At 44.5% G+C, this 278,228-nt stretch overlaps 3 protein-coding genes and 2 long non-coding RNA genes across 10 annotated transcripts; 3 read left to right on the top strand and 2 right to left on the bottom strand.

Annotated features, from left to right (window-relative positions):
* Positions 1–54,415: 54,415 nt before the first annotated feature.
* LOC135182308 (uncharacterized) lies at positions 54,416–59,011 on the bottom strand. The gene is made up of 2 exons (XR_010305164.1): positions 56,888–59,011; positions 54,416–54,972 (listed from the first exon to the last, which is right to left on the bottom strand). It is a non-coding gene; the product is annotated as an uncharacterized LOC135182308 (long non-coding RNA).
* Positions 59,012–59,123: 112 nt separating this feature from the next.
* On the top strand, positions 59,124–170,984 carry MITF (melanocyte inducing transcription factor). 4 transcript variants are annotated; one of them, XM_064156251.1, is made up of 11 exons: positions 59,124–59,213; positions 59,293–59,404; positions 118,569–118,815; positions 148,463–148,690; positions 149,868–149,951; positions 151,399–151,494; positions 156,150–156,267; positions 160,022–160,096; positions 161,755–161,830; positions 163,121–163,268; positions 166,748–170,984. In XM_064156251.1, the coding sequence occupies exons 2-11, from the start codon at positions 59,301–59,303 to the stop codon at positions 167,147–167,149; spliced, it is 1,578 nt and encodes a 525-aa protein (XP_064012321.1). In that variant the 5' UTR covers positions 59,124–59,213; positions 59,293–59,300; the 3' UTR covers positions 167,150–170,984. The 4 variants fall into 4 exon arrangements, with proteins under 4 accessions (XP_064012321.1, XP_064012322.1, XP_064012324.1 ...); XM_064156252.1 differs by lacking the exon at positions 59,124–59,213 and having other exon boundaries at positions 59,225–59,404; positions 160,040–160,096; XM_064156254.1 differs by lacking the exons at positions 59,124–59,213; positions 149,868–149,951 and having other exon boundaries at positions 59,225–59,404; positions 160,040–160,096.
* A 5,283-nt stretch (positions 170,985–176,267) lies between these two features.
* LOC135182535 (2-epi-5-epi-valiolone synthase-like) lies at positions 176,268–184,517 on the bottom strand. Its single transcript, XM_064156751.1, has 5 exons — positions 184,348–184,517; positions 180,814–181,447; positions 178,921–179,154; positions 178,001–178,253; positions 176,268–176,368 (listed from the first exon to the last, which is right to left on the bottom strand). Exons 1-5 carry the CDS (start codon positions 184,515–184,517, stop codon positions 176,268–176,270), a joined length of 1,392 nt encoding a protein of 463 aa, XP_064012821.1.
* A 3,610-nt stretch (positions 184,518–188,127) lies between these two features.
* On the top strand, positions 188,128–232,138 carry LOC135182197 (uncharacterized). The gene is made up of 11 exons (XM_064156035.1): positions 188,128–188,246; positions 194,997–195,156; positions 198,535–198,626; positions 200,038–200,270; positions 207,794–208,030; positions 209,560–209,637; positions 211,068–211,284; positions 217,080–217,288; positions 218,195–218,267; positions 223,473–223,590; positions 231,473–232,138. The coding sequence occupies exons 1-11, from the start codon at positions 188,231–188,233 to the stop codon at positions 231,666–231,668; spliced, it is 1,629 nt and encodes a 542-aa protein (XP_064012105.1). The 5' UTR covers positions 188,128–188,230; the 3' UTR covers positions 231,669–232,138.
* A 4,686-nt stretch (positions 232,139–236,824) lies between these two features.
* On the top strand, positions 236,825–258,062 carry LOC135182196 (uncharacterized). Of its 3 annotated transcripts, none has more exons than XR_010305090.1 (5): positions 236,825–237,009; positions 244,424–244,603; positions 247,398–247,480; positions 256,494–256,796; positions 257,603–258,062. It is a non-coding gene; the product is annotated as an uncharacterized LOC135182196 (long non-coding RNA). The 3 variants fall into 3 exon arrangements; XR_010305089.1 differs by having other exon boundaries at positions 247,398–247,506; XR_010305088.1 differs by lacking the exon at positions 247,398–247,480 and having other exon boundaries at positions 236,828–237,009.
* Positions 258,063–278,228: the final 20,166 nt, after the last annotated feature.

Below are 278,228 nucleotides of genomic sequence, written 5' to 3'. Positions count from 1 at the left end.
GCACCTGAACCAAGTATCTATAGAAAATGAGTGATGGCATTGCATGACAGCAGGGGAGACCTTCTGATGTGATTGATGAAGGGATGCAGAGCAAAATTCTTCAGCTGCGTAGCCTCTCTTGGCTACACACTTGACCCTGACATATCATCTGACACCAGGACCCCATTGTGGTAGGTGTCTGACAAATCCACAAGGTCTCTTGCCCTCAAGAGCAGAGAGATCAGACAAACAAAGTACAGGGTGAGGAACCTGGAGCTGTGGTTTGCTTGGAGTCCCACAGCAAGCGGTAAAGAATGCCTCCCACTTTCCAGAAAGCTACCTTAAACCACTTGTCTCACGTTAAGATGCCTCAGGGTTGGTGAGAAATTTCATTTGCAGGCCAGGATGGAGAACAGAACTCAAAGCAAGAATTAACAAGAAAGTCCTTTTGCCTTCCTTGGCCAACAGCTATTTACACAAATCAAACCTCCAGAGATTAAATGCATTGCAGCACAATTAGTCAACATATCTGTTTCCTGAAGGTTTGGCAGTCTGAAACAAGTATCTTGCATTCCTAACCCTGAAACATTATTTTTTTTAATATTAGCTTCTTAAATAAATATCTGAAATTATGACATGAGAGTCAGATTGGGTTTCTTTTGGAAAAAAGTGATCAATTTATGCTACTTTTCCTATGTGAAAGGTAGATGCCAGCACTGACCATGTCTCTTTGCAAGCTCCCTTTATAACAAAGGAGGAATATTAATGTTTAAAAAGGTATTTTGCCTCTCTGCTGATATCTAGCACTGATGTTATTCTGTACAAACTGCCAGAGAGGGTATCATTTATTATTTAGGATGAGCAATGCAATGGCAGGCTAAATGGACTGCTAGTCTAACCCATTGCAGCATCCTTCTGGGAGGGCCCAAACCAGACCAGCTGTTATGCAGTTTGGCACTGGCACATGCAGATCCTGAAATGAGCATCATTTGAGTGATGGTGAGGCACAGACTCACTGTATCTCATGCTCTTTGTACAGCCAGTGTTCATTCAGATATGCTAGCAGCAAGTATCCTGTTTTCAGAGGGCTATAGAGGAAGAGTTACTCTTCAGGCTGATGCCAGAAGATCCTTTCAAGTTCTTCTGGAGCTGGAAAAAAATTATCAACCCAGCAATAAACCATTTCCAGCAATAAACCACTTTCCATATCTGGAGGTGCCTTCCTCACAGCTCAACTGGACAAACAGAATATACACCTATGCAAAGTCATCCAGCCTAGCTCAAAATAGTTCTGCTGCCCATTTCAGTTAAGTTGGCCAATTTTGCTGAAACAAGCATTCCTATGCTGGACCTGTGCACCTGCAATGGAGCACAGATTTCCAGAAGAGAAGCCAACAGCTTGGAAGTGATCAATATTAATTTTGCAGCAAGTGGTGGAGTTTCAAATATGTGCATAAACCTCTATGGAATGGGGATGCAACACGTTAGAAACAATCCAAGACAGGCTGTAGTATAGGCTCCAAATTCCCACAGACACCACACTTAAGCTCCTGAAATGCCACAAGCCACCTGTTGTGTTTCAAATCTAAACCAGAAAGCATAGATTCTAAAATGCTGCTCAAGCCTGCAAAACTGTTTGGATGCTTCCATCTAAAATGATTTCCCCCTTCTCCTCAAGGAAAGGAAAGGAAGTTGAAGCCTCCCCCATCCTTCCTTCTTCCTCTGCTTCTCCAAAACATCCTGGGGTCTGTTCCTCATCAAGACCTTCTGTGAACAGTGTCTATTTCTGTGGTTTGATGTGGCTGATGTGGTTTAAAGGCAGAAGTGGAAGGCAAGGGGTTGCTGGCTTTTCTCTCTTTCCAGATCCATATCTCTGAATATTCAACTTCTGTGTATTTTTAGAAAATGAGGTAAATAAAATGCATAAAGATAGAGTAAAATGATGTCATTTACCTTAACTGCCAAAAGACACAAAATGTTGTTATAAAAATACACCAGCAGACCTGAGCTCTGAGAAACTCTTTACTAAGCCAACTTCTGGATGCCAGGATTTGAGCCCAAGGGCCAAATTCAGCAAATACACTCAGACCTGCTTAATTTCAGCTTCCAGTGGACACGCTGGGGCATCACTGGGGCACTAGTGCACTCCTCACTTCGTCAGCCTGTTTGTACCAGTTACTTCTACAAGGCTTGAAAGAGCTGAAGTGTTTTCCTCCACCTCTGCACCATTACATAACTCTTGTTCCAATTTCAGGCCTATTTTTTGGTGTATTATCCACATGTTCCTGATTGTCTTATTTCAAGCTGGTTCCCTTAACACCGGTTATCAAATAAAGGATGTGGGATGCATTCAGCTCTGGTAAACACATGCAAGAGAAACCTTCCTGTACCAGCAGTGCTTTTCTCATCCTTGCCTAACAAAGACTCCCTCCTGCCTTTTTTTTGTGCCTGAAATGAGATCTTCTCTAACAGATGTTGGATTATCAGTGGGAATAAGGATTTTGCTGGTTATTGAGGTACCCTGTCCAGTTTCCATAATGGCCCTTATGTTTTACACCACCCACAGCCAGGTTAAAGCTACAGCACTTCTGTAACAGCACTTTGGCTTGTACCTAGGGTTCAGAGGAGTCTGAACTGCTTTACAAAGGAAATTGCTATCACTTTCTCTGGTTTACAGATGGAAAAACAGGGAGATGAGAAACTGTCCAGTCTTATTGTACTAGTAGAGAAGTAACTAAATTGTGAGTGTTTAAGTGCCAAAAAGTGGGCTTCTGGGGCTGTGCTCAGCTGCAAACAGGAGTGAAACAGCTGGCATTCTTTGTTAGTCAAACCATATGCCCATTCACTAGTGTCAAAAGTTGTCTGGCCTGTACCTCTGCTTTAAAGGGTTCACTGATCAAACTCACAGGTTCTCAAACTATTTTTGAGTTGCCCTATTTGAGTTACTTTTGAGTTTTGGAAGAGTTGGGGCTGTTCAGTCTGGAGAAGAGGAGGCTCTCAGGTGACCTTTTTGTGACCTTTCAGTAGCTGAAGGGGGGGCTACAAAAAAGCTGGGCAGGGACTTTTTGGGCTATCAGGGAGTGACAGGACTAAGGGGAATGGAGCAAAGCTGGAGGTGGGGAGATTCAGACTGGACGTGAGGAGGAAGTTGTTCAGCATGAGAGTGGTGAGAGCCTGGAATGGATTGCCCAGGGAGGTGGTTGAGGCCCCATCCCTGGAGGTGTTTAAGGCCAGGCTGGATGAGGCTGTGGCCAGCCTGATCTAGAGTAGGGTGTCCCTGCCCTTGGCAGGGGGGTTGGAACTAGATGATCCTTGTGGTTCCTTCCAACCCTGACTGATTCTATGATTCTACCCCTTGCCTTAAAGTTAGATACATTAATGCCATTCCAAGGCACTAAGTTATATCAGTACAGCAAAGAACTAGGGCTGTTAATTACGTCCAGCAGAAAGTAGTCTCTTAAATACTGCTACAGAATCTTCAGGTTTTATTTAGATGTGGTTCTCTTAGCATATTCTTCTAAAATACCACAGAAGAAATGGCAATGACTGTAGTATGACTGCCATGGTAACTTGCCCTTTCCTACCTGGATGAGTGATTCTTATATCCAGTGTCCCACCGCAAGTCTTCGTCTCCCCATATTAGGGAAAGGCTTGGGGACAAAAGCCCAATTTTCTGTCTTTCCTGCAGACTGGCTCTGAGGGACTAGTGTAAGGATGAGTGAATCTGACCCTTACTCATGGCCTCTCCCTGCACTTCCATTCCTAGAGCTTGTAGTAACCTCTGCCATCTACTCCTATCACTCATTTATATCGCAGATGAGGTATCGTCTCCTGCGTGCAGGCTTGACAAGGGCTGAGCTCAGCGACTATGGATAAAGCCTGCTGTAGCAGCTGAACAATTTTTCAATTTCTGGGTTTTTTTTTTTAAGTTCTTGAGTAAGAGACATCCCCATGGGCTAACAGGAGGACAACGAAAAGCTGCCAGGTCCTACATATGCTCTCCCAGACCTTCACCTTATCTATGCTCAACAACAGCAAGAGAAAATAAGCTGAAGGCTTGAGTGCTACTCCTTTTATCACTACAACTCTTCTCAGCAAAATGATGGTTATTCTGATGGCTGATAGCACAATCTGCTGGGCTTTTCTTGTATTTCTCCTGCTTCATTGTTCACTGAGCCTATTATCATTGCCATTGAATTAAAGGCAGATTACAAAGTGCTGAGTGGCTTGTTACACTCATTCACTCCACTCGCCTTGCACTTCACAGGCCATAGTATTTCACCCAGTGATTACTGAAGGTCTCCTAATCATTGTTGAGCAAGAATAAGTCTTTCCAGAGGACACACACTCCTATCTCTGCAGCACCATTACTGATAGGGGGGGATTCTACTTCTGAGCCTCTCTCTGCATCCCTAGGTATTGACATCTAATCAGAAACTGCAAAATGCTTTAAAATTCATATTTCTAATAGATTTGTGCCTTCACAGTGATCTGAATATTCATTGGATTTTCAATATATGCTTAGAAAATAACTCTCAATTAATTTCTGGAGTGATACTAACCTCTAAAGATTTAAGTTTTGCCCCTAAAGATTCAAGTTCTGTCCTCTGTATTCAATCATAGAATCAACCAGGTTGGAAGAGACATCCAAGATCATCCAGTCTATCATAGCACCCAGCCCTGTCCATGGCACTAAATGCCTCATCCAGGCTTTTCTTGAACACCTCCAGGGACAGTGAATCCACCACCTCCCTGGGCAGCCCATTCCAATGCCAATCACTCTCCCTGGCAACAACTTCCTCCTAACATCCAGCCTATATCTCCCCTGGCACAACTTGAGACTGTGTCTCCTTGTTCTGCTGTTGGTTGCCTGGGAGAAGAGATCAACCCTACAGCCTCCCTTCAGGTAGTTGTAGACAGCATTGAGATCACCCCTCCAAATCACTTCAAAGTCTGGTCTCCTTGTGCCAAGGGGACCTACAGACATTGCCACGCATTAGTCTGTCTCATCAGGAGATCCAAAAGCACATTATGAAGATAAATATTAGCAGCTTCCCTTATGTTTTTTAATAGATGGAAGTAGCTGAAGATCAGCAAGGGGAAAGGGCTGATGAGCAAGAGAGCTATGCTGCTGAATCCCAGTCCTCACAAATCTGTGGACATACCCAGAGTCAGTGGTTGCAATTGCAAAACTTCTGAAATGCAGAAGAGGAAGGCTGCTTGCAAGACACCATGTTTCAGCTTCAGTCATAAAATAGATGCTTTTAGAATGTTATCTATTAGTCTCTCTTTCTTCAGAATATTTCACAATGTGCCCAAGCCAGTTCACCACTTTATTGTCCTGTAGTTTTGTTTGCTCCTGATGGAAGGGTTATCAGGCTTTCTTCTGGTGCATTGAGAAAGTAACAGCTTTACACTTATTTTAATTCTCCTACATCAGGGCCAGACCTTGAGACTAACTTTTCTTCTATCTCCAGGCACATTTGACAGCCAAACCCAGAAGCACAGCTACTTTGCTAGTTGTCAGGCATATCTCGATGGCTACACAGAGGTTTAATGTGAGGGCTTTTTGTTTTGCCTTTCCACCAACCAGTCTAGAACAACATATTAAGTTGGAAAATAGCATAAGGCTAGAGGCATTTAACCAGCTAAAAATACTACAGGAGGGTCAACAGACATAATTCTGACAAAGTCTTGCTTGTTGGATCCTGTTTATTTGATCATAAAAGCCAAAAGTTCTTGAAAGGGTTTTGTTACGCTGGTGTCAAGGAGAAGTAACAACATTTTGCCCTTGAGATTTGCTCTGTCTCTTCAGTGATGTAACCTAGATCAGACTCTGACCCTGAGCCATCTGAAATGAACTTTTTGACCTTCCATTAGTGCTCTCAGCCTCCAGAGTGCTCTTCATGGGTACTGGGAAATTACTTCTGGTGAATGAGTGAACTATACAATTACACTCCTATAGAGTCTTGGCCTCTCAATATATCAAGGGATGGAGCCTACAAGCATGTCCATCATGAAACTCATCTGTGATTCAAAGGAAACAAATGTCACCAAGCTTCATGGAAAAAAAAGCCATACATTACATGTTGCCATAAAACCCAGTAAGAATGACTATGGCAAAACTCATGATCTAAGCCACACTAGAGCAGCATGTTTACCCTGTGATTCAAATGCCACGTGTGTAATTCATCACACCTCAATGAAAACACAACAGAGTGAAGCACACCAAAGCCACAAGATGAGTTTAACTTCATAGTGCCTCTAGACATTGCATCAGCAGCACATGATCAGAACCTCACTTTTACAGTGCAGGAGTAATAAAAATGCTGCCCAGGGTTTAAATAACAGGTTAGGAAAGTGCTTGCCATGGAAGAATTTGATATAAGTGATCTTACCTTTGGCAAAGAGCATGTCAGTGATCAGAGGGGGCCTGCATATTCTTAAGGGACATGGGGTAGAGCACTGCACCACCTCGTCAAGCTGGGCTCAGCCCTTTGGTGTCTCAGCAAGGCAAACCCAGAGCTGGTGCCTAGCTTCAGGTGGGAGTCCAGATTATGAAACGAATTCATGGAGAAGACAGAACCATGGCCAAGCAGAGAGTTCAGTCTCTGTGTTAGGGTCCACAGCCAGGCATGGCTGAGATCTTCCAGTCATCAGAGACCTCTTCAAAGCAATATTAGCCAATTTCATGCAATGATTTTAAAGCTTATTCTGCTCTCAGAATGAAGTCTGCACTTTCTCCATTACATAATAGTACAGGCATCTCCACTTGCAGGTTTAAAGAAGAGATCAGAAGAATGTGTGGCAGGGAGGGCTGAGATAACATAGAAGGTGTCTGTGCACGAGAAAGGTGGGAGGGCAGTAGGCTGCATCAGGGAAAAAAACCTTAAAGCAAGCTATGATTTATAACATCTGATTTTAGGGTAGTGCAATTGCATCACAGGGATGGAAGGCATTGCAAGTGAGACTACTTGAACTAGAGCATGACTCATTTTCTTATCTTCTTGCAACTGAGAACAATAAAAAAACCCCAACCAAAGCCCACAACCAACCAAACAAAACCAGAAGAAAGTTTTGCTTGTTGGTTGTTTTTCTTGTTTATTTGTTTGGTTTTCTTTTCTTGCTTTGTGTTTAATGGCCCATGCAGGTTGGCATGGAAAGCTGGATTTGGCAGATTTTTAAGTCTAGAAGAGGAGGAGCAGCATTTACAGCTGTTTACAGTTGTATAAACAAACAACCCGAATCTCTCATTAGGCCATCATATGATGGGCTTCCCAAAATTACCTACAGGCAAGTGCCTCATTAAAGCTCAAGTTACCCAGGCTCCTACACATGCTTTTGAAAATCCCTCCCTGATCATTTAGTAAAGACTGTCTGATACCAGTGAAAAAAACCTCATCTGGGAAGGCACTGAAAGTGTACAGCATCTCACAGCAGCAAGCCTTTAATTACCACATGGTAATCAGCACAGTGATTAAATTGTCATCAGGTCCTTGCTACTTTCTCTCTAGCCTCCTTTATCTGTGCCAAACTAGTAGGGAACCTAGATCAAAGGAATGAAAGTGAGGTGGCAACTCACTGCCCTCCATTTCAGGGGTACAACTGTATTAAATCAGCTTTATTTCTTAGGTATGCTTAACATGTTACAGCTTAGAAGACAATGATTTAATGGGAAAGGATTAGAACAGTTTGGGCTGTGTTTAATGAATGCCATCTTAAATCTCCATTTTCTGCTTTCTTAAATTGAAAAAGGTTCCCAATTCCAGTGCTCTTCAGACAGAACTATTTATTCACATTGCTGACTACACCTTGCAACCCCTATATCACTTCACTACTTTTACTCTGTTAATAGTCATACACTTTCCAACTATGGAAATGGCTGTGTCTTAATCTTAACTGCAACTTGATTTGCAGTCGCTGAAGCATAAAGATAATCCAAAAGAGCCTATGCTTAAAATTGCTGCTGCAGACAGTGCAGCCAATGCAGATGGCTACAGAGCAAGGATAATCTCTGCTTGGGTTTCACCCATTGCTACAACAGCCCAGTTACAGAGCATCCTTTCCTGCAGGAATCAATAAGGCCCCAGAAGGAGAACAAGCAAACAAAGAAACAAATACACACAATAAATTGGATCCCTAGCTTGCCAGCAGATTAACTCAAGGAGTATTAAGTTGTTTGGGTTCCAGTTTGAAACTAAATAAATTGAATCTCCCAGTCAATCTGCTTAATGTCTGATTGACATTAAGCAGATAAACAGTGATTTAACCTTATGGCGTAGATTTCTTCCTATGATGCAGAGGTCATGTCATAACCGGGAGATGACAACTGAGTATTTCAACTTCCTGGCCATAAGCCACTGATCAATCTGCTGGAAGGTGAGGGCACTGCTTCCTTCTTCATTTCAGATGCTCCTGGTAGGAGCCAGCAGAGTGAAAACAACTCTGTCAGATAGCAAAATGGTGCTGTAAATAATTCTGTGCAGGGGAAAGGTTGCCTCCTGTAAGACAGCATGAAGAGATTTCTTGTGGGACATAGTCAGCTGGTCATTCAGTGCTTTCCATACCCGGGCAACTGTTCTTCACAGGTCCTTGGATAGAATCACAGAATCAGAGAATGGTTTAGGCTGGAAGGGACCTCAAAGATCATCCAGTTCCAACATCCTGCCATAGGCAAGGACACCTCCCACTAGAACATATGGCTCAAAGCCTCATCCAACCTAGCCTCGAGCACCTCCAGGCAGGGAGCATCCACAACCTCCCTGGGCAACCTGTGCCAGTGTTTCACCACCCTCACTGTAAAGGACTTCTTCCTAACATCTAGTTTTAATCTTCCCTCTTCCAGTTTAAATAGCACATCCTCACAGGCTCCACGGGTGTCAGAAGAGCCAACATGTGAAACGATGGCCACAACAGTCGCTCAGGTTTGCTGCACTGTATTTTATAGCATTGATTTATCTCTCCATCCCTTACAGGCTTATTGAGCTTAAATTGGTTTGCACAGTCGAGCTACCCCGGATTCTGCAAGAGGTGATTTTTCACTTGCTGTTCAGATGTCAGTGCATGTCCCCCTGCACCTGCGCCTGCCTGCCCACAAACCCCAAGGTGTCAGGGTCAGGGGACCTCTCCCAATTCCTTCTAGGACCAGACATCTCTTCACGGGATCACAGGATGTCAGGAGTTGGAAGGAACCCAAAGAAACCATCGAGTCCTACCTCCCCTGCCAGAGCAGAAACATACAATCTAGCTCAGGTCACAGAGGAATGTATCCAGATTGGCCTTGAAAGTCTCCAGAGAAGGAGACTCCACAGCCTCTCTGGGCACTCTGTTCCAGTGTTCTGGGACCCTTACAGTGAAGAAGTTACCCCTTGTGCTAAGGTGCAATCTCCTGTGCTGCAGCTTGCATCCATTGCTCCTTGTCCTATCCCAGGGAGCAAGTGAGCAGAGCCTGTCCCCCCCAGCCCTCAGGTATTTATAGACATTTATGAAATCTCCTCTCAGTCTTCTCTTCTCCAGACTAAAAAGCCCCAGTGCTGCAGTCCCCTAATCATCCTTGTAGCCTTTCACTCTTCCACCATCCACTTGCCCCACCATGCAGTACCCTTTCCTCAGCAGTTGTGCCCTCTTTTCTCTCCTCTCTCTCCTGAGTAGGTGCTAAGTCCAAAAAGGGAAAGTTTGAAGTGGTTATCTTGGCCTTTGAACACTTCTTTGCTTGAGGCACAATTTCCTAATTTTGTGCCAAAAGAGGCTTTTGTCATTGCTGTTGATGACTCAAGCCACTTCAGATAGGTTGTTCCTAACATTTTCCTTTGTTGACAGCTGGAGGTCCACAACGACAATAGAAAGGGATCAGCACAATCCCGCTCAATCCAGCATCTTAATTAATTCATCTCTGATGTTGTGGCTGGGGTGGCCAGGAGCCCTCAATACCTGCCAAGACAACTGGCAGGGCACTTGTGCCATCCAGACTGTCTTCTCAGCTGTGCTAGGATTTTCTGGCACTAATCAAGCTGGTCAATATTTCCATATTTGCCAGGGTTTGACACAAACTAGTCAGACCAAAGCTGCTGGTGCCTGTGCCTGCTGTAGGAACTTGCCGTTGCTGATGTGCGGTATCTCCCATCCCACTGCCTTACACTGACATCGACACCAAACCAGTGACAGCGAGCTGGAGCTAATGGAACAGCTCTCCTAAAGACATCAGAGTTATGCTACCTTAAAGCAGAGGAGCAGCTCCTTGTTTCTCCCACATCTCCGTGGGAAGCATTCCTGCAGGAATCCAAGGAATGGCAACAGTTGTGCTGCTGTCTTTCCTCTCCTCCACACAGCAGTTTCTCAAGGTGATTGAGAAGCCCTCCTACACTCACCATCCCTCAAGCTTTGTTAGCATCATTTAAGCACCCTTCCACTTCTAGCCTGCTTTTCTGGCCCAGCTGCTACTTCCCATCTTATCTTAAAGACTTTCAATTCCAATCTTATTCCCTCACTTTCTCCTCCTGTAATTTATTTAATGCAGAGCTGCAGCGAGCTCCCTGCTCTCCTTTCTCAATTTACTCTGTAGGTAGTAAAGATGTTTTTATGTTCTCACATTCACTGCCAGGGAAGATCTCTGCTTCACTGCCAGGTCACCTCCTGCAGTCACCCCCATCATCCCACTGCCTCCAAACTTTGGAAGCCTGCTCCTAAGAGGCTATAGCTTATAACCCAGCACTTTGGGGTAAGCCAGAAGCATTTGGGTTGCCTCAAAAATGGTGATTTAGGGACTGACAAGAAGCACTCCTGCTGCCTGAGCTGTACAGAGAAGTGGCATACTGGGATGTGCTGTCATTTCTCATCCCAGAGAGTCCTGAAGATCCTAGCAGTGCCTTTCTCAAGGGATTGCTCCTGCCGTTCCCAGCACTCCAAACATCATGATTTTGGATCGTCGAGTTTGTAATCTTCATGCAGCACCTAAATGACAGCTGAACACTGCAGACGACACACGTGAGAATGCAGACACAGTCAATGACATGCCGCAGGATGCCGCCGGCTGCGGGGAGCACTCAGGCTGGAAACACCATGTAGCTGCTTTGGTTTAGGAAGCAGGAAAGAAAAGTCAGGGAGAGGGAAAAGGAAGAGTTGTAAAAGGAGACATTTTAAGTCTGAAACAAAAGTTTCATGCATGAAAGAAAGAACCATTTGGGACCATAACTGCTTTATTTGGGGAAGGACAGAAGTACATAACTACAGCATCACACTGGTTTTCTATGGAAGAGCCCCAAGCAGTGCTACCCACCATAGCATTTATGAGGGAGTTTTCAGCAAGGACTCTATTAGCCATCGAGTCTTGGGTGCTTTCATGCAAAACATTTGTTTCAAGCCCTTGAAAACCTCCTTTTACCCTTCTCATTTCAGTTTTTCTGCCCTAACATGCGATGGCCCAACTCTGCCAAGCTGGAAAGCACAACAGGAGGCACAGGAGCCCCAACGGCAGCTCTGTGCAACACCAGTGCTCTTCAGCCGCCGGCACAAGCTGGTCCATCACATGAAAGCCTCAGAGCATCTGCTGGTGGTTGTGGCAGAGAATGCTTAAATGGCCACACACCTCCTCCCACTGGCATTTCTGTATCAATGACAGAAGGAGAGGGGGCTGAGCAAGGCTAAAAATCCCACTGCCATGAATATTCATGTGCATTTTTAAGCATGCTTGATGTGTATTTGCATCTTCTTTGTGTTTGCTTCTGGTTGAGTGCACCAGCAAAGGAGTTTCTGATGGACATAGGAGAAAGAGCCTTCTTTGGTGGCAACTTTTATTGCTTGTGTCACCATTGCACCTAGGAGTTATGTCCGTGAGCCAAATGAGCTAGGTGCTACAGGCACAACCTCTGCTCTTCAAAGCTTTGGTGCCACTGGGAGAGAGGAGAAGCTTCTGGGGAACCCCAGGGAAAATATGAGACAGTGCTGGTAGTGGTGGTCAGAGAGATCATTGCTTTCAAACCACACTGATTCGGTACTTCTGAGTTCTGGCATTGGAAAGGGGCTTGGACAGATGACCATGCAGCCTCGGAGACAGCCCAAGGTTGCAGTTTGGAGATGCAAAGCAGGCAATGGTGACTGTCTTTAGAGCTGGTGGAACTTGTGTTGCTGAGTGAAAGGTAGTAGCTGGGGCTGTGTCATCAGACCACTTGCAGAAGAGGTGTGTTCAGCCAGTGCAGCACGGGTCTGGGAGCAATCGGTGCATCCCACCAGAAGGGCTTGGAATTTGCATTTCAAATGTCAAATATCTGCAGTGACTTGGTCACCAGGAAATTGCCAAGCAAGAAACATTTGGGAAATCATTTGGTCACGTTTTAACAACCACCACTCTCAAGCTGAACTCAGGCAATTTGCAGGTGGAAAGGGATGAATAAATTATTCCCTGTGATTTCTTTCCCCCTCCTTGTCCAGGCTATTTCACAGATGTTTAGCTGAAAATCCAAACCAGGTATTTTTATTTAGCATCCTAACAAAAGAAATATGATTCAGACACAATGTACCTGCAATATGTGTCCTGTGAACTTCTTTCACTGGAAATTATGTGATGTGGCCACAATTGTGGAGTCTTTGGTGAAGGAAGAACTTCTGCTTTTCTGTAAGTGAGGTTAATGCCAGGAAGTGAATCTACCTTGGATGTTGTATTGCTGAGGTTAGCAAACCAGGGATGAATTTCTTTCTGTGGAACAAACCAAACTAACCAACCAAACAAAAATCCAAACCACCTTCCTTCTGTAAAGAATCAATTGTTTACAGCGTCTCGAAGGCAGCAACAAAGAGCAGGGCAACAACCAAGGCAGGCGTGGAAATTTCCATCATAGAGATGTGTTCCCTTGAATGGCCGAGGACATGATTTGTGACTGGCTGAAAAAAAAAATACCCTTGAGAGGCATCACAAAAGCTCTCAACTTGCATGCTTGAGGAGCTGAGATTGCCCCTTTCTCCCCCCTTCTCTCCCCACCCTCCCTCCCCACTGTACTTCATACGTGTTTAATTTCAAAGGTCCTCAGGGGTCTGGCCTCTGGCACCGTGACTAAAATGAAATGTTCTGGCTGGGAGCTGAGGGGGGGGGTGATGGGAAGGATGGGGAACAAAGCCCATGGGCTGCGCCTCTGGGGAGAGGCTCCCAGGCTGTCACGGCTCCAGCGTGACCGACTGCAGACAGCTAATTAACAGTAGACACAAATAATTAACGTCTGTGAAGCCAGACAGCTTTGCCTGGGGACCTCTAAGAAGAAACCCGGGCGGCACAGTCTGTGGGTGCATGACAAACGCTCATTTTGAATGATCGAACTGTCTTAGAGGGCAGAGTTGTTCCTACCAGGGCTCTCACGATGGACATCACCAGCAAACACCAGTGTGATTTATTTGGCATGGGTTGGTAGGCACCAGAGCTGTTAGACAGGGCACAAACCACTGCTACCTTTCTGTTAGGTCACCTTATGAGTTTAAGAGGCAGAAATTCCCTCCCTGCTGAAAACAGCCAAAGTTTTGCTAACAGCAAACTGGGGTGGAAACCTGTGACTGCTTCCCAAAAGCCAAGTATGAGTTATCTAGTGGGAGGTGTCCCTGCCTATGGTGGGGAGTTGGAACTAGATAATCTTTGAGGTCCCTTCCTACCTAAACCATTCAGGAGTGACCTCATTGCTGTCTATAGCTACCTGAAGGGAGGCTGTAGGCAGGTGGGGTTGGTCTCTTCTGCCAGGCAACCAGCAGCAGAACAAGGGGACACAGTCTCAAGTTGTGCCAGGGGAGGTCTAGGCTGGATGTTAGGAGGAAGTTGTTGTCAGAGAGAGTGATTGGCATTGGAATGGGCTGCCAGGGAGTTGGTGGAGTCGCTGCACCTGGAGGTGTTCAAACAAAGTCTGGATGAGGCACTTAGTGCCATGGTCTGGTTGGTTGGGCAGGGCTGGGTGCTAGGTTGGACTGCATGATCTTGGAGGTCTCTTCCAACCTGGTTGATTCTATGGCTCTGTGATTCTATCTGTGGCCACCTTAGCATGTTGGTGACCTCTCCCTTCTGTGCACCTGACTGCCTCAGCAGATGGGACCTTCAGTGCTTTGGACTTTTATGGTGCAATGCCTCAGTGAGAAATTTAAATTAGTGATGGCCCTGTAACACAGAGAATGTTTACTTTTGATGGTAGATAACCTGGAGTTATGTCCTTAAAGCTTTATTCATCAAAATGGATACACAGGCTGTCACCGAGAGGACACTCACCCAACATGAAAGGTCAGGGATGTGGATTCAGCACTCCATTAAACTGCTCGTCCTCAAATCCCGGTGTGGGGGAGTGTTTTTCCTCTCATCCTCCAGTAAGCAGAACAGGATTGCAATGAAGCTGAATTTACTGCCTGATCCTTCCCTGGCATGACTACCAAGGGTGTACTGTTGGAGCAATTTAGGTCCAGCCAAACAAGCCAGGGGCCTCCTTCTAGCCATTACCTGTCCTCAGCTGGCAGAGCTGCTGCTGAAAGGCAAGGAGATGTCTTCAGTAAAAACTGAGAAGACATGTGTCCTTAGAGATGAACAAACTCAAACACAGGAAGTTCCACCTCAACTTAAGGAAAAACTTCTTTATTTTAAGGGTGACAGAGCACGGGAACAGAGTGCCCAAAGGGCTTAGAATCATAGAATCAGTCAGGCTTGGAAAGGACCACAAGGATCATCTCGTTCCAACCTAGAACTAGGCTTATAGAGTCTCCTTCTCTAGAGATTTTCAAGCCTTGTCTGGATGTGTTCCTGCGTGACCTGCCCTAGGTGATCCTGCTTTGACAGGGGAGGGTCTGGACTCAACCATCTCCAGAGGTCCCTTCCAACCCCTACCATTCTATGATTCTATGATTCTGTGATTCTGTGATGCTGATTGTATGAACCACCTTCAAATTCACAGCTTCATCTTGCCACGTTGTGCTTGCAGAGATGGCTTCTCCACGTAGACATTTCAGCTACGGAAAGGAATGCTACCTTTAAAGTTCCCGCAACATCAACTTAAGATGCAGAGCCTTCCTCAAGCATTTTACCTTGGTGTATTCATTTATCTAACAGCCTGGGGCATCTGCAGCTCAGGATGTGGCTAGACATGCAAACTGCAAAACACAGAGCCCAGGCTGCTGGGCTCAGTCAGAGCCGGCAGGGCTGATAAATAAGACCCTTAAATGATAACTCCCCTGTAGCACTACTGAAGGTACAAATTGCTCTTTGCATGGTCATGTAATGCAGAAAAGTTCATTTTCATTGGTTTGCAAAGAGCTTATAAGACCAGGCAAGCAGATCTGCTTTTCTCTCAATACTGAATACTTGGAATATTTGCATATTTAGGTAATGACAATACTTTTTTTGTGCTGTAGCTTTGCATGTGGTCATAAATCCACAGCATACTTTATTGTCCTCCCCCCCCCAATATGATGTGCTTCAGGTTTTCTAGAGTGTGCATCTGCAATTCATTAAGCAACTTGACCATTTCATAGTCACTATCTTTGCGTGACCTTTTTGGTCTGATGACTCAAGCATATTTAATACATTATGAACAGAGATTACGTTATTGAGAGAGGAGCTGTGTAATTAGCTGAAGGAGTGCTCAGATTTGGGGTTGTTGGGATCTGCTGAACTCAGAGAGGGAAAGGAGTCAGAAAAACTTCACAGGAGGGAGGGAAACAGCACAGACAATTTGAGCCCAGCATATTTTCAGATGACAAGTAGGTCTTGAATGGTTGCAGTTCATAACTCTTTCCGTGGAGTTTAGCTGTTATATGCTTTAAGGACACAAACCTCCCTCTCTCTCTGGCCCTGTGTGTGAAAGATCTGGAAGGGAATAGGGCTTGCCATGGTCACAGAGGTGCAGCTGGGAGTGTGGCCAGCATGGCCACAAGCATGGTGGAGCTGTATTTTAAAATGCAGTGGTTGCCATATTCCTCTGTTCTGAGGGAGTCATTCATGGCATTCTAGCATTGTCTAGAGGAGAGTCGTGGGCCCTTGGCTCTCAGCAGAGTGCTGTGAAGATGATCCATGTCCATGGGTGCAAAGGTTGGGTGTATGGCAGATATGGACTGGGAGGTGGGGCTGTAGGACACACATCCCAGTTTGGGATTAGCTGGTCCAGAAAGGACCTGATGTCTCTGTACTGGTGTCTTCAGTCTTAGAGTTAGCTCAGCAGTCACTGATTTTCCCTATTGCATTTTTCATGCACTTTGCCTTGTCCATCTTTAAATGCCTGAAAGTAAATGGGTTTGCTCAGCTCTCAGAGCTTTAGTTTTCTCTAAATCTAACCAGCGAGCTCTAAGTCCTAGAGTAATAAACATTATTAGTGTTCTGATAAATGATAGCAGCGTGGCAGAAAAACTCATCCATTCTAATCCATAGAAGACCTCAGCTTCAATCATATCTGATTGCTTTCAGAGCATTCAATCTTCATCTCCAATCATTCAGTGGCAGTTCAATCAATACATCAAAATCATGCACAATGCTTTCTACTTACTGGGTAGCTTGCATGAGGAGTGCTTTCTGGGTTGTGTTCTGGAATTGGGCAAATAATTAAATCACAGATCTAGTAATAGAAATACTCCAAAGGAACCTCATTATTTTCCTTCTGTTTTGTCTGCATTTCCTGCCCTCAATTCATATGTGACACTGAACTTTAAATAATCTTCCAAATCCTTTCCACACATTAATTCTGAGAGCACCACTAAGCTCCAGGTGAGCATTGCAGCTATTCCTCAGAGCAGATAATCAGAGAAGAGACAGGAGTTAGCATTGTCCAGCTTGGGCACTGTGTTTTGGTTTCACTGTGTCAAGACTATAGAACCTTAACTGAAACTCAGGTCCCAGCTTTTGATTTTTTTTGTTAAAGGTCCTTTGGTTAAAGATCTTTTATCAGTGGGTTGCTTTGAAGAAGGTGGCCTTAAAACCATGTCCAGGTTTCAACTTTGTGATGCAAATAGCCTTGGACTCCAGAAGCATTTTCCCTTTCATATCAAAACAAAATCACCCTGCCTTTCCTCCCAACACCACTCAGGAATGTTTTCTCAAGTTCTAACATCTTCAAATTGAAGAGAAAAGTCCAAAAATTAGTTTCTCTGTCTTCTTCAACTTTTTTCTTACCTATCTGCATTTTAATCTCCTGCTTATTTTAATTATACTGTAGATTGGGAGCCCTATTATGTCAGGGTGAAAATGAATGTAATCAATGATGGGGAACAGTTAATTTGTGACTTATTATTTAGTCTCTTCAAATACAATAGAGTATAATCCTGCTGTGGTCTTCTTGTAGCTGTTATGAGAAGCCACCAAAGCAGACTTCACAAAACAAAGAAGACCCAGTTAGAGGCTGCAGGGAATGGCTTTTGGATGGCAGGTGTGGTGGTGCAATATACCCCAAAGTCTGTTCCCTCCAGATAAAAATATGATGAGATACATGCACAATTGCAGTCATTTGTGGCATTTGACCTGGTTTGAATTGGATGTGTGAGAAAATAAGGCTGTTCCAATTTTCTTGGGCAGTTGAAAAGCTTTCCATGAGCACTCCATGAGGCAGCCAGCTCAAAGGTTCCTTCACTTCCCAAAGGACCTTTCACTGCTATAATGGCTCATTTAGATTATATATGTCTGTAAGAGTCATATTCTGATTTAACAGTGGAAAAGAAAAGTCAAGGTAGCAGCTCATGAAGGAAGTGATATGTCACTGTGAGTTATGTGGTACCTCCACACCTGTGTAAGGAGCACATCATTCGACATGCTGGGAATCACTTACAGAGCTGTGATCCATCCTCTGGCTTCAACCAGGGGCAAACAAGCCACATATATTAGTCTTTCACTAGGACTTCATGAAACTGTCACTGTCTTAATGAAATTGTCACCTCTCCATTGACTTCAAAGAGAGATGGGCTGGGGCCAGCCATCAAGTTAGCATCAAATTACAATACTCTCATTCTTCTTTTGATGGGATTTCCTCTTGTGTTTTTAAAGGCGATGGAGAACATGAGCACCTGAATTCTTCTGAGATCAGGTCACTCTCCTGAAGTAATTTTCTTCCTCACTTTGTGCATTTTTCTCCTCATTCTCAAAGAAGAGGCCAACAGAGAGCATTGGCTTGTGCTTTTTTCCTCACACTATTAACATATTTTTACATATCAGATTATGCATCAGAAGAAAGCTTAGCAATGAACCTAGCATGTGTTACACAGGCTGACCTCCAGCTGTCATGACATGTGCTATGTTATAATTGTTTTCTGTTACATCTAGCAAGACATTGCCTGTCTCAGATGGCACTGACACTGCAATAATGTGCTTAAATGGTTTGATGACAACAAGGCTCCTGGGGCAGGGAGAGTGCTGTTGGTGAATTTGGTGCTCTACTTTTCATAACATAGCAGGGGAAAAAAGGCATATGTTAGCATCTTGCCTTGGATTCTGTCATCACAGATCATCCTTTCTCCAGCATCAGGTGCAGAGGTGGTAATTGTGGTAGCTGTGGGGAGCCTGTGGTAGCTGAATGTTTTGCAGGGAGCAGCTTTGTCTTCTCAGAATGTTCTAGTTGAGAAGCTGGAGCTAAGTTTGTAAAAGCAGTCTGTCAAAACTGTATGGTTTACTAAAAACAAAATAACTTCTTCCTTTGGCAAAACATAAAATAGAACTCAGTGTCTCCCCTTCCCAGTATTTATGCCAAAAGTCATAGTTTTTGATTCCAAAAGACAGTGATACACCTGATGCAGCCTGAGCACCTCATGTATTCCCTCTCTTGTGAACTGAGTTTGCTCAGCAGGCTTCCTGCAGTTGGATTTTCTCACCAGCTCCATCTTGCTTTAGTCAAAACTGTTTTCACTTTTCATTTCAAAATACCATTTCCTACTGACCTCCTCTCTCTCCAAGGAAAGCCAGTGGACTCCTTCCACATGCTCAGTCTCTCTTGACAGAGACATACTGCTAATTCAGGTATCCAAACAGTGTATTCCTCATTCAGCCTCAAAAGGATGCTTCAGCAGGTCATTTTGTTCTCTGGTCTGTAAAGTCCTCTGGTCTGTAAAGTCCATTCTGGAGTCAAACTGTGTATGTATGTGGCAGAGTGTGTTGGATGTAAAATCAAACCCATCATATGGGCTTGAGAAAGAAAGTGAGAGCATCAAACATGAGTGACCTGGCTGTGCATCTCACGCCCTGCATGGCTTTCAGCAGGCCCAGAGGTGTCAGTGTTTTGCATTGTTCTTGAGAAGCAGACAAAATCCATCCACACACACAGAGCAAATCTCACCAATGGCACTGCTCAGCACCTGCTGAGAGCAGAGGGGTAACCAACTGAAAAATACTGTTTGTGGGCTACAAGATTAATTTTAACCTTGTCAGATGAAACCAACAAAGTAGAAAGGCTTATGGAGAATCACAGAAGCACACAGAAACATCCAGGTTGGAAAAGACCCTCAGGATTGCCAAGTCCAACCTAGAACCCTACTCCACCAGATTCACCTTAAACCATACCACAAAGCACCACATCCAAATGACCCTTAAACACATGCAGAGTGGGTGACTCCACCACCTCCCTGTGCAACACATTCCAGTGCCTGACCACTCTCTCCATGAAATCTTTTTTCCTAATATCCAATCTAAACCTCCTCAGTCTCAGCTTGAGGCCATTCCCCCTTGTTCTGTCTCAAATTACCTGTGAGAAGAGACCAGCAGCAGCCTCTCCACAATGCACCTCTGGGTAGTTGTAGACAGCAATGAGCTCTCCCCTTCAGCCTCATCTTTTTCAAACTAAAGTTTTTCAAAACTTCAAACTTCATAGAATCTCAGAATGGTCTGGGTTGGAAGGGCCCTCCAAAGGTAGTCTAGACCAACCCTCTCTGCAGGGACATCCTCAACTAGATCAGGTTGTCCAGAGAAGAGCTGTAAAGCTGAGATTCATAAGCAACAGATAATTGTACAACCATTTTGGTTATGTCTTATTATTCCCTAGTTTTCTGACTTCCTAGCTCTTGGGCAGGGCCATGGAAAAAGGGTGGCATAAAAGAGTACTTTTATCTCCTGGGCTTTGCTGTGGGCAGAGAAAAGGAGAGCAGTTGATGAGATCCTGCATAATAAGACAACACAGATGAAAAATGAGCAAGCTTGTCACAGAAGAGGCAGTGCATTGCTTTTTAGATGAAAACCAATTGAGTGGTTAATTTTCAAGTAAATTGCTCTTGTTCCTCCTGGTAAGGCATTCTGACATTTGTGTTGACAGTTTCCCGATTAAACATGGATATTTTGGTGGCATTTGAATCTAAACCAAGCCAGGTGTTTCAAGGGTCTTTTAGATCTAGCTTCTATTAAGGCAGATGGTCCATTCCCCTCCGGGCATCAGAGAGGATGAAATCCATTATTTCTTGTAGAGTGAGGCTCTGTTACAAGCAGCAGCTCCTGATGTTGCCAGAGGCAGTAAGTAATGCGCATCACAGGTACCAAGTTAAAAGCTTATCTGCTTCGACTGTAATCTTTTTATTGCACAAAAGCAGATCATTGAGCACTTTGTTGGGATTTTCAAGCCTCCCCCTTGGCCAGAGAGAGGGAGAGAGGGAGTGAGGAAGCACCATGGGAAGCATGAGCACAGGGGTCTGATTTAGTTGGGGCAACTAGAAGTGTGGCCAGCAGCTCGAGGGAGGTGATTCTCCCTCTCTGCTCTGCTCTGGTAAGACCCCACCTGGAGTACTGCATCCAGGACTGGAGCCCCTATTACAAGAGGGATATGGAAATGTTGGAGTGTATCCAGAGAAGGGCCATAAGGATGCTCAGAGGGCTGGAGCACTCCTTCTATGAGGACAGACTGAAAGAGTTGGGGCTGTTCGGTCTGCAGAAGAGGAGGCTCCCAGGTGACCTTCTTGTGGCCTTCCAGTATCTGAAGGGGGCTTGTAAAAAAGCTGGGGAGGAACTTTTTAGGCTCTGAGGGAGTGACAGGACTAGGGGGAATGGTGCAAAGCTGGAGGTGGGTAGGTTCAGACTGGATGTGAGGAGGAAGTTGTTGAGCGTGAGAGTGGTGAGAGGCTGGAATGGGTTGCCCAGGGAGGTAGTTGAGGACCTGTCCCTGGTGGTGTTTAAGGCCAGGCTGGATGAGGCTGTGGCCAGCCTGATCTAGGGTAGGGTGTCCCTGGCTCCTCTGTGGCAGTGTTGGAACTGCTCAGATGTTGAGAGGCTTCCAGATCTTCCCAGGGTGCTGGGAAAGAGGCAGAAGATCTCTGACTTGTTCCTGGTTCCTCTTGGCACAGAGGTCTGCAGAGGCACAGGCAGGGTCTCTTGCAGATGAGCAGAGAGCACCATGTTGGTGGCACTTCTTGCCATGTTGTGAGGCACTTAAATGCCTTCTTCTGGGAAACTTGAAGCACTGAAGTTTCCAGGTAGTTCAAGCTCAAAACATCAGGGCTACGCTGATCTGAAGCATGAGGCAGAGCAGAACACATTGTCCAAGAACAGTGAGGCAGAGGCAGTCAGGCAGAAGCAGCTCAACTGCTTGAAACTTAGCTCAATGTCTGTTACTTGCCCGAGTGCAAAGGCTCCCTTGGCCACAGAGATTCACAAAACAAAATGGCATTTGCCAAACTGACCATATTAGGTGAACCCAGGAGGGGCTCTCAACCGCCTTTCCACCTTCTTCCACCCCTCTACCTTACCCCAGACTTTGCTTTAGGTTCAAAGTGAGTTTGGAGGGTTGGCCAGGGAGGTCAGGAAGCAGAAAGATTAGTCAGGCAGCAAGTTAGAGAGAAAAGTGCAGCCCAAAGCCCAGAGAGAGGCTGTTATTTATGTGTTCTTGTTCTTGTTCTTGTTCTTATACATCTCAGCAAGCCTATGAGTGCAGTAGCCATCACCACTGTTTCCTTTTCACAGCCTATCATCTAATTCATCTCACCAAAATATCCCAGCTAGGCTCAAACTAGCACAAGGGCCAAGCAGAGAATCCAAGTAGGAGGAGAAAGGTAGTAAATGCAGAAGGACAATAGCAAGTTAGAGAGTGGGAAAGTTTCCCTCAAAAGGTGACCATGGGTGTTTCCTCAACCTGGTGATCCACAGAAGGGTGCAGATTCAAGAGGGTTGAGCATTTGCAAGCTGCAGAAATGCTTGGTTCTGCTTTCGTTTCACATGGGGCTGCAGCACAGGCAGGTGCTCCAGCAACTGCATAGCAAAACCATCTGCACAAGCTCTGTTATTTCTAATGTCGTGGCCCCTCATCTCCTGAAGCTGCTTAGCTTTGTGAGCCCTTTCTAGTAGGAATAACCTTGCCTTTTTTTCTTTTTTTTAATTTCAAAATATAAACCCAACTGAACTTATTAAGTCAGTTCATGCAAGCTGCCAGGAAATATCTGTCCAGCTATTTATTCCTACTTAAGCCAACAGGAATCCATGTGAATGCAGCACAAATATGTACAAGCAATCATTTTGACTCATGTGGTGCCTCTGGTTTATCCACTTTCCTGGACTTCCTCATTCCATATGGGAATGAGAAAAGAAACAAAGCACTATGCCCCTTTTAAGGAAGGGAAATTAAGGCACAAATGTATCAAGTCCAGGATCTTCTTTGTCTCTGGCCAAGTTAAGACTTGAGACCTTCAGGAATCAAAAGTTGAGGCTGCTGCACAGTCAGCCCCCCACTGACTCTGCCTCTCCCAGAATAACTGAGAAAGCTGAAATAATGGCACAACAGACTGTTTGTTCCCGTTGCTAGCAGCCAGTTGCTCTGGATTTCAGTGCTCTCCTGCTCTGCCAGGGGGGATCCTTTCACGTGCCCGAGGGATGCAGAGAGGATTTGGCTTTCCAGACACAGTTTTGTGTTGAAAATATCTCCTTACACAGATTAAAGTACTTATTTCTGATTTAGCAAAGACCCCTTGAAATGCTGGATGGAACACAACATGGTTTTCATTCAGCTTCATCTGCCAAGCTTAATTAGGGGAGAATTAGAGGTTCTCCTGATGGGAATTTGTTCTAACTCAAAGGCTGAGAGGCTTGCTGCACTGATAGCTGATGGATACTCAGAGCCTGTCCTAGTCAGGCATGCTCTAAACATGAAACACATGAAATAGTGGAAGAGAAAATAGAATCAAACATAGCTATAGAATGAGACATCTCTTACTTTGCCATAGTGAGGGGCAGTGGCTCCACTCATTAGGGCTCAGCTCTTTCAGTCCTTGTGCAATCTGGGAGTAGCAGGATTCAGATGAAAGCCTGTATCTGTGAGCCAGAGCTGCTCAGCCTGCCTGGAGCCGTATGGGCTGGCCTTGGGCTGGCCACCCTGCTGAGCACACAGCTTGGATAGAGTAAATATATATTAAAATAGCATATATATACATATAAAATATACATACATATATAGAAGGAGAATATTTTTTACTTAAAATCTCTTTGAAAATTACCTCTGTAATGCAGAGGCATTCCTAGCTGGCTTTTATGCCCTTACATCAGTGCAGTCACCCTTTGAAGTACACCAGGAGCTCTTCTACTTTCATATCAGAGCATTGAAAACCACCCTCAAAAATTTACATGAGGGAGGAATAAATGATTTATGACTTCTTCTTTTTTTTTAAGTTTAGCTTCTTCTTGCTTTGTGAAATCTCTCTGCTCTCTGCCTCCTCCTCCCCACCTTTTTTATTAAGGATTTGATCAACCTTCCAGTTTCCATGAGGCCTTTTTTGTGCTCAACAGAAGCCCTCAAATCTTGTAATGCATGAAATGTCTGGACATGGTTTATACCTTATGAAAAAAAGATTACAAGTGTTAGGGTGAATAAGTAATTTAGTTGTCCTCCCTGAATTTCTAGATGCTTCAGGAATAATGCTGCTCTGTCACCTCTCTTGTGCTGCTGCTTTATTGGCAGTATCCTGGTCTGACAACAGGCAGAAAGAAATGTTGCTGAAGAAAATGAGTATGTCCCTGTGATGTTGAAGTGAAGGAAGCTCTCACTGTGGTTGAAAGAAATGTTGTTGCAATATAGTATGCACAGCTCTTACCCTGTGCTAGTATAGAATGCACAGCTCTTACCTTGTGCTAGTATAGAATGCACAGCTCTTACCCTGTGCTAGTATAGAATCTACAGCTCTTACCTTGTGCTAGTATAGAATGCACAGCTCTTACCCTGTGCTAATGTAGAATGCACAGCTCTTACCTTGTGCTAATATAGAATGCACAGCTCTTACCTTGTGCTAGTATAGAATGCACAGCTCTTACCTTGTGCTAGTATAGAATGCACAGCTCTTACCCTGTGCTAATGTAGAATGCACAGCTCTTACCTTGTGCTAATATAGAATGCACAGCTCTTACCTTGTGCTAGTATAGAATGCACAGCTCTTACCTTGTGCTAATATAGAATGCACAGCTCTTACCCTGTGCTAATATAGAATGCACAGCTCTTACCTTGTGCTAGTATAGAATGCACAGCTCTTACCCTGTGCTAGTATAGAATGCACAGCTCTTACCTTGTGCTAGTATAGAATGCACAGTTCTTACCTTGTGCTAGTATAGAATGTAGAGCTCTTACCTTGTGCTACTCTTAAGTGGTATAAAACAGCCACAGTTACCCACTGGGGGATATTAAATTAGCTAATTATTACTTACAAGATAGAATGGAAAGATGGAAAAAGAAGGTGAGAATATATTATAGAAACTATTAAAATAGAATAGAAAGCACAGGAAAATATTTGAGTTATAAAAAACTATTAAAAATCCATAAAATAAACTATAGAAATTATAATAAATAAAGAAAATAAACTATAGCAACAACAATAAAAATAGAGAAAATAAAGTATAGAAACAATCAAAAAATAAAAACCCCAATAGAAATTAAAAAAGATAAATTATTAAAAATGCATAAACTACAGAAATAATAAAAAATAGGGAAAATAAACTATAGAAACAATAAAAAAGATAAAATAAATCATAGAAATAAAAAAATACATAAAATAAACTAGAGAAACTATTAAAAATACATAAACTATGGACATTATAAAAACCAGAGAAAATAAATCACAGCAACAATAAAAAAACAGAGAGAAGAAACCATAGAAATGAAAAAAAATACATAAAATAAACTATAGAAGCTATTAAAAATACATAAACTACAGAAATTTTAAAAACTAGAGAAAATAAAGTATTGAAACAATAAAAAGACAGAGAAAAAACATAGAAATATAAAAATACATAAAATAAACTACAGAAACAATAAAAAATAGAGAAAAGAAACCAAAGAAATTAGAAAACCACATAAAATAAACTATAGAAAATACTCAAAATATGTAAACTATAGAAATTATAAAAAATAGAGAAAATAAACTATAGAATATATAAAAAAATAGAGAAAATAAACTATAGAAACAACAAAAAAAGAGAAAAGAAACTAGAAATTTTTAAAAGTACATAAAATGAACTACAGAAACTATTCAAAATACATAAACTATGGAAATCAGAAAAAATAGGGAATATGAACTATAGAAACAATAAAAAATAGAGAAAAGAAACCATAGAAATTAGAAAAATACATAAAATGAACTATAGAAACTATTAAAAATACATAAACTATAGAAATTATAAAAAAGAGGGAATATAAGATATAGAAACAATTAAAAAACAGAAAAGAAACCATAGAAATTAGAAAAATACATAAAAGAAACTATAGAAACTATTAAAAATACATAAACTATAGAAATTACAAAAAATAGAGGAAAGAAACTCTACAAACAATAAAAAACAGAGAAAAGAAACCATAGAAATGAAAACACTCATAAAATGAACTATAGACCTATTAAAAATACATAAACTGTAGAAATTATTAAAATAGGGAATATAAACTATAGAATCAATAAAAATAGAGAAAATAAACCATAGACATGAAAAAAGTACTTCAAATTAACTACAGATACTATTAAAAATAATAAACTATAGAAATGATAAAAAATAGATAAAAGAAGCTATACAAACAATAAAAAAACAGAGAAAAGAAACCATAGAAATTAGAAAAATGCATAAAATGAACTATAGAAACTATTAAAAATACATAAACTATAGAAATTATTAAAAAATAGAGAAAATCAACCATGGAAATGAAAAAATACATAAAATAAACTGTAGAAACTATTCAAAATACATAAACTATAGAAATTAGAAAAAATAGGGAATATAAACTGCAGAAGCAATAAAAAAGAGAGAAAAAAGCCATAGAAATTAGAAAAAATACATTAAATAAACTATAGAAACTATTAAAAATACATAAACTATAGAAATGATAAAAAATAGGGAAAATAAACTACAGCAACAGTAAAAAATAGAGAAAAAGCCATAGAAATTATTAAAAATACATAAAATAAACTATAGAAACTGTTAAAAATACCTAAACTATAGAAATGATAAAAAAAGGGAAAATAAACGACAGCAACAATAAAAAATAGAGAAAAAAGCCATAGAAATTATTAAAAATACATAAAATAAACTATAGAAACTGTTAAAAATACCTAAACTACAGAAATGATAAAAAACTAGAGAAAATGAACTATAGAAACAATAAAAAATAGATAAAAGAAACCATAGAAATTATAAAAAATGTATAAAATAAACTATAGAAAGCATTAAAAATGCCTAAATGACAGAAAGTATAAAAAACTACAGAAAATAAACTATAGAAACAATAAAAAATAGAGAAAAGAAACCACAGAAAGTGTTAAAAATACAGAAAAAAACCCCAATTTTTTAAATACATAAACTATAGAAATTATTAAAAGCACAGAAAATTACAGAGATTATAAAAAACAGATACAATAAACTATAGAAACAATAAAAAGACAGAGAAGATGAGCTATAGAAACAGTAAAACCCAGAGAAAATTAACTCTAGAAGTGATGGAAAATAGAGAAAATAAACTACAGAAATGACAAGAACCAGAGAAAACAAACCACAGAAAGCAAACTCAGAGTACAGCAACCTGTGTTGCTGTTTGTAAGTGACTCAGAGCTTTAAATGTTGTTTTCAGCTCCTGCCTGATTTATTTCAAGGGGTGAAAGTTTTTTCCCAAGCAGCTCTGTTTTATCAACAGGGTGTTGGGGAATGCAAACTCTTCTGGCAGAGTATACAGCGAGCAAACAGCAAACATTGCATTACCAACCCCAATAATGCAGCAAAAACATCTTTCTGTTGTGCAAGCAGAGAGCAACAGAACGCAGCATTCCCCTCCCCAAAGGAATAGCTCACACTCTTCCAACAAAAGCCTTGTGGAAGTCTTTGTTCTGGTCCCTCAAGGAGTTATGAATTGTCACACAATCTTATGTAGATCAGCCCTTCATCCTGATAAGCAGACTTTGCATTTCTGTGCAAGCTGGCTGATGTTTGAACAGCATAATGAGGGGGGGGAAATAATTGAGATGCTTCTGATTATTTTGAGAAATAGAAATTTAGTTTCTTTTCTTTTTCTTTTCCTTTTTTTCTTTCGGTGTGGAAGCAAGAAGAGGTCAGAGATATCTTCACAGGGTGCTCAGTTGGATAATGTGAGTGGCTCCGACTGACTTCAGCTAGACCTTGAGGAGATGTTTAGAGTAGCCTCGAAATATCTGCAGAGGTTTTGAGAGGGAGTTTTGTACTCCAGACTCATAGAATCAGTCAGTGTTGGAAGGGACCACAAGGATCACCTAGTTCCAACCCCCCTGACATGGGCAGGGACACCCTACCCTAGAGCAGGCTGGCCACAGCCTCAGCCAGCCTGGCCTTAAACACCTCCAGCCATGGGGCCTCAACCACCTCCCTGGGCAACCCATTCCAGGTTCTCATCACTCTCATGCTGAACAACTTCCTCCTCACATCCAGTCTGAATCTCCCCACCTCCAGCTTTGCTCCGTTCCCCCTAGTCCTGTCACTCCCTCAGAGCCTAAAAAGTTCCTCCCCAGCTTTTTTGCAAGCCCCCTTCAGATCCTGGAAGGCCACAAGAAGGTCACCTGGGAGCCTCCTCTTCTGCAGACCGAACAGCCCCAACTCTTTCAGTCTGTCCTCACAGGAGAGGTGCTTCAGCCCTCTGAGCATCCTCGTGGCCCTTCTCTGGACACACTCCTGCATCTCCACATCCTTGTAATGAGGCTTCAGGACTGGATGCCTGGACCCCCTGTAGCCTGCTTACTTTTTGCTGAGCAGCATCCCATGTATGTGAAAGCTTTTGCTGCACGAATACCTGACACACGTTTAATGGTCACCACCTGCTTAAGACGTTTTCTCCCTTTCTATGAAGAGGACAGCAGGGATGTTACTGATGATGCCATAATTGTTTTAGAGCATTAAGAAAGGAGTAAGTCTACACATAACCACTGCTAGTATTCCTTGACCAAGGCATCCACCATGGTGACAACAGTTTTGGAATGATGCTTCCCAAAGGTGGTTTTAACACTGAACTGAACAAACAGGATCCTGATAGACATAACATTGAGCAAGTAGCATCTCTGTGTTTTAATAACTCAAAGCCACAGCTGACTAATCATTAGAAAAGTGATCTGTGGTCATATTTGGTCAGCCAAGCCCTGATTTCCCTCTGTGTTTTTTTTTTTTGCCACAAATGTGGCTGGACCTTGCCAAGGTTTCATACATCAAAACCTCTTCAAGGGGTTTTAATCCAACCAGCAGCCCACCACTTGGGGTGAAATAGTAAGCTTTAAAAGACAACCTAAACCAGGAAGATCTGTAATTTGGCTGCTTTGACTTGGACTACAGCTGTGTTAATTGTTCTTTGCCATCAGGTCAGGCACCTTGTCCTTTGTGCAAATGCTGGGCAGGAGGTTGCCATTGCTGCTGCCTTCTTGGTGCTGCCTCTCCAGCACGTGATTAGCATTCCCCTCCCGCACCAGCACCGGAGGGGAGCTGTAATTAAAATTCAATGTGACAGAGCATGTCAGATGCAAAAGGTTCCTTTTGCTAAGCTCCTGTTCATTGTGTGGTTGTATCAGTTATGTGTGCAGCTTTCTAAGAACAAATTAACCTGAGCAAGTCGGGCTTCCCTGCTATCCTACAGCAATTTTGTTTAGCTCGTTTTCTTGATCGTTAAATATCGTTGGTTTATTGGTTGTCTCTTGCTCATAAAGGTAAAGTGATAACCCATTAATTATTTCTCCTCAAAGCCTGGATATATTCAGTGTAACAGAATATTGAGCCTGGAGTGAGGGCAGCTCTCTTGAAGCCAGCCTTTTGCAGCCACAGCTTGGGCATCATAGAATCGTGGAATCCGAGCATGATAGGGGTTGGAAGGTACCTCTGGAGATCATCTAGTCTAGACCCCCTGCTAAATCAAGGTCACCAAGTTGCCCAGGATCATATCTGGTCTCCAGAGAAAGAGACTCCACAACCTCTCTGGGCAGCCTGCTCCAGAGCTCCACCAACCTCAAAGAAAAGAAGTGCCTCATGTTCACATGGAGCTTCTTGTGTTCTAGTTTATGCCCATTTCCCTTTGTCCTGTTGCTGGGCACCACCAGGGAGGATAATCTGGAGGGATGGGAGAAGGAAACTGGCCCACAGCAGAACCTCTTAGGGTGGAAAATCTCTCCCAGTTTTACCCAGTCTATCTAAGAAACAAGAAATTAATGCTTCAGCAAGAAGGCTTTGAGATGAGGTTTGTGTTATGAGCAGATGTGACAAGTTGGGAGTTAACCTGCCCTGCCCCCTGCAATGAAATCATCCAGACTAGACTCAGATGGATGCAAGTTAAGGAATGAAACTTTATATTCACAGCTTAGCACAGTACACAAGCAGATATTCACAGTGTATTACAAATATTAACAGTTATATATAAGTTAAAGGTAATACAGAAAAACAATACTCCTCCCAGAAATCAGAGTCCCCAGGAGGGGCTCCCAACCACCCTTCCACCTTCTTTCCACCCCTCTACCTTATCCCAGAGTCTGCCTTATGTACAAGGTGAGTTTGGAAGATTGACAAGGGGAGTTAGGAGCAGAATGATTGGTTGGGTTACACAGATCCATGCAGAACAGCAGAAGCCCAGGGAGAAAACACAGACACCGACTCAGACAGGTGGACTCTTACCTGTGTTTGTGTCCTTGTTTTGATACATCTCTGCAAACCTATGAGTGAAGCAGACATCACCATCATTTCCTTTTCACAGCCTATCATCTAATTTCTCTCATTAAAATATTCCAGTTAGCCTCAAACCAGCACAGCAGGGCTTGCCAAATCTGTCTGGGGAGTTTGATGGATGGGGAAATGGGCTGAAGAACAGAAAACTGAGGACCTTGCAGCACCAGCTCAGCTTAACCCACCACAGGGAGTCAGGAGATTGCCCAGAGCAGACACTGGACACGGCATCTGTGCCATGCATGTTCTCACAGCACAACTTTGCAGGGCAGTGAAATGGGGGCAGGGTAGCAGGAAGCTGTGGAGGAGGATGATGGAGCAAGTAGTGATGGGGGTTTTCCCTGAGCACAAGTGCAGGCTTAAGCTTCTTGTTGCACTAGAGAATTATTTTTTTACACTAATTTTGCAGGTCATTAACATGTGGAGATCCTCATTGCAACCCAGGTCTCTCACTCTACTATGGAACTATCACTGGTGGCTGCTCTGACCTCAATATGTCATGGCAAAATCAGAGGTTACCTCTGAGGATGTTAGAAAAAGAAAGCTTTAAAGGCACTTGGGTAAAGACCCACAAAACAGTAGGGCAGAGATAAAACTTCGAAATTAATAACAGTTCTCATGCTGAGAGCAAAACCTCCAGTAGGACGTGGGGGTGTAGCAGTTCTACACCCATCACTGAGGGGTTCTCCCTGGGCTTGTCATAGCAGAATAATGCTGCTTGAGCAGCTGGGACAGCCAAGGTCATGGCCTCCCTGAAAAGCTGGAGACACATCAAAGCTAACGGAGAGATGATACAGTTAGAGAGAACAAGCTGTGCCTCCTCGTTGGCTAGCACTCAGGGTAGGGTATTTTAGGAGGCGGGAGAAGGACAGAGCTCTCTGTGAGCTGCCTGGCGAAGTGTGGAAATGAAAGTGCCTGGGAGAGGTGCTCTGCAGAGCAGCAGTTTCCTGCAGCACAGGCACTGCTGGATGTCTCAGGAGGAGCAAACGATTCAGGAAGAAGAGAGAGGATCTAGCTGGAACCCTCATTTCCACTTCCAGGGAGCTATCAACCTGTAAGCTAACCCCTGAGGCAGCTGCAGCACCACGTAAGGAGTGTTGGTTTAACTGTGAAAAGGAGATTATGGATGAAGTGGCTGTGCTGCCAGGCCCTTAACTTTCAAACTGAGTCACTGTGTGAGCTTAGGAAGCTTCCTTGTGAGCAGAAGGTTTGTTACCATATACTCATGATGAAAAATACAGTATCACTTTCTGAGATTTGTGTACTCTGGGCTAGCTGGCATGGCTCAGCACAGGGTTAATCATCTCCTGAGGGGTTTCTTGACACCCTTCCCAGTTGGGTCTGGATCTGACTGAAATCTGTGAGGATGAGCCCATTGACTTGAATGGCCTTTAATAGATTTTAGGGTTGCTGCACTCTGAGCAGGAGCTCTTCTCCTATGCTATTTATATAGTGCTCTGCTGCCTGGGGTGTGAGGGGAAATTCAGCACTCACCGCAGCAGATGTCAGCTCTGTGTTTTTCTTCACTGGGTTCTCCTCTAGCTCTTCCCCAGCATTCCTGTGGCACTTCCAAAGAGTGGCTGCATACTTTGTGTGCCACAACTGTTGTCACCCACTTCATCTCAGCTTCATGCTCCAACACAATCACAAAAGTCTGTTTGAACTATGACTTGCCCTACTTCTCTCAGGTCTGGAATACTTATTTAATACCATCCAAAATTAATGCTAAGGGAGACTAAGTTTTTAGAGGTCTTGGCCATACTTGAACTACAGCTGCCATCTTAGCATTTGGGGTCTGAGTGCACACAATGTGCAGCTACTGGAGAAACTCCTCTGAATATTTCTTTCCTCCATACAGTTATCAGCCTTCATCAGCCATTTAGTTTCTGGTTTCTTCCCTGCCATTTAGTTGCTGCTTTCTGTCATGTTTGTGCCTATAAAGCCCAGAAAAAGGCCTGAGAAGCAGGTGAGATTGCAAATGTGAGGTGTATGTCTCTTGATGAGGAGAGGTGGATCTTCCCCCTCTAACTTCCTTCTCCTTTGCTGTGCACCAGGAAGGCTGTGGGGCACAGAAGAGCACACATTATGCCATGCTTGATTCCAAGTGGCTTAGTTCAAAGCTTACCCCACCTGCTTACTGACCGGGATCTAAGGTAGTGATGGAGATGCCAGTGTGTAAGGTATGTGCAGTGTCTTCCTGAAGGCTTTGTTAAACAGAATCATAGAATCAGTCAGGGTGGGAAGGGACCACAAGGATCGTCTACCCAACCCCCCTGCCATGGGCAGGGACACCTTACCCTCGAGCAGGCTGCCCACAGCCTCATCCAGCCTGGCCTTAAACACCTCCAGGCATGGGGCCTCAACCACCTCCCTGGGCAACCCATTCCAGGCTCTCACCACTCTCGTGCTGAACAACTTCCTCCTCATGTTCATTCTGAACATACCCATTGCCAGCTTTGCTCCATTCCTCCTAGTCCTGTCACTGCCTGAGAGCCTAAAAAGTTCCTCCCCAGCTTTTTGTAGCCCCCTTCAGATACTGAAAGGTCACAATAAGGTTACCTCAGAGAACTTATGTTAGCTGAATCTACCCATTTCTAGCTTTGTCCCTTCCTCCCCAGTCCTATCACTACCTGACATCCTAAAGAGTCCCTCCCTAGCTTTCTTGTAGGCCCCCTCAAGGTACTGAAAGACCACAATAAGGTCACCTTGGAGAACTCATGCTAGCTCCTTATGGTGTCTCAGAACAGGACTGACCGTATTCTGCACACGATTGTGTTGGCAGCACCAAAGCAGCACTGAAGTAATGTATTTTGCTCACCAATAGGTCCATACACACCCTCATACTCAGGATAATGCATGCCAGCTGTATTTTAAAATCTAGCTGGCTTTAGACACTATTAAGATAGAGCCAAATTCAGGAAATTACCTTGCTAACAGCTCGTTGAAGATTTCCATGTATGGTGCTTATTACTGTTATTACAAATGAATTCATGGGAAATTTAATTAACTTCTCAAAAAGAAACAAATGGTTTCCTATCTATTAAGTACCCTGGCTAAATTTACTTCTGGCATATTTCATTGTCCTGTAAAGGTTTTCACTACATTATTTTTCTCTGAGTAATCTTGTTACTAAATTAAGCCTTTAGGGTCAACATCAACTTGCTGTGTAACACAGGAAATGTTGATATCATCAGTGTGCTGCACCTGCAGCCAGTGAAGCTTTAAATATTAAAGTTGCCCTTCTCAAATAACACTTGCATAGTGATCACATTTATTTTCCTTGTTTGTAGCTCCTCTACATTTCCAAATGGCTGTGTCCAAACACATCCAGCCAGCCTTTCTGCTGGGGAGTGAGAGAGCCTGCCTGGATGTGTTCCTCTGTTCTGTTACATAGGATTGTCCTGCTCTGGCAGGGGGGTTGGACAAGATGATCTCCTTGGGTCTCTTCCAACCCCTGACATCCTGTGATCCTGTGATCTTTGGGGCTGTGCAGCCTGGAGAAGAGGAGGCTCAGGGCAGAGCTCATTGCTGTCTACAACTACCTGAAGGGAGGCTGGAGCCAGGTGGGGTTGGTCTCTGCTCCCAGGCAAGCAGCAATAGAACAAGGGGACACAGTCTCAAGTAGTGCCAGGGGAAGTCTATGCTGGATGTTAGGAGGAAGTTCTTCACAGATATAGTGATTTGTCATTGGAATGGGCTGCCCAGGGAGGTGGTGGAGTTGCCATCCCTGGAGGTGTTCAAGAGAAATTAGGATGAGGCACTTGGTGCCATGGTCTGGTTGATTGGACAGGGCTGGGTGCTAGGTTGGACTGGATGATCTTGGAGGTCTGTTCCAACCTGGTTGATTCTATGGTTCTATGATCTTCTCTGTCTGTCAGGCTGGCAAAACTAATGCACCCATCACTGGAGGTGGTTTTTTCCTCCCCAGCCCTCAAAACCAACAACCTGGTTAAAGGCTGGAGCTGAGTCCCTGCTGCCTTAGCTCTCTGTCTCTGCCCTCACCTGCCTGCTTCCATACTAAAGACTGTGCTGGTACAGAAGGAGCAGTGACATATATCAGTGAGAGATGGGGCTAATCATTTACTCTTAAACTACTAAACCACAGGGGAATGTGTAGGAGAGCATGGGCATGTTTTGATGAAGCAGCAAATCCTCTGTTGCTTGTTTAGGAAAGGAGAGAACGTGGCTGTAAATCCAGAGGAGTCACTTATCTGCAGGAGGAATGTGACAAGCATGAGCAAAAGTGCCACATCATCTGCTTTGTGCTCTCTGGTGTTGTGCTGGGGTTTGTAATCTGATTGGTGAAGGCAAGAGGTGAATTTGAGTTAGTAACATAGATCAAAATAACACCAGGCAAGAAAAATATTCTCCATAAATCATGTTATGGGCCTGCAACTACCTGTTCATCAATCAATGCTGGCTGGATCTCCTGTGCTGGAAGCTGATTTGTGCAGGCAAAAAGGCTTGCTGCACTTCAGAGGCCTTGCTACAGTGCATGCATCAGATCACAGATGGGTTTGCTGAGGTGGAAGGGAATTCAGCACATCTTTACCCCAAATGAGAATGTTCATGCTCTGTGGACTTCTGTCATTGTTCTGCAAATCTGGACTGGTCTGTTTTGGGGTCTCTGCTAGGGAAAGGGGCTTACAATAAGAATAAATACCATTGACAGTGTACCTGACAGCTTTAAAACTGTCCAGAAGGGGATGTGCCAATCCTTTGCTTGGTAAACAGTATCCTCCAAAGGCATATTCAGTCACTGCTCAGTAGTGTGCATTTGATCCATGGGAGATTCAAACTGTGTGTTCAAATTCTGTATCTGCTCCTCAGGAACCCAGACAACTTGGCAACCTTATTCCTAAAATCCCACTTCTCTGCTTGGGCCTTACTGCCCCAAAATACCAGGGTGGACTGGTCAGAGGATTGCAGAAACTTTGTGCCTTGTCCAGCTGGCACTGGTGAGGCCTGAAGGGGACAGGGACACCTCCAGCTTGATCAGGTTGTCCAGGGCCACATTGAGTCTGCTCTTGAATGCCTCCTGAGATGGGGTCTCACATCCCTGGGCAACCTGTTCCAGTGTTTTCCCACTCTCATTGTGAATAACTTCCTCCTGATGTCCATCCTAGATCTCCCCTGCTCCAGTTTGAAACCACTGCCCCTTGTCCCATCACTACAAGCCTATCTAAACAGTCCTTGCCCAGCCTTCCTGTAGGTCCCCTTCAGATACTGAAATGCAGCTATAAGTTCTCCCTGGAACTTTCTCCTCTTCAGGCTGTGCAGCCCAAATTCTTTCAGCTTATCTTCATTGCAGAAGTGCTCCAGCCCTCTGACCATCTTTATGGCCCTTCTCTGGATCCTCTCCAGCAGATACATGTCTCTCTTGTGTTAGGGGGCCTGAGAGCTGGACACAGTTCTCCAGGTGAGGTCTCACTAGAGCAGAGTGGCAGAATCACCTCTCTTGACTTACTGGCCATAGGATCATAGAATCAACCAGGTTGGAAGACACATCCAAGATCATCCAGTCCAACCTAGTACCCAGCCCTGTCCAATCAACAAGACCATGGCACTAAGTGCCTCATCCAGGCCTTGCTTGAACACTTTCATGGACAATGACTCCACCACCTCCCTGGGCAGCCCATTCCAGTGCCAATCACTCTCTCTGCCAAGAACTTCCTCCTGGCATCCAGCCTATACTTCCCCTGGCACAACTTGAGACTGTGTCCCCTTGTTCTCTTGCTGGTTGCCTGGGAGAAGAGACCAACCCCACCTGGCTACAACCTCCCTTCAGGTAGTTGTAGACAGTAATGAGCTCTGCCCTGAGTCTCCTCTTCTGCAGGCTGCACACCCCCAGCTCCCTCAGCCTCTCCTCACAGGGCTGTGCTCCAGGCTCCTCACCAGCTTTGTCGCCCTCCTGTGGACATGTTCCAGTATCTCAATATCTCTCTTGAATTGAGGAGCCCAGAACTGGACACAGGGCTCAAGGGGTGGCCTGGGCAGTGCTGAGTACAGGGGCAGAATAACCTCCCTTGTCCTACTGCCACCTGAGCACACTGCTGGCTCATGTTTCTTCTGATGCACCCCAGGATCCAATTTGCTTTCTGGGCTACCTAGTGAACCTCTGCTAGACTCTGTGTAACATTCACCATCTGATGTCATGTGTGATGGTGAAAGTACATACATACATTTTCTATTGCAGGCAGAGATGTAGACTTGTCCAAGCAAACTCTGAGCCAGATAGTTTGGTGAAGGGGACCAGCCTAGGGTAAGGCTTGCATGCTGGGGTACTGAAGCTGTCTAATTTAAAGAAGCATATGTCAAATAATTACTGTGGATCCCCCTTAGGACATGAGGCAGCTATTCTGGGTTGGGAATTATGCTACAGAAAAAATGAGATCTGCTGATTGATCTCAGTAAGGCTTTTTGGAACTCAGCAACAGCTGGTAATTTGAAGTAGATGTTGTAATGCTTTGACTCTTTGGTCTTTCTAAACCTCCCATACATTTCTACCTCATTTATTATTTAGAACTGATACATTGCTTTACGTGGTGAAGAAGTTTTGCTCTCAGATATTGACTTGGTGAAAAATCATAGGGTTGTTTTGACTACTTCCACTCAACCTAGGGGAAAGAAGCCATTGTCACCTGCATTGAAATTACAGCTGTCTCAGGAGATGGTCTGATCTGAGGGGGATGGAGCAGCCCAAAGAGGAAGGAGTCAGCCCAGGAGATGTCACAGAGGAAATAAGCTTTTCTTCTGTCACTTCTGAAAGGGCTAATCCCATGCTTTCCTTGGGGAAAAAGCTGGAGTCCTGTTTAAATTAGAAATGGGCTCACGGCAGCATCTCTGGTTGGAAATCAGAAAACATCAGATCAAAAGTAATATTTTTTTGCAGCATGGGATCCTGAGTATTTTTACATCTATATAAGAACCCTCACACACAGACCTTTTTTTTTTCCACTCCCTAAACTGATCTCCATATATTCTGACGTGTCTCAAAGCTTTCCTGTGGCCAGCCTGCTTTCTAGCCGGCGGTTCATGGGCACCTCTGCCTCACTGGAGGGGCTGTTGCTGGTCTCTTCTTACAGAACCAGGGGGAATGGCCTCAAGCTGAGCCTGGGGAGGTTTAGACTGGACATTAGGAAAAGGTTTTTCACGGAGGGAGTGGTCAGGGACTGGAATGAGCTGCCCAGGGAGGTGGTGGAGTCACCCACCCTGCATGTGTTTGAAGGTTGTTTGGAGGTAGTGCTTAAGGATATGGCTTAAAGCGAATCTTGGGTTGCACTTGGTGATCCTGAGGGTCCCATCCAACCTGGATGTTTCTGTGATTCTGTGATTCTCAGGGATGCAGCCAGTGCCAGAAAGTCCTTTGGGTGACAGGTACAAAGACGAGCGGCACACATTGCGCTCTAGGCTCTCTCCTTCTAAGTCGCTTGCAGGCAGGGTAGCTCCCGGCAGGGTGGAAGCGCTGCGGGTTCGCAGCGAGCCGGCAGCACCATCTGCTGCAGGCAGAGCCGAACCGCAGCCACCGCCCTCGCCTGCCGTCGCATTGCCGTCCCGGCTGGAGGCTCAGCGATGTGGGGTTCCCCAGGCCGCTGTGGCTGGGTGCTGAGGGACACTGGGCTCCCACAGGCTCCCACAGGCTCCCCAGGTCACTATGGCTGGGTGCTGAGGGACACTGGGCTCCCACAGGCTCCCACAGGCTCCCCAGGTCGCTATGGCTGGGTGCTGAGGGACACTGGGCTCCCACAGGCTCCCACGGGCTCCCCAGGTCACTATGGCTGGGTGCTGAGGGACACTGGGCTCCCACAGGCTCCCACAGGCTCCCCAGGTCGCTATGGCTGGGTGCTGAGGGACACTGGGCTCCCACAGGCTCCCCAGGTCGCTGTGGCTGGGTGCTGAGGGACACTGGGCTCCCACAGGCTCCCCAGGTTGATATGGACAGGCCACAAGGAGCAGTGGACTCCCCAAGTTGTTACAGGTGGAAACATATTCCCACAGCTAAGGATTAAGGGAGCTGAGAGGTAGTTTTTCCCCCCTTGTGTGGAAAGGGAGTTTTGTTGATACTTGGATGTGAATTATTTTCTTCAACTGATGTCAAGAGTTAAGGCCATTAGGCAGACACTCTCTGTTACCCTTTGCCTTCTCAAAAGGGGAAGGCAAAGAGAGTAAGGGAGAGAGCATTAGCGGCTAGAAAAGAAAGCCTGAAGTGAAGCAGCTAGAACAACAGAAGAAAGAGTGATCCTATTAACAATAAAGTCAACATATAACAATTGATGCAAACCCAGTATCAGATTCCCCCAGAGTCCAGACTGGGCTCAGTAGCAGACAGAGTCCTCCTTGGACACTGGCAAAGGAAGACTTGACTCTCCTGATCCCTCAGCCTTATACCGAGAATGACATAGGTGGAATGGAATGCAGTGCTTTGGTCACCTGTCCCGTCTGTTGCTCCCTGCAGGTGTGTAAGCGTTTTACTGATGACCCTTTCACTTGTGGCACTCCAGCGTGGCACATGAGATTTAGCAGTGACCTTGGTCTGCACAGGAGCAAATATAAGCAAGAGCCTTTCTGCACACCAGTCCTTGGTAGTAGCTGTAAGCATCAAGCATTGCCGCTTCTAGAAGCAGGCACTGTCTGTAAATACATGCCCTTAACTTCAGGAGGTGCCATCAAGGAGGAGAGACTGAGCCGGAAACTAAAATCACTGCACAGATAATTGGTTCTGCTCTGGCTCAAACCTGCTCTAGCTGGTTCTAGCTCTGAATACAGAAAACAACCAACCAAATATAAAGGCTCCACCTCAGCTCCTGCTAGGAATCTGGAGTTAAATATGGACATCAGGACCTACAAAAAAGGCTGGGGAAGGGAATTTTTAGGCTATCAGGTAGTGACAGGACTAGGGGGAATGGTGTAAAGCTGGAGGTGGGGAGATTCAGCCTGGACGTGAGGAGGAAGTTGTTCATCATGAGAGTGATGAGAGCCCTGGAATGGGTTGCCCAGGGAGGTGGTTGAGACCCCATCCCTGGAGGTGTTTAAGGCCAGGCTGGATGAGGCTGTGGCCAGCCTGCTCTAGGGTAGAGTGTCCCTGGCCATGGCAGGGAGTTTGGAAGTAGGTGATCCTTGTATTTCCTTCCAACCCTGACTGATTCTGTGATTCTGTGACATCAGGGCTCAGACGCTGACTACAGACCAGGCTGTAAATCACACAACTATTCAGACAAGCTGCTTGGTGGAACCGGTCCTCAGTGAACAGCAATGGACTAAGTTGGTGCTCTGAGTGAAATCCAAACTTAAATATGAATCTGTCTTGCTAAAATGGGAAATGCCAAGTTTCCACAGAGTCTTTGTGGCATTTCAAGTGGAAAGTGGTAAAGGAGAATACAGAAGTCAGTCAAAACCTCTGATTTATCTTATAAAGGAAGTTCAGTTGTGAGTGCTGCATTTGAAAGCTCTAGGACAGACCAGATTTTGGGTGGTGGCTGTAATGGCTCTTAGTGAGGCTGCTAAATGAGAGGTCTGACACTGCTGTACTGAGCTGAAAGCTGTTTGGAAACCTCTCTGCTGCCCTTTTTCCACCCTGCAAGTGGTAAACTGTTTTCCTTCAAAAGAATGGAAAATTGAGCAATGTGCTGAAGACTTGATCCAAAGCATATTGGCTTCAAAGTCCATCCCAAAACTTCATCTTCAGAGGAATTTGGAATATATTCATCCCAATAATCTCCACTTTGAACAAGAGAAAGCAAAGTCATTTTTCAGTGGACATATAGAAAGTGCCAGGCAGGTGTGCCAAGCACCTGTAAACTTGGGCACCACATCCTGAACTAACCTCAGCAACTGGAATCCCCATGGAAATGATGTCTTTGGTAGGACAGGGGCATTTTACTTTAGTGAGATCAGTGAACACAAATAACCTCAAAATTCCTAGCAGGTATATATTGCTTCCTTAAAATCTTTTCCCTGGGAAGAATGAAGATCTTTACTGCCCAGGTCCTCAGCACACTGACAAGCAGATGAAGTATTTTTTTGGTGAGCTTCCCTGGGCATGGAGAGATGATCTGTTTCCAAAGCTAGCAATGCTTCAGGGGCCTGGGTTCTGCTTCATCTTGCACAATGCCCAAGAGCTTTTAAGGGCAAAAAACTGTAAGAAGACATCTAAAGCAGCCTGCTTGTCACAGCTGTTTTTCAACAAGGCTTGCTCTGCACCCAGCAAGGGCAGCCCAGGGCTGTTTGGCCTATCCAGGAATGCATGCTTCCAGTAAGCTCCTCTCATGAGAAGAAGGAAACTCAGAGCAGTTTTATTTCCTCATTTCCACACATCAGGAAAAACAAAACAAAGCAAACCCCCAAACAAAGAAACCAAACAACCAAACCTCCCAAAAAACCTAAAAGCTTTGTCAGAAACTCTCAGCAGGATAAAAATATCTCATGGATGGAGAATACTGGGGAGGAAAGGGTTTGAAATGGCCCCTATCATACAGGCAGGGGCTTGCTGGACAAAGGAAACCCTCAAGCACCCCAGATGCCAATGCCAGGAGGATGTTTGGGTGTATCCTGAAACATCATGCTGCTAGCTGAGCCAGAGAGTGTGGTAAGCCCTCTGCTGGGGCTTTGGAAAGCAGTCTCCAAAGCTGTTGAAAAGTTCTTAAATTATTGTTAGCTGAAAAAGTTGCATCATAAAGAAGAGGCTGTTGCAAAAGTCATTTGAAACCCAAAATTCTGCCTTAACCCTGCACTTTGCAAAGCTCTTTTTGCTGGTGAGTAGAGATTTCATTTTAGTCTCAGCCTATTGCAGTGGCCTGGTGGCTGTGCTGGAAGCAGCTCTCCATCTCTAGCCCTCCAAATGGAAAGTACAGAAAGCTCTTAGAGAAACCCCTGAGTTTATCCCCTGCACATTTACTTTGGGGGCAGGCTATGGAAGGAGCTAAGATCCTGACCTGCAGTTACATCAGTTTACTGAGCTCCAGCAGCCAGAGCACGTGGCTATTAGTAATCTAGTGAAAAATGTAAGAAGACTTGCTTAAAAATAAACAGCCCACTCGAAAAAGGAAGTTACAATAAATAAACTGCATGAGAGGTAGCAATAAAAACTTCATGGCTGCAGTCATAATTGGCTGGAGAAATAAATGTCTCTAAAGCAGGAGGTATTGAATATTTTCCTCCCTACATCTTGCCACTGAAATTTCCCCAAGTGGAAGAAATCAAGTGCTCCCAAGCCTGCATGTCCATGAAGGAGACAGTGCTGCATTTAGAGTCACCCCAGTGCTCCTGCCCACACAACTTCCTTTCTTCAAGTCACGCTGTAGAGAGCAAATGTTTTCCTTCCACTTGCTCAGCAGAGCATGGTGAGCTCATAAGCAGGAGACTTCAACTTTCAGATGCTGAACTTGACCTAGGTCTGGTTTCCCTCTTTATTGATGTTTTCTTCAGCAGCTTCCACGAACTGAGGCACACTGTTAAACTAATCTTCACCAGCTTTCACTCCTTCTTGTCTGGAAAAGTTGCTGTGAGTGGCTCTGGTTGGTCTGTGAGTAACTCCCCAGAATTACTACAATCCCAGATAACTGGGACTTGCCAGATGCGACTGGGAGAGCCAAAAGGAGGGGTAAGAGAGGTTATTACTTGCATTCTCCCTCTTTTTTTTTGTGCGTGTGTGTGTCATTTTGTGCAACTTCAGCTCAAAAACTAATTGCCTAAGAAGAACTCTAAAACAGAGTGGTAAAAGCAGACAAACTCCCAGCCAGATACACATCACCAAAATTCCAGCCAAAGGAGAGGAACCCAACAAAACTGCCCTGTGTCAGGGAAGGCAGTGGCTCAGGTCTTGACAAAACCAAGTACCAATCTACAGAAGTTCTGCCCTTGACAGAGCTTGATGCAAACCTCAGGAGAGCTGCTTTTAACTGCAACATCCCACCCAATTTTGCAGAGATATTATTCTCCCACACATGTTGATATTGTTCTCCAGAAGGCATGCTTTTTTTTATTGTGCTGGTAGAGCTAGATGAAACTAATGAGTCAATGGTCCCACATTTTTAAACAGATGGCTGAGATATCACTTTTGATTTCAGTCAGCTGTTGTGCTTGGGTGCCTCTGTGTTTTGGAGTGAGTGCTTGAGAGTACACCTGTAGTGAAAAGAGGCTGAAAATGGCTGTGGGTGCAGATTGGAGAGCGATGGTACCTTGCTGTGGGTAGCTTTCCACTGGCTTTCATGAGCAGTTTTCAGTCTGAGGCCCTTCAAGGAGGAGGGTGATGAAAGGGTGGTGTCTGGCAATAGAGTGAGCACTTCTTGAAAATGCATGCATTTATGTCCTGAGAATGACTGAGGTGTCCTACCTGGCCCCATACCCAGGGAGAGAGCTGCTGACACAGTGATGGGAACCAGATTTCAAGAGCATTGGGGAGGCATTTTGGAGATGTCAGTGTACTTTGGAGATACTGGTCTCATTGCATTGAACGTGTAATGTTCTTACTCATGTTGAGTAGCACATCTCTGAAGAAACAGTCTCACTGGTTACAGTGGATCTGCTCATGGCAGGCACTCATATTCAATGTGAGTAAACAAGATATATGTGGGTATGGGGCAATACAGGATTGCTTGGACTCCTGTGGTTTGTGGGGCTGTAGGCATTGCTAGGGATACATGGATACTCATGCAAGAATCCAGATAAATGTCCTGAAGGTTGTGTTGACATTTTTGCAGAGCTGAACACAAAGACATTTCAGTAATTCTAGTCTGAAAGATTTCTTTCCCTCTTTTTTTCCTTCCCATTGCTGCCTGGGTTGTGTTGTCTGAGCACAGAAATTTAGGATTAGAAGCAACATGTACAGAAAATACTTTGCACAGATCTCATCATGGTACCTGGATTTGTGCTAGGAAGCATCTACACTTGCAGATCTGGGCATGGCAAGCAGCACTCTGGTAGCAGGGAGTTAGATTCATGCTGGTCTGATGTCATGCATCAGATGTAAACTTCATCATGATGCTTCGATCACATATGGTAAAGCTCATCTCAGTCAGCTGCTCTGCAAGCTAAGTGCTGAGTTCCTAGTGTAGTTGGTGGCAAAAGGCTGGTGGCATCACTGGTGGAAAACTCCCTGGCAGCCCTGGGCAGCTAACTTCAGAATGGCCAAAGGTAAGGCCCGATTGATAGTGGCAGATAGCCTAAAAATAGAAGGGAAAATAAAATGTAGAGCAAATAAGCTTGGTGAAATGGCAGCCAAAGCAGTACTGAGCAAAAGAGACTTCCTGCAGTGCACCAGGACTGGAAAAGCTGTCAAGCATATTGGTATCATTAGTTTTACTACTCTGGGGATGATTCTAGTGAGTATGTTTGCAGCTTTCTCTGTTGACTGTATAGTCAAAGCCATAACAAAAGAGCTGTTTGACATCCTGGGCCCATCCAGCAGAAAGGTCCATATACCCCAGCAGGCACAGATGTTGGGCAACAGCCTTCTGGACTTCTCCAACACTAAGTTCACAGGTATTTTGATAAATCCCACTCTGAGGCATTCCAGAGAAGCTGGGAACAAGTGAAAAGAAAAACCTTGTTAAGAGAATGGAAAAATCCCATTGCTTATGCCTTTTCCAAAGGAGCCTGGAGGTGGGAGGGTGCTTTGAGTGGCATTCAGAGAGGCTGCCAGTCCCACGTAATTTGTGTAGGAAGTTTCTCACCGTTCCAGTCTGCAGGGACATTTCTTCCCCCTTAGTGACCTAATTTTGGTGAGTGAGCAACCATTCAGAAGGACTTTCCAACTGCCTGACTTTCCAACTGTAGTTCACAGCCAACAGGAATGAGAGCCCAGGTTCAGAGCTTCCCCAGGGGTAGATGGTTCAGCAGCCCCACAGCTCCCTCCTGGCAGCCCCTTTGCTGCTGGAGTACACAGAGAAGGTGCCACTTCACGGACAGAACACGACAGTGTTGCTAAAATAAGCAGGTCCTTTAGGATATAAAGCAGCCTAATGCAAGCTTCAGATCCCACTCTGAGTAACTGGATGTGGCTGACTGAATTTTAATAAGAGTTTTGCCAAAAGAAAGCAACTTTTTAATACAAGGCACATGATTTTCCTTTGAAAGAATGTTTACAGAACAGAGCTCGTTGCCTCATCAGTCAGTGTATCCTTGATATTTTCATTTATGTGGTTTCTTATTCAACACGTGTTTGAATCATAAGACTTCTACCCCTTTATCTGAATTCATCTACTGGGTGGATTTTTAAGAGTGAAATGTCAATCAGGTGCATACCAGACGTGCAACAAACACTTTTTTCTCTGCTCTCTTTCTCAGTTCTCTGGAATTCTTCTCTGTTGCTTTCTCATTTTTGATGTTCCCTCTCTACTCTCAGCAGGCCCAGAGTTTTCCCTGACCAAGGAAAAGTACTCAGTGAGGTCCTAGGTCCAGCTCCTTGCTTAGCATGTTTGATCCAGGTAAAACACACCAGGAGGTTCTTTTGTCTCCCATATGACAGTCTTTGAATCATACAATCAACCAGGTTGGAAGAGACCTCCAAGATCATCCAGTCCAACCTATCACCCAGCCCTATCCAATCAACTAGACCATGGCACTAAGTGCCTAAAGACTCCTCATATTTCTTCAGCCAATCTATACTGCCTTGGTTTGGTACTGAAGGGTTGCTCTCAGTCCTTTGTTAGGTCTAAAACCTGACAGCAGCTGATAGTGCTGCTGGAAGGGTGTTTTTCACAGTATCACAGTATCATCAGGGTTGTAAGAGACCTCACAGATCATCAAGTCCAACCCTTTACCACAGAGCTCAAGGCCAGACCATGGCACCAAGTGCCATGTCCAATCCTGCCTTGAACAGCTCCAGGGACGGCGACTCCACCACCTCCCCGGGCAGCCCATTCCAGTGTCCAATGACTCTCTCAGTGAAGAACTTTCTCCTCACCCCCAGCCTAAATCTCCCCTGGCGCAGCCTGAGCCTGTGTCCTCTTGTTCTGGCGCTGGCCACCTGAGAGAAGAGAGCAACCTCCTCCTGGCCACAACCACCCCTCAGGTGAGTTTTCCCATTGCCTTTACTTAAACAGCACAGGAAGGGAAAATCAAATTGTGCAGGAGCACTGTTAGGGATAGAAGCTGGGTAGGCAGAAAGTATGGCTACCCCCTGCAGATATAAACTCTCCTATGAGGGGGGTCTCCACATGTGCCCTCCCTTACCTTGTGCCAGCACTCAGTCCCTGCTATCCTCTGCTCTGGACATATCTCATTTCTGACTTCTTGTTCTCCAGCCACACGGAGGTCTGAGGAAGTGGGCAACGCTGGAATGGGAACAGAATGTCATTATTTGTGGTGAATTATTTCTTCATGCTGAGTGTAGGAGAGACCTTCAATATATGCACTGGCACAGTTTTAGCATACTTCTTTCTTCATCATCATAATGCAGTTTTCTAGAAAACCTTATAGACACCCAGGCCAGAACTTGGATATTTTAAAAAAGTAGCTGTTTGTTTTCCCCAATTTATTTATTCACTTAAATTAGCATATCTGAGTATCATCAATAGCATGATGTACGTGCAAGAAGGATGACAAAGAATAAGCGTGGGGGTGGTGTGATGCTGTGCAGGAGTAGGGTGGTGTTTGGTGGTTTAAGCAAGACTTGTAGCTTGAGATGTTTAGAAATCCCACCCAGACACTGTGTCTAAAATGCATGATCTTAGAATCACAGAATCAGTCAGGGTTGGAAGGGACTACAAGGATCATCTGGTTCCAGCCCCCTGCCATGGGCAGGGTTACCCTACCCTAGATCTTGCCTGTATGCCCTGGCTAGCTACCCCTGGAACTTTTTACTGGCTGCTGTGTGCACTGGCATCACAGGCAAATGTAGCTGCTGGCATTAATGCTGGTGTCACATAGATTGCAAGAAAACAGAGCAACATCTGGCAGCAAGAACTTCAGGCCTCTGGTCAGAAAACACTGCAAATGTAAAGAGGAAATGTGGTGATTCTGTTGTCTCCTGAGTGCATTAAAAAATCAGACAGAGACTCAAGAACAAAACTATTTCTTAATGAAGCCTACATGATCTTTCCATTATTAGCACTCTGCAATGAGCTCAGACTGCATCTCCCAAGAGTGCTGATGTGGGGAGAAGGTTTGAAATGTGTCTGCAGTCAGCAAAGACATATCCCTACAGCTGAAATCCACAGGAAAACCCTCTCCACTTGTGAAGATCATGGTAGCTTCACTCCATGCTCAGCCACACAACTGAAAGCAAGAGGCTGCAACAGACCTGCGAAGGTCAGCACACAGTTAAGTCTTTTTCTTTGCATTTGGATGTGCTGCTGAATTCTACTGAGAATGCCCAAGTCAGACAAAAAGCCTCCTCACTCACTGCTAGCAGGAGAGGATCTGCAGTGCTAACTGGGCCTGTGACTTCCCATTAATTACAAGGTGCTATGATTGCATATTTACATTTGCTGATGACGCCTGTGTCTTTCAGAAGAAGGTGTAGAGGAATTTACATGACTTTCAGCTGGAACACGATGTCACCAACACTCCCCCTCCCAGGCTGGTGGAGCAGTTCTGATTGCTTGCAAGGCTTTATTAATAGACTTGCTAACACCAAGGAAAGCTTTAGGAACACTTTGGGTACAGGGAAGTGCCTGTGACTGCACCTTGTGCTGCTGCTGCTAATGATATGTAGAAATTCTAAATAAGAGGTTTTTGTTTTCTACCTGAGATAACTTGGCCCTTAGTGGCCCTTTCTCAGCCTTTCAAAACAGCATCCAACAGTCCTGACATCTTTGACACATACATCAGAGCAGAGTGCTTATTGCTTAGCTTGGCAGGAGTTAAACCCAGTGCTGTGAATTCGTGTCCTTTGCCTTGTTTGTAGACACTGGTGAAAGTGGCAAGTGTGTTCCAGAACAGCCCTTGGTAGCAGGGACTTGAGGAACTTTCAGGCCTGCAGTGAAAATGACTGCCCTTGTCCTAGAGGTGCTAATTGACCTTATGTGCATTGCTCTGCAGGAAGTTATGAGAGCCTCAAACACGTTTGATTACATCTCAGCAAGACACAGGACATGACAGTGGCTCAAGGTAGCCCCTTTTGCAGTTGCAGTGGATGAGAAATGTAGCACCTGGTTAATAACCCTGCTTCATGAGGAGGAAGATGATTTTCCATGACAAGAGAGAAAGGTATGAAGATGTCTTGTTACCACCTGATGTGAAAGGGACAGGACGAAGCTCTTTATGAGAAACAAGAAGTAGCTTCCCTGGGTTGGATAGCACCTTCATCAGGCTTTCCACACATCTTGAGCTCTGATTCCACAGCAGCTGTAGCCCCCAATACATCCTTCATTCCAGTAAATCCAGCCACTTTCAGGAAGAATTAAGTGAGAGAGGATTTCTTAGCTCCTGACAGATCAATCTAGTTCAGAAATAACTCTCACTTGATAAGGATCAGGTATAACTGATGCAGAAACTCCTACCAGCATGTATCTGAACATCTCTGAGCTACAGCATGAGGCCTCCTCTTTGTCAACACTAAAATTGGAAAGACTTATGGAGGTTCTAGCAATGATCAGGGATAATTAGCTAGATGTAGTCATGAGTGTGAGGCAGGTAGCGGGTTCCTTGATGCTCATTTATAGTTCTGCAGCAAATAAGTGGTGGCTACTCTGCACTGCTTGGACATCCATAAGCAAGAAGGGGTCTGTAGCTTGACACAGATGTCCTCCATTTCTGTCAAGGATAACCCAGGTCAGCACAATGCAACCAGGTAATTTTGGCTGCCCTAGTCTAACACCTACTAAGCAGACTTAGCTTGCTGCTGAGCAAGGCCTTTGTGTTGCAAATAACTTTGGTTGAGGGCTGCTGTGCAATGACTTCTCATGGAAAACACTAGAGGGTATTTTCTAATAGTACAGAGAGTACTTTTTATTCCATTTTGCCACAGTAATGGCATTAACTTCTGGGAAAACAGACAACACGAGCTCTAGGTCTGGCTTTCTTACTGACTAGCTCCTTGGAGAGAAGTCAACTCACTTTAGCCATATCCATGAAAGCTGCTGTGCCAAATAACTGAGGCCATCTGAAGCAGTTTGAATACCCTGTTGATATGCACTACATCATCTAGCAGGGTGTGGAAGTTCAAGCCATGAGTCTGTGCATGTATTCAAGCCACTTAGCTGTGTACAATTTCCTCCAGGCTGTGCTCTTCTTTATCTAGTCTCATAAAGTAGTGTTGGTATTGGCGCTTCTCAAAGAACTGCCAATGTGGACCCTCCAAAACAAGCAGTAGTGGTTCAAGCTGTACTGTTGGGGTGGTTTCATTGTGTGTGTGGCTGGCCCAGTGTCCATGGCTACATGTTTTGTGTGCAGTGGTGCTCCCCCAAGGTTTCAAATCTAATGTCAGCTCTGTGGTATTGCAGTCAAACAAACCCATGCCAAAGGGCATCTATGGTGATGGAGCAGTGAAACACCACTCCTGTGCTTGAGTGCCTTGGTGTCAGTTGGGTGGCCAGACAAGATCAAACTGAGCATTGTTCTCTGCACCTTCACAGGCCTGAAGCTGATGGGAATGAGTGCTGGATGAACACAGAACAAAAAGAAGTGTGGTGTAAGAGCTGACGGAGGGATGTAAGTAGTGGGGATAAATACAGAGGCATACTACTGGGCAGGTTTCCTCATTTTCTGCTTCTCATACATATGTAGATGAAATAAACATTTAAACTTGTCCTGGGCTTATGCTGTGGAAGGGAACATCCTTCTTCAGGGCTGATGATCATGCACCTTTCTTTACAAGTAGGCAACAGGTTGGGCAGATTCACTTTTACCATGCCAGGCTATCAGGCCTTAAACTTCCTTTTTCTTAACAAAGCCCCTTGCTTGTAAGGAAAAAAAGTCCTCTGGCAAATTCTGATTTCCAGGTAGATGAAGGTAATGGCACAGACTTGCATTGCCTGTTCAGATCAGATGGACAGGGAAGGATTAAACCCCTGTGGTGTTTCTGAAGTAGGTGTATGAGGAAAGCATTTAATGATCACTTAAGAAGGTGGTTTTGTTTTGTTTCTTTTTGTCCTATGGTCAGTTTTGATCCCAGCTATACATAGTTCTGGCCCTTGATGCTAACAATTGCCTCTGTGAAATACAGATTTAAAGTACTTTCCACCCTGTTTTGATAACTGAGGGCATCCTTTTTGGATGTCCCACAGTGTGAAAGGTAACACAGAAATTCAACAAATTGGCCCTTATCCTTTAACTTCTCTGCTTTTAAAACTCTACATATCTCAGCAGGATTTATGTACCAAGACCTTTTTTTCCCCCCACTTTGGATTTCTGATTCTCTCCCTGCTTAGTTTTTGTTTGAAGACAAACTCTTCTGGTAGTGACACAGAAATGAATTGTGGTAGAAATATTGCAGCTAAGAAAACCCAAATGGATTTAAATTGATATTTTATAGAATTGTCATAGGATCATAGAACAGTTTGAGTTGGAAGTGACCTCCAAAGGTCATTTAGTCCAAGCCCCCTGCATCCTCCACTAGATCAGGTTGCCTAGAGTCCTGTCAAGCCTGACCTTGACTATCTGCGGGGATGAGGCTTCAACTACACCCTTGGGCAGCCTGTTCCAGTGTTCCACCACCCTCACAGTAAAGAACTTGTTCCTAACATCCAATCTAAATCTCCTCTTCCCTAATTTCAAACCACTGTCTCTTGTCCTATCTCTACATGCCTTTCTAAACAGTCCCTCTCCAGCCTTCTTGTAGTCCCCCTTCAGGTACTGAAAGGCTGCCATAAGCTCTCCATGGAGTCTTCTTTTCTCCAGGCTGAACAACCTCAGCTCCCTCAGCCTGTCCTCACGGGAAAGATGTTCCAGCCTCCAGATATTTTCATGGCTGATGGACCCACTCCATCAGGTTTGTCTCTTTCCTGTGTTGAGGGCTCCAGGGCTGGATGCAGTACTCCAGGTGAGGTCAGAATCATAGAATTAACCAGGTTGGAAGAGACCTCCAAGATCCAGTCCAACCTTGCACCCAGCCCTGTCCAATCAACTAGATCATGGCACTAAGTGTCTCATCCAGACTTTTCTTCAACACCTCCAGGGATGGCGACTCCACCACCTCCCTGGGCAGCCCATTCCAATGCCAGTCACTCTCTCTGGCAACAACTTCCTCCTAACATCCAGCCTAGACCACCCCTGGCACAGCTTGAGACTTGTTCTCTTGCTGGTTGCCTGGCAGAAGAGACCAACCCCACCTGGCTACAGCCTCCCTTCAGGTAGTTGTAGGCAGCAACAAGCTCTGCCCTGAGCCTCCTCTTCTGCAGGCTGCACATCCCCATCTCCTTCAGCATCTCCTCACAGGGCTGTGCTCCAGTCCTCTCACCAGCTTTGTTGCCCTTCTCTAGCATGTTCCAGTATCTCAACATCTCTCTTGAACTGAGTGGCCCAGAACTGGACACAGTACTCAAGGTGTTGCCTGACCAGCACGGAGTACAGGGGAAGAATAACTTCCCTTACCAGGTCTTACCAGAGCAGAGAATGATAGAACAATATTTCATGCTTCATTCTGATTTCAGGTGAGTATTTTGAGACATTTGCACAGGGATTGTGCTTCATGATTCATGTGTAAAGGTCTGATATGAAACAGAAAGCTGAGTATCATGGTATTTGTTAGTAGTAAATGCAAATGTTTGTATTTCTGATGTAGAAAAAAAAAAAAAACAACACAAAAAGAAACCAAACCCTTGTACAAAGCATTTTTCTCTTCAAACAGCATTTGTAGTGAAATCTCCAAAGACAGACAGAGCACAGGAAGCATTCATGGAACTGTATCATAGAATCATAGAATCAACCAGGTTGGAAGAGACCTCCAAGATCACCCAGTCCAACCTAGCACCCAGCCCTAGCCAATAATCGTACTGTTGTAATAGAAACAGTAGAAAGAAATACATATTACTTTCACTATCCTCCCTAAAATATGAGAGAAAGGAAATGTTTGCCAGGTATTATACAAAAGATTTTACCACTGGGGAATGTCAGTGTATCAAAATAGAAAGCTTGAGAAAATTTTCACTGAAAAAATATCTGCACATTTTCCATTTGAAACTATTAGTGGGCAGTGGGGAAGAAAACAAACACCTTCCCCTGAAGATGGTGAGATTATATGTCCTTTGAAAAATGGGCTGTGATTTTGGTCTCACCTTTTATAATAGGGTTTTCAGGAAACAAATTTAGCCCCAAGTGTTGCTGATGTGAAGATGACACAGTTTCTCAGGAAAGGTGAGAATAAGACACTGGAGACCAGCACTGCTGGGCCAAGTCCTCTTTTCCTTGTGCACTTTGCTCCTCAGTAAAAGCAGTGTCCCACATGTCTCTGCAGGTTGCACTGGTTTAAATACAACAGGGGAGAATTGGAAGAGGTCTACCATATTTGGGTTTGATTTTAAAGCAGTCTAGTTAAACTACTGCCAGTACTTAGGGTGAATGGATTTAAACCAGTTAACTCTATAACCAGTTTAACTAGCACTGACACTGTCCCAAATGACGTGAAATCAGTGTAAGTGAGAGTTTAACCTGGTTTGTCTACGTCTGCTTTGGCCTTTGCACCAGTTTAATTACTGGATGTGCATTGCTATGCTAGCTAAATAAGCTTGCCCTCACAAACTGTATTCCATGGACTTTTACTGGGTTTCAAGAAGTTGTTCTCAGCCTATCTGAGACTCTGTTAGTGATACCTCCTGGAGTGTATCTGTCTGCTTCTGCCTTTCCTTCTCCCAGAAAGCTTGCAAAAGACCAGCAAGCTCAGCAGGATGAGTTTGCATGCTTTTCTGTAGTAGTCTTTGAGAAGCCAGACCCAAATTATTTCCTACTGGGAAAATAACCCTCTGGTTTTTGGGAGGAGCTGGTCACACATAATCTGCTGCCAGCTCTTCTGACCTTGTTCTCAGCCCTGGATTTGTCTTTCTTAAGGAGGTAGTTCTTAAGAGTGGTATTAGCTTAGGAGAATCTCAGCTTTCACTTAAGAGACTATCTGCCTGCCTTTCGGCTTGTAAATGCACCACTATACCCAGTGACTGGGTGTTATTGGCCAGGAGTCTGGTTTAGAGGATGTCAGATTCTCCTCTGCAGTCAATGGACTGAAAGTGGGAGTCCTCAAGTGACTCCTCTCCATCTAGCAAATCCCTTCCCTGAATCCCCCCCCCCCCGCCAGACCAAAGAAGACTGACCATTTGTTCCTGCTGAGGCAGTTGTGTCCTCCACACCACTCTCCTTATAGATCGAGGAACATCTGCCTTGAGCAGTAAGCTCAGGCTGTAATGTGGAAATCATGAAGACTATTCTTTTGATGAAGAACCAGAAGGAATGACTTAATGCCCAGTGCAGACTTTTTTACCCTGAAGCCAAGTCAGAATGACATTGCTCTTGCAGCTTCTGTTTGCACCACTGCCACTGTTGCTAACCAGTGTCATGAGTTAGTGTCTGGAAAGAGGAACATGTGAATATCAAAGCAAGGATATTGAACAACAGAGATTGTCCAGTTCCCCTTTTAATTCTTCTGTTATCCATCCAAATACAGCAGAGATGAAGAAAGGGAGGACTAGGAATTAGTGGATGATTCATTAGTAACATAATTCATTCAGGAGCCCCAGCTGCAGAATTAATCACCTTCAGTTCTGCTGATAAAACCACCCTGGGACTGACAGGGTTTCAGACTTTGTTCCAAACTGATGACACAGTCGTTGAAACTATAATTTAAAATATGAATTCTGCTCATTTCTCCTGGGGTATTCATGTAATAAGGGGGCCCATTTTCTATCTGAGAACTTGAAACTTTGACTGAGAGAAGCAGATGCAAACTTTGCAGTGAAGAGATTAGACCTGGCAGCAGCATCTCGCATGGGGCAGGCTGTGCAGAGCAAGGCTGTCCTGCTGAGACCTGGAGTAGCTGGCCTGTTGTTCTTCCTCATAAAATGATTTCTGGACTCCTTCTCAAAATATCTGGTGGCTGCTGGCTGTCTCGTGAAGCCTTGCATGCAAAATCCTCCTGCTTGGAAGAATTGTCTTGCTGTATGTGGCTGCTGGTTTTCATAGAATCATTAAATGGTTTAGGTTGGAAGAGACCTCAAAGATTATCTAGTTCCAAACCCCTGTCATAGACAGGGACACCTCCCACTAGAACAGGTTGCTCAAGCCTCCTCATCCAACCCAGCCTTGAACACCTCCAGGAGGTGATTCAAAGATCACATTCTGTGATTCTGTGATCCACAATCTCCCTGGGCAAGCTGTGCCAGTGTTTCACCACCCTCTTTGTAAAGAACTTCTTCCTAACATCTAGTTTAAACCTCCCCTCTGCCAGTTGAAACCCACTACTCCTCATCCTGTCATTACAAGACCTTGTAAATAGTCTCTCCCCGGTCCTCCTGTAAACCTCCTTCAGATACTGGAAAGCCACTACAAGCTCTCCTCGAAGCCTTCACTTCTCCAGGCTGAGGAGCCCCAAGTCTTGCAGCCTGCCCTTCATGTATGGCACAGATGTGCCAAGTGCTGCTGTTGTGACAATCAAGATACACAGTGGTTCTTTGGAAGACTGCACCTGGTGCACAGTAAAGCAACAGCTAAATAGTTAAATTTACATGGCTTTCATCCACCTTGGACATCTTCCATCCTAAAGAGCAGGATTTCCCCACTGTTACACTTCTGAGCTGTGTTGTGTAGGGAGTTTATGCTGAAAGAAGCTTGTCTGGTTTATTTTCTTGAGTAGGGAGAAGGAATCCCATTGATTTGAAAGCAGAAAGGATTGTAACTGCATCTTATGGGAGTGAAGCTGAAATGGCGCACAGGGTAGACAGGAACTGTGATTAAAGATGGAGTAAATGTGTGAGGGTATCACTGGGAGGTGGAGTAAGCTGAGGTCTGCAATGGAGTGCATCTCAGGTGAGCAAAGAGTTGGGCATAACAGCTAGGGAGGGAAGGACAATGGGTGACGTGTTGCTGATCTGCAAAGATATGGTGTGGCTGGGTAAAAAGAAACTTAGACCAGAAATGAGACAGGACAAGAAAGAGCATGGGCAGACAGAGGCCCTCTGCTACATCTGACCTGGAGAGTGAAGTAATTGTAAAGAGATATTTGGAATAAGAGATTTTAAATGGCAGTGTATGCAACTGGTGGAGCAAAGACATGTGACAGGGATCTTCCTGTGAGACTCTACCTAAGCTGATACTGAAAACTCTGGCTGAAATGCCACCTTTCTTTCTGTATTCAATGCTGAAAGCCTTTAAACAATTGTTTTGCCTTGTAAGGAGATAAAGAGGGATAACAACTTCTTGTCTTTTAGTCTTCAGGGATAAAGTGCATTCTCTTCCCAAATTTCACAGTGTACAACTCAGAGAATGAATGCAAAGGGAACTTTCTTCAAAAATAAGTCACATGTCTATCTAATATTTTTTGAATAGCAGCATTGACTGCTTCCTTCCCTCTTCAAATGAATGCACAAATTGTTGGGGAAGTCTTCCAAACTGGGAACTCTGCTGAGTCAGGTGGCAATTTTTTGCCTACTTATGGAGATAACAACCTACATTGCTGCTCCGTACCATCAGCTAGAGATCCTCAGGCTGTGGTTTGGGTAACATTGCTGATGGGAGAATCATTTAAAATGGTACTTGTAGGCCAAAAGAAATAAAAATATTAGGATTAGAAGTGAAGGTACCACAAATGAGGGAAAGAGTAATCACTAGTGGGGGGGTGGGGGGAGGGAAATAGCATCTCTGTCCAATATGCTTGCTGCATGTTAAATTGCGCACCCCAGAATATCTTGGCAATCATTGCTGCAATCACAGGAAATGTTGGTTCAGAAGGAGGAAGAGCTGTGTCTCCTGATAAACCCTTCTCCCTGGGAGCTGCATAGCTGAAGTCCTTCAGTCTCCTATATCTTTGTGCTTCTAGGTCTTGATGAGATTCTAGTCTGAAAAGGAGAATTTGTCTCATAAACCGAACACATATTTTAACAGCTTTAGCAATATCAGACCCATCTGTTGAAAAATAACTGAACAGTGATGACCAGAGAGAAGATGTCTGCATGGCACTGGGGAGCTAAGAAGAGCTGAGGAGCCCAGACACGACTGCTCACGATTTTTGGAGGGGGTTGTGTTAGTCTGTGTAAAGAACAAGACGTAAGTGCCATATAAGTACTGAGACTGCCTATGTTGATAGCTTTTAATGTTCAGCTCTAGGAAGGAATTAACACAGCATGAAAAATTCATTCTATTTGAAAAAAAAAAAAGAGAGAAAAAAACCCCAAATGTAGGCAAATGGAATATTTTCTTCAAGGGAACAAAATAATGTAGTTGTCAATGTAGATGCAGTTTGGTTTATTCTGGCTGTGATTTGCATTTAATCATTCTTGAAAGCAAGGCCAGCTACAGGCAATTAGAAAAACAAGCTGTGCATTTCCAGTGCTTCCTAAATCTGATTATGGGACTGTGCCCCTGATAAAACCTGACTTACCTCCTAGAGAGCTTTTGGGACTTGCTCAAAGGTCATCACCCTTAGTGGAGTGACAATGCTACAGAAATCCTACCCAGTAAGAGTCTTAGTAAGGCTATGCCATTAGTGCAAACACTAGATTAAAGCTTGTGTTCTGCCAGCAATCTGATGTTTGACAAATGACCTTTTTCTGTTTCATTTTTCACTTTGCTAAATAGGATCATTGTTCTTGACCTTATAGTGGCTTTCTGGTACCTAAAGATGGTCTGCAGGCAAGAGGATGAGGGACTTTTTAACAAGGAGTGCAATGAAAGGATGAGGGGTAATGGTCTCAAACTGAAAGAGGGTAGATTTAGGGTAGATATTAGGAAGATGTTCTTTACTGTGCAGTTCATGAGGCATTGGAACATGCTGCCTAGAGAAGATGTGGATGCTCCATCCCTGGAAGCATTCAGCATCAGCTTGGACGGGGCTTTGAGCAACCTGGTCTAGTGGAAGATGCCCCTGCCCATGGCAGGGGGGTCTGAAACTACATGATCTTTAAGATCCTTTTGAACCCAAACCATTTCATGATTCTATGATTCTTGCTCACTTCCTTGAAGCAGTTTGACATCCACAGCTGGAAAACACTCACCAGAGCTATACAGAAGTCTGAAGCCTACATCACAACAACAGTGACATAATCTTTAATTTCACTTAACACGTATTTTGTGATTGATCTAATTTTCTTTATGGCAATCTCACTGCAATATTGGCATAATAGGATTTAGCTTTGCTTGCTTTGGGTCATGCTTATGCATTAGTATTCTGCTGAGGCACAGTGGAAGTATTGTTCCTTCACCCTGAAAGATAAATTCTAAAAGAATACTATAAGCACAAATGACATCTATTATGAGCAGAAGAATGCTTAGTATGACTCAGCAAAACAGTGCAAAGGTCCCAATTAGCCCAGGTTCAATGAGGAATTGCCCTCATCTGAACACCAAATGCAAACTTTGTGTTGCACAGAGGAGGGATGGAAAGCAGAAATGAAAGCTTCACGGTGTGACAGCAAGACAAGCAGCTTCCTCTCTCCCTGGGAGCTGCATACAACAGCCCTACTGTAGGTACAAAATCGCAAGTGAAGCAGCATTACCCAGGATGCATATTTGCATGCTAGGCCTCTTTCGAACTAGCACTCTAACTGAATCAGGATGCCCCTAAGCCACACATTTCTAATAGCAGAAGAGAGGATCTCAACTTTACACCTGAAAAACTGGATGCAAAATCTTTACAAAGAGATGACTTCTACTACTCACTCCCTTTCATCAAATCATGGAGCATTTCTTCACTCCCAAAAGCACAGTTTGTCAGAACCCCCCCCAAACCCACAGAGGCTCAGGCTGTAAACATACCTTAGCAATAAGGGTTTTTTCCCTAAGTTGTCTCTAATTGTTTGTTTGTTGGTTGCTTTTTTTTGTGCCCAAAGCACTGTTAGCAAGCCTACTCCTCTATCAAGCCACCTCAGCCATCTGCCAATGTGGGCTCAAAAGAACATTCTTCAGGGCCTTATCCAATTTGTTATATCTGATTCATTAAAGTAATTAGTCTTGCTCTTAAGTCATTGCTGGGAGTTTGGCAGCTGCAGAATAATCTGGGACCTAAATTTCTAAGCCAAGCTAAAATCCTTGGGTTTATTTAATTGTCTCTTGCACTGCTTGAAATGAGCAGGAGGCCTGGCTGTCCAGGTGTGAGCAGTTCTCAGTGCAGGGCCAAGCAGCTTCTGCATCTGAGATGAGGAAAAGCACAGGTGGAAAAGCCTCTTCTCTGGTTTACCTAGTCTGGTGGAGTTGGTTGTGCTGCACTGATAGAACACAAGTGGGGTCATTTTAGATAAGATGATATGATGGCATCAGAATTAGAAGGCATCAGTTAGCAGCATCCTCAAATGTTTCTTTGAATTGTGCAGTGACTTCATTTAGTGGGCTCAAAGCCCTGAGGAAAGGCCATGAATTAAATTTTTGATGGTGTTCCTGAACTGCAAGGTCCCCATCATCCTAATGTTACAGTGAGAAATGAGACACTGCAGACCTAAAGGAGGTTTCTTGCACTCTGGATTGTAAAGGAGAATATCCTGATGGTCAGTGCTGACACACAGCCCCTTGTGAGCATAGGGATAGAGATATGCTCCCAAAATCCATCTCTCTGTAGCACCAAAATCCCAAACTGAAGAAAAAAAGGAAGGCCAAGCAGAATAACTTAACAAACACCTTTAAACTCAAGGAGAGATTAACACCATTGCTCACAGAGGCTTAGCAGACACAAGATGTCTCTGATCCTCAATGCCACCTGAATCCCCCTATGCTGAAACCTTCTTGCCCATCCATGTCCTCCTGCTTCAGTTCTCCCTGGGACTTCATGCCTGCTGTGGCTATGACACAGTGGGGCAGAGGCTCTTACTAACTCTGCATTCAAGGATTATCTGCTTTTAGTTTCCTAATCCAGCCAGGAGACAACCTGGAACCTGATGCAGTCTGCTGTAAATCACTGCAACCCAGCTGGCTCTCACACTTCTAATTTTACTGCAACTTTCTTCACAAGGTTTATGAGCTTTTCTCAACTTATAAAGACACACAGAGTTTGAAGGAAGCCTCTCAGAGATAGAAATTCTTGTGCTGAGCACTTATCCTGAAAAGTGCTGAGTGCAGAGAAGTGAGTCCACATCACTTTTGTATCTGGAAAATAAACTATCATCATTGTCCTACCCTCTATAGCCTCTAGATCTCTGTTGTTTGCAGTCAGACCCATCACATCTTCCCCTGCATAGCACAACCCTCACTTTCATCTTCTATTGAACTCCTAGCAAGGTCAGTGCCTGAACCTGAACCTGCACAGGAATGCTGTGCTGCTGGACACCCACTGCTATGTCTGACAAGACTCTGCCAGACGCTTTCTAGGGTGCGACAGAAAGCCCTTCTGCGTGCGTGGTGAAGGGTTTGAAGAGCAAGGCTTATGAGGAGCTCCTGAGGGAACTGGGATTGTTTAGGCTGAAGAAAAGGAGGCTTAGGGTGGACCTTCTCACTCTCTGCAACTCACTGAAAAGAGGTTGCAGTGAGGTGGGTTTTGTCCTCTTCCCTGTAGTACCAAGTGATGAAACAAGAGCAGACAGCCTCCACCTGCACCAGGGGAGGTTTAGGCTGGACAACTGAAGAAAAATGTCTCTGCTGAACAAATGGCCAAACATAGGAACAGGCTGCCCAGGGAGGTGGTGAAGTCATCGTGCCTGGAGGTGTTAAAGGACACGGTTTAGTGGCCATATCGGTGTTAAGTCAATGGCTGGACTCCATGATCATAGAGGGCATGTGATGATTCCATGCTGGGGCTGGTCCTGGACAGGGCACGGCTGCAGGGAAACCTGCAGTTCTTCGTTGTCCAGCCAAGGGCAGGCGTGACGTCACTCTGGCGCTTGCCAAACGTCACAGTAGCGTGACGTCAGGCTTGGGGGGCGGGGTCCGAGGGACGGGAGGGGCGGCAGGTGGCGGGCACGGCTCGGTTGCGTTCGGCTCGACTCGGCTGCGCTCGGCTCCCCCCCTCTCCGCCCCCGCGCTCCCGGCTGACAGCGCCTGGTCCGGCCCGGCCCTTCGCTGCGCGGCTCGGCGGGAGTTGTAGTGCGCAGCGGGCGGAGGCGGCCGGGCCGGCCCCGGGGCGGACTACAAGTCCCAGGCGGGGCGGGCGGCGCTGGTGTGTGTGAAAGCGGGCGGCGCGGCGAGGCGAGGCTCGGTTGGGCTCGGCGGTAACCTCCCGTCTTTCCCTCTCGTAGCGGCGACGATGCAGGCTGAGTCGGGGATCGTGCCGGACTTCGAGGTGGGCGAGGAGTTCCACGAGGAGCCCAAGACGTACTACGAGCTGAAGAGCCAGCCCCTCAAGAGCAGGTGGGACAGGCGGCGGCCGGCGACCCACACCGCCGGGGCGGAGGACGCGATGCCCCCGCGCTGCGGGGCCGTGGCGACGCGGCGGGTCCTTGCGCAGAGCCAGGCCGTCTGTAAAGGTTGCGGTGCCCCCCGCGCCGAGGGGAGGCATCCTGCGCAGCGGGGCGGCCATTTAGTGCTTCCTGCCATAATAGCGGCGTTGTTGGGCGGGAGGGCGGGCCGGGCCCGCGTTATGTAAAGGGCATTGTTGGCCGTGCGGGGCCTCGCTGTCACGCCGGGGGAGTCCCCGCCGGCTACTCTGGCAGGGGACGGGACACGCAAGGCACCGGCAGTACCTGCCTCCCGGTGAGAGCCGCCGCGTCTGGAGCCCGTCCTTGTGTCCCCCCGCCGGGCAGGTGCGGCGGCGCTCGGGTGGGGTCAGCGCCAAGCTGCAAAGTTGTTGCAAGGTCTTGCGGTGTGTAAAGGTGTCTCGGGGTTTTTCTTCCGACTTTCCGAGGCGGTTTGTTACTGTTCGTGCTTGGGCACTGAAAACTTTTGCCTGGGTACGTCACTTTCTCCCTGGAGTATTTTCTCCCCGAGATACATGTTTTATTCTTATCTGGAGCGGCTGCGGCACATAGATATGGTTTGTAAAGGGAAATAAGGCAGGGTGGATTTCTCTCCTTTCGGAGGTGTTCGGTGTCAACTTTTTGCCCTAGTGCTGGGGGAAGGAAAAAAAGAAGGCAAGCAAACGCGCTCCCACGCCTTGAGCATCTACCGTGTCAGCAGTGGCACGTTTCTGCCTCCTCTGCTGCTTCATTCAAAGCGCTCTGGCGGTAACCAACCCTCCATTTCATCACGGCGCTCTCCGAAGCAGTACTGAGTTGGATCGAAGGTTGCTGCTGCAAGAGTGTCTTGTTTGTAATCAAGTCTGCTGTTAGCCTGTCTTGATCGTCATGGCTTTTAGTTCCGAACAATGCGCTGTCTGTGTACGCGTTTGAGGAATGAATGAGAAGGTAAATATTTAAAGGAAACGTGTGCTAAAATGAGCTTAGATTGTGCCGCCTGTCAGACTTCAGAGTAAACAAGTGAATTGTTGATCATGCTCTGAGTGTTTGAGGAACTTTAAAGATGTTGTTAAAAATTCTACCACAGCCTGCAAGGACTGGCAAGTGGAGGGCCCACCTCCTGCAGCCTGGCTTCGTGGCAGCACTCATGAATGTTTGGTGTTGCTGAGAAATAGTGCATATAGCCAAGGTAACCAAAGCTGCCACAACTCCTCTGCCCTCCTGGACTGTGCAGGGATGTTGCCATTGCCCAAGCAGTTAGCTAGGAGCCAAGCTACAGAGGAGAGGACAGCGCAGCAAAGGTGGATTCGTCTGCAGTGATGGGTTTCACTGTGAGGGAGGCAGCTGGGGGACCTATGGGGTTTTGGGCTCAATGTCTGCGTCACCAGCGGAGTGCAGCAGTTATGAGATAGGTAGTAATAATTGCATCATTATCAAATAGCCCTCTTTGCAACAGCTGTGGGCTCTGGCTGGTGTGCAGGAGTTGTCCCTTTGTGGTTGTCCACATTGCAGTCAGCAGATGTGTGTCTTCAGATGATGTGGCGTCTGTGTCTTCAGGTAGGAGGTCAGCAGTGGAACTTCAATAGCAAGTCTGCATTTGACCTTGCACAGGTGCTCCAGCTGCTTTTAGTTCTTGGGGCTTGATGCTTTGGGAGCAGAATTCCTTGTGCACTTCACTTTTCTCAGGGAAGTGAATAAAGATACTCTGGAACGAAGCACTGGACTGTTTGGTCATCTTCTGAATGTTGTCACTTCAAACTTCTTAGACAGAATTGCTCCAGTACGTTCTTGCCTGATACTCTTGCAGAGCCAGCACTGCCCACCCTTTGTGTTTAAAGGGATCTCTGTGTCAGTCATCCTGGCATTCTGATGGTGCCTCAGGCCTGTATGTGCTCTGATGTTTCCAGGAGGGCTTGTTGGGTAGCAGAAGTGACCAGCTTGCCCCAGTCTGCCTCGTGTCCATCCACATGTACCCATGCAAGAAGAGAGAGCCCTGAGGGTGGAATAATAAGGACATAGTTTTTCTGGCAGATAGCAAACTAACGTGCTAACCTCAGCACAGAGCCTGCTCAGCTCACGTACAGCTCTTAGCTTGAGGTAGTCTCAGTTGTCTTCCTGGTTTTGTGGGAGCTGAAGAGGCGAAGAAGCCAGGGCCCTTGCCATGTCTGCATAAACCTGTCCCTGGAGCCAGGCTGATAAAACTTGATGATAACAGGAGACAAAAGTTGCTTACAAACCTGTTTGCTTCGTGATGTGCAGATCATAATCTAAGAGGACTTCTGTGGTACTTCAGCTTTGCTCAGGTCCAAAACCAGTCTGACTGATGACTATCAAGAGTATCCAACATCACCTTGCTGCTTTCTCTTGTGGCAGTAAATCAGGAGTAATTACACAGCAGTCAGTGGAGTAGCGCCAGGTCAGCGCGGTGTAGCGATGGGACTGTGGCCATGGGAATAGCTTTCCTACCATTTTCTCTGCAGCCTTGGCTGGAAAGGTGCCTGGGGAGCTGGTAAACCAGAGGCAATAGCTGATGTTAGATGAGTCTAAATAGCAGTCTACTCCTTTCCCTGGTGGGAACTGCTGATTTCCTAGCAACATTCAGGCCTTTCTCTGATCTTCTTTAACCAGAAGAGGTGAGAAGCATCCTTGGCTTACTTGTAACAACTGAAATTGTGAGTACTTAGAAGAAGCTATCCAGCTCAGAAGTACACAAGAATATCAGTATTCTGAACCAAGTGGAAACTCTTTTTGTTGCCCAGTTTAATTTGATCCTGCCTGTATTACAGTCCTTCCCTCTGCAAAACTCTACCGTTTTCCTCCCAGATTGCTTGTTTTCTAGAATATGACATCCAGTTAAAGATTTCTCCATTGTGCCCTTGCCATTATTCCATCCATATTTCATAATTCGTCTGCAATCCAAAGCCACAAGGGGTCTGAAATAAAAGCTTTTTGCAGTAAATACTGTACAAACTTAGGCCAAGCCACAGCTGAATGTTAGAGGCCAGGGAAAAATGTAAGCCCAGCAAAAAGCTTTAATCACACGGAATGAAGAAGAGTATGTGGGGCAGAGATGCATCAATTCCAGCTGTATTTCCTAAACTCAGTCTCATGAGAAGTTAACTTCTTGTGTAGAGTATTAGCTATGTATAAGGGCTCTCTGGAATTTGCTGTGGTTGAATGTCTTTGAAAATTGAGAATATGTTTTGGTTGCTTTGGTTTCTCCAGAGTCCTTTTTCACTATATGAGGAAACTGGGCTCTATGGTTTGCCAGTAAGACAATGAGATTTATTCTCCCCTCTCCATTCAGATTTCATTCCTCTTCTGCCATATTAATCTGAGGATAGTAGCTTTAATGTATGAGTGCATACATTTAAATATGTATACCTGTGTAATGAACAGGTGGGTAAGATTTCTTTTCTGATACAAGCAGTGCACAATGAAATCAATGGGAGTTCTATTTTCAGGCAATCAGTTGAAGAAAATAATGCTGTTACCAAAAGTAAACACAGATCTTGGCATGGCTGCATGCAGTTATCAGGGCACTGTAGGCTTAAGTCTGTGACACTGCTGATTCTTTACAGCATTCAACTTCTTAAAGCAATGTTTTGGATATCAAAATGGTATCTGGAAGTAAGAACTTCAATCTGCCTCTGTACAGGTGGTCTGAACTAACCCAGATGTGCTAAATGCAATGAAGAAGGTCTATAGTCAATTCCTTATTCTCTGATTTTTTTGGTTCTCTCCAGTGTGTGTCCATTTGGATGTTATGTGCCACTCAGCAAGTGCCAGCAAGTTATTGTCAGTTACTGTAATTTACTGCCTTGCTCTTAATAAAACCATATCCCTGCAGGTAATTTACTGCTATTTGTGCTGTTTTCTGTTGCCCTTTCCCAGCTTATTTATTTTCAGACAGGTTTGAATGATGAAGTTACCGAAGTATTTTTAGTGGAAGAAGTTACTAGGAAGTGCTTTCAAGTTGCTTGAAGGTATTTTAGGAAGCTTATTCCTGCTTTATGAGCAATAGCATTGAGATGCCATTATTGAAGCAGTGATGGGTTTTGTAAAATTCTCATCGTGCTTGGTCTCCAAATGCTGCTTTTTAATGTAAGCTTTCAATATTGTACTTAGATGAGCTAGTGCCTCATCTCTTTCCAGTTAGGATCCTCTGTAAAGCACCCCTCCTTTCTTCCTTTTCTGGTACTGTGCTAAACAAGTCTTGATTCAGTGAAAATATCCCTTTTAATAACCCAGTGTTTGTTGAGGAACTATTAATTTCACCAAAGAGCCATTTTTGAACCGTGTACTTAGTCTGGAGCCAAAGAGGACTTTACTAAAGTGCCTCAGCCTGCAGATGATCAAATTCAATTTTGTAAATGAACTTTGCAGCGTGATTAAATTTGAACTTGATTACATTAGGCTTCTCAACATTGAGTTTGTGCCTTATTGGAGGTAGTCTTTTCATATTACTGCTATTTATGGATCTTATTCAAGTGTTTTATATTCTGCTTGGGTTCTGCAATGCAGTTTGCTCAAGCTACTGCTTATATCTGTTCCAGTTGTGCAAGAAGTGGAAAATATCCTTTATTTAGAACAGGTCACATGTGCTTGCATCCAGGAACCGAGTCTCAGGGTGTTTAAAAAAAAAAAATTGAAAATGTATCTTGGAGGAACAGATTTAAAGAGTTCCTGAAATATTTTTCCGTCTGTTCCAGAGGAACATTACATATTTTCAACGAAAAGGTAATAATAGCCGAGTTTAAAGTGCTATGTAGGCTAGCCCTGACTGAAGTCAAGGATAGAAGGCTTAACCGATGGCAGTGGGAGTAGAGTTAAGCCAGGAGTATGCCTCTTTGAAATCTCTGGTAGCGTTTTTGTGAGTGAGTCAATAATCCCATGTTTATTCTGCACCTCAGATTCGTTTGGGAAGGAAACCCTTGCCACAGCTTCTTGTACTTTTGTATTTTTGCAAACAGGCTTCCAAGGGAAGGCTGCAGTTGGAGTGTCTGTGGTATAAACATGTGGAGACAATCAGCGGTGTTTCGGTTTCTCTGCGCTGGGAGCGGGCGCTGCTCCCTCTCTGTAGCAGAGCGTGTTCCATGGCAAGAGATCCGCGCTGACCTTTTCTCTTCTCTGAAACTCTGACTCTGTTATTTGCAGTAGGCCTTTGCTATTTAGCGAGGAAACAGAAATAGCCCATGAAATTCAGTTCAGCATTTGCTTTGATACAAGCTACTGAACATCACCTTTTTGCTCCCCTAGCCTGCTTCCCTCGGGAGGATTTTGTTTGGCTGCCAGGCTGATCAGAGAGTGCAGATATTTTAAGCTGACTGCACTGACTTTGCACCTTTTAGCATGCACGTGTATTTTCTTTTGATTTGTTAGACTGCTGGCTGCATTAGTTGTAAGCACACATGCACTCCGCAGGAGATAAATCCATACCCTTCTGGCAAGCAGGAAGCTTCCCGAGCTGGCTGCTATCGATTTACAGAATCCAGGTGATAATTCCAATCAATATTTCTTCTGCTTCTTTAATGGCTGAAAATAAACAATTGTAGCCCTGCTCATGGATAGCTGGGGTGCCCCTCACACTGCTTATTCTCCCAACGTGTAACACAGGTAATTTCACAGGCCTCTGGACCAGAGTTTTGGGATTGCTGTGAACCTACCAGCTGTCATTAAGAAGTCAGTATGGAGCTGCTTCTGCGCTGTGTATGTTTTCGTTTGGCACTTAAGGGGATGTACCACAGGTCCTTTCCAGCACAGTGGTAGGCAGCATGCTGATTCCTGCTGTATCATTTGGTCAGAATCTAGGAACAAAACCAGAAGAGACTTGCAGATGTGCTGTTTCATAAACAAATTCAGGCTCTCTCTATGATTTATGATTAAAAGTTTAATGGGAAGAAATCTGTACAGCTGCTTAAAAATGAGGGTACAGGACTAACCTGTTTTGACACTTAATGTGCTGTTGTCCTATTTCTAGGCTTGCTTTCCGAAGCAATGCACTCTAAGGCTTTGAAAATGGAACAGGAGGAGTGATTTTTCTGTTTACTCTGCTGCTGAAAACTGAAATTGTGTATTGTCTGTTGATTGTTTTCTGAGAACGATCTCTGTTTCAGTGTTGAGACCAAAGTGAGAGTCCAACTTCCTTCAAACTGGCGAGGCTCTTGGCCATTGTCTGTGGTGTTCTATTTTGGATTTGAGAAGTTTTTGAAATGCATTTTTATTTGGTGAAAATTCCCTGTCTTTTTAGTACTGTTTTTTTTTGCTGGAACAAAAGAAAACAAACCCCACGATTAAGCAGCATGGCATGGCAGATTTTACTGAGCCATTAACTAGTGCATCCCTCTTATGATATTAAAACTACAATTATTTATTTTTACTTACTCCTGCAGTTAAAACAGTAAGAGGATGACCGCTGGCTTGCATGTAGCTTTGCAATTCGATTCATGCTGGGGAAAAACAGCACAGGAAAAGGAATATTGTTGCATGTTCGTAATATAACAATGCTCCTGCTTTATCTGCAACAGCTGTAGAAAAGCTGATGCTGCTTTAAGTGTCAAAATGGAAACATTTAGGTTCAAATAAGAAACTGTAGCAGCTCAGCCTGTCCTTCAGGCTACCTCCGAGGCAGAAGTTACATGTAGTTTTTTGTTAGGCATAACAGAGGTCTGCTTGCTGCAATTGCTAGCAATTTTGGGGTGCCTTTTAAAGGGCTCTCTCCTTGTATCTTTGGCCAGAATTTCAGCTTGCTACTTGCAAGGCCCCATTCATCGATGTCTCTGGGCTTCACCTGTAAATCAGCCTTGCAAAGAGAACTTAGGGGTGTCAAAGTGAAAGGTGATGGTGCAGGTATTGCTGGTACAAGCACAGAACTGGTAGAAACTAATAAGGAAGGCTTGCAATACAACTGCTAGCTAATACTGTAACCACTAATAGTGCCTTTGCATCAAGCTCAGTTTTTCTGGTAACATCTCTGCTGCTGTAATGTTTGTGTTAGCAGCTTTTTGCCAAGCATGCAAGCCAGGGTCTGGTGGTTTATTGCTGTTTTATTTTGTATTTTTTTTCCCCTTTGGTGGTAAGTGATTATGTAGAAACCCTTTGTAGGCTCCCCCTGCCCTGACCTGCTGCTTGCAGCTGCTGCGTGGACTGGACTGGCAGGTTGAAGGGTAAAAATGTGTTGCTGTGATATATAATTACTTCTTCCAGCATGAGCCAGCAGAGCTGCTTGCTGTGATGATTGTTACGTGTACTGCTATGTAAAACAGAATGTGAGTTTAATGTAGGGTTCGGGCCAGTATTTTAATGTTGTAATTAACAGCCTCTTAAGAGTAAACAAGTTGTGTTTTGGTTTGTTTTTTTAATGGGTTCCCATGAAGATTATTCCTTCACGATGTAGGCAGACTTACAATTGCAGATGTGGAATTTATGAATTCAGTGCCACTTGGAGAAATGAACATCAGGAACAAGCAAACACTGTTTTTTCAGATCCTTTTACTGTAGAATAGCACAGGTAGAGGGTCACACAGCTGGAGATCAGTCCTGCAGTCTATAGGGACATTTTGGCTAAGGGAAACGGTCATATTTGAGATGATGCAGCTGTTGCCATCTCTTGGAAGAACTGGATTCATCTTTAAATGCTTCCCAGAAACTGGTGATCTACTTTCACAGGTACGTTGCACTTCGGTTTGTGCCGTTCTTTGGACACAAAACTGGCATAAACCCACCTGAATCTGCTGCTTAGGCTGGTGTAGCTGAGTGGAGCATATTGAGAGGGCTGGTCTTCACAGATCATCCTGTGAAACTGCACTGGAATAGACTCTTCCAGTCTTAAAAATTCTGTGATACTGAAGTTGCAGGGAGTAGGAAGGAGATTTGCACCTATTTAGAACTACAAAGGCAAGCTTCCTTGGTCTTTGTGCAAGGATTACCTGCCTAGTTTGGCCTAGGTTACATCAAATAATTTAGTTCTGATTTATTTTGAAAGAAAATGACTTTACATGGTGAAAAATAGCATTTTGAGTGCCTGGAAAGATGCTGATCATCTTTGAGATCTTAGGTCCTGGAAGCTTGTCGAGTTGAATGTGTTTGAAGTACCAATAGCAGGTACTGCATTGTCAAAGCTTGCCTGTTCACCCTCGGATGCTGACACACTGGTTCTTGTTTTCACACTATGTGACAACTGCTGTATGTGTGGTAAAAACTTAGCAGGGCAGGGGCTTCGGGGTCTGGAGACCTGAGAAAAGCAACAAGAAGTGGGAACAACTGAAATATTCCAAATGAAGGGTGCTTTAGAATGGTGACAAGGAGCAGTGAGTGATCGTTGCTGATATTTCTGCCAGCCATCCCATTGCAACAGGTAAAGGCAGGCAGAAAATAGGAATTGCTATTGGTCTTTCTGGAGGAGAAGCAGCTGAGTGGGAAGTCTGGAGTGGAGATAATTAGCTGGAAACTGTTTCACGGTGAGAAGATGGAAGCAAGGTATGGAAGCTGTCAGATGGTGAGAAAGAGGGAATATAAGCAAGTGGGGGTTGTGGTCTTGGAGCTTCAAGCTTGGAAGTTGAAATAGCGCTGTAGAGACAGAAAAGGATCCTCTCCCAAGTGGGAGAGCCTGGCTGAGCAGGGTTTGTGCACATTTACTGTTGCCTTTTCAGGATTCTTTGGGCTTTATCTAAATAAAGGAGGAGAAGATTTGTATAAAATATGACTTAATTTAGAAATACTTTTCTTTCTGGATGTGTCCCTGCATGGTAATGTGCAGCTGTAAAGCCAAACTAGGAATACAGAGGTACAAACCCTTTCATAATATTTGTGGGCTTCATTCTGAATAAATAACAGTTGCAGCTTGAGGGAATGGAATCAGAAAAATACTGAGATGTGTGCACGTGGAGGGAATGATCTTACAGAGAAGCAAAGGGAAAAACCTCCTATGGGCTGTTCATTGGAAGCTGGAATGAGTTCAGGGGAGCGTGGGGCTCTTGCAGTAAGTCCCCTGGGATGCCATTAACTACTGTGTTTGGGTTTCTGCTCAATCTAGCAAGCTTTATTTTATTTGTACCAAATATTTACAATTCTACCCAGGCTCAGCCATGCTGGGGGCATGTTCCAGATGTCAGTGTGTCTAGAGAAGACATAGGCATAGCTCAAAAGGGTTGCTGGGGTCGTTTATTTATTTATTGCTGTTGTAACACCAAGGTTGCTATCTGATAAATGCTTATTCCACCCTTTGAGAAGGCACGTTGTAAATCTGTTAAGCTGCTCCTTTGTTTGTTAGGCTTGTGCATAATGAGTTTGGAATTTAAGATTAGTGGTATGCTGTTCAACTGCTCATTTCATGACCTCATCCTCCTGCTCAGCTCTCCTGCCTGTCCACCTGTCACATCCTGTTGGGCACCTAGGGCTACATTCATAAGGGGAACTTTGGTTTAGTGTTGCATCATCTCATTTTTATGTGTTCTGCTGCCTAGTGGAATTAAAAACCCTGTGAGGTAGGTGTCTAAGTTCTTTACAGAACACAAGGAGGAAAGGTGGCTTCAAAGAACACTTGTGAAAACCAACCTGTGGAATTGGGGATTGCCTGAGTCAGCCAGTGAAGGGTGTAAGAGGGTGCTGTTGATGTTGAACACTGTCTCTTGCAGGTTTGGTCGAGGTGAACTGTTGCTAAATTTTTCTTGAGCCAACATGTTCAAGACCTACCAAAAGTAGGTCTGCCCTTACAAAGATGAGAGAGCAGGTAGTATGCCATCCTCCTACACTAGCTTTACCCACTTGGTTTGCTAGCTTTGTTCCGTTGCCTCAAGACTTTACACACAAGTCTTGAGTTCCAGTCCTGTCTGTGACACAAAACATGGGACTGAATATGTCCATCATGCCTTGGAGTGTCTGAATCATTAAACTGCAAGCTTTTGAGGTACCTCTTCTGCAGAAGCTAGTCTGCTTTGCCTTGTATAGTATTCATTGAGCTTGTAGAGGCAGAGGTGGCTTGGTGTAACACAAGCAAGCGAGCATTTATCTGGAATGGTTCTCACTTCACTTCAGGAAATGGTTGGTTGTATGAAGTGGAATAGTTCTACCAGGAGGCAAGGAAGATGTGCTCAGAAATTAGATGGCTTTCAGCTCCCATCTGTTTCCAAGATAGTTGTCCAAATGCCTGTAGTCAAGGTCTCAGCATGAAATATGGAAACCTACTTGAAATACAAGTGCTGGTATTTGGAACATGGATAACTGGATGAAGAGGAAAGCTTATTTTGAGTTATGGGAACAGGAGGATCTTTAATTTTGTTGCAGGAGGGGAAGGTAAGGATGTCAAAGGGCATTATGGACTCTAATGGTAGTGATGACTGAAGAGCCTCTTGGTGGCTGTAAGGGGAAGGTGTCAGGCAAAGGTGGATATTAAGAGTGAAGATAAGTATATGTTGTTTCTTAAGAGCATTTAATTTTTTAGGATTATGAAATTCATGGTACAGCAAGAGAAGCTTGCATCGATGCAGAAGTGAGTTAAGGTAGTAGTAAGGAAGGCAGAAGATGAAATAATCTCTATCACAAACTTGTTTTTTTGATTTAGCTTCTTGCACAATTTACAGTTTCAATCTAATTGCAAAACTATTCTGCAAGTGATAATTTGGTTCCCAGCTAATACAACTTTTGGTATTTAATGTTCAAAGCTGTGCTGTAGGAGCTGTTAGTCCTAAAGATGCTGTGAGCCAGCAAGAACTTTTGGCTTTTCAGGAGTGGTGAGTAAGGTAGAAAAGCATGAAACAGATCTGTCTGTTAGGAGGATCCTGAAGATGCTGCAGTTACTCCTGGCTGGAAAGGGCCTAGTGCTGCTGCTGCATGTTTGCAGAGCTGGAGGAAGTCTTTCTTACAGCCTTTTTGGTATTTCCTAAAGGAATCGGCTACCCTACATTCACAGCAGGCTCCTGCTTTCTGAGAGAGATCCCTCTGAGTAGGCAGTAATTACTGTCTTTCCAAAGGAGTCCTTGTTTGTGGAGGAGACTGTTAATTATCCCTCACTTAGCCTTTCTAATGGCAGTGCTTGCAAGAGTTGTCTTGGGGTGCCATGATCTCCAGAGCACAAAATTTCCCTCCTTGAGGTCTGCAGTGATCTCTGTGTGTGTATGTACACCTTCTTGGGCCTCAGGTGGGATTTTTAGGGACTCACTCTTTGAAACTCTTGATCATATGGCTTTTTGCCTTGCAGCACCACTTGAGTCTATAAATAGACCTGCAGAGGAACAGGTCCAATGATCTTGTGTTCCCAAATGCTGTTCTGCTGTGCCAAGTGTCGCACTGCCTACCAGCCTGGGGAAAGGAGTGTGGTGAAAAAGGGTGGCTCTTATGGTTGGCTGCAACATGGAGCACCTCTGATATCAGGTGGATGTGGTCTCAGCTGGTAATCCCACCATTTTCATACACAGAGCTCCTCCTACACACTCTGGGCAGTGGAGCTCTTGTAGTTAGGCCCAGAGAGAGACACGTGGAGAATGACAGATCCTGCACTCAGAGGGTTTCAGAGCATCAGTGTGCCACTGTTCTGGAGCGATGTTCAGCAGATCATGGTGATGCTCTTGTTCTGGCTGGTGTGGAAAACCAGCAGTACTGCAGGAAAAACATTGAAGAAGAAATGCTTTAGTCGTCTTTCTTCCTTTTAGAGCTCCACTTTGTTTGAGTACAGGGTTTACTCACTACCTTGTTTTCTCATAATTTTTGAGATATGCTGTGAGCTGGGGAATGGTACTGGTTTGTGTGGTTACCAGTCTCATCCCTGTTAGCTGATAACTCCTGCCCCGTTGCTATGAAACGTTTCAGTGAGATGCCATGGAAAAGGGATGAATATCCATCTGCAACTGCAGAGTGATTTATTGTTTTCCATGGCTCCTCTCTTACTGATCAGTTTTCTAATCCTGTTGATGGTGGATTTGGATGATTTCTGGTGTTGTCAGACAATTATCTGATGTGTTTTCCATCTGTAATTTAATAACTTTGCTTTGAGGTTTATTAAATAACAGTGCAGAAAATTACAGTATCTGTCCTTGTTGTCTCTTTTCAGTGGGTTTAGAGGACTTTCACAGCTCTTGAAATTCTAATTTTGTAACCACTATTTTATCTAAGACAGTTTTCTCTGTATTTAAAAGCTACAGAATCGGGCTGTGCTTTAGAGAATGCTAAATTTGGCTGCTTGCAGAGTCATCCAAAGTACATGAGTTGTTCAGTAGGTGCTGTTTGGCTCCCTGTAGTGCTATAGGGAATGCTAGGCTTTGGGGATGATGTGATAAAATGCAGTTCCTCCTTTCTGCATATGGCATAGGAGGGGGAAAAAGTGGTCCCACTAGGAACTGCGTCCTTTATTTGGTGGCACAGTTGCAGAGCACCCCTGGCAGCAGAAAGGCAGATGCTCTAGAACTGCAAGATTGTATTGATTGTGTTGCATTTCTGCTGGAACAAAAATAAAACAGGCTCAGCATTTGCACTTTCCACTTGTGCATTGTTTTCTCTTTATTTTGTGTATTTAGAAAATGCTATGCTCTGCAAACTGCTGGTTTAGTATTTTCTGTGGAATGGAAACCATCTGGATAATTTAATCAAACTTTATCTGAGTTTTTGGTAACAGGCTCTCTTCTGTTTCCTGGAATCGTGTTAGATGAAGGTGATAACCCGAGGTAAAATTTGGGGAGATACTTATGTGCTGGTTTATGGCCTGGAGTTTTACAAACAAGTTGAGCTTGTTTAAAGTTGAAGTAATCAAAATATTAAAATGCTTCACAGTCATTCCTCAAACCATTCTTCCTGAGCTTGCCATATGCTTTCATGTTTCTTCCTTAGTGTGCTCTGAATCCTCGGCATAGCAGGAGCTGCAAGCTAAAGAAAGCATCCAGAATTCATGCCGAGGCTTCTTTGAAAGAGATCTGGCTTAAACACCAGCTGAAGTCAAGCATATGTTTAAAGACCTCCCTTGATCAGTCCTCTGTTCACCAAAACACTGCCATGTATTCTTTATTTCATAGTCCTCTGTAATTCAATTGGTTTTTATACTCTGTTGTAGCCCTAAGGCTGTAGCAAACACAGGAGTGCTTTACTCTGACCCAGCAAACCTTGAGCATGTGAACTGTGCTGCTCAAGACTATTCATGCTTGAGTTTCAGCTCATGCTTTGAACAGGTTGTTGGGTTGGGAGAAGAGTATTCAGCATATGGCAGACAGCTAAATCTGATGTACTTCTGAGCCTGACACTGTGGTTTTAATACATTTCACTTTCTCTGAAATACTACTTAGAGAAGTAAGAAGATACCACTAGAAAAAGATAAATATACAGTCTTTCCCATTGGAGATGTGGAATGAACTCAATGTCAGTATAGCCTTTTTGAACAGAGTACGAGCATTATCAGTCAAGTTTTTTTTCCCCTGAGAGACTTAAATGCATGTTTAGTTTCTGATGTCCAGTGGATAGTTTTGGCTTATAGGTTTGCTTTTTCTGGGTGCTGGTTCTGGGGGTGGTTTATGTTTTGTTTGTGTGGGTTGGTTTTTTTTTGTTGTTGGTATATTGTGTGTATTTCTCTGTTTTAATTAGATGAAGGAAGGTGCTCAGGTTTGGAACACTGATATTTCCAAGAGTCTTTAAGTTTTTCTCAATGGCTGTGTAGAGTCACAGAATCATCGAGGTGACACCTCTGGAGATCTCACCCATCTCTATTGCTCACTGTGTTGAATAGGTTGCTCTGAACTATGTCTCACTAGATTTTTGAGTATCAACAGACAGAGACTCCAACTTCACTGAATGACCTGTGCTGGTATTGATGGTCCTCACAGTAACAAAGCATGGGCTTCTGTGTTTGGGGTTTTTTTTTTTCAGTCCTGGATAATTGGACATCAACTGAGTTTAATGATGGTGGGCTGCACAAGATGAAGTATGCAGGAGGCTGCACACCTCCTCCCAAAGTTAGTCCTCCAGCTTTGCTATTCCACCTAAGGCAGGGTGTCTAAACTCTTGCAATGTGTCTTAAAAGCAATTAGTTGTGCAAGCAGAGTTGAGGACCTGGTGGGCAAAACTTCTGCACCCTTTTTGGTCTTGCCTCAAAGGCCACAAGGTTTTTTCCTTCATTTTGGTTCAGTCTTGTTTGAGATGAGCTAGTTTTTTTGTGCTGTCATTCCCCATTGTGGGTGGATGTGAAGCACCCTACAGCATTTAATGTTCTATTTAATAAGCAGTTCAGCTTTAGTTCAGAGCTTGTGTCCAGTGCTGCAAAACTCTACTGTGGTGGTGTTCGTGCAAAGTATTTGACAGATGCTTGTTGCTTGTGATGTTATCTGGGCTATTTCACATGTGTAATAGTTCCACAAGGTTGTTGACTAAAATATTCCAGTTCTTTGATGCACCAGCTCTAACTTGCCTGCTATGAATTCGTACACCAAAGTCAAAATTACTTCTAAAACAGTAAACATGAACTTTGGCCATTTCATGCTGGGATAATTGTAGACTCGGTTCTTCAGAGTGCTGCACATGAAGTGCCTTTGTGTAACCTGTGTCTGCTCACTGGGGCAGTGTGTAGTATGCTGCTGCCAAGCTACATTAAATCATTCCACGTGGAATAGAGTACCTAAGCTTCAGCTGGGACTGTCTTGCCTTGGCTGTCCTGTATCATGCAGTTATCAGAGGCTGCAGTCTTCTGCAGGTGACTTTTTTGCAGCTTCAAGGGCCAACTAACTGGAGCTCTTGCAGAATATGTTCATTAGCATGAAGAAAGTACTGGAAAAGTTGATTTCAGGGGTGCCTTCCAGGATAAAAGTGTAGCAATTACATCCACATCTTTAACCACACTGTTAATAGCAAGTGAGTGGAGTGCTGTGCCATGCTGTAGCAGTCTTACTTGATTCACTTGGTACCAGACGTAGAAATGAACATGTGCTGACTACACAGACTCCAGTTTGCATTTTCTGAGGCTGCCTTCATTTATCTGTAGTGTCAAGCTCTAGCATGTTTGACTAAGTGGAGTTGACTGGCAATAGCAGAACATCAAGTATAGAAAATAAGCCATGTTTGCTGCTGCAGACTTTGTTCCTTTTTCATTTCCAGTAACTATTGAGAAATAAGCAGAAAGTTAAAGGGTGCTTCCCCAGAGCAGCTCTTCTTGGGAAAGAAACTTGATTACTTACAGTCATCTAGAAGCTCCAACAAACCTGAGACCCAGTAGACTGAATGGTCTTTCTTACTTGGGAGTTTATGGATGGGGTTAATATCTGTATTTATGCAGACCTAGGCTTTTATCATGTAAATGAGAGTGACTTTGAATGGTAAACAGCATGCAGCCTCTTGGGATACTGTAAGGCTTAGCTGTTTGGTGCCTTAGTGACAAAATCAGTATCGTGTGAATTGTGGATATGGGCAGATTCTGGTGGTACTTTTTGCCTCTACTTGTACTACCTGCAGCAAGAGCTCTTTTTAGCCATCACTTCTGTTTGTCTCTCCTCTTGTTTATTCTAAGGCTCAATGGTGTGTACAAGGCAGATGAGGAGAAACAGGTGGAGGGGAGGTCTGGACATCTGCTTACAAGGTCATCTCAAAATGCCACTTGAATATCTCAGTTCAAATGCAAGATTTGGGAGCAAGAGGAGTCCCATCCTCTGTCTGGGTAAAATGTGGGATCCTGGGAGGTCTTATTCACACTGTGAGAGCTGCTGCTTGAATAAAGCTGTTGGGGCAGTTTAACTCTGCAGTGCTTAACTTCAATTAAGTTGTCAGGCTTAGCATTGCTTTAGGCATTAATAGAGTTTTACTCTCACTTAAAAATCTGGTTTAGTAATTAACCTCCATTCTGTTCCGGAGTTCAGAAGGTGCTCATTTAGTGCAGCAAATCTAATGTCATGTGAATAAAAACATGAAAGATATTCTGTAATGAGAAACTGAAACTGGATAGTGCAGAAATTAGATTATATGCAGTTTACAGGGAGCTGTGCTAGATGCTGAGTTCTTAGTGAAGAACATTTTGAAGGCACTGCTTTACCTCTGCATCTTCGTGGCTAGGGAATGTTCTGAGTTAAACTAGGAATTAGTAACAAAGTTGAGATTTCTGTTATGACACACAGACTTGTTATTGCACTTGGATTTATTGTACAGCATTTCTGGAATTGGATCTTGAGTGGCTGTAACAGCACAACTCTGGGGCCTTCAGAGGGTGGGAGAGAAGTGTATAAAGGAGGGACCCCTAGTTCAGCTGTGTGATACAGATAGTTGACATCTGCTGCTCTGTTGTAACTGAAAACTGGACCCAGACTCCAGCATGTTCTGCTGAGGTTATTGTTGGAGAGAGACACAAAAGGTGTGGTGGAAGGAGAATTGCACCTGCAGGCAGTGGAGTTACTTCATAAAAATCGATCTGGCCTTTGTGATTTATTTGGTGGCTCTCTTCATATTGTTTTGCCCATATTCTACGTCCCACCACAGTAGTTACTGTTAGAAATAAGTCATCTCCATCTTTCCTGGCAAGAGGACTGTTGAACTACTCTCAGCAGTGGAGTGTAGATGTATACAGCTGCTCCCCTCCAAGAGCAGAGCTCCTGCAAGAGGAAGCAGGTTTAATTTTCCCCAGAGAGTGTCAGGCTTATTGCATGTGGAGTGTGTGCCAGCTGGTGAGTGCCATGCTTTGCAGGACTGGATTGTTAACTTCACTTTGCTTCACGTGGGCTGATTTGCCTTTGAATATAAGGCACAGGCCTTCAGACAGCCTGGAAAGCTACCACTTTCTGCTGCCATAGGGTTTTGGGCCACTGCAGGGATAAGGCACAGCTTTCCCCTTTTGCCCTGAGCCTTGCATGCACAAAATGTTGTTTGCACATCTTTTTGTGGTCTGGGTATCAGGCTCTGAGAGTGCCAATTCAGAATGTGAACACACAGGCATCTGCAGAGCACTACTGCTTATCAGGCTTTTGCCCTGTGACATTCATTCTCACATTAAAGTGCAAATCTACCAATTCTTTGGTGTTGTCAACTCCAGTAGGTTTTGGAGGTGAAGATGTGGGAGTCTCCATGTTTGCCCAGCCATGTCCTTTAGAGCCTACCTATGTGGAATCAGAGGCTTTGTCTATCATGTGAGCAGCCTAAGGGGAAAAATAGCCTTTTATCACTTACTTAACTACTTTATTTCCACAGCAGTAATGTGGGGTAAAAGTTCACCTTACAAAGTTCGGCAGAAGGACTATGCACTGCAGTGAGGTGTGGTTTTGTGCTACACCTGATCTCTGACTGCAGGCTGCTGCTGGAATGTATAGCAGTGCCCATCTGTGCCTTGAATTGCAGTCCTGCACCCTGTGAAAGAGCTGGCTGCTGAATGACTGCAGGGAGAGTTGGCTTATCTCGCTGATTCAATGGGAAGGGACCGCACATGCTCAAAACCCCCATGTTTTCCATTTGCTTACAGAACTGCCTTGTACTACAGCCACACAGTTACCAGACCCAACCCAGGGGGAGGCTGGGAACCAGGCTGCTCCTTCTGTAGCAGCTTGCAGTTATGCTGGGTTGGATGAAGCATAAGACCATATTGCTGACCCTATGAAAACACGGTGAAAGTGATGTGCATGTTGTATAGTTGCTGGCCTGTGGTTGGTTTTCTGTACACAGCTGTGTTTTGCTCTCTTAAAAACAGCATTGCAGTAGACAATGTGACAAGAACCATTCTTGTCACCAGTCAGTGACATCTTTCCTAGAGTCCAGTGTGATGACTTCATATGTCTGATTCTTTACATACTGTATCTCTTAAATGAATGAGTAATAATGCCAGTGGTCTGATACCTTGCCAGAGCTCTTCCTGAGCTTTATGCTTACAGCACAGGAACCATGTCCCAAATATACTGCCTCACTGAGCTAATCATCTTACAGCTTAAGCATAGTTTAGTTAATTCTGTGTAATAATTTACTGATGTCGGCTATACTGCAGTAGTTATCTGTGTGCAAAGTCCTGCTTTGTGGCAAATATGATGTAATGTAGGTGAGTGCTAACTTCCCTGACCATGTACTAAGCTAAGCTACCTTAGTACACATTGGCTGTGGTCTAAGAGCACACGTGGCTGCCCTTGCTGCTCAGCTGCTGAACGGTAATGTGTTAAGCCAAGGTATTTTCATCGACTGCTTGAGTCCTCCTGCCAGCATTTAGACCTGGAATCACTTGCATTGACTGCAGCTGCAACACCCTCTGTTGATCCATTTGCTGTGGGAGACAGAAAATACAGATAATGGATGAAAAAGGATCGAATTCTTCCAGTGTGTATCCACTGATGGTAACTGCGGACTAGTTTGACAGGGTTCACATCTGTATTAAGTTTCAGAAGACAACATGAAGCTATTATGCAGTTACTACCCACTCCAGGATCTGCACACCAATTAGGAGAAGCTGCTTACTCATGCTCCTCAAAAGTTGTGCCAAAATAGCTATTACATTATGTCAGAGCCCATATTTTCATCCTGAACAATTAATCAGAATATAAACCTTGTTTCTCCTCAGCAGCTCTGTATGTAGACCAAGGACTTTGAAACGGTGTACTTTGCTGCACTGGTTGAAGAGTGCTCCTCTCTATGTAGTTGACACAGGTCAGGGGAATTGTTATCAGCTGTGATGTTATTTTGCCAGTGATATATCTGGGGAGCTCCAACAGCAAAGTCTTCTGTAAACAGCTTCTGTTCTGCATGTTATGACTTATTCTACTATAATGCTTAGGATCCCAGCTCGGGATCCAGCATCTCGTGCTGCTGATAGGGGCTGTATGAGCATGAAGGAAGGTTGTGGGCTGCTTAACAGCAGATCTGGAGTCTGAGAATAAGACAGGAGAAGCAGATGGCTACAAGGAGAAACAATGAGGCAGAGCTGTCAGCATGGTGGGAAGGAGTCCTAGTGCACCCACTGCCTGTCTGTTGGCAAAACCCTAGTCGGCGTCCTGCCCAGGAAAGATCTTTTGAGATGGTCTTGATGGAGTGGCAGGTCTGTTTTGGAGGTACCTCTGGGGACCTTTCCTTTGTAAATAGAAGAATGAAGTGAGCAGATATGCTTGGAACAATCTGTTAGTGTTGATGATCAGCTTGCTGCTTTTCTCCTCAAGCATCAGGAATCTCTGGTTCTGGAGCCCAGCCCTGCCTCTTTGGGTAGTTGTTGATGGTTCACTATGGCCCAGAGACTCATGGTTGCAGAGCCTTGGACAGGTGTAGGCTCCCAGTTAAGACATGCCATGTGGAGGAAGCAATGTCTGTGGAGAAACAACAAAACCTGTTGTAACAAAACCAGAAAGCTACTGGCTGCAGTGATGTCTCTGGTCTTAGGCAAGTACCCAGAGTTGTGTCTTCTGACTTTCCAGTCTTTTCTCATATAACAGCTGCCTGATAGTGCTTTACAGGAGCTCCTTTCTTCCAGAGAAGGGCTCAAATGTAATGGCATTAATTGTGTGTACTGTGCAACACACAACTGGAATGAGGATTCTGTAGAGAAAAGTGTGCCATCATGCTGATGGGGAAGGCTCAAGGCTGCTCTGTGATCACAGGATATTAGGGGCTGGAAGGGACCCAGGGAGATAGAGTGCAACCCCCCTGCCAGAGCAGGAGCACACAGTCTAGCACAGATCACAGAAGAATGCATCCAGACAGGCCTTGAAAGTCTCCAGAGAAGGAGACTCCACAACCTCTCTGGGGAGCCTGTTCCAGTGCTCTGTGACCCTTACAGTAACAAAGTTTCCCCTTGTGTTGAGGCAGAACCTCGTCCTGGTTCTTCATCCCGATTCACAAGTTTCTGTCTGTTTTGCCAGATACCTTGGAATGCAGGGAAAAACATACCTTGGAAAAGGTGTGGGATAGTAAAAATAGAAGTGCTTGCTCCAATTCCTCTATATGTTAATGGCTGGATTTACAGGCAAGAGATTCCAGTAAGGTGTGCCAACAGTCTGAATACCTGCATGTGCTGCTGCCCTCTTTCCATGAAAAAAAGCTGTTTGGGTTGGAGACAAGGGTGAAGTCATTGCAAGTGTTTGGTACATTGGATCTAATTCTGTGTGATTTAATTAGAAGAAATGAAGTATCATAATTCCTGAGGTACTAGCAAGGTTCTTGCTTTAGAAATCCTGTCTCGCTTCCATTTATTTCTTCCCTCTTGGAAAATTTATAGAAAGTGAATAACTTTGTCGTGTTGGAGGCCATCTGGAAATAGCTAGAGCGAGCTAAATTATACAGTGTAGTTGATAACAACATTCCAAAGACTTGCTCTGGGGAAAGAGTGAACAGAAGAAGCCTGGAAAAAAGGTTTAATACAAAGAGATGAGAGTTCAATAAATAGGAAATCTTGATAATGTTTTCATCAAAAAAAAAACCCCAACAACTACCCAACCCAAGAAACTACAATGATTAAATAGAAATGCTGAGCCATAGGGCTGGGTGCTAGGTTGGACTGGATGATCTTGGAGGTCTCTTCCAACCTGGTTGATTCTATGATTCTGTACCTAGCCAGTGGCTGTCCTCTTGGTTTATTGTCTCTTCTACCAGGTAATGTATGTAACTTCAAGATGCAGAGTCAATTGGCAAGATGCCTATGTGTGTTAAATAGATGAAATGCAACGATGGAGGTTTATAGGGAAAGAAGTAAGCTTAAGCAGGTAGTTACATTATGGATTTGGTTGCTGCAGATGGTTGTGGAGGTAGACGGTGCTGGTAGGTTCAAAAAGAGATTAGGATAAAATAGATATGAAAGGGAACCAGGTTAGAGTTGCTCTGTCCCTTAGTAGATGGCTACCAGTACTTGAGGATTACAGGGGAAGCAAAACATTGATAGTACCTGGGCTTGTGTGCATTGTCTTTGGAGTTAGGGTGCTGAGCTGGGTAGACCATGAGTCTGCTTATTCCATGCATTTCCCCAGTACCTGAGCCAAGTGTGGCACCTGGATTGAGTACCAGTCAGCCAAACTCTGTCAGGTTGGATGTCTAGTTCCTTCTTTCTCTAGTTATTTCAAACCCAGGAACAACTCATTGCTGTCTGGACTAATGAATCATTGCAAGTGCTTGATGTGTTGGCAGCTACATGTCACCCAGCTTCACGCTCTGTTCTGCTGCCGTAATTTTAAGAAAGGATTGGAACACTGCCCTCCCTCCAAAAAAAGTACCTCCACAGCTCTGGAAACTGATGCATGCAACCCTCCCCCTGTTTATTTGTACCAAGCTGTTTGAGTAGGCCTTGATATTAGCTCTCTTAGCTGCCGAGCAAGGTTTAGTCAAGAAGTCAAAAGCCTGGATATCATTTACTCTGAGTAGATAGCTGAGCTAGTTAATCCAGAATGATGAGAAAAGCTCATCTGCATTGGGAGAACTCAGTTAAAGACCTCAAAATCTCCCAAGTCCATAAGCAAAGAGCTATATGGTGCTTTGCTTTAAATGGAGCATTAGTCATTGGCCTGTCAGTCATGTTTATTAGACTGATTTAATGTTTATTTAGGTGTTTCTCATGCCAAGCTCTGTTCATCTCTGCGTGTACCTGGGAGACTTGTTTATTCTCTTAATGTATTAGTTCAGTTGTTAGATTATTTGAAATCTGAACTTCCATCAACTACTCATCATATTTTATTAGACTCACAAAGTCTCCATCATGATGTACTTAAGTGTACTTGTTAGGACAACTTCATAGAATCAACCAGGTTAGAAGAGACCTCCAAGCTCATCCAGTCCAACCTAGCACCCAGCCCTATCCAATCAACTAGACCATGGCACTAAGTGCCTCGTCCAGTCTTGTCTTGAACACCTCCAGGGATGGCAACTCCACCACCTTCCTGGGCAGCCCATTCCAATGGGCTTTGTCCAGTACTTCTAAAAGCCTTTGGTGATGATTTTGTCCCCACTCAGTTTCAGGGTCAGTAGTATTTGTACTTTCAACAGAGAAGAAATAGGTAGTTAGGAAAGTGAGTGGTCCTTTCCTGACCAGGTGCTTCATGGACTTTTGTTTCTTCACCCCACATCCCTGCAGCTTCTTTACCCTTTGATATTGAAGCAGACCAGAAGTCACATTGCAGGTGAGTCTGGCCAGCGGAAGGGTTCTTTTTATGGGGGGGGTGAAGTCAAGGGTAGTGTCTTACCTGAAAGCTGTGAATCAGGCCTCTCCTTCAAATCCAGAGGAACAGTCCCCTTCTCCAAGAACTTAAAACCTTTTCCAGTATTTAAAAAGCTTCCTGCTTGCCTCTGGAAGTCCTTTTCTTCTCCAGTTCTGCAGTGTCAGGAAGGAAAAAAAAGTCTGTAGTCCATGTAATCTTCTAAATATAGAAGTGCTGGTTCACAAATGAGAAATCTTTCTGATGGCTTCAAAGTGGGTTTTGTAATAAAAGGAAATGTATCTGACACTGGCAGAATTTACAGTCCCACCAGAGGCTTGTGAAATAACTGTGATGCTAAACATCCTGGGCTGCAGTGGAGCTTGTTGACACGTACGGGTTACTGAAGGGTGTTTCTGGCTGTTGCTATGAGGATGGGTTAGCAGGAAAAAAATACACCCTTGCAACTACTACTGTAGGGTCCTGTCTGTGCCATCTGCTTTTAAAGAGGACATTTTAATAAAAGGTAATTAAAGAGAGGGGTGTGTGTCCTTTAAAACATTAAGTACCCAAACATTGCCCCTGAGTGCCAGGAGGAAAAAGGCTATGAGTAAGTCTGTTGTAAGCGGTACAGACAAACACTGCTTTTGGCTGTTTAACCGACTGGAAAACTGTTTTGCTGGAGTCTGCTGCTTGCAGACTTGCCTTTTTGTTGGTCTTTTTTTCTCCCCTCAAAAAGCCTTTCAGGCTTTGACCTCTCTACAGCTGCTCTACAAGTAAAGGTCCCAGTTATGCAGGTGGGATAATGACTTTTTCACGTGGTCACTTACACTGTAAGTGTTGCAGGAAGGCAGTGTAGTGGTCTTCTCCTGACAGTCAGAGATTGCTGTCAGCTGTTTGGTGAGGTAAGATTCAGCTACCGACTTATAGGTGAAGTTTCTCCTGTTCACTATTTCAGTGTTTTCACTAGGACTCAGCCTGGAGATATGTGAGTGCTCTTACTGCCTTCAACTGCGTTATTTGTAGCAATTCTCTGTAGGTGCACCCAGGGATCCAGTTCTGTTTGCTACACTGAGGCCCAACCATGAAGGCGAGTTCCATTAGAAAGAGTGTGCTTCGCTGTGGAGGCACTGGGGATGTGTCAGGTAAACTAGCAACCCCTCAGTTTAAAAGCCATGGCTCTCAGCCACGTTTAGACCTGTAACCGTGTAACCTCCTGTGGGACAAGGGGCTTTGTTCTGCCTTTTGTTGTGCTTGTAGCTTGCAGCCTTCTGTTGCCCACACACCACTGACTATTGTTTATGAGCCCTGAATTGGGGACCGCAGCTCCAGGCTCTGCTTCTTTATGCCAAATAAAAATGCCTCCAGGAGCTTGCAGAGATGTTTCAGGTTATATAAAAGAGAATTTAAAATAGTATCTTTTTCACAACATGGGGAGCACGTGTTCGTGAATAGCAATGTTCAGCACAGTGGCAGTGGAGTTAGTTTAACAGATGCAGAACTCTGTCACTAAGAATAGTTTCTGCAGTTATCTCCCCACACAAATTTTCTCCTTGGGCATTTGCAATATGCTTATCAACGCATGCATGTTCAGGTTTTCTGCAGAAAATAGTCTGCAAGCTCTCTGGTTTGAGAAGCTATCAAAAGCATGGGCTGCAGAAACCACACCGAGTTTCTACTGATGAATCAGAATTCTTCACGGGAAGATTTGGGTTACAAACGCAGTAAGGAAAATCGGCACTATATTGTTTTACTCTTTTAAAAAGATGATTTATTATTTTGAACGATTTCATTCTTGCTTTCCTTTGGTAAACAGCAACACTTGCTGGCAAGAATGGGAATAACAGATCAATCTGCTTATTTTCGGTTGTTGGAGTCACGTTTATTAGTCACCCAGCACTTTTCCTCCAGCTGTTACCCAGCACAGAATTTTCCTGGTGAGGAGGAAGATGCAATGTCTTGGCACAAGATGCAGACTCCTTCCTGATGACATCAAGGCCGTAAGAGCACCTCAAGTCAAACCAAGCGTTTATTTCTTTGAATGAAAGCTGAATTACCTGTTTTCCCTCTGAAAGATGCTGTTCTCTTGTAAATAGAATTTGGTCCCCTGTTAGAACGCTAAATCGTTTTTAAACGAGAAAGAAAGAGTTAACTGAAGCTTCTTTATTCCTCTTTTGCCAAGCAGCAGAACTTTTATAGGGTGTGAAACTGTGGTTATTAACCACGGTTAATAGGAATTGTCTCATTCATTGCCCTACACTGTTAAGAGTAACTGTTGGTTGCTCTCTGTTCAAGCAATGCTTCTGTTGCCAGTGATGTCAGGAGATTTGCTTCATTTAAAACCAACAAAGACCTGGGCTTGCCACATTAGTAGTCATTGAAGGTGAACATAAAAGAAACACAATAGGAACAACACGCTGAAAAGAAACACAGTTTCTAAGATAGTTGAGTGCTTAATTCCTTTTGTTATCAAAGAGGAGTTAAGTGCCCACACACAATAAAAATATGGCCTGGAGAAAAGAAAGTGTGAAAACTACCAAAAAGACTTCGGCTCTGCTAAAGTAAAGCCAGAAAGAGGAGGGAAGAAAAAAATAAAAGGGAAGAATAGGTAAAATAAAGCAATAAATTATTTTTTTAGGGGCCAGGGGAGATAGGATGGCACCCAGGGTATAAGGGCAAATCAAGCTATCTGGCAACTACGTGTTGAGGTTCTGCATTATGCGTGAGGGCTGCAGAGCTCCTTGTCTTCCCTCTGATTTGATGGTTAGCACCTTATCAGTGCGCAGATTTTGAAGTAAATGGCGGGTTTGTGCTTTTGTATTTTTGTGCTTATTTTAGGTTACGTTGTTAGATTGCATCACGGTGTGGGACAGCACAGTCTGGAATCTATGGGTGATGAAAAACAAGTGAGTTTCTGTAAAAGTATGTGGAATAATGAGAAAGAACCTTTTGCATGTGGTGGAATTCTCCTGTAAACGTCACTGCTGTTGCACTGATGCTCAGGGATTGAAAGAGTTGAATGTGCTTGGGTTACTCTGAAGCAAGGGAGTATCTGCTGGAGTAAATACAGCTCTGCATGCTTTGGCAATAGCAGGGAGGAAGATTCCCTACTAACTGAGTTTTGTAATTACTTTTAATGCTCTTGATAATAGCTGTTTGAATGGTGGTGTTGATGATGTGGTTTGTAGTGGCAGTTCTCATCTTACCTGGGAGTCAGTTTGTTGGCATCACCGGCTGTGGTGGGTCCAACATCCCCCTGTGTTGTCCTCACCCCAGTGCTTTACCAGTGAGATTGGTATTTTTTAGCAGGTTAAAACCTTCCAAAGGTGACATTTCTCTCACTTGGCTTTTACAGGCTGCAACTTTGTGGAGCAAACAGCATTTCTTAAAAAAGAAATGTTGAAGTATTTGCAAGGTTCCCTGAACTTGAAGCTTCTACCCCAGGTCCCTCTCTAAACCATTACACCCCCTTCCCTCGCCTAATGACTGCTGAGGTGGAAATCCACCTCTGTAGCCTGCATTGTCTCCTTAAGTCATTTTTTACAGACTGATGCTGGGAGAAGAAAACATAGCAGGGACAGGAGCCTGCTCTTGTACAGTTTGTCTGCATCTGGGAGCAAAACCCTGATCCCTCAAGTTCTCTAGGACTTCATCCTTGAAACAGAGACTACGAATGCAAGGAGACAAAGGAAAGCTTGGGATTTTCCATACTCTTGTGCTTAATTTTAAAAGAATGATTCAGACAGACGAGGGAGAGGGTTTATCTGCTTAGCTATGGAGCAGGCGTTGCCTCTTCTTGTGCCAAGTACCTTTGAGGATGGGAACAGACGACATGGTCCTTCTGGAAACCTGAGACTTAAACCCCTTGTATTTGAGTCTACTAAGCCTATGCTGCCGTTTACATCTCATAGAAGAGATTACAGTAGAGTTCAGGAGAAAAGCCTTTAGACAATGAGTATGTTTATTTCTGACTGATCTGGATAACTTTGTATTTTCTCTTAGCTGAAGAAAGCTACAGTGTGTGGTTTTTTTGTCCTTCCAGCAGCTGTGGCAGGTTGTGATGATAGTGCTGTAGTTCTGTAGGTCTGAGATAAGTGTTGGAAATCTGCGTGTTTGTTTCTGAAACAGGATACAAATGTATTCACTTCTGGAGATCAGCTATAGATTAACAAATACTTGGTGAGTCATGCCTTCCCTTTGCTGCCTGGGTTTTTTTGTTCTCTTTAGCATGTCATAAATGTTTAGGAAGGCTCATTCATCCCAGATAGGCGTGAAATCAATCTTTGATGCGTTAGGGTTGTGACTCAGGGAGTGGAAACAAAAAGGCCTCTTGGTGTAATGTCTGCTGCTGTGCTCTTGCCAAATGCCTTCAGCAGAAGGGGAAATCTCTTCTACTGTAGTTTGTTTGGAAGATGCTTTGAAGATTATGGATCTCTTCCATGTGGCATACACCAATTAACTGTGATTAGGAGTGTTGTAGGTAATACCTCTGCTATGAGGATGAAAAGATGATGAGAAAGGTGGATAGCACAGGATGTGAAGGTATTGGCAGGATATGCAAGGGAAGGCAATGGAGTATTGGGAGTCTTGTTCCAATGGGAGCGAGACAGCAGGGAATTGTGGGACAATCTACCCTGGCAGGAGCTTTGTCTGGAGAGTTTCTAGGGCAGGCATCAGCAGCTGGCTGGGAGACGATATCAAGGTGAGTTTCTGCTTTATCTCCTTGCTCTGGCTTCAGTCTTTCTCTTTGTTATGTGTGTTCCTTTGGCCCTTCTTGTGGAATAAGTGGGAGTGCAGCTCTGGAAGATCCTTTTGATGACTTTTTAAATGTAGTACAGAATGAAACCCAGAAACTTCAGGCTCTGTCACTTGCCCATTCTTTCTGGCTTGAAATTAAGTATGCCAAATACCTCTTAAAGTGAGAATTTTCCTTATCCTTTTATGTTCATCTTCTGTTCCCCAGAACCCATCAGTGCCATGAGAGCTCCCATCTCTTGCATCTCATATTGGCTCTTTCATCCTGGATGGGTTTTTGCTTATTAAAGTTAACATTTTATGCATGTTCTTCACCTTTTCACCTTGGAAGACCAAATTTGTCTTAGCTTACAGGACATCAGCTTCACCTTCCTGAAGCTTCTGCTGTGTGTTCATCCATGTTGTCCAACAGAACATTGCTTCACGATCATTATCCGTGTGAGGCATTTAAAATGGTCTTGTAAGTGAACCATGCTGTCAGCTGGGAGACTGGCAGGGAGTTGGTGTTTCAGCACTGGCTTAGTGGAACACGGGAACTTTTAAAGTGTTCCCACTGTATGACACCCACTCTAGAGTTCACTATCCCAAGGACCAGTTATAACCAGCGTCTTGTGCTCTAGCAGTGTAAGCTGATGGAGCAGCTTTCTGAGTGCTCTTGTGCTCTGTATGCGCTTGAGCGGTGTTGATGTTCCTGTAATCTCTACTGGGTGGACAAACAGGCTGCTTATTGCTCCTGTGATTGCCCAGGAAATGTTCTGGCAACTCCACCTTTTTTTCCTGATGTGTAGCACTTCCCACTGATCCAGGGAGAGAACTGGGTGAGTCATCTCTCAAAGCTTTCACAGCAGGTGTCTTTCTCATTCTGCTTACCTTGCTTTCTTTTCTCTTGTGGGTCTCTTTCTGCCCCATCTCTTCATTTCTCTGGGTTGTTCTTTGTTGAGATACTCTTAATGGAAACATTCATGTTTTTTTTTCCATTTGTTTCTGTCTTCCATTCTTTCCCTTGAGATCTTCCATCTTTCTAGCATAAGTGGTAATTGGTAGATAAAGATGATCTTCACATGTTTTCTGCCGCAGCTTTTCCTATGGCAGCATTACATAAAATCAACTGCGCTCATAGAAAGTGAAGGGGAAGGTTCAGCAGGTGCTGGGGAGGGGGGGAAGGAGAGGGAAGGCTACCAGCTACAGTGGTATTGCAAATAAAAGCTTCTGTCTGTTGGCTTTGTCCCATCAATATGAGTTGACTGTTAACATCAGTATGGAAAGAGGATTCCTGCTCTTAATTCTGCTTCCTTCAAAGGGGGGAAGAGATCCGTAGTGAGAATTGGTTGGAGGTTTTTATTATGAGTATTGAAAAAAAGACAAAACCCTTGGGCTAGCATCTATTGTGAGGAGAGCTGCTGCCTTCTGCAAGGCTTTTTCTTCCCTCATGTTCCTCATGTTTTCTGTCTTCTGTAAGTCCCTTGGGACATGAGTGGTCACGTTTGCTGTTTGTGTAGTGTTCTTTTTACATGATGGTGATTGATGTTGACCACTCCTGTGTGCTGTGCAGTGCAAACAAATAATTAAGTTGCTTACATACAACAAGTAAGAGATGAGTGAATGTGCACAAAACCTGTGCTGTGTTAATGTATGAGGGGGAAAAAAGAGCGGTATAAAAAATTAAGTGGTGTGATTTTTTTGTAAGTAGGCTATATTCAGACATGGATAGGATTGCTCTCCCCCTCTGTGGGTAAAATAGCCAATATACTGCTCATTAGGATGTAGCAAAATAGAAGCTTCAGGGTATGGGTTACTATCTGAAATGCAGAAGTTGGTCATTCAATAGCTGGTTGCTTTAAGACTGTTGAATGTAGCTTTTAATGCAGAAGGGTAGAACCTTTACTTACCTAAACACTGAATTTATCTCAGATACACAGTAAATTAATACTTTTGTCCTTCATATTTTTTTTACCTAGTCTGAAGGGAGAAATCTATAATAAAAGAGATCTTCTGCAAGAATGTTTTGACTTGGGCCACATTTCAGCTCCTTCATCACTAGGAGAAATGTTGCATGGCTTCTTTTGACAATGTAAATATTTCAAAGCAACCATGCCTTCTTAGTGGACCTGCCTAATTAAAAGTATTAGGAGCTATGTTTATTTATAACCTGTCTGAATAATTATTACTCAAAGTCTGAGTATTATTTTCTTGGGAAGTCCCTCATTAGAAACTCTGCATCATCAAGGGTGAACTGTACTGTTACTTAACCAGTTTCGATTCACATCTGGGCAGCGACGTGAGGAAGAGCTGCAGAGGCAAATACACAGCCTGCTGTGAGGAAGGAAAAAAAACTTCCAGCATCCCAGAGTTTCCATAATTATTTTGCCTTGTTGTCTGGAACTTAAGTACAGCTAATGCCTAGCTGCTTGTGCGGCAGAATGTCAAGTATATGGAGTGTTGTTCTTGGTGGTGCTTGGAGGGAGAGCTAAGTCGAGGGTGGGTGTTTGGATGTGTTTTTCCACTCCAATGCAAGTGCTGCTGAGCATCTCTAAGCCTGCCATGTACCTTCTACCAGACTGCACATCCTTGGTGTAGCTCTGCTTGGTTATACATCCAAATATTTGGCCTCTCTCCATTTTCTTTAGAACTGGAGCCATTGTTTGTTCAGGACAACAGTGGCTGTGTTTTCTAATTCAAAAAGTGCCTTATAGAAGAGGCCTTTATCATCATCGTTCCTGCTTTGCAAACAGGGGAAACGGAAAAAGGAGCAACTGCCCCTCAGGTGATGTAGATGAGCATCAGTAGGCAACAGAGCCCTCAGCCTTGCTAAGTCCTGTAGTTACTTAGTGTCACCAAGCAAATCTCTCCTGTGAGCCCATGAAAAGGAATCTATTACAAAACACTTAAGAATCCAAACAACCCTTTCCTCTGTGCAGACAGAGCTAGCTTAGCTGCAGTTACTGATAATCATGTCCCTAAGCTACTGGCAAGTAGGAATAGATCAATAGTCAGTGCTGGAGCTATAGGGTTGGAGACATGTGGCATAAAATAATATGTAGAACAGGCTACTGCTCATCCACCCTGTTACTGAAAATGGAAGTTCCTGTGCTGTCTGCTCGTGTCTGGGTCTGGGAAATGCTCTCCTACGTGGTTCCATGGACTGAGAGTGAACTCTGACCAGTCCACTTCTTGAAGTCGTCATTTAGGTTTTGTTACACAATACTTTTGGCTTTGACCTTGTCTTGGACAGAACAAAACCAAAAAGCCTTTTTGGTTTTGTATTTTTATTTTCTTAGTTCAAGAGTCTTCTTTATTTCTACTTCTGTTTTTTAAGACCTGGTGTTCTTTTTCTCAGACCCATAAATACACATCTCTTGCCCCATCTGTCTTTTGTCCATGTACACCACATTCCTTCATCTTTACAGAATCACAGACTGGTAAGGCTTGGAAAGGACCTCTGCAGATGTAGTCCAACCCTCTTGCTGTGGTGGTAGTCAGCCATACTCTCACACTGTTTTCTGTCCCTGTCTTTCCCTACCCCTTACCTCACCTGCCCTGACATTTGGTTTTTGCTTTTCTCAGCCTGCACCTGTGCCATATTTTTCAGGATTGTTCCTTGCCTGCTGACTGTCCTGGCAGCTTCTTTTCTGCATCAGTGCTACTTTTTTTCCCTCTTGTATTTTCCTGTATCCCTTTCTTCTAAAGGAGAAAACCCCTAATACTACATCTTCCTTTTGATGTGAAGTTTTCTGCTTTATTCTCCCCTCTGTCCTCAGCCTGTACCATTGAGACTAAATGAAATTTCTGTAGTGTTGTGCCTAATAGCCCGGCCTTGGTTGTAATTTTTCCCCCAATATAAAGGAATCCTAGCTTTACCTCTGTATTTCATACTGGTTTGTACTGCACAGACTCAAAAATGATCCCCAGAACTCCAGTTTCATGAACTTGCCTTACTTTGTTAAGGTAGAAGAGTAAGCAGTACAGAGACAGAGAATATTATCGATTAGATACAAGCTGCAAGAAAAAGGGAGCCTACTTTCAGCTTCAATACCCTCTGTATTGAGGACTGCTTTTGTCTTGTAAAGAATTTATCAAGCTGGCCATTCCTGAGAACAGTCTTGAGTGGGAGGGCATGCACTCGTGGTGGCAGGATATGTTTGCTTTGGATCTGGGAGAGGATGAGGAGAGCTTCTGAGCTCTCTGCCTCTTTTTCACTTGTTATTCTCTGACTATCCACTAATCCTTATGAGCATACTCCAAACCATAATGTGTGCTTTGCAGCTTATATTTCACTCTGATTTGTTTTTCTGTTTAATATTCAGAATCTTTTTTGCTTTTGTGGCTAGTAGTGAGATCACTGGAATTTGACATGAAGACTGGACTGCCTGATATTTGGCATGTTAAAGCTGTGCTATGTCCTTGTCTGAGAGGAAGAAGAATTCAGATGCAATGACTTGATGTAGTAAGTTCCTATCATGCAGTAAAGGAAAACTTGCTAAATGAATTGGAAGTGATGGAGGTGTTTAAGAGGAGGCTGTGGATGAGGGCCATGGTCAAGCTAATTAGAAGGGTTGGGTGATAGGTTGGACTCTGTGATCTTAGAAGTACCACAGTATCACCAAGGTTGGAAGAGACCTCATAGATCATCAAGTCCAACCCTTTACCACAAGACTCAAGGCTAGACCATGGCACCAAGGTCTTTTCCAACCTGGCTGATTCCGTGGTTAGGAGTTTTCATCTCTGTTCATAAATGATTCATTATTTTCTGTCTTCCCTTTCCTCCCTAAAACTAATAAAATTTAGGCAGAATTGGCTTTGTATCTAAGAACTGGGCTTCCACAAATGGTAGTGAAAAGGAATCAACTGATGCTTTTATGGTTAAATTATTACTTTGTGAGAAATCCCAGTTGTTCCACAACAGCAGCATTTTTCTTGGTTTGTGCAAGCAATGACATGTGAATAATCACTGTGTTACCAAGGCTCATCCATCAATCAGCATGCTGTTGGAACAGCAGCACACCTAATGGACGAGTAAATTTGGTCAACTGTTAAGCAAATGGTTTCTTACAATTCAGTAGGGTTTTTTAACCATGTGAGAAAGTAGATTGTGGAACTAGTAGACTTGGAATACAGCTGTGCTCACCTCACAGGAGAAAAATGGCTTTGGCCATTATCCTGTCTGTCTTCTTGCCCTGCTTCTGTATTGTGTCAGAAATAACAAACCAACAAAAAAAGTGCATTTTGAAGCTTGGTGGTGATCTGAGCAGTGCTGCATCTGAGTACCTGGATGCCTAATGGTGAATCTGTGTACCAAAGGCTTGTTTCCCTCCCTACCCCAAGCATTTCTCTTGATCTGATGAAGTAGCTCCCATATAATCTCTGGAATTGCTCCTGTCCTGTGATCATAACAGCTGCAAGAACATCACATTTTGTTATTACAGGAATATAACTTCTGATGTTTCAGGCGAATGGATTTGTTCATCAGCTGCTCTTAGTAAGGACTTTGTGGATGCATCCCACAGTCATCTGCCCTCGTTTCTTTTATATTTAGGGAAGTCAAAGGAGATGTACTGAATGCTGTTAAGATTGACCAAGGGTGGTCTGGGCCATCTACTTTGAGTTTTAGAGTTCTGGCCCAAGATCTTTATAAACGATGGGGTCTGTGTGTGGATTTGAGTCCAGCTCATGTTACCCGCAGCCTACTGTCCTAGACTTGGGGGTAGGGGTAAGAAAGACCAAGCTAGGAGAAGAGAAGGGAGGGATGACAACTTTCAGACTTGAAACCTGTAGCCTGACTTAAGGAGCTTTTGGTGAACTTGCTGTCAAGATGTGTGTGCTGCAGTGCCCGATGACTTGAATGACACTGCCAGATGGACTGTGTGCTCAAGTGGCTGTGACCAGTGGTTGGGTCATTGCATGTCTAAGGGCTTAGTCACCTCTTAGATGAAGTGGTTGAAGTAATTTGTCCTTTTAGTTTGCAGAAATCTATGGCATATTGTTTAGTTTTAGTCCAACAGAAAAAGTTACTTAAAAAGGGTTGAAAAGTACTTTTCAGTGTATGCTTTGCTCTTTCTGTTGATCTGAAATTGCTTATTAACTCAGTGATGTGTACCAAGGCTGCCGTCTGAAATAGATACTCTAATATAGCCTCTACTACTCTGCTCAGTCAGTGTGTGTGTTTCCTTAAAAATGCTACAAGAAGCACAAATATAGCTGAAGCACCTAGTCTGGAGTCGGGGACAAAAATAAACATGACATTATTATGTTAGGCTTGGACACGGCTCTGACTGGTGCTGTGCTTTGATAACTCTGACATCTAATCTTTCTCATTGGACTTCAAGGTTCATAAGCTTTGCTGGTTTGGTGGCTAAGCATTTCTTAGTCCAGCTTTTTCCTCTTGGGTTCTTGCTTTGGTGTTTGCATCCTTCTCGAAAGGCTGCAACTACAGACTTGTGCTATGTTTTTTCTTTGCCCTGGTAATGCCAAAGTGACAGTGAAACACACTGCACCAGCTGCCAACTGCAAATGCTTTGTTTCTCTACAGCAAGGTCAGAATTACAGAGATTTGCAATCAGCTCTCTGTAACTGTTACCTTACTAAAGCACTTTGCCAGCTCTCTTGCCTCCCCTCCTGCGCTGAAACTCCTAGATTTAGTAACACTGAAGCTGAAGGGTGAGAACTGTGCTGAGAATTTGCCATAGCTAATTTTGTGTGCATTGTGCCCATTCAGATGGCCATTCCTTTTTTTTTCTGCTTGTGTTTTGGGGAGCTGTCGGCAGCCTGCCAGCGGCGTTTGGCCTCAGGGCTGCTCTGGGTCCATGTCCCTGCTATTACTCCCACCGCTATACCAATAGTTGTATTTATATTTGCAGTATCACCAGCTACAGGCCTTTCTATTTTAAGTATCCCTGGCATGCTGCAGCCTTTCCAGAACATGATTTGCACTCTTAGGGAAAATGAAAGATGCATCCAACAGAAGGCAGCAAGCTTGCAGAAGTTTGGATGTACATCAAGTTTCCTTGAGGTGTACCTTAAGAGAAGTGACGGCTGGTTATGAATTATGACTGCTAGAAGATTTCTATCACTTACAGAAAACTAATGAGGAGAAATTCTGACTGATTCTGCTTAATTTCTTCCAATGCTTGTGCACTGGTAAAGTACTTCTGTTTTCAATGCTGAATAGTTATTAACTCAGAGCTTGAAATGCAGCATGTCACTCACCGTGGAGTTGTCACCGACAATAGCATTTGGTAAAGAAGATGCTCTGCCATGCTTCTCCAACCTATAATCTTTTCCTAAACTTGCTTAAAGGTAATGAATCAGATCTTGAGCACTGGCAGTGTTGCAGAATGGCAGTATGCTAAACAACCTGTGTGTGTGCATGTGTTGGATTTGAGCAGGAAAAGTGCTGAGGGCTGACTCACCGGAATGTTGTTTCGGGAGAATGGGGGGGGGTTTCAGCTGCTCACCATTCCCTTACAGTCAGATTTGATCCGTTAGTATTTAAAGAAGGCCATTAGGGAAATTTGCTGTCTTCACGTGGCATTCTGTGCTGGGCATGCTCTGGGGAAAGGAGAATGTATGCAGAGGTTGTTTCTTGTTGGCTCAGCTAATTGAATTTCAGTAGTTGTCAACATTATTGAAAGCTTAAATGGTATCTCTATTTAATTTCATTAAGGCTTTGGCTGAATCTCTTAAACTTACAGTAGGTCAGCAGGCAAACTTACAAGGATTAATAAAGAATATAACAACAAGGGCCTTGTGAGTGAATGACTTGTGTGGAGTCTGTGCAGTTATGTGTGCACAGAGCAGCTACTGAAGAGTCTTGCAGCAACTATAAATGTTCCTATCTGTCTTTCCAAGGGCTGATATGGTGCCTGGATCGTATCATTCTTGATCCCAGCTGCCATGGCTTAAACTTTTCTAACTTGGAAGAGTAAAATACTTGAAGTAATTTAAGAGATAAAGAGCCTTCAGTGTTTCTGAACAAAAAATTAATTTGGAAGGGACCTGCAGAGTTCTTTTCATCTCACCCCTGAACTCAGTGTCTAAAGTTTGAAGTTGGGCAGGGCTCTAAGCAGCCTTATGCAGTCAAGCTTTGGTTATCTTCCAAGGATCACTAATGAAAATGTTGAACAGTGTTGATCCTGGGGTTGACACCCTCAAAGACAGTAATTATTAACCAGCCCCATCCAGTGTGAGTTGACCTGCTGACCACTGCCTGCAGAGCCCAGCAGTCTGCCAGGTTTTCCTCGCGTCTAGTGGACCCGTAAGCAGTGATTGCTGCTCTGGTTCTCTGTGCAGCCATGGTTGCTGCTCTGGTTCTCTGCACAGCCAGCCATCTCTCTGTGGAAGGCAGCAGCTTGATGAGGCACTGTGTCTGGCACAGGAGTCATCCCCTCACCTCTCCCTGATTCCAGTGTGAATTACACAGATGTCCAACCTTTTTGCTTTGCCCTCTCACTAACAGTCCCAGACCTAAACAATCTTTGCAGTGATCATCCAGCCAGAAAGCAAGGCAGAGTGGAAGAGCATTGGTTGCTAGTGTATTTTCATTTTGTCAGAAGGCTTAGCAATGCTTGTGCTTTCAGAATGACCTTAAAGACCAGGGCTGTGGGCCCTTTGCTTTTTCTTCCAGCTGCTGGTGCTGCGCATTTCCCAGTGTATTCACTGCCTGGATGTTCCAGGTCTTGGAACAGTCTGAGCTGTACTGATAGGTACATTGAGGAAGGGAAGAATGTGTTTCTCATTGAAGAATTTAATTGCTGGTAACTTTCCACATTTTTTTTTTCCCCCAGTTTTGTCACTGACTATTTTTCAGATTCTGTTTGGTTTGGGTTGGCTTTTGATAACAGTTTTGACTGGAAAAAACTATAGGCTGACTTTTGATGCCATTCAGTCAGAAGCAGCTAATACTAAGAGGAAAAACTAATTTGCATTTTCAGAACTGGTGGATGATTAAGTTTTCAGTAACAGATTTTTTTAAGTGCTAACAAAATATGTACAAAAGCTGTGTTTGAGTGCACAGAGATTAAGCCAGCTATAAATAGCATCTTCTGTGACCCTGCTGGAATTTTCTTTAAGCTTGGAAACACTGAAGTGTGTGTTTTGTCAGATTTGAATCATGAACCCTGAAGAAGAGCTAATGAGTTCTTATTTCTGACCCCTAATCTCTAACTACAGCATTCTTTATGTGAACAGCAGATCAGTCTGAAACTGTAGCTCAGGCTTCATTTGCCTTATTTAACTCCGTTTACTCACTTTGTTCATTGTAACATTTTTTCCTGCTCCAGTTGATGTGTTTATGAAAACAATTATTTTCAGCCCATATTACCAAACCCATGCAAGCTATGAGATTATTGCTGTGGGTTCACAGAATCTGCTTTATTTTCTGTTTAAAACCAAGCAAGCCTTTCCTCTTGACCATGTTGTAACTCTTACCCCTCATAAAACGCATGGCCCTCTCTGTTGGTCTTTCTAGTTTTCCTGGCAGCTTAATGAAGAAGCATAGCTAGGATGAAATAACCAACTATTGGGACAAAAGCCATGCTGTGTGCTGCTACCTGCACTGTTGAATCTGATTGTAGGCAGTGGGCTGCAAAACACTCGTTTGCTTTTAGGGCTGACATTTGGTTCTTGTCTTTCAAAGTATTCCCGGGATGTGCTGTACGTGAGTGGACTAAGGTGCAATTAACATAACTGTTAATTGTATTTTGACCAGAAAGCAATATTAAAAGAAAAGACTAAACTCCCCTAGTTGGGTTGACATGGAAAGGATTTGTAAGGATATATTAACTGAGTTTGTTTAGTAGGGAGGGCTTTGCATGCCCTTTTCTTGTGCAGAATTTCTTTCGGCTTCTGTTAGTATTTAAACTGAAGTAGATGTTAAATCCATGCAAAAAAAACTCTTTTCTTTAATTTTGTCTTCTGTTTCTGTACAGGACAGAATTGTGAAAAATAAATTCCAGTGCTTGACTAGCTCCTGCTTGGCATGAAGTCATAGAGCACTTAAAATTCCTCATACAACAGCTTTAATTGCTTGCTAATCTTGCCTAAAGATTGGCTGAGAATGTCAGCTCGGTTCTCTTGTTGCTTATTTTCTGTAGCATAGGTCGCAAACGCTTGGAGAAAATGTGCTAGGGGTATTTACTGTAGAATGTAGGTAAAGGGGGGATGGAAACCCTTCTCCAGAGGTCAAACTGTTGACTTTCAGATTGTTGTCTATTGATCTGGATCACTAGGCTGACACATATAGCTTTTGTAGAATGGGTTAATAATTTCTTGCTGTAAAGCAAGCAAATTCAAGAGCCAGTTGGCCTGAGCCCCTGGAAACGACCCTCGTGGAAGGAGATGGTGTGAGATGCTGTTCTAGCACTGCTGCTCTGCTCCATGGAACCTTCCTCAGGGAGCTGCTCTTTTGGAGAAAGACAGCTTCCAAGCCATGCCTTCCTCTTTCCTTCCTACTTGGTGTTGAGCTTTGATGAGTGTATTAGTACTCATGTTGTTGGCTGTTCCCTTTTTTTAGAAACAAATCTTAGCCGCAGTAACTCTATAGCCACAGTGAGTAATGGAGGAATCATTGCTCGTTAATGATTCACTCACAGGTTCCTGTATTTGCTGCTGCTCAGTCACTTGTGTTGCTGCTTTTCACACAAGTGTTGCTCAGACAAGCACTTAGACCTGATTTTCATAGTTTCAGCAGGGTATTGTAATGACAGGATGGTGAGTGCCTGCCTTGGGTTGCTGATCATCTGGTCCAAAGTGTATCGCTCCTGAGCTGGTACCGGTGATGCTCCCAGCAGTTTTGGAGAAATTCTTTGTCTTTGGGAGTTTACAACCACAAAATATCATTGGTGCTACTTAAACCATGTTAAGCAGTTCTTTGTTCATTTGCAAAAGCTGTGCTTGGTTGTTTGCTTAAAGACAACCCTAGTGATGTGCACGTCCTGCTCTGGGTCTCTTGTTCTTCAATGGAAATTAAATACTGAATTTTGCTTTTCCATTGTGAAACTGTTCTTTCAGAGAAATTTCTCATCACAGCCTCTCCCAAGTGATTGCTTTCTGCATGCACACTTGGAGATTTGTGTTCTTGGGATATGGTTGTGCTTTGCTGCTGCAGTTGTAGCAATGGTGCATCTTATAAAGAAATGGTGCATCTTGTAAATGAGCAAAAGCAAACATCAGCTCTGAAGTACCTCAGCTGCCAAAACAGAGTATTGAAAGAGATGCTTGGGGTCACTGAGTCCAGTCCTTTGTCTTCGTTGTGCCTGTCATATCCTCCCTAGGCTGAGTGAGTTACGCAGACAAAGCTTGCCTAATAATTCAGCTTCCTATTTTGTAACAGTCATTATTGTAAGCTGGTTCGTGGTGCCATTGTTCCAATAAACTAACAAAAAAAAGGCTCACAGAAGAACAAGAGGATGCTTTCGCTGTTTCTGGCTTGCTTACTTCCTGTAAAAAAAAAACCCAACCGCTTGCCATGCAGTGCTGGGAGTTATTCAGCAACAGGCAACCCAATAATAGAAATTAATAAGCACTGGAAGCTTCAGGATATTAACAGTATGAAAATGCTGTGGCTTGGCTTGTGTGCATTCAAAATCTGTTGTGTTGTTTTCTTCCTTGATGTCTGCTTACCCTCCAGCATGGGTGGCCAAAGCCCAGTGGTTCCCATGTCATTTCCCAGGAACGTTGTGCAGCCTAACGGACCCTCTGAGCTTGGCTGTGCTATGGTTCAGTCCAATATCAGTGTAAAAAAAACCATCACATCAGGCCAGGAAAGCAGAAAGGTACAGCCTCTGCTTGGTCGTGGGTGTAAGTACGAGTGGTGGGAGGAGGAGGAGGCTGCAGTAGCTTCTAGGCCAAAGACAGTGTGTAGTGTAAGGCTCTGTCAGGTAGTTGATAAGCGGTGATTCGCAAGCCAGTTGTTTTGCCTGCTTTTAGGATTCCTATAACTGATTTGATTCACAATGAAGGTCAATGATAGCAATTCACAGCACGATTCTAGGGAGGAAAATAAGAGTCCTTTAACAGAAGTATTTTTTGCAGTGGTGAGCCATGTCAGGGTTGTGCCAGGAAAGGCTTTTGTCTTGTCTTCGCTCTCCCCTCTTTACTTCACAGCAATGGCTTCATACTCTCTCCATTTTCTTCCTCCCATGTTGCCTTTCTCCACTTTCTCTTCCCAGCACTCTGCGCTTTCCCTCCTGTCCCACCAGTTTGCTCTTGAAGCGAGTGGGAGCGGGTGGCAGCATGCCAGTGTGCCAGCAGGGAGCTGGGAGCTCAGCCTGCCAAAGCACCTTTGCCTTTCTGAATTCATCAGCTCTGGGGCGTTGCAAACCAGAGAGCTCAGATCTGCATTTGGGTTTAGGTTTGTGCAAAGAGAGGGACAAGTCTCTGGTGAGATTTTATTTATTTGAATTGAACTCTTAGTGTCTGAAGTGAGGGAACCCAAAACCCGATGATAATTTTGGTGTGAGTGATGCCCCTCAAAAAGCTTGAGATTGCTTCTCATCATTTTGATCCATATAAATTGTTTGAGAGATCTGGGCCTAAGCTTGTATGGGAAATGGCACTGGATCAATGAAAGAAAACATTCAGCAGTGTGCATTTTACACAAGCATTGAAACTGTTGTTGTTGTTTTGGTTTTGTTCAGTAATAAAAGGAACAAAGCTATTATTAGTGACCATGGGCTTGGGAGTTTGCTAAAGCAGCAATAGTTACTCATCTGTTTTCATTTGCAGAAGTATTCTAACAAAGGCAGCCACAAATGCAGTGGCAGGGTTAGGAGGTGGACGGTAGGAGTGGAAGTGCAGTTTCTGGAAGCTGATGCTTACTAAGACCTTTTTGTCTAGTCTTGGGTTTGTGGCCATTGAGAGAGCCGTTCCTGGTGAGCTCTTGCCTTGCTGGATTAAAACGTGAAAGAATGAATTCCCTGGGTAAGTTCTTTGTCCTTTTTCTTCTCTAAGCTGCAGCAAAGTTGTGCAGAGCAATCATCACTTCTTGTGCCAGCTCAGAGTTGTGGTTGCCCACCGGCTCCTGCGGCTGGCTTACAAGTGCTGGAGAACAAGCAGCTTTGTGTGATCTTTTCCTGTTATTCTCCCTCTCTGCTCCTAGCCGAGGTAGGAATCAAATTGAGAAATTAGCTGACCTGCAACAAAAAAAAGAAACCCAACAAACAAACCTGCACAAGTATTTCCTAGCTTGTTTCTTCTTCTTATGCACAAGACCTTTGCGTGTGCTTTAATGTTCAGGCAGCTGGGTCATGGTTTCCTCCATTGTGGGCAGTGTGGACTTGAACTGATGCTGTATGGGGTGGGGGGAGTTGATTCTGCCTTATGAGTGCAGCTCCCTCAGATGCAGTAAGGCCAGCAAAGTTTTCAGCTGAAAGTGCTGTAGTTAAATGGTGCCTGTGCCAAAAGAGAAAGTCAATGGGAAGTAAGAATGAAATATTAATGTTCTTGGGTTTGGGGCCAGGGCCCAGCTAGTTTTGGTTATGAGGCACTGAATGTATGCTTGAATTTAATGTTGTAGTTAAATGCTCAATGAAAATTCCTAATAGCCACATTAAAATTACTCTTTTTTTTCCCTCCTCAGTCCTGCAGCAGTTAAGAGTCTGACCTTAAGAGTATGACCTTGCAATTTGAATCATAAGGTTACTGGGACAAATACCATTGCCAATATCTTGAATAAGTAACATCAACTTTCTGAAGTAACTTCCAGAAATTGCTGTGTGCTTAGGTGTCTGTCTGCTGAAGATCATAGAGTCATGGCTTGGAAGGGACCTTTAAAGGTCATCTAGTCCAATCCCTCCACAGTGATCATGGATTTAAAGACATGGATGGCTTATAACTGTGGAAATGCAGAAGACCAAAATGAAGAGTGGAGATGGAGAAGGAAAATTCATGTTGCATAGAGAGCCGTTGGGCCACAGTGTAGGAAGTTCTAAGTATTTTTCTGGTCTCTGAACTGATATTGTCTGTGGTTTTTAGATAGCAGATAAGCAAGAGAGGAATAACTGAACTGCTTTATCAGGCTGCTTACAGAACCTAGAAATTTAGCATGATAATTGAATAAAAGTTCTTATCTGTAGCAATGATTGTTAATGGTCAGAAACTGCCATTTAAAGAGAGGAGATCTAAGTAATTAATATTAAAATCACAAATATATGGGTCTTTTTTCCTGGATTTCATACAAACTTTTTTTTATTCAATAAAACATATGTTCTCTCTTAGCCATGTGAAATAATATTTTGCTTTCAGATGCCAAATGTTTGGGAGTGCTAGAATAGGAAAAGTGGTGATATTTTTACACAGGCCTTCCCCCCCCCCCCCCCCCCCTTTCTTTTTAAGGAAAGGTTTTGAAAGCACAATAAAATACATAGACATAAAAGTTTGAAATGACCTGGTGCTAAAGGGAACAAAGAAACCCTTCACACTCTATTGAAACAAGATTCTGCACATAGAACTTCAGTTTGCTTGGTTTTCCTCCATGGCAAACAAGTTTTTGAAGCTTACTTTGGCAGGAATTCATACCAGCGTTATGTTGAATAGGAATGGAAGGATGTTTTCAAGTAGCAAATTGCTTTATTGCTATGCAGAAATGCAGTTTTAGTTCTGTTTTCTATAGGTGCTGGGGCTTGGGTTTGGTTTCTTTTTCATTTTCTTGTTGTCTTCCCATGCATCTGTAGGTTCCTAGCCCCATGGGAGACAGTTATTCATCTTTTTAATTGAAATAAGTACATGATTTGGCCATTTTGGCTTGAAGCTCACTGTTTAAATTTTTATGCCTGTGAAATGTTAACCAGTACAAAAATGGAAGCAGGGTGGGACCCACCTTGTACATGCCTGTTTAGTTTATTAGTGCCAAAGAGTTTTGTTGACTTAATAACAAATGAGGATGGACTTTGCTGTGGAAAACGTAGCAGCTCTCTGCCAGTATAAATTTTTGTTTGGCTGCCCTAGTTACTGTGGAAAACATTGTCACAGGAAAGCTCTTGTATGTTGCTTCTTGGAGGGTGGTACTTGCACAGTTGATAAAGTGATGCTGCTGTTGAATAATGCAGTGAGAAAAGGATAGATCAGTTAGAAACCGGGTTGTTAAGCTGCTGCAGCTAAATCTAGAACATGCTGGCCAATTGCTAACAAAGCTGATTTCTTCAGCTTTTCTGGAGGGTGGTCTCTGATGCCTGTTGCCCCAGGGAAGCAAAATGGGGAGGAACACTGTTGAGGGTGGGAAAGGATGAGCATGGGAGATTGGTGCTGGAAACTGGGTTATCCCTGTGGTAATGTCTGTGCAGGAATACAGTCAAAGTTGCCATGGTTCAGTGAGCAGTCTGGGGATTTTTGTGGAGTGGTTTGGTTTTTGAGGACGTTACTCTCAGATTGTTTTCCTTAAGCAGTGAGGAAGTGCCACGGTCTTCTCTTGGAGGTGAATCAGACCACTTGCACAAACTTCAGTTCGTTATTTGCATGTGGCCATGGAAAGGGCTATTCATACTTTTATGCTATGTTCTTCTGTGTTCACTGGATTTGCCACAGCCTTTCATTGCCTTTTTTAAGGGTGTATATCAGGATTTTCCTTAAATAAGAAGAGGTAAAACTGCCTAAAGTAATAACTGTGTCTTTTGTATTGCTTGTACAACTGCTGGAGTCAGTGTTGAGTGCCTCTGGTGTTGGTACTTGTTAGTGCTTCAAAGAATCAGCCAGGTTGGAAGAGTCCTCCAAGATCATCCAGTCCAACCAATCACCCAGCCCTATCCAATCAACTAGACCATGACACTAGTGAGGACACAGTGCCTCATCCAGTCTTTTTTCACCTGCAGTCCTCTTCTGGGCCACTGCAGTACCAAGGTCTTGGACTTGTTTGGAAACAAAACCCCTTTGGCTTAGCAACTGCATTGTTCTGGCAGACTTGCCAGACCAGTTTACTTGGTGTTGGTTCACAGGCTCACAGAATATCAGAGGTTGGAAGTGACCTTGAAAGATCATCTAGTCCAACTTCCCTGTGTATGGTGGAAATGGTAGTGAAATGTGATTGGGGAAAAAAAAAAAGCTTTATTTATTTATTAATTCCCTATTTTTTTTCTCTCTTGTTTCATGGACTGTTTGAATCCCAGTCTAGGAAGATTTAAGGTTTTTAAAATCTGAAATGCAAATATTCAAATACTAGAGACCTTTGCTTCAAACAAGTTGTATATGGATTTAATCATTACAACATCCAACCCTCTATCTTGAGTCAAAGGTTGGACCAGATGATCCTTGGGGTCCCATCCAACCTAACCTTCTGAGCATTACCTGATGCATTTGATCTGCTTTAAGGTTTTCCTGTGTAACATTCTCAGCATAACACTGCTGTGTATTTTGTGGATCATCACTGATTTCTCTCAGTTATTTATAAGGAAAAAAAAAAACAAACCAGTTGTAGAAGTGTGAGCTAACGCCAGTATTTGGAAAGTGCTTACTCTGCCAAACAGGAGGGTGTTTTACAGGTTGCATTTGGTTGTGTGTACTTCTTAATGAATTCTTTTTCTCAGAGTAAATTAAATTGTATTGAAGGAAGACTGGAGGCTGTAGTTCTTGGTTCCCAGGCTGGCAATACCATGGCCACTGAAGGTGCTTTCATTCTGTTCTGCTTCTGAACTTCAGAGGAAGTTCTGGATGGCAAGTTCAGGGCATTGAACAATAACAGCATGCCAAAGGTTTGGATTTTTATGTTTCTGTAATGGACTTAAAGGGTTGTTCTTTGCTAAACTTGTGAGTACATGTTGAAAGGGCCTTGCAGGTTTACCTTCAGTTATGTCTTGTGTTGCTTGTCAGTGAGAGGTAGGATAGTGACAAACCCCTGACTGTTTGCTACAGAGGATGAGTAGTATTGAAATTTATACAAGTAGTTTCAACTCCTGTCTGTGCTTTCCTGGGTATTTGTCCCCAGGTGAGTCCCTGAAGAGGCTCATCTCTTTGTGTTGAAAGTAATTACAGGTTCTGGCATCTTTATTGGATAATGTGTGGCAGTTGGAGCTATCTCGTCTTTGAAAGATCTCCCTTAAGCTGACTTGAATATTTCTCTACATTCCTTCTGTCTACTTTGTCTCTTTTTGTAGTGGGGATTTCTTGGGTTTGTTAATGTTGTGGTGTTGGGCTCTTGCAGGCAACCTTCTATAGATAGCCTGTATAGCCTGGCAATCTAAAACACGGTTGCTGCATCTTTCTAGAATGGCAGATCTTGGAGGTCTCTTCCAACCTGGCTGATTCTGTGAGAGTGGTGGGCAAATGAAGGTGTGGCGTTAAGACTCCTGAAGGTGGAGTGGCTTAGTTCTCCTTGCAGAGCAGACTGAAAGGCAATGTCAGTTTTCTTGCTGTAAGTTACACACTTTACGAACATCTTGACCAGTTTTGGCTGTCCAGTCTGGACTGACAGAGATACCTTGGAGATGGTCAGCAAGCCATTGCTTAGAAACCAGAGTTTCTAGGAGAAGAAAATATGGTAGATGTGACATTGGTTTGTTTTCCTATTTTTGTTGTGTCTGGACTGACTAAAGGAGCAAGTATTTTTGCTCCAAATTTGTGACCTGTTTGAACATTTTATTTAGGCGGAACTTCCTGGTGCCTACTTTGAATCATAGAATCAGTCAGGGTTGGAAGGGACCACAAGGATCATCTAGTTCCAACCCTCCTGCCATGGGCACAGACACTCTACCCTAGGTCAAGCTGGACAAAGCCTCATCCAGGCTGGCCTTAAACACCTCCAGGGATGGGGCCTCAACCACCTCCCTGGGCAACCCATTCCAGGCTCTCACCACTCTCATGCTGAACAACTTCCTCCTCACGTCCAGTCTGAACCTACCCACCTCCAGCTTCACTCCATTCCCCCTAGTCCTGTCACTCTGGGACAATTAGATTGAATGAGGTGGTATGGTCAACAGAAGGAAAATAGGGACTGAGGCTGATCATTCTGGTGTGAACAAATAACAGCTTCTCCTTTTTGTCACCTGCTCCCACACTTTTCTAACTCTAGCTTTCTTTTGCGCTGTTTTGTCAGTTACTCGAACTGCTTGATGGAAGTTTTTATCTGTTTAAGAAACAGTGATATGGTGGAACTTTTGAATTACAAAAATGACCTTGAAGCCTATTTTCAGGCCAGCTTGAAGTTGGACTCGCCCATTGACTTACTCCACTTGAATGTGTGGCTGCCTCAAATTAAGGAAGCGCTGAACCCTTCTGGTCTCATCGTGGTTCAGGGCAGAAATTCTGGGGAACAGTGTAGCAGCCAGACACAAGGTGGAGTCGGCTAAATTCTAGTCACTTACTTTGCAAAGTGGTGACACAGACACTCAAGTTGTTTCTAAATTGGTTGGAAAGCAGAGGTCATGTCTTTGAGGCATTATTTACTGCTTCAGTTCAACACTTCTGAACTCTGGCTCGCTCAGCTGGGTTCATGTGGAAGACATCCTCAAAGGTGGGGGCAATTTCCAAGAAACTGCAGCACTGTTACTGCTGATACTCACTTTACAGCTGACCCAGCATGCCAGATGATAAGAAGAATGTCTTTTTAGGTTTTAGATGGGCTGATAGCTCTAGAAAAGCATATGTGGGTTGGTGGGAACCTGCTGAGGATCAGCTCATTCAAGCTACCAATTGGTCATGCTGATGTATGTGAAAGCAAAGGCTCCTGTTGTGTGCAGTACTGTACTCCAGTGCTACTTAAGATCTGTCTGCTCTGTCAAAGACTTTGCTTTGTCCTGCATCTGTCTTCTTGGAGCCTTTGCCTAGAGGGCATCTTCTGTGGCCTGCAATTTGCCTAGAGGGCATCTTCTGTGGCCTCTAATGTGTTACTGGCTGTTTTGTTCCACAGTGACCTACTTTGATTAGGCAACGGGTCTTTATCTGGAAAGAAGTTGTTCCTTTGCCAGTCCTCCAGCTGGAAACACTTTCAGGACTGGACTTCTCAGAATGAGACTGTTGGTACCAGTTTAATCTCGTTCATAGCTGGTCTGTATCACTTGGCAAAGTGCCATGGTTGTTCTCTCCTGGGTGTTTGTTTCTCTGCTGTATTTATAGACAGCAACACTCATCCCCATCAACCTCCGTTTTGTGAGATTAAAATGCCAACCTTTTCTCTAGCTTCCCACTATAAAGTGGGCTCTTGTTTCTTTCATCACCTCAATTTCAGCTCCATGTTCTTGAGCAGAGGCACACAGAGAGAAGCTCTTGCCCACAAGGTCTTACACAGATGTCCTGCAGACACTGGTGCTTCACTATCCTCTCTTGTGTTGCCTGATACAGCCTGAGGCTCTGCTTCTTACACTTGTGTTGCAGTGCTGGCCACTTGAGCTATTAGGCTGACTCATTGCCCTGGGCACGTCTCTGTCCCAGCGAGCTTGAATTCATCATAGAAGTACTGATGATGGACCATATCCTGTTGTGCTTTGAAATATCCCGATAGAGTTGTGGCAGCTCTCCAGAAGGATGAGCTGTTTCTCCTGAGCTATGTTCTAAAATAATACAGACCAATCCAGCAGATACAAGTCAAAAGTGTTGATGGATCCAAGTCTGGAGCCTTGACAGAAGCATTAGGTACAGATGTTTCAGGTTACTAAAGGAAGTTGAAGATCTTATGGCAGAAAATACATGGAAATATGAAGAGGGATCCAGGAAAACCAGTGAGCAATTCAGGTGTGTAATCTGGTAATGATCTTAATGCTGTCCCTTAATCAGAGGAGAAAGATGAATGTCATTTTAATGTGGTGTGAACTCAAGACAGTGCCTCATGGCCACAGCAAAGGCTGGGAGAGGTCGCAGTGTGGTTTGGGATTTGGAGTTGAAATTTTTGACTCTTTGGGAATGATGAAACAGTGCTGGAAAGAGAGTAGTGGGGGCAGGAGAAGGGCAGGACAAGGGAGGGTGTAGTGAGAGCCCACATACAGACTTGGTCTCCTACTGTTCCTGGAGCTCTTTTGTGCCCTGCGTTTAGTGGGGGTGAGGTCGTGGTTTCACCCTTTGCCTCTTTACCCTTTTTATCCCTGATTTGGTGCAGTGCCAGCAGGCTGGGGACACAGGGAACGAAGCTCCATCTAGTGTGGAAAGGGAGAGATCTGGGAGCTAGCAAAACGAGGAGAAACCCTGCAGAAGATGAGTTTCCCTAGTTCAGGCATAGGGCATGTGGTTTTGGTTTGAGTTTTGGGTTTTTTTGATAACTTGTGGAAAGGATTGCAGATGCCTTGACCATGCCTCTCTTAGCTGAGTAACTTTGACATCCTGATAGCTGATGCTCATGTTTTGTACCCTGGCCTCTGTAGAGGTTTAGTACAGTTTTAAGTAGCCTATAATGTCAGTTCTAGGCAAAATCAGGTCTGTGCCCTCCTCTTACGGTTAGGAACTGCATGGCCAGGTTATGGCGCTGTGAAGGGAAGGAATCAGAAGTATAGTGATGCAAGCGGTCAACACTTCTAAGACAGAGTCTTAAACTTTTAAGACACAGAGTCTTTTTAACTCTTCCTGATGACTGTTTTGTACAGTCTTGAACTACAGTAAGGGGTAAATAAAGCAAGTGTAAACAGACAATACATTTTATTATGTCCTCCTAAATTCAAAACAGGAATAGCAAATTATCTTGTTTGTTCTGGAGGCTGCTAAAAATAAAGGGGAAATAAATCTTAAGTCCTTTTTTCTTCCTCCACCTTCTCCCCCTCCCCCAGAGTATTTGGAAAGCCAGTTACAGTTTCTGAGTGTGGTTTTGCAGCAGCCTTTCGAAGAGGATGGGGAAAATATTTTCGTGGACACACATTGGCAACTACTAAATTTCTGAATTCAGTGAATGACTATACATCAAAATCAGATTACTGTGTTTTTTTTCCACAAAGGGGAAAAATGTATTATGAAAAAATCTTTTTTGTTTGGCTTTGTTTTCCTCAATCTACTTTTGATGTCCTGTTCTTGGCCAAAAATATGCTGCACGTTCTCATATCTCTACCTCTTGTACAGTTCAGTGCTGTAGGGTGACAGAATTTGTCCCTGCCTGCTCTTTGAAATCTGTGGGAAGATAGGATCAAGCCCCTGCATGGATTTTTGTTGTTTTGGGGCTTTTCACAGTTTTCAGCATGTTTGAGGAGGATCGGGACAAATAGAAGGTGGTGAGTGAGTAGGTGAGGTCGAGCTAAGGGCATGGTTTCTACTCGTAACCTTTTTCAACCAAGAAGCTAGAGAAATGAGAAGGTCATTTTGCTCCCAGTAGCATGTTTGCCAGGCAGCTGCTTCCAAGTCCAGACTGAAACCCATTACAATACAGGTTTTTAGGGACAGAAATACTGGTGTCTGCTGGGCTCCAGCAAGTCTGGAACTGGGCATCATTTCCAGGTGACTTTGCTGCGAGTTTATAAACCTGGTTGATTAATGTAGGGCTGTGTAGTCTTCTGCTGTAGCCTAAAATAACAATAGGTGTGAATTGCTGCTTCAAAGTAATGGTGGGTGTTCCTGCAGGTACTTTGCCAAGGTCAGGAATGCTAAATAAACCAGATTAAACAAAACCCTGTTGCGAGAATTCCTGATTAACTGTAGTCTTTATGGGGTTTATTGGTTATAATCTAAGTGCCTGCCTACTTTTTTGTCTCGGTAACTAAGGCAGATGTGAACTTCAAGTCCAGTGAAATACTTTTTGGCTCCTGTCTCTGTTTACATGATTCAGGAGTTTGCAGTAGTCCCACAACAAATATAGCTTTGAACAGAAATAGCCATTCGAGTGCTATGCTTCTGGCAGCACAGAGGAGATTAAGAGGGTCTAACTAAAAGGCATGTAACTAGTTTTGAGTTGGCTGCTGTTTTCCCCCAATAAACCAATACCTGTAATGTATTTTGAAAAGCAAGAAAGGACATTCCTGCAGTAAGGTCCATGAGCAGCATGTCTTACTGAGTTGTCATTAAACCATGCTAAACGTGGACCAAGTTGAACAGTTTTAAATAGCCTTTTTTCCTCCTTCTCTAGGACTGCAGCAGCTGTATCAATTTCTGAGATTTTTATTTGCTTGCATAAAGTTATTTCTGTTTTTTTTTCCTGATGCCTCCTCTTTGAGAACAGCTTATGCTTTTTAAATTCAACAGAAGAGAAATGCAGAACAAAAAGGGTGATTGCAAAGTCAATTTAAGTCTATGTATTAGCGGGGCTGTAGTTGAAGCATTAAGAAAATGGTTCTGAATAGATCAAGGAGGATCTTTTTGTGTATATTTTGACACTTTGTGAAATCAAAAAGTGTAAATGTTGCTTGTATGGTTTTGTTTTGAATGACACTTCTGTGTCATGGCTTGGATTTGGTATTTATTTACATACCAGCATAAGTCTAAGTAATTATTTTTCTCTTTCCCTGTCTCTCGTGGTCACGAACAGTTTCTGGCTAGAAAGGTGTAGAATGGTTTTACATGGGGGCAGAATGTACAGAACAGTCCCAATTCCACAGCATTCCAAAATTTAAACCAATACTGAATATTTCTGTGAAAGAGTGCAGTTTCTAAATAGATGTTATGAACTTAAAATAGAACTTACAGCTGTTGAGTGGCTAGTGAAGAGGTCCCCTAGTCACCACTTGCACTGACCCACCCCACCTGTCCTGTGCAGCTGCAGAGTAAACCCCCGAGGCGTTCTGGCATGACCCACAGCATGCACCTGAAGGTTGTAAGCATGCAGAAACTGTACCCATCTTGGGATATCCCTGAACTGGGAGTGGGTGGGATCTGGGCAAGGTACTTGGGGACAGAGGAGCCTTATTGTTAGATATGGCTGTACTGAAGAGGCCACTGGATCCCCTGATGGATTGCTGGGGTTTGCTTTTTCCATAAGCCTTGGTCTGAGATTACCACATCAGGGATGTTGTGGGTCATACTGAATGGCCAAGGAAATCAAAGGTCATCTCTTCTGTAGCTGTTTGCAGTTGGGCAATTCCTCCAGTGAACAGCTGTCATTTGCTTGGCCTCAGTTAGTAAGTTTGTAAACATCACCAGTACTTTCTTACATGGACAGATGGAGTTTATCCCACCTTCCTGTCAGTCCTGTGGATACTCAAGACAGCAAGACCAGTCCTGCAATTTCAAATTGAAGTTGAGTGTAAATATCCAAATGATTGGTAAAGTTGCTTGTTGATGAATAAAGACTTCCTCCCCACCCTAGTTGTTCAGCCTGTGCAGTAAAACAGTCCTCTGTGCTCCAATAACTCTTCCACAAATAGCCAAATATTTAGAAGAACTGTGAGCAGTGGTTTAAGACTCTAATATTGAAGTTGGTTTAAAATGTGTGGAGCCTGAGGAATTGGTTTCTACAGCCTGCAGAGTTGCTTTGTTAGAAAGAAACATTGCTGAAGATGCTTCTTAGTCTGGTCATGTCTTGTAATAAACAGCTAGTGCTGTGGCTAGAGGTTGAATGGAGAGTTTCCATAATACCTATCCAAGATTATTTGAACATTAGAGGTGTTGCAGTAATGTGTTAGGGGTTGGTTGTTCCTTTGCACATCATACTCCCTGCAGTGAGCAAATCTTGCGTGCTGATAGTGCTGACCTATTGTATACTGAGAGCTGAATTTGCTTTGTGGTTTTCATTAGGACTGTTTGGGATTCTTAATCATTTCAAGACAATCTTTGATAGACACTTTTCTGCATCTTCGTATTCTATTTGCTCAGCATCCTGCAGCAAGGATATCATCTTGTGTGAGATGAGGTTTCTGTCTGCCTCATCGTCTTTGGGAAGCGTTGGGTAGTGCTGTAACAGTGGAGTCAGTAAGCAGAAAACCTTGTATGAGTGGAAGGGTTTAGGCTGGGTGTTGCTGGGTATCTGTAAGCCTCCAGGGAGCATGGTCGCTTTTATGGCTTGGGGGGCATCTGAGCCTGTGACTGACTGGTAGAAGCTGTGAACACGAAGTGGTGGAGTCTTATTTTCTGCAGAGCAGCCTGTGCGAATAAACTTGCTATCCAACTATGTAGGTGCTAGGTTGTTTCTAAACCAAGGCATGATGGACAGGTGATATGGAGTCAGAACTGGGCACTGTGTAGATTCAAAGTATCAAGAAGTGTGGTTATCCTACGTCATCTTCCCTCTGGGCGACAGTGTTATCTTCTCTATTTACTCAGGTGAAAGAAGGTAAACTCTATATTACAAAATCCAGAACTACAGAGGTTGTTAGTGCAGTGTTATCTCCTCCCTTTTTCTTTTATCACCTCTTGGTTGCTTTAGCTATCTGGCTTTTTTGTTTTGCAAATGTATGTAGAACTCTTTAAAGAGGGAAGTACCCATAGATGTGGTGTCTGGAAAATGGTTCAAAAAGCCTTTGACAAGGTCAGGCTTTCAGTGAAAGACAAACTCCCCTCATGCCTTTTTTTTTAAGGTAATATCTTCTTTATATTTGTGATGGCTTTGAGCGTTTGAGGAAGAGCACCAAACCAACATTGGGTAACACTCATCTACATTTAAAATGCCTTTAGCCCTCCACAAAACATTTTTGAGAGCTTGGGGTGCGTGTAGCTGTCTTCACCTGCTGTTTCCTTGCCTGCCTGAGGGCTTCAGCCTGTTGGGGCAGAGGCGAAACTAGGGAAATGTATAGACCGTGAGGTTGAGACCCTGTGCTTATTAAGCACATACGTCCAGCTCTTGAGAGATACCCCTCCAGTGGTTCTTAGAGGGAAGTTCACCTGGGTGAACCTTGACTGAGAAGGGGTTATGTCCCAGAAAAAAATCATTATCTTGCCCTCGCCCTTCCCCCACCTTTTTTGGTGATAAAGATCGTGAGAAAACGGTGCCTTGCAGACAACCCTTATCCACTCCTCTGATGGCATTAATGGCCTGATCCACACCCATTTTAATTAGTGAATGGGAGAAGTGCTTTGGTCGCTGACCTGTGTGTGTCTTCTCTGCCAGACACACAGCGAGTTGTCCGTCTGTGGGGCAGTGAGGTTGGTACTGCTGCCCCGCACGGGTCTGGGGACCATACTGAGCTCTGCGGTCGCACTGAACACTTCTCTCTGCATGCTGCAAGCCAGCACCTTTCTCTGGGCTGGCTCCGTCGGGAGTTCGGGCGATATTCTCATGAAGGTGAGGCAAGGTGTAGCGAGATGCTGACTCTGAACTTCCATGCTGTCTTTGTGATACTTGAAGGACCTTGTTTGTGGCTGCCTCAAGACCTCTTCTCTTCTGTTCGATAGGTGCTGGATTGCACAGGTCTGCAGCGCTGGCAGGCAGCGGTCATTGCTGCCCGCCTTGCTGCTATGTGGGGATTGGAGTTGCCAGGTCCTTATCTGCAGCCACCCCTAGAGACACGGCTGCTGGCTTGGCTACCACTTGACTTTCACTCGAAGGTGCTCAACAGAAGCCCTTGGACACGAGTTGGGGGGAAAGATGGAAGCTGTTAGAGTTCAGATGTTCATGCCCTGCTCCTTTGACAGCTTCTGTCTGTAAGTGGCGCTTTCCCGGGCTGACGGCACCATGAGCAGACTGTGTGATTGATGTATTGTGTTGGAGGTTGTATCCTGGGAGTTAAAAATACTGTGCCTGGGAGCTGGCCACCAGCTTCTGCAGAGCCGCAGGAACTGTGACTGACTGCCGGAGATAATGCTGGTGACTTTCAGAAGGAGAAGACTTAAAAAATACTCCAAGTTGTAGAAAAATTGTAATACATGTCTGTAGCTCCCTCTGAAAGTTCATGTCAAATGCACATTTGGGCTAACGGAGGTTCAGTTTAGGTATGTAAGTGGTCATTATGTAGAAGTCTTGGAGGGTAGACTTGGCTTGCAATCCTTCATCTCCTTTTTAACAGGAATGGTTGCAGAAGTTTCTAAAATGTGACCTCTGCACCTTCTAGATTGAACCTTTTTACTCTTACCTTGTTTCTTCATCTGGTGGTGATCCAAGCTTTCTAAGCTCTACTGCAAGCTGTGTCCCCAAGTGAATGGGCATTCAAGCAGAACAACTTAGGGCATTTTATTAAGTCAACACTCATGCAAAAGCCACCTCCAGAGTTTAATAATTATTTACTGAGTGCTCCTGGGTCACAAGAGAGGTTTTTGTTAGGTTCAGAAAGCATTATGTTCAGCAGCTTGTGAAGGTGTGTTTTAAAGACAGGAAGAAAAATGGAAAACTACAAAATGTGTACAGCTACTTAAAAGGATTCTTATCTGAGGATTAAGCAAAGTGGGCTTGGGTTTTTGTTGATGCTTTGGGTTTTGGTACTTTGTTTTTCTTCTTTTTTGCAGACCAAAGTGTGTTCACTGACATGGTTTGATTTGTAATGCAACCCTTAGCTCCTGGGAGGCAGAACTGCGTGGGGATGTGTTTAGGGTTTTTCCTCTTTTCCTCCTCTGACCAGGTGCATTTGGGTGCATGGATATATGTCTGTTGGGTTATTCTACAGGTGAAGCCTTTGGTGATAGGGTAAGTGGTGCTGCTGCAGGTGGGATGAGAAAGCACTAAGGGGACAGAGAAATATGTACCTTGCTGATGGAGCAGACAGTGTGTCTCTTCAGACATATAACCTTGAAACACAGAAACCTTCTTTCATACAGAGGCCTGAAACAGTCCTTGCTTTATTATAAAGGCTGATAAAAGTCTCCACACCGTTTATGCGGTTGCTGTGCCCTTGGCAAGACAGGACATATGAGGGTGCGAGGTGTTGGTTTGTGTTCTCTGTGTGTGTGTGTGTTTTTTTTTTCTTTAACATTGATACTGAAAGCAGTGCCAGCCAGTTGGTGTGGGGAGTAGAGCATTGCTGGAACCCACAATCAATTATTAAATTGCAGGAATGAAGTACAAAGTGCTCCAGGGAAAATGCCCTGGTACTTTACTTGTACTTAGAATCCCTCGCTTTAGCTGAAGATAGGGGAGAAAAGATTGTGTAGGAAGCTTTCTTGTTTGTGAGTTGTCTTGTTTAGAAGTTTGGGGGGGTGGAGGTTGGCTCTCTCTTGCCTTTTTTAGTTACTTTTCCATTTGGTATCCTGTCTTCTATCACCCCTCTTCATGGCAAACAGCGATGCCGGCTTCAGGTTAGAGGCTTCCAGAAGTGGTGTTGCTTCATCCACCTCTGGTACTGGCAACAAAAGGTTTCTTGAGGTTTTATTGCTTGGTAGAGAGACTGAAAACAGAATTTGGACAAATAACACTTCAGTTTTGAGGAAACTCTAGTGGTCATCGAACAGGAGGGGTGCTGGAAAAGAGCTGTGATAATTCTTTCTGGAGGTCAGGCCAAGTATTTGAATTGTAAAGTTGCAACCTCTATCTTGATCATTAAAACAAGCAAGTGAGTTTTTAACTGATGTCAGATACCTAAATGTCGATACTTTATTTTCTCTATAAATAATTATGAATGGGATAAGGGTAAGACATGAAACAAGTATTTAAATCCTATGCTATTTCTTCTGAGATCTAGTGCAGCTCAGTGGATTTCTTGAGGTGCTAAATCTGCTTTTCTTGGCTGATTTTTCTGTGGACTAACCCATTAACAAACAGTTGGCACGAAGGGAGGAGGGCAACAGCCTCCCTCTTCTGTGTCTTTTTTCTGCTTAGAGCAGGGTAGTAAGTTCTTTTTGGAGCAAGTGGTTTGGAAACCTTTTGTAGTTTTAAATGTGTTTTATTTCATTCTTGTTCATCTCTGTCTGAGGAAGTTTGAGGAATTAATGGGCTTGTGGATTTAGTTACAGTTTGTCTAAGAAACCTTCTAATGGAGGATTTTCTTCTTTCTTAAAAAAATAATTTCTAGAACAGTAATGAAAAAACAAAGCTGAGTTAAATTCCCCACCCCTCCCCTTCAGAATCTCCAGAGAAGGGCGATGAAGCTGGTGAAAGGCTTGGAACACAAACCCTATGAGGAGAGGTTGAGGGAGATGGGATTGTTTAGAGTGGAGAAGAGGAGGCTCAAGGCAGAGCTCATTACTGTCTACAGCTACCTGAAGGGAGGTTGTAGCCAGGTGGGGGTTGGTCTCTTCTTCCAGACAACCAGCAACAGAACAAGGGGACACAGTCTCAAGTTGTGCCAGGAGGCTGGATGTTAGGAGGAAGTTCCTCACAGAGAGATTGGTTGGCATTGGAATGGGCTGCCCAGGGAGGTGGCGGAGTCACAGTCCCTGGAGGTGTTCAAGCAAAGCCTGGATGAGGCACTTAGTGCCATGGTCTGGTTGACTGGATAAGACTGGGTGCTAGGTTGGACTGGATGATCTTGGAGGTCTCTTCCAACCTGGTTGATTCTATGATTCTAAGTTCTTAATACATTGCTAATGCAAAGTAATGTCTACAAGCCAGACAACTCACATAAATAATGCATGTGAACCAGAGAACTTGTTTGAGCAATTTATAACAATCTGCAAACAAAACAGACCAAAAAAGTCAAGTCTTTTCCCCCTCCCCCCCCCCAGAGAGATAGAGTACACATCTGGGAAGGTAAATTAGGCTCTCAAAGGTACTCTCTGTGCTATCTCTTGGGTTCATGGCAACAAAATCAAACTTGTTTTTAAAAAATTGTTTAAATCTAATCTGTTGCCTTTTATTATGCAACAGCCATCTGCATGATAACTTATGTATGCAGTTACCAACATTTCCCAGGCATCTGTGCAAAGGATATGTAATTTCAAGTCATTTAATAAAACGTTATCGCTTCGTGATTAATTGGATTGGCACATGACACTCAGAACTAATAACTCTCCGTCCCTATTGCACTCTGCTTATTAGATTGCTAATGGATAACCTGTTTAATCATATCTCAATTAACAGGATGAGTCGGTTCCATTTATTGCAATTAGATGGTATCCATAAACTGTGTTTGCAGGAAGTATCTAAATCACATCGTGTATCAGGTGTGTGTGTGGGCTCTCTTACCAGCTCCACATAATCCAGGGGTGAGTCAATTCACCTAGGAGAGTTTTGAACCCACATGTCCAGGTTCTGGGTTGTACTGTGGTAAGTGGCAACATGCTCGCTCGTAGGAGAAGAGCTGCCTGTGCAGCACGATCGTGGGAGAAGAGCTGCCTGTGCAGCAGAATGTAGAGGTCAAGAAGCTTTAAAAATACTCTTTTGATGAGGACTCTGACTTAAGTTTTTAATTGCTTTTATTGATTGGCAAACTCAGTTTCTGCCAAACTTTCTCCTGTGTGCTCCCCACGAGGGTGATGAAACCTGAAGCGTGCCCCATTCCGTCCTGGAGCTTTGTGTGGTGTGTCCTGCAGTCAAGAGGATGAGCAGATGTGGTGGGGAAGGGAAGCTGTATGAGAGGACACTCAGAGGATGAGATACCAAAGTTTCAGGCAGTTTTCCACATCTAATCAGTGCCACTGGTGGTGAGTGAAACGAGTGCTGCTTCTCGTGTGGTCAGAGAAGGAGCTCTGCAGCCTCCGGGGGATAACGCGTGGGAAATCTGCATGGCAGGAGAGCTGCCTTGTGGTTGTCCAGTTCCCTTCGCAGTGCTTGTGACAAGAACATCTGGTCAGGCAGGTGTTGTGCAGCAGCTTTTGCCCCGGGTAGAAGTGCTGTTTGAGCTCCAGTGCAGTGACAGGAGTAGCACTGCCTGCGGTCAGGGCTTGTGCACCTCTGCGCTGCCTGAAGTTGTAATGTGGGTGATGAGAACGATGCCTGCTGAGCTCATGGCTTGGTTGTACCTGTGCTGGTTTCTAGCTTCTCCTTGGAATAAGGTTGAACAGGACATTTAGGGCTGGGTGCTAGGTTGGACTGGGTGATCTTGGAGGTCTCTTCCATCCTGGTTGATTTTATGATTCTATGATTTAATAATCTTGAGATTTTTCTTCCCCTTCATCTGGCCATCAGAATCTGGTGTTCTGGGTATGGGTAAGATCAACTTCTTCCTCTTGCTAGTGACTTTTTTGTTGATACTTGCTTTAAAAAGCACAGTGCCTGACCTTGCAGTACCTACCTCATTACATATATCTAAAGCTGTTTTTTTTTCCCAGAAATTAGAATATTGAGCAAAAAAACCTGAGTCTCAGCCCTTTGGGGAAGAATTTGTCAAAACAGAGTTTTCTGGGGCTGTTGTTTCTTTTGAAGGCATAATACTTGCAACTTGTGGTTTTGTTGTTTTCACTCAACAGCAGACCCCTGAATAACCTGCAGGAAGCTGTGAGGGCAGTTGATGAGTTGTTGGTGTGGGTAGGCACAGCGATCACCTGAGTGAGATGAAGTTCCTGGCAGGGGCTGTTTGAAATGCCTTCTCCCTCACATCCCCCAAACTCTCAGTATATGGGAAGGTTCTTCTGAGATGCTTTTCAGCACACTTGGCTTTGGTAGGCGGAGAACCAGTTCAGAATGAAAGGAGGTGGGAGCAACTGCTGGGTTACCAATTCTGCAGCATTAAGTATCTATATAAAAAATACCCTCAATAGCACATGAATGAGAAACTTGCTTACAGGGTACAAAATAAGCTTTTCCCTGGCATTAAGAGAATGAGTCCTTCCTTCAGACGAGCGTTCAGGCACCTTACTTTTGCTCGTCTATTGCAGTGGTCTCCAAAGTGAAGTCTGCAGTCATTGTTGGTGGGTAGGAAGAAAATATTAGTGCTTCAGTAATACAGATATAATTTGTGAATCAGTATGTATGTATGGGGCTGCATGCTCAAACAGTTGCTTTTTTTCCTGGTAGGGTTGTGTGGTCAAAAAAAAACCCCAAACTTGAGAATCGGTGATCTGTAACTATCTAGTCAGGGAAATAAAGCATCTCCTTGGCTTGGAAATGTGTGAGTGGTTCAGATGTGCAGCCAGGAGACAGGCTGCTGGGTTTGGATGTGAGAATGCTTCGCCCTTAATTGCAAGGGAGGTGTTTTTTACAAGTATCACAGTCAATGACTTGTCTTGAGCAGCTAATTAGTGCGATTATTCCACAGCTGCATTAGTTTCACCACAAAGGTTTTCTCTTGTTTTATCAAAAGGATCAGTGTCTCTGTGAATGTTTCAACCTGACAGGTCTTAAATAGCAAGATGATCCCCTCCCTTTTTCCCTCCCTGCTCCTAAATGTGTGCTCTGGAAAAGCAGAGTTTGATCTTTTGGGGAGTAAGCCGGGTTCTTCTATTTCATTTCTGCTCTCAACTGTTTGCAACGTTAGGCCTAAACAAAGCCAGAGAACTTCCAGCAGTGCTGGCTATGCTTGCCCAAACACAAGTAACTCTCAGTGCCTGCAGCCTTCCAGGCAAGACCTGGAAGGGCTGCTGGTTCCTGGACTCCTTTGCGAGCTGTGCTGGCAGCATCCTCCAGGTAGCATCCTTACCACTGGAGCCAGAGGTGGAGTTTTCAAGAGCAGCCTCTTCCTAAGGCTGGAGGGTTACTGCTGGACTTGCTCAGGCATGGCCCTGCAGCACTACAGTCTCAAGAACCTTTTCACTCTGTGGCCTGGTGGAAATGAATTGCAGGAGTCAGAATCAGAAAGCAAATACCCTGAATTTTGTACACTGTAGCTCTCTTTAGGTGGAGTCTTGTGTTATTACCCACTTTCAACATCCTTCCTTTGTGGGATGTGCTGCTTGATATTTACATACCCTAATTGCTGTGCTTTGCAGTACAGAAATGTCTTATAAATGGATTTTAGTTGTGAAGACTAACAAAATGAAAGATTGCTTCAGAATTTGTCCCTGTAGTCAATGACAGAGTCCCGTGTTTTATCCAGTATTGTCTGGTAAGAAGCTCTGCTTGGTAGGGGCTTAGCACATAGATGGTGAAGCCCTGCAGTGTGCTAGCTCAGGCCGGGCTCATATGCTTTATAAAGTGTGACTGAAATGGAGCTCTTATTGTTTATTCTGCCTGTTGTTGTGTCTCAGTGTGCTCAGAAGATGCTGGTAGGCCTGAAGTGGGAGTTGGTAGGGATTTTTTTTTTTGAGACTGGTTTCAAGCTGTGAAGAATATTGCCACTGGCAAATCCAACTCTTGCAGAATTGACTGAACTTTGTTGTGCTTCCATGGGAAGACAGACATACATTTATGTATTGAAAATCTATTTATGTTTTTGAACTAGATCATTAGACCTGGAGTGTTATCTGTACCTATCATGGGACTCAATACAGCCCTTTATTCCTTTGAAAAAAAGGAGTGTGAGTGCCTGCTGCTATCTGTAAAAGCATTTGTTTTGTTTGTAGATGGTTGCTGTAAAAATGGAAACAGCAAATAGTTCTTTACAGCTGGCTGTTGCTGTTTAGAAATGGTTGGCTGCAGTCAAGTTAAGGCAGCCTAATGTGGCTGCTAAGCACCTGAAGTCGGTCTGCTCCAAATTCCCCCTGGGGTGGCCCTGCGGCGTATCCTCACCCATCCCACCCCACCGTCCTCTGTGATTCTGCAGGCTCCGACCGCTGGTGCCGCGATCCCGCTTCTGGAAGCTGAGCTGTCTCTCTTTGGTCTTCCCACAGCAATTCCGAGCATCCTGGCGCTTCCAAGCCTCCCTTAAGCTCCTCCAGCATGACCTCACGAATCCTGCTACGCCAGCAGCTCATGCGTGAGCAGATGCAGGAGCAGGAACGTCGGGAGCAGCAGCAGAAGCAGCAAGCAGCTCAGTTCATGCAGCAGCGAGTACCCGTCAGCCAGACACCTGCCATCAACGTCAGCGTCCCCACCAGCCTGCCGCCTGCCACCCAGGTACCCATGGAGGTCCTCAAGGTACGCCACTCTCTCTGCCTTTCTGCTTAGCAGCTCACACTCATCTAAACACCCTTTATTTAATAAGGACACGATTAGAGGGGATTATTGGCAGTGAAATTTTGCAACAAGCCGCGCTCTGGCTCGATTTGCAGCTTATTTTGGTGTCCTGGTAGTGCAAAATGGAAAATCATTGTAAAAAGTTCCTGTGACTTTTCTGTTCTTTAAACGTTGAGATCTCAGGAGGGAGGTTTTGTTACAAAACCAATGCTGCCATCATTTTTCTTTTGGATAACTCCTCTGTCTGTCTTAGTACTTCATTCTTTTCAGAAAGAAGATGTAGTTAATAGGTGTTGAAATCAATATTTCATTTTTAAAAGAAAACAAAGATGTATTTTTATACGATGGGAGTCAAAACTCATTACAAAAGAGCTCCTTGGGAAGCCTTAAGCTGAAGTACGGGTGAGTTTCCAGCCTCTTGCGACGAGTCTTTGTAATCCTTTTTTTGCTTAAATGACTTGTTTGCTATTAGTGGCTTTGGATTCCTTGTCCTACTGCAAACTGTAGGAGCTTGTTAGTATCCCTCTGTCAAAAGGGATGTAGCTTGCTAATTACTCCAGGGAAAAACGTGAACAGCTAGAAGAAAAGAGATCATTTCATGCACTGGGTAAATCCAAGTAGAGTAAAGCGATGCGAAATGTGCAAGTAAAGGAATGCAAAGAGTTTCGGGGAGATTTGCAGAAGCATTTAATGAAATTTTCATTAATTTTGAAGAGGTCTCTCTTCACTTTAAGTGCTTCATCTTTTTGCCAAAGCCTGATGTTCAATAACCACATTCAGTTGGTGTGTTTTTACCAGATAAGTTAGCTGAGCTCGGTTACAACCCGCTTGTAGTTTACTTATCGCTGTTCTGTATCCATGATGGGTAGGCAAAGATTTAACTTAGCCTTCAAAATAGAGTTGCAGTCTCAGAGTTTTGGGGTAATCTGTTGTGTGGAGGAAATGTAGGATACATTTATTTAACCTGCATTCTGACATTGTGCTGACAGTGTCAAAACTTAATAGTTAACTGGGACACTCAAGCCAGGTTGAAGTAGGGTCTGTGATCTAGGGGCAAAAAGGTGACAGCTGAATTTTGAATTCTGTCTATTTCCATTAAAAGTAAATGTGCTGTATTTTGAGCATGTGTGCATGTGCTTATAGTAAGGAGCTCAGAACCAACTGGCAATAGTTCTTTTGTCTAATATTTGTGCACAATGTTTGTGTATAACACTTTGTTATGACACTGTAGTTACAATTTGGATCAAGCAGATGTGTAGATGCTGTGTAATTTTTTGTGGTTGTTGCTGTAGTTAAATATGTATATGTTACATTTTTATATCCTTGCATACTAATATGTTATGACCTGGATTTTAGGAGTTGTTTCTTTAAGCATCTCTGAAAACTTGTAGGAAAACATTTGGGTTTTGATGATACTTTACTGCTGAGGAAGGAGTGTAGTGTCTTGAAGTGTTAGCAGTTGGCTATATTGTTCCTACAATTACCTCTTTATATGAGAGAGAAGAGGAGGCAGCTCTGTGTTTCTGAGGGACAAACCACAGGAGATGCTGTTGTAGGTGAAAGGTGATGTTCAGTTATTACAAATGGACTTCCTAGGAACTGGCGTGTCACAGGATTTGTATGCAAATCTGTAACCTGCTAGAGGATTGCTGGGGAACTTGACATGAAGGACTTGAACCTGAATCCTTGTCCTTCAGGACAGCAAAAGAACTGTCTGGCCTCTATATCCTGCTGATAGAATAGGCTCTCCTGGAAAGAGGGAGGACACCTTCCCCGTCTTTGGCCTAGATAGCAGCCTACATGGCCCTCTAGAGCAAAAACTGAAGAGAATGATTCCTTAATTGGCTTATGAATGAAAAGTAACAACTGCCAGCAACGGACAATTGGGCATTGAAGATGATGGTTGTAGAAACCTGAGCTACCTGCTGGAACAAAATGATGCCGCCTTCTCATCACCCCTGGTTACATGAGTAACATCCAGATTTAGCAAAAGCAAGTTGTCTTCTGCTCATGAAAAGAAGAGCAGCTGCTTTGCATGGTTCTGCTGCTCATGTTTTTGGTGGAGAAGAGCACCTGAAGAGTCATCCTTTTATCCTTGCTGATAGAAGCGGACCGATTCTGAACAAAAAAAAACCTGAGTACTAAACACCAAGTTGAAGTCATGATCTTGCTGGAAATTTACCACTGATACTTCAGCAGGAGTGGGATTTGGCTGAAAGGGCCATATCATGTGTTTGGTTGTTGTGGGGTTTACTTATTTGGCTCAAAAGATGAAATTAACAATAAGTCAGGATCTTCCTGGTGCCGATACGCTGACAGCCAGCTCTGCCTGCTGTTCTGCTCTCTGCTAGTGACATCATTTCCCTGCAGCTGCTTTTTACACTTCAGTTGTTTTTTAGCTGCAGACACATTTTCCATATGAGCTGTACAGAAGTTTTAATTAGATAAATAGGGAACTAAGTTGGTAACTTTATTATCCAGATGGTCTGGATTTAGTGACCTTAAAGAATGGGATGGACAGAAAGGGGATTTTTACACTTTGAGAAATGTCAATCTGGAAAGGAACTGTCTTTGAAGGAGATCTTTTTGAATATTGCTTCACCAACAAATAAGACTAAATGCAGTCATTGTTTTTGTTGTTTGTTTCAGAGCTTAGCATCCAAAATCCCCCACTCCCAGCCTGCTGAACTTGTCAACATTTTGTGTTTTTAATCACATCATGTGACTTTACCATTTCTCCCATGTCTTGTAGGGAGAGAGGGATGCCTGCATGTGGTTTGGTTGTTTGGAAACACTGGTTTAATGGGGAAAAAAAAAAGCCAAAAATGTTAATGAGCTTGGATTTCATATTCCTTTTCAGAATGCTCATTTAGAAACAACACAGAAAGCAAGAGAAATAAGTGTGAATCTATGTCACATTGTATAGGAATCCCCAGATTACATAACATGGTATGCTCAAGGCCATGTGAATAAATAGGATTTCATTTTCTTGAGTAATGACTTATTGCATCACTTCTCTGCCAAGTAATGTAGCTTGGCAAGGTAGGAAATGACCTGTTTGAATTCCAATTTCATGTTGCCTTGCGCAGCCTAATTAAGAGATGGACTGGGAGCAGGTCTAACACATTTGCAACAGTATCTCTTTGAATGCCATAGCACAAGGAAGATTTGGCTGGGCTTGTAGTTCTTCTGTGGAGCTGATGTTAGCTTCATCGATACACAGGCTGCTTTATTGTTAAGCATCTTATCCATCACCTATTGGTAGTTGAGGACCAGCATCTACAGAGAGATGTCACAAGAGTTTCTTTGCTCCTGCTGTAATTCAGCGTTGTGTTCTGCCTTGGAAATAGAAGCATAGAACTTAGAATGCTGATTTTTGGAGTAGTTCCAAGCCCTGGCAATGTTGGATTGAGATCCATTCCTAAGGTACGAAGTGAGTTTGTATTTTTATTTCAACCAGTTAACTTCTTTGCAAGGAGTTCATCTGAATGTGCCCTTGTTGGATTGTTTTTTGGAGTAGCTTTTTCCATAGAGATGTATCCATGCTTGATGTGTATTAAGTAGCTGTTGTTGATGTTGATTGTGGTTATTCCCTCATCTGGTGGGAGTCCTAATCTGTTGGAGAAGGAACCCCCCGTGAAGATCTCAACTTCAGCACTCCAGAGCTAACTCTGGGAGCTAGTTGCTGCATTTCTGGAAGCAGGGTTAGCACAGGGCTTGAGGAGGTTGTATATCGGGTCCCTGTCTGTAGGTGTTACAGACCCGATGGATGGGTTTGGGTTTGTGCTCCTCAGTCATCCATTTGCAAAACAATACTGCTATTAATCCCATACCTTGTGGAGTTAAATTCAGTAAAGGTGGTGAAATCTTTGGCTGTTAGAAATTGAGAGACTATGCATTTTGGTTTGCAGTGAAGCTGATCTGTTAATCAGCTTCCCCGTGGACTTCATCTTTTGCTGTCTTCCTGCTTGATATCATGAAATTAGCTTCTTCTCCTGTAGTCTTAGCAGCTGCCTGTTGACAGTTAGTTACAGAACATCTCCTGCAGATGTGATAGAGTTGCTGGGTTCTGCTTTTAGCGTCTTTCATGCCCCCGTTGCACCCATTCCCAGCCTTTCTTCCCAAGCAACTTGCAGGATTCTTGTAGAGTGAGTGGTGTCCCATCTGCCAAGCTGCTGGCAGCAGCAGGGCAACACCCTGCTTGTGACAGGCAGTAATACACCAGTCTCAGCTGTAGGTTGGTTTTCAGTCTTCTATGTCAGTCCAGGAAGCTGACTGTAGGATTTTTATGTATTTGGTTTCTATTTGTTCAGACAGAAACGCTGACTGGTGTGACCAGCTTTTTACGTAACGTGTGCCTCTGGCATCTTCACTAGAGCTGCTCTTTAGCACTATGGGGCTCACCACACTTGACATGCTTTTAAGAAACACAGAAGGAAAATAATTTTCCTTCATCTAACAGATCTGGGGGGGGGGGAAAAAACAAACCAAAACTAAAGAATCAGTCTAAAGACTGAAAGTGTCATCTGTCATGCCTTATTCTCCAAAGCAAGGCTTGCAAGATCCTCTGCTTGTTTTCTGAATCAGTTTTCAGGAAGATCTACTGATAGAAATAGTCCGACCTGAGATCTGAAATGTTGATGAAGGCTTGTCTTTGAAAATTGCTCTCTTCTCTCTCCCTCTCTCTGGTGTGTTCCTGCAGTGGTGCAGATGTCTTTTGGACACAGCATAAATGCTTTGTGCATTGTAAGATAAAAGCAGGTCTCCTGATGAGTGGATGATATAAGGAGTTCTTTTCAAGATGCTAACATCCTCTTTATCCTTTTTTTCTGGGGAAAGAGCAGTTAGTTTCCTTGCTCCAGGGCATCTGGTCAATGTGTGTCCTGCTTTGGTGATCTGCAGCTTGAAGTCTCTCCTCTCTTTGCACTTGCATAGTGCCTGCTCTGGCTGATGGGGCAGGTCACCCCAAAATGTGCCAAGTACATAAAAACGTATGGATGGAAATAGAGGTTATGAGAATATTTGTAATATTTGTTGTTAATATTAATTGGTAGCAGTTTATTTGTATACAATCATGTTTATAATGTGCTGCCACTTAGAAATTTCTCATCCACTAAGGATCCCACTTACGATTTCCCCCAGTGCACTGCCTAGGGTCAGTGTCTTCATAGTAGATGTTAACTGCTCTTTTTGGTGCTAGAAGTACAGATCTTTAGTGCTACATCTGGTCATTGTGGCCTTTCTTCTTTCATCTGGGATCTTGAACAAGCTGAACCCCCTTTTCAAAGCCTAGAACCACACACTTTTTACTTGCTTTGTTTTATTCCAGGAGCTTTTCACAGAATCACAGAATGGTGGGAGTTGGATAGGACCTCTGGGGATCATCTAGTCTAAACTCCCTACTAAAGCAGGGTCACCCAGAGCAGATTGTACAGGGATACATCTGTGCAGGTTTTGAGAGTTTTCAGTGAGGGAAACTCCACAAGTTCTCTGGACAGCCAGCTCCAGTGCTCTGTCATCCTTAAAGCAAAGAAGTTTTCCCTTGTGTCCAGACAGAACCTTCTATGTTCTAATTGATGCCCCCTGCCCCATATCCTATCACTGTGTACCACTGAAAACAATCTGACTCCAAGACTTTTCTTCATCTCGTGGCTGTATTGTGTGCTGTTCATTGCTGATACCACAGTGGGTACCTTTTGCCTCTTAACACCGTCCCATTTCTGTAGTTGGTCCTCATCTTGCTCCTTCCAGAAACTTTTCTCAGGTGGCCAAGAGTGCAGCTTTTGCAGCTGCACTGCTCAGAAGGGTGCAGGCAACCAGGCTGGCTTTTTGCCTTCACCCCCGTGTCATTGTTCATTCAGATTTTAAATGCACCACCACGATAAGCAATTTGCACCAGATGCCTGGTATTTCTTTGGGTTTGAAATGCCAGACATGCTTTCTGAGTGGTGGCAGTGACCATGGACCTATAAAAAACCTAGTCCTTTTCCAGAGTGCTTAGCCCAGAGAGTGCCCTGAGGTGTTCACATAGCCCAGCCCAGCAGGGCAGGCTTTGTACTTAGCTGTAGTATTCTTGGTGTGATAATTGCCACAAACTTCATTGTTGAGGGGGACTTAACTCACAGTTCTGAAGAGGAAGAACAATGGGATGTCAAGATAAACCTGTGGTAGCATCTGCTAGAAGGAAAGCATGTTTGTGGAGGCAGTTATCTGATTAAAAGTTAATTTAATCTAACCTGACAATGGTAGATAGTAGAGCATGCTGGTACGTTATGTAAGCATGGCATGTGTGTTTGCAGTAGAGAACCTAGACAAGGAATTTGCCAGGCTGAGCTTTGGTGAAGTACAGATAGAACATTTAAACAAAGCTTGCTTGCACTCAGTGGCTCTGGCACACTCTGACCACAGCAAATTCTTCATAAAGGAAAACTCTCATTTAACTGCAGATGCACCAAAGCCTGCCTTGTCTCCTAAGCCTTCATGTAAGTAGAAGTATGTCTCAGGCTTAAAATCTTCTTCTTGCTTAGTGAGCTTAAGGCTGTTCAAGAAAACAACAACCTCTGGTGCTAGATGTCTGTGGTTAGTAATAGAGGTAAAATGTAAACTCTTGCTTAACACTTAGGTTATTAGACATTAAAAATGCTTGGAATTCGAAGGGGCAGCATGCTCTGGTGTACAAGTGTCTGGTTGCTTGACTGCCAGTGCAAAACACTGCTTTCACCCTTCGTCCCAAATGTCCTTTCCCTATGGAAGCAAATGCCATATGTTGCCTGGCTCTTGGTGAAATGGTGTCACTGGTAAAGGTGTCTGATCTTTCCATCTTAGCTCTTTAGCTGTAGTCACTGTGACATAAAATATAGCTCCCAAAGTGGGGGGACAAACAGTGCCACTACTGAATTAAGTTGCTGGAGGGAACCAGGGTATTTCCTGGGCAAATGATACTATGAGCAAGGTGCACAGGGCAGAGCGAGGAGGTAGTTGAGAAACTGCTTATCGTACGCCTGCCACCCTGCAAGTGTACATGAGGTAGGTGGTCGTTTGAAATAACATTTTTGACAGGGAAGAAGTAAGGATGTATTCACACAAACCAACATAGACACTTGGAGGTCCAAGCTCTGATCATCTTTTAGAAAGTTCTTGGTGGTACACACGCTAGTTGGTGGTCTTGAGGATTTGTTGTCTTCCTGCTCACATGATAGCATCCACAGAGTTGAGGAGAGATTGCCAAGTTTGTTCTGTTACAGCTTCAAAGCACCTTTTTTTTTCCTCCTTCATAGTCTAGCCATGTTATTTGATGGTTGAGTTACCAGACCTTGAGAAAATGGTGGTTCACCACGTGTCACTGGCTGGTTTGGAGCTGCAGAAGATGAGTTAATCTTCCCAAAGATTTGCAGGTGCCCACAGTTGAGCGTATTAAAAGCACTGATGAGACACTGCAGCCCAGCAGCTAGCAGATTCTAAAAGCTTGTATTAAGCCCTCTTTGGGTCCATGTTGATTTTTAAAAGCATCTCATTCCTCTTCCCTGGTTGAACCAGGGACGTGTGAAGAGGGTCAGTGCTGATCACTGCAGTTGTGCTTGTTGCTTCCACAGTAAAATTCAGCAGAAGATAACGGCCACAGCCACATGCAGTGGTGGAGAGTGGAGCTGGGGCTCTGGGGGGGCCTCGGTGCCAGTTTGAGGCCTCTGTGCTGACACCTTTGATAGATGTTTCAATTTGAAATGTGAACATTTCGATCTGCTTAAAGTAATCTTTTGGTATTCTGTGTGATCACAAATATTTCACTTCTCCAGCTAGTTTGGCAGCATTATTCTCCGAGACGCTGAACCTGTGTAGTGAATGAATTCAAAGTGACAAGCTGGAGACATTCCTGCCATTCAAGAGAGGCTTAAGGAATTTCTTATTGGCTGAATTACAAATATGTAGCATTTTGCCCAGCACTGCATGGCAATTTCAACCTGCCTGACCGTGACAAGATTAGCACTTTTCCTCCCCCACCCCAGCAGTAATTTTTCTTCTTCTTTTTTTTCTTCTCCCCCCCCCTTTAAAAAAAAATTAGATTAACAAGTACCAGGCAGAGATGCAAAAGCTTGAAAGAGTAAAAACCAGCCTTACCTTGAATGATTCTGTCTGTCATTGGATTGGTTCCTTAATTAGCCCCATGTCCTTTAACCTCTTGAGAAATAAGTAAGGGATAAATTTGGGGATAAAGACAAAGACGCCCGAAGATTTACCACACACTGCTAGGTAATTCATCAAGGAATGTTGGTAATTAGCCCTGCCTCTTTCCTTTCTGGCTCATTTAATAAAACTGGTTGATTTAAAATAATGCCTGCTGGTTCATTATCAACTACTTTAAGAGCCAAGTTATGAACTTGAAACAAAACCCACTATTGTGTTGTCTGCAGAGGACCTGGCAAGTGTGTGTTTTGGTTTAGTTTTTAGAAGAAAAAGAAGTTATTTAGTCTTGTCATCAGTCTCCCCAACTTGATAATTAAATATTACTTTGTGTTTAGATTACCATTTGGCTTTTGAGGTGTCTTTATTTCTAGTGTCTACTACTGAGAGGTAGAAAGGAGGGAAAAAAAAATCCAAGATCTTGAAGAGGTACATGTCAGATTGTGTTAATGAAGCATGGCCTGATGGAATTCAGCTGAATATGGACTTTACAAGAGTAGTAGTCGTCCAGTTGAGGAAATGGGCAACTGCTTTAACTCTTTATCTTTCAGAAATGAGTGCCAACTTCATGTCTTGTTCTTTGACCAGAATGGTTCCATTTCAATAGTGCATTTCGTTAGTAGCGGAAATGGTCCCTGAGTTGAGGACAGAACTGTTCTGGTTTGCATTTACATATAAATAAGTCATGCAGATTGATTTATTTTTATTTATAATTAAAAAGTAGTATTATAATATAAATTAAATGAGAAGTTCAGGCTTGAACTGGATCATTATACTGCTGCCTTGGCTCTTTTCTGGGAGAGTATCTCTGTATGGCAGCATCCAGTTTGAATTCGTTACATCAGTAGCTGCTGGGCAGTGGATCTGGTTAGGTCTGTCTGTCTGACTTAATTAAGTTACTATTACTGTAAATCTTCCTTTAATAATTAATGTCAGGCTTGGCTTGCAACACTTCTGAAACTGTTATGGGCTAGAGGAAGAGCAGGCTGTGGTAGCCTTTCACTTGTGGTAGGCTTGCCAGATCTTGAATCCCTTAGACATTTTTGAACCTCTTCTAACTCCTCATTATTATCTGGGGCAGAATTGGATGGAGTATTTCAGTGCAAATAAGAAGGCACAACCTCATACTCATCTTCCATACATCTCATTTGCATCCCCCGGGACAGTGCTTATTCTGGGGGAGCTTGAGTTTGTTACTTGCTGCAGCAAAACTTTCTTTTCTGCTGTTGTGAGCAGATGGATTAAAGAAAACGCCAACCAAATGAACCAAACAAAACCCCCCCACAAGCAAACAAAAAACCCCAAAAGCTTAAGAAACAACCCCCCCCCAAAAAAAAACCCAAAACATCTGTGACCTTTGTGGAAAATTACTCTGCCAGTATTTAGTTCTCAGCAGTTCTTTTATTCTAAGCTAGAAAAATACTTTGCTGCTTCTTGACACTTGCAGAGAGCACTGGACTGGGCTATTAGGGTGAGAGCTCAGCCCTGCAGGTTGACATTTGGAGCACTGGATACAAGTTACCTACTTGTTTATTGTTTTGAGACTTTTTAGTAAGCTTTTCTAGTTTCAGTTGACTTAGAGTTAGGTAACTGCTATTTTTTTTTCCAGCTTGCAATTAGGTGGAGCAGAAAATTGAGTATCTTCTAAAACTAACAAAACCCCCAACAAACACAGCTCTATTTAATGTCAGTGTTTTACACAATTAGAATGTCCACCCCAAATTAACAGTTTGGCTTTCCCACATGATAATTGTTCAATTTTTAGCCAACTGAAACAATGTTTTGTGGTGGACCTCTGTGACTTTTTTTTTCTATATTTTAATAGATTGTACTGCAGCTTTGGGTCCCAGCCACATTTAGCCCTTTCTTTCAGGGGAGTAAAACAATTTGGAAAGAGTCAAGTAGCTGTAATATAGTGGGGATAGTACAACCACACCAGCCTTGGACAAACTGAGTAACTTAATAAAAGATGCCTTTTTAAGTAATATTGTTTTAGTGCTGAATTGTTAAAAGTCTCCTATGAGGACAGACTGAAAGAGTTGGGGCTGTTCAGCCTGGAGAAGGGGAGGCTCCTAGGTGACCTTATTGTGAACTTTCAGTATCTGAAGGGAGCCTACAAAAAAGCTGAGGAGGGACTTTTTTTGGCTCTCAGGGAGTGACAGAACTAGTGGGGAGCAAGGCTGGACGTGGGGAGATTCAGCCTGGAGGTGAGGAGGAAGTACTTCAGCCTGAGAGTGGTGAGAGCTTGGAATGTGTTGCCCAGGGAGGTGGTTGAGACCCCATCCCTGGAGGTGTTTAAGGCCAGGCTGGATGAGGCTCTGAGCAATCTGATCTAGTGTGAGCTGCCTCTGCCCATGGCATGGGGGTTGGAACTAAATGATCCTTGAGGTCACTTCCAGCTCTGACAATTCTATGACTGACTGTCTTTGACTTGCTGGATGTCTGTGATTGAAGTTCTAGCTAGTCTGTGGAAATTCTCTAGGTAACTTACATGATTCCAGCAGAATCTTTTCTCCCCTTTTGAACTTGATGAGGAGCAGTGTTCATTTCAGCACTGATAGTACAGTCATTAAACGGGGCCAGGAAACGTTGAGAAGCACTAAAAACTCCTTCAGCTGCTTCATTCACTGCCTTGCATTTTCATCGTCTCTCAGCAGATGGCATTAGGAGTTCCCAGTGTCTGCAGTTCCTGGGAAAGCTCTCAGCTGCTGGGGAAGTGGCTTTCTAGACGATTCCTGTCGGTGATGAAGGCTAACAATCAGTTACTTAAAAACTCCTTTGACACATTATTCTAATCATGTTGTTTGGTTGTGTTATTGTGCTTTATTTTCACCAGCTAATGTCCCGGAGGTACCTTTAAGCCATTAACCAGTAAATGCTGTATGTAATAGTTATTATGTGCAAAAAGCAATTACTGCTAGAAAGTCTGTGAGAGGCAGGCTGCCTCTTTTAAATAAACCTGCTGCTGGCGTCCAGTGGAAGTAATAAACTTGTTCAGCAAGTAATACCAGAGTGCTAAAAAAGCTGAAGCAATAAAACTGGAGTGTGTTTTCCACTGAACATTCCTCATTCTCAAAGCTATGTAAGACACTACTGGACTGTTTGAAATTATACTCCCTTCCTGCTTTGTGCTGCAAACCCTGATAGTTTTTCTGTTTTTAAACCATGTAAACTGGTGAGGGGGGGGAAAATCACTTGAAAAAATATGTGATGAAAGAAGTAGTAAGTGTTACTATATTGCTAAATTAATATGGCTCACACAAACCAGAAGCCATGAACAGGCAACTCACCTGTCTACAACTACCTGAGGGGTGGTTGTGGCCAGGAGGAGGTTGCTCTCTTCTCTCAGGTGGCCAGCACCAGAATGAGAGGACACAGCTTCAAGCTACGCCAGGGGAAATTTAGGCTGGAGTTGAGGAGAAAGTTCTTCACTGAGAGAGTCATTGGACACTGGAATGGGCTGCCTGGGGAGGTGGTGGAGTCGCCATCCTTGGAGCTGTTCAAGGCAGGATTGGATGTGGCACTTGGTGCCATGGTCTAGCCTTGAGCTCTGTGGTAAAGGGTTGGACTTGATGATCTGTGAGGTCTCTTCCAACCTTGGTGATCCTGTGTGATACCTACCTGACGCCCTGGCTTCAGACAACAGCATTTTTATTACTGACTGGAATCTGCTCACATCTCCAGATGAACACATTGGCATCAGCGGGAATGTGCCTTGTGTGTTTAAAGAAACCAATGTTTCAAGAGTCTGCTTTTCTGTCTTGATAGGTACAGATATTCCTTGTATCTGCATGTCGTTTTCTCTTAAACACAGAGTGGCAAATGTGCTTGTCAGTGTCACAGGTCAGGACTGCCATGGATGCTGAATGTACAGCAGTGTTGGGAGGCATTGCTGGAGCTGAGCTTGGAGTCTCAGCAGCAGTCGGGCAACTAAGCACCTTTTAAAAGGTCTCACTGTTTATTACTGCAAGCTTTAGAAAATTCTAAGAATGAGTTTCAGGGCATCTTTACCTCCCTATCTAAAATTGGCATTTCTTTTTTCTTCCTTGTTGCAATGAAAAGCTTTACCAGTAAACTGCTGCATTAAAGTAGAATGTAATAGTGGCATCTCCTGGTAGTGGTATTGAACCAGAAATCTCTTTGACCTACAATCAAAACTAATCAATGAATTTGAAAGGTACATGAATCAAAGCTTCTGCTTCAGGCTTCCTTCCTAAAAAACACCAGGAAATTTATGGCTGAAACCATCAAAATTAAGGATTGAATGATTACCTATGAATTTAAGTTTTCTGCTCTTGTTAGAGGAAAAATATAAACAGATAAGTAATGGAAATTCTCTCTTTTAACAAAATGTTCCTTTCCTTGAAAGATTCCCATTTTGAGCTTGAGGTGTAGGAAACAGCCTAGCTGCTTATCTGAGTCTCTGTAGAGATCCTATCAAGGGCTGATTTGCAGCACACTAAACCTTGTCTTCGGGAAGATTTCTGCTGCCTACCTCAGACTGTGATGACTTCTCCCTGCTCCTCTTTTCCTTTAGGCATGTGAGCTGTTTGTTTCTTCTGGATTTTGGGATGCCCGCCTAGAGGGTGTGGTTTTCTCAGGGAAGACTTGCAGCAATTGACTCCTACCAACAATCTGGAGAGCCAAGGCTCTTAACCAGCATCAGTGTACCAGTGAACCTGCTTTTGGCCAGAAATCTTGTTTCTTTGAAAGGAGGGCAGAGCTCTCTTAGTCCCGCTACAGCCTCATGTGGAAGTAGGGCTGTTCTGCTGAAGGAACTGCTTCTAAATGAATTCCTGTCTTGTTAAACAGTGCTTAAAGTTAATTCTTAGAATCATAGAATCAACTAGGTTGGAAGAGACCTCCAAGATCATCCAGTCCAATCTGTCACCCAGTCCTGTCCAGTCAACTAGACCATGGCACTAAGTGCCTCATCCAGGCTTTTCTTGAACACCTCCAAGGACAGCGACTCCACCACCCTCCTCGGCAGCCTATTCCAATTGCAATCACTCTCTCTGTGAATCTCTCTCTCTTGTCTTGCTCAACAGAAAATTCTGTGAAGTGAGGCTTCTGTTTACAAAAATACAGCAATCATCTGTATTACCATGACTCACTAATTGAAGAATCTTCTTTTGAACAGTTCCTAATGCTATTTCACTATGCTATTTACTTGGCTAGTTTAAAATTCTGTGTCCTGACTCCCACCAAAACCATACTCTTCTGAAATACCACTATAGCTTGGGTCTCAAAGAAACAATTTATTCAGGGAGGGTGTAAAATGACCTTGAATGAGTCAGCACTGTGTAGCAATCAGAAGCTTTCTCTATCCTCTTTGCTTTCTAGAAGGAAATGAATTCTGGACCATCGGCACCATTCATTGCGTGGCAGTTAATGGGCTCCATTGACGTGAAAGTTCATGTATTCCTTAAGGGTTCAGCCCTGTATGGTTTGCTGTGTAAAAGGAAAAATAGCATTTAGTCATGCTGCTGTGGCTTTTCAAAAGAGTTTATGCTTGTCCTATGTATGGTGGCTTTTTGAGGGAAGAAAAGTGGTGTTTTTTGCTCCAGAGTGCCGCTTATCCAATAATCGGCTGCTCCATGTGAGTGCTGCTTGCTGTGGGTCACTGTTGAGAACTCTCCTTTTCTCTGTGCTGTTTCAGTAATGAGGAGAAGATTTCCAGCCAGGGCTTCTGCTTGTTCCCAGGGCTTTTCCTTAGAAAAGCCTTCTCTTTAACCTTGCACCTTCCCTAAGAAATGTTAGTAATTCCATTTGCCTGCTGTTGGCTGCAAGGACTGGCTCTGGTCTTTATGGCTCAGTGCGTTCTGAGCACACAGTATATGTACTCCACTTTGGATGCAGAGTAAGGAATGTGCTGTCTGCTGCCAGATCCAGGGAATAATGACAGGTAACTATTTGGGGAACACAACCTAGCTGTGCATTTTCTTCTCTTAGTAGCTGCAATTCAAGATAATATACCTAACCAGCTCTTGCTACCGGCTGTATATAAGCAGTAGGCCACTAGATGGGGTGAAGCAGAAGCAGTTTTGGCTGTTAGTTCCTTATTTGTGCACATTTTCATTTGTTTGGGTCTGTTATCCACTGGCTGGGCTGATGATGTCCTTTGTAGCCTTGGCAGTTGCTGCCTCCTTGATAAAATCTGGTTTAGGCCCCATCCCTGGAGACATTAAAGATCAAACTCGATGTGGCCCTGGGCAGCCTAATCTAGTTGGAGGTGTCCCTATTGACTGCAAGGCGTTTGGACAAGATGACCTTTAAGGATCCCTTCCAACCCAATGCAGTCTGTGAATCTGTGAAAGATAAACCCCACTGAGTGTAAACCTATTTGCATTTTTGAAGCATTAAGATCTTGAAAGATATTTATTCTTTCCTGTAAAGTAATGGCATGCTAAAATAGGTTTATGCCTGAGGTTTTCAAAAGGGTGGGGAAGATTGAGTTAAGATCTGTTTAACCCACACCTGATTTCTACTTACATCCCTCTAACCGTCGTCTGGTTGCCTTGATTGGTGTTCTATTACTCTGCTCTTTCTTGGGTAGCTAGAGCTTTGCACATCACAGTCAGTGCTGACACAGATTTTAGGTGTTGCTGGTATTTTTTCGACTTTGAAAGGAGATTTAGGACTTCAGTACAAAATTAAACAATGCCTTGGTGGAAGATAGTGCACCTATGTCCCCCGGTGAACACAGCTTTGCTCTCGCAATAGCGTTGGAAGGGTTACATTAGTGCGGGTCAAGTGCGGTTTAAAATAGGATTCTTCTGAGACCAAGCCTAGAGGCCCTGAATTTCTTTCTCAAAAGATGTTTTGATCTTCTGACAAAACTATTACTTCTGAATTTCTTGGAGATTCGTATTTGCAAGTAACCTTTGGAGAGCTGCAGTGCTAACACGCACTCCTCTTTGTGTTTTGTGAATGTGCCTCTCCTGGTGAGTTGTTGGCTTGTGCTGCTCTGAAGTTCAGATGAAACCATTGAATAGAGTTTTCTGTAAGCTGTTTGGGAAGGTGGAATTTCTCTGGTGTCATGTCATAAAATAGGATTCCAGTCCTGCAAAGGGGGCTCTAACCCGCACTTGGGTAGGACTCTGCACAACAGGAAATCAAGAGCTTGTAGTTCCCTGCAGGCTGGTGAATCTTACATGTGCTGAAGACACTGCTGTGCTCAGTTTTTTTCCCCTTATAACCTATTTTTCAGTCTTAATTTTTCATGACAAGGAACATGCTTGTGCAGTATCTGTTAAGAGTAATGATGCTGGCTGCAATTTTTTTGTTGCAACTGCAATACAAACAGGGCTGCCGACAGCTAACTTGTTTTCAGTCGAAGTATTTCACTGGTTCAAGTGATGGTCTTGCAAATGTCCCTGGTTCAGGTGATGGTCTTGCAAATGTCCCCTCTTTTAGCCCGAGCAAGGCTCCTTTGTATGGGCAGGAGCTTCTCGTTTGGAAGTGCAACTAATTATTTACCTACCCCATGTGAAATAACAGGAGGGAAGGGTTTTCAACAGCTCTTCTCTGGAAGATGTGGAGGGGCAGGTGTGGGGAAGGTTACAAAAAGGGCCGAGTGGTTGGATGTTGTTTTTGAGGGTATAAAATAGATGGTGATACTATATCTCTGTGTATGTAAGGCTTGACATCTTAAAATGTTGAAATGTTGGCAGCCTTCTTTAATAAATAAGCCAGCACCAGTCTTGTTTTGGGTTTTTTTGGGGGAGGAGCCGGATGATAGCTGCTGACTGACTGCTGTGGGAATAAGATCGTGAGGTGTAGAGGTGAGATCATGCAACCTAGTGGCTCTTCGCCTTAAGTATGTCTGTGTTACAGAAGAATTATGGTAATGTTCCTTCAGCTAAGAAATAACTAAAACACTGAAGTTTCATTGTGGTTTTGGGGTTTAAAATTAGAGCAGAATCAACATACTTAATTACTTGCTGTTATTACGTTTAGTCTCTTGTGGCTGCTGTGATGTCTGCTGTAGCACCTTCTTCATGGGTGAGATGTCAGGAAATAGCAAATGTGATGTAACTTAATGGAATTCATAGAATCATGGAATCAGCCAGGTTGGAAGAGACCTCCAAGATCATCCAGTCCAATCTATCACCCAGCCCTATCTAGTCAACCAGACCGTGGGACTAAATGCCTCATCCAGTCTTTTCTTGAATACCTCCAGGGACGGTGACTCCACCTCCCTGGGCAGCCCATTCCAATGGCAAATCACTCTCTCTATGAAGACACAAGCCCTACAAAGGGCAACCACCATTCAGAAGTAATCCTGGCAACACTGGCTTGCAGTTGTATCCTCTCTGGACATCAATTTGGCCCCCTGGGTTAACTGTTCTCCAGGGTGGTGGCTTGCCACCCTGCACAAGAAGTGTACACACCTTTGTGGCTTCCCAACATCCCCATAAAACTCTGAATTCTGGTCTTGAGCAGAATGCTTCAGATCATCACCACTTGAGTTTGCATGAAGGTGACTTGGATTATCTTCCATTAGCGAACAATGATGATCAAGCACTCTGAGGTACTGAAACTGTTTTATTATAACTCAGTAGGTTTTAATGCAGCCATAAATAACATCACAGCTCGTTGAGCAGAAGGATAAAAATCAAGGAGTTGGGTGGTAAGCCAGCTTGCATTTCCTCCACTCGAATGAAGTCAGCGATTTATTATTGTTTTAGGCTGTGTCTAATGATCACATTAGTAGTGTGAATAAAATGGATGGATCTAGGCTTGCTTTATTCTTCTGCTTATTCAAGCCTTCCTTCTTGGGGCCGACGTGAGACACCGCTGGCTGTAGGCAAAGCGGTACAGAGCCCAGCTTAGTCTTCCTAATTCTTTATGAACTGTGACGTGGAGAGGCTCAGGGCATGTTAACAGCGTAAAACTGTTCTGAATTAACAGAATCTTCATTCTTCTGCTGGCTGCTTCTCCTGGCGCTGTGTCTTTGTTGTAACATGGATAGCCTCGGAACAGGCGTGTTCCAGAACACAAGTGTCCTTTGTGCTCTAGCCAGTGTGTTGCCAAGTGGTTTGGTAAAATAAATGGTCCTTTCAAAATTATTTTCACTCTTATTTTTGGATGCTTCTTTAGAAGTTGTGAAGAGCTTTTCAGTAGATGCACAGGCCAAGCTGTTCCGGCACCACTGTGTGGCACTAGTTGGGTTTGGTGTTACTTGTTTTGTGTTTTCGTATTTGGGTCACCATTACTGGCACGTTCTTGCTATGTGCTTTGTAGGTGACCCTGAGAGCATGCTGCCAAGCTCGCAGTGCCCACATAATTATGTGAACAACGAGTGCAGAGTCTTTCACCTAGACCGTTTTTAGCCAAGTATGTAACATGTAGATGTCTTTAGACAAGTATGCAACAAGATGTAGAGGTTGGACGGATGACCTTTAAAGGTCCTTTCAGCCCAAACTGTTCTATGACATTCTTCTGATGTGCAGAGAGCCTCCAAAGTGGAGATGTGTTGTTTTTTTTCCCCTTGAATAGAATAAACCAAGAGTTGTGTTTGAGTTTTTGGAAATAAAAGCTGTTTGTGAAGAGCAGGCTACAACTGTTTCTCTTTGTGACTTTTGGGTGCTTGATGTGTTTTGATCTAGTGCTACCTCTATACCTCTCCCCCTATCCTGTGTTCTAGTACTGACTGTTGAAATTTTGTGAACAAATACTTCAGTAGCCCACAGGCAATTTTCTGAACTACTCCTTTCTAGCTAGCTTTGTGCATTTGAAAGACTTTTAAAAATCAACTTCACTTCTTGCTTAGCCCCAGAGTGCTGAAGACTACGTTCCTCAACATTTGAAATGATCTTGGCTCAAACCTGTAACTTGTATGCTGTGAAACTGAGCAAACTTTCACAAATTTCATAATGACAAATAGCAAAAAATCAGACCAGGATTGAGGGTATGGCTTTTTAGAATTTATGAAAACAGTGGGTTGGGGTTGTTCTTTTTCTTGTAGTTAATCTTATTTTTTCTTCTTTTGGTTTACTCTTTGGGCCTCTTTAAGCTTAAATTTCATTAGTGTTTTTCATGACATGTGGTAAGGCAAGTCTGTGCAGAGCAAAGTAGATTTCTTGCTTTAAAAGCTGCTTTTGGTATGGAATCACAGAATGGCATAGGTTGGAAGGGACCTTGGAGATCATCTCCTAGAATGGGTTAGAACACCCCTAGGAATATTTCCTGCCTTAACACTTAAAAGTCTCATGGTGCAGGTCTGTACATGAGAGATTTCCTCACCCATAGAATCATAGAATGGCAGGGGTGGAAGGGACCTGTGGAGATCATGAAGTTCATCTTTCTGCTAAAACAGCATCACCTGGGGCAGATCACACTAGAATATATCTGGAGGGTCTTGAAAGTCTTTGAAGGAGGAGATTCCACAACCTCCCAGGGCAGCCTGCTCCAGAGCTCCAGCACCCTCATAGTAAAGAAGTTTTTCCTCGTGTTGAGGTGGAATATTCTGTGTTCCATTTCATGTCCATTGCCTCTTGTCACATCACTGAAAAGAGCCCAGCCCCTTTCACCCCCTACCCTTTAGATATTTCTAAACATTAATAAGATCCTCTCTGTCTCTTCCAGGCTAAAGAGTCGCAGGTCTATCAGCCTGCTCCAGTCGTTGAATAGAATGAATCATTGACTAGAATCATTGAATCGAATGCACAGAGAGAGTGATTGGCATTGGAATGGGCTGCCCAGAGAGGTGGTGGAGTCACTGTCCCTGGAGGTGTTCAGGCAAAGACTGGATGAGGCACTTAGTGCCATGGTCTAGATGACTAGATAGGGCTGGGTGCTAGGTTGGACTGGATGATCTTGGAGGTCTCTTCCAACCTGGTTGATTCTATGAATTGTTTTGATGGGAGAAGACCTTGAAGATCATTGTGTCCAGCCATCATGGAGACCTGGAGCTTCTGGAATTTTATTCAAGTCCAAACAAGCAACCAACCTGTCCCATTCTGTGTGTGGGTAACTCTGCATCTCTAGCAAGTTGGTAATAAGGATTTTTATCTTCAAGTCAGCATGTGCTGTGTCTCCTTGTCTCCTTCTGTTTCAGTTTCAGCTCTGGTTATTTTATGCTCTAAAGAATTAAATTCAGTTTTCTTTGTAATTAATTTTCTATGAAAGCTGTTTTTTTTTCTCCAGTCCTAAAGTTCTTCACTGAGAGAGTCATTGGACACTGGAATGGGCTGCCTGGGGAGGTGGTGGAGTCGCCGTCCCTGGGGCAGTTCAAGGCAAGGTTGGACATGGCACTTGGTGCCATGGTCTAGCCTTGAGCTCTGTGGTAAAGGGTTGGACTTGATGATCTGTGAGGTCTCTTCCAACCTTGGTGATACTGTGATACTGTGTGTTCTTAATGTTTGACAAATGAGCAATGATGAGCAAGGCCAGGTGTGGAAACTCCTCAAGTCATTGCAGGACCTATGCTAAAACTCCTATTTCTCCTTTTGTATAGCCAAGTGCATGCTGTCTAGGGTGTGAGTTCTAGAAATGCACCCAGAATCTTTTAAATCCTGTGCATGTGTGAAGGTTGATGTGATTTAAGTAAGTAGTCTTAGCTGTCAAGGCTCTGCTTAAGTGAAGGGTTTGTAATCCTACATCTCTGCCGTGGCAGATGCAGTAGAGTGAAGTCATAAAAGACACCAACTTTTCCAACAGGCTTGTGGTGAAACAGAGTCCTGGAAGTGAAATGCTCTGTGCAGGCCTAGCAGGGGTTACTGAGGGCTGGAATGATGCCTGGATTAGTAACCTCTATGAAATGCAACAGATAGTCTTGCTCAAGCTCTAAATATGAGACTGAAAGTCAAAGCTGCCCCTGGCCAATGCCATGCTTGGCAGCCTGAGGAGGAAGATAAGGTTGGACAAATAGTTTTACTTCTCCAATGTGACTCTTTCACATTGATAGTGAGCTGTGTTAGAGTGGTCTGGTAAATCTTGTGTTGATGTTGCTTGGGCTGTAGGAAGGAGGGATATTTGTGTTTGGGCTGTGGAAAGGTGTTGTAAGGGGGAGGTGGGAGCAGAGATGGCTTCAGACCGCCTGTACCGGATTAGGGTGCTCAGGCAGCCAAAATGTTTGGGGTACTACAACTCTGCTCCCTCTCAAGTTCACATCGCTACACCAGCTCCCCCAGGAGAGCTTTTTGGATGTAACTTTGTGTCTATTGCTGGCAGTTCCTGTAAGGAGGAGTCGTTTGTGTCCTACAGTGAGCCATCTCAAATCTTCCAGTGTTGATGAGAGTGCTGCCCAGCTTCCTTAGGAGCGAGGAAGATGGCAGAAGTGGACGTAAATATCAGGTGCTTTTTACTGTGGCAGTACCATAATTCAAACTTGCATGTCAGGTGCAGTTGTGTGGATGATATTGTTGCTTGTTAGTCGTAAAACATTTAATTTCTGAAGCGCCTGGGGTAGGTGAAATCATAGCAGGAGGTTTGTGCCTGGCTTGTTGTGGAGTCTGTCCTAAACTGTTGCAATGCTTTTTTGCTATCCTCTCAGTAACTGTATAAAATAAGTTTCTGGCATGTGCATTGGGAAGTAAACAGCTGGAGTGATGGTTTCTTGATGAAAAGGAATGAATAAGTAAAAAAGCAGGAGTTCAAAGGACTGAATCCTGCCTGAAAGCCAGGCTTGTGGAATGGCAGCGAGCGTGCCTTGAACCTGCAAATTACATCAATTCCTGTCGCCTTACGCAAGCTTGGCTAACTTCTCTTTCATTTCCTTAGCTACTGTTGTCATGTGCTTCCGTAGCTAAAGCAGTTCTGAAATGGGAATCCACAAAAACTTTGTTCTTTATGTCTGCTTCGTGTCTTTCCCTTGGATGTGAAAGTCACGTTACACAGAGGAATTCTTGGCGATGGGCAAAACAACCCCTAGTTGTGTAAATGATGTTCCTCCTGTACAATGGTGCCTTTTCTTCTTCTTTGTGACTCTTTGTGCTTCAGGATGACTCTTGGATCTCCTCAGACTGCAGTGATGATGCCAGACCTTAAACAATTTTCTTGTACCTGCTTTGATTTGCTAGTTTAGGGGGATTTTTTTGGGATGAATTTTGGATGAATTGGGAGTTTTACTGCGCTAGCTGGTGATGTTTCTTTGTTTTGGCTGTGTTCTAAGATAAAATGCTGGGTTCAGCTGTCACTCTCCAGGCAATACAATTAAACTCTTCACCTTTCACCTGCTCTTGGGCTCTCTGGTCAGTGTTTTTCTGGTCACTCTTTCTGGGTTATGGACCCAGGGGAGCAAATATGCCCAGGGAAGGAGAGAGTGGCATCTGGAGAGGTTACTGAATAAGTTTATCTATTACTAAGTTCACTGTTGCCCTATGGGAAATGATATATCACAGCCCAATCAATTGACTTTGATTACATTTCAAATGAGGTAGCTGTTCCATCTTGGGGGACTTGAAAGGTTTCAGAAAGCAAAAGCACTGGACTCTTCTCATGTGAAGCCCTTTCAGGCCGCTGATCCTTAGGGGGAAAAATGTGATGCCGTTGCTTAACATTTCAGTGCAGCATGTGGGAAAATGTCTTTGGGAATGAGTTAAACCATTGTCTGGCTGGTTATTTGGTTAGCTCTGAGTTGGATTCTCCCTGACAGTGAAACCCATGATCAATGAAATAATGGAAGTTTTTCATGGTCTTTAAGATATTCAGACTTGGTGGACTGACCTGTGGTGAATATGACTTGCAGAATCTTGGATCTAGAGTACAAAGGGAGAACAAATCACCCTTAGTGCTGGAGGGACTAATTGATTGTCTTTCTCCTATGTCATTCTTCTTAGGTTTTTTTGTTGTGTTACCCTAGCCTAAAGGATAAACACCTGTTCATACAACTTTCTCTTTTCATTAAAAGGCCTAGGAAAAAACTTGTGGCTACTGCTGTTGGGTTTTTATCCTTGAAAGTGAGTTGAAACAGCTTTAAAAAGCAACTTTGAAGCTCTGGACTAGCATGCTGAACAGGATTTCTGCTGCTCTAGACCCAGCTGGAGACTGTAGGCTCTGAAAAACACTTCAGTGGATGTGGTTTCTTGGCGTTTTTCTTTGGGTACCATTAATTGTTCAGTGACACAGACTTCTAACCTTTCTTAAAAATCCCATGACATTTAGCTGTCTAATCAACAAAAAGTTCTATTGAACTGAGAAAACTGACCAAAAAGTATTTTATTTGTAATTATAAACTGTGAGTCCTAAGGCAATTTGCTTGAAACAAATGATCTTTTTAATTAAAAGGAAAAAAAAGTGAAGCTGGAGGGGAAAGTCTTCCCCCTGCCTCCCCCCCCTTGGTTAGCTGTCCTCTGTAAATCTCTAGTATGTCCTTATGCCTGAGCCTGTCTCTGCCTAACTGAAGTATGAGGTGGTTTGGCTTTACTTAGACAGAAAAGTCTGGTGGGGTTGGTCTCTTCTCCCAGGCAAGCAGCAACAGAACAAGGGGATACAGTCTCAAGTCGTGCTGGGGAAGGTGTAGGCTGGATGATAGGAGGAACTTCTTGCCAGAGAGAGTGATTGGCATTGGATTGGGCTGCCCAGGGAGGTGGTGGAGTTGCCATCCCTGGAGTTCTTGAAGAAAAGCCTGAATGGGGCACTTAGTGCTGTGGTCTAGTTGATTGGACAGGACTGGGTGCTAGGTTGGACTGGATGATCTTGGAGGTCTCTTCCAACCTGGTTGGTTCTATGATTCTAAGAATTAACTTTAAGCACTGTTTAACAAGGCAGGAATTCATTTAGAAGCAGTTCCTTCAGCAGAACAGCCCTACTTCCACATGAGGCTGTAGCAGGACTAAGAGAGCTCTGCCCTCCTTGCAAAGAAGATAAAATATGGTAACAATTGTGGTAACCTGAGTAAACCAGTAGTAGTCTGGGTACTTGCAGAAGGTTTGGCAATGAAATGGTACTTAAATTGTTCACTAGTTGCAGGAAAGATCATGAGTGAACCAACTGTTTAGTTCTTCAATTTTGTAACTTCAGTGTTTTGGGATGGGACTTTATTAGAATCGTAGAATCAGTCAGGGCTGGATCCATAAGGATCATCTAGTTCCAACCCTCCTGGCATGGGCAGGGACACCCTACCCTAGACCAGGCTGGCCTTAAACATCTCCAGGGATGGGGCCTCAACCACCTCCCAGGGCAACCCATTCCAGGCTCTCACCACTCTCATGATGAAGTATTTCCTCCTCACATCCTGTCTGAATCTCCCCACCTCCAGCTTTGCTCCATTCCCCCTTGTTCTGTCACTCCCTGATAGCCTAAAAAGTCCCTCCCCAGCTTTTTTCAGACACTGGAAGACCACAATAAGGTCACCTAGGAGCCTCCTCTTCTGCAGACTGAACAGCCCCAACTCTTTCAGTCTGTCCTCATAGGAGAGGTGCTCCAGCCCTCGGAGCATCCTCGTGGCCCTTCTCTGGACACACTCCAGCATCTCCACATTCCTCTTGTAATAAGGGCTCCAGAACTGGATGCAGTACTCCAGGTGGGATCTCCCCAGAGCGGAGTAGAGGGGGAGACCCTAAATGATTCCACAAACTTGACGTTTTCCAACAGGATGATAAGTAGGAAAGACACAGCTAATTATGTTGGGTTTATTTCTCCTTTCCTTCTGATGTAAGTTCCCTGTGATTTCCATCCTTAGCCATTTACTTTCTGTACTACACTGTGCAAGACACAATGGCCGAGCTAATGGGCGGCCAAGCTAATGGGCTTCCATGCCCTGCGTGTGCCCGAGAGTGAACCCTTCTGCATGCTTCCACAAGTGGGATTTGGTCTGTGTACACACGCTGGGAACACAGGAGAGTTGCTCTGTTGTCACTCTTCCAAGTTCTTGTTCTCATTAGCAAGTTATTGGTAAATCAAGTGATTCCCAGCAAGGCTTGACAGAAGGAGCAAGTATCGGAAGTGTTGTTTCAGTTGCTTGAGTTGGCTTCATCCAGAGGAATTATTTGAGCTGTATGTTTGTGCTTAAGCACACAGCTATGCTTTGTGTTTAAATTTCCAAGCTCCTGATCACTGTAATGGGGAACTTTTTTAGCTATTGAAGTTGAAGGAAGCATGTGGGTTTACTCAGGTGTCCTGTCACTGATGTGTGATGTAATATAAGGACCTTGAAGAATGTAGTCTGAAGTACCCCTAAAATCCCCACTGATATGGTGTGTGTGCTTAAAGCTGGTAAAACCCATTGATGAAACGTTTGTTTGGTTGATGCTAGATCCAAAAACTCCTGCTCTATGGGTTATTACTCTTGTTTCTGGGATGTGGAGGAAAGCAGGCAGCTTCTCAGAAACCCTTTTTTTCTCCTGCTCAGTTACTTGAACTGGATATATGCACTGGAATTAGCAGTCAGGTGTCAAGATTAGCAAAGGTAAGAGATAGCAAAGCTTGGCTTGAGATTCCGGTAGGCTGAGGGGAGACCATCTTGTTCTCTACCACTACCTGAAAGGAGGTTATAGAGAGATAGTTGTAGGTCTGTTTTCGCAAGTCACAACTCCTAGGACAAGAAAAAATGGCATGAAGTTACACCAGGGGAGGTTTAGGTTAAACATTAGGAGATTCAGAGGGTTCCATTTCAAGTTTTTCATTTTTCCTGCACCTCTGTCTCCGTTCAGATGCAAGTCTTGAGGAGTTTATCCAAAGCAGGAAATTGTCATCTTCAGCTTTGTGTCTTATGAATTTGGAATAACAACAAGAACTATTTTTTACCCCCAAGTCAAGAAGGGGCTGAGGACTGACATTAAATCTTAATAAAATCAAGGCATTTATTCATGTTTTCCATTTCAGGGTAGAGGAATTTTGATGTAGAGTTTGTTTTTCAGCTCTTTGCTGGTGAGATTTTGTCAAAACCAAAGCAAGACTCCTTTGCAGCTTACCTACAGGCTGACTGTGACTGGTACACCTTGGGATATTTGCCCAAGTAGGCAGATATGGGCTTTCTTGGATGTAGAGACTGAAGAAGAGGACAGAGAGTCTCAACAGAGAGTCTCAACAGAGAGCCTCATCAGATTTCAGTGATGTAGCTTATAGGCCATTAAGTGACACAGCAAAGAATAGAGCTGAAGTTGTTAGATGCCTTCTCTGTAGTCCATTGTGTCTTGCACTTCACCAGGGTGAGGTTGGTTGAAATTGGTAAGTCTGTCCAAGAAAGAATGTGTCTGAACTGTTTCTGTCCTGTGGGTGCAGCTGTTCTTAGAATCATAGAATAGTTTAGCTTGGAAAGGATCTCAAAGATCATCTAGTTCCACCCCCCCCTGCCATAGGCACAGACACCTCCCACTAGAGCAGGTCACTCAAGGCCTCATCTAACCTGGCCTTGAACACCTCCAGGGAGGGAGCATCCATGAGTTCCCTGAGAAACCTGTTCCAGTGTCTTAACATTCTCACTGTACAGAACCCTTTCTTAACATCTAGTTTAAATCTCCCCTCTGCCAGGTTAAACCCATTACCCCTCATCCTGTCATTAAAAGACCTTGTAAATAGTCCCTCCCCAGCCTTCCTGTAGGTCCCTTTCAGATACTGAAAGTTCTTGTGGCACTGATGTGCAGGGTGGGAATAGGTAAGTCTCATTCTTCTTCATTTGGAGACTAATTTTGTCTTCTTGTATTCAGTGTGCAAGTTGGTATGATCAAATGTTCAGTACCCAAATCTCACCTTTGCATCCTTGTGGAGCAGTTCAATGACAGGAAAGACAGTTCTCTGTGTTCCCTGGATTCCCTACTGCATTTGTGTGAGAAAGGTGACAGGTCACAAACCATAGAATTACTGAGGCTGAAGGAGACCTCTGAGATGGTCAAGTCCAGCCTATACCCTAACACCATTGCTTTGACCAGACCATGGCACTAGGTGCAATGTCCAATCTTTCTTTAAACACTTCCAGAGATGGTGACTTCACCAGCTCCTGGGGCAGTCTGTTCTACTGTCTAATTGCCCTTTCCATGAGGAAGTGCTTCCTAAAATCCAATCTGAACTTCTCTTGGCTCAGCTTCAGGCCATACATTCTCATTTTGTCACAAGTTGCCTGGGAGAAGAACCTGACTCCCACTTTTACTACAGCTTTCCTTCAGGTAGTTGTAGAGTGTGATAAGCCCCCCCTCACCTCTGAGTCTCCTGCAGGCCAAACATCCCCAGCTTCCTCAGCCTCTCTTTGTAAGACTTTCCCTCCAGTCCTTTCACCAGTCTTGTGGCTCCTTGGAGCTTATCTAGTCTGTAGTGACTGTGCTTCTTCTGGTAGATGGTTTTCTGTAAGTGCAGTAGAACATCTCTCCACTACTGCTGATTTGAAGCCCTGACACCTGGCAGTAAATGAATTTCCTCTGAGTCACTTGTTGCAAATGTGTGGCTAGAGTTGACTTCATGTGAAAATGTGGTCTAGTGGCTAGCTGTGCAGAATGCTTCCAGACTGTTTGCTGTGAGACAGACAGTAACTTCTACAGTCTGCTGCCCTGTACCAAATAGGACACACTTCTCAGCAAGATTAAAATTCTCAGGGAATAGTTACTCTTTTGTAGTAAGTAGAAATCTGCAACTTTAGAAGTTAGAGAAATAACACAGCTCCTTTGTTTAATGTTCACAACTTCTGTCTCTTGCCTTCCCTGGTGTACTGAGGGGAAAATAGTCCTATAAAAGCAAAACAAAATAACTATGGAGTAGCAAAATAACACAAACCATGCTAGGATAATGCAACAAATCCTTGGGGAAATAAATTTGGGGTTTGCCAACAAAACATCCCATGTCAGTTAAGCAGAGTGTGTTTCAAAAGTTGACATGCAACCAGCAACAGAATGAGAGGACACCGTCTCAAGTTGTACCAGGGGAGGTATATGCTGGGTATTAGGAGGAGGTTCTTCACAGAGTGATTTGCCATTGGAATGGGCTGCCCAGGGAGGTGGTGGAGTTGCCATCCCTGGAGGTGTTCAAGGAAATCCTGAATGAGGCACTTAGTGCCATGGTCTAGTTGATTAGATAGGGCTGGGTGCTAGGTCTCTACCTATGATCTTGGAGGTCTCTACCAACCTGGTTGATTCTGTGATTCCATGTAGTGGATAGGAGATGTGTGCAGCTCAAAGAGGCTTTGCTCTATCCTGTTGCCTTGGTAGGGTCCTTTCGCCTGTGGAGGAAAAGGAATGGACAAATTCTGATGGAAGAGTAGAGCTTGTTTTTAAAAGAACACCCTAGAAGATAAGTGCTAGAAAATAACTGGTTTACTGATAACTTTTATCTGCTTGGAAGATGAAATTTTAACTGAAAATAAATTTATCTGGGTAGCCAAACTCTTAGACTGCTGATAAGAAGATTGATAATGCAGTTTGGGACTGGCAAAGCAAGTGCTGTACTTATCACAGCAGACTTCTCTATCGTGTTGTCTTGCCATTTAGTGAAACAAATAAGATTAAACTCTCAAGAAACACTCTGTTAAGTGTGCTTCCCTGTGCAGCAGAAAATAAGGCAAGTTGAGCAGCTTTTGATGCCTATGCTTGAGTACTGTCTCTTGTCGAGGAGTAGGTAGACAGGGAAAAGTCAGTTCTGGAGGATGTAGGACTGTGTACAGTATCGTGACAAGTGCAGGTAGGTGTTTGGAACATGCTTTAGCCCATTGTCAACCATTCCTGAACTGGAAAACTTCTTCCAGTAGTAGATTGAGACAGAATCAGTGGGCTTTGAAGCACCAGGGAGGATGAGACCACAAAAGACCACCTTCACGACCTTCAGTCCTGGGTGGACATGGAAGCTGTGTGGGGCAGGGTAGTAGACAGCCGCACACAGAAGCTGAAGACAGTGCTGTGTAGCCTCATGAGTTGATCCAGTGCATCCCACTGCTGGGAGATGTGTGTTAGGTTGGAAGGGCATTGATTCAGTTATTTCTTACCCTGTCCTTAAAAACTTTTAACCTTACTGCCAGAGAAAAATAGCATTGTCTATGTTGGTACGAGTGGAACGAAAGATGAATAGTGAGTTAGCCTTGAGCAAACTGTCAATCTGACTTTGATAGCCCATCACTTAAAAGGTCCTTTTATGCTTATGCAAAAGCATGATGTCAAAGCTGGGGGGTGTGTGGGGGAAAATAATACCAATATTTAGGGCTAAACTTGCATAGCTTTCAAGAAGAGCCCCTGTGTGAACTGTTTGCTTCTCTACATGCGTGGCTAATTGCCGTAGGTTACTATAAGTCTGAGCGGTGGCATTTCAGTTTCTTCTGCTGTAGCTTGTTTGTGGTGCTTCCATAGGGGAATCTCTCAAACTGGAGCAGCAAGAGAGCAAAGGATATTCCATCTGCTTCTCTTGCAACCTATCAGTAGTATGCTGGAAATGCTTGAGTATAATCATTATCAGGTGAGTTGTTGTTGCAGCTTTATTTTAAAACCTGTTGCTAAGCAGGCTTACAGCCTACAGGAAATCCTTTCTCCTGGTATCTACTGTGCTTTAGTTAAATTCTTCCAGAAAAATAAGTGGGGGATGTACGTGGTCAATTGGAACAGCAATAAATTACTTCAATGGAAAAGGTTTAAAACAAACAAACAACAAAACCTTCTTGGGCTGCTGTTGTGTATGAGTTTCTTTTCTACCTTCGGATAAAAATGTTAATGACAACATTTCCAGGATGGGATGAAGATTTTATGTGGAAAAAGATTTCTTTCTTTTTTGTGCTTGTTTAGGATGTGCAAAACTGGTTTAGTATGGGGGTTTCATGCTTTGTGTTATGCATAAAATAATCTAAGTACTGAAAAGCTTATTTTACACATAAAAATAGCTGTTGCTGAGGACAGTGATTGATCTGAACTGAAACACTTCTCTTCTTGCATCTTATTTGCATGATGTGTTTATAAGCAGGCTGTCTTATTTATATAGGATTTAGGACATATATGAGCTTGAAATAATTTGTAGACCAAAAAAAAGTGTATTCCTTTGCAGTAAGTCGCTTATGGAACCCAAGTCTATTCCTTTGCAGTGTGTTACTTAAGGAACTCAACCTAATAAATAAACAGCAAACCTCTGTTTCTTGATCTCTGATCAAGGACAGCAATCCCCTGTTTAATTGGTTTTCATTGGTAGCTAGTAACAAGTAAAATGAATCCTGCAGTGCAACTTGGTTCTCCATATCTTAGTGAAAACTAAATGTTGTGCAGCTGAAAGTCAGAATGCAGAGGTGTCTGTTCTGGAGGATCTCAAACTCAAAAACCTGAGTGAGACATCTTACGGGGTAGAAAAATAAGTGGAAGTTGTTGGTTTACTGTTAATAAGTTACTGGAACGTAAGCTCAAATAAATTTCTTGCCACCAAATATGAACCAATGAAGTGGTTTTAAGTTCCGTGGAGCTGCTTAGGGTTTGCCCTTTAGGTCGAATGCTTATTAGCTGGTGTGTGTGTTGTGAGTGTGAAGCTCAAATTGATGGCACGTCTAATGTTCTAGTGAAACAATAAAGCACTCCTCAATTTTGTCTTACAGGTGCAGACTCACCTTGAGAATCCAACCAAGTACCACATTCAGCAAGCCCAGCGGCAGCAGGTAAAGCAGTACCTCTCTACCACTCTGGCAAATAAACATGCCAACCAAGCCCTGAGCTTGCCGTGTCCAAACCAGCCTGGTGATCATGTCATGCCACCTGGAACTGGGAGCAGCGCACCCAACAGCCCCATGGCTATGCTCACCCTTAACTCCAACTGTGAGAAAGAGGTAATGCACATTCTTCAGCATGATGGAAATGCAGCCTGCTTGCTCTCTGCATTAAACCATATTTGCTCATTGTTAGGATGTTACTTTAATCTTCTTCCCTGAACTGTGCTCTTTGAAAATGCAACTAGTACATCTGGGTCTGCTCAATGGATATATACTTGCACAGAACATGTAGACAAAAAACCTATGTTCCTCTAACTTCCTCTTTTTTGAACTATTTTAGTAGTTTATGCTTATTAAAACTTCCCCCCCGCCTCCTTTGCTTGATGCATGCAGTGAATAATTGACCTTTGGACAGTACAAAGCAGTTTTGTAAGCTGTAGCTTTCTGGAATAATGTTATTTATGGCTCAATAAGTGTAGGAAGAGCAAAGAGCATAGCAAAAATAACTGAAAAACCAAAGCTTTTTGATATTTTAGCTATTTTACAGTGAAATTTGAGTAAGTCTCTTGTTTAGCTGGAAGGGTGAGATTATCCCAGTTAATACACCCCAAGATGTTACTGTTTGCTGTTTCATGATGAGCTCAGTGCTGCAAGTATAACACTTCACTAGCTTTTGCCTGGAAGTCCTTTACAACCTTGTCTTAATCTTTGCTGGCAAAAACTTAGCTGTGACATGTGTGCTCAGGTGCTGAAGGAAGATGATTTGTAGGCTGTCAACAAGTGTAAGAATCATGTCAATAATTCTGTATCTTGACAAATGGGAGACAATTGCAGAACTCCTTGTGTCCCTTCATCCTCCCCGCTCAAGCCTTTGTGCCAGATTCTTACTGCAGCTGCACTCTGATGGAAAAAAAACATTATGCAACTTTGAGAAACAGTTACCACAAAACACATTTGGCACAGGCAAGAGGAATTGCTTATGCTCCATGGCTTCAAAAAGAATGAGAATCAAATAGTTCCATCCTATCATCCCAGTTGTACCTTTTTTTTTAAAGGGTTCCCCCCCCCCAAGATATTTACAGCTTCGCTTTGCTGTGTCATCAGGCACATGTGTGCATGACACTGTTTCAATCATGCTCTTTTTGGGACTGAAACTGTGCCATGAACTCAGATCCATGCTTTGCTTCTCTTTTTTTTTTTTTTTTTGTTTCTCTTATTTTTATTTTCCTTTCTTTTTTTTTTTCCCCCTTTTTTTCTTCTTCTTCTTTTTTTTTTTTTTTTTAAATTTCTGCAGGGATTTTATAAATTTGAAGAGCAAAGCAGGGTTGAGAGTGAGTGCCCGGCTCTGAATACACACTCACGAGCATCATGCATGCAGGTACTGGATGACACAGGAGCTGGAGCACAGGTCCCCTTTCTTATGAACGTTTCTTTGGAGGTTATGTTGAACAATGAACTTACCCCATTGTGTCTTCAGGAAGCTGAACATAAGATGCATTTAAGGAGCAAACCAACAACCTTGTTTATTAGCATTGATGTCAGAAGTTCATGAAGGCACCCAAAGAGGGTTACTGCGTTTCTAGCACTGTAACACTATAACAGAAGAACATCTCAGCCATGTCTTAAGGCAGTTCTAATGCAGTTTCCCCAAGACTGCATGCATGTGTTCTTCTCCTGATAACTTCTAAGGCCACATATCTTTGATGATCACAACTGGTGGAGGCACCATCCCTGGGGGTCTTCAAGAAAAGACTGGATGAGGCACTTGGTGCCATGGTCTAGTTGATTGGATCGGGCTGGGTGATAGGTTGGACTGGATGATCTTGGAGGTCTCTTCCAACCTGGTTGATTCTATGATTTAACTGCATTTCAGAAAGTAATATGAGAAGGCTTTAATCTGTCTTCAGTACTCATCCTTTTATTTTGTTTTATAAATTACTTTTTAAACTAAGAGGGTTTTTATTTCTAGTTACAAGACTTCACATACAGACTGTAACTGTTAGTTCCTTTCTACCCTCACTTCCAGTCAGTGTATTTGTTCTGATCATACTTTTGGAGCTCATACAAAGTCTCATGCACTGCTTTTTCTGCCATCACCTTCATTCACTGATTGTAGCAGACTGTCAGATAAGCTTCTCTTTTATAGTGAGCAAGGAGGAAACACTCAGTTCTGCAGGACAATTCACAGCACCTGAACTTTAGAGAGTGCTTTGGAGAGCGTTTTTTCTTCTGACCACACAGGAGTTTGCAGAGACATCTTGCAGCTTAGCTCTATGAAGAAGATGGATTCTACAATCTAAAATAATTTCCAAGCTACTCTTTGATGGTGCTTTCTGGGAGAGTTTATGAAGGGCTTGAATCCAATGATTCAGTGGGGGCAGCCTGTCACTCAGAAGCAAGCCTTTTCCTCCCCCTGCAGGTGTCAGAGGCTTGGGCATTACTGTCTATGTGGAGGTTTTGCCCCCATAACTAGAAGAAGGAAGGCGACAGTGCTGTGCAGGGGAGAGGGAGTCACATCATCAGTGTAGCTTGTTCTACGAGGAGTTACGTCCTATAAAGTTCTGGGAGGACCTGTGTGGGCAGTGCAGGGTAGCTGCTAGTGTGATGAGCAGGTTAGACCATGAAGCCTCAGCTTTGTCCTTACCTAACTGTTCTGGCTGAGTAGCAGGAAATGTGGCTGAGGGCTGGATTCAAAGCATGGCAGAACTTGCACAGGCACCTCTGCTTGGGCTCATGCTGCAGAGAGCCGGAGTGATTTGTCAGACTTCTGCATCCTAATGATTTTAGTAACTCATGTGTTTCTTTGTCCACCTTTTCTGCTGCAGATGGATGACGTGATAGATGACATAATTAGTCTGGAGTCAAGTTACAATGAAGAAATCCTTGGCCTGATGGACCCAGCCCTGCAAATGGCAAATACGGTACAGTAGTCCTTCCTCCTAGTTTCCCTCTTATCTCTCATTGGCTCCCCTTGTCTCTCCTCCAGAGAGCACAAAACCATAGCATGACTTCTTTCTTATTACATGGTTACTGTATTGTCCTGTAGAGTGGAATTAGTTTTTCTTGGAAGAGCTTAAAATGCACAGTTGTAATGAAAAGTATGACTTTAAAAACACAAGCTGGACTCAGATTGAGGGAATGCAAAGGACAATTTCCAAGTCATCTTCATCCATGAGAGGATTGTAATCTGGGCTAACAGAAATGAGCTTGTACCCATCAATATTAAATGACACCTCAGACATTACACTTGGCTTCAGAATGCCTTGAAGGAACCTCTGGTGCCCCAGGTTCCTGTATTTTGTATTCAAGTAAGAAATTCTATGCCGTGCTAAAACATGTGCTAGCATCCCAGTCCAGTGTAACTCTTAGCTCCAAGATCATAGCTTTAGCTTAACCTGATTTCAAGTGGAGGCAAGTCCCTAGCTAGATGGTAGCAAAGATGTCACAAAATTTAGGGAGAGGAAGACGAAGTGTGAAAGCTAACCTTCAAACCAAACAAAAGAGGACAAAGAAGCTTAAGTACTGACTAGAGGAAGGGAATGTAGGAAACCTGTGACAGAATGCAAGAACACAGAGATGTGAAAGTTGGTGAGCAAGGGAGAAAGCACAGATTACCTCTGAGTTGCTGTTTCTGTTTGCTGGTTCACATTGCTCTGAGCATTAATGTAATCGTACTTCTGGCATAATCTTATTTTGATCTTTTATGGGAGGTAGCTCTGCTGAATTTTTTTTGCCTTAGGCTTAAATGCTGTTAGATCTGGCTAAGCAGATGTCTGCCAGGGCTGGCATCTCTCCTTTTTTTAATCTAATGCCAAAATGTGCAGTTTACCACATAGCATTGGGGTCTATATTTGCTGACAGTAGTCATCTGATGCCATATTAACCTTTTCCTGCACTTCCACAAATTCCCAGAGCCCTCTTGGGGATGTGGTGAGAGCTGCTTGCTAAACAGTGCTCTTTGGGTAGATGGAGAAATGAAATCGTGGAGTCCTACCATAAAGGATGAATTTCCTTTTTATCTAAAGTGACTTGAAATGTGCATCCATCCTGGAATTTGAAAGGAAAACTTAAAAACCCATGAAAAATAGAGCTTTCAAGACAGTTACTCTTTATATTTGGGGGATCAGGTTCTTCTGGAGTCTTTTCCCAGAACTTCCATTGGATTAGAACCCATTAAGTTGAAGGGAATGTCGATTTCTTTGTGTTTTTCCTTCTTCCATTTCACATGGACTCCAGTTCTTTGCTTCCAGCAAGGACGTAGTGGTACTCTGTGCTCTGGTGCAAGGAGGCCATGTAGTCATTATTTAGGGTGGTCTGCATCCCTCCTGCTTGATGTGTGATAAAGACTGATCCACGTTTGCTATGAAACTTCAGCATTTGCCTGCTGTGTCAGAGTTGCTTAGGTTGGAGAAGGCCTTTAAGAACACTGAGATCATCAACCTAATACTCACAAGTCTTTGACTAAACCATATCCGTAAGCACTGAGTTTACAACTACTGAAGTCTGTAAAATAAGGGTCTAAAGAAGTAGAATTAAGACTTCTTTATGCAGACATTTAAACTCCTGGAGGTAAAGAGTCACTGAATTAACCTGATACCAGCCCTGAAGAGAAGGGAATCGAACCATGATTCCAAACAATTGGTTTGGGGATAAAAAATGAACCTGATCTAACAGTGGCTTCTCTTTTGGAGCAGGATTTAGCACTTAGAGCAGGCAACGTTTTGCTAATAAAGAATTCATGTCTGTAGACTGAGCTAAGTAGAGGTAGAAGAAATCAACAGAGGAAATGGTCTCTAAAGAGAAGCAACCTATAAATAGCAGTGCTGAGAGTATGACAAAGGCTGCTATTGTTCCCTAACCAACAAAGAACAAAAGGAGCAGTTTGTTACATTTGGTAACAGTACTTAATTGATAAGCAAAATCAGAGATTTCTGTGCAGAGCAAGCTGAGAGAAGTTTCCAAGTACCTCTTAATTGAAAAGGGCTCATTGCATTCAGCTGCTTGGGGAAGTGTTTGTAAACTTTGGGTCACAAGTGAGCTGACTTTGCCTCTGTCCTGAAACATACAATAAAATAGTCACTACTTTGCCGAGAGGTTTTTCTGTTTAGATAGGACCTAATAATTGGATTCCTAGGTACTGTGTTAAGTACTCTTGTTACCAAGTTGAGATAAGAACTAATTCAACTGATCAATTCTAGCAAGAGTCTTAATATGGAAGACCTTGTGAGTATGTGCAGCTCCACTTCTAGACGTGGAAGTTAGGCTTCAGAAGTAGAGAGGGTTCTTATTTCAGGGGCTGCTGCTGAGTGTGTGCATGTAGGGAAGGGAACAACACAATGCATTGCAGGCTGCACAAGCTAGGAGTCACACTCCTAGTGAAAAGTTATAACAAGGTTTGACCTGTGGAGTTCAGCTTGCTGGGAAAAGTAATCAAAGAAAGAAGCTGATCAATCTCTTTGCTTATGGATCACTGATTTAAACTGAGGCTGTTGGCAACTACTGCTGATGTAAAGTTCCTTGATAAGCATTCATGTGTACATGCAAACCTCCAGTGCTTAGCAGCTGTGCAAATTCCTGCCTTCATCATCTTTATTTAGCTAATGCTGCTTCAGCAGTGCTTGTACTTTGGTTGTTGCACAGCTCTTAGTTGGGTTCCTCTGGTGCTTGCAACTTCTGTAGGACTTCAGTGTGCGCATTCAGCAGCTGCTGCCTGCATTCTGTCCCTCTTTGTGAGGATTGCTTACACAGGTCCTGTTTATTTACATGGAAATCTGACAGAGTTGACATCTTTTGAAAAAAGATTTGTGCCAAGCAGGGTCCACTTTGTACTAGGAAGGCAGCTTAGTGACCTTAACTGTTCTCCATGTTTCATTATAACCTAGCAGCCTCACCCAGGCTTTGAGATGCAAGCCTCTAGATTGCTGACCAAAAACATTTATTCTTCTTTTCTTTTTCTTATTCCCTGAAATTCCTAATTAGATTTCACATGTCTGGTTTTGAACTTCAAGTCCCTGGGCTACAAACAAGGTCTTTGTGCTTTCTCCATGCTTAAAAGCATGAATAGAAAAAGCCCATCCAAGTCAGAAGGCTGGATGACGCTAGTGCTGCGCCAGTGTCATGGATGCATTTGAGGGGCCAAAAGATAAAAGAAGCAGCCTTGTAGAGCAGTGATATGGGGAGGTCACAACTGGGAGCAGAATCTGTGATGGATAGCTGTAACCTCAACTTCTTTATAAATGTTCCCTTTTTAAATTCTTTTTTTTAATATTGCATTCAAGACTGTGGGGGCATCTTGGTGAGAATTCAGTTAACTTTTTTCTCTGTTACTTAAAGATTCAGAGAAGGGATTTTGTTGGCCACTGTTGAAAACAAGTATCAGCATGGCTTCTGCCTGGTGGTACTTCAGTGGGTGCATATCAGCTTTGCTTCTTATGGTAGCCCCAAATGGCAGAGAATCCAGCCAAGTTGGAGGAGACCTCTGAGATCATCCAGTCCAGCCCTATACAATCAGCTAGACCATGGCACTAAGTGCCTCATCCAGTCTTTTCTCGAACACCTCCAGGGACAGTGACTCCACCACCTTCCTGGGCAGCCCATTCCAATGCCAATCACTCTCTCTGGGAAGAGCTTCCCTCCTAACATCCAGCCTAGTCCAGCTGGGACTATCAGTAGGGGTTTACCATTCCAAGCTGTGACTCGCTCTATTGTATTCAATAGCATTATTTCCATGGGTGTAAAGTTAATACTTACTCTAATCTCTGCAGGATCAGTGTCTTGGAGGGACAGGTTTTTGTTTTCAGCAAGAATGATAAGAAATATTGCCACTCAGATAAGATAGCCAAGTGGTTTATACCTGCCTTTCCAAAACATAATGGAAAACAAGAAGGAGATGGGAAAAGTAATCCACTCAGGATAAATGTAAACTTCTTTAAATACCTTTCAATTTCCAAGGGATAGCTTTGATAAGCCTTGTTGGAATACTACCCTATTTCTGCATAAATCTCCTTCCTTAAACATGCCTAAGTAAGAACAGTAGAATGAATGAGTAATTGAGGAAACTTAATAATCCTCTTCCTCCGTGTTCTTTTTATGTAAGGTGACAAACAGGGTAAAGGAGAATTTAATGTTTTCTGTGAAGGCAGGTTTCAAGTCTCATGAAAGCTCTGACTGATCAATATAGTGCTCTTCCTCAAGCATGCCACAACTTGCTAAGTGCTTCCTTTCACATATTCCTGGCTTCCTCAACGAGACTTTTGTAGGCTCAGATGTTGTGAGTAAGAGAAGTGAAAGGGGTACAGATGTAATACTTGGACTGAAAGATAAGGGGCCACAATACAGCCATACTGTCAGTGTGTTACTACTTCTGTGTGCTCTTGAGGAGGTAGGGCAGAATTTTCCCAGTGTAGCTGTTTTATTCTTTGTGCCTGTGAGTATCTGTGATTTCTGCTGACCTTAGTGCGTGCTCTGTTTGCATGTGGAAAGAGCACAGATTTCTGTGCAGTTCTCTCTTCTCCTGTACAAAGCCTCTCATAAAGGCAAACCCAAATGATCTTTTTCCCTTGTTTCTCTTTTCCAGCTGCCTGTGTCTGGCAATTTGATTGACCTTTATGGCAACCAAAGCATGCCTCCTCCAGGACTAAACATCAGCAACTCGTGTCCGGCTAATCTTCCTAATATAAAAAGAGAGCTCACAGGTAAATATGTCTGAAAATGCCACCTTGGAGCAATAGCATCATAGAATCAACCAGGTTGGAGGAGACCTCCAGAGTCATTGTTTGAATTCAGGTGATATTGGACATGCTGTTACTAATGAGAAAGAACATACGAATGAATGGTTACTTTTTGCTTTGCAAACCAATTGTTTTTTGCAGAAGTAGCAGCCCTCAGTGCAGCTGTGTTTGCTGTGACAAGTTCAGTTGTAGCCCCTAGTTGTTACAAATCCAGCTATTGAAAACATTGTGTCACAGGAAGCTTCCCTGCATCTCTTGCAGAGCTGTTGGCTAGTTGAGGTTACAGAATCAGTCACAGAAATCAGTCAGGGTTGGAAGGGACCACAAGGATCATCTAGTTCCAACCCCCCTGCTGTGGGCAGTGACACCCTACCCTAGACCAGGTTGGCCAGAGCCTCATCCAGTTGAACACCTCCAGGGATGGGGCCTCAACCACCTCCCTGGGCAACCCATTCCAGGCTCCCACCACTCTCACGATGAATTATTTCCACCTCACATCCAGTCTGAATCTCCCCACCTCCAGCTTTGCTCCATTCCCCCTAGTCCTGTCACTCCCTGATAGCCTAAAAAGTCCCTCTCCAGCTTGTTTGTAGGTCTCCTTCAGATACTGAAAGGCCACAATAAGGTTAGTGCTTCCTTTATCAAACAACTTCATATCTGGGCTCTTAGTGGGATTTGTGTCAAGGAATTGCTACATGTTTGGGCTTTGCTTTAGTATGCAGGGCAATAATGAACAAAGTACTTCCTGTAACATAAAATCCAGACACATAGATCCCATATAATGTAAAATTAGATGCTTGAGATAGAATGTCTCTTAATTTAAGAGGACAATCAAGCATCCTGTGAATTTGTTGTCATCTCGATTCCTCCAGCAGTGCTCTGAATAAGTTCAGGAAGGCAGGAGTGGGGAAAGGGGACATTAAAAGCATCTCTCTCTCAAGCACATGTGTTTGAACAAAAAAATAAGAAGATTTGTGTTTTCAACTGTTTTATTTTTGCTGCTTTTGCTTTAGTTGAAAGGATATAACCACATGCAGGTTACAGTATACAAGGCAAGCTTGTTTACAGGATGAACAAATGGAGATCCATACTAGAAGTGATGACAAAATCATTTTAATACCCAAAAATGGCTCTTCTTAATCCCAACAGGGAGTCACACTGCATGAAGTATGGCAGAGGCAGAGTTTGTTTCTTGTCTGTCATCCTTCTGGGTTTCTGTTGTGAAAACTCACAGTCTGACTCAGTTGCAAAGCAGGTTCTAGGCAGGAATTAGTTTAAGTAGAGCAGTTTTAATAGCCCAGGAGTCACCTTCTCAGGAGGAAATGCCACATCCCTGAGCTGGCAGATATTTATATGACTGCACAAAATTTGAGTTCAGCATCCAATAAAGGCACACAAACTGCACAGTGATTTGTAGCCACTAGAAGAAAGAACAGCAATGGAAGTATCTTAGGAGGAGAGTGGGAGGGGATGAAAACCACCCCAAGTCCTGCATTGCAGACACTTTAGTTGCCCCAGTTACAGAAAATTTGAGATCAACAGGTGGCTGTAGAATGCAAGCTAAATGTCTCAACTTAGGAGAAGTTCAGGCTAGTGGATTCATTGCAGTTAGTTGGTTAAGACTTCAGGCAAAGAAGGCAGAAAGAGAAGGGAAATCAGTGAGTGAAGTGATCTTATGGAAGTCCATAGTACTCCAAAACAGACCTGAACTAAGTTAAATGTGCACATGCTACATTCACCTGTACACAAACCCCATTTGAGTGCTTTTTCTGTTCAAAATATGTGCTAGCAGATTGGATTTAATTTAGGAGGGGTTTAGGAATTAAACTCAAATTTAACAAGTCGCTTTGACATCGATCTGGCCGAGGCTTTGTGTAAAAAGCACTACTGCTGTGCCTTCTGACAGCCTGTGATTTCAAAATCAGTGTGTTCTTTCAAACAGAAGTCTCTTGCTTCCCCATTTCCTGATTCTTCAGCTGGAGCTAGGCTAGAGAGAGCTTGCACTGTTTAAGTCTAGCATTTGTCATAAACTGTCCTTTGTGCTGCTGTATAAATACTGAAGATGAAGAACCCCTCAGAAAATCAAATCTGTTATCCCTGTGTTTGATGTTGATGGCTGTGAGTTCTCAGCTGTAGCTTTTAGTGGGAATCCTTTTCACCCAGGAATGTAGTTTCTTTCAGTTTTGACCTTACTGCCTGTTTTATAAGGCAGTGTCAGATTAAGTCCAAATTTCATTATAACATGCAATGATCTTTTGAACTATTTTGGGGATCCTTTGGGAGCCTGGCACAGGGAAGGGTATCTTGTGTTATACCACACATAATATTGGGGTAGCTCTGTATTTGAAGCAGTGAAGTAGTAAGCTTCCACTTAGGAATGCTTAGCACTCATTACTTTGAATTGGATGGAACATAATCCATATTCCCTAAAAAGAAAATAATGCAGGAAAGAAACTTGTTGGAGTCACTGAGGGGTTTTGTTTCTGTAGTGGAACTTTTGGTAGTAGATCATACACTCATTCCTCCTCCCTGACCTACTGTCATACTAATTAATGCTTGCTGCTTTGTGATTTAAATGTAACAGAGCAACAGTCAGTAGCCTCACCTTCTTCAAAAAATTAAAAGGAGTGGAGCAAACATGAAAATTACAGAAGGTTAAGGACCTTGAAAGATCATCTAATCTAACCTCCCAGCCAGAGCAGAAGTGGAAGGGACCACTAGGATCATCGAGTTCCAACCCCCCTGCCATGGGCAGGGACACTCTACCCTAGATCAGACTGGCCAGAGCCCTCTCCAGCCTGGCCTTAAACAGCTGGGCTGTTTGTGGTCCCTTCAGCTCAGCAGACAAAGTCTATGAAGAATCACCTACAGCAGGTCACACAGGAACACCTCCACACAGGTTTTCAATGCCTCCAGAGAAGGAGATACTTAAGACTGCTCAAGAAGCTTAATATCAGCCAAGAACTGAAAATAACCAATTTAGTTATGCTTTTGCCTGAAGCCTTACATTCTGAAGTCTGATCATAAATGTGTGGAGCAAGGTGAGGAGCAGCTCTGAATTGAGGAGATGATGTGCAGCAAGATTGTCATCATTTTGGCATCTTCTGAAGCAAGACTCATTGTTTTCTAATGTCATTGCTACTAAAGGCCTTGGGTTTTTCATCTTTCTTTCATACAAGAACAGTTAGTGCAGCTGGAAAGTACAGTGTTTTCAACAGGTCATTTAAGTTACATGGTGAGCCTGGTGGTAAAGTGCAGGCACATGCCACGAAAGGATGTAGCACTAATTGTGTTGAGTGGAGCCTCTGCCTCCCAGCTGCTTCCCATCCCGCGCAGGCAGCAATGCCATAAGCATGCTGTTCCTCTGGTTCAGCTTCTCTGTGCTACGTCAGCCTGCCGTGTGTGAATGGAGGGGAAGGTATGCTGGATTTCAGCAGTTTGTTGTCCTCAAATACCTTGCTGAATCAGGGCCTCCGTGGGAAACATTCTTGTGATGGAAGTCAGAGTGGGAGAAGATGCTCCGCAGGCGTAGGGGTGAAGCTCAACGCCAGCGCTGTTTTGGCAGTCACACCTTACTGTACAGGCTCTTCTCCCCCGTTGGAATGGGTGTAATCATTTGTTTGACAAATATCAGTCAGGCTTCCTGCACAAATGTTTCACAGACTGAAGTGTTGTGTTTGAATTACTTGAATTCTAATTCCTTCATTCACATGCACAGCATGTATTTTTCCTACAGAGTCAGAAGCGAGAGCGTTGGCTAAGGAAAGGCAAAAGAAAGACAATCACAACTTGAGTAAGTTTCAGTTCTTTTTGCACCCATTCTAGTCGTGATTTTTAGGCATTAAGTGCTGAAATGCTGGCTTCTAAAATCCAAATGAAACACTGCATGGAGTATCTAGTTCTTTGTGCTATGCCCATATCTCCAGTTGCTATGAAATGTGCTTAAACCTGCTGCTGAAGTGTAAGCTTTGTTGCTATTTTTCTCCTAAGCCAGGTGAAGGGGTGGTTGTTATCAGTGAAATTAGTGGGAATGACATTTAATCCACAGAATCACAGAACTTTAGAGGTTGGAAGGGACCTCCAGAGATCAAGTCCAACCTCCCTGCCAAGGCAGGATCTCCTGGGGTAGTTCACACAGGAACACATCCAGGCAGGTTTTGAAAGGCTCCAGAAAAGGAGGCTCCACAACCTCTCTGGACAGCCTGCTCCTGTAGTCTGTCACCCTCACTGTAAAGGAGTTTCTCCTCATGTTGAGGTGAAATCTTCTATGTTGCAGTTTGTACTCATTGCTCCTTGGCTTATTATTGCACACCACCAAAAAGAGATTGGCCCCAGCCACTTGACACCTACCCCTCAGGTATTTGTAGGCATTTGTCCCTTCGCAGTCTTCTCCAGACTGAACTGCCACAGGTTTCACAGTCTCTCCTTGTAGGGGAGATGCTCAATTCCCACAGTCATCCTCATGGCTCTCTACTGGTCTCTCTCCAGCAGCAGGTCCCTGTCTCTCTTGAACTGGGGAGCCCAAAACTGGACACAGTATTCCAGTTGTGGTCTTGCCAGGGCAGAGTAGAGGGGGAGCAGAACCTCCCTAGTCCTGCTGAACACTCTTTTCCTGATGCACCCCAGGATGCCATTGGCTCTCTTGGCCATAAGGGCACATTGCTGGCCCATGCAGAACTTGCTGTCCACCAGGACTCCGAGGTCTTTCTCCACACTTTCACCAGCTGCTCTTAACAAATCCACCTTGCACAGTTATTTTTTTCTTTTTGAATAACAATCAATGTTACCTCTTACCTGTGTGGTCAGTTTGTATCTTGAAACATCAGTGTGGCAATTTTACACATGACATTTTGGAAGGGATTGCATATTTCAAAGTTGGGGGAAAAAAAAGCAACCCATGTCTTAAAATAATCAGCATCTTATGTCATGGAGGTCCCTTTTGTACTTTATATTAATAGCAAAAAGGAACTGTTTCATGCCCTGAGCTGTTCAGAAGCTTTTTTCCCTAACATGGAAAGCTAATGCAGGAAAATGAATATTTAAGTTGGAATTTTGGATCCTCAGAGTGTTGCAACCGGACCAGTACTTAGAAAAACAGATGATACCTTTTGTCTCTTTTCCTGCATTGGGATTTCCCTGAGCATCTCAATTTTGGTCTCTGGCTATCTGTGATGCTTTTTCCTGGGAAAAGATGCACTTCACAGCCATCCTAGTTTTGAGAGTCTTAGTTTGACTCTGCCACTTCAGCAGTCCCACATTTTTCCAGTGTAGACAAAACTTCCGTCTGACTCTGTCCATGTGTAAGAGAACAAAGTAAATTACTCTGTCGCTGTACTTGAAGCTTCAGGCAAACATTTCAAAGAGGATTAAAGAAATCTTTGTTTCTAATTCTTTATGTGTTGTAATTAAGTGTGGATATTACTTGTAACATTTGTGCTGTCTTTCCTAAAGTTGAAAGAAGAAGAAGATTTAATATTAACGACCGTATAAAAGAGCTAGGCACTTTGATACCCAAGTCAAACGACCCGTGAGTATAATAAGGAGGCTGTGGGAGGGAGATGTTTAAAAGAGTAAAAAAATCATAAGGGGCAAAAAGAATTGAGCAAAAGAAAACCTGAAAGTAGTTCTCTCATGTGATCTTGGCAGTCTGTGACCGTAGAAACTCTTGAAGGTCATAGTTTGGCAAGACAGAACCAATCCCTCTTTCTCTGAAGGGAATTCAGCTGGGAAGCCATCATATTCCCCTTCCCCTCCAAGGAAACTGGTAGCTGTGTGTCTCTTCACTGATGATTTGCCAGTGTTTGGTAATTCCCCAGTAGTTCTTCTGGGTGGTTTTACTGCTCCTGTCCTGTTTGAATGTTTCCTCAATGCTGATTGAATCACAAGCAGCCTCCATCGCTCTGCAGCTTGAAAGGCTCCCTTGAATCTGGATCAATGCCCAGTGATGTTTTTGGGGAGTTTCCATTACTTTAAGGCAACTCTCGTGGAGCAATTCATACCAAGTCTTCAGAGAGGCTCTTTAAGGCAAGCCAGACAATACTGCATAGTATCAACATACAGGACAGGTGGGCCTTTGATAGTCTGCAGTAAACTTTTTGTTTAAGAAAGGTGATGCTGAGGGAGAAGAGGATGCAGGCAGCCTCTCTAAGTGAGTGTGGGAAGAATAATGTGAAGGAAGTAGTATGGGAGCTGAGGAACCACCACCCTTAGGCTGCAGTGTGGCATTTGTATTTTGTCTAGAGTGTGCATTTAAAGCACCTGCTGTTGTATTGGGCTCTTCCTTCCTGCTGTAGAACAGTTCTGGTGCATTGCCGTGAGGACACTCTTGCTTGCTGCTGCTTGGGAGCTAAAGTGCCTCAGATCCTCCTCCCACATTTATGAGCACCAGCTCATAAATTGTCCTTTTAGTTTCTCCACTGAGCTTGCACATCACCCAAACAGCAAGCTGTGCAATGTTCGAGGAGAATCGTAGGGGGTTTCATTGTTGTTGTTTTGCAGCAATTAAAGGAGACCCTGGTTTTCAGTCGCTCTGCACCGCGGTGGTCACAAATTGTGCCGAAGGCAGAGGCTGATCCTTGGGAGCTGTGGTGAGCTCTGTGCCCCTCTCCTGGGCCAGAGCTGGCTGCAGTCTGCTTCCAATAGCTGCACTCTGGCCCCATCTAGTGCAATTCAAACGCCTTCTGTGTTCATCAGCTGGGGATAAATGAGCCAGCCATTGTCTACGTGTGAGGTGTAATCATAGCTATTGATGTGGAGGCAATGACTGAAATAAAGCCCCCAGAGAGCTTTAATTCCTTCTTTTCCGTTGATTTCAAAGGGATATGCGCTGGAATAAGGGAACTATCCTGAAAGCATCCGTGGACTACATCCGTAAGCTGCAGAGAGAACAGCAGCGCACGAAGGAGCTTGAGAACAGACAGAAGAAGTTGGAACATGCCAACAGACACCTGCTGCTCAGAATACAGGTTTGCTGACAATTAAGCTGCAGATGCTCCTCACGTTGTAGTCTTTGGCTGCAAATAATGGTAACTGAAGTTTTTGTGTAGGAATGTGGGTTAGAAGGAACCAGCATTTTCATTAAGTGATCAGTGCCAACAGATTTCTTTTCTCCAGGGAAAAGAAAACAAGATCCAAATACCAACACCCTAGATAAGCATTTACAGTTGGTCTATTTTTGTTCTATCCTAGCCAGCTGAAGTAATAAACTATGATATACAAAGTTTTGTATGACAGTATTATTTTTCTGACTGCCAGACCTAAGGATCTGGGACTTCACATACAGCAGAATCACACAAAATTAACCAGGTTGGAAAAGACCTTTGAGATCAAGTCCAACCTATCACCCAACACCTTCCAATTAACTAAACCATAGAATCATAGAATGGTTTAGGTTGGAAGTGACCTCAAAGATCATCCAATTCCAACCCCCTGCCATAGGCAGGGACACCTCCCACTGGAACAGGTCACTGAAGGCCTTGTCCAACCTGGCCTTGAGCACCTCCAGGCAGGTGTTCAACCACGGCACTAAGTGCCTCATCTAGACTCCTTTTAAACATCTCCAGGGTTGATGGTGTTGAAATTCAGTTGAGCATTTTGGGAGCATGTTCACTTTACTTGTCTTGGAGTTTTTTGACCTGTGTCTTTATAGCTCATTTTCTTCTGAATGGCAATGAAGGAAATGTTTTCATTTTTCTTATGGGTTTCTAAATTGTGTGCAGACCAATCCAGACCCTGTCTGGCAGAGAAACTCAGCAGATTTCAGTCTTTCACATCTGATCTTTTGTTTCTTCTCCCTAATGCTCTGCAGGAGTCTGTCATCTCCTTTCTGGTGAAGCGTAAACACTGCTCGCAGGACAAAACAGGCAGGAGGGCAGTGTTGGTGACAAACACTGCAGCACTGCATCTTGAGTTACTCATGGGCATCTTGGGAACTGGCAGCTGTATTTCATGTTAAGGCTGCCCTGGCTTGTCAGGGCAGTTGCAGGGAAGCCCACTTACAGTGAGGGCTCCAAGACTTTTCACCACAAGACAGCCAAGAGCTGTGGATGTTGAGTTGCCTTTTTTTCTCCCAAGTAGCTGTGGTTGGTTGTCTTCTTTCTCCTTTGAGGTCTGTAGGACTTAAAACAGTTCTCCTTTTCAACAGTAGGTGGCTTGAATGTTCTCTCCATGAATTATTGCCTAGTTAGATTCACCCAGTAGCCTTTAGTACACAGAGATTCAGGCTTGAGAACTTGGTTTGTTGTTAATTCTTTTGCCTTCATCTCAAGCTGGACAGGAAACATTGATCTTGCAACTTGCACAGCTTTGGTTGTCAACTCTCTTTGTGAAGTGGACAAAGATAGGTGGATGTCTACCCTCTCCATAAAAGGGTACTTAAAGTAGTACATCTAGAATGAAGTGTAAGAACACATAACACAGAGACAGTGATGTCCCAGCTCTTCTCACGTTGCTGCTCACTTGCAGTGTGAGCATCTGAACACTACACACAAGCTGCAGTGTGTCAGGCTGGCTACTGTGTCAGGAGACCCCCTGAACCACAGCATGGCTAAGCCACAAAGTAGATAATGAAGCTAGAAATGCCTAAGAGTTGGGTGTGGCAGGAATGAGCTCTGAAATAGAATGAGCTGGGGTGAGCTTCAGCACAGTTTCTGTATTTTGTTGAGCAATCTGTTTGCTAGAGTGGAACCATGAAGATGCACAACCCTTCTGCCTAGTGACATCAAGCAGTGCTATTTCAAAGCAAAGTCAGATCACTTGAACATCTTCCTTTGTGTTATCCATCTGCTCTGGCTTCTTTCTCAATTGACATAAAAACCAGACCCTTGAATAATGGGTCTTGCTTCTAGCAGCAAATAACTTAAAGTCTCTAAGTCTGTGTTTTCCCTTTTTCTGTTGGTTCTGATCAAGCACAGAATAAGGAACTCCTGATTTTGCTGCATTAGCTGGTGGAAGATGCTGTTCCTTATTTCTCTTCCTCCACTAATCATGCAATGTGCCATTGAGAGCTCGTTGTCTTTGCTTGAAAGAAGGCTGATAATCAGCCTCAGTGATGGGAATATCCAGAAACAGATAATCAGAGCAGTGATTGTGATTGCCTAATATAATGCATAAGTAGAAACAAAACATCTCTCTTACTGCTGCACTAGAGAAAGGGCATTGAAATGAATTCTTCGATTATCTGTCTCCAGTCAAGTGCATCTTTGTGATTAAATGTGTGGGTGGGATTTAAATTATTCACGAAGGCTGGAAGAATCTTGGCTGTGTATGAAGTCTTAAAACCTTCTTCTGACTTGCCTGTAATTTTTCAGTTCAGCAGTAGTGTTGCTCTGCTTTGGCTGACCTCTTCACTTCCAGCTCTGCTAGGCTTCTTGAAAGAGAGCTGTGCCTTCCAGGGTCTCAGCAGGAAATGACAAGCGTTGTGTAGACGTTCTGTGCCTTCCCATAGGGCTCTTTAAAAAGTACCAAGTGTATGCTTCTCCATTTCTCCTTTTTTCCCAACTTTTGAGTTTTCCTCATCTGACCTGATGTCAGACTTGCCTACCGTGGCACTGGTTTGAGAAACAGGCATGGGGCTGATGGATTTTGGCTCTGTAGGGTCTGAGAAGTGTGAAGGATCTGTGTGGGTGGTGTTCATCCACCGTATCAACAGGAATGTTCAGATGAAAATCAGCAGAGCAGAAGTGTACAAGGTACAAGCTCTTGTTGCTGCTGGAAAGGTCAGAAAGGGTTTGTGTGTGTAGAAGGAAACTGGAATTCACAGTACACAAGAATCATAGAACTGTAGAACTGTTTTGGCTGGAAAAGGCCTCTTAAGATCATCAAGTCCAGCTTTCAACCTAAGACCACCATGGCCATTAAACCAAGTCCCAAGGTGCACATTTCCAAGGGAGCTGGGGTTGTTTAGCCTAGAGAAGGGGAGGCTCAGGGTTGACCTCATTGCTGTTTACAGCTACCTGAAAGGAGGTTGTAGCCAGGTGGAGGTTGGTCTCTTCTCCCAGACAACCAGCAACAGAACAAGGGGACACAGCCTCAAGTTGTGCCGGGGGAAGGTCTAGGCTGGATGTTAGGAGGAAGTTGTTGGCAGAGAGAGTGATTGGCATTGGAATGGGCGGCCCAGAGAGGTGGTGGAGTCACCATCCCTGGAGGTGTTCAAGAAAAGAGTGGATGAGGCACTTGGTGCCATGGTCTAGTTGACTGGCTAGGGCTGGGTGCTAGGTTGGAGTGGATGATCTTGGAGGTCTCTTCCGACCTGGTTGATTCTATGATTCTACCATAGAATCCTGAACACCTGCAGGGATGGTGACTCCCATGCTTCCCTGGGCAGCCTGTTGCAATGCCTGAGACCAGTTTTGAGGGAAGGAAATGTTTCCTAAGAACAGCAAAAAAGGTGACAAGAGTTTGCTTTCAGATTTTTGTTTAATTTATCCCTTCTCCTCCTTCCCAGGAACTTGAGATGCAAGCTCGGGCACACGGACTGTCCCTTGTCCCATCTACAGGCCTTTGCTCCCCTGATATGGTCAACAGGGTCATCAAACAAGAGCCCGTGCTGGACAACTGCAACCAAGACATGATGCCACACCACACAGACCTGTCTTGCACTACCACGCTCGATCTCACCGATGGCACCATCACCTTCAGCGACAACCTTGGAAACGTGACTGAACCCACTGGCACCTACAGTGTCCCTGCAAAAATGGGATCCAAACTGGAAGACATCTTGATGGACGATACCCTCTCCCCCGTCGGAGTAACTGACCCACTCCTTTCCTCTGTGTCCCCTGGGGCATCGAAGACGAGTAGCAGGCGGAGCAGCGTCAGCATGGAGGACACCGATCATGCTTGTTAGCATATCCTTGGCACCCCTTCACAAACTGCTTTGTTTCCTGATCAGTAGATGAAATGATTTACCTTTTGTAGAATTGTTTTTTATTTTACTATATTTTTTCCCCTCCTTGTGCTTCATCAGTAGCCCTCTCTCTCTCTCTCTCTCTCTCTGTGTGTGTACATATTATATATATAGGGTTTTTTTTTAGACTTTTTTTGGTGAAGAATCTTGTATATTCTATTTTAAAACTACCAATGCCTCCAACACATTGTACAGCCCATGTACAGTATCTGTGAACTGGATCTGCCAAGAACTTTGAACTGCTCAAAACCTACTCAAAGCAATAGAATTACAAACGAAGAGTCCCTTTCTACTGGAGGAGAGGAGGGAGGGGGAATTGTAGAATTGTAAATGCAACCTATTTACTTGGAAACAAAATGTAAAGTTCAAGAATGTAAAGAAACCAAAAAGAAAAAAAAAAAAGAAAGAAAAAAACCCAACAAGAGAAAGTCCAATTTGTTGTTGTATTAATTGACTAGCGCTGCCTTAAAGATACAGTGTCCCTCAAACGTTGGTCTTGATGTGACAAGGTGTTTAGGGGAAAATCCCTACCCTACTCCACTCAGAATCCAAACAACAAAGTGTTAAAGCATCCTGATTGTGTTGATTGTGGTACAAAACGCTGCTGCTGAAAGTGGCAGGGGGATGAGAGTCTCTTCCTCGGAGCGCTCTTTTCATTTCACCTGGAGCTGATTTTGGGTTTTCCTTTCCATCACGGTTCAAGGTTCCAGTTGGTTTTCTCTCTTTTTTTTTTACCTTCTTAGGTATTCTTTTTTTTTCAGTTGTGTAGCAGGCATCAGTGGCTTGCCAGCAGCAAACCGAGCAGGAGCACTGTAAGTTGGCCACATGCTCTGTGGACAGGAGAAAAAAGACAAGCAGAAGATAGGTTTTTATCAGCTGAACACATTCTGTTGTACATATCTTAACTGGCTTTATTTTTTGTAATGGCATTGTACAGGTTACTTTGATTTGCATGGATACCTTAGTTACCCTCAACTTTTTGTTCTCAGTATTTGTATTTCATTTGCAAGAGTTTTTTGTTGTTGTTACTTGTGGGTGGGGTTTTTTTTTTCCTCCCTCCCTCTTAAATATTGCAGCATTTTTTTTTTTTCCCCTTGGGACATTTTTAAAGCTCATTGGAAGTTTTCTGGGTTCTTTGTAAAACACTTGAAAGGAAGCTTTTATGCAGGGTTCTGTGTTTTAAAGAGAGATTTTGAGAATATTTTGTATATTGCAGTCTCACTTTGCAAATGTTTTTAAACACATTTAAGGTAGAGTACAAATTTTAGATTAGGTAAATAGAACAACTCTGTAGAGAAACTGAACTCACATATTTATTTTTAGTGCTACAGACAAAAAGTAGTAAGATGCTTGGAAACATAACTATGTAGTTAATATACCCGTTAGAGTAATCTGTGTTTTATTTCAGCACTGGCTGATAGAAGACAACAGAATGAAACAGACAAATGAAAAAAGCAAAGAAGAAAACACATAAACAGAAGAGTAAATTACTGTATCTGCAAATAACTGTTACTTGATAACGATGTTATTGATTTTTAACATGCAACCATGTTGTAAAAGTAGTTTGGTGCATTATCTACTCAAGTGTAGTCCTATGCAATAATGGTAGTTATCCTTGTATTATACCAAGCCTAGGTGTTCTCCAGAGGTGACCTGTGGTGTTCCAAGCTAGATGGACAGAGTGGATTTCTCCATAGCAGCCTACAGCTGACTCGCAAGCGGCAGGCGAGCGTATCTGGTTCAGAATGAAGTGCCTTAAACTCTAGTTGTAGTCTTCCTCGACTAGCACTGACTGAAGTGTGGTGTAGGAGAGAGCTTTAGGGTGGTGTTTTGTAGGACCTTGAGGTGTAGCATGGTGCCTATGGTAGTAAGCAAAGAGCTTCCCGTTCTCCTTTTGTGCTACACTGGAAGTGACATAGGATAAACGAAACGGTTAGGGACTTGAGTGCCAGTTTGGCAGGCTTTGGAAGGAAACCTTGGGCACAGCAGTTAGTGTTCAGGAATCAAATGTGAATTGGGTAGAGATGGGACAGCTGGGGACAAGGATGGGAGGTCCCATAGCTTGCAGTGCAGCTTGCTGAGCTTTCACCCAAACGTTTCCCCATGGAAGAGTTCTTGAAGCATGACCTGCCCAGCCCCACTCCTGGTGGTGAGGGATGTGAGGCTGGGTGGGATGTGGCTTGCTGAACAGTTCTGCAGGGTCTCCCTTCCTCTTGCTCTTCCTGATGCTCTTGCTGGCTGTGCCCAGCCATCTCTGTTTCTGCTTGAGCTGTGTGTTAGCATTGATGCAACCACTGGGTTGTGGCTTTGTTCTTCTGTTTTTTCACTTTCTGAAGGAGGAGCTGGAGTTAGATTGTAATGATGCCTCCCCCCCCCCCAGCCAAGGCAGCTCTTGGGAATGTGTCTTTCCTAGGGGAGTGAAGCTCTGGCCCAGGACATGACCCAGGAGCCTGCAGGATGCACCACAGCTGTCACGGTCCTCAGACAGGGAAGAAATTCCCTGTGAGGCAGTTGTGCCATCATTGGCTCTGAGCTGCGTGTGCAGGCACAGGCTTCTGGTGCTGCCATTTGGTGATAGGTAAAGAAAATCAGGACTGTAAAATGCTTGTAGCTGTAGCACAGGGTTGGGTTACCCTTCCCCACTGAAATGGGACAGCTGTACAGCATTGTGCAAAATCAGAGTGTGCACACTTGAGTGTAGTAACAAAACCACTGAGTGTATGGATTGAGGCTTTTGGGTTGATGCCTGTGCTGGGCATTCAGGAATTGGAGTCTAGACTGTGGGATAGAAATATTTTTCAAGCTCATGTGAAACCACTGGTACTTGCAGCCAGCCATGACTTCGGATTCTGGGTGAATGCTGTGTGGAGGTGAGTTAGGATTCAAGGAAAACCATTACATCAAGAGCTGGACTTCTTGATACAAGTCTCTGCGGCCCCAGCAGCTGTGCTGTGTGCTCTCCCTACGTTGTGTTGCTCTGGGGTAACACAGACTTGGCTATGCCCTGCTCACTCTTCACCCCATGTTTCCTTAGGCTGCAGCCTTCCTCTGAGTTTGCCCATCCATTGAAGGGAAGCATGTTGAGACTGCAGTGGGGACATCTCTGGGAGACACAGACCTCCAGACAGGTGCTGACTGGAGATGTCTCTGCCTGTGTGCACATTGTGGAGTGTGTGGCCGTGACGTTTTGCAGGGGCTCAGTGGCAGAGGACAGAGATGGCAGTTACTGGCAGGGTTTGGTATGAACTTAGGTGGGAGTGGGATGGAAAAAGGTGTTGCCCGGTCTGATGGCATCTTGCATGCTGCAGACCTTCCCCTGGGCGGGTGGACAGGATACCTACCAGTTCTCACTTTGCCAAAGCCATGCAACCAGCAGGAACATGCAGAGTACCATGAAGTTCTTCCTTACTGCTTTCGGCTTATACAGCAATATTTAACTCTTACAACCTGTAAAAGCAAAAAGAAGGTACATAAGGAAAGCACAAAGCACAAAATAATGCACTTACATTTATGTTGTTTGACATAAAATGCACTGGGGGGGAAGCTGATGTTGATAATAGTATAAATACCTATATTTCTTGGAGAAGTGACATTAATTACTGCCTCTTGCTATGATGCTTGGTACTGTAATGTTGATATTCATCTGCTGTTGACTGCAGCAATAATTTGTGTATGGTCCATAGCACTGTAAATTATGGATCAATATTAATGTATCCAATGGAATAATTTGAACTGTTGTTCTTGATAGATGGATTAAAGCATTTGGTTTTTCACATATGTCTGTGTCAGCCACTCGTTTTCCATCTGAGTTGAACCTTGTTCTATGTGTTCTGGAGTCCCAGCTGTGCTCCTGTGTTTGTGACTTAGTGGTGGATGTGTCCATGTTCCCGACCTGGTGTTGGTCAGCAGCCCTGCTTGCACCAGAGCTGTCTGGTTGTGTTTGTGTTGTGGCAATGTGGCAGGAGCAGAGCTTCGGAGCAGGCCCTGCTTGGGCTTTGCAGATACACACCACAGCAGAGACCCAAGGCTTATGGTCCAGAGCAAGGTGCAAAACAGGTGGGCATGGTAAAATGTCATCATCTCCCCTCCTGTGAGACTTTGCCCTTCACCTTCCTCTCTTCTCAAAAGGATGTCTGCCAAAATCACCCCTGGCTACACTGCCCTTCACCTCCCACCAGCTGCCTGCCCTGTGTTGGGCATGGTCTCAGAGGTACCTACACCTCTTTGCCCTGCTGTTACTTGTACAATGTCACCTACCCACAGCAGAAGCACCTCACCACCTTCTCCAGATGAATGGTACTCACTGTCCTCTCTGCTCACCCCCTTTGGTCACTTCTTTGAACCTTCCACTCCCCTAGTGTGCAAACAGCTCTCGGGTCATGCCAGGAGCTGTAGCTAGGGGCTAGGGCTGGTTAGGAACCAGCTGGGGTCTTGTTTTGTCTTCCCATCTTCATTACTTCTTCCTGTGTCTGTTCTTCCATGCCTTCTGGTCTTGTTCTTTGTCGGGCTGTCACTCCCTTGTGCTCACAGCATGGAGTCCTCACCATCTCTGTGAACCTTGCAGCAGCAGCAGTGGTGGTTAATGTGTAGTATCTCAGGGGATTTAAGCCCTGAGACAAGGCAGAAGTTTTGGGTTTGGCTTATCTGGTCAAAACTAATGTCCTGCATTAGCCAATTGAAAAAAACAACCATAAAATACTGGCAGATCTACCTGACTGCTAGGAGCAGGGGGGGATAGCCCTGGCTCCTCTCTGGAGAAGATACTGGAGCAGCTTCTGAGTGTTTGCAGCAGACTCCATAATGGAACTTGTTTAGAAACTCAGCCCAGTGCTGCCATGTGGTGCTGCAGTGCTGCAATGGAAAATGTGTTCAGCAGCAGCCTAGGATCTGCTTTTTAATCTAGGCTTGAGATTTTAGATGTATTTTGACCTCTTTTGGTGGTCAGTTTTTGCAGTGCTTTATTGTGGGAGTGAATTTATTGGTGGTGGTGAGAGCAGCTCCAGGTTTTGGCTGGATTGCAGGAAACAGAAGAAAACCCTTTGTGGGGATAAGGGCTGTAAGCAGTTGCTTAGTGTGTCTGTACAGAGGTGGTGGCAGGTCTGGAAGCTTCATAGGTTACTTTGGACAAGCCTGGAAAAGTCTGTGCAGAAGTGCATGTTAGAAATAAGGCCACTGATGGAGTCTGGTTTGCTGGAAAGGCCCAGAGCTGAGCTGTGGGATGCTGCAGGACTGGGCTGTGTGGTGCAGTGGCACAGCAGGACTCTGCCACTGTGTCACTCGTTGTGTTTTCCTTCCTAGGAGATGTACCTGGAAGCTCAGCAGCTTCCCATGCTAAGAAGGAGAGGGTAGTGCCATCCCAGCTCTCAGCCACTGCTGCTCCTTCTGCTAGGGCATCTGGGGGTAGTTCTGCACTGATTGGTGTCACACTGTTTCTGCAGCTCATTTGGAATGCACTTGTTCAACATTTCAGGGAATGGCTTGAGAAGGTCTCCATGACTTCTTAAGGTGAGTAAGGCTTTGTATGCTGCTGCCTCAGGGGTTAAGTGAGGTTCACTGACTGTCACCTTTGCTTTGCCTCGGAGCCAAAGTGCTCCTGTACTTCAAACCCCTCCATTTCTAACTAAGTTTTTGAAGAGCAACTTCTTTTTAACAGGCATGGGTTGAGGGTCATGTCTTCACCAAGGCCTGAAGCTGCAATTTCTTCCTTTTTTGTGCTTTTCTCACCTAGGTTGCAGAGGAGCAAGAAGGCTCCTGTCAGATTTGCAGTGCTGAACATGAACCTATCCCCAAAGAGGCTGCAGCTCCCAGCCCCTCATGCTGCCACGCTGACCTGTGATGGTTTGGGAGTTATCCCCCCTTATGAAATCACCTAGACTGGACTCAGCTGGCTGGAAATTAGGGAAAGAGGCTTCCAACCCCTAACACCCTGTGATCCAGCAGAGGTGGTTGAATTCCTGAGTTGCCATCCCTGGAGGTGTTCAAGAAGAGACTGGATGAGGCACTTAGTGCCGTGGTCTAGTTGACTGGATAGGGCTGGGTGCTAGGTTGGACTGGGTGATCTCGGAGGTCTCTTCCAACCTGGCTGATTCTATGATCCCTGCAGGTGCAGAAATGTGGTGCTAAGGGACATGACACTAGCCTTAGTAGTGTCAGAGAATGCTTGGACTTGATCTTAAAGATCAAGTCAACCAAACAAAACTCAAGTTCAACCCAAACAATTCTGCGACTCCAAGGCATTATTGAAGGCAGTAAGAAAACAAGCAGAGATGTTTAGGTCTAATGATCCCCCTGAAAAAGCAGGAATTAAATGCAAGCCAAATAAACAGAAAAGAATTAAATTCACCCTAGACATCACCAAAACCAACAAACCCAAAAGGCACAATGAGGCATGTTCAAAAAGCCTCTGTTTCATTAATAATGCCTTTCCCCTCCCTCCTTTGCTCTTTTGATGACAAGCGTGGCTGAGGCACTCTTCAGCAGACACTGAGGCAATTTAGGTGCTGTCACATGCCTGCCTTGATACACACCTATTAGTCACACAGCTCTTTAGCATATTTTAGTATATAATTAAAAATGGGGCTGTCTGCTACTAAGCAACCAAGCATGTCAGGGGTTGATTGTATTCTGTCACCCACGGCAGAAAGGAAGGCTAAAAAACAATAATCATGTGTTCACTTTTCAGTCTTAATTGTGCCACAGCTCCTTTGATATGTTGTTACACACTCACAGAGGTTTCTGAGGATGGAGGCAAAGCTGGTGTCTGGGAATGGCTGGCAGGTGACCTGTCACTGGTAGCACAGCAGTCCTGGATGATGGGTTTTTGATGTGTCCTCTTCTGTGTTCAGTTTGGCTGGACCTTCCTAAGATGGACACCTGCTCCTGATACCAAGCTAGGAGCAGGTGTGGAGCTGTTGGAAGGTAGGAGAGCCCTGCAGAGGGACCTTGCCAGGCTGGAAGGGTGGGCAGAGGCCAATGGGATGAGATTGAACAAGGCCAAGTGCAGGCTTCTACTCTTTGGCCACAACCCCAAACAGCACTACCGGCTGGGGACAGAGTGGCTGAGAGCAGCCAGGCAGAGAGAAACCTGGGGGTGCTGGTAGAGAGTAGCTGAACATGGGGCAGCTCAGGTGAGCCAATGGCATCCTAGCTTGTATCAGGAACAGTGTGGCCAGTAGGACAAGGGAGGTTATTCTTCCCCTGTACTCAACACTGGTCAGGCCACACCTTGAGTGTTGTATCCAGTTCTGGGCTCCTCAGTTCAAGAGAGATGTTGAGGTACTGAAATGTGTCATGCTGCACCATCCCTTCCTGCTCTAGTGATTGGCTGGTGATGCAGATGGCTGCCCCTTAAGCAGGAGCAATGCTTTCCCCTTTCAGTGGCTGCTATCAGGAACATGCTGACTAAACCTAGGTCTGATGGAGAAAATGTCATTGGTTTTTCTCAACCATAGCCTTATTTAACTCAGGGGATTATTTCTGTAGGAAGACATGGCTCTGAGGATGTGCTCTGACACTGAAGACCCATGAGAGGTCTACTTGGAAAGGTGGTACCCTCTGTATGAAACCCTATCCTGAAGCTAGAGCAATGTATGGCTCTGAGAAGAGCCAAGGAAGTGGTTTTAGGCTCAAGAGGAAGGAGGATTTATGATGTCAGCTCTATTCCTAACTCCTTCAGTGTCTGTCTGTCTCTCAAGCACATGCAAACATAGCACAGCATGCAATGTGTGCAGCAGCAGAACCAGGATTTGACAAGTTTTCCACTCCTAGAGGCTTTTATTACTTCAGCAAAAGAGAAGCCAGCACATCAGCACAAAGTGGTGTGACAGGAGGAAACAAAACCCCATCCCAACAAACAAACAGCAAAACAATCAAAAATAACGTTGTGAATAATTGAAAGGTTGTTTGTGGATTGTGGTTCCTTTAATTCCACCTCCAGGGAGGAGAATGACACTGCCTTTACAGTCAGCATCTGATATATGACCTGCTCTGAGCCTGCCAGCATCTTGAGCCATGACACTGAGGCTGCTTGAAGATGAGAAACTTGCTGGGAGTTGTCTCATTTCTCTTGGTATTCCCCAGCAGTCCTTTTCTGCTCAGAAAGCACCACGATGGGAAAGGAGCTGTGGCCAGTCAGGTATGAGGAGGCCTGTGGCAGATGCTGTGTGTGGGATGCTCAGGAGGTTCTGTGGTGTAGCCTGGAGCTCAGCTTTGGTCAGAAACAACATTGGTGCAATTGATATTTTGTTTGGCATGGTGGTGGCTTGCAGGGGTTACACAGTGACATCACTGCTATGTATTTAGGCAGCAAAAGGAGCCTTGCCAGCACATCCTCAAGTCTATGAGTCCCAAAACCTAGGAGTGCCATGGTGTGAAGCTGTATCTCCCATTGTGCTTCACAGCATCAGTACCTACTGATCTGCAGCTACAAGCTGATGCCTGTAATGGGAGTGTGCCATTGCCTTTCACTGGGAACAAAGGCTGGCAGCAAAGTTTATTGTTTTGCTAGCTTGAATCAGCTGAAAGAATGAGAAGAACTCAGAATGCCCAAACAGGTGAAGGAGATTCACTGCAAGGATTTTATCTAGCGTGGAGATTTTGCACTGTCAAGCTGCCTCAGTTCTTTTACATCGTCTGTGAGCTTGATACACCTACTGGTTTTGAGGGCTCCAGCAGCAAGCAATGGTGGGACAGTGCTGTGCAAGGCTGTGGCAGTCCCTAGGCTGGAGGAACCAGATGGAAGAATGAATGCCCTCTCTCCCAGAGCACACAACTTGCTATGAACCATGCTGTGGGCAATTTTTCCACTCCTGAGGCATCATTTCTTGAGCACTACACAGGTCTAATGGATTCTCTTTCAAACAGAACAATTAAAAGAAGTAAATGAAGGCAGGTGCCAATATTCTTGTTGTTCCATGAAGCCCTGATGTGTGTGTCACACATCACCTGTGTCACAGGCACTGCTGTATTTGTGTTGTCTGCAGCTCAGTCCTACCCACTAACTCACGATGCTGAACAACTCCATGTGTGGGGCAGGACCATCAGCTTGGGCTCGCAGCTCTCAGAGGGCAGCTGGCTCCTCTTCCAGCGCTGTCTTGCAGTCCATGACCCACAGCTTGTATGCTCTTTCCAGGATCTCCTCACTGGTGTCATTGAATATCTCTGTAAAGTAAGGCTTGTAGTTACTTGGGCATGCAGAGAACCATCTCCTGCTTGCATGCACTAACTCACTGGGTGGGAGAGTAACTCCTCCAAAGAGCTGATCAGAGTCTGTTTTCTTTTGTGTAGAGACTGAGCTATGTGGAAATAGTCTGGATGGATGCTGATGCAAGAGGTCATAACCTGGCCCCATGCACTGCCTTTATGTTAGGGATTGGGTTAGGGTTGTGGTTTTGAAGTCTTGTAAAGTAAGAGGTGTTTCCCCCCAGGTACTGAGCAGATGCTCTTTGCTTTCCAGGTACTGGTTCTAGTTACAGTAATACATTCAGTTCCTTTTGCTGAGGACTGTCTAACACAAGAATTGTTTATCTCTTTTGCCACAGTAGGTCTGTCTGCCAGAGCACTGTGTTGGGACTGTGGGTTTGCATCCACGTTTGTAGAGTGACTTTTTAGATCATAATGCAGTTAATTAACCTCAATCCTTAACTAAGTTGTGGTGGTTACACACAAGACAAGGATCCTGTCCTCGGAGGGTTTATTGAATCACAGGTTTGTGGAGGTTGGAGGTGACCTTTGGGGGTCATCTAGTCCAGCCCCACTGCTAAAGCAGGGTCACCCAGAGGAGGTTGCCCAGGATCACAGTGTCTAGAGGGATTTGGAATCTCTCCAGAGAAGGACAGCTCTCTGGACAGCCTGGTCCCATGCTCTAGTACCCTCACAGGAAAGATTTTTTTTCTCACATGTATGAGGAACTTCTTGCATTCTGGTTTGTGTCTGTTGGCCTCTGTCCTGTCATTGGGCAGCACTGATAAGAGACTGGCCCCATCCTCTTGACCTTCACCCTTTAGCTATTAATCAGCAATAGAAACATTCACAGGATATTGGGGGTTGGAAGGGACTGAAGAAGATTATTGAGTCCAACCCCCCTGCCAGAGCAGGACCATACAATCTAGCTCAGGTCACAGAGGAGCACATCCAGACAGGCCTTGAAAGTCTCCAGAGAAGGAGACTCCACAGCCTCTCTGGGGAGCCTGTTCCAGTGCACTAGGACCCTTACAGTAAAGAAGTTGCCCCTTGTGTTGAAGTGGAACCTCCTGTGCTACAACTTACACCCATTGCTCTTTGTCCTATCCTAGGCAGCAAGTGAGCAGAGCCTGTCCCCCCGCTCCTGACCCCCAGCCCCCAGATGTTTATAAACATTTATTGAATCCCCTCTCAGTCTTCTCTTCTCCAGACTAAAAAGCCCCAGGTCTCTCAGTCTCTCCTCATCAGGTAATGCTCCAGCCCCCTAATCATCCTTATAGCCCTACATTTCCTCTGTCTCCTCCTCTCCAAGCTGAGTAACTCCAGGTCTTTCAGCCTGTCCTCCTCAGAGAGCTGCTTCAGTCCTCAGGTCACCCCTAGAGCCCTTCACTGAACTCTCTCCAGTGGGTTCTTGTATCTTTTGAACTGGGGAGCCCAGAACTCATCATAGTGTTCCAGATGTTAAGAAACCTTCAGAGATGTCAAGAAGAGCAGAAGTGAAACCAGAAATGCACCACTGCAGAACATGGTTTGCAGCATGACACTGCCAGCATGTTCACTGTCCCCAGGGCTCCCACTGCAGGAGCTCCCTGGTGTCCCTCACCACAGTACCTGCTGTGCCAAGGCCAGTGGGGAGAGGCAACCGGGGCTGGCCCCCGCTGTGCTTCAGCCGCTCCATCAGGGCTTTCTTGATGAGGGGCCAGCTGCAGCCACCATGCCAGACTGGCAGCTCCAGGCCCCTCATGCACTGGATGATCTGTTCCTTCTCCTCGGCGGTGAGGAGCCCCCGCACGTAGGCGACGTACGTCATGAATGCCATGTCGATGTTCACAGCTTCTCCGTGCATCAGTGATGGCAGAACCCTCTGAAACACAGCAAAAGTGGGTGGGGGAAAAGGGTTGGGTTGACAACCAGTAAATATGTATTTTATTTCCCCCCAAATATACTCCTGAAAGTTGTCGTTTGGTTCCCAGCAGTAGAAGGATTTGCTGGACGTTAGCATCTTGTGATTTATGGCTTGCAGAGGAGGATCTCTTTTACAGGTGATTAACTGCATGTAGACTCTCCCTCAGGGATCCAGAATCTAATCCTCCTATTCAAGTCACTGACAAAGAGCACCATGGGATGGAGGGAAGAGCTCTGAATTTTGCATGAGGTCTTGTCCTCCCCCCCTTATTCCTCAGTGCCAATTTCTCCCCAGTAGCACAGGCTATGGTCTCCATGCCTTCGTGCTGTTATAGCTCACGGTGGTGATCTCTAATAGCTGCAAGCTGGTCACCTTGGTGCTTTTGTTAAATGCCTGGTAAGAAGCAATAACTGTGTCCTGAGCAGGGAAAATGTCTGGAGGAGTGGGGCAAATGGAGGAGGGGAAAGAGCTCTCTTTATCCAATGGGACCTCTCTGGGTGGGTTGAGCAGTCTGAAGTCCGATGCAGACCTGGAGCTTGGCTCAGCTCCTTCTGCTCAAGTTTCATGCTCTTGACAGATAACTTCTATTTTTAACAGGTGTAGAAATGTGAAGTCTGTCACTCACCATTTCCAGTTCTGGGCTTATAACATGACCAAAATCAACCAGCCTGTCCAGATCATCCTCCCAGAGGTTGGGAGCCAGCTCTTCCAACATGGTTTCAATGGCAATCCTGGTAGTCTGCAGTGCAGCATCCCCGTGGTCAGCAGGGCCACTGTAGGACTGGAACTTGGTGTCCAGCAAGTATTTCCCATGGCTTTTGAGCAGGTCAAACAGCCCTTTGTGTTTCATAAGTGCCATCTAGGGAAAAACAGAAGTAGTAAAGATAATTACATTGCTGCTCATGTGTGCTGTTAACAGCTTGCCTCACTGTAGGTATACACTAGCAGAGAAATACCTGCACACTTGGCACCTGGGCAAGCTCTGCCCCTGCAAGGTGCAAACCCACTGCTGTAGACAGTTTCTAGTTGATATGTATACAGGACTGTAGGGGTAAGGAGGATACATCAGTTTGGTGTCTCTAGAAGATGTGAGCTGGTGGTGTTATGCATGTTGTCAGCTCTTCTAAGTGAAGATATGTGCCAAGGCAGTGTGGAGTTGCCTAGCTGGGCTCTGGTAAATTGGCAGAGATGATGGGAGCATTGATGGGCAAATTCCCTTACTACTGGGCAACCCTGACCATGCTGTGAGCTTGCCACATGCTCCAGTGGCCCCATGGAAGGTTAGTAATGAGCTTTGGCTGTCAAGAAACTCAAAACTGAATGGTGGCTGTGCCTAAGAGAGGGGCGGAACATTGGACCATCCTCAGCATAACCTAATCCTTGGCATTGCTCTTTGGGGAAGGGAAGGTGGGGAAACACTGCAATGTCAGCACTATGAGTGGGGCATTACCCCCTTCCTGAAGTGGGAAATGATGACCTGTAGTGCCTGCCAGAAACCTTCAGATATCCTGGGCAGTTCCTACTATGCAAGCACTGAAAAATGCTGCTGCTGAACTTCTCTCTAATGCACTTTAATAGCTTGAACTCTGCTTTATCAAAAGTTTTTAGAACTCTTCAGGCATAAAACCATTTACTGTGCAGTTTCCAGGTAATTTTAGAAGTAGAATTTGCCTTGCAGGAGATTGATTGACCACACTCAGCATACCCACGAGGTAGGCGCAAATTATCTTGCAGGTTATTAATCCCCAGTATAATGAAGTTCAAATTCTCTGCAAGTAGTTCATTTTGTAGGGCTGCAGATCAATCTCAGTGGGAAGATGCTCTCTTCCTTGGTTGTGCTGTGTCTATATCTGCTGTTGAGTTTTGAAGCTTATTCTGTGAGGTTAGCACTAGGCTCTGTGTGTAAAGGATATTCTAACAAGTTTAGCAGCTGTGATTAAATATATATAGGCACAATCAGAATCTGAAGTCCCCACAAAGCCTTGATGACCATCTCTTAGAATCAGAATGTCTGAGGCTGGTGTTGCCTGGCTGGACTGAGTTGTGCCAGGGGAGGTATAGGCTGGATGATAGGAGGAAGTTCTTCCCAGACAGAGTGATTTGCCATTGGAATGGGCTGCCCAGGGAGGTGGTGGAGTCACTGTCCCTGGAGGTGTTCAAGGAAAAAATGGATGAGGCACTCAGTGCCATGGTCTAGTTGATTGGACAGGGCTGGGTGCTATGTGGATGAGCTTGGAGGTCTCTTCCAACCTGGCTGATTCTGTGATTCTAAACCAGACATTTTTGATGCTGAGGGTGTTGAAGCCCTGTAAGAGATTGCCCAGAGAAGTGGTAGATGCCCCATCCCTGGGAACATTGACGGTTAGGTTGGATAGGGCTCAGAGCAACCTGATCTACTGGAAGGCCTATTTATCATAGGAGTGTTAGGTTAGATGACCTCCAATGGTCCCTTCTAACCCCAAGCTACTCTACATTTCTGTGATACAATTTTGAAAGCCGCAGTTGCAGAAGTTCCTACCTTTAAAATTTCCCCGAGGCCGTTGGAGATGTGGCGCCGAGGAATGCTCTGGATGAAGGACCTGTCCAGGAAACTAGCTACTGGGGGAGTGTAACCCCCAAGCTTGTTCTTGCACTGCAGGAAATTCACCCCGTTCTTTGCCCCCACGCTGGCATCAACATAGGAGAGGAGGGTTGTTGGCACCCGAATGTAAGGGGTTCGTCTTCTGTAGAGCGACGCCGCCAGCCCTACGATGTCCAGGCAGACGCCGCCTCCGATGGCAACTATGGGCTCGGTTCTCCTGTCGAGGCTGAAGCTCTGGACCTCTTGCAAGATGCTCAAGACCAGGTCCATGGATTTTGTTTCTTCAGTGGTAGGCAGGGCAAGGATTTTGTGCTGAACGTTGTTCTCTTCAAAGTATTCTCTGACTTGGGAACCATAAAGTTCATCAACCACTTCGTCTATGACGACAAAGCGCCTCAGCTTCCTTTTGCTGCTGGTGGCTAGCTCCAGTTGCTGGGGGTCAGTAATGTGGCCCCAGAGCAGAGTAGTGTTGGAGGGATCCAGGATGTTGTATGTTTCTACCACTTTGTAGCAAAAATAGATGGGAGCTTCAATGGTCCAGGAAATCCCTCCTTCGGAGATGCATTCGCCTCTGGCAGGGACAGAAAAGGTGGGTTGGAATCATTAGATTGCACTTCTGTGCTGTGCATGTCTGAACAAGTTCAAGCATGTAGCTGGGAGTGGGGAATGTGAGGTCTCCTGCCTATGCACTGCCAAAATGTGCAGCTGCAAAGTGGGATGTGTCTCCTGGATGTCAGGGCTCAATGGCCTTGGCACTGGAGAAACTCTCCCGCAATTTAGAGGATGGTCAAAGGGCTGAACTTAAGGAGTCATAGAATGGTTTAGGTTGGAAGGGACCTCAAAGATCATCTAGTTCCAACCCCCCACCATAGGCAGTGACATCTCTCCCTAGGCTTGCTCAAGGCCTCATCCAACCTGGCCTTGAATGCCTCCAGGGAGGGAGCTTCCACAACCTCCCTGGGCAAGCTGTGCCAGTGTCTCACCACCCTCACAGTAAAGAACTTCTTTCTAACATCCAGTTTAAATCTCTCCTCTGCCAGTTTAAACCCATTACTCCTTGTCCTGTCATTACAAAACCTTATAAATAGCCCCTCCCCAGCCCTCCTGAACCCCCTGCCTCAGATGCTGGAAGGCTACTGTAAGATCTCCTAGAAGCCTTCTGTTCTCCAAGCTGAAGAGCCCCATGGAAGCCTTCATCTCAAAGCTTTGTTTTGGGAGAGTTTTCTCCTGTTCTTCTATGACTTTTTTTATTAGAATGATCCAAAAGAGAGACCTATGTGGAATATTTTTTTTCCATTTAAATAGAAGCTTAAAAAAAACTCTCCTAGAAACCTTCTCTTCTCCAAGCTGAAGAAGCTAAAATCCTGTTCTATCTGCTGAAACTCTGCCCAAGCAATGCTTGTGCTCAACCTCAGCCCAAGGCCAACTGCATGGTAATGATAAAACAGGGAGCAAGAAGGGCTGGAGAAGCAAATAATTCCCTTTCCAGTTAATTGATTTGCCAAAGAAACAGCAGAAAACCCCAGAGCACTCATGCCAGCTTCCCAAAATTGAATGGGAAAGAGATTGCCCAATTTCCCCACAATATTTAGGAAGGAAATATCCTCTGTCCATGTGTCTGGGTGATGTGAGCTGATTTATTCCTGTCTCTCTGGGCACAACCACACACATAGGCACAGCTCCATGCACAGTGGTGCCTCTGCACTTCTTCAGAGGATCTCACCAAAACGTTGATGGTAGAACTAGGAAGGGCTCCCAGGTACTTAAAATAAAACCAGTAATCACCTGAGAGCTGGCAAAGCTTTCCACAGTGGAATTTGAAAGGATAAATAGAAGCCTACAAAGCTGGCACATGGTATCTATGTACAGCAGTGAAGAATGCAGCCCTGCACCTCAGGTATTGCTTTTCCTGATGGACAAGGAGGGACAAGTGAAAAACAAAGGATTGTTTGTTGGGAGTCAAAAAAAGGATTCAGTTTGGTTTGTTGTTGTTGTTTTGTTTTCAAAGACAGCACAAACCTGTAAGCTGCACTTTAAGGCCTTTTCTTGAGCTGCAGTTGGGTAAAACTCCCAAGTTTCTGTGGCCCTTTGTTTCGTTTTTTGAATGAGCAGATGGCTCATTGATTCATCAGGCTTCTTCTCTACATGCCCAATTTCTTACCACTTGCCTGAACTCAGAGGTTTAAATAGGTGTTTCTCTGCTTGCTTTACCAACTTGCCCCCACATCTGGCTGTAGTACTTTGTTAAAACCAGTGAGGGTTTAAACCCTCCAGAAAACTTCTGCTGGGCATTTGACATGCAGTGCTGCAAAAAAACCCCAAGCCCATGTTTATGTACATTGCTGTATGCCAGATCTATCCCTGACAGCTGCACACGATGTGTGTGTGTGCATCCAGCTCTGGCATGTGGCCCCTGTAAGAGACAGGATGGTTTTGAATGCTGCAAGGGTGGAGTCAGCTTTGGGTGCTGGATAGCACACTTAGTACCCATTGCAGTCCCTCTGCTGTGCAAACTTAGGTGTGGATTTGAGGCTGAATGTGCCCTTGTTGAAGCCTATATCAGCTGAGGACTGCTCTGGGCCCTAGGGTCATCCTGCTGTTGACTAAGGTCTAACAGACTGCTTTTGGCTGTGCTAAAATCCTGTTCTATCTGCTGCAGCTCTGCCTGAGCAATGCTTGTGCTCAGCCTCAGCCCATGGCCAGCAGTGGTGGAGATCTCTCTGACCTGGCTGAGTGAAGGGTTAGACTTGTGGCATAAAACCTGAGTATGGCAAATGCTGGAAACCTCCTGATGTGTAAAACAGAGTCCTTTGGTGGAAGGCCTGAGGTGCAAACGAGGGTCCCTGTGTTCATGGAAAGGAGTATCCTGTAATTAAAGGGTAATTAACTGGAGAAACGTAATATCAGTAAAGAGCTGTATGTATCCCCAGGGGAAAGCTCTCTCCTCTCTTTCAAGCCACATTAGATGACTTCTAGAGTTTGAGAGATGAATTCTGGGTTTTGCTCCTGTCAGTGACCTGCTGTGTTTATCTGACCCATCTAAGCATTTTATTTGTCTGAAACCACCTCTACAAGTGCATCCTGCTCCCACACCCATGCATGAGCTCCTGCACACAACGAACTTCTGCACAGATGGGAGAAAAAAGGCCAAATGCATCATTCAGAAGTCCCTGTATAAGCATTTCAGAAGGTGATAGAAACTTCCTCTCCACAAAAATGGAGGCTGTTGATGAAATCCCCTCTAGCTTAGCCAAGCCATGCCAAGAAGAAGGGCAAGTACCTGCGCTGCCACGCTGCCTGCGTTGTGAAGCCCACTTCTGTAGGGACGTGCGTGTGGTGGTGGGCTTGAGCCACAATGGCACACGAGATGGTTTTGCCATCTGATATGAGTCCCACCAGGCAGACCACAGCTGGGCCAGCCAGAGACATCCATCCCAGTTGCCAACAAGCAACACGGGCTCCTGTACTTACATTTTTGCTTCGGAGAGAATCATCTGGTCCTCACCACTGGCAAGGGCTTCTCCTTTCTTGATGCGGCACCATGTGCTCTTGACTCTCACCAGCTGGAAGTCTGTCTGCTGGGGCTCCTGGGGCATTGTGCTCAGGGCCACTGGAGCAAAGACTTCTCCTGACACCGGCATGTTTCCAGAAGGTAACAATCTCCCTGTTAAGAGATCTAACTGGGTGTCTTTTGAGGTGCTTTTTAAAGGCTCCAGCTGACCAGGCGTTGGAAGGGGAGGTCTTGTCTCCACAGGGGAGAACAATTACAAAACTGGGGTTACCTAAGCTGGGATGCACGTTTGGGGTGGTAGGAGCGTTTGAAGACACGTGCAGGGACCAGGATGGAGTTGTATAATCAGCTGGTTTTATAATGCTGGAGAAGTACAATGGGAGGGCGTGCATCAACTTCCAACAGGATGCCCTACAGCAAGTGTGAAGTTATGAAAGGCAATTTGTGTGATTCTCCAAGGCATACAGAAACCTCCTTTGCTGTGTGGAGCCTCTCATCTGGCTGCAGCACTAATCCTCTCCTGTGGGGTGAGATAGGAGCAGGAGTATGGGGGCAGGATTGACCAGGGCTGTTTAAACCTCTCTTGAACTCACATTTCTGGGATTCTCTTGTGTTGAGAAAGGGAATATTTTTTTCATTGTGTTTTTCAGCTTTTGGGGGGGGTTTGAAGAAATAATCAGTGTTTATCTCCTGGGAGATGAGCCAGATTTGGCCCAGCTGCCTGTGGATCTCTGAGATAATGAGGTTTCTCTGCAGTGGAGTCATTTCAGGATCAGGACTGTGGTCCAGGTGATGGTATCTGAGCCTTGATGACCATGCCTCCTGGGTTCTGTGCTTTCCTGGGCTTGGCACCTATTTGATTGTGTTATGACCATACCAGAACCCGACCCACATACTCAGGTAGACTCCATCACACTGATCCAAAGGCAGCTGATCCTGTGGGGTGGGTTCACCCAAAGGCATAGATTCCCCTTCTCCAAGAGACAATGGCATGGTGGGGGACCCGTGTTGGCAGCAGTGGCTGGCACCCTGCTCACCACATGACAGAGGGATGCGTAATTCACCTTTCCTTATGATCTTCCAGCTGGCTTTTTGGAGAGCCCCAGGCTCAGTTTGCCACACCAAACTCTGGCATACAGCTCTGTGTGCTGAATACAGGGGAAGATCTTCCTTTGATTTCACCAGCAGTGCCTGAAGGTAAAAGCTTGTCATTGCTGCCTTCTTGCTTGTGTTTCTGAAAGCTGTCCTTGTTCACACACAAAGATCAAGAAAATCAAACCCAGGGATAAAAGCAGAGGCAATAAAAATGGGTCTTCAAGAGCCTGTCAGACAACAAGTACCAAAATCAGGCATAAAAGCAGAGGCAGGGAAAAAATGGTTCTTCAAGAGCCCACTGGAGAAGACCACTTAACTGCACTGAAGGTGTAAGTGCAGCCAAGCTCACCTAGCAACCTACATTTGCCTCCAAATCAATTTAGGGGAAAAGCAACAAGAATAAACTCTAAAGCCATATAGCTCTGCTCCACATGAGGTAAGAACTCATAACTTCCAGTTCTTACTCCTTGCTTCATAGAATCATAGAATCAACCAGGTTGGAAGAGACCTCCAGGATCATCCAGTCCAACCTAGCACCCAGCCCTAGCCAGTCAACTAGACCATGGCACTAAATGCCTCAGCCAGGCTTTGCTTCAACACCTCCAGGGCTGGTGACTCCACCACCTCCCTGGGCAGCCCATTCCAATGCCAATCACTCTCTCTGACAACAACTTCCTCCTAACATCCAGCCTAGATCTCCCCCAGCACAACTTGAGACTGTGTCCCCTTGTTCTGTTGCTGGTTGCCTGGGAGAAGAGACCAACCCCACCTAGCTCAAGCCTCTCTTTGTCTCCAGACGGCAAAGCACTTTGCAAAGAGAAGAGACAACCATCCCCATTTCACTGAAGAGGAAAATAGAATCAGCAGAAGACAAGCAGCTTGCCCAAAGTCACCTCCAGAGCTAGTGGAGGGTGCATTAGATGGCATACTAAAACTCTAGCCTGTTTACCAAGTACTCATCTGAAATTTTAACTCCCAATCCAAACAAAATTCGGTTTGTTTTCCCCAGGGACTGCAGGTCTAATGCAGTTTGTTGTTTACTAAATCATAAGATGGAGCAATCTTCAGTATGCAAGGAGATCTGTCCTCTTTGTCTTGTTTGTTTGTTTTGACTAATAGCAACCCACCGAGCAGTGGCACTTATATTATTTGCTTTTCTTTTACTCTTTTCTCTTGTGCATTTACTTGGTTTTCCATTTATACTTCCCTGTTCTATTCTGGGGGCATGGAAATCTGTCCTGTTGCATTTTAGAAGCTGACAAGTTGACTTTCCAGTGTCCATCTGTTTGCCCTAGCCAGTGGTTGCAATGCCTTTGTACCATCCATCCTGTAGAGGGGCTTCCAAGCACCTTGCAGCAAAGACCTGCTCCCCACATCTTCTTCACCTCCTTTGCCCAGCCCTGGCTCTCTCAACATGCTTCACAGGTGTGTCGAGGTGTTCCTTGACTGAAACAACCCAGGGTGATGCATCCCAGAGGTGAAAGATGCTGTACTGGTTATGAAATAGTCCATGATCAGCTCATATTCCATTTGTGTGAAAAGCAGATGGTTGGCTGACCTCAGCTCCATCACATGCTCCTTAACTACTTTGCTTTAACTTTTTACCTGCCTTTTCTGCTCTAGTCTGCTGCAGGACAGTTTAGGCTTTTGGATAGCTTGGATATGCTTCCTGATTCCTCTTGGAAGAGCTGGGGTTGTTCAGCCTGGAGAAGAGGAGGCTCAGGGGATGCCTTTTTGCTCTCTACAACTACCTGAAAGGAGGCTGTAGCCAGGCAGGGGTTGGTCTCTTCTGCCAGGCACCCAGTGACAGAACAAGAGGACACAGCCTCAAGCTGTGCCAGGGCAGGTTTAGGCGGGATGTTAGGAAGAAGTTGATCAAAGGGGGAGTGATTGCCCATTGGAATGGGCTGCCCGGGGAGGTGATGGAGTCATCATCCCTGGAGGTGTCTAAGAGGAGGCTGGACAAGGCACTTTGTGCCATGGTTTAGTTAATTAGAAGGGTTAGGTGATAGGTTGGACTCAACGATCCTGGGAGTCTTCTCCAACCTGGTTAATTCTGTGTTGCTTCCTCCCATCAGTGCATTCCTGGGACCCTTTCTGGGCATGCAGGTCAGCTGGTACTTGTGTGGCACAAACTCCTAGAGCCCATGCAGAGACTTGATCTCTGGACTGGTCTCCAGACTAGGGAGTGCTCTGATGTTTGGCTGTGTGGGGTGGTGGTGACCTTGTAGCTGGAGTGCTCTGATGTTTGGCTGTGTGGGGTGGTGGTGACCTTGTAGCTATGGACCACTTCGTTTGTAGATAATCTGGGGTTCAGAGTCCCTGGACTTCCAGCTTGATACCTGATGGTTTAGCAAGGACACAGGTCTGTGCAACATAACCAAGAGGTTACAAAACTTCTGATTATCTGCTCTGGAGCCAGTAGCTTCCCAAGGTCAAGATTGCCCTTATGTAAAGTGAAGGAACCGTAAGTCAGCTCTTTTCCTTTTCTCTTTTGTTCGTGTCAGATGCTCTTGGATCTCACCGACTGCCTCTGCTCTGGGTGGGGACAAGTGAATGCAGCTGGAGTTGGGTGCAGCTGCAGCCTGGGGCCATCCTCCTTTCGCAGCCTCTGCCCGTGGCTCTGCCCTGGTGAGGGCAGGTGAAGAAGCCCATCCCCTCGACCGACACCTGAGCACCCAACGTGCTGCTCTGCAGAGGCAGCAAACACACCGCAGCACCCTCGGAGGCTGGGCAACAAGAAGCAACATGCATAACCCTGCAGGTAAACTCCCTGTGAGATGGTGTGACAGAGATGGTGTGACAGGAGGGGACGCTGTGTGATGTCCCAGTACTGGGTGCCTGGCTGCCCTGTGGAGATGTGACCTATGGGCTCTGTGACTTGGCAGAAGGGAGCAGAGGAAGGGTTTAACGAGGAGAGGAATTCGGAGTTGAGCAGGGTAGATGGGGCTGCAGGAACTTGAAGGGGAGGGAGAAAGCTGCTCCCAGGAGAAAGGGATGAGTGGGAGGGTGGACACTTATTGTGCCAAGAGAGCTGTGGCTGTGACCAGATTTTGGTGATTGGGATGCTTGTTTTACAACTGTTTTTTCTGCAGCTTTAACTTTGCCTTGGTGCTTTCTGTGCTGGCATGACACACAGAGAGGTGTTTGCTGCCTTTTTAGCTGTTTTCTATAACCAACAGCCACGTGTAGCAATGGGGGCTGCTCTGAACAGAGAGACTGTTCTCTCACAGCCTGGTTTAAAGCCTGTTTAAGCCTGTTAAAGCCTTGGGCTTTGGATCTGACTGTCAGTGGGTACCACTTACTCCTGCCACACAGAGCATCTGCTATTGTGTGTGAAAATAGATGTGTGCTTTGCATACTCCAGAGCCTCCCTAGTGCAAGCAGAGGAGCACTGGGGGTATCCAGCTTTTCTACCTCTTTTCCAGCACCAGAACCTGTAGAACACATGCACCACCCTGCTGGCTGATGTATGCTTTCCTCACCTGCCCATGAAGTTTAACACCCTGGTTCTTGCCGTGAGTGGCAGCTTCCCTCCACTCTTCCTTCTCATATTCCCTTTTGACCTCCTTGCCATTTCTGCTGACTTTGCCGCAGGCTCTGTCACTACCAATGCTGAGGCTAGGCACAGACTAAGCTGTCCTTGGCCCCCCCTGTAATATTTAATGGTCAGGCAACTGGGTTTGGTGCAGAATGACAGCCCACTCTCAGTCCCACATCTGCTCTGACATACCTGGGCTCATGGGTGGTGGGTTTGGACCACTGAGCAGCCCCAGAGGTTCTGCAAGCCACACTCCTGCTTCCCTTTGCTACAGCTCCATCCATCCAGTGGGCATACATCTCAGCTGGGTTGAATGCATTGGGGTGTGGTAGCAGCACAGGAGGGTCTCCTAAGAGACTGCAGTTTTGTGTGCAGGGTTCTGGCAGGGTAAGCATTGCATCGTGGTTTTCCTGCACAAGACTGCCTGGTGGAATGCAATGGCTGAGGTGTATTCACACACTAAGATAAAGTGGTGAACGTTGTGATAAGCTGTTCTCAATGTCTAAGGCACCTTGGTAAATGCAGTGGCTGGAATTGATGGGGAAGATTTTATCAGGCTGGATTCTGTGCAAGCACCTGCACACTAAGCTGAGCACCAAGCTGAGGGGCAGAATGGTGTTCTGGTGGCTCTGGTTCAGTGCTCTGCCCTAGCTGGGAAGGGAAGCTCTGCTGGAAGTCATTGTTGGGGCTGCAGAATAGATCTAGAGACTGAAGGTGAAATGAGGATAATCCAAAACAGAGAACTAAAAATCTGGTCCTGCATCTTTGGATGCATCTGTGCTTTGTTTTTGTCAAATCCAGATTGCCTTCTTGTGCACTTGGTAAGCATGCATTATTTTGGGCAGCTCCCTGTAAACAGCACATCATCCTCCCCTTTCCTGGCTGATCTACTCCCACCCAAAAACTGCCATCTAATCCCAAGCTGCAAAGTTTAATTGCATTTCTAGAGCAGGAGGGCTTTCCACGGCCTGCTTGCGGAGGGGACACTGCTGTCCCCTACACATAGCTTGCAGCTGCACTCTGGACTCAAACCAAAAGTGCCTGATCCTGAAAAAAAAAAGTCAAGCTGAAGTTGATCGTTCAGCTTTGCTGTAAAACAGGCTGACTGTGCTCTCAGTATCAACCAAAGAAGATGCTGGCACCATCCTCCTGGCAACTGTGGTCCATTTTAAGAACCACCACCACCTTCTTATCTTTTTTTTTTGCTCTTTATGAAGCTGCTGGAGACTTTAAGCCCTTTCCTGCTCTTTCATGGTGGAGTTTAAACTTTTCTGGTTTGCACCTGGAAACATTTCCCACCTCTAAGTGAGTTCCTGGTTTGTTTTTCCTTTCCTTTTCCTTTCCTTTTTTTATTTTTCCCTCGTTGTTTTTGTCTTTCCTCTTCTATGCATGGATGAGATGATGCAGGATCAGATGTGAAGGGGAGAGAGTTGTCTGTGCAGTGCTAGAGCCACAGAGAGGCAACAAGGCAATCTCATTTAGTGCTAAATAAGGCCCAGCAGCTTTGCTGGGGTTATACAAAACTATGCAGTAAAGATGAGTCACTTTTACTGGAGTAACATAAAAAGCCTCCAACCTATAATTCCATCATTTTTCACCCACCTTAGTGCGCAAAGCCTTGAGCATAGCCTGGTCAGGCTCAGCAGCAATGCTTGGGCTTTGCTCTGACTTGTCGGGTGGTTGCATAAACGAAAGCAATTCTGACCTCTGCTGTTGGCCCAGAGCATCATCAGGCTGCAAAAAATGCAGCACCACCTGAAAAGGTTGTGTAATCTTGGATACAGAGTTGATCTTGGCAGGCTCTGCATGCTCTCCCTCCCCAGTAGCATTTCTTGGTGCTTCTGGCTGGTGTTACGACACAGGTTACAAAACAGCTGGAGGTGAATCTTGTTTCCTCCCCACCTTGAGTGACAGGGGAATCCTTGACTGTTACTCATCCAGAAGTGTTAACATGATGGCTACTGAAATCTAACATGGGTTATAAGTGTGTTGAGGCTTTTTGTCTTGTTTTGTTATTTCCCCCTGAAATTAGGGGGGGGGGAAAGGGAGAGGAGGAAAAAAAGGGAAGGGGAGGGAAAAAAAAAAAGAAAGGGAGGAGGAAAAAAAAAGAAGGGAGGGGGAAAAAAGAAAGAGGGGGAAGAAAGGGAAGGGGGAAAAGAAAGGGAGGGAAGAAAGGGAGGAGGGAAAAGAAAGGGGGGGAAGAAAGGGAGGGGGGGAAAAGAAAGGGGGGGAAGAAAGGGAAGGGGGAAAAAGAAAGGGGGGGAAGAAAGGGAAGGGGGAAAAAGAAAGGGGGGAAAAAGAAGGGGGGGGGAAGAAAGAAGGGAAGGGGGGAAAAGAAAGGGGAGGGTAAGAAGGGAAGGGGGAAAAAAGAAGAGAAAGAGGGAAAATAGAAGTGGAGGGGACAAAAAAAAGAAATGGGGGAAAAAGAAAGGGGGAGGGAGAAAAAAAGAAAGGGAAGGAAAAAAAAAAAAAAAAAAAAGGAAGGGAGGGAAAAAAAGGAAAGAAAAAAAAAAACCAGAAAAGAAAAAAGAAACTCCCAGCCTCAAAGCACTTTGCAAGGACTTTGAGCAGTTCCCAACCTCCTGGATCCTGCAGCTGTGTGGTAGGAGCTTGGAGATGCTCGGTGTGGTGGTGAAAACACTGTGGAAAAGATGATATGTTTTCACACCACGTGTAGCTGGGCTGGAGGATTGCTGCAGTTGACAAACTAAGATGCTCTGGGTGGAGGTTTGGGTATTCCTGCACTTACATTTAATTATGAAACTACTGAAAGGGACATAAACTGTGGCTGTGGTGAGAGATTGGTGTGAGATGTAACACAGGGGCTGCAGTAGCTAACATAAATCTGGTCAGGTTGGACTACTGCCTTGAGCATGATGCTGTTTAGGTGATCTCAGTCTGGTCCAGGATGGAAATTCCTGTCTAGAATGCACATGTATTTTATGTTTCTTGTCTACTTTCATAGTGTTTTGTAATTTGAATAATGAAAATCAGTAAAGTTGTCTCAGAAAACTGTGGTTATCATCTTAGTAGCTACAGGAAACTAAGAAATGCTATTTTGAGTAGCCTTTGTGGAGGTTTAGACTTTTCTTAGTTCCCAAGGACATGGAGTTGTTCACAGAATGTCCTTTGGTACTAGAGGAAGGAGTGGACCTCAGAACTAGAAAAGCAAAGCTGGAGGTGGGGAGATTCAGACTGGACATGAGGAGGAAGATCTTCAGCATGAGAGTGGTGAGAGCCTGGAATGGGTTGCCCAGGGAGGTAGTAGAGGCCCCATCCCTGGAGGTGTTTAAGGCCAGGCTGGATGAGGCTCTGGCCAGCCTGGTCTAGGGCAGGGTGTCCCTGCCCATAGCAGGGGGGTTGGAACTAGATGATTCTTGTGGTCCCTTCCCACCCTGACTGATTCTGTGAACTAGAAGCTCTGGTGCACTTTTAGTCATGGGATCATCTGCTGCACCTACATTCATCTCAGTGTGCTGGGGAAGCTGCAGGAAAAGATGCTCAGAATGGTCACATCCACAGTGAGAAGACTTGAGGATATGTATTTGCTCCTTGTAGCCATCAGATTTATTCCTTAAAGTGCTCAGGCAGATGAGAAATTAAAAAACCAAAGACCCTCCTGACATGCTCCCACTTGGCTAGAAGTTGACATCAGGATTAGGACACACTGGGTAAGACCCAGTGTTTGAGGAACATGTCCAAGGTGGCACTGTAAGCAGATTGGAAAGAAGGGGAGAACAGAGAAGACACACACCTACTCCTGTATCTCCAGTTTGTAGTCTGATGCTTTAATGATCTTCTGGCTGAAAGCTACTCCTAAAACATGTTGTCGCATCCTGCCTTCGTACAGTCTTTCTGAACAGTGGGCTGTGGGGAATTAGCTATATGAGGTGATTACTCTGGTGTCTGCAGTGGCTTTATACTGAAGCTCTGCTGATGTGCCAGGGGTTGGCTGGATATTTTCTATGGTATCCAAAACCTCGCCAGAAATCCACCCTGGGATGGGGGCACGATGCCTGTAGCAATAGCAGGTCCACATGGACAGCAGGGCTTTGCCCCACAGCTGCTGGGCTGATGCAAACCTGTCCCCTAGGAGAAGCATGTCTTCTGTTCACCTGCTTCACTTAGTTGTCTGCAGCTTCTCTGTCACAGGGAGTAAAATCCTGCCGGGGGCAATCTGCTCCACCCCAGTTTTACTCACAGCCTGATTGCCCTGCCTCTGAAACCTGTGCTTTCATAACCCAGCACATGCTCCTACACTTGAGGGGTGGGGGCGTTTCTCTGTCTTGCTCTGTGGGGAGACAGAGTTCATTGAGCTCCAACACTGCTTTGCTGCCATACAGGTTTTCTGGTGTCTATGGGCAGAATGGCTTTTGCCTCCAGTGAAGGATGATCATAACCCTGAAGATGCTTCCACAGCCTTTGAAACACTGACTTTGCACATAACTGTTTCCCTGTACAACTTTAGGAAAGGTCCAGCTTGTGAAAAGATGCTGGGAGATGTGTCTTGTGGTGCTGATAGGTTCAGGCACAGTTAGAGTTTGTGATCTGAGAAACAGAAGGCTCAGAATGGTGCACCACCACCACGAGCTGTTGTGGCAGGCTGAGGGCAGAAGAAGGGTTAGGAGGTTGCACTCTCAGCACCCTCATAATGAAGATTTATTTCCTTATGTTTCTGTGGAAGCTCCTGGGTTGTTTTGTGCCCATTGCCCCTTGTCCTTTTGCTGGGCACCACTGAAAAGAGTCTGACCCTATCCTCTTGAATCTCAGTTATTTGTAGGTGTTTAGCTATTGATCACCATTGAGAAGGTCCTCTCTGTCTGAAACACAGAATCACAGAATGCCAGGTGCTGGAAGGGACCTCCAAAGCTCATCCACTCCAACCCCCCCGCCAGAGCAGGGTCACCTAGAGCAGATCACAGAGGAACACATCCAGGATGGCTTTGAATGTCTTCAGAGGGGGAAGACTCCATAACCCCCTGGGCAGCCTGTTCCAGTGGTCAGTCACCCTCACAGATGTGAGGGTGACTTAAACTTTGTGTTTAAGTGAAACTTCCTATGCCTCAGCTTTCACCCACTGCCCCTTGTCTTGTCATTGGGCATCACTGAGCAGAGCCTGGCTCTGGCTCCAGCCTCCTGGCGCTCACCTTCACATATCTATAAACACTGATGAGGTCACCTCACAGTCTCTTCTCCAAGCTACAGAGCCCCAGCTCCTTAGTCTCTCCTCCAAGAGATGTTCCATTTCCTTAATCTTTGTGGCTCTGACTTGGACTCTCTCAAGCAGTTCTGTGTCCCTCTTGAGCTAGGGGGCCCAGAACTGGAGACAGTACTCCAGATGTGGCCTCACCAGGGCAGAGTAGAGGGGCAGGAGAACCTTTGTTTACCTACTAGCCCCAGCCCTTCTAGTACACCCCAGAATGACATTGGTCCTCCTGGTCATAAGAGCACATTGTTGGCTCATGGTCAACCTCCCATCAACGAGGACCTCCAGATCCTTTTCCCCTTTACTGCCTTCCAACAGGTCAGTCCCCAGCCTATACTGGCACCTGGGGTTGTTCTTTCCCAGGTGTTCCCTGCTCTTCCCCTGGCTAAGCAACTCCAGGTCTCTCAGCCTGTCCTCCTCTCAGAGATACTCCAGTCCCCTCAGCATCTTCATAACCTCTGCTGAACTGTCTTCAATAAATTCTTGTCTCTTTTTAACTGGGGGCTCAGAACTGGACACAGCACCCCAGAGTTGGCCTCACTGGAGTAGTATAGAAAGGAAGGAGAACCTCCCTCAACCTACTGGTCACACTCTTCTTAATGGACCCCAGGATGCCACAGTTCTTCAAAACCCTCTATTTTGTATGGAAGAAAAGAAAAAAGAAAGAAAAGAAAAAAGCAAAGCACTTCTTTTTGCAGTCTAAATTGATCTGAGGAGGATTTGAGCAGTTACAGAATCATTGTTCTTTCTTTTATTTTCCATTTCAGAAAGCCCAGCTGGGCTCATTGCTGAGAACCTTCTCAAAGCCAAAGAAATAGCCCTCAATGACTCTCGTGTTCCTGAACAGCTCAAGAATTACTTACAAAAAGCTCTTGATGTTGCTCTTGGGCTAGACCCTTACCTGGATGCAATGGCAACTTCAAAGAGGTATGGACAATACTTTGTAACCTTGTGTTGCTTTTTCTGTGCTTGTATGAATGTGCTCTTAGCTTTTTTTGTTTGAAATCTGCCATAAAGGTGAGGGCAGTGGAAAGAAGAAGAAAGACAGAACATTAGAGTATGGAAGAGACCTCCAGAGGCTAGTAAGTCCAACTCCCTTGCCAAGGCAGGATCCCCTGGGGTAGTTCACACAGAACACATCCAGGCAGGTTTTGAAAGTCTCCAGAGAAGGAGACTCCACAACCTCTCTGGGCAGTCTGCTCCTGTAGTCTGTCACCCTCACTGTAAAGAAGTTTCTCTTCATGTTGAGGTGAAATCTTCTATGCTGCAGTTCGTACCCATTGCTGCTTGGCTTATTATTGCACCACCAAAAAGAGATTGGCCCCAGCCACTTGACACCCACCCCTCAGAGATTTGTAGGCATTGATGAGGTCCCCTCTCAGTCTTCTCCAGCCTAAATAGCCACGGGTTTCACAGTCACTCCTTATAGGGGAGATGCTCAAGTCCCCTAACCATCCTCATGGCTCCCTGCTGGACTCCCTCCAGTAGCATGAGAGTTAGCAGTGCCCAAAGTGTGCACTGACACATGTGTCTGTGTGTACCAATGGCCTTGAGGAGAAGAGGTGAGAAAAATGATGTCCTAACGCTAAATCTTGAAAGATCATAGAATCATAGAATGGTTTAGGTTGGAAGTGACCTCAAAGATCATCCAGTTCCAACCCTCCACCATAGGCAGGGATACCTCTTGCTAGAACAGTTTGCTCAAGGTCTCATCCAACTTGGCCTTGAACGCCTTCAGGGAGAGAGCATCCACAGCCTCCCTGGGCAGCCTGTTCCAGTGTTTCACCACCCTCAATGTAAAGAAGTCTTTCCTAACATCTGGTATAAATCTTCCCTCTGCCACTTAAAGCCTATTACTTCTTGTTCTGTCATTAGAAAACCTTGTAAATTGTCCCTCCCCAGTCCTATTGTAAGCCCCTTTCAGAGACCAGAAGGCTACTACAGGGTCTCCTCAAAGCCTTCTCTTCTCCAGAGACTTGAAGAGCCCCAATTCTTGTAGCCTGTCCTCACAGAAGAGCTGCTCTAGCCCTCTGAGCATCTTTGTGTCCCTCCTCTGGACTCGCTCCAGCAGTTCAATGTCCTCCTTGTGCTGGGGGCTCCAGAACTGTACTCCAGACATTGTACCAGCTGACTATTGATGATGGCAACGTCTGTCTTGGGCTACGCTGTGTGGCAACCATCAAGGCAGCCTCCACATGGCGCTGGCTGAACAGCTCAGAGAATGAGCCCCTGCGCCAAGCCAGTGCTGGGATAAATAAAGAGGGAGGCAAACCCACCCCTCTGGACCCACCTTTTAATAACAGCCTTTTTTATGCAGCTTTTATCTCCAAGCACTCAACAAACATTAATTAATCTGCTAACTAAATTACTTTGGTAACTAAACTAATTAATTAAACTAATTTAAGGTATCATTAATTCAGAAGTCCAACTGATACCCTCATTATTCTTTCTTTTTCCCCCCCTTTCTTTCTTTCTTCAGCTACACTTCTATTACCCAGCCATGTGGGGTCTGTTAAACAATTCCCATCTATCAGCCTACTTTTTGATGTGTGGAAAAAGCCAGTTCTGTTGAAAATTGACAATGTGTAAACTGTTCCAGGCTGTGGATTACGGGAACGCTGAGCCTTCGTTCTGTTGCTGAAATAATAGCTGATAGTTGTTTGACTTACGCTTGCTGCACGATAATAGCTATACATTATCTTATTAAAGTTGTTAAAGCATTTGTGAGGGGCAGAGAAGAGGTTATATGAAATGTTCTACTCTTTAAGTCTTGGATTATCTGAGTGTGGCTGACACGGGTTATGAATTCTCTCTCATTTTACTGAGGAGGTGGAAGGGGGAGATGAAGGGGGGGGGGGGGGGCGGTGGAGAAGGAAAAAGGAAAGAGAAGAAAGAGCTGAAATGGTTCTAAATTGTGGCCTGCAGAGGTATCATAGAATCAACCAGGCTGGAAGAGGCCTCCAAACTCATCCAGTCCAACCTAGCACCCAACTCTATCCAGTTGACTAGACCATGGCACCAAGTGCTTCATCCACTCTTTTCTTGAACACCTCCAGGGATGGTGCCTCCACTACCTCCCTGGGCAGCCCATTCCATCGCTTGTCGGCCTTTTGGCTAAGATCAAGTGTAGTATCAAATGTAGTAGTGTAGTATCACCAGCCACTCCTGCTGATTACTTTCTTCAGAGAGGTTAATCTAATCTGCCTGGAGGCTATGGACTTCTTCCAGTCATCTACTCCCTTCCCTTTCTGATAGGTAGCATCTCGCTTTATCCAGAGAGATTATTCACTGCCCTGGCTTCTGCAAAACAGCATCTGGAGAGATCCTGCTTCTTACAGCACTTTGTGAGGAAAAGCATCTTTTTCCTGCCTTGCCAGAAGGTTTAGACTTTGCATCTTCAGCCCTATTCTGCAAAGATTTTATTTTTTTACATGAAATAAATCCTACTCTAGAGCTGAACAAAAGCTGGCCAGGGTAACTGGAGCCATTTACTCCAAACCAGCAGATAGATAGTACCTGTCTGGGACCAGTTGAAAATAGGAAAGATTTGGTTTTGGACAGTGGGGAACATACAGTGGTGAGGGGCCTGGAGCACAGCCCTGTGAGGAGAGGCTGAGGGAGCTGAGGGTGTGCAGCCTGCAGAAGAGGAGGCTCAGGGCAGACCTCATTGCTGTCTACAGCTACCTGAAGGGAGGTTGTAGCCAGGTGGGGTTGTTCTCTTCTCCCAGGCAACCAGCAACAGAACGAGGGGAGGTCTCAAGTTGTGCTGAGGGAGGTCTAGGCTGGATGTTAGGAGGAAGTTCCTCACAGAGAGATTGGTTGGCATTGGAATGGGCTGCCCAAGGAGGTGGTAGAGTCGCTGTCCCCGGAGGTGTTCAAGAAAAGCCTGGACGAGGCACTTAGTGCCAATGTCTGGTTAATTGGACAGGGCTGGTTGTTAGGTTGGCCTGAATGATCTTGGAGGTCTCTTCCAACCTGGTTGATTCTATGATTCTATGATCAGAGAATCACAGAATCATAGAATCATGGAATCACCTAACCACAGAATAGTGGAGCCTTTGTTTGGTCCCACAACCATTTCTTCCCAAGCTCCTGTGGCTGGAATGGCTGCAGTGGCTGCTAGCACCAAGACAGCAGCCAAGCCAAGACCTCCTAGGGCTCTAATTTAGGGATATTTGAAATGTTTCTTGATGAATGTTTCAGGCTCATGCACAGGTGGACCTTTTCCAGGTTGCTGTTTTTTATGTAGGATGCTCAGACTTTTTGTTACCATAGATGTTGAGATTGATTTATTTTTTTCCCCAGAAAAACTTCACCTCAGCGTGGCCCAGGTGATGCTGGAGGAGCTGAAACCAGAGTTAGGCTGCAGGGAGAACGTGCCTCTGGCTCTTTGAATGGCAAGTTGGTCAACCCAATGGATAAAAATAGCACTGGAATGGTGTAGAATTTGTTTGATGTAAAGTTCATCATCTTCTGCTCTGTCTTGAGTGGTGGAAGGATGAATCATTGAATCGTGGAATGGTCTGGGTTGGAAAAGGGCCTTAAATTAATCTAGTTCAAATCTCCTTGCCATGGGCAGGGATATCTTCTACTAGACCAGGTCACTCAAAGACTTGGAAATGCTCAGAAAATGTGCAAAATCACTTAAAAAGAAAGCTAAGAAGTTCCTGCAGGTTTTAGTCTTCTTTTTGGGTGAATCTTCCCTATCCCCTACCTCCTCTGCCCTTGTGCCTACACAAATGTGGCTGTGCACACTTGAGGGTACTTCAATTCACAGTGCCACCCCCATCCCATAGTGGCAGCAGCAGAAAGATCATTGTCCTCACTAGAGGGACTATGTGAGGAAGAGAAAAATTCTGTTTGGTGGTGTCTGATAGAGGTTTATCATAGTATCAACCAGCTTGGAAGAGACCTCCAACCTCATCCAGTCCAACCTAGCACCCAGCCTTGTCCAGTCAACCAGACCATGGCACTAAGTGCCTCATCCAGTCTTGTCTTGGATACCTCCAGGGACAGTGACTCCACCACCTCCCTGGGCAGCCCATTCCAATGCCAATCACTCTGGCAACAACTTCCTCCTAGCATCCAGCCTGGCACAACTTGAGACTGCGTCCCCTTGTTCCATTGCTGGTTGCCTGGAAGTTCTTTCCAGTGAGGGTGGTGAAACTGTTTTCGCAGTGGAGGTGGCCTGTGGCCACGCACTTCTCAAGTAGCAATACCCAGGCTTGTATCCCCATATAAATCCTATTACACTAAATCTATTCCCAGATTCATTCTTCCCAGATGTTCCCATCTTCTGAGCAATACATCATGGTGCTGAAGTACTCTTATAATGTATTACACTAATACATTGTTCGAAGGACACCACTGATGATAAATTCCTTAAATGATGGTGCTGTCTAGGGATAATGACTCTAAGAGCAAATGCAAGGTAATGTAGTGCTTTCCTTTTTTTAAGCTGGGTTCCAGAAAGAATATGGAGACATCTTAAAGCCATTTTCACATGGAGAGAATGTTAAAATATGCAATATTTCAGGCACTGTTTAACAAGCACTTGAACAATAGCAGCATTGATGATGAAGGTGCCACGTTTTAAACCCAGTCCCTCTCTTCTGTTGTCTTTGAGCTGCATTTTAGATGAAATTTGGGCAGGTTCTGTGGTGAAACCCCTATTTGAAAGTGTGTTAATAGCAAATTTCTTTCTTTTTAATGATCACTTCAAAGCCACATCTAATTTTCCTCTTCAACAAGGTACAGCCTTTCCTATGGTTTTAATTTTAACTTGGTTTATTCTTGTCTTTTCAACAGGCCAAATTTTTAGGATGCTTGTTCATGTGCTCAGAGCCAGGAAGATATTATTAATTGGCAAGCTTAAAGGTTACAGTATCCTTGCTATTGCAGAAGAGTTGCCAGATGATGGCAAAATCTTTGCATGTGCAGAAGCGCCCTATCTGGGAGTGAACAGCCAAGAAGCATTTGATTATTCTTCCGATGGTAAAAAGATAACCATGAGAGTGGGACCAATGCAAGACACTTTGGAGGTAAAGTCTGTTGGAAAGGGAGTTTGGGAGCTCTTGTGCAGAGCAGATCAAAGAGTTCTCTTTCCTGCCCAGGAAGTGCTGGCTGCTGGACCCTAGTTTGGCTGCAAATATGTGAACACCCTCTTGCGCTGGGGTTCCTTATTGTCCATGATGATGAATAATGGGATGGCTCTGTCACAGCATAGTGTTTTCCCTCTTAACTGAGATACCACAGCTTTCTGATGAGAGGAATCACAAGCTCTAAATGTAGCCCAACAGGCTTCCATGGCAGAGTTTGACTTGATGGAGGTGGACTTTGTTTCAGGGTCTCTAATTCCCAATGCAGCAAGCTGTAAGAGTGTATCTGTGCCCTGCTGTGCCAGGTCTTGAGAGCAGCTTCCTCTCGATCTTCACAAGAATTAGAGATGTCCCCCAAAAGTCTGTAGTTTAACTGCAACATCTCACTACTTTCCCTCACTGAAAACACTTCGGACAATCAGACCCCAAGCTTCCTACCTCCAGAGCAGAGTGATAAAGTTCAGACAGCAAATGATTATCTGTTTAATTCATTCTGATCAGTGACTTTGTCCCAAACAAGAGAGAAAAGCTCTCGACTGCTCACAGCTAGAGGACTCTTATGTTTGATTCCAGTGTATGGATCTCCAGGATGTTGCTGCAGGTCCAGCATGTGAACAGGTGATGCCCATAGCAATTTCATGAAATATGTAGCCTTAATTTTCACTAATACAAACCAGTTTGATCCGACTCCATTTTCGACCTGGATATGTCAGTGTGGGCTTGATTGTGACTTTATCTGCGTTAACAGGCACCATATTCATTTCTCAAATGAAATGGCCAGGAGCTTTCTGACCTCTGGCTTTCATGACCTGCAAGCTTGATATGAAAGAAACAAAAGAGCTTTGCCAAGTCTATGAACAAACGAAATGTTACAGATCACCTGCAATGTGCAGCATTTAAACTCCCAGCTCCCCGCAGTGCGTGTGAAATTAATTGAATTGCTGTTGCTCTCTAGTGCCCATTCTGTGCAACTGACTTACTGTGACTGAATTACAATATCTAGAGGCAGGCAGAGCACATGCTGTGTAGAGATTAAAGAAAGGGGCAAGAAACGTGGAAATTCAATCCTCAAAACAGAATGTTGCAATTGATTCCGTGTCCTCTGATTGCAACCTGAAGACACATTCTGGCTCCGGTTCTGCAGGTACTTGGAGCTTCAAATAGTCTTGGAGTTGATGGGAACAAAGATGCTTGTGTTTGGCAGGAGAGATCCAGGCACTGGGATCTGCAAATTTTCTACACTGGGCTCTGAAGTTTTGTTGCTCAATCTGGCAAGTATTTTCTCATTGGTGTCAGGAAAATCAGAATTCCCCTACAGGTCTTAATTCACAATGGCTGTAAATGACAAAGCAATACACTTGGTAGCTTCTCTGATACCTTTGTATTTTGGATTTGTTGAAGTTTGTCTGCTTGGAGTAGGGCAGCTATGTGGGAGCACACCTGGATGCACGGAAGAGGCTCAGGCTGTCAATGGTGTGCTGCTTTCTGCTTCCTAGGAAAGATCATTTTAGCTTGGAGACCAGGCAGGATTCCTGCACTGCTATGTGGACATGTTGAAAGGCAGGGCTAACCAGTAGGACTAACCAGTAACAGGTGGGACAGGGGTCAGGGATGGCACACCTCAGCTTCGTGGAGGAGGTGGAGAACAACAGTATTTCTGTCCTTCATCATCTGCAGAGGCTGGTCTAGAGCAGAGCTTGCTAATGGTTGTTGAAAGGCATGGTGAGATTCAGGAGTGTTGGAACAAGCTGTGGCAAAGATTGTCTCATTGTCTATGGTAGAATCATAGAATCAACCAGGTTGGAAGAGACCTCCAAGATCATCCAGTCCAACCTATCCCCCGGCCCTATCCAGTCAACTAGACCATGGCACTAAGTGCCTCATCCAGGCTTTTCTTGAAGACCTCCAGGGACGGTGCCTCCACCACCTCCCTGGGCAGCCCATTCCAATGGGAAATCACCCTCTCTGTGAAGAAATTCCTCCTAATATCCAGCCTATACATACCCTGGCACAACTTGAGGTATTTGCAGCCCTAGGTCTCATTGTTGTCTCTCTAGAGAAATTGCAGGACAGAGATGGTCACCCACCACTTGCTTGCTGGAGATGTCCACTGGCAGCTTTCTTCCTGTGGTAATTATGGCTGCAAGTTGCTCCTAAGCTGAGTGCAGCAGGTCAGGATTTCTGCTTATCTGCTGCTTCTCAGATTCCTGTAGGAGTGCGAGCTCCTGGGAGCAGCTCTGCCTCACTGCGTGCTCTTTCAAAGCACAAACCCCTTGCATGCTATGTTAAGTAACACTGCCAGGCAGGGAAGTCCTTTTCTGCTGCATGAAGTCCAATTCAGAAAGTCCAAACTGCCAGAAGGTATTTGATGTACTCCTACTTGGTTGGACTTGATGATCTGTGAGGTCTCTTCCAACCCTGATGATACTCTGTGTGTGTGTGTGTGTGATACTTCTGGTGTCCAACTAGTCCACCCAAGAGGTACATCCTAGCCTTGTGCAGATGGTACCATCCAAGTGTTGCAGGATATGTCCAGTTCTCACCTGCATCTGCTGGCAATGCACTTTATAAGGAAAGATACCAGAAGCTGGAGCAGTTGCCACAAGGATGTGACAAGCCTGTGCTAGTGCAGCTCAAACAGTGGGGTCTTTGCAGAATTCACATGCCTCTAGCTCTTCCACCTACCACTGCAGCTCATCAAGGCTGTGAGTGACAAAGGCAGCAACTCGGTCCACAGTGGCACCTTGACCAAGCTTTCTGAAGCTTCCTGCTGCTGCTTTGCATTATCACAGTGGTGGTGGGGTTGGACAGTTTCCATGTCTCTTGTTCCAGATCAGGGCCAGCTGCAAAATAATCTGGGAATTTGAGTTGTCAAATGATGTTAAATACCAGAGAGGAGCTGCAGAGCTCAGGTACGCAGTGGGGTTCATTTGGCATGGTGGAAGAAATCCACTTTTTCCATGTGTGAGGGACAGACATCACCAAGCTAGGTTAGCTCCCCTCCAAAACAGGTAGCTCACATAAACCTTAGCAAATGATCTCAATAATTTTGACATAATATTTTGGAATATGAACTGAAGTCATTCCTTGGATTCAGTCTCTGATATAGGTTTCAGTAGGAGTTGGCAACCTCTTGAATGTCTGCTGGGCCAATGGTTAAAACCCCTTCCCAACAAGCTCCTCAAGTCTCAACTGTGCCTGAATAATGTGCCTTGCCATGTATCAGCTGTGAGCAAGAGGCCTGATCCTGCACAAAGAGCTTCTCTTAATTCCCAGTGGACTTCTGATTGAACAATAGATGCAGGATTGATTCCAGAGGGAATACAAACTACCAGGAAATTATTCTCATCCATGATTTTGCTCCTTCCATTTGGAAAGTGAAAGTGCAACGTGAAGCAATAACACCGTGTTTGCATCAGATTCTGCTGATTGCAGGGCATTGTGCAAGCATGTCGGGGGTTTCTTTTTCCTTTTTTCCCCCTCCTTTTACCAGACAGAATAGGTGAAGAGGTTGAGCTGCAGATCTCATTTCTCCTGTTTTGCTGCTTGCGAAGTCTGCCAACAGAATCCACCTTGACAAAGTCAAGGACTCTGCGTTTAATGTTGAACTGAGTGAATAAATTATGCATGAAATTGTGTCGGAGTCTCTAGTGTGCAGAATTGCTCCTTTTGATATGAAAGGTTAATTCAGAAAGGAGTCCAAAATAGCTGGAAATTGTGGGGATAAGTGGATAGTATTCACTGTTGTGAGCTGTTATTACTAGAAATTGCATTCCCTCTCTAGCTTCCCTAGAGATTTAGTTTTGCCGGTGAATATAAACTGTACTCAATAGAATAGCATTTAGGAGTGACAAGAGTGTATGTCCACATACAGTAAAATATTCTAATGGTGTTTTAAAAGGAAGCTGTACTTTTTCAAGTGTTCTGGTACCCTAAGGATGGATTGCTATTACATTTAGGTCAAGAACAAGGCATAGGGAAGGTAATAAGTTTTGAGTGCGTCTTTATTACAAATATGCTGACTGGATGAGCCGTATCAAAGGGACTGGGCAGTCACTCTTTCTTTTCTCTGATTGAGTTTATGTATGCATTTTGAGGGAGTGTTGTCTCTGCTCAGGACTCCAGTCAGGCTTTCTCTGAGGTTTGGCAGAAGATTCATTCATGTTTTCATGCAGGGTGTCCCCTCCTTCATCTTTTACTGTACCCACCAGCGCCCTTTCTCATGCTTGCTCTTGGTGCATTTCCTCTGTGCAGTGAAGGGCTAGAGGGGGAGGTTTCTTTTTTCTCTTTTTTAATCCAAAAGGAAGTTAACATCTCACTGTAAGCAAAAGCATTAATTTTAGCCAAGTTTGCTCTGAAGGAAGGCACTTCTTGCTGCCATCTGTTACCACCGACGATGCCTCTGCAGCAAGGAGCAGGGATGGCACTGTAAACATGCGGGCAATTAGTTTCGGCAGGATATTTTGCAGGCAGATTATTTCCTTCCGGATCTCAGCTTTCCTCACAGTTGGAAATATTTGGGCTCTGCCTCTCTTCTAGTAAAGGACAAAGGCATCTCCAGTGTGCTGTGAGGTCCCAGGCTCAGTCTGCCCTGAGAGAGAAAATGCGGTCAATCCCTTCCCTTAAACCTCCTCATCCATTTTGAGAGGGACAGCAGTGAGCTCTCCTCCCCATCACTGCACTGATACATCCAGTGCTTAGCATTACAGTCAGAGCTGACAGCAGAGCAGCTTTTTTTCTCTCTGGCTGTACTGGTTCAGCAGCAGGTGCTGGTGGTGAGGAAACCCTGTCTGCTTTGACACAGTGCCTGTCCAGGTCCCCCACGCTCTGCTAACCAAGGAGCTCCAGGAAATGAAGCACTTCCCTGTTCCTGTGGCTGTTACCTTCTTGTGTAGAATTTGGTCCAGGGCAAAGCTGCTTTCAAGGAATTTCATGGATTGCCCTTACAGGCCTGCAGCTGTTTCCAGGTGAATATGAAAAACTCAATACAAATCTGAAAGGTGTGGAAAGGAGAAGCTCAAATGATGGTAGGGTCCCAGTATGAACTCTAAGGCAGTGATCTAGGCCTTTCTATATATAAAAAATGAAAGGGGCTCAAGTGACCTTTGTGGCTGGATGTTGAGCACCTGGTGAAGTGGCAGAGGAGAAATGCCTTCCAAAGGATGGCCTTGCACATTCGGGCAGTGCAAGGACAAGACAGGCGTGTGCTGGGTACACATACAACACAGGCACCCTCCTGGGATGACAGCTGTGAAGTTAAAAGGTGGTTTATCAGTATCAGAAGATAGATAAGGGGATAAGCTGTCAGCAGGTAGAGAGTAGAGAAAGAGGGGTGAAATGAGAAGTCCAGCTAATATCCAAAGAGCTGCACAACTCCATATGGACCTAATGAAGTCAATGCATAAAAGTGAGATTCTTTTTCATTAGGGAGCCATACCACTGAGCAATAGTAACATATGTTCAGAGATGGCCACATCTGCTTCTCAATGTCTGCCCCCCACCTCCTCCACCCAGGAAGGTTACAAGTCAGAAAGTAGTGATAAGTCATGATAATTACTTGAATTTGGCTTTGCCTGTTCTCTCTAGGGAATAAAACCTCTAATCTCTCTTCTTGATGGACTCCTCCCAGCTTTTATCTTCTGACCCTTTCTGAAGTATCTACTTTGGGCAGACTGGCTGAGTTGCAACATGATCTAAGATGTTCTTCCACAGTAGCAAAAATGTTTCTGCTGTTTTCCCCCAGTACAGCCCAAGAGGGAACTAGGGCAAAATTTTCTTACTGATCATGAGATGAGAAGATGAATCCTGTGAAACCAGGTGTCCCAATTTCTGCTATGTTAATATATTTGACCATAAGCTCTTCTTCCATTGTAGTGTAGTATCAAAAGGTGTCCTAAATGTGGACTGGTAAATGCTATTGGCAGAGCTTCTGTGCTGTCAAGCAACTGCAGTTAAATCATAGAATCAACCAGGTTGGAAGAGACCTCCAAGATCATCCAGTCCAACCTAGCACCCAGCCCTATCCAGTTAACTAGACCATGGCACTAAGTGCCTCAGCCAGTCTTTTCTTGAACACCTCCAGGGACGGTGCCTCCACCACCTCCCTGGGCAGCCCATTCCAATGCCAATCACTCTCTCTGTGAAGAACTTGTAGCGATCCAGGCTTTCAGGTTTAATTTCTTAACGACTAACAAGCTCACAGTGGCATTGGTTTGACCATCATGGCAGTTCAGAGTTCTGGTGAACCCTTCCCCACTTTTACTTCCTCTGAATGACAGACTCCCTGCTTCAGAAAGGCTCCTGAAATCTCTGTTTGGGAGCCATCAACTTCACTCCTGAAAACAAATCAGTTTTTCACATTCTGTTGCCATTTGTTATCGATGCTTTCCCTCGTACATCCCCGGGGATGGCTCATCACTCACTGTGCACAGTGTCTCCAAACACAAAAGGGAAATCTGGACGCAAGGAGCACTGCTAAAAGTTGTGGTAGAAACAGCGAGTTCTGGAAAACATAATTGTTTCTCTTTTTCACTTGAAATGCCAAGACTTGAAAGCATTTCTGCTTGCTGAGATAGGTGGATGAGCCCTTGTTTCATTGCAATGCACACAGATGCAGTTAAATAGTCCCAGATGGAATCTGAAATATTCCGTAGCAGCCTCTTGGGCAGCAAGTGCATTAACTGCCACCGGAGAAGGCTGTAAAGGCTCCCATCTGGTCATCCATCAACACTTTTATACATTATCATCAGCAGCCTGCTTGGAGGGAAGGTGTGCCACGTTTCTGAAAATCCAATTAGATGATAGCAGCCAGTTCTCTTTTATCCTCTCTGTTGCTGAGCCATCCAAAGCAGTTTTTTAGATTAAAGAAACATCATTTTCCTTCACAGGAGCTGTGCTGCTTTATCTCTATCACGACCTGTTCTTTTATGTGCTTTATAATTCTATTATTAATTGGGATTTCAACCATTTTCCTGCTACTGAAGTGGGACTCACTGGTTTGCAATTCCCAGGATCAGCCTTATGCCTCTTTTTCCCAGACTGATATAATTGCCACTCTTCAATTTGTTGATAGTTCCTCTTTTGAGAAGAGATAACCTACCACAGCACCTCAGCTGAGGGGTTTGATGGCAGTCCTCTGCCTCGCCTTGATGGACCCATTCGCTTTGACTCGAGATATGCAGATGTTTCTGCTGTGACTCTCAACACCACCAGCTGGGATGAGCCATCCTCTTTTATATCTTGATTTTCTTTGTAAGGTTCAGAGTTTTGAGCAGCAGAGTTGCTGAAGAATTGTTTGCAGTGCACGAAAAACTCCCAAGACCTCCAGAAGTAACACTAACAATGTTACCTGAAAGAGGAGGGTTCCCTCTGGTTTGGGTTTTATACAAATGATGTTTTAATGGCAAGATTTTAAATTTTCAGGTAAATAATCAGTGTTTTCTCCCACCTAACTTTTTTTTTCCCAGGCATTACATGCTGAGGCTGAGCACTTTGATATAGTCTTTATTGATGCTGATCAAAGGAACGCTGTTAACTACTACAGCTTTGTCATGGAGAACCACTTGCTGAGAATGGATGCACTGATCTGTGTAGAGAATACACTCATGAAAGGACAAGTCTACCTGGAGAACATATCTGATGAAAATGTACTAGCTGTCAGAAAATTAAATAGAGTGATTAATTCAGATCCTCGTGTTGAGCAGGTTAGTGCAATGCAATTGGCTGAGGTGCCCCTGGCACTGTATCTATGGATTTTGCAAAGTACTCTTTAAAATGTTTCTTTTGTTGGTGCCATTATGCAGAGGACCTAAAATGAACTCAAATTTTATTATAATCTACCTCACTTGAGCTCTACATATGAGCTTCTATATTCAGAAATGGTCCCTACTCTCTCTATATCATATAGAGTGTTAAAGGCAAGATAAAAGTGAAGCACTTTAGAGTGAATAATCAGCTGTACAGTACAACCAAGGAACTACCACCTCGCTTCAAAGGCTCTGGAGGCTGAAGGGCAGCACCAGTGTAACAGAAGTCAACAAAGTCCTTCTCCAGCAGGAGGAGAAAAAAAGAAGAAAGAAACAATAGTATGCATAAACAATATGCTGTGTGTTTAAAGGCAAAATGTATAGGCAAAAACCACACACATCCTCCAGAGCCTTGAAAGCAGGTGTGAATGATGCTACCCCAGAGCAGACCAGCCTGCAAAGCTTGGTCTCATGCCAGGCTGCAATGCCTTGGCAAAAGGGTTGCTGTGGCTGGGGAAAGCCCCTGAGTGTGGTTGGATCCCTGCCTGTCCTTCTGCACTGTAAGGCTGGTTCCATGGTGGGACAGGTGAAGTCTGTCACCTCCTTCCCTGGTGCCTCCTCCTTCACTCTTCCCTGCCATAGCTTCCACAGCTCCACACAAGGATGAGAAACTTATGCCTCGGTGTGTGTGCATAGGCTTGAGGTCCTTGTCTCTCTTCAGGTCAGACAGCCTCTAGAGATGCTTCCTGTGATTCTACATTTATTCTGTTGCCAACATGACTATCAGCTCTTGTAGCAGGAACAACAATTCTTCTTCTTGATAGAGTTAGGTAATGCATGGACTCAATAATCTCAAAGTGTGGGTTTGTTTTGTTTTTTTTAACTGAAACAAATCTGTGATTCTAAGAATCACTGGAAAACCAATTCTTCCTTGTTCTGGGTCTTGCTGTCAGCCATTCAATGCATCTACATAGCATTCCTCCCCCATACCTAGCATTCTAACAGTTTGGTGTTGGTGCTGAACCTCCAACACCGAGTGCAGATGACACTGAAGTGCAGTAATGGTATCAGAGAAAGTAGGTGGCAAAATCCCCTGACATTCATCTATGAGTGCAGGACAGATTCCAGCAAATGCTGAAGAACACTGAAATTATGGTTTGTTGAGCTCCAGGAATAGGGCTGGAACATCCCCATGAGAGCACCAGCCAGGCAGTGGAAACCCAGAAACCCCAGCAGCTGGCACTGGTTTAGAAAACAGAGAGGGAAAAAATGCATTCTTTTTCCTGGCATTTGTGGAAGTTGTGAGTCTGGGAGAAGAATGTGAGCAATACAAATGCCTGACATACTTGGGTTGGAAGGAATTGCAGGTAAAGAATAGGAGGAAGGTGAGTGTGGCTGAAGGAAGTGAGGACTAGCCTTCATTTCAGTGGAATGTGAGTGGTAGAAAGCCATGTATAAAGGTGCTGAAAACTGTGTTATATTTGCAGATAATTTTACCTGTGCAGAGTGGACTGAGCATCATTCGAAGGAGCCCTGTGCCTCCAGATGCAGTGATTGAATCCAAGGTGTGTATTCCTCCTCTGTGAGCACTTCTAGGAAATACTGATCCTGTGGGGAACAATGAAAATGTAGTTTGAAAGGGTTTGGTGGGAAGAGTCCAAACTCCTATTTGGTCCTGCTGTGGTGCCATGCGATAGGGATTTACCAGCTTAGGGCTGGGCACTTAGCAGCCTCACTACTCCAAGGTTACATTAAAGCTATTAAACCCTGATTCATAGAATCATAGAATTGTTTTGGTTGGAAAAGACCTCTCAGTCCATCAAGTCCAGTACCTAACACTACCATGGCCACTAAACTATGTCTCAAAGTGCCACATCTAGATGTTTATTGACTCCGTCACCTCCCTGGGCAGCCTGTACCTATGCTTCACCACTATTTAAGTATTTAAATATCCTTTCCTAATATCCATTCCTTGCAAAGCTTTTTGGATCATCTATATTGCTAGGATGATAAATTCCTGGAGTGGCTGTCGTGGTGCTCACTGGTGTGTTCACAGTGCTCTGCAGTCCTTCATGTGCAAAGGAGTGAAGAGGCAGCCAGGGTCTAGTTATAGTAATCCAGTACAATGTTTCTGAAGCAGCTCTTTCTTTTTTTTGCCCAAAGGCAGTGCATGTTGTCCTCCTATGGTCTCTGAGCTGAGTATTTTCATGACCTCAGTCTTTTCCTGTCCTGCTTTTATCTTTCACCATTTTATATGGTGAGCATCATCCAGCTGTACTAACATTTCCATCTGGAATCATAATGGCCTAACTTGGTAAATCCAGACCCAAACAGCCTGATTGTTTTGCAGTTTCTGAGTGCTCCCAAAGCTACCCACACTGGTAATTCCTGGCATTTCAAACTCAATATTTTAAACATCTTGTATTTTCCACTCTGATTCCAGCCAGGGGGAAATGATGTATGGCAGCTGATCAGATGACAGCTTGGTTTAAGTTATTGGCTGATATCTTTATTTGCGCACCAGCCTTGCAAAGATATTTTGATTGCACTCCACTTGAGCCAAATCCTGCCTTTGGAAACTTGTTCTTGGCCCCCATGGCTTCCTGAAGCCAGCTGAGCCTGAGGGCAGAGCTGGGTCTTGAAGCTGAAATTATTGGAAGACTTATTCTGTCATCTTCAAAGACCTTGCACCTGACCTGTCTCCTGAGAGAAGCTGGGTCAGGAAATGCCATATCCTACTGCGTGTAAGTGGAGTGGTTGGTGCATGTCTGCAAACCAAACCCCTTCTGCTCCGTTGTTTTGCTCCTTAATGCTCCTGTTGAGGCTAATATCTGTAAGGATAAGGCTGCTTTTGGACTTGAATTAGTCATACTTTTGTATTAAATAATGGTCCTTGGCTGTGTTCCCACCCCGCTCTCACAGGCAGAGTCCTTCACAGCTGCCACCTACTGAGCTCTGTACCTCATGGTGTGATGTGCCTATGTTGCTGTTTCAGAAGGAAGTGATGAGGGATGATGTCTTCTGGGGTTACAAGGGGCGCCACATCCTCGAGCGGCTGCGTTTGGATGACAAGGTGGCCTACGTCACAGGCGCAGGGCAGGGAATCGGAAGAGCCTTTGCTCATGCTTTGGGAGAAGCCGGCGCTAAGGTAGCTGTTGTGGATCTGGTCCTTGCAAAGGCAGAAGCAGTGGTGTGCGAGCTCAGCCTCAAAGGTAAGCACAGGACTGACCTGCAGGTCCTGCTCTATGTGACCTGGTGATGAGTGCTGTAACAAGCTGCTTTCCTTGTTCAAACTCAATCCTTTCTCTTCAGTGCAATTATCTTGCATCCAGCTCTGATGGGGAATGGGTTAGAGCAGAGGATTTTCAAACAACAAAATATATGCCATGGGCTCAAAACTTCTCCTGCCCAGGCTGGATGTCAGCGTTGCCTCGGTAAGCAGTCTTCCATATCACAGTGTCTGCAGAGTTATTTATCAATATAAACTCAACCAGAGAGGTAAAGTGACCCAAACAATATTCCTTGCCAAGAGTAAACACAGCAGCGAGCCACGACTGACGGGGATAACGATGAACCATCTCTTGCAAACAAGACTTGTACAGCCTGTAAGTAAGAGGTAAAATCCTCTATGAGCCACTTCTATTTCAGCAATAAACCCAGGAAATATAACCTAAAATTGGCTTCCTCCCCTAAAATCAAGCTAAACTGTAGTTGTGAGGGGTGAAAAAAAAATACAGCCTGAAAATGTGATTTTAATGAGAAAAGAAAGGAAATGTTCATCATTTTGCAGTTCCTTTTGTGAGATTCCAACAGAGCCTCCTTCAAAGTTCAGTGCTTCATTAGCTCTAAAGATGAAGTTTTCCCAGGAAACTTTCACATTACCATTTGGTTCAAGTCAGCAGTATTTGTTTCCACTCTGACTTCAGAAAGGGCTTGGGCCACTGGAAACCATATTCTCCAGCAAAACCAGCCCCTGCAGATGCATTCCTGTCATCTAGTCTCAATCAGTTGCCTAAGGAATGAGGGAGGAATGGTTCAGTTCGGGTTTTGATACCAACTTGAGCCCCTGCAGAGAACGACTTATACAAGAAGCCCTAGTCTGTAGGATCCCAGCTCTAGTAAGCAGAAGACACTTTACACTGGCTATCAGTGCAGTGGGCTAAAGCTTTCCTTGCTGGTCTGATCCCAAATAAAGACCAGGAATAGAAAGTGTCTAGCTCCTGTTTCAAATTCTTGAGTCATCCAGTCCTCCTTCCCTGAAGCATTTCATTTTCTTAGGCACCAAAGCCACCTGGTCTTGGCACAAAGTAGCTGTGCCCTACAAGTTAATTTGCCCTTTGGACATTTCTTCAGTGAGATCCTGCATATCAAGCAGACCTATTCAGATAGAAATGGGATACTTGATAGAGCCACGAGGCTTTGGATGACAACAGCCTGTTTGAAAACCAGCTTAACTTATCTCCAGGGCATTTTGATTATCCATCTTTCAATGGCTGCCCTACATCTCTGCTTCTTCACTGGTGGGCTGCAAGCCTGGAAGAGGCGTGTGGGGATGTTACAAAATGCAGCTGGAGAGGTCATGAAGCATAGCAAATATTATTGCAGTCTACAGTAAAGAAAATCTCTCTTCTCAGTCTTGATACATCTTTATCTTTCGAGGTCAAACATTTCTCTATCAACTTGACCAGTGCAGCTGGTCAGGGCACATCTATTCCATCTCATGATGGTTTTTGAGGTTTCAGATTTATTGTCATTCCTTGTTGGAACAAAATCCAAACTTTGTAATGCTTTTGTGAAAGGGAATTATATCCAAATGCCCGTTTTTTGGAAAGGATCTGAAAAGGTCAGGTTTTCAATCTCTTTCTCTCCAGAGGTAACAAGAGACTCTAGCCTGGACCTCAGAAGCTTTAGCTTGAAAACTTTTGTTGAAATCAATATGCTTCCATGAAACATTTTGGCTTCAAAGAAGTGACATCCTCTGTTGGAAATACAGTTTGACAAAAAGGTTCAGCCAGCTTTACTCTCAAAATATTCACATGAGTAAATTGAAGCAACCATAGCATTAATACATATTTTTCCTTCTGTAATCACCAGAGAGAAGCTGTGATTTTTTTTTTTTCCTTTCCCCCACTCCAAGTTGGAAGCACAGTGCCCCAAGTCATCCTTATAATGATACTGCTTCAAAATGTTTAGCTTAGCTTTCTTAAACTCACTTTGCTTCTTATACCAAGGAGCCTTTTACTGTCTTTTGGGATGGTGCCATTATTTTATGATGAGTTTTTAAACATCAGAACCTCTGTGATCTCGGTTTTAGCTTTGTTAGACAGCTCGGGGTGTATGTCCCTTGGCTGCAGGGTCTTTGTTTTTAGATCCTGTGTGAATAGCTCTTTTAACGGTTGCTAATGGATCCTGACAGAAGAACTGAAAATGATGAAACACAACCAAAAAATCCTGAGGGTTACCCTCCTCTACACAGCCCTCTGTCTTCAGGGGGAATCACTGCCTGCACCTTAAGGGGAGAATTGGTCTGATGGGATTTTTAGAATGTGCATTTTCACTGCAAGCTATGCAAATGCCTTCCCCACAATGTCACTTCTGATCTTCCTGTCTATATGCAATGTTTTACTTCTGTTTATACCGAGACCAGCGACGAAGCTCATAGAGGGGGAGCCCTACCTGTGGTCCTGGGCTTTGGGGGCCAAGATCCTGTGGGCCTCCTAGCCCCCTGGAAAGCATTTCTCCTGCAGGTGGGATCAGCATCTCTCTGAGGGGGTCCTGCTAACCTCAGCGTGCTCCAAAGGTGCTTGCCAGGTAGAGCCACCCCAGTAGCACCTTCTGTTGGAGAATCCCACCATGGTGACCTCTGCCTCCCCAGCTCTGGTGGGGTAATCCACGGTGGCATTCCTGGAATTGCAGTGTCCAGGTTGTTTTGGAGTCTCTCTGGGGAGGGAGATTCCATGGCCTCTTAGGGAGGTCTGCTCTGGTGCTCCAGCACCCTCATACCAAAGACATTTCTCCCATTCAGATGGAACCTCCAGGGTTTTAGTGGTTCTAGTTTGTGCTCTTTGCCCCTTGTGTTGGGGCAGTTGTTTGCCACTGCCTGGAGAGGGAGAGCTTGATGGTTGGAGACCTTCTGGCTCTCAGCATCTCCCAGGGGAATGTTTGGAGCTGAGTGGGAGCCTGACTCTTTTCCTGGTATCAAGGGGTAGGATGGGAGGAGATGGCCTTGAGTTGTGCTGGGTGAGGTTTAGGTTGAATATTGGGAAGCATTTATTTACTGAGGGGCCTGTCAAGAACTGGAGTGGGCTGCCCAGGGTGGTGGTGGGGGTCACCATCCCTGGAGGGATGTGGAAGCCATTTGTGTGAGGAGCTTAGGTACAAGGTCTGAGAGTTGTGTACAGGGAGATGTTAGACTGTGGTTTGACTCGATGATCTTAAGGTCTTTTCCAACCAGGCTGTTGAGTGATCCTGCATTCCTCACACAGTAGGGCACCTGGGGCAGATTTAGCAGCTTGATATCCTTCAAGCATGGAGCCACTGGACTCTGCTCCTGCCTCTCTCAGCACAAAACTGCCTTCACAAGCATCATGACACTCAGCTGAGGACCTAGGAGAGGCATTGTCACTATCGCATGTGTAGAAGTGTGGTCACCTATTAGGTTTCTTATCTCTGGTTGGAACTACAGATTTTAAACTATCTTCCCATTGTTTATTTATTACTCTTAACAGATGGTTTGGGGGTACAGTGGAGAGAAGGTGGTTTGTGTTTCCCACCCCCCCACCCCCCCCCCCCCCCTTCTCAGAGTGCAGAGATATCAGCTGAATTGATTAAGGTCAAGTGTAGGATTCTGGTTTGAAGTGAGCGTGCCTTCCCTGCTGCTTGGCTAGACACTCACGTGTGGCACCTTTTGTCTTGTTTTTATGAACTATCATATAAGATGAAGCCATAAATAGGGTGAGAGTTGGAGGGCAGGTGAAGAGCCTCGTTCTGTTACCATTAGTAACACGTTTGCACCCGTTTTGTCTGTAAATTGAATAAGAAAGATTGCAGCAGCTCCCTGCGCCTAGCGTGTCTTGATAACGATTAGCAGGAGCAATGGGGCTGTCTGCCTCCTCTGGTTCTTTCAGCACATTTAGCATAAAGCCTGTGATAAAATAAGAGGTCTTGTTTTGTGGCAGAACGTGAGCTCCTTTTTGTAGGTGACTGTTTCCTGAGCCTGCCCTTTGCTATGGAAAGCAAGGAGGGCATGGCACACTCCTGCGTGATCTGCTGTAGGTGATCCTGCTCCGGCAGGGCAGTTGCACTAGGTGATCTTTCAAGGTCCTGTCCAGGCCCTGACATTCTGTGATAGCTGGAGGCCAAAAAGGACATTAGATCCCATGGCCCAGCATAGGCAGCACCCCAGAGCAGCATCACCTCCTGGTGTGCGCTCTGGCAGGCTCCTGGAGGCACTGGAAACCAAGAAGATCTTTTTCATCCAAAAGCCACGCTCCTGTCATTTTCTTGGAACATCACTGGGGAGCTATTGTGTTGCCTTGCTTTCCTGGAATCATAGAATGGTTTAGGTTGGAAGGGACCTCAGGGATCATCCAGTTCCAACCCCCTGCCATAGGCTGGGACATCCCTTGCCATACGCAAGGCCCCATCCAACCTGGCCTTGAACAAGTCCAGGGAGGGAGCAGCCACAACCTCCCTGGTCAACCTGTGCCAATGTTTCATCAAGCTCAATATAAAGAACTTCTTCCTAACATGTAGTTTAAATCTCTCCTCTGCCAGTTTAAACCTATTACTCCTTGTCCTGTCATTACAAGACCTTGTAAATAGTCTCTCCCCAGCCTTCCTGTAGGTCCCCTTCAGGTACTGGAAGGCTGCTATGAAGTCTCCTCAAAGCCTTCTCTTCTCCAGGCTGATGAGCCCCATGGAAGCCTCCATCTCAAAGCTTCATTTTGGGAGAGTTTTCTCCTGTTCTTCTATGATTTTTTTTTTATTAGAATGATCCAAAAGAGGGACCTATCTGGAATATTTTTTTCCCATTTAAACAGAAGTAAAAAAAAAAAAAATCTTGCTTTACCAGCTGTAGCTTCTTACCTGTGCACTCTTTGCTTGAAGTCTTCTGATGTACCTCCAGCCTCCTTCCTTGTGAGCTAAGACCAGTTTAGCCATAGCCTTTTCTGATGTAGCCTTGTTTGACTTTCAGGTTAGGTATAACCCCATTGGCACAGTTGTCTCAGTAGGCTCCTCATTTTATTTCATACTAGGAGTATTTGAGGCTGATTTTGATAGTAAATTAAATGAATCTATTTATGGAACAGCACTGGTGCAAGAGGCAATGCCCAGATTTCTCTAGGCATAAAACCCCACCATTTTTGCAGTCTTTAAGTCAGTAAATCTCCTAACTCCTGGCTGTTTGTGTTATCCTGGTAACACAATTTGCAATAAATAAGGCTAGGCACCATGACTATTGTGTCTGTGAACCTGCAGGTATTCTCAGTTAGCTCCCACCTAAATGTGGTTTGTTTCTGTCTGCACACTGTAGCTCATTCAGAGAGCACTTTTTGGACAAATTGGTTTGATTTCTGCAGCATCTTGAGGGGAACTGGCATAAGGACCATCTACATCTGAGCAAACGAATGAGTCTTCTGCTTTATCTTGTTCCTGAGCTGTTAAATAGCCACCCACGAGTGATGGTCTCTGTGGAATTGGGGCGAGGGAAGCTGCAGTTGAGGATTTGGACAGAAGATGGTGCAGTGTTCAAAGCTTCGTCTTGGTCGAGTGGCAAACTCCACTGGTAACCTGGGGTTTGTTTGCCTCGAACAAGCAATCCAGTTAGCCACTTTCCAGCAGCAGCACTGCAATCAGAAGCACATTTTGCTATACTTTGTGGTTAAAGGAATCAAGGTGTCACACATAAAATACATCAAGGTATGAATTAGTTACCAAAGAATTAGATGTTTTTCTTTTCTCTGTGAATCCTTGTACTGACTTGATCACTTCTGCTTTAATGCAGGGATTAAAAGCTTTGCCCTTGCAGCAGATGTAAGCAAACCTGAGGATGTGCAGAGGGTTGTGGATGCAATCATAGAGCGCTGGGGCACGGTTCACATCGCCTGCAACAACGCGGGGGTCAACATGAACTCTGCAAGCGAAGACACTACCCTGGAGGAATGGGACAAAACTTTTAATGTTAATTTAAGAGGATTGTTTTTGTGCTGCCAAGTAAGTGTGAAATGCTGCACTGGTTTGTTTTGGAAATGGGCAGTAGTTCTCTAAGCATTTCCTTCACCAAGATTTAGCAACGAATCATCACAATAAAAGTGGTCCCAGTTTTGGTGAAGTTAATCACAGAATCAACCAGGTTGGAAGAGACCTCCAAGATCAGGCAGTCCAACCTATCACCCAGCCCTATCCAGTCAACTAGACCATGGCACCAAGTGTCTCATCCAGTCTTTTCTTGAACACCTCTAGGGATGGCGACTCCACCACCTCCCTAGGCAGCCCATTCCAAAGGCAAATCACTCTGTCTGGGAAGAACTTCCTCCTAACATCCAGTCTATGCTTCCCCCAGCACAACTTGAGACTGTGTCCCCTTAAGCAGAGATTCACTTTACATCAGCTACTGATTTTGGCCAACATTGTGAAAAGCAGCTGTTACTTATTGGCTACATAAGATCACACATTTAAGTATGGCCAGATCTTACTTTTGAGGGTAGCTGGTTGACACATTGGTGCCGTGGTCTAGTTCATTGGATAGGGCTGGGTGATAGGTTGGACTGGATGATCTTGGAGGTCTCTTCCAACCTATTTCATTCTATGACCCTCTATTTGATTCTATGACCCTGAAAACTAACAAGCTCAGGGTGGGGCATTCCCAACATTAGTGCTTATTTTGGGGAAAAAAAAATATTGCCAACAGTGAAGAGGTTCTGGCAACAGTGAAATGGCAACAGGATTTTTTTCCTGCCTCAGCCATTTTTATACCAAGTTTTTATACTGAGTGCTTAAAAAAAAAACCCCATGTTAGCACATAAACTCTTCTGAAAAGTGAAGCCTAATTTATTATCATGTCATTATTAGCACAATCACAAAAAGGGTCACTGGTCTTTCCTTTAATTTCTGTCACAGGCTGCAGGTCGCATTATGCTGAATCAAGGATATGGGAAGATAATTAACACAGCATCTATGGCAAGTTTAATAGGTGAGTGATGAGAGCTAACAGTTGTGCTTCAGAATCCATATTTTAATTACTACTGATGCTATTTGAATCAATTAAACCTGTATTGGGAAGGAGTAAATCACTGACATTTTGTATTAGAGGAAATGTACTACAAAATTTTTATTGATATCATTTTTCAACAGCTCTCTGTCCTCTACGTTTTAGCTCTCTTATTACCTTTTATAGAAGAGGTGGAGTCACCTTCTTTGACTGATGCATTGATGGTGAGGGGAGAGGTGCTGGTGAACTGCCCAGTAACTTCAGGCAAAACACATTTGACTGCAGGAAGCTGTGACCCCGTGATGTTTAGAAGCCATCCAAAAAGTTTTAGGCTGGTTTTTGTCCTGGTACCCACAGGTTTTATTTCATTGTTGTTGCCAACAGGTGCCTCCATCAATGGTGCTGAATCAGCAGTGTCAGCAGAAGGGCCAGTAAACCATTGTAACATATGGAACGAAATCCCTACTGCTGAGCTAATCTGGAAGGCAAGTTACATGCTGGTGAACTGAGGCCCATGTAACAAAAATTGATCAATTACACAAATTAAGCATAACCCTTTAGGAATTTCTTTTATTGGTCTGGACATCTGTTGCAGTATTGTCCAAATCCAAAAATCAAATGGTGCCTTGGGTTGCCAAGTTAGGCAAGAAAATCTAGTAGCTATAAAAGTCCAACTGAAAACCCCCTGTATTAATATCATGTCCATCTGCTGAATGTTAACATAAATATGCAGTCTTTTTATTTTCCTTGGGAATAACATTTATTTTTACTGTGCCCAGTTTGACATTCTGTGACATTCTGCTCAGTTTACTGCACTGTAACTTTGAATGTTTCTTCACAAGTGCATTTATAATGTTGTTGTTAATCTTTCTTTTCTTCCTCAAGTGTCTTTACCAGCTGTTCTACTTATGCCTAAAACCAGGCACCAGCCCTTTGCCCCAGCTCTGTAGAATTAGCAGAATCTCTCAAAGAAAAATACTTTAGACTTTACATTTCAAACGTCCCAGACTTTTGTGCTCTGTTCTGCACAGTGGGGCTCCAGTCTGGCCTTGGGCTGTCATTGTCCACAATATTACAGTGCAAAACTTGCTGCTAAGTGGTCCACCCTGGAGAAAGTTCTGAAGCCCTAGAAATTGGTGCTAGATGAGGCTTTGCTGGTTTGGCATGCAGCTCCCAGCCTTGTACTTGCAGCCCACAGGTGCTCTCCACTGCTCAAGGAGAGGCTTTTCCTTCCAGGGATTCCTGGTCAAGCCCTGGCACAGTTCTGGTGTTCTGGGAAGTCCATTACGACATCCAGCCAGCCCCAATGCAGGGCTGTACCTCTGCTCAGGGGTGACCTCACTGCTGTCTACAACTACCTGAAGGGAGGTTGTAGGCAGGTGGGGCTTGGTCTCTTCTCCCAGACTGGCATGCCAAGCCTACTGAGATCCACATGAGGATCACATCAGAGGGTAACATTGAGATCCACATGAGGATCACATCAGAGGGTAACATTGATCCTGGAGCAGGAAAAAACACTGGAAAGCAACACTGAGAACCACTAGGAAGGGTCATCACAAGATGTGTTTAAATGTCATTAAAAGTTAATAGCTTAGTAGGCCAGAAGTTAAGAGATGAAGAGAAGTATTTACCTTCTGAACCTGTTGGAATCTTGGCATTGAAAGAATCTAGTAGTTATAAAACTACGACTGAAAACCACGATGTTCATATCATGTCCATCTGCTGAATGTTAAATAAATATGTTGGTTGGTTGGTTATTTAAGTATGTTGGCCAACTGGCATAGTATGAAATGTTTCTAGAAATAGGGGATTTTTTTTTTTTTGTTGTTGTAGGTTGAGTCCTTCCTTGGAGATAGAGGAAAACGAGGAGACACTTAGCAGGGTAGGGAGGTTTTTTTGTTTGTGATTTTTCCAGAGACACTGCTCAGAATCAGTTTTAATTAATTGAAGATAAGCTGCATACATTTTGCATATGTGCATTTTGATTCTGGTATTTCACTGGAATTATTCCAGACATAAGCTTCAGCAGCAGGGAGGAGGCTGCTGTGGCTCTGCCATTTGCACAGGTGTAACTCAGCTCTGGAGTTCTTACTGGTCTGCTCTTCTCTCTCTCCACCTCTCATTAGCATGGTTGCTTCAAGGTCAGGCTGCAAACCTTATGCACTGAACGAGGTTGCAATGACATAGTGTCAGGTGTTTAAAATGTAATGCAGCTGATGTTGGCAGCATTTTATTTGCTTTCTTCCCATCTTCTCTGACTGAAACAGGAGAGAGTGTCCCTGCTTTCCAGAAGCCTTCAAGTCAGTATTTTTTTGGTGGCACTGCTGAAGGCACAGCTTTATTCACAAGCTTTAGTCCATTTGTATATGAGTTTGGAAAATGGTGTTCACCTGCCTATGAGACCACCTGAGTTAAGGGAAGACAAAGTGGCACAGGGTGCACAGCTGAACAAAAGCCCACCCAGCACTAGAGCTTCACAGTGCCCATTGGCTCCTTCTTGAGCTCTCAGATGAGAGCAGCCTGGTATCACAGGGTGAGGAAATGCCATCTTCCGTATTACTGTCTTTAGATGTTCTTAGGAAGCATTTACAATGGAAAGACTTTTTGGAAACCCTGTCTCAGCCCCCACCCCAGATCAGGAAGCTGGTTCTGCTAGTTTGCAGCAACTTGCTGTTCTCACTCACATGCACTAGAGGCGCAGAGCCAGTGTCAAAGCTCTTATCCTCTTAGCAAATGCCGAATGATTTATCACAGACAGACATGTTTGGAAAGTTTAGCAAAGAGCTGCTTTGGGGAGGTTACAAGGTTAACTACCGAAGTTGTGTGTAACTTGGAGCTGATGCATGGCAATTAATCAGGAAATTACGTTCCACATCTTTTGGAGAGCCCACATGGTCCAGGGGGCAACAGGCACGTGTAGAGGGTAAAGCAGTTCTGCCGATGGAAATGTGAATTATTTCATGTTGAACAAAAAATGAGAGCAGAAAGAAATGCTGAGATGGGGTGTGGTGTGGTGTGAAATGTTCTTCATAGCAAGCCAAAGGCCTCTGAGTTCTGAACAAACCTTCAGCACAAGCGGGAAAACCCAAGCACTAATTGTTGCTCCCATCATATGTGTGCTTTAAAATCTCTTCACAAACATCTCTCTTCCAGGCGAAGGTTTTAATTTCCATACCCAGTAACTTGCAGCAGAGCTTTTGGTTCTTTCAGAGTTTGGATAACTCAGTTACTGTTGCCTTTTCAGCCTTTAAATTGTCATACTCAAACCCAGTAACCCTAGTCAGTAAAAGCAATGGTGGATGTGCTGGGATCTCACAGGCAGTAGTGATTTGTGGCCAATGCACCATCTTATGGTCATAAACTAAGGCAAGTTTAAGTTCATTCACCAGTGCCACTTAGGTGTTTCTATCAATGTGCCATCAGGTTTGCCTGCTGCACCTTACACAAACACAGTGGTTGTCTGCCTTCCAAGGCTCAGCCCCACCAAATACAACGATTTCCCTTCATTATTGCTGGTATTTAGCGCTGATTTCCCCCCCACTCCCCCTCCATGAAAGAGTCAGGAACCCAGTGCTAATGACAGATCAGTGCATTACACTGGATATGTTTAATGAAGGCATAATGACAGCAGGAGAAGTCCAAGGAGACACACTTTGTGGGTGTAAATCCCAACAGCTGGGCTGAATGGGTTTGACTCCCGTGGGTTTAAAGCACTTTGCATCCACTGGGGATTTGTCCTTAAGTAGCTTTCTGGGGAACGTTGAGAGTGTAAGAGCTGGTGGAGGGGCAGAACCACCCGAGCACACAGCACTAACAAGTCTGAACATTGTAATTAGCAAGCTGATCATTTTCCCTCTCTGACTGACATGTGACATCTCTGAAAGATGTTCAAAGGCTTCAGAGTTGAAAAAGTGGTGGGTGTTCGGAAATTTTGGGATGCACCTGGGCTCACATCCACACAAACACTGATTAGATAATGTGAAGTGTTTGCTTCAGACTATGGATGATTTAAAAATGAGGCAGAATAGTTTGTGCCATGAAGCTGTGTATAACATTGTATAGCATAGCATAATATATTTAGAGTATATTGTATTATGCTGTATTGTATTGTACCATATTACATTATATTGTACTATGTTTTATTCTGTCATGCTTACCATATTGTATCATATACTATATGCTATCTATCAAATATCATATATTAGTCATCATATTGTAATCTATTATAGCAGGCTCCTCAATTCAAGAGAGATGTTGAGGTGCTGGAACGTGTCCAGAGGAGGGCAACAAGGCTGGTGAAGGGCCTGGAACACAAACCCTGTGAGAAGAGGCTGAGGGAGCTGGGGGTGTTTAGCCTGGAGAAGAAGAGGCTCAGGGCAGAGCTCATTGCTGTCTACAACTACCTGAAGGGAGGCTGTAGCCAGGTGGGGGTTGGTCTCTTCTCCCAGACAACCAGCAATAGAACAGGGGGACACAGTCTCAAGTTGGGCCAAGGGAGGTCTAGGCTGGATGTTAGGAGGAAGTTGTTGGCAGAGAGAGTGATTGGCATTGGAATGGGCTGCCCAGGGAGGTGGTGGAGTCACCATCCCTGGAGGTGTTGAAGCAAAGCCTGGATGAGGCACTTAGTGCCATGGTCTGGTTGACTGGCTAGGGCTGGGTGCTAGGTTGGACTGGATGATGTTGGAGGTCTCTTCCAACCTGGTTGATTCTATGATTCTACAATGCCATATTTTATTGGTAATACAATATAGAAGTATTTAATAGCAGAATCTATATTTAATATTTTATTAGATATAAACACACACATGTGTACAATATATGAATGTCCAGGTGTGTATGTTTGTTTAGCTCTCTTTGGAGTAGTCAAATATTCAACACATGTGTTTAATACATTGGTTTGGGTTTTCCTCAAATATGGAACCTTCTAAATGGTTTTATTCCTTGTCTTTTTTTTCCATATATCCTTTTCTCTTTTCCAACATCCCAGATGCTGAGGCAAAAATGTTAGACGGCAAATGCATGCCTTTAGAGCTTTGTGTTGTGGGTGGTGAAATTCCTGTCACTTCCTGCCTAGCACCAGGTAACGTGGCAAGCAGTTCACCTCAATGCAAGGAGTTGTCCATGTAGTGCCTCAGCTCTCTGAGTGCGTGGAGAATAAACGATTTCCTCTCTCTGAATCCCTTGCAGTCCCGCACCCGCAGAAGCAGTTGGCGTACAACGCCTCGAAAGCCGGGGTGGTGAAATTAACACAGACATTAGGAGCTGAGTGGATTGACAGAGGAGTAAAAGTCAACTGCATTTCCCCGTAAGTAAAATGTAGTCTCGTTCTGAAAGCACAAAGAGAGTGAAACCTTCTAAAAAGCTCAAATGAACAGTATCTCGGCAAATAAAGTTTCTAATTAGCAGGTGGATTGCATCCCTTTTTATGTTGTCTTTTGCTTAACAAAGGTTTAAATACTTAGAACCAAGCCTGCTCTGTTGCTGTGTATACTCAGGGATTTGAGAAGAGGTTTTAGCATTTGATAATAGGTTTTCCACTGATGTGAAGGGTAGTTTTTAGCGTTTCTCTTCCAGATGAAATATTTCCTTAGTCTGTCCAAGCCTTCTGCGGTTAAAGAAAAGGCTTTTGACACTTAATAGACAATGCTTCTTTCCCCCTTTTCCTTGAGACAAATATATAGGCACTTTAAAAGCCACATTGTACTGCTGTAATTGAGATCCTGTTCAGCTGACAGTCACAGGAGGCCAGGTGTAATTTTGTAAACATCTATATATTTATTACAAATTACCTTTTGCTTACTAGCAGAGGCTTAAAGCTCTGTTTTATTTGATGGGCTCTAATTCACAAAGTTTTCTTACTTCCTTCCCCTCACCCCCTCTTTTTCTCACACAAATACCCAACTCAGTCATTTCATTGAACAATTAACAGTGCTGAGCAGGAACCCAAGTGGATAGCGTTAATTGGAAGCGGTCAAAATCCATAGACCGCTGAAGTCAATCAGAGTAAACAAGAAGGGCAGGATTTTAACCCAGGAGTTAAATTGCAGTAATGAAGATATAATGTAGATCAAATTAGGTAAAAAACAAATTACATATTTTAATCCACAAAGTGGAGTTAAAAGAGGAAGGAAATGAAGAAAATCACAGAGCTCAGTGGAAGTGCTTCTTTTTGTCACTGTCAGTCTGCTCTCCACTTCCTTGCACTTGCTGCCTCCCTTATGATTATTTATTACTAATTACACTAGTGACTCCAGCCCTTGCTCCATGTGATCCAGATCCTTTAAACAGCATCTTACTTTGTAATGGGATTTTCCCTGTGCCAGGGCTATCAGCTCTGCAATAGTGTTCCCATAACTAACACTGGTGAATTTACACTGGTTTTTGGGAGCCAGGGGAGATGAAGGGAATTAATGAAGCTCAGTAGGACCTGCCTGAAAACATGAGTAATCTTTATGGACAGAGGTGGGATAGTATGGACGTGGCACTTGGTGCCATGGTCTAGCCTTGAGCTCTGTGGTAAAGGGTTGGACTCGATGATCTGTGAGGTCTCTTCCAACCCTGATGATACTGTGATACATGCACAACAATCTTGGACAAGGAGGATTTTAGGTGAAGAATTCCCTATTTCTAGAGGATTTACACAAATTTTAAACACATCCACTGAATTATCCAAATTGTTGTTTTGTATAAGCTGGAAACTTCTTCATATTTGAAGAAGTTTATATTCCCAGAGACTGTTGTCAGAGCATGGAGAAAAAACAGTCACAGCTCTTTCTAGTTTTCAAGCCAAAATGGGGTTGCATTTTGATCATCCCTACCTGTCTTAAACTCTGAGATAAATATTCTACATAAGGAAGGGTTTCATTTGTGGAGAAAGAGCAGACAGAGGACAAATATTTTGCTGTCATTAATGTCCCCTGTTCTTGGCAGAACAGCTCCCCTCATTGCAGCAGGGACCTGGGCTGAACTGCTCCGTGGTCAGGCAGATCTTTCCTTCTGCAATTCAAAGCTCTAGCTGAGCCCCTCGTGTTAGAGATGCCCAGGGAGCTCTGGCTAGGCTTCAGAGGAAGAAGCCCACAGTGGTTTGCACAGCTCAGCTTCCTCTTCACCACAGGCAAAACCCACAGGTGCTTAAGAGTAAATAAATCTTCATGTTTACTTTTTCCAGTATGAAATGTGAACTTGTGTTTGAACCCATCCCCAGAACTATGAAGCCTACTGGTCTCGTTGTCACATCTCTTGACTGAGGCACAGGGGCCATCACATCAGCCCACTTTAACTTAGAACTCATCACCAGGCAGTAGTCCCAATGCTGCAGCACATCTGTCCATGCCATCAGAGTACTTTGCAGGGTTGAAAAATGTCCAAAGTCCTCCTAAGCATGGGTACCCACCTTAGCATGTAGTCATCTTATAACAGGAGTGGATTGTGAGGAGCACAAAGGTAGATACAGGACATGATAATCACTGGGTAAATAAAACACATGCATCCTTCAGTACTTTTCCTCTTCCACTTGTGGTTGCATTAATGCTTTAAGGCAATCTCAGCATTCTGCAGGTCCAAACACTCCAGTCTGGCCTCGAACATTATTTCACCATACAAACCTTTTGGCCTTCTTTCCTTTCTTCCTACCTGTTCACTTTTTATCAACTTAATTTCTTAATGAGTGCATAAAACTTATGCAGCACATGCATAAAAGTTATCAATACATAAAATGTTACGGCAGAGTCCTTAGGATAATTTATTTCACTTATAAAATGGAAGATTCAACATTCTCTTGCCAGCCAGTTATGCCTCATGCTCATGAGGAAATGGTGGCCAAGACTTCTTGGATGCTTTGACTGCCTTTGCTTGCTGCTCCATGCAGCAGTAAGTATCTCTATGTATCATAGAGTGGTGCTCAGCTCTTCAGCTACCATCAAATCATAGAAGGTTTGAGTTGGAAAGGACCAACTCCTGTGCTAACGATCAAGGACAGCTTCAATTAAATCAGATTGCTCAGAGTCTCACCTAACCTGACCTGGAATGTTTCCAGGGATGGGGCATCTACCACCTCTCAGGGAAACCTGGGCCAGTGTTTCACCATCCTCAGCATAAAAAATGTCTTCCTTATATCTAGTCTAAATCCCCCTCTCTTGTTTTACAACCATCACCCCTTGTCCTGTCACAACAGGCTCTGCTATAAGACTGTCCTTATCTTTCTTAAAGGCCCCCTTTACTGAAAGGCCACAATAAGATCTCCCCAGAGCCTTATCTTCTTCAGCCTGAATAACCTCAACTCTCTCAGCCTTTCATCACAGTGGAGATGTTACAGCCTTCTGATCATTTTTGTGACCTCCTCTAGACCCACTCTGGCAGGCCCATCTCTTGTGCTGAGGACTCCACAGCTGCACATAGTATGCCAGGCAAGGTTTCACCAGAGTGGAGCAGAGAGACAGAATCACCTCCCTTGACCTGCTGCCCACTCTTGCTGCTGCAACTGCATCATAGTCTGCTGCACAACTGATGCTGTGCAAAATTAAGAAGCTGTTGGAACTTTCCCAAGTGGGATGTGGAGTGAGGCTGCAAAATGGACTTGAGTGTGACCAGGGAGCTTGACAGAGCACTGACTGGTAGCTGATGTCTAGCTACCCACAGTGAGTTTTAGTCCTTTTCCTGGTCCTCACACACATGAAGTAAGTGGAGTGGAGCAGGGGACTTCAGAGGATGTTTGTTTTTCAACACTGGAATGGATGTTCATTTGGGGGGGTTACCCCTGCTTGACTTGCAAGTCATAAGATGCCTGAATGTGGTGACATTTGGGATGGGCAGCTGAAAGTTGATCTTCAGCTCAACTCTCAGTAGTCAGCTTGTCAGAAACTCAGTAGTCTCAGAGGATGAAGCATGGGTCCCCACTGCTGGGCTGCAGGGATTTTGGCGTAAGCCATTGTGGACAGAGGAGTTTTGTCCCCTGTGTGCCTGTCTTGCTTCTCTGGGACAATATGGAGACACCTGTACAGTGCTGTAACAGGCTTTTAGCCTGGTGGTTATGAGGAATCAGAAAGCAGCTAGGGCAGGATCACTACAGCTTTTGGGGGTACCCCTTTGTGGGGAAAGAGAGGCAGGGCTGACAGGAGAATGAGCACCCCAGCAGCATCACCCAAAGGCATCCCAATTAAGCAGCATTACTATCCCCATTAAGCAGCAGTCGTTGCTGGTAAGTATCTTTGGACTTAAATCTTAATTCCATGGGAGATGTCCCAATTAAGTGGATCTTGTGATTAAACACTTCCTGATTAAGTGGAGTGTACTTAACTCATTCAAATTAATAACTCATCTGAAGGAAATCAAGTTACACACAGATGGAATCTTTTTTTTTTGCTCTCATTTGGGGATTGAACGCACGTAACAATTCCAGTTAAGTATCTGGTAAGTGATATTTTTTCCTAATGTGTCTCTCAGTGTGGAAATGTTTTAGGCAATTGAGGGTTTGGAGGGGGTTTGTTTTGTTTTGTTGGGTTTTTAGAGTTTTGGGGTGGGTTTTTTTTTGGCTAATGTCTCAATTGTCCTATGAGTCGATCATGAAATATTGATGCTCCTATCCAATGTTAAGGTACCAGCAGTTTGATATTGCATTGACATGCAACAGAAAGTACTGATAGGCTCAGCACTGCATACAAGATGAGGTAGGGAATTAATGCATTGGCAGTTGTCTTTGCTGGAACTGGTTAGAAGCCAACTAAAATCTGCCTAAAAGGGTTCGACAACATTAAATTGCCCAACTTGGCACCAGAGCTTTCCCAGAAGATGTGTAGTATCAATGACATGCCTAATATTTATAGTGCCATCAGCATGTGTGTTTGCAACTTTTAAGTTTTGAGCTATAATTCCCCCCATACCTCTCCCCCCCCCCCAATTTCTGTAACAAAAATTTGTAATAAACTGTTTTGGGGTTTTTTTTGCACATCTAAATTTTTGCTACTGGAAGTCAACCTAAAGAAGGGGCCAGTGAGAGGTGCAGTGCTGTGATTTTAGGGGTTCCAATGATGAGACCAAAGATCAGGTTTTTTTTTAAACAGATTGAAAACCATCCTCTTTTTAGGAAAACCTATTGTGCTGGAGGACTGTCTCCTATGCTCTAATCTGTGTTCCCTTGGAGTTAAAAAATGTATATTAGTTAAAAATGAAACAAACAAAAATCATACCATTATTTTGGGCTCTGATAGTTTAAAAGCCAGGATGATTATGCTGATGGTTTTGCAAGCACAATGAGAGGCACATAAGTGAAAGGCATCTGATGCATTTCAAGTCTGCTGCTCAAAACACCTTTCTTTTGCTGTCTACAACTACCTGAAGGGAGGCTGTAGCCAGGTGGGGGTTGGTCTCTTCTCCCAGGCTACCAGCAACAGAAAAAGGGGACACAGTCTCAAGTTGTGTGGGGGGAGGTATAAGCTGGATGTTAGGAGGAAGTTGTTGCCAGAGAGAGTGATTGGCATTGGAATGGGCTGCCCAGGGAGGTGGTGGAGTTGCCATCCCTAGAGGCGTTCAAGAAAAGACTGGATGAGGCACTTAGTGCCATGGTCTAGTTGATTGGACAGGGTTGGGTGCTAGGTTGGACTGGATGATCTTGGAGGTCTCTTCCAACCTGCTTGATTCTATGATTCTTGCTGAAGAAAAACAGTCCTCAAGGAGTTGGGGAGAGCAAGGGGCTGAGCTCAGGAGGAAGTAGTAAACTGTCTACAGTCCTGTACTGGAACGTGTTTGATTTTATGTTGTTGCCAGAGCTTAAGCAAGTTGTATTGCTCGGTGCTTCTGAACTGCTCTGGTCTTTATTGACAGTTAGAAGGAAAAACAAAGCTGATCTTTAAATCCTGCCCGATTAGCGAAGACAGAAATGTTTGGGGGAAAGTCTGAATTAGTTCCACTGCATAATGGAGTAAATAGCAGATTTCAGCCTTGGTTTTAAAACAAAAGGTAAGTCTGGTACCCAGAATCCACTGTGCATCAAAAAATCATTTCCTTGGAAGTATAAATTGGGATGCCGACGAAGTTTCAGAACAAAACGGGTATTTTTATACTTTGTTCATTTCATATTTATCACTAGCTTGTTTGCTAATTTTCATTTGCAAGAGGCAATTCTTCCAGCTAACTGGCTGCCTCAATGGGCCACTGATTTCTTTGAAGTGACAGTCTGTAAATATGCATAAAAAAGAGATGCAATTAGCGTGTGTGTGGTTCAGTGCAGCCTGATTTCATTGGCAAGTTTACCCACAGTGTTGATAAGCTACATTATCTAGAAAATTGGCCGCTGAAAAACAGCACCTCTGATTGCCAGCAAAGGTTCCAGATAACAGGGTGCTGAAGAGAAATATAATTGAGGTTGAATATGTTAACCAAGGTGTCACATGCTCCTTAGAAGCGCTAATTTATCAGCATGTTGGAATTTTTATTAACATTTGGAATGCATTTCTACCGCACTAATGAAGTGGAATTGGCAGTTCAGGTTTTAGTTATTGTCATTTCTGAGAAGTTAAATGTAATTTCTCGTTAGACACAGTTATGTAAATATATTTGTTCAGGGGGCTGAAAAAAAAAAGAATTTTATACGTTTTGCAAAATACAAATATGTTGTTAAGGAGGAGCAGGACAAATCAGTTGCAGTTAAAGTCATAAAAGGCAGCCAAATGTTCACCTTGCATTGTGCTCTCTGGAGCATCGCTCGTTTTTAGGGCACCTGAAGGAAATGGCCTTAGCAGAGTTTTAATAAATGGTGTGGTCACTCATTAATGCAGAAGAAGCAAGACAGGTAAACGTGGTGTGATTTGTTGGGGTGGTGGTTTAAGGGGAATTGCTCTGGGCATTCCTCTGGAGAAGAGGAGGCTCAGGGGTGACCTTATTGCTGTCTACAACTACCTGAAGGGTGGTTGTGGCCAGGAGGAGGTTGCTCTCTTCTCTCAGGTGGCCAGCAACAGAACAAGAGGACACAGCCTCAGGCTGCACCAGGGGAGATTTAGGCTGGAGGTGAGGAGAAAGTTCTTCACTGAGAGAGTCATTGGACACTGGAATGGGCTGCCCGGGGAGGTGGTGGAGTAGCCGTCCCTGGGGCACTTCAAGGCAAGGTTGGACGTGGCACTTGGTGCCATGGTCTAGCCTTGAGCTCTGTGGTGGAGGGTTGGACTTGATGATCTGTGAGGTCTTTTCCAACCCTGATGATACTGTGATACTGTGATACTGTGTTTATCTTTGCCTCTCCTGTTTTTTTTTGTGGCAAGGGTCTGATGCCTGCAAGGGCATTGCCTTTTGTTTCCCCTGTTTTCTTGACATGTGGGAAGTCAGTCAGGCTGTTTTTGGTTTCTGGGCTGCACACGAATGCTCTTTGTGACATAATGCTGTGAAGTGATGAGGAGAGAAATCAGTAGAAGGATGACAGTTCCCAAGAGCCGTGACAGAGCTGGTTCAAGGCACTCTTGGTTCCAGTGCCATGCTTGCTATCTATTGAAAAAAAAGAAAATTATGATTACAAGAAGTAACCTAAAAGTAAGGGAGTACTCTATTAGCTAGGAAGAGAACATGTGTGTACTCGCTTTAAAGAAAACCCCTAAGCCTGCCTGTCAGCAATGAAGGGCAATAGGGACTGGAGCATCCCTGTCATGAGGAACCGCTGAGAGACCTGGGGAAGAGCAGCCTGTGAGGGGATCTTCTCAATGTTGATCAGTAGCTAAGGGATGTGGGTCAAGAGGATGGGGCCAGATTCTTTTAATTGGTGCCCAATGATAGGAGAAGGGACAGTGGGCACGAACTGGAACACAGCAAGTTCCACTTAAACGGGAGGAAATACTTCCCTGTGAGGGTGCTGGAGTCTTGGAGCAGGCTGTCCAGACAGGTTGTGGAGTCTCCTCCTTTGGAGAGATTCCACATCTGCCTGGACACTGCATTCCTGTGCAGCCTGCACTGGGTGACCTTGCTTTAGCAGGGGGATTGGATTAGATGATCTCTAAAGGTCACTGCCAACCCCTTTGGCCCTGTGACTCTGGGAAGGAAGCACAACCAAAATTTACATCACTACTTTCAGCAGAGGCAGAGCAGGTCTGGCTTGTGCGTCTCCTTTGCGCTATTCCACGCTCTTCCTTGCAGTTTAACATCTTGAAGATATTCGAGTGCTGCCTTCCCTTCAGGAGAAAACCCTGTCCTGTGTGTGCTCATTGCAGGGGCATCGTGGACACGCCACTCATCCATTCCGAGGACCTGCAGCCGCTGGTGCAGCGCTGGCTGGTGGACATCCCTGCCGGGAGGCTGGCACAAGTGACTGACCTGCAGGCTGCCGTTGTCTACCTGGCCTCCGAAGCCTCAGACTACATGACAGGCCATAATCTGGTCATTGAGGGTGGGCAGAGCCTGTGGTGAGGAGTATCCTCCAGCCTGTCCTCTCGGGGGAGGCTTAGCTTAGTCCCAGTTTCTGACCAGCATGGCTTGAGTGGGTAGTTAGCATGAAATGCTTGTTTTCTTCTTCCAGATGTTGCTTTGGAGACTCATACAATGGGGAAAGAAAACCCCCAACCAACCAAAACCCCCAAAATACCAACAAACACAATCCCTAAATCTATAATTTTCAGCATGTTCATGGTTTTCACTATGCCTTCAGCTTTCTGTTAAATTGTTTGATGATATAAGGACACGTTTATTGCAGAGAGCTTTGGCTATTCTTGAGTTTAACAGGGGACATTTCTAAAGCAATCCATATTAGCTGGTCTGTGCAGTGTTATTGTTCTTGGGTGCTTGTTCTTTTCCTGTTTGAGTTGTTTCAGTGACATCCATGAGCAGTTCAAAATAGTTGGATGTAGTGTTGAAGAAATAAATTAGTTCATTGCATCTGAGTCTGAACGTTGCCATTTCCTATTTACTGGTGTTCTTAGTTTTTGACAGTGTTTTTTACAAACACCTACATAAATGCCCCTGAAAGAAGAGGACTGCACTTACCAGGGAAGGTAATTATCATGGCTGTAATCCAAGGCCCATTGAGGTAAGCAATGACTGCTCCTGTACTTGAAGTTGAATATGTATCATAGGATTATAGAATGATATGAGTTCAAAAGGACCATAAAGATCATCTAGTTCCAACCCCCTGTGCCATGGGCAGGGACACTTTCTGCTAGACCCTGTACAAGCTGGCCTTGGACGCTTTCAGAGTCCACAGCTTCCTTGGGCAATATGTTTCTGTGTCTCATCATCTTCACTGTAAAGAATTTCTTCCCAATATCCAGTTTAAATCTCCCCTCTTTCAGCTTAATTTTCCTTCATCCTATCACTAGAAGCTCTGGTAAAATGCCCTGCCCCAGCTTTATTGTAAGCCCCCTTCAGGTAGAGGAAGGCTGCTGTTGGTAGAGCTGAGGCTTTGTTTCCCTTGATTAAAGAAAACAGTATTCATTCCCTTATGCAGCCAACTATAGGTGTATGAGACATAGACTTCAGAAGTTCTTAGACTGTATATTGCAGAAGAGAACCATAATAAACTTACTGATACAGAGCTGCAATCAGTCATAGACTCATAGAATTACAGAATGGTAGAATGCTTTGGGTTGGAAAGGATCTTAAAAATCATCCAGATCTAACCCCTCTGCCACGACCAGGTACAACTTCCACTAGATGTAAGCAAAAGTCATCTTCCAAATGTTTGGGGGTGTTTCTTTTTTCTTCCTCCTGAAGGTAATTCATGGGTGTAAATCAGGGCCAGCTCCAGTGGCATCAATGCAGTTCTGTTGGCTGAAGAGCTTGTCTGGGCTCTGGGTTCACTGCTTATAGGCAGTAAAACGTGGCACCAGCACTTCAATAACACTCAGGATTTGTACAGACTTCCATCCAGAGGGCCTTTGAGCAGAACCTAAGGAGAATTTACGGGAAGGAATTCACTTGCAAATCCCCATGTCATTTGTTTTGCATTTGGCAGCTCTTTGTTACCATAACATAAATAATTGTGGATGAATGTCATTACTTTGATTAAGTGCTACAAGTCCATACATTGGCTGGCCATTATTGTGGTGAATTGCTATAATGGCTTCAGACTTGACATTCACTGCCACAGCGTAAGGTATGCATCTCGCTGACGTACTATCATCGTTATCGTGGATAAAGTGCAAGAAGATACTTGTCTTCATTAAATTTTCTATTAGACCATTGATAATTAATACATATCTCATGTTTCATCTCGAGCCGTTTTTCTGGGGAGTGTTGCTGTGAAGCGACTCAGGGCTAGAGCTTTTTGGCTCCAAATCCCTGCCTTGTGTGCATGAGCTAATTTATTGACAACGCTCTGCAAACTCACAGGCTTCAAGGAAAGCTCAGATTTGGATAAATCTTCAAGAAAAACAATTAAGGATTTAAAATGTTTTATTGTTTTTCTGGGCTCACAAAACCTTTTCTCTCCTGGCTCCCACACTTGCATCATTCTGTGTCATGCTCTGGAGGGCTCGGTGGAGTTCTCACATCCCCTCTGGCTGGCTCTTCACACGAAGGTTAATGTGCAAACACCGGTGAACTCATCAGGAGCTCTTCCAAGGGGTCCTAGAAAGGCTTGTATACTGTTGCTCAGGCTGTTGGAGAACAGTTTGTTGCAGCTCCTGCCTGAAGTGTAACGTAACAAGCTTTAGTTAATTTGAACCAGGAACTGCAGTCAGCACTGGAGCTGTAACTGGTGTTCTCACTTTCTCAGTAGAACAACAAAGGGTTGAAGAGGCTGCCAAGGCTGAGATTCCTCTCCCTGCCTGGTGATGGTTGCAGGTGATCATAGAATCATTAAGGTTGAAAAAGACCTCTAAGATTACCCAGTCCAACCATCAACTTAGTGCCACCATATGCACTAAACCATGTCCCAGACGGTCATGCAGACACGTGTTTTGAGCACCTTCATGGACAGTGACTCCACCAACTCCCTGGGCAGCCTGTTCCAATGCTTGGCCACTCCTACAGAAAAGAAACAAAAAAAGCACTTGCAGGGCCTTGCAGGAGGCTGTAGCTGATTGCCCTAGTGCCAGGTGTTTTGGGGGAGAAGATTTCCAGCCAGCAAAAGTTGCACTGTGCCTTTCACAAGCTTCAAACTAACTTTAAGAACAAAACCCAGACAGGAAAAAAAATCCAGACTTAAAAAAAAAAAACCTAAAAAATGAAAATTATCTGTTAAGTAAGCAGCCTCCAGTGTTTGGACTGAGTTTGTCTGGCTCCGACCTGTTTGCCCCCAGGTGCTGCCTTTGAAGACTGATTGGGCAGAGTAGAGAGGAGTCAGGCTGAAGTGGGGCTTGGACCCTGTTTTGAGACACAGCTGTATGCCCATACAGACTCTGTCTCTGACCCTTACTGGCACAGAGAGGCTGGTGGGGGAGGCCATCTCTCGCTCTGCGATACCAGAGTGGCTCAACATTGAGCCCTCATGGCATTTTTAGTTTGCATTGTATCCTCATTGTGGCCAAAGAAAACAGCCATGGAGGAGAGCAGATTTTGGGAAGGAAATGCCTCTTCTAGTTGTGTGAGCTGGCCTGTGTCCTCCTAGGGAGGCTCTCACTTCTCTTCACAGGACTGCACCCAGGACCTGGAATGGCGTTGTGGCTCTTCATGGTCTTCTCTGTATTTTCCCAGGGAAAAAGGCTGATTTCCACCCTAAGGCAGGGCAGCAGAGCTTCTACTAGGACCACAGATCACATTTGGGTTGTGATCTGTGCCTGGCTGCATGACGGCTGCTGTGTTGTGGCTGCTTACTGGGCACAGGGCTCCTCACCGAGCGCAGGATCACACCCTGCCTTCATGGCTCCCGTCACAGGGTCCCCTCTGGCAACACAACCACAAAGCAGGTGTCAGTGGTGATTTCCTGTTAGAAGGGAAAAGTACAGCTCAAGAGAAACACAAGAACAGCATTTCCCTCCTCTTAGCAGAGAAGATGGAAATAAAAAAAAAGAAAGAGGATCATTTGGGATAATAAAATCCTTTTGGGGGAATGTGGGTGAAGGTGTGAAATGGTAGCATCTGTTTTTAGTGAAGTTGTTTAGGACAGCACTGGGCACTCTGGCCCAGAGGTGGTGTGGTGGTGGTGGCAGTGTGTGTGGGGTGATGTGGTGGCAGTCCAGTGAGATGCAGTGGGATGGAGTGGCTGGTGTGGTAGCAGTGCAGTGGTGGTATGGTGGTGCATATGAGGGCAGTGACGGTGTGTGGGGGTGGCAGTGTGGTGTAGCTGGGGTGGCAGAGGGCTGTAGGACAGAAGCAGCGTAGCGGCAGGGTGGTGCGGTGGTGAGTGTGGCATGCGGGCAGTGGTGGAGCACTGACGGTGGTGCGTGGGAGATAGTAAAGCAGTGCACTGGGGTGGCGGTGTGGGGTGCTGGTCTTGCCGGGTGGTGGTGGTGATAATGCGTTGGTGGTGTGACATGGAGCTGGGGTGGTGCGGGCTGATGAGGTGCAATGACACAGCAGGATGGTGGCCGTGCGGTGCCGATGCGGTGGTATGGCTGCGTGACGAGGGGCAGGGGTGGCGCGGGGCGATGAGGTGCGACGACAGCGATGCGGTGGCATTGTGGCGGTGATGTGGTGATGCGTCGGCGGCGCGGAGCAAAACAGCTGCGATGACAAAGCGATGCGGTGGGGATGATGCGGGGCTGCGCGGGCTGGTGCGGGCGGAGACGCCGTTCCCGGCGGCACCTCTAGGAGGAAACCTCAACCTGTGTTGTGCCGGCAGGAGCCGGGCTTCCCGGCTCTGCTGCTCAACTTCTACATTGCAGCTAAGTTAGTACTTTTGATATTTCCAAGGGTTTTTTTTTCCTCCCTTTTTTTCCTCTCTTTTTCTTCATTTTTTCCCCCTCCCTCTCTCTCTCTCTCTCTCTCACTCTTTTTTTAAACATTTATGTAGAACACCACATAATTGCAGCACAGATAATAGTCACATACCCTAGGGCTTGGTGTACACTTATGTTAAAAGTACAGCTTTTATTGGCAACTAAAGTAATAACCTTTCCATGTCAAATTGCTTTAAATTAAACTTAAAAAAAAATGCTGGCTGATACCCACACTTAGTAATTGTCAAACATTAGCATAATGTGGCATACTAAAGCTGCCTAAATCTTGGGTTTAAAAATAATTATTTACTTAGGTAAATTCTCTATTCCAAAGCATAATATTAGCTTTTTTTTTTTTTTTTAACACAATCTGTTCTATGTATATGTTAAAATGCAGACCTAAGCTTGATGTGGAAGCAGAACTGAATGTTATTGTGGCCTTTGAGTTAAAAAGGGAGGGTTTTTTTGACTTCATCTTATCCAGCTGTCTTCATCCATCCTGAATGAAACGTATTAAGGTGGTACTTCCAAAAGTAGAGATGCTGTGGGTGACATCTGGTGACCCAAGACCCGGAATCCCTGCTGATTGCATCCCACACTGCAGCCCTGGAGTGCCCACATAATGTTTTTCATGTTGAAGGACATCTGGGAGACAGGTGTCTCAAATATGTGGTTATTCAAAGCCAAGGGCAGCAGGGCAGTGAAGTGTTTCATACAGGTGCATTTTATTTATCTGTTTCAGCAGAGAATAAGAGAGGAAACTGTGAACTGTGAGGTGTGGCTCTCAGGGCTCCCTGCTGCATGTTGAGGAAACAGCCTACCTGGTGCTGTGAGGACACAGATCCCCATTACTGCATTTTGGGAGGCTCTGATACAACCTGCCCAGGACTTTCATCCCTCTGCTAGGTCTTCTGTGTGCAGTCCACCACAACGGGGTGAGTCCAACAGTTCTTCCTCAGAAATATTCCCATGTTTTGCTGGTAGTGCAGCAAAACTCATTTTGGACCCAGTTTCTTAAAATAATCAGAAGGTTTTGTGGCAAATTCCTGCACTTTTGGCTAGCAAGGTAGAAAGAGATTGTATTTCCTACTCATTTAGGCAGCAAGCAGCTCTAAGAGGCTCTTGCTGCATTTCCACCCTGCTGATGGAAGAACACAAGGGAGCTGTAGCACCTGGGAGCAAGAGGTTTATGATCTTCAAGAGAGAACTGAACAGTTGTTGGGAGGCAAAATGCTAGGGGATGAGGACTGAAAGTTGGATACCTTTTCCAGCCTTACCTAATACCATATGAGTCTTATCCTGTGATTATAAATCTGATTATGTTATTAATTTCCACACTGTTTAAAGCAGGGAGGAAAAAACATGCTCTTCTTTGGAGAACCCTAATGCAATCCTTAGGGTATATGCCTTCTCACCCCCACAGGTTGAAATGCTTCAAAACTCTCTAATCAGTTTTTGATGCTGGAATTTCACTACCCAGAGTGTTTTCTCCTCTCTATATCTCTTTCCTCCTTTTCTAGAGCTCTGCCTTCCCCACCTGTCCTATCTGACCTCTTACTCCTCTCTGCTGCCAGTGTTGTTTGCCTTGGTGGAATGGGACAACAGAAGCAAAGAGGAGTGAAGAGGGATGAGGGAGAGAATGTTGAAAGTACACAAGTTGCCCAGAAATACTTCTCAATACCAAGGCCTGGATTTAGCCTTTGTCTGCTTGAACCCCTAACTAATGATTCCATCCCCACCCATGTAGCTTCTGATACCAGAGCTTTATTTACTATAGCAAACAAAAGGACTCTTGTTCATGAGTGAGTAGCAATAGCTCCCACCTTAATCCCTTCCCATTTGAACACGTGAATATGTTCTTGAATCCAGGAGTGGCCTGAAAATGTCTCCAGGCGTAAGGGAAGGCAGTAGATCCAATTCCCAGTTTTGTTAAGGTCCTTGCTGGCATAGGCATGGGGACAATATTCCTTCCACAGCTGTACTTCAGGACAGAGCCCCACACTGTAGCTTAAAGTGCTTTCTGCCATGCTCTATTTGCTCCCAGCATAGCAGGCTGTGTACAGACATGGATTGTGTCTTTAGGAAGCCTCATTAATTTGCCAGATACTTATATATTTTTTTTTGCTTGACAGTTTGCAACAGCTTCTTAAATGTGTAAACTAGCATTTTCAGGTCTGGATTAAAATATTGACAAAGGAATTTCTTTTTCTATTGGCTACCTGCCATGTCTGGACAGACTACTGACACTACCTTACATGTACAGTCGTTGAACAAGTGATATGTTAACGCATGAAAGAAGCCATTCATTTGAAGCTCTTTAGGATGATCAAGGGCTTTAACCATAACCCTGATTAAAACAAAGCTTTTGGTAAATAGCAAAATGGCAAACACTGTGCTATTCCATTACAAACCTCTCTTGGTGACAGCGTGGTCTGTCTCTCATATTGTCGTGCTGCTCATTTAATTCTGCTGTTGAAATCCCACCTAAGAAATGGCTTTACTTCAGTGCTTACCTGTGAGCAAGGTGTTGGAAGGGTTGGTTGACTTTTGATGTGCTGCACAGTGCCTGTGCTGTAATAGATGAATTAGTAGTGGGACTAGGTTCACTGTAGGTTCACTGCAATATATTACTTTTTGCAGATCTCAGGTAGATGTGCTCACCATCTTGCACAAAAGCACGTCAATGCTCTTCAGCAGGGCTTCTTTGGCAGTGCAATCATCTGGGAGTTCAGCTTTCTCTCCTTTTCCAGGGGACTGTTGCTGCTGCTGACAGAAAAGTTGGCTATATTTAGAGCTTCCAAGCAGCATCATGCAGAACACAAGATTCAATGAACTTCAGCATCTTGCTGGCCAAGCATTTCACACTCTCCTTAATCTTCTACATGAGGGTTGGCTTTTTTTTTTTTTTCCTTTTATTTCTAATTTTAAACAGCAATTTCAGTGCAGAAATGTTGGAGAAGTCTCTTCTGAATGATAAAAATGGCTCGAGTGGGTCACAGATGCTAGGAAGTTGTCCTCCCTCCTTCTGTCCTCTGGCACTTTCTGAACTTATTCTAGTAGTCCTGAACGAGGAAGCAAATCTTTCCTCTCCTGGAGCTCCTCATAAATGTGCTTGCAGTTAATATGAGTCCTTTTATATTCTCTCCCTTCAGATTCTCTGGATTAAAACAAATACCGTCTGGTTCTTTTTAGCTCTTTTGATTATATATTCAGAACTATTGTGTATCCTGGAAAATGACTTCTTTTCAGTTTTCACTTTTCTTGACAACAAGCTGAAAAATTTTCCCCCAAATGAAAATTTTGCTGCAAAAAGTCTTGGTTTGTTCCCAGACCCATTTTTCAAATAAGTAACGTTTTGATGAAAAAATGCCAACCTGTTCTACTTAACAACTGTTCGTAGAAGCTGACGAGAGCAAAACAAGGAATTGGAAAGAGGGGGGAAAAAAAAAAAAAAGGAGACTTACCGAGTCTTTTATGTAGAGTTAATCTTTGAATCTTCCTGTTGTTTCAGTAACAGGCAAGATGTTGGTACAAGGAGATGAATATTTAAACATTAGCATTGACACTGAGTTATCTTCTCGATAGCGTATTGATCGCCTTCCTTCTATAGAGATTGTTATGGACTTCCTATAGAGTCAGGGAGCATCTTAATGAAGTCACAGCCTGGATGTTTATGTAGGTATCTCCTTAGAGGTTTATGATATGATCTATCCACTGAATAAACTGTTGCGGAGGGCAGAAATACGTGGCCGAGTCGAAAATTTATCAAAAATAGATATTTTTTATTTTTACAAAAACCCGCCCCCACAACTATATATACAAAGATTAATTTCGTTTGATAAACAGGTTAAGTTGCATGAGAATTCTACGAGGATACCATTAATAATCTGACTATATATATTTGGAAGTCAGTTTTTGGAAAAGGCTTTAGCTATTAATTAATAGCGGTTTCTTACTAAATTAAGCTAAGCCAAATAACTCACTCAGGCTGGCTTGTGCGGTCTGTCTTCCTCCTCCAGCGGCTGCAGGAGTCGTTAAGAGTCGTTAAGGGTCGTTAGGCAGACAAAGGTGTGCCTAACACCAAGGCAAGTCCTTTGGTCTCTCTACAGTCCAGGCACAGGAGAGTGAGCGAACTCGTCCAGGCACACGCAAAATCCAAAGCGGGAACCCCAAAGGCGGGAAGACCCCCAATATTTATACCCTTCGCTAGACAAAGGGCAGAGTTACCACACTTTAGGCGCGAAAGCGCACGGCCAATCCCGGCCTGGCTCCAGCGCGGGAACTCACGGGGCAGTCCCCGCCCCCTTCTCGGCTGCAGGGCAGGCGAGGGGGGGGGGAAACCAGGCGGCTTTTCCCCTTCCCCCCCGAAGTCCGGGCAGGAGAGGAATTTAGGGGTACAGGACTCCAGGACATCCCACCCCGGTGGTAATGAGCATCTTTGTCTAGAACTTGAGTGAGAAGTGATCCTCCTTCAATTTAGGAACCTATTAATATATATATATATGGCTTAGCCTTTTCCAACATTAACAATACATTAATCGCCCCAACAATATTTAACAATACTTAACAAGGCTTAACAATAGCCCAAACAGTATTAACAAAGCTACACAGTCCATTTGAAGATTGCTCTGTTCCTGGTAGAGCAACCAAGTTCATGGCAGAGCCTTAGATGCTCTGAGTCCATGGCTGGAGGTCACAGTCCGTGGGTCCGGATGCCATCATCCACTGGCCACCCCGGTGATATGACTCCATCTCCCGTGTAGCTGGTTCTCCCTTTCCCAGGTGCTGGTCAGGTGGTCAGGAACTGGTCCTCTGCCTCGACCTTAACCTGTAAGGAGACAAAACCTGCCTCGGCCTATGAAGGCCAGGCTTAGCAATTAATAGTTGGGGACGATCCACCGTGTACTGATCCGGTGGCCTTTTCCATTTGCATCTAGGGCTTCCCAGGCATATAAGCCTCTGGGTTTACCCCATGCCATTGGCACTACCCCTATAGGTTGGCCTTTTGTACTGGGGCAGGTGGTCAGTGACCACGTGGCTCACCTAGGCAGCAGGTCTTTATTCTGGGGGCTTCTGTAGCTCTCCCCGTGACTGCTGACCATTGAAAGCTGCCGAGCCACCGTTACACTAATTCAGTGTTTTGCCTCCCGTGTGGGAGACGAGAAAGGGTTAACCTTTCTGTCTGGGGACGAGCTGCAGTTCCCAGCGGGGGGGCTGCCGCTTCTAGGCGAGCCGCTCCCGGAGCCACCGCTGGGCTTCTCGCGGCTGCCTCTGGGTTTTGCAGCCGATTTCTGAAGGCACCGCACTAGATCCTTCAGCTGCCAGTCTGCCAGCTGCCTTAAAACAGTTTTTGGTACCCCTAAAGTCAGGGCTTGTCTATACCAACTGTTCTTTCCTCTGGGTCTCCAGTCACTCTGTGGGTCTCTGCCCCTTCCCCTCGGGGAGAAGCCTGAAGGACCGGTCCCCCTGGGGGGGCAGTCCTGCACTGGCCGGACCTGCCTGCGCAGAGTCCTGGGATTTTCTGGGGGAGAAGCACGAGACTGTCTCTCCCCAGCCCCTTTTTCTTCAGGAGACCCAAACCCAAACTGCAGCCCGTGGGCATTCAAGTCAGTTAACAGTTCAGCCCAAGTCATTACGTGCTCTTTAGCACCATCGTTCTCTGAATTCTCTGCAATCACACGTTCAATTTTCTCAACATTCTTCATTAGTTGGATTTGCAGAGTTGCTGGCAAACCCTTCATAATAGGGTGCAGTCTCTCCGGGTCCACAGGGGCATAAAATGGGCAATCATAATGACCCTTATCATAGATAGCCTGGACACAGGCAAGTCTGCGGAGAGCAGTGATGAGCTCAGAGGAGCTGGTGACCTTTAGTTCCGTCGGCTCCCCCCGGTAGGCTGGGCGGACACTGCTTGCCCAGTACGCTATCCGAGCGGTGAGGCTGTGTGTCCCCTCGGGTTCACGTGTCAGGAACACATCGTCCCCCCAGTCTCCAGCAGCTTCCTGCGAGTCTAGAAGGACCCGGTCCCCACCGGCTCGGGACACTCTATACACATAGTCAGCGACAGAGTCCCCAGGATCTCTCGCGTATTTGACTTGTAAGTCACTGAGCTGTGCATCTGTGAACTGTTTTTTGATCACGGTGGTCCCTGCAGCGCCTTTCCTGCCCTTCACGGACTCACTTCTTATAACAGGCAGCACATGCCTCTGCACCGCGGCGCCCTCCTCACCGGAGCTCTCTTCTCCGCTAGCTACGGGAGAGTCCGGTCGGGACCTGCGCTTTCTGCGTGGCTTTGAGGCTTTCTGCCGCGCAGAGGCATGTGCAGAGGAATTCTCTGAGTCTCTGGCAGAGTCTTTTGTGCCTGGTTTCGGGGAACTCCTCTCCCCCGAAGAGCCCCTCGGGGCATTCTCTGCCTTTCTCCCCGATTCCCGCGAATCACTCCATTCAAATTCAGACACGGAGACCGAAGAGGTGGTGTCTGCAGGCGTTACAAGCCTTTCTTTCATCCGGGCAGTCAGTGCCGCGGTCAGGCTCTTTGTCTGCGCCAGCATGCTTTCCCAGATACTTTGGCATTTAGCTTTTTCGGCTAATAAATCCTTTTCCAAGGCCTGAATTCTTTTTTCATAATTTTCAAATTCGGCCAGAGTCTGGGTCACGACTGACCCCAGAACAACAGAGAAATGCTCCGTTGGAGACTCAGAAATCACAGGGTCTGAGCGCTCAGCTAATTTCTCCAGGATTTTCTCCGGATTTTTACAATTTTTCTGAGCCCAAATTAGATCAAGCCCTGTGATTAGGCATCCCTTTTCTTGTAGAAATTCTATGATTGAACTACCCAGCATACACTGCGCCATAATGTTGCGGAGGGCAGAAATACGTGGCCGAGTCGAAAATTTATCAAAAATAGATATTTTTTATTTTTACAAAAACCCGCCCCCACAACTATATATACAAAGATTAATTTCGTTTGATAAACAGGTTAAGTTGCATGAGAATTCTACGAGGATACCATTAATAATCTGACTATATATATTTGGAAGTCAGTTTTTGGAAAAGGCTTTAGCTATTAATTAATAGCGGTTTCTTACTAAATTAAGCTAAGCCAAATAACTCACTCAGGCTGGCTTGTGCGGTCTGTCTTCCTCCTCCAGCGGCTGCAGGAGTCGTTAAGAGTCGTTAAGGGTCGTTAGGCAGACAAAGGTGTGCCTAACACCAAGGCAAGTCCTTTGGTCTCTCTACAGTCCAGGCACAGGAGAGTGAGCGAACTCGTCCAGGCACACGCAAAATCCAAAGCGGGAACCCCAAAGGCGGGAAGACCCCCAATATTTATACCCTTCGCTAGACAAAGGGCAGAGTTACCACACTTTAGGCGCGAAAGCGCACGGCCAATCCCGGCCTGGCTCCAGCGCGGGAACTCACGGGGCAGTCCCCGCCCCCTTCTCGGCTGCAGGGCAGGCGAGGGGGGGGGGAAACCAGGCGGCTTTTCCCCTTCCCCCCCGAAGTCCGGGCAGGAGAGGAATTTAGGGGTACAGGACTCCAGGACATAAACCACCCCCCCCAAAAATGCACCCCAGCATAAAACCTGTCTGTGGTTCTGCCATTCTTATTACTGCTAGCAGGTGTGATTAGGTGTGATGGTTTGGGCTCTTACCCCCCCACACACACTTTTAGGTACCCAGCTAACTCAGTTGGACCCTGGGAATATAGATGAAGCAATTTATTTACAGCTAGCAGAGTTTACAAGCAGCTATTTACAATATATACAGTTATATACAGTTATATACAGAAATATACAAAGGATAAACAATACAAAAGCACAACTCCCCTCCCAGAAACCTAAGTCCCCAGGAGGGGCTTTCAAACCACCCCAACACCTCCCCTTGCCCTCTCAACCTTACCCCAATCCTGAGAAAGGAATAAAGGTGCAACCAAGAGGGTAAGAAGCAGGTTAAGGAAGCAGTGATGTTAGAAAGATGTGTTTTGGTCTAAGGCAAAAGCAAGAGTGAGAAACAAAAATGGAGAAAAAGTCTTTCTTCTTCCCAGAGTTCTCAGCATAACTGTGAGAGAAGGAGACACCATGTTTTCATTCCACTGCCTGTTATCAAGTTCTTTTACCAAAACATTCCAGCTTGCTTCTAACTAGCACATTAGGTAAAAAAGGTGATGTTGTATTGCAGTCTTAGCTTAGTCTGTTATTGGTTGCATTAAAAGGGCCCAACGGCTTTTCTCTTTACCAAAGCATTGACTGGATAGGGCTGGGGGATAGGTTGGACTGGATGATCTTGGAGGTCTCTTCAAACCTGGTTGATTCTATGATTCCAAAGCTGATTTTGGCTGTCTTTCCTACAGGTGCTTTTCAGGCATTGAAAGTATGCCTGAGAAGTGAGAAATTCCACAGCCCTTCCCATGGAAATCTCGGTCCACAATGTAGGGAAGTCTCCAAAGGGCTCTGTGCTCTGAAGAGTGCCATGCTTACCAGCACATCCAAGGGACCACAACTGGGAAATTGGTTGCTGCCCCTGACACCAGGTAAGAAGGTGACAGCCACATGGCTGCTACTGCCTCAAAATGTAAGGGCGACAGAAGTGCGTTGCTTGGATTAATGCAAGATCTATATTGTGTTAGTGGCACCGAATGAATTTTGCTGTGGATGGAGAAGTGTGAAAGTAAAAGTTTGAAAATTAAGAATATATTTAGTGCAGTAGCATATCTGCTGGTGTCTTTCGAGAGAACTAAAAAAAAAAAGCACAGTACTAGGAAGGAAAAACAGAAGTACATAATAAATTATGACTCAGAGCAAAGCTCTCATCGACTTTAAGAGGAAGGCAGGATTTAATTTTCACTGTAGTTATTAAGAAATGCCTCTCACTGACATGAAGATGAGAGGTGCAGAGCACTGTTCTGTGGGACAGTGAACAGTTGATAATTCCATTAATATTTAAACTGGGCAGTAGGTTTGGAAATAGTCTTATAAATAGCTGCTTTGTGCAAGTCTTGCAAAGTCATACAAGTGCTCCAAGATCTTCAAAAATCTTGCAAGGATAATTTGTCAGCCTTGAAGGTTTTATCCTATGTCTCTCTCCAAGCACCTAGAGGAAGAGGAATGTCACAGGGGCAAGAGGGCTTCTTCCAAGAGCTGTTCTGGACGGTAGCAGTTTCAGCCTGCTGAAACTACTTTCATATGGCAGATGCCCCCTTCTAGGTTGGAGATGCTGATTTTTATTGGGGTGGGCATCTCTTCTTCTGTCAGTACCCTGGGAAAGAAGTGGGTGGGTTTTCTGAAGCTATATAGCATGGACTTCCTTGGCATGCAGAAATGTCCCCTTGCTGTTAGGCCACGCTGAAGACATCACACAGTGATACTGGAAACCGTCTATTCCCCAGGCCATTTGTGTGCTTCTCTGAGCATCAGCTTGGGGCAATAGGCGAGACTTTATGTCATGGGATTGCTCTAAATATAGTTAGCCAAATTGTCTTGCTTGGCCAAGTTCCACACAGACATTTTTAGGTTTCAATCCATGTAGGTTTGCCCCTAATTTGAGCCCCAGCCTTGAATGAACCCTAGGTTTGGAGTCAAGCTAGAGATGAACGATACCATTTGTGATACTACAAGGACCTGAAAGTCAGACAGTGCCAAAACAAATGCATATATTGATCCGAGGTTGTTTCAAATTAAACTAGATTTGCTTAAAATATTCATGAACTGGAAAGGGTCAGTTAAAAGCTTCAGACTGTTGAGATTTATGACAGGCTTATCAAAGCAGATGCGTTTTGCATCATTTCTAACTTTTGACTGGTGAGAAGTTTAGATCTTTTTTTTTTCTTAATATATATATAAATACATATACATTTTCTCTAGCAAATGTGTGTGTATATTTATATATATAATTTTTTTTTTTCCCAAATACATCCCCATATGCACCCTCACTCTGGGAACATTTTGCTTTTTGCTCTCCCTGCGTTTCAGTATCTTGCCTCAGCTGTGCACCGTGTTGCCTTCCAAATGCAATGCATCGTAAATCTGTGATGGTTTGCCAAGCAAAAGAGGGCATGGTGCTTCTTTGTGGAGAAGGGTGTTTTTGCAAACTGGACCTCAGCTATATCCCAGTGGAATTTTCTGATGCTTCCATATCCCTCCCAAACAAAACTTGTAGGAAGTTATAGATCAGACATCAAAACCAGTAATTAAAGTCCAACTTACTCTCCTTCAATATCTGTCTGTCCTTTTCATTAGGGAGAAGACACATCCCTTTCCTCTCCTGTAAGAGTCAGATCCAGTCAGTCAGTTTAATGGCCAGCTTCTGCTTCTCAGATTTCCAAGCCCTCTGGGTTGGAGGGTATTGCTTATACTGTTGAATAATTGTACATCCTGTAAGTCCCATATACATATTTTGAAAGCCTCCAGAAGGAAATAAACCTAATGAGGCCTGTATATAGTACTGAGAATCAAGCCCAGCTTGATACTGGAGGATATGGTACTGCTGCAGTTTGCATCGCTGTTTGTACCAGTTTTGCTGGCACCACTGTATACACTCTGCACTTGGGTCCTGCTCCTGTGTAGTCGGTTCCCTGCTCATGCCAGCCCAGGTCACCACCTGGAAACCTAATGATAACATGGCATGAGAAGGCAGCACATTTCTCCTGGCAGACATCTCCTTGGCTTTTTTTGGTTAGCAGGGCTTCAGCTGCTTGTGGTTCATGGTGGGGCTGTTTTGGTTTGTTGTCTGGGTTTGGGTTTTTTTGTTCTATTCTGAGTACTGGTAGAACCTCAGTTCAGTGACTGTAACCAGATACCCAGATGCTTGTTCTGACTCTGAAGAAGTTCTAAGTTGCCTGGAGAGAGGAAAAAATCTATAGCCAAGTGGTTGACTTTGTAGTTATGCTTCAGTGTCTTACCAAATGAAAGCCACTCTGGGAAAGCAATGCAAGCTTGGTAGAGCTGACCACACACAGAGGAAGAGTTTGCCTCTGTAAAGTTCTCACAGACCTCTAAAAGTCACTTTTAAGTCTGGGAATGGGATTGGGGAAAGCAATGCAAGCTTGGTAGAGCTGACCACACACAGAGGAAGAGTTTGCCTCTGTAAAGTTCTCACAGACCTCTAAAAGTCACTTTTAAGTCTGGGAATGGGATTGGGAAAACCCTATGCAATGCATCACTATGGTATTACCTACATTGGTCTTGGAGGCACACGATGCTCTGTGGAGGCTGTGGATCCTCCTGCTTCAGGAACCAAGGAAGTCTTGATCACTGGTAGATGAGAGCTCACACAGAGTACAGCCAAGGAGTTTTCATCATCCATGACTTCTGCTTTAATGTCCTTAGGAGCACAGAAACTCCTGGAGCTCTTGCTGGGATGATGGGCCTTTGCAAAGATCTGCCTCTGCTGCTCTTCGAGCCTTAGAGGGGTAATTATGCTACAACTGACTCACAGGCAAGAGAAATCTCATAGGCTTTCAGCTGTCTTTAATTTTGCATTAGACAAAAAGCGATAAGGAGCTTGTTTTCTGTAATCTATGGATTTAACTTTGAATAGCAGGTGGTAAATGTTCCAACAAATATGTATATATATATCAAATCTGTGAGTGCCCAAATATTTACATCTTCAGCCAAACAAAGGCTGGAGACTCACGTTGCCTGAGGGGAAGATTGTTTGAGAGAAACAGGTTGAAAGGAAATCAAGAATGGGAATTACAAATTTTCATTCAGAGCTGAGTGGTTGTGGTAGGGAGGAATCCTGTGCCTGATAGATGGCTGGCTGGGAGAGCGAAGCCGGCTTGCAAAGAGGGTGTCCTGTTGCCTTCTGAGCCACAGTCTTGTTTCTTTGAGCACTGTACGCATTTGAGCTGAAGTCTGTACAAGGAGCACGCCAACAGCAGTCAAAGTTTGTACAAGCTTTCCCAGCATGGGCTGTCAATCTGGTTATATGGCAAGGGTAGATGATCTGTAGCTGATGTATGGATCTGTGTTAGATGGCAACACTAGGAAGTCTATCAGTTCTCCATCGCTACAGTGGGAATCAGAAGGAGCATCCGTGGATTTATGGTGGTTCCATAAGCCCCAAAAGTCTGGGAACTCTAATGTTTGTGAAATAAAACCCAACAGTAGGGAGATATGAGCTTTTTGCCTTCCACCCTTGTCTTCCATTTCATCATCAAAGAATGACTAAACCTGTGATGCCTTGTGATAAGCAGATGGCTGTTGAGTAGAGATAGGACTTCTCTGGATAGTGAGATTTGTGTGACTGTCTGAGCCCTTCCTGGATCTTGCAAGGTTGTAGGCTTCAAGAACTTTCTGTTGCCTTTGAGCAAACTGGAAAAAAATATGACCAAGTATCAGTTTTTAACTTCCCATCTTTTAGTGTTCCTGTTATGTTTCAAGTTGGGGAGACCAGAAGGTCCTAGTTAATCTCTATCACTTCTCTTGTATGTTCTTTTCTTCAAGGTAAATAATCCCAAGTCCTTTCTAGCTCTTCTCAGAAGGTTTTTTTTTTCATTGCTTTGATCGTTCTGTCACTCACTTATGAATTACTTCTGAGTAATACTGGCATGCTAGACTACAGCATAGGGCTTCTAGTCCATGTATTGGAGCTGTAATTCACCAAGCTTTGTGTTTTCTTCTCCCCAAGACTGTATATTGATTCCAAATGCAGAACATCAGCTGGATTTACAGATCTGTGTGTGTCTGTGCACTTGTGGGAAACCTTAATCCTCAGGAAGGTCTTCTAGAGTATCAAGAGAAATACTGGTAGTATACAAGACACAAGAGATGAAGATTGCCTGTGACCTTTGTGGTGGCCTACTTACAGCAAGCTACTAGAAACACACTGCAGTGTTTTAGCAGGGTCAAAACCAAGGCAGGAGCAGGATACATGCCAGAACAAAGAGCTATGCTTTGCTATGCTTTTGGTGTGTTCAGTGACAGATGCTGGAGCTTGGGATGCTGCATGGATATTATTCAGCTTCATGAGCTGCAGATAGATCATAGAATGGTCCGGGTTGGAAGGAACCTCCAAAGGTCATCTAGTCCAACCCCCTCTGCAGTAAGCAGAGACATCTTCAACTAAATCAGGTTGCTCAGAGCCCTGTGAGCCTCATTTTGAATATCTCCAGGGATGGAGACCCAGCCACCTTCCTGGGAGACCTGTTCCAATGTTCTACTGTTCTCATGTTCCTAACTTCCAATCTAAATCTACTTTTTTTCTATTTTGAACCACTGTCCAGATCTAGATTTCCTTTAAAGAATTAGGGAAGTACAGGCAGGTGCAGAACTCTGATGAAGAAGGGGGGAACCAGTGAAAAATGTAATTTCTCCTCCCATCATGGCTGATGTAGCCTTTCCTGTATGTCAACACACTCTAAAACTCTCTCACTCAGACTTCCATCATTTTTTATCTCCTTTGCTGCTACATCTTTTAGTACCAGACACAAGCTGCTGATTTTCCCATTCAAGGCTCTTCTTGGTCTATCTTGATACATGTCTTTATCAGCAAAATTTTGCCATCCTCTCTCCAGCAGATCGAGATGGGACTTTTTTTGTCATCTTCATATAATGGTGTAGAGGTTTCCTTATATGTTGGCTGAATGCTCTGTGAAACTGTGTAAGCCTCATTTTCTTCCTCCATCTTCTTCCCTTGCCTCTATGCTTGCAAAAATAGTTATGGCTGGAGATAGACTTTACCCAGACAGGAATAACTGACACAGCACTAAGTTACTGTTACCTCGTGATACTTGACCAGTATGGCCAAGGGATTAAGGACATAAAAGTAGGCATTTGCATCATATAAAAATAAACCTAGGACCTCATTTATGGACACACCTTGAGTACTGTGTCCAGTTCAGGGCTTCTCAATTCAAGAGAGATGTTGAAGTACTGGAACGTGTCCTGAGAAGGGCGACAAAGCTGGTGAGAGGCTGGGAGTACAGCCCTGTGAGAAGGGGCTGAGGGTGTGCAGCCTGCAGCAGAGGAGGCTCAGGGCAGAGCTCATTGCTGTCTAAAACTACCTGAAGGGAGGCTGTAGCCAGGTGGGGTTGGTCTCTTCTGCCAGGCAAGCAGCAACAGGATGAGGGGACACAGTCTCAAGTTGTGCCAGGGGTGGTCTAGGCTGGATGTTAGGAGGAAGTTGTTGTCAGAGAGAGTGATTGGCATTGGAATGGGCTGCCCAGGGAGGTGGTGGAGTTGCCATCACTAAAGGTGTTGAAGAAAAGCCTGGATGATGAGGCATTTAGTGCCATGGTCTAGTTGATTGGAGAGGGCTGGGTGCAAGGTTGGACTGGATAATTGTGGAGGTCTCTTCCAACATGGTTGATTCTGTAATTCTAAGATTCTGAATCGTTCAATACAGGAAAAAGAGGAGGTGAGAAAACAACATGATTAATTGTTGTGCATATCTGAGGTACAGCAAGCAGAGAACAACTGTGAATTTAAAGGGACAATATTTTGGAGGTGGTTGTTTGGGTTTTGTTTATTTTTTTAAATTACATTTCAATGTATCTGTAACTTCATGAAAAGGAAGATAAAAACATTCTGGAATTCAGCTTTTCAGTTGGCTATATTTTACCATATGATTGAGTTTAAATGTATTGGTGCATGGGATATGTTTTCCCATTTAAAAAGCTCTTGTAAATGAACTATTTATTTACATGAAAGAAAAGGATTCCCAGTGCAGCCCACGATGCTTCTCCCTCCAAGCTTGCCTTGAAAGAAAGTTGCCTTTTCATATTTGGCTCTAGGCTTCAGTGTTCTCAAAATTGAAGTATTCTTAAAACTACATAAAACATAGATATCAGGTTTTCTCTGGCTGATTGAATGAGCACTTCCCCTGAATAGACCTATTTGAATGGCTACCCAATGTTTTGTTAGAAAAGTATATTAAAAAGTGGAAGGAGCTTGTTGAATGAAGGTGAGGGACAGAAACAAAATCTAAAATGTGTCATGTGGAAAAAAGAAAAAAGGAGGGGGGGAAAAAAAATGAGCCCCTTATCCAAGAAGATCTTGGTAAAACTTTAAATGGAAAAGTGACACTCATCAAACGATTTCTATATCATCTGCACTGAATAATTTACTTTTGGGTGAGATTCACTAACATCATTGCAGAGGAAGTGTAATTGAAAATTATGAAAGCTCTATCTTTATTGTGCATTGCAGCACATGCCTTGGGTACGGCGTTATGTCTGCCACAGCGGCAAGTGTGTTTCAGAGAAAGTAAAAGCTCTGGGGCAGATTCTTCGTGGTGTAAACCAGTATTACTCCACTGAGAGCATCCTAGAGAATCAACCAGGTTGGAAGTGACCTCCAAGATCATCCAGTCCTGTAATCACAGAGAAGAACTCCTGATTAAACTTTCCCTGAAATTATGCTGGGAGAGCTAAGCAGGAGCTCTGCTATGTTGTTTGTGGTGGGGAGCTCCAAAGCGATGTTCTCATTCTGGGATCTTCTGCTCCAAGTTTATATAGATTTCTATTTCCTCCAAGAGCAACTGAAGTGAGACTTGGTAATGATTGCCATGCAATGTCACAGGTCCTCATGGCACAGAGTATGCCCTCAATCTGAGGAGCTTGTTATTTGAGGTCTTGACCATTCACTGGCTTGGATAGCACAGACCCTTCAGCTTCAAAAGGTGCTTCAGAAGTAGGAGTCTGAGCAGGAGCTGGTCTGAATACAGAACTGGTGTGTGAATCAATGAAGATACACTGGCTAAGGACTTGCTAAATGTCTTTTGCAGTCTATGTGGCAAGTCCAATGTACTTTTTTAGTTTCTCCAAGAGCATCTCAATGGCTCAGGCCCCATCCCCAGTTGATTTATAGAAACTCACCCTTGCCAAGGGCTGGCAAAAAGGACAATGTTGGTTAAAGGCACTTAAATTGATGTTTGAGCAAAGAGATTTCTCCTGGCTGTGTTTGCCAGAGGAGCTCTGGCTGGACAGAGAGGGCCCCAGTGCCCCAGGAGAGTGGCCACCAACTCCTCTGAGCTCAGCCGACTCCCAGATGACTTGTGCTGGTGGAGAAAGCCTGCCCAAAGTAGAACACCATGAGTGACATTAGCATTCGGAGAGCATCTGTTCAGCCATCCCCAGTTAGCGTATGACTGTCAAACTGAGACACACGTCTATTCCCCATCCAACTCCTTAACCCCTGCTGTGCCTAACCCACTGCCACATTTCCCAGGGCTGCTTCACATGGGAGAGGCAGGCCAGAGCTCTGCTCATCGGGAGGCACATAAATTAATTATGAAACCTGACTTCCTTATCAGCAAGTATCTTGCTCACCAGCGCCAAGGGAGCGCGCATGAACCCCTTATGGATAGTTCTTTGATGTACCATATATAAGCCTTTCTTGGTCATATGCCATATCCTGCTCAGGAACATAGGTTTACTGTACTGGAAGGAGAGGTGGAAATGTTGGCAGCCTCAGTAGCTAGGATATGTTAACCAACATCAGTGGAAGCTATGTCAGTGTGGCGTCAGGAGCTGAACCCTGCAAGGTGCAGATTTCTTTCAGATTTCTTCAGCCTTGGCTAAAGAAAGGCTGATAACCACTCTCATAGCCCATGGGAAACAGCCTGAAATGGCAGAAACACACACCAGTATTCCCAGGTTTTACTGAAAGATTTCCATGAAGGGCAATGGCACAAAACACTTTTCTTGATGTGATTTTCCACATCTCCTTAGTGTAACTTACATCTCCATTGCAGAAAGCCTAAACTGTCCTTGCCTCCCAAAGTGTGTGTGTGTAGGTGAGTAGAATTTCTATGTTGGTCCACACTTGCGTAGTACTTTAGGGCTCTTTGTGCAGCAGTTGCCTGTTAGGAATAGAATTGTAGAATCAGCCAGGGTTGGAAGGGACTACGAAAATCATCTGGGGGTGCTGACTGATACCCACCTGAACATGAGCCAGCAGTGTGCCCAGGTGGCCAAGAGAGCCAGTGGCATACTGGCCTGGATTAGGAATGGAGTGGTCAGCAGGAGCAGGGAGGTCATTCTGCCCCTGGACTCTGCACTGGTTAGACCACACCTTGAGTACTGTGTTCAGTTCTGGGGCCCCCAGTTTAGGAGGGACACTGAGATGCTTGAGCGTGTCCAGAGAAGGGCGACGAGGCTGGGGAGAGGCCTTGAGCACAGCCCTACGAGGAGAGGCTGAGGGAGCTGGGATTGGTTAGCCTGGAGAAGAGGAGGCTCAGGGGGGACCTTATTGATGTCTACAACTACCTGAGGGGTGGCTGTGGCCAAGAGGAGGTTGCTCTCTTCTCTCAGGTGGCCAGCAACAGAACAAGAGGACACAGCTTCAGGCTACACCAGGGGAAATTTAGGCTTGAGGTGAGGAGAAAGTTCTTCACTGAGAGAGTCATTGGACACTGGAATGGGCTGCCCGGGGAGGTGGTGGAGTCGCCGTCCCTGGGGCTGTTCAAGGCAGGATTGGACGTGGCACTTGGTGTCATGGTCTAGCCTTGAGCTCTGTGGTGGAGGGTTGGACTTGATGATCTGTGAGGTCTCTTCCAACCCTGATAATACTGTGATACTGTGTGATACTGTAATCTAGTTCCAAGCCCCCTGCTGTGGGCAGGGTCACACTAAAGGAGGGTGGCTTTGGTACTTTTAAAGAGAGATTGATGGGGGTTGGACTCAATGGTCTATGGAGGTCTCTTCCAACCCCTAACATCCTGTGATCCTTTGAACTGGTCCTGTTGACCCTATTGGGGACATCTCCAGAGTCTTCATCATTAAATTGTCTACATTGGCCAGGAGGTACCACACAACAACCACAGGTTGTTCTGTGCTACCCAGCAAGGTATGCTGGTTCTTCCAAGGAGCTCAGTACAGGATCTGTAATATTAATCCAAAGAGGCTTTTGGCTTTTAATAGCATACAATGGTTTGGGTTGGAATCATAGAATCAACCAGGTTGGAAGAGACCTCCGAGATCATCCAGTCCAACCCAGCACCCAGCCCTGTCCAATCAACTAGACCATGGCACTAAGTGCCTGATGCAGGCTTTTCTTGAACACCTCCAGGGATAGAAGGGACTTTAAAGATCATCTAGCTGTTGTTGTCAGTCCTCTGAGATATGTACCACTCTAGTGCACCTCACTTCATCAAGAGCTTTTTCCCCAGGCTGGCAAAAATGTTAGATTAGCAGGTGGCCTTGAGGTAGAGTATTGGATTGAAACTCTCAGGGCTACAGATTTGACTGCCTGCAAGCCTCCTTGTGTGACCTGAGACAAACCCCTTAATCCCTCTCCATCCCACTCAGATGTCTGGGTAAGTCTTTGGCACACTTGTGCCCTCATCTTGTTTTGAACTCTTGTGGTGCAGCTGTAAGACAAACATCAGTCCATACAGGGATGCATTGCATGCTTTGCTGCTCTTTTGGAGGCAAGCAATCTTGAACTTCCTATGAGTTCATTTATTAATTAGCATGGAATGATTTTTAATCAAGTTTGCTACTTTGCAAGCAATTAAGTGGGGTTGCTCAACAATGACAAACGACTATTTTCCACGACCTGTGAAAGGAAGCCAGTGTGTTTATATTCCAATCCCTGGCTGTTAAACCCCCATTTCTCATAGGTGTTTTAAATGTAATGCATTTTCAGCTACCATTTATAAATGTCCAGTGGACAGAGTTTGATTATTTGATTATTTTTGTTTTAAATTTCCTTCATCTGATCTAGGTCTTTGATAAATACTACAGACAAACTGAGTGCTGTAGGATCAGTCTTGACAGTTCTTCAATAAAAGGCTGTGTGGTTGTTCGTCAGTGTCTTCCTTTCAGTGACAGCTGCTTTGTTCTTTTTCAGTCAGATTTTCTAGTTAACACATCAAAAGTGTATCTGTGTACACGCAGTACTGAGAAAACAGTTCAAAGAGGCAGGAGATTCACTTTTAACTCTTCACTGCATCTGCCTGCACTTGTCACAGAAGATAGCTTATACAGAAAGCTTCAGAACAAGGTGAGGAGTTCACCAAGGAGCACTGTGAAGCACAGCACATGTGGATTAGTCTTAAAACACAAATTGGTCAGTCAATCCACTTACCATCCCAAATTAGCTTTCTTGTGAGCCAAGCCATTAAGTGATAAGAAGTTTTCAGGTTTAGGCAGCAAAAGCCTTGCACAGGACACAGATAAAGCCATATGTTTGATCAAGCACTGAAGTCTTGTCTGATGGTTCTTGCTGTGGTGTCAATACCTTAAAACTAATTAAACTGAGTTCAGCCTTCAGTTTAAACTCGTTTCTTTGGAGGATTGCCATCAGGTTCTAAACCAAGGTAAATAGTAAGGACAAGCAACTGCTTTGCATATCACTGCTCTCATCTATTGTGCCTGAAAACTTCTTTCTGACTATGTTTTTCACTGCCAATGCTTCACTCAGCAGCTGAGCATCGCAGCACAACACTTGGAGTGCTTTTTTGCTACTTCACGGCTATTAAGCATTGCTCAGGTAAGGAGCCAGATCAGCAGAGTAAAGTGCTAACTCAGGAGAGCATATTCCAAGCATTGTATCCTAGTCTCAGCAAGGTTTCAAACCTCTCCTAAACTTCAGTAATAATAAGTCTTAAAGGCCTTTTTTTGAGTGCCTGTCTTCATGAGCTGTCTCCTGAATATGCTGAGGGAAAATGATGGTGATTAGCAGTGATGTGGGCTTTATCCAGAGTTTTTATCAGCCTAATAGCACTATGACAATCACAGCTGCAAGCTGTTGCTTGTACCCTCAGGTAGCCTTGGCTAGCCAAAGGTGTGTTTGGAAGTGGGGCTGTGACCCTCAGGCATAACAGGAGTATGACAGTTCCACCAAGCACTTGTACTCGTGGGGGGAATCACTAACCCATCATGATGCTCTATGATGCTCCACTTCAAGGCCCACTGATGGCCTTGCTGTGTCTTTAGGTCTCTGCCTCTCCAGTTCGGAGGCAGAATCCTGTCTTGCAGGTGGAGGTGGCAATAACATCCCATAATGTGGCCACAACAAAGGGACCCACTTCACAGCTTTACTGTCGATGCCCATCTTGAGCTTCTCTTTTTTCTTTTCATTGTTCCCTTCAGTGTTCCTATTCCCCTCCTTCACTCTTCTTTTAATTGCACAGCAGTTCAGAGCATTACTTACCTCCATAATCAAAAGCTACACTTCATGTCCTAAGCAAAAGGATGAGTCACACACTGGTGAGAAGCAAGAGGAGATCTCACTGCCCCAGCAGTGCCAGGAGATGAGCAGTGACCCTAATGCTACTCCACTCCCTTGTGTGGTCTGCGCCTGGAGGTAGGGTCTATAGCATCTGGTGTTGACATTTTCTGTTATCCAGACCTTGCTGTGAAGTATAAGTTGTTAAAGGCACACAGGAGCTGTATGTGTTGAGACGTGGATGTGTTCTCCTTAGCTCAGCACTACCCATCAGCTCATACTGACACGTCCTTTGTTTGACTCCTGCAGATAATGGAGCCCAGAAGCACACATCTTCTTGGAATGAGCCCCACCAGACAAGCTCTCCTCAGGCTGCCCTGGTTGTGAGTTCCTGAGGTACATACAGCTTCAGACGGGAGACGACAGAGCATGTGGGAAGACAACATCAAAGCCAGTGCTTGTTACAGACCCTTCCTCCGATTCTGTTGGATACCCTGGCAGCAAAATCACCATGTTTCTGCAGAATGGGATTGACAGTCTGGGGACTTTGTGTAGCAGTCCTGGTAGAAACCATCAAAGGAATGAGAGCTGGTTGCAGGAACAGATAAAGAGGTATGTGCCATGGAATAAAGACTCTTCCAGGAAAACAAGGGGGAGGTGGTGATTTATATGTGGTGGAAGCTAGTCATTGTTAAAACAGATGGGTTGGAGCAATAGAAGAGAAGTCCAATCCTAGGGTGGACTCCTAGGAGTTGGAGAGTGAGTCCAGCAGATGCCTTCTCCAGGAGAAACACAAAACTCTGCTAGGCTCATCCTGGGTACAAAGGAAGCAGAAACAGTAGAGTAAAGCCTTTGAACCTTAGCAGCTGGGAAGGTCCAATGGCTCTACAAAGACCAGTGAGTGAAAAACCCTCACCTGACAAGAGCCTTTATCCCAACTTCTGATGAGAAATAGAGCTGTAATGAGGAGGCATTAATGGAATGACTAGACAATGTAGGTGGCCACATCTGGAATTTCATGTGAATGTTTTGCTTAGGGAGGAAGAGTAACACAGTGAAAAATGGGTAAAGTTAAAGAAGAAGTAAATATCCTGAAGTGAAGATATGAGTGTTCTAACACTAATGACTGAGAGCCTCTGGTAAAAGGGGATATGTTTGCCATTAAAGATATAGCTTCTGACTTAATGCTTCTGGACTACATTCTAGTAGGTGACCAGTCATCATTATCCATGGAAAAATAGCCTCCTCTCCCTCATCTATATCTATCATGAAATTAGCCTAAACCAAGCACACCAAAAAGTACTGCAAGTATGATTTAGGGTGGAAAATTAGGTACTGAGCAGGTGATATAAATGCCCAGCACCCCCAATACTCCTTGAGGGTAGCTGAAGGTATGTTTATGTGTATTTGTTTTGCAGAAAGATGACTTTGCAGCTAGCTCATGAAGGAGATACAGCACAGGACATCTCCCTCCCAAAGGATGTATGTGGGTTCAAGAAAGAGATGCTGGAGCAACCCGGTCTGTCACTTTGTCCTCTACTTGTCCTTTGTGTTTCCATTGCTGGCCATTGTCCAGCAAGTTTCCACCTCCTTGGTTGGTTTGTTGCACCTTCACCCCCGTCTCACATCCCTCACACCGCACTGGCTGAGATAAAAAGTCTTCTACTCTGACCCCAAACCCCTGAATTCTTTTGCTGCACTGGAAAACATCAGTGGGAACAGTCTCATTAATTTCAGTGGTCCTCTGCCATCAACTGGCATTAGCAATGATGAGTGAAGGATCTGGAAAAGTGGTTTGTTTTTTTTTCCTATACTGTCAGCCAGGTAGAAAGGTGGCAAAAGGAGTGCATTAAAAAAATCTGCATTTATTTGTCAATATCAGAGTGTGCACTGTCAGTAACCTCTGGCTTACATTGTTTTATCATGTCAATATTTCATAGCATCATAATGCTATTACACGGCTGACTAATGGGCATGGCTATTAGCAGTGTTGATGTAGTTTGAAAATAGCAATCCATATTTTATGGACCAGAAAGAGTCCAAGCCTTTACCTTAGACCTTAGCAAGCGTAAAAAGGCAGATAATGTAAATGAAATTTACCTTCTCATTTCCATCTTCCTCCAATTAGTTCATAATTCACATATTGTCCGTCTGCTTTCATGCTTTGAATGCACTTACACAAATTAAAATATCCTGAGGAGGTCTGTTGAAAACTCATCCTTTTCTAGCTTGAGGTAGCACAGACAGCTCTGCTCTGGCTTGAGAGCTTTACTAAATCACAGCTGTCCTTTCTATTACTGGCTAGGCAGTATTTGGAATGATTTACTAAAGTTAGTAAGTATATGGACTGTTGATGTGGAGTCTCTTGATAGAGAAGAACATGGGACTATGACTCCCCAGGGGCTCAGCTGATGGCTATAATATTTGTGGTCACAGTCAGGCTTGGTTCATGGAATTGGTTAGCTGTGAATGCCCATGACTCAGACCTCACTGAGAGGGAATAGATGCTGATGCACAGATCTACAATGTGCTTGGCTGGAATTCATGACCAGCACCCTACTGGTCTGAAATCCAGGGCTGCAAGTACAGATTGTTCTCCCTGGTGTTCAGCAGACCTGCTGCTGCTGCTCCACCTGCTCTGCTCCGTGTATGAGTGGCAGTGTTGATCACTGAGCATGAGCAAGGGTTTGCATGCTGTCTTTTCAGGAGGAAGTGTTTTGACCTAGTGGGACGCAGGACTGGAATGGGGCATTGTCATGGAAGATACATGTCCTGGCTTGCCCAGGTATGATCCCATGGTCCCTTCCCTTTGCTGGGGGGGGAGGAAGCAGAGCACAGGGAGAAGCCAAAAGGCTTGGAGACACTCACTTTGAGGCTCCAAGACTCGTCCAGACTTGTTCCTCCCAAATAAGGGAAAGCAAGCTCCTGACCTGATGCGGTCAGGTTTGGCAAAGTGCTATTCTGATTGGTGAATTCGTGTGGCCAAGGCAGCCATTGCATGTGGGCAAAACAATAAATAGGCTTCTGCCACATGCTTTTCTGCTCTCACTTTTACTTTTGCTTTGCCTGCCCTGCTCTGTGCCCAGGTGGACAAGAGAGACAGTGGCATCCTGGCCTGGATCAGGAACACTGTGGCCAGCAGGACAAGGGAGGTTATTCTTCCCCTGTACTCAACACTGGTCAGGCCACACCTTCAGCACTGTGTCCAGTTCAGGGCTCCTCAATTCAAGAGAGATGTTGAGGTACTGGAAGGTGTCCAGAGAAGGGTGATGAAGCTGGTGAGAGGCCTGGAGCACAGCCCTGTGAGGAGAGGTGTCATGGAGGATAGTAGAAGCCCTTAGCAGGCCTCCCTGTTGCAAAAGTTGCAGTGTCTCACATTAATGCCAAAAGCATCGTAAAACCAAAACAATCTTCTAGTCCCATGAGAAGTTTCCTCCCTAGAGGAGATAAAAAGCAAACATCGGCCTTGTTTTCCAACTTTCAGCCTTGGTTCTCATGCACACTGACCACCTGCTGACGGGCCGAGCTTTGGGTGGTCCTACAGGTTGTTTTGGTAAGGACTGCCCAATTATATAAGTTAATTATAATTTGTGCCAATCTGTAAGAATAACGTAGAATAGCCTGGGCTGGAGGGTTACACCTCTTTTGAACATTATAAACATGGTGTGCCTTCCTGGATCGGGGCTTGCTGGCTTGAGCTTGCTGGTACCTGCTTCTGCCTGCTCGCTCGCTCGCCTGCCTGCCTGTCTGCCTGCCTGCCTGCCTGCCTCGCTCCTGCCGCGGTGACCTCTTGCTCCTGGTCGGCCCTGCCCGACGAGGGGCCCGCAGAGGCCTGAAACCTGCTTGGGCCCGATCCTGACGAACAAAGGGACACCGCCCAAACCTCGAACTTTGCTGAACTGAACTACGAACAGTGAGTAAATTGGAGAAAGAACTCCTCACCTAAAGACTGAGTAACTTTAAAGACTCAAAAGAACTCTAAAGAAATCACAGACTCTCCTTTATCTGCTATTTTCTGAACTGTTATTCTACAACTTCAATCCTAAAAGAACTCAGGTGGGGAATTTAGTTCGGGAGGGGATCTCTGTGTTTGAGCAATAAATCACTTGAAAATACACAAGTGAGTCTCCACGTATTTTCCCCACAACCTCCCAAACTACCTTCCGTGACAAGAGGCTGAGGGAGCTGGGGGTGTGCAGCCTGCAGAAGAGGAGGCTCAGGACAGACCTCATTGCTGTCTACAACTACCTGAAGGGAGGCTGTAGCCAGGTGGGGTTGGTCTCTTCTCCCAGGCAAGCAGCAACAGAATGAGGGGACACAGTCTCAAGTTGTGCTGGGGGAGGTCTAGGTTGGATGTTAGGAGGAAGTTGTTGTCAGAGAGAGTGATTGGCATTGGAATAGGCTGCCCAGGGAGGTGGTGGAGTCACCGTCCCTGGAGGTGTTCAAGCAAAGCCTGGATGAGGCTCTTAGTGCCATGGTGTAGTTGATTTTGCATTTTGAACATTGCAAATAAGATTTAATGTTAATATACAGTTTTCATAGTTATTAACAATCTTTGCCTGGATACCAAAACTAATATCACAGGATTGTAGGATATTAGGAATTGGAAGGGACCCAAGAAGATCACCAAGTCCAACCCTCCTGCCATGTGCAGGGACACCCTACTCCAGATCAGGCTGGCCAGAGCCTCATCCAGCCTGGCCTTAAACCCCTCCAGGGATGGGGCCTCAACCACTTCCCTGGGTAACCCATTCCAGGCTCCTACCACTCTCATGCTCAACAAATTCCTCCTTATGTCCACTCTGAATCTCCCCACCTCCAGCTTTGCTGCATTCCCCCTAGTCCTGTCACTCCCTGATGTTTTAAAAGGTCACTCCCCATTTTTTTGTAGGTTTCCTTCAGATCCTGGAAGGCCACAAGAAGGTCACCTTGGAGCCTCCTCTTCTGCAGACTGCACAGCCCCAACTCTTTCAGTCTGTCCTCATAGGAAAGGTGCTCCAGCCCTCTGAGCATCCTCGTGGCCCTTTGGTTATTAATTTTGCATGATTTGTAACAGGACATCACAGACAAGCATGCCCTTGGCTGTCACCCTAGCAGGAGCTGAAGTACCAAGAGAGGCTGAGGTAAGAATTGAGGTACAAGAGAGATGTAACATGCTGTGCATTGCATTGGATGTAAAGTCTTCCCACAGTGGATGGAGTTCTGCTAGTTCCATGGGCACTAGTTTTAAGACACTGACCCTGTTTATCAGCCTGAGTATCCAAATGTATTGATCACTTTGGTGCCCAGCATTGAACAACATAGCTTTGCCTGAAATCCTGGTTTCTCCTACCTAAAATGCAGCTTCCCTTTACCTTGAAGGCCAGGAGGAGACAGACACATTGCTGCTCTGAATCTGTGCTGGTTTCTAATAACAGTGGAGAGGCCAAAAAAAAAGAAAACCCTATTAGGCTGTAATCGTCAATCTTCTGCTCTAACCTGCTCTAGACCTTCATGAAGTTAAGTCTATGACATTAGAGAAGAGAAATGAAAATTGCAAATGGCCTGTGAATAGCCTGACTCTGAAAAGCTGCCATAATGCAGTTTTACACAGGCTGACTAAATATACTTTAATAGTAACCTAATGGTGGAGCTGGAAATTAAATAGATTGTGTGTTAATTAGGTATTGGTTAATGCCATTATTTCACTTCACTGTTCCATATTCCACTCCTGAAAACTGGAATCCACCCTTGTGCTGAGAGGCAGGGCTCCCAGGCAGTGCAGACCTGAAGAACCTATACACATATCACTTACACCCTACTGAAGATTTTGGTGTGCAACATGAGCACATTTACTCAGTGAGAAGAGCTGGAATAACACATCTGAACTTTGCTACTTCAACAATTAGCAGCATATTATTAGTACATTAGGAACTTGTTTCTAAGAAAAAAAAATAACCTCCTCAAGCTAGAAGATCATTAGTAAAGTATTTAGAGAAGGTGATGGGAAGCTTCCACCAAGACAGCTCCATTAAAATGTTTTACATTTCTTACCTTGGCCTTTATTGTCCTCATTACACTGCATGCATTATTTATTAAAGATGCTGTCCACAGTAGTGGGCAGCAAACTGCCCTTTAAGCTAAGCATTAATGAACAAGTGTCAAAACTTCCTGAGAAGGGGAAGATTTGGAAACACAGTGGTCAGCCTGCTGTGTCTCAGAGAGCCAGAGGTGCTGTCAAAGTTCAGCTTACTGTTACGGTCCTGATGTCAGCACTTCATGTGAATGCAGTGAGGTGTCAGTGCTGAGGTAAGCTTGCTGAAAAGTGGGGAAAGTAGCCTACATTAGTGAAAACTGTTTTATCCCAAGGCTTCTTAAGACTTCTTTGTCATGTGTGTTTCCCTCTGGAACAGGCTAATACTTGCTTTTGGTTCAGTTACTGATGGTCCAGTACTGGGTGAGAGCTATACTATGTTATCCCAGCAGTCCATTGTAGAATGAAAAGGAGAGGATTGTATAACCATTTGCTTTTGGTTCAGTCACTGATGGTCCAGTCCTGGGTGAGAGTTATACTATGTTATCACAACAGTCCATTGTAGAATGAAAAGGAGAGGATTGTAAAACCATTTGCTTTTGGTTCAGTCATGGTCCAGTACTGGGTGAGAGTTATACTGTGTTATCACAGCAGCCCATTGTAGAATGAAAAGGAGAGAAATGTATAACCATTTGCTTTTGGTTCGGTCATGGTCCAGTCCTGGGTGAGAGTTATACTATGTTATCCCAGCAGTCCATTGTAGAATGAAAAGGAGAGAAATGTATAACCATTTGCTTTTGGTTCAGTCACTGATGGTCCAGTACTGGGTGAGAGTTATACTGTGTTATCACAGCAGTCCATTGTAGAATGAAAAGGAGAGGAATGTATAACCATTTGCTTTTGGTTCAGTCACTGATGGTCCAGTACTGGGTGAGAGTTACACTGTGTTATCACAGCAGTCCATTGTAGAATGAAAAGGAGAGGAATGTATAACCATTTGCTTTTGGTTCAGTCACTGATGGTCCAGTCCTGGGTGAGAGTTATACTACGTTATCACAACAGTCCATTGTAGAATGAAAAGGAGAGAAATGTATAACCATTTGCTTTTGGTTCAGTCATGGTCCAGTACTGGGTGAGAGTTATACTGTGTTATCACAGCAGTCAATTGTAGAAGGAAAGGAGAGGAATGTATAACCATTTGCTTTTGGTTCAGTCATTGATGGTCCAGTCCTGGGTGAGAGTTATACTACGTTATTACAACAGTCCATTGTAGAATGAAAAGGAGAGAAATGTATAACCATTTGCTTTTGGTTCAGTCACTGATGGTCCAGTACTGGGTGAGAGTTATACTACGTTATCACAACAGTAAATTGTGGAATGAAAAGGAGAGGAATGCAAAAGATAAGTTTTTTTTTTCCAGGGAAATAAACCAGCAAAGTCTGATGCATTTGAGTCAGCATTATAGGTGCTAAAAAACAAAGGGCATAATTTTCTGGTAGGATTTTTTTTTTTCTTCCTGAAATCAGGTATTTTTATTGTGCAGGCTATGAACAAAAGTTGTTGGGCTTCTGACTGTTTGTTAAAAGCCTATGCTTTCAAACACAATTGGCATACCTTCACCTGTCCCTTGAGACTTTTTATTAGCTCCTGATTCACAGTAAGCTCAAGCCTTTGCTCTCTGACAATCAATTCTCTTGGGCAACCACCCAAAAAGAGCAACTAAAACTAGCAATCGTTTTCTGAGAGTCAGAGCAGAGTGCAGTTTGTGCTATCAGCTTTCCTCTAATGCCTGCATAGGGGTGCTGGCTGCCTCCATGATTGGTGTGCTGGGGGAGGTCTAGGCTGGATGTTAGGAGGAAGTTGTTGGCAGAGAGAGTGATTGGCATTGGAATGGGCTGCCCAGGGAGGTGGTGGAGTTGCCATCCCTGGAGGTGTTCAAGAAAAGCCTGGATGAGGCACTTAGTGCCATGGTCTAGCTGACTAGCTAGGGCTGGGTGCTAGGTTGGCCTGGCTGAGCTTGGAGGTCTCTTCCAACCTGGTTGATTCTATGAACCAGCAAGGGGTCCAGCAGGAGGGAACAGGACTCTATAAATTCAGTGACATGAGATTTTACAAAATGACTTTCAAGGGTCCCATCCAACCCTGTGCATTCTGTGGTTAATTGCAGATGCAGGTTTGCAGGGCAGGAAGACTAGATTATATTCTTCCTTGACTGCTATTCTTAGCCCCACTTAAACATTTCATTGATAGAATCATAGAATCATTCCAGTTGGAAATGACCTTTAAGGTCACCAAGTCTAAATTCTGTGCAATCTATGGGAGTGGAGTTTATATTCTTCTTAAACTTTATAAAAACCCAATCTGTTGCATGTTTTAAACTTTTAGTACCGTGGCACTTGCCAAAGTTAATTTTCAGGGTTTTCTTTGATACTTCTGGCTTATCATTTCCCAGCTCCTGTCCTGACACAGCTATAAATCCTCTGTTTCAAAGCCTGCACCATCAGAGACCAAATAGGAGCTTATCTTAGCAAGAAGGGAAGAACCTGGTCTTCAGTAATTAATGTAGGAACCATCAGATCATACAAGACCCCAGGCTATGAAGGCCTAATTTTGTAGGTAAAACTGACCTGTAAGAGCTGCCCTGGAGCTAAATGCAGTAATCTTTACAGTAGGTCAAAAAGAAAGAGCAGGCCAAATGAAACACCTCCTCCTTGTTCTTAGCCTTTTCAGGCTGGTGCATGCCTTATATTGTAAGAGATTCTAAGCCCTTTCTGCTCTAATTATGCACAATGATCTCTTTCTCCTACCTCCATTCTGAAACAGAAAATGGTAAGATCCTTCTTACCTTTAGGGTGTGTGTGGGGGGTTGGACTAGATGACCTTTGGAGGTCCCTTCCAACCCAAGCCATTCTATGCTCCTGTTTTGGCAATAGGCTTTGTTAGCTGCCTCTGTGCAGCATTCCTCTTTTACCTCTTCCAAACTAGCTTTGCTCTATTATCACAGCTCTGTTACTTCTCATTCCTCTTGTCTGGCTGCATTGGAGTGCTGCAGGAAGTGTCTTGGTCAGAGAGTGAGGCTGCAATGCATTTGATTTAATGCAGGAAATTTGAATGGAAACATTTTAGGGCAGTGTTTTCACTTTTCTGGTAGTTAAAAGGAAGTGGGAAACGTTAGCTTGGTGATGGTCTCTCCTCCCAGACAAGCAGCAACAGAACAAGGGGACACAGTCTCAAGTTGTGCCAGGGGAGGTCTAGGCTGGATGTTAGGAGGAAGTTGTTGGCAGAGAGAGTGATTGGCATTGGAATGGGCTGCCCAGGGAGGTGGTGGAGTCATCATCCCTGGAGGTGTTCAAGCAAAGCCTGGATGAGGTACTTAGTGCCATGGTCTAGTTGACTGGATAGGGCTGGGTGCTAGGTTGGAGTGGATGACCTTGGAGACCTCTTCCAACCTGGTTGGTTCTATGATTCTATTACGTGAACCATTTGTATAACAAAGAGACATTATTACCACGTCAGATCGGTGAAAGAGAAAGTTGGGTTGATTTGTTGTTTTGTTTGGTTTTTATTTTTCTTTGAAGAAAATGGTAAATAGGAATTTGTAATCCAATATTTACTGGCCTGGGTTTCTTCAAAGGAATTTAAATATTTATGCAGTAGCAGATATTCCTTTTGTAGCTAAGTAATATTTTTATCTTTCAAGGCAGCAGTATTTTTTCTCTCAACCTTGACTTTTGAGTTTAAATATATGGATGGTGCATTCAGTTTTGGACTCCCCAGTTTAAAAGGGACAGGGATCTGCTGGAAAGGGTCGAGCAGGGAACCAGAAGGATGATTAAGGGAATGGAGCACTGCCTGATGAGGAGAGCCTGAGGGACCGGGGGCTGCTTAGTCTGGAAAAGAGAAGACTTAGGGGGGATTTGATAAATGTTTGTAAATCTCAGAGGGCTGGGGGTCAGGAGTGGGGGGACAGGCTCTGCCCAATTGCTCCCTGGGAGAAAACAAGGAGCAATGGACATAAGTTGCAGCAAAAGAGGTTCCACCTCAACACAAGGGGGAACTTCTTTACAGTAAGGGTCCCAGAGCACTGGAACAGGCTCCCCAGAGAGATTGTGGAGTCTTCTTCTCTGGAGGCTTTCCAGGCCTGTCTGGATGTGTTCCTGTGTGCCCTGAGCTAGATTGTATGGTCCTGCTCTGGCAGGGGGGTTGGACTCGATGATCTCTTTGGGTCCCTTCCAACCCCTAACATCCTGTGATCCTGTGATAGGAGGTGATGCTATCTAGAAGTTGCTGTCATTTGTTTCTATGTACAAATCAACATAACCCAGGCTGCTCTTTTAAGAGGAGTGTTCTTTATTTCTGTGCTCCAGCTGATCAAGCAGATTATGATGGCTTATTGTCAGTTTTCACCTTTCTTCTTTGGGTTAGGCAGAGTTCTGTACTTGCCTTCCAAAACGAGGAGGAGAATTTCCACAGCCAATGGAGCTGCTGGGAAAAAGTTTAATGATAAATTTTGTTTTTCCCTGTGAAAATCTGGGATAAGATTTTCACACACATGAAGCCTGTCTTGCATCATTCTCACACATTAAATGGCATATGATGATTATATTTAGAAGAGCACAAGAGGAATTTAGGGTAACTAAGACTCTTGTCCATATCTCTGAGTAGGTGGAAACATCTGTTTCTCTAGGACATTTTTGGTAGACCTCTAACATATTCTCATCTGGTATTGAATCCAGTGAAGTTATAGCTGTTTACTCCTGCTGGGGAAGTGATCCTGACACTCTTCCAATTGTTGCTCACTGTGATTCCAATCCTCAGTTTTGCTTTGGCACTGAGTTTCTTTTATACCCAACAGAGTCCCTAGATACACTAAATTTTACCTTATTGTTCTAGTGCTTGAGGGGTAACTTTCCCCAAAGAGGCTTCTCCTCCATTACATTTTCTTTTTTCTTTAAGTCTTTCACCCAGTTTTACAGCAAAAGCAGGTGGCAATGGAACACTTTTCCCTCTCTAGATTTTCCCTCTCTAGAATGGTCCCTTTTGTTTCCGTTGGTGTCTTAACCAATGGACTCCTGCCAGGTGAACTCTTCCTGGAGAAGGGCAGCATCTGTAATACAGCAGATGACTCACTGGGTATGTGGGGAGGGAACATGCCAAATGGCAGCCTTGTCCTGGGAAGCAGTGTTGTTTTCTTTTAGGAGATGGAAATGCTGATTTTCTTCTGTCCTGTTGAAAAGGTTTGAGCCAGGTTGGGAAACACCACAGCAGATCATTAAAATAATCCAGGTTGGAAGAGACCTCCAAGCACATCCACTCCAACCTAGCACCCAGCCCTATCCAATCAACTAGACCACGGCATTAAATGCCTCATGCAGTCTTTTTTTTAACACCTCCAGTGATGGAGACTCCACCACCTCCCTGAGCAGCCCACTCCAATGGCAAATCACTCTCTTGAGTAAAATCACCTTAAGATCCCAACAGCAGAATGCTTCTTAAGCCTCCTTTTCAGAGGCACTTGTATGTAGAGGGAGCTCCAACAGGTTTTCACTGAATTTCTGAGTAGCAGCCCAAAGAGAACTCCATGGGATGGAGAATCTTGAGCTGTTCATCCAGGACAACAGCAGAAGATTCTTCCCTTCCCCCTCCCCAAAATGGAAAGTCTCTCATACACCAGCATTGCAACAGAAGCATTATTCTGTCAATACAACAGCCCTTGGGATGTCAGTGAGAAAAGTTAAAAAATCCTGAAGTCAAGAGAAAAGCCTAATACAGTTGCACTGACTTTGCATATGCTTTGAATGAGCCATCACCGTGTCAATCAAGTGTCTAAGACCGAGCAATCTCACAATATCAGTGCAAGCTCTGTGCTAAAATCAATGACAGAGTTCCTATTAATATTAGGGATTTCTATTTTCTTAGACTCTAAGAGCTATTTTCATATCTTTTGAATATTCAGTAATGCATGTGAGAAATATTGCTGCTCTTTGGTGCTCTTCTCGTTTTCTGCATTAGCAGCTGTGTGACAGTAAAGGGCTTTTTATGAACCCACTTGCTGTCTCCTTTTTGTGCAAGGATGCCTTGAAAAGGTCTCTGATCAGCTCTCTGCACATACACTAAAAGAACAAAATGTTCCTCATGTAGTCAGACTCCCTGTGCTTTCTAAACCTGATGCTACTACGCCTTGATGCTCAGGTCTATCAGAGGAGCCCAAGAAACCTTAAAACAATGTTCAGTTTGCTAAGGCCTGACAGTAGGTACAGGCAGACTTAGAATCAGAATGGTTTAGGTTGGAAGGGACTCAAAGATCATCCAGTTCCAACCCCCTGCCATAGGCAGGGACACCTCCCACTAGAACAGGTTGCTCCAGGCCTCATCCAACCTGGCCTTGAACACCTCCAGGGAGAGAGCATCCTCAACCTCCTTGGGAAACCTGTGCCACTGTTTCACTGCCCTCACTGTAAAGAACTTCCAGGCAAACATCAATGGAACAAGGGGACACAGTCTCAAGTTGTTCCAGGGGAGGTCGAGGCTGGTTGTTAGGAGGAAGTTGTTGGCAGAGAAAGTGATTGGCATTGGAATGGGCTGCCCAGGGAGGTGGTGGAGTCACCTTCCCTGGAGGTGTTCAAGAAGAGACTGGATGAGGCACTTAGTGCCATGGTCTAGTTGATTGTCTAGGGCTGAGTGCTAGGTTGGACTGGATGATCTTGGAGGCCTCTTCCAACTGGCTGATTCTATGATTTAAACTAGAGCATAGTATTGTATGATTCTATGATCTAGTTTAAAATTCCTCTCTGCCAGTTTAAACCTATTACCCTTCATCCTGCCATTACAAGACCTTGTAAATAGCCCCTCCCCATCATTCCTGTAGGTCTCCTTCAGCTACTGGAAGACTGACTTCTTTCTGCTCCTGACCTAATGCATGTAAGAACTTTCTGCATAAACCAAGCCACCTGAAACTGACTTCTCCTTTAACTTTGTAGAGCATGGGGAGACTTTTCAATGGCATTAAAATAATTACCCAATGCCCCATTAAATCTCTCTGCAGCTAAATTGTAAGCTGGGAACTAAGAGGTGGCAAGCAAAGAATACCATTCCTCGGCATGGTATAGCCACCTGCTGTACCAAGAGAGCAGAAGGCGAAGCAGCGCTGGGTTCCTGGAGATAATGCCAGCACATCAGCATTAGGCAATAATGGAGAATGTATTCCTCATCCCTCTTCTCCCCCAGACAGCTAGAGGTGATATATCTTTTGGCAGTGTCAGCCTAATCTAGGTCAGTCCTATTGTCAGGCTCCTCAAATAGTACCTGTCCGCAGTTAAAATTTATGTTGGAAAAGCATTAATGCAAGCTTTTAATAAGATGAAGAATTTAACAGTATGCTGTTATCTGGAGATGATATATTTTATATACAGGAGACATATTTAATTAGCTTTGGAATAGTCACAGCAGCTCATGCAGAGGCAGGCAGAGCGGCTTCTCCACTCCTTCCCTCCTGTAATTAGGGACAGCAAATGCAAAGCACATATTAACTTTCCTGGTAGCTGAGCTGCCTTGCATAGACATTCATGCACACTGCAGCTCAAGTAGAAATTAGCCCTTTCAATGCATGCTCAGTGGAGAAAGAAAAAGGAGGAAAAGGATTCCTTGAAGTTTCGCTGTTAGGTATCCATAGCAAAGGAGAAGGTTGGGAGCTGCCCAACTGACAACAGCTCAGGTCACAGAATCATAGAAGCATCAAGGTTGGAAAAGATCTCTAAGATCATCAGGTCCAACTGTCAAGCAAACACCACCATGCCCGCTGCCCTACAGGGAGGAGGACAACCAAAGAGGTGGGTGAGATGCTTCAGTTTTAATGCCCTCCCTGCAGTTTTGGCCACTTCTACAGTCAAACCTTTCTAGGATATCACTTGGATGCAGGAAGACAGGTTGTTCCCATCCTTGGGGAACATTCCATTTCCTCCCCTTAAGCCTGTTTCAGAGTAATAACCTTCAGGCACTCTTCACAAGTGAGAGGGTTGCCTTTCTCTTGCCTGGGAGATGCTCTGAAGTCAGCAATGTGGTGAAGTCAGTGGCACTGTTGACTGAAGCTAATGTTGATGATCCTTTTCAGGTCATTTCAAACAACACTTCAGTTCTCAGCTCTCAACTCCTCAGTGCATGCCAGAGCCTGTCAGAAAAAGACACATTTCACTGCTGTGTGCCTCTGGAGGCCCCATGCAGAGCAGCGGCCAAGGACATCCTTGAAACCCTGTGAGTATTTCTGCCCTTCAAGCAGCATGTGCAGAGGCTTTGCTCTGGAATGCATCCCACCCATGCACCAAAACTCAAGCCCACAGGAGTACAAAGATTGCAGAGGTGAGTGTGATGCTAAAAAACACTACACTTGGTTTCTCTTGCTTATCTTCTCTTACCCAGGGGGTGATAGATACTCTTCACCAATGCCAATACAGGGGGTGTATTAGAAGGGGTGTGGTTAGTAGGTCGAGGGATGTTCTCCTTCCCCTCTACTCTGCCTTGGGGAGGCCTCATCTGGAGTATTGTGTTCAGTTCTGGGCCCCCCTGCTAAGAAGGACAGGGAACTGCTTGAGAGAGTCCAGCACAGAGTCACAAAAATTATTAAGGAGGTTGAACATCTTCCTTACGACGAGAGCCTGAGGTAGCTGGGGCTTGTTAGCTTGGAGAGGAGACAACTGAGGGGTGACCTCATTCATGTTGATAAATATGTAAGGGGTGAGTGCCAGGAGTATGCAGCCCACCTCTTTTTGGTGATGCCCAGTGACAGGACAAGGGGCAATGGGTGGAAGTTGGGGCATAGAAGGCCCATATGAACCTGAGCAAGAATTTTTTTCACTGTGAGGGTGTCAGAGCACTGGAACAGGCTGTCCAGGGAGGTTGTTGGAGATACTGAAGAACCATCTGAATGTGTTCCAGTGTGATCTGCTCTAGGTAACCCTGCTCTGGCAGGGCGGCTGGACTGGATGAGCTTTTGAGGTCCCTTCCAGCCCCTGACATTCTGTGATTCTATGATTCTAAAATAAGATGATGGTGTCTATGAGCCACATTCAGCCCACTCAACCCACGTACATAACCCAAGCATCAATGTCCTCTCTACTGGCCTGGATGGAGTCATGCCTAGCAGCTGATGGCCATTGCATTAGGACCCATAGTAGTGTGACAGCCAAGGTAAGCACAACTCTGCTGTGACTTTTGCCTCTGAGGCAGCTTCCTGAGAAGACTCCAAGCACTCTGTAGGGGAGAAGTTAATTGGTTGTAACACCTAAACAAGTTTTAAGAGTTGCTGATAAACACCAGGTTTGTTTTAGAGAAGTCACATCTTATTTAATGGAATATCTATGGATAGTCAGGAAAAATGCTTTAGTCCTCTCATAATGATGATACATCTGGGGTTAAACAGACAAACATGGTTTATAAATACAGTCTTCTAGGCTATTAAGGCTTTTCTTCTGGCTGAAAAGAGGCAAGAAGTCACCATAAACTAAGTAAATTTAAATAGATTCTGTTCAGAGGGGGAAAAAATCAGTTCACTATTAATAAGTTGTTGAATAACAGACATTTAAAGACATAACTATGATATTAAATAGATAAATGTAAAATACTCTGTGTGCATTTAAATGTGAAGATCACATTAGGAGTAGAAAATTACAAAAATTTAAATACTGTAGGAGGTTGTTATGTAGGTAGTCTATAAAAAACAGGCAATTTGGAATTCCTCTAAAGAACATAAACCCTAGATAGAGCTGCTAGTTCCTTTGATAAAGACAGGTCTCAAGCTGAAGGTTTGATGTTTAAAACCCCCAAAAGGTGTCTGAGCTATCTTTTTCTGAGGGATTATATAAGATAAAAGCCTGCACTGTAAGCCCCTATTTTAAGAAACAGAGTTGCTAGGAAGTTGCTAATAGGGAAGGCTAATTGTGCATGCCATAAAAGTATTGCTCCATTCACAAAATAAAGTGCTAACACTTTAATAAGGGCTGAACATTTTTCTGCTCGGGAGCTGCTGTGGGGTATAAGTCACTCAGGGCCTTCTGACTTGTCCTCCTGACGCCAGATGCACCCAGCCCATTTTCAGCACCAGGACATCCCATGCACATCACAGAAGTGCTGTTGTCACACCAATGAGAAAGGAAACAAGAAGGTGACATTTCTAGGTTTTGTGTAGCTCAGTCTTCCCAAACTGTTCACTTCTCAGTTACCTACTTCTGTTATACAGTTTGTTGTGGGTTTTTCCCCTTTCAACCTTCAGCTTATTCCATTTCTCCATCTATTAGCTTGTTTTCCTTGGGATACCTTATTGCTGCCTACAACTACCTGAGGGGTGGTTGTGGCCAGGAGGAGGTTGCTCTCTTCTCTCAGGTGGCCAGCAACAGAACGAGAGGACACAGCCTCAGGCTATGCCAGGGGAGATTTAGGCTTGAGGTGAGGAGAAAGTTCTTCACTGAGAGAGTCATTGGACACTGGAATGGGCTGCCCGGGGAGGTGGTGGAGTCGCCATCCCTGGGGCTGTTCAAGGCAGGATTGGACGTGGCACTTGGTGCCATGGTCTAGCCTTGAGCTCTGTGGTGGAGGGTTGGACTTGATGATCTGTGAGGTCTCTTCCAATCCTAATAATACTTTGATACTGTAAAGTGTCCAAGATACAGTGCAGATGCTCAAAACTGCCTTTGCTGCCAGTGATGTGAGATTTCCACTCTTCACTTAAGATATATTTAATATCTTAATAAGGCCACATCCCTTTCTGGTTGTGCCTGCCTCTTTCTGTGGATTAGGAGTGCAGTCCTGCACTGCTAATTCAAGTTTTGCAGTTAGCTGAATTTCTACAGTTTGTGGACATTGTGCTTCAGAGCCTGAATCCAGAGCTGGTGTGAAATGTCATTCCTTCATTGGATCTGATGATTTATGTGAGCTAGCTTTTAATGTGCAATGAAGAAAAAAGGAGCTGAGCACATTTGGGACAGGGGGACAGCAGATATGGCACCACATTATGGCACAGATGGCAGACTCCTCTTTACTTTGCGCCTGTGGGCATGATTTGCTCAAGTGGCCAACAAGCCAACAGCATCCTGGCTTGTATTAGAAATAGTGTGGTCAGCAGGACTGAGGGCAGTGATCATCCCCCTGTGCTTGGTACTGGTGAGGTTGCACTTTGAGTATTGTGTCCAATTTTGAGGCACTCCAAGAAAGACATTGAGGTGCTGGAGTGTGTCCAAAGAAGAGCAGCAAATCTGGTGAAGAATCAAGAGCATGTCTTATAAGGAGTGTCTGAGACAACTAGGACTATTTAATGTGGAGAAAAGGAAGCTGAGGGGAGACCTCCTTACTCTTACATCTACCTGAAAGGAGTCTGGGGCAAGGTTGAGATCAGTCTCTTCCAAGTAACAAGCAAAAGGATAAGAGGAGATGGCCTCAAGTTGCATCAGGAGAAATTTAGGTTGGCTTTAGGAAAATTTCTTAGACTCATCAAGCCTTGGAACAGGCTGCCCAGAACAGTGAAGGAGTCATTATGCTTAGAAGCATTTAAAAGCCATGCAAATGTGGTGCTGAGGGATATGGTTTAGTGGTGACCTGGCAGTGCCAAGTTAATGGGGTTGAACTTGATGATCTAGAGGTCTCTTCCAACCAAAATGATTCTGTGAACACTTGTGGTTCAGACTGTGCAGTCAAGCATTCCCACCCATGCCATTTCAAGGGCTTATTTTAATCATCTAGGTCGAGTGTTCCTGATGATGAAACAAGTTATCTCCCAGACAACCAGCAATAGAACAAGGGGACACAGTCTCAAGTTGTGCCGGGGGAAGTATAGGCTGGATGTTAGGAGGAAGTTGTTGGCAGAGAGAGTGATTGGCATTGGAATGGGCTGCCCAGGGAGGTGTTCAGGAAAAGACTGGATGAGGCACTTAGTGCCATGGTCTAGTTGACTGGATAGGACTGGGTGCTAGGTTGGACTGGATGATCTTGGAGGTCTCTTCCAATCTGGTTGATTCTATGATTCTATCTGTACAAAAACTTGTATCAGAATTAGGAACCCCATCCTCAGCTGATGTGAGCTGGCTTCACTTCAGTAATGTGGCTACCCAGATACTCACAGTGTAGCTGTGTTGAATTACAGCAGCTGGAAAAATCAGGTCTCAGAGATTCCTTTTATTAAAACATTCTTGATCTGTAAAATAAAGTTGTGAATAAGATGATGGCGACAGAAAGGGATAGCCTGCTTTGTAGTACCTTGTTCACTAACATTATAAATGATATGGAAATTCAGTTGATGTTTTGCCTTTAAAATATTAGTTAAATCATTCTGTCAACACATATTTTTTTAATACTTATCCTCCCTGTCAGATTTTACACTTAATCTTGGAGTCTGTAGACAGCTCAAGAGCATCGCTTGCTGCAGCGACTCCTGCATCAAGGTCTCCTTTTTGTGTTACATTCAGCTTGCATCTGTTTAAACACAGGATAGGAGATAAATGATAGTGCCAAGCTTAAGCATACATCATCAGGCCTCTGATGTGAGGCTCTGGAAATGGCAGGCCAGATGGTGTAACGCAAAACTCAGACATCACAGTTTGTCATGCCGTGCTCCAGTCCACTGTACTAAAAATGGACTTCCCTGCACACTTAGTCAATCATCTCTCCGGTGACCAGAAAGCAGGGGTCAAAACAAGAGATGTCATGAGACAAAGGTTGTGGTCCTGCTAGGCAGCTGTTCAGCCCTCCAAATCTAGATGTTGTCCTTGCTAGCTGCAGAGATGAAATTAATAGTGGAAAGGGATTATTCCAGTTGATGTTACTTGGTCTGAACAGTCACTCTAGACAGTTCCTTTAATTAACACAAAAGAGAAATGTGCTTACCAATTTTGTAGAGCAGAGTCAAGAATATAAGGACCCATCTGAAATAATGTGGTATTAAAGAACTGGGTTTTTTGGGAGGGGATTAGAGACATCAATACATAAATAACCTCCTGTGATGCTCGCTGCAGAAGAACTACGTAAATGCCACCCAGAGGAAAAAAAAAACCCACCAAATTAGCAACTACTTAGCTATATTTATCAGACAAGAATTAATCAGACAGAAGAGTGGCAGAACCAAAAGACACTAATTTGAGTTTTTGGCATTAATTTTGATTTATGATACACAACCACTCTAGAAGTGTGGCCACACGTAACATTTTTTTGCATGTTGACCTCAAGACTATATTTAGAAGCCAGTCTTGCTGCTGAACGGGAGCCAAGGTTGTATATTTGAAGCTGCTAAGGGTAATTGTATTTCATATTCATTAATAATCAAAACACTTGTACTTGGAGGATAATTCATCACTACCTTGCTTTGGTTTCCTGTGTGTGCAATTCCAGTGGAACCTGACAGTTAATTCTTTTGAAACCCTTTCCAAACAGACAGCAGTGGGGATCCTTTGCTCCAACTGTGTAGCAGTGTAAACCTTGGAGTAACAGGGCAGGGAACTGAGAGTTCTAAGGCAAGCAGGGAGAGGAGAGGAGACAAAAGGAGTCCTGGAGGTGTTCAGGAAAAGACTGGATGAGGCACTTGGTGCCATGGTCTGGTTGACTGGCTAGGGCTGGGTGCTAGGTTGGACTGGATGATCTTGGAGGTCTCTTCCAACCTGGTTGATTTTATGATTCTAACCACAGTTTGCAGTAGCAGATCAAACACCTTGCAAATCCACTGAGTTTGAAATGTTGCTCCTAGTTATCAGAGAAATGTTTGTTATATTATACAGGGCAAGTTTGCATGCTAAATCCTGCCAGCTGGGAAAAAAAAAACATTGTATGCTGAATTCGTTTTGATTTAGCAAGGTAAGTTTCTTCTTGCACTGTTACACTTTGCAGTAGAACTCATCTCTGTGAGATTTTGTTTTATCAAGCAGCAACTTCAGCAAATGTGTGAGGAGTAAAAAAGTTTCAAACTAAACACACTGGTGTTTAAAAAAATTTGCTCCAATTTGCTATTCTTTCTGTATTTTCACACAGCCCTGAGCACAGATAGGGATGAATAGGAAGCCAATGATCCTTAACACTTGTTTACCAACATGGATTTATGCACTATGAAATCCAGTTTAATCTAAAAGAGGACCACAAGAAACTCAAATGCTTTACCCAGGCTCCTGCTGAGTTTGTATTTGCTCAGATGAGCATGTCCTTTAAACGAGGTAAAGGATGCACTGGTGCAGGGAAATACCACCCTGTTTGGGAGAAAGAAGGTACAGATGGCCCCCTGAGTTGATATAAGTGGAACTGGGTTTGATTCTTTACAAGGCATAGATGATTTTTTGTTGCCCAAGAAGAGATCTTTTTTTTTTTTTTTGGAGGTACATATTGACAATGCAGTTAACTTGGTGGAACAGGCCACTAAATACAGAGTCAGGCTGTTCTGGAAGCTTAATGTTAAGGTGAATTGTATTTATGTGAGCAAAACACCAAGAGCCCATTGGTATTTTATAGAATCATAAAATCAACCAGGTTGGAAGAGACCTCCAAGATCATCCAGTCCAACCTAGCACCCAGCCCTATCCAGTCAACTAGACCATGGCACTAAATGCCTCAGCCAGGCTTTGCTTGAACACCTCCAGGGACGGTGCCTCCACCACCTCCCTGGGCAGCCCATTCCAATGGCAAATCACTCTCTCTGTGAAGAACTTCCTCCTAACATCCAGCCTATGCCTACCCCGGCACAACTTGAGACTGAGCTTTGATTTGATAGGTTATTGATTTTGGCTTCAGGGGATACAGCCCCTGTTGAGAAAGTATCAAACTCACACTGAATAAAATTGTCAAAAGCCTTAAAGCCAGCGGTGAGGGACTGGCTAGCTCTGGCTGCAGCACTTCAAATGGAGTGGGGAAGATATGCCTTATTGCCTGCAGACCTCTGGAAGCAGTTATGTGTATTAAATACTGGAATAACTTGATATTTTAAAAGCTTATATGCTCATCCAAGTAAAATGGGTTTAGAAGACTGCTGGGAGTTTCATTATTTTATGACTAAATCGATACCCAGATTTATGCCTTTTGGGCAGAGAAACTTGAATTTAATTGAGAAAATGGATCTAATGAGGATAGGCTTTTCTTTTTTTTTTAAATGCAGGTGCCCTTGTTTAAAAACACACATGCACACAATTCTGTAGCACATGAGACAAAAAGGAGCAGGGTTGAAGCTACCCACAGAAGAGGCTAGACACACCCAAAAATACTTGGGAAGACGCAAAGAAATGGAAATATTTCTGATCAACTGAGCATCCAAAGGATTGGTTTTTGTTCCTGAATGCCAAATTAGTCAGTTAACACAGTATAGAATTTTCCAGGGCACCAGCAAAATTAACAGCCAGATGGCAATAAACTGGCCATCAGAATCAGCACTACTCCTGATTCAAGTTTAGCGTGGTGCTTAGGGATATGGTTTAAGGTGACTCTTGTAGAGTAGGTTTATAGGTTGGATTTGGTGATCCTGAGGGTCTTTTCCAACCTGGATGTTCCTGTGATTCTGTGATCAGTATTTCCTATTTGCCCATTCTCTGGCAAATGTGTGGTGTTTATGGTATGCTTTTCCTAATACAAGCTATTATCTACAGTGATGAAAATGAGAAGGAAACTGTTTTTAATGTAGTTGGCTATATTCTGTTCCCCTATGAAATGGGTATTAAAAAAAGCCCCAGACAAATATGAATGCATGTGCTTAATTTTATCCCAGCCTCCCAGGCCAGCTTTAGAGCACATGGTTTGCCAAATCAAAATGCAGAGTTAACCCAAACGACTCCAGTGAAAGAACTTCTGATTCAGTCCCATATATTTGTCTTAATAGGTCTTTCATTGGCTGCAACAGGCAGAAACTATTTATGACACAAATTTCCTGGACATTTACAGGCACAATTAGCACTCTGAAAGGCAGGAGAAAACTAGTAGGAAAAGCTAACAAGTAGAAAAACATAGATGGAGAAGTCATTAACGTTTCATTTCTTCTATACATTTACTCACACACAGACAGAGAAATGACTCTCCACTGGGAA

Source organism: Pogoniulus pusillus, chromosome 16, assembly GCF_015220805.1.
Source record: "Pogoniulus pusillus isolate bPogPus1 chromosome 16, bPogPus1.pri, whole genome shotgun sequence".
Classification (NCBI taxonomy): Eukaryota; Metazoa; Chordata; class Aves; order Piciformes; family Lybiidae; genus Pogoniulus; species Pogoniulus pusillus.
The sequence above is the reverse complement of the archived record's forward strand: the minus strand, read 5'-3'. Positions and strand labels throughout refer to the sequence as shown.

Bases quoted from the DNA above. Each gene is read 5' to 3' on its own strand.
- MITF (XM_064156251.1), top strand. From the start codon at position 59,301: ATGCAGGCTGAGTCGGGGATCGTGCCGGACTTCGAGGTGGGCGAGGAG. The intron at 149,952-151,398 runs GTACTGGATGAC...TTTCTGCTGCAG, and splicing joins CACGAGCATCATGCATGCAG to ATGGATGACGTGATAGATGA. The intron at 160,097-161,754 runs GTAAGTTTCAGT...TCTTTCCTAAAG, and splicing joins GAAAGACAATCACAACTTGA to TTGAAAGAAGAAGAAGATTT.
- LOC135182197 (XM_064156035.1), top strand. The intron at 200,271-207,793 runs GTAAAGTCTGTT...TTTTTTTCCCAG, and splicing joins CAATGCAAGACACTTTGGAG to GCATTACATGCTGAGGCTGA. The intron at 223,591-231,472 runs GTAAGTAAAATG...TGCTCATTGCAG, and splicing joins AAAGTCAACTGCATTTCCCC to GGGCATCGTGGACACGCCAC.
- LOC135182535 (XM_064156751.1), bottom strand. From the start codon at position 184,517: ATGCCGGTGTCAGGAGAAGTCTTTGCTCCAGTGGCCCTGAGCACAATG. The intron at 178,254-178,920 runs GTGAGTGACAGA...GCTGTGTTTCAG, and splicing joins TAAGCCCAGAACTGGAAATG to AGGGTTCTGCCATCACTGAT. The intron at 176,369-178,000 runs GTACTGTGGTGA...CTTACTTTACAG, and splicing joins CACTGGCCTTGGCACAGCAG to AGATATTCAATGACACCAGT.